Below are 288,358 nucleotides of genomic sequence, written 5' to 3'. Positions count from 1 at the left end.
GGTGGCCAGATTCATTGGCTTCTTCCGATCCCCACTAGGAAAGTAAAAAACTTGGGAGTCCTGATTGATGACAAACTCAATTTTGAGGACCAAGTTAATTCAGTTGTCTTGGCTACTACATTTACTCTTAGAACATGCAAGAAAATCTTACAATTACTCCCAAAGCAAAATCAAAGTACAGTAGTCACTGCATTAACTATGTCGAGGCTGGACTATTGTAACAGCCTTTTCCTTAACATTCAGGAGCGGCTACTGCATAGACTCCAACTTCTACAGAACTCGGCCGCCAGACTGCTCACAGGGACAGCTACATTTGCTTCTGTCTCCGGTGATAGCAGAAGACTTCACTGGCTACCCATTAAGAAACGGGTGCAGTTCAAATCACTCTGTACGGTTTACAAATCTCTTCACTGTACCGGTCCAGAGCACCTGAAGCAGCAGTTTCAGTGGTACGTTCCCAATAGACCACTTCACTCTCTGGGAGCAAAATTGGTAACAGTCCCCATCTCTAAAAAAAACAGCTGGGGCGGTAGGGTTTTTTTGGCAGGGGCAGCCAAGTCATGGAACGCCCTCCCATTCCATCTTAGAAATAGTACTGATCTACTGGCATTCAGGAAAGACTTAAAAACCTGGCTTTTTGGCGTTTAATCCATGGACTCATATGTAGGTCTCTTTGGGTGGTTTTGTAGACAGCGCCAGGACACATTCGGCTAACAGTTTGCGCTTTAAAAATACTAATAACCTAACCTCTAGCAGTAACTGAAGAAACAGAACACCAGGGTCTTTAATAAGTATCTCAACACAGAAAGGTAGTGGTTCCTTCAGGGAGGAGGTTAGTCAGGAAATCCATCTTGACACATTATTTAACCTTTATCCACCATTTTACCCAAAATACCACCTAGTGCAGTGTTGTGAACGTATCTAGGACCCTATTTAAATATTCCCGATTCATGCCCATATGGGGTTATATCAAATCATATCCTTATAAAGGCATAAGAATCATACCCATATTAAATCATAGCCAATGCAGTCCAAATACGGCAAGGCTACTCCCATAGACTCCTAGAAAGTACAACGCGTTCTTTAAAAAACCAAGCCTCCAGCAGCCCGGGAATTCCCCCTGCTTTTGTTTTGATTTGTCCAAGAACTCCTGGAGTCCAGAAAGAACTGTAAGTTCTTAGTGACGTCTTATGTCCAACCTTACGTCAAACTCGGCACCTTCCAGGTATAAATATACCAGCGTTTGCCTTAAGCAAACACACAGTGGTTTGGAGCAGATCGGCTATCTACTTACCCGAAGCCCAGCTGTAACGAGAGCCGAAGGAAGCCGACCCTCCCATTGACACACTAAGAGAGACGCCGTCTTTTCTCCTGCTGAGAAATGCAGCTCCAGTGTTTCCAGTCAACCCTTGCGGGTTGCTGGGAGATCGAGTCCTGAGAAAGAGATACAAGACCTCCTTCATTCTATAACCAAGGTACGGAGCCGATTAGATCCTTAGAGAATTCTTGATTCAGATTCTTGGCAAAAACTATCTTAACTTAAATTGCAACTTACTTACTCCTTCCCACGTACTAGGCTTAGGTTAGGTACACCGGGGTAGGCGTATCTTAGAAGCACCAGTTGAGTAAGTTTAGTCAACTTTTATCATTGTATGTATATTATCCATTTTAAGTATCATATGGCTCAGAACCCATATAAATGCTTTTACAATATTATTTCATAATACTCCTTTTACTGTACGCACTTTACTTTATGACAAGTATTGCAATTGTGGCAATTCACTTCTCTTGCATGAGGAAGAGGACTGCTCAATAAATAACAACTTTTATTGAAAACGCCCGTCTCTCTATTTCTCTGCACTCCTGGTGAAACTCAGCATGCACGATTGACTGAGTGAAATAGCTGTCTATTGTTTTCCGCGACTCTGGAGATATACTCCTTATTCTGGGGGGAGCAAAGTTCTCATGTTTATGCGGTTGTCAGAAACTAATCCCTTCTTGTCTATTCAGGAAAGTTAACTCCTTCCTGTTCACTCGAGAAAGTTTCTAGTGACCTCTGAGCTAGCTGGCATTCATAATTAAGTCTAACATATTCAATAGAGACCTAGTCGACCTCAGTCCTACGTGTAAACTATCGTTCATGTTATTCCAATGCGCAGAGTCAATTGGGAATATAGGAACTACACTACATGGCGCCCAACGTTTGGTAAGGCGATAATCTAACGCTAGATACTAGAGTAACTCAGTCGTGCTTTTCACACAGACCCCTTTTCCCGTAAAAACTCCAATAGACGTCTGGAGTGGGTAAAAGGTTAATATTCGCCGGAACTTAGTAGGAAGAGATTCCTATGTATTAGTTTTTGGTTTAGTCAACGTTGAAGGATACAGTGTTCCAAAATATTGTGCACCTAATCTTTGTTTCCTTGAAACTTACTCTGCAACAAAAAACGTTCTGTCAGTAGAATGCCGGAAGGTGATGAAGAAAGAGATGCTTTGGCAACTCAACTTTTAGCGGAAGACACAAGTCTCCAGGAAAATGACCCGGAGGCTATAATAATACCAGTCAATGTAGGGAAGAGTGTAACTTACAAACTTATAGAAAGTGGAGTATCACCAAGAGGTGGTACAGTCATATTTGTGGTAGAGGCCCATGAATATAGGCAGTCAGAGGTATTCTATTCCTGGATACACTTTCCAGCAGCACATGCTGTGACACACAAGTTTCACTACTACAAAACAGATGAATCTCCAACGGATTACGTCCCTTTCGAGGATGTTGAAATTCCACTAACATACCAAGAGCACCAGGTCTGGTTTAATGGCACCCTAAAACATCAAAATCACTTCACCAGGCTCGGTCCACTAGGTAGACCAGGAGCCACATGGCCAGTTCTAGCCGGCTACACACCACATCCAGACATTGAAAGAATGTCAAGCGGAGAACTTTTAGTTCAGCTAAAACAACTAATTAAAATACATGGACAATTGGTCCAATATGTAATGCGGACTTTAACAGTCCAACCAGCAATTAGAATTCCACAGCACACCCTCACCAGGGGAACACAAATAAAATCACACCACAGACTATACAATCAGTCATTGGCAAAATACCCGCAAAACGGGAACAAATTCCGTTCTGGTTAGCTCAAAAAATCACTCAAATAGAGGCAGTATTTCCTGATACTACTCCTAATGAGAAACACAGAATTCTGACTAACTGTCTTCCAATGGGGATCGCACCACATGTGGAGGACTGTGACACTTGGGGCACAGTCTTTGCTTCAATATACACAAAAACACATGTTGTTCCGTCCATGGCGGTGATACCAGACGTACTAAGACAGATTCAAAATAATGAATACGGTCCAGAACCTGCTTTAACTCTAGGTATGAACCTACTGAAAGACTTTAAGCAAGTCTCGGCTATACTATAAGCCAACATAAAAGGAGAAGCAGCATCTGTGGCGATCCGCCAAAAATTGAAAGAAACAGATATAGCAGACCAACCTTTTGAACTTGCCAGAATAATTGAAAATCCTATGAATTGTAATTGTAATTGTAAGTGGATTTATAGAGCGCGATTGATGCCCGGGGGTGTCCAAGCGCTAAGGGACCAACAGATGATTAGGCAGAGGCGGGGATAGTACCAGGAATTACTGTGGGGAGTTGAAAAGAAGAGTCTTGAGCTGTTTCCGGAATGAGGTAAGATTGGAGCTAGCTCTCAGATGAAGGGGAAGGGCGTTCCACAGCTTGGAGGCGTTATGGGCGAAGGTCCTACCACCTGATCTGGCTCTTTTTATTCTGGGTGTGGTGGCAATGAAGGTCTGGGTTGACCGTAGGTTTCTACTTGGATGGTAGTGAGAGATTAGGTCGCGGGTGATAATGGGGCCTGTGTCCCAGAAGGCCTGGTGGGCGATACACAAGGCTTTGAAGTGGATTCTTTGGCGGACTGGCAACCAGTGTAGACTGGTCAGACCAGCTCTGATGGATTGTCGGCGTGGGAGCTGGAGCAGTGTCCGGGCTGCACCGTTCTGCACTGTTTGAAGTCTCCGCAGTGTGTAGTCTGCCGCGAGATACAGGACGTTATTGAAGTCCAGGCGGGACTGGATCAGACCCTGGATGGCCACCTGTTTAGCCTCCATGGGTAAAAGATGAAGAATTTTTTTGAGCATTTTAAGCAGGCCAAAGCAGGTGGCCGAAAGTTTGGTGGCTTGTGTGTCGAATGACAGGGTTTTGTCGAGCCACACCCCAAGACTCCTGATGTTGTCCTTGGGTGTTGGAGGGGTACCCAAACAGGGTGGCCACAGGGAATTGAAGGAGCTTGGGTTCGCGGAACCTAGAAGCATCAGCTCCGTCTTGTCCCCGTTTAGCTTGAGTGATGAGGCAGACATCCAGCTCCTTACCTCCTCTAGGCACTTATAGAGTCCTCCGCTTATGGGAATGTTGGCCTCCTGCGCCAGTGAGACCACCAGCTGGGTGTCGTCCGCATAGGAGATGATCTTAACTCCATACGGACGAACAACCTCAGCCAGTGGCCTCATATAAATGTTGAATAGCGTCGGGCTTAAAGAGGAGCCTTGTGGGACCCCGCACCTTAAAGGTCTGCTGGTGGACACTGATTCTCCGTCGAATACCTGAAACGATCTGTCTTTCAGGAAGGACTCAAACCATAGCCAAGCCTTGTGCTTGACACCAACATTAGCTAGACGGTTCAGCAAGATGTCATGGCTGACCGTGTCAAAGGCCACGCTCAGGTCAAGGAGGATCACTGCCACTGATCCTCCTTGGTCCAAGATTTTTCTGGATTCCTCGGTGACCATGAGGAGGGCGGTCTCGGTTCCGTGCTTGGGTCGGAAGCCTGTCTGGATGGGATCTAGTGGTTGGTTGGTTTCTAGGAAGGTGACCAGATGGCTGTTGATGTATTTCTCCAAAACCTTGCTCAGCCAGGGAAGTAGGGAGATTGGCCGGTAGTGGCTGAAGTCTAGTGGGTCCAAACTGGGTTTCTTCAGCAGCGCTTTAACCATGGCCCGTTTCCATCCAGGCGGGACCGTGCCGGAGGAGATGGAGGCATTCAAGAGGTCCATAATGATGGGCAGGGTGACCTGAGATGCCGACATTATAATGTCAGGTGGCGCTGGGTCATTGGGGGAGCCAGATTTGACTTTCCGGGCTACAGTTTCCAGAGATACCAGATCTAGGGGGGGGAAGTGATCTAGTGTGGAGGGAGTCTGTGGGGAAAGGTGTGCCAAGGCTGTGTTAGTCGAGGCTGTGACGGGTGCGGCCAAGGGGGGGAAGGAGGCGTAGATTTTGTCAACCTTTTGATGGAAGAAGGCTGCCACCTTGTTGCAGTGCTCGGAGGATGTGGTTTCAGGCAAACTGGGTGGTAGCTTGGTGAGATTTTTTACTATTTGGAAAATCTCCCTTGGTTTTGATTTGGCTAGAATGATTTTGTTAGCAAAATATGCCGCCTGAGTAACTTTGATTTCTTCTTTGTACTCTTTAAGTAGCGTTCGGTATTGGGTTTTTTCCATTGGAGAGAAGTCCAAACGCCATTTCCTTTCAGCTTTCCTGCATAGGCGTTTCTTTGCCCTAAGGGCCTCTGAGTACCAGGGTGCAGATTTGTGGGAACGTTTCAGAGTGGTTTTTCTTTTGGGGAGAGTGTTGTCAAGGGATTGGGTGATCCAGTCTTCAAATGTCTGGTTGGCTAGGCAGGGATCCTTGTTATGGAGAGGAAGGCTGCTAGCGAGTTTGGTCGTCCTTTTATCGACTGGGAGGCGGGACCAGGCTCTGGCTATTCGTACTGTGGGTTTGATGGTTGGGGGTTTGAATGTGGTCCAGGTGAAGGGGACTAGTAAATGGTCAGTCAATGGAAGGGGGATTGGTGGGCTAGATGTAAGATCTGCACAATTGCTGAACACAGGGTCCAGCAAATGGCCTTTGACGTGAGTGGGGGACCTGACGATTTGGGTTAGCTGCAGCGCTGCTAGGTCATCTACCAGCATAGTGGCTATGTGATCGGTTGTGGAGTCAAAGTGGTAGTTAAGATCCCCTAGCAGGGTGAAGTTCGAGGGAGTGCTGACGCGTTCCGCCACAATTGAAGTGAGAAAATTGTGGAATTGCTTGGGAGGGCCTGGGGGGCGGTAAATTAGAGTACCTGTGAAGCAGATGTTAGGGGAGAGTTCGCGGCTGAAGGCTAAGCTCTCGCAGTCCGGGAAGGTTTACGGGATTACTCGACAGAGGAATTGGTCTTTATAGATAATAGCTAAACCTCCTCCTCTGCCCTCAGGTCGGTCCTGTCGAATTATTAGGAAGCCAGGAGGGAGGGCTGTGATTACCGCCGGGTCCGAGTCTGTGGCCAGCCATGTTTCCGTCAGGAAAACAATGTCTGGCAAACGTTCTTCCAGCAGTAGCGCAAACTCTGCCCTGTGTTTGGGCAGGGATCTGCAATTGAGCAAGAACATGCGGTACTCGTGTGATTGGTCTGGGGCCGGCTTAGGTTTGAGGGTTGATTGACAGGAGGGACAGGTAAATGGGATGTTTTCTGCGTGGAACTGGGACTGATGGCAATCCCTGCCATGGGGTCTTAATCCCAAGAGAGTTTCCGTGCTGTAATGCTTGCGTTTTGTAGCCTAGGATATAGGGGGGGTGGACCTAGGCCCGGTCTCGGCACGGACGAGCACAGACGAGCTTGCCTTATGCACGCCTTCGGCGCGCAATCGTCGCGCCCGCTGCGCTCGTCCGCTGCGCTTCCGGAACATGCACATTTTTGTTGGGAGGGGATAGGTGGAGGCGTGGCCTCGAGTGGGCGTGTCCCAATCAGGGCGGGAGGAGATTATTAGGCGGGAAAGGCGGCTATTTTGCCCTTACCAGCACTTGTTATCAGCGTGGAAGGGTGCCTGCACACAGAGGATATGTCCCAGGAGGGGTGAGTGAGTTAAAATTCAAGTGGCAAAAATACAATTGTTTAAGTTAAAAACAGTGAAATAATTCTGTCTCCTACTACTCCCGGCTGCGCCTCAGGAGGGTCCAAGTTATCTAACTTGCTTGTGATTCAGCTCGTTTTTTATAGCTTGGGGTAGGGGGCGTGGCCTCGAGTGGGCGTGTCCCAATCAGGGCGGGAGGAGATTATTAGGCGGGAAAGGCGGCGATTTCGCCCTTACCAGCACTTGTTATCAGCGTGGAAGGGTGCCTGCACACAGAGGATATGTCCCAGGAGGGGTGAGTGAGTTAAAATTCAAGTGGCAAAAATACAATTGTTTAAGTTAAAAACAGTGAAATAATTCTGTCTCCTACTACTCCCGGCTGCGCCTCAGGAGGGTCCAAGTTATCTAACTTGCTTGTGATTCAGCTCGTTTTTTATAGCTTGGGGTAGGGGGCGTGGCCTCGAGTGGGCGTGTCCCAATCAGGGCGGGAAGAGATTATTAGGCGGGAAAGGCGGCGATTTCGCCCTTACCAGCACTTGTTATCAGCGTGGAAGGGTGCCTGCACACAGAGGATATGTCCCAGGAGGGGTGAGCGACTTAAAATTCAAGTGGCAAAAATACAATTGCTTAAGTTAAAAACAGTGAAATAATTTGGTCTCCTACTACTCCCGGCTGCGCCTCAGGAGGGTCCAAGTTATCTAACTTGCTTGTGATTCAGCTCGTTTTTTATAGCTTGGGGTAGGGGGCGTGGCCTCGAGTGGGCGTGTCCCAATCAGGGCAGGAGGAGATTATTAGGCAGGAAAGGCGGCGATTTCGCCCTTACCAGCACTTGTTATCAGCGTGGAAGGGTGCCTGCACACAGAGGATATGTCCCAGGAGGGGTGAGCGACTTAAAATTCAAGTGGCAAAAATACAATTGCTTAAGTTAAAAACAGTGAAATAATTTGGTCTCCTACTACTCCCGGCTGCGCCTCAGGAGGGTCCAAGTTATCAAGTTATTATGAAGAACTAGGTAGAGATAGTTTGGGTGGGAAACCACTAAATCCACAACTAACTGAAAAGACCTTTATTAAGAATAATCTCAATACTCCAAAAAAGAGGTGGGAGGGTAATAAACAAACCACTCCCAGAGAAAAACAGTTTCAGTCCAGAGGAGGGTCTCCTCAACGGAGAGATAGATCTCCAGAACGAGGGGGCAAGTCTCCACAAAGGGAGCCCTCTGAAAAAAGATACAACCTTAGAAATAGGGACAATTTAAGAAAACCTGACAGATAAAGATATTGATACACGTCCCTCTCGATCTTTTCAGACTTCCTCACAGAAATCAGAAAGAAGAGGACGGTCAGAACACAAAGAAGAGCACGTCAAGTCCAAAGACAAGGAACCTGCTCATCAAAGTAAAAAATTACAATATCCAAAAAAGAAGGTAGCTAGTATTAAAATAAAACATGCCGAGGATTCTGAGGACACAACTGAAAAACGGAGAATGGGCCCAGACAATGCTAGACAGCGCAGCAGAAGTGAGCATAGCTCGCAAGATCCTGATGAATCTTCTGGAGACAGTGGACACGAATGAATACATTCAGGTGGAAACTGCAGACACCAGAGTTAGTGTGCCCCATAAATTATATGAAATAACATTACGTATAGAGGGGGACAAAACTAGGAAAATAAGGGGTCTCTTTTGGGATAACCTATCTAAAGGCTATGATACCCTTCTAGCAGAGAAAGACTGGCCACCAGAGTTTGTCAGGGAGTGCCCACATGGCGAAGAAATGATTATGCCTGCCTTCTCAAATCACATTCCAATTCATAAAAAACTACACATTTGCTAGAAAATGGGCAGTAGCCCAAGCCCCTGCATTATATAAAAATCATGTAGGATGGGATAAGGATTCTCCTCACCACAAAATTCAGTTAAAAAAAATCAACCTACTGCACAAAGGCAGTATCCTGTTAAGCAAGAAGCTAAAAAGCAAGTCAGGGAGATCTTAGATCAACTTGAATATCAGGGGGTAATTGAAACATGCACCTCACAAATGAACAATCCTTTGTTTCCTGTCTCCAAGCCAGACGATTCATATCGTCTAGTTTTGGACTACAGACACCTAAACACTTGCTGCAAAACATTTGCAGTACAAAACTCACACAGTGCAGCACAAATGAATAACATCGTGCGCAAAAAATATAAAACGACATTAGATATCTCAAATGGTTTCTTCTGTCAAAACATAGCACCAGAAAGCAGGTATTTGACCGCTTTCTTAAGTATGGGGGCCCAAAAGCAATTTTGTCGTCTCGCACAGGGATTCAAGAATAGCCCAGGATTATTCTCAGCAAGGGTAACAGAGTTACTACAAATGTATGATGACGAGGCATTATCATATGTCGATGACATCTATCTTACAGACGACGACCTGGAGACACACTTGAAAAGAGTGCACACCATAATACTTGGGTTCGCAGCTGAAGGGTACAAATTCAACTTTAAAAAGTCACAAATTGCCCACCTAACTGTCCTGTTTTTAGGATATGAATTATCAAGTGAAGGCAAAAGCCTAGCAGACAACTTCTTAGAGAAGTGTGCAGTACTCCAAGCTACAAAAACGCTGAAGAACTTACAATCAATACTAGGTTTCCTGAATTTTGGAAGAACATACATTCTAAATTATGCAGAGAGGGTTAAACCTCTCTACGAATTAATAAAACCTGCGTTTTAAACCAATTAATTGGCATTAGATCCAAAATGGATACAATGGGAAAATTCTCTTGCTGCAGAAGACGCGAAACACGCTTTTGATCTAAACATGAAAAAACTAGAAGATCTAGAATACGAACATGAATATCCTCTGCCGATCAAAATTCTGCCTCTAGAACAATACACCTGTGTAATCTACACAGACAGACAGACAGACAGATTACAATGCTGCGTGCGCGACTGTTAAAGGTCGCTGGTGCTTAGGTAAATTCAGACCGATAATCACCAAAACTGAATCACTCAGAAACTGTACAACTCAGTGAGCTGAAATAAGATCTTTAAAGACGGTGCTTGAAAATGCCGATCGCGAACTCCCCACACTAATAGTGTGAGATTCGCATTACTGCGTCCAGTCTTACAATAATTCCATGCAGACCTGGATTAAAAACGGTTACAAAGATGAGACAGGTGCCAAAATAAAGCATAAAAAGCTATGGGAACAAGTAGTTTTTACAGAGGGAACTACGAAAGACTCGCGTGATACATACACTGAGTCATTGACGTGATGGCGTTCACGTTGCAGGGAATTCATTGGCTAACAGAGCCACAGCGGCAGCTGTTCAACCGGCTTCCGTAGCTACAGAAAAGCATTCTAAAAAACAGATAGATGGAGAAACCATGCTGGCAGTAAAAGCCTCATTAAAAGGCGACTATGCAGCATTACCTCTCAACTATCCACTCAATAATACATACATAATTGATGCAAACTCCGTTCTTTTTTCTCGAATCCCTGGAGTGGGGGACAGAGTAATTCCAAACATGAACCGGAGAGCTTACTTGATTCAAGATGCACACATGGGAATGGGTCTGAGGCACCAAGAGATCTTGAAATCTCAAATAGAATTACAATCACAATACTGGTGGCCGGGGATGAGCATGCAAATTTATAACTTTGCAATGGATTGTCAGGACTGCAATAGAGATCGCAGTTGTGAACCGGACCAGACACTTGCCCGGACTCCTCTATTAGACAGCATTAGGCTATCTATACGCAGAAATCCAGATGGAGAAATGAGATCCCATAATTATTAAGACGAGATTCATTTGGATGTGGCCCCAGCGCTCGGCTGACGCCAAAACTGTTATAAAAGATTTGCGAGTCTTTATCGTCACATACGCAATTGGAATGCTACATTCTGACCAGGGTCCCGCGTTTAGCTCTCGAGCTTACAAGGAGGCCATGGCCAGCATGGGCATTGCATTGCGGTACTCCAGTCCATTGCATCCCGAGGGAAATGCGGTAGTGGAGAGAAAAAAACGTGACATAAAGCAATCTATAACAGCGAGGGTATTAGGTTCGGGTGACGGGTGGGTCAAACATCGAATAAGTGTCCAACGTAGTCTTAATAATCTGCCAAGAAATTCTCTAGGAGGTATCACTCCGTACGAACTTTTGTTTGGTACTAGAATGATCATACATGATCTCGATTGTCAGACTTCAGTGGTGAAACAAAAAACCTTTGGTATCAAAGATCGTTTGGCTGTTTTACAGGATTTAAATAAAACAAGAAGAAGTCTAAGTAACACAAAGCTAAAGCCAACGGCCACTGAAGAAAAACCACCTGTCCCAGCAAGACCTGTCTGGATTCCAAAGATTGGGGATCTGGTCAGAGAAAAGATCGCGGTGAAAAAGGAATTTGGGCCTTCTTACAGAAAAGCAGTACCTGTCTTAGCTGTCAGCGGAACAAGATCAGTAGTACTACCGCCCCTTGCTGGTAAAAAGGAGAACAGAGTTGAATCAATCGACCTGGTAAAACCACAATCATCTGGCCAATAATAAGTAGTAGGCCCAGTGGACTACCAAGAAGTAGCAGAAGACCAAACTTTGCTACAATCCAAGAGGTTCAAACTGAAAGACTAATCACTTTTGATAAACCTGCAGTAAATAAAGAAGGACTATGCAACAAAGCCATGGAACTTGTGCCTCTTGAAACCCAAATTGCAACAGTTCGTCAAGAAACACCAGTCTACAATGATGTAGCCTCTGAACATACATATCCAAAGATAAATGAAAATCCGGAAGCAATTCCAACAATTGACAGAACTGCATCTGGCTACTTCATCAATTTCGATGACTTTTCTGATGATCCACGTGAACATGAAGAAACGCTAGCAACTAAAACTTTCAAAGAAAAAATGACTGAACTCTTTCATCAACTCAAAGAAACATATCTGATTACACCATGGATTGAATTATGGATTGTGTTAGGTGTACTTTTCCTCCTACTTTGGCTCATCTTGGTTTTAAGTTTGGGTAGATTTATTGATGGAAAACATAGTGCAATGGACACAGCAAGTCAGAACATCAACTTGGTCCTAAAGCCTCACAGATCCTCTCACATCGAAAAAAGAGAACTGTCATCAGTGAACATCACAGCCAATCCTATACCGGGTGGTGTAGCATGGGACACAATGGATTACGAAATGTAGGGCCTGATTGAGCTCTTGAAATATCCAGACCAGTTCAAGGTTTCATTAAGTGACTTTGTATCACCAAGTACTTTCTCTGATGATTGGGACTTTGAAATTATTAATAATATGATGTCAGATTTAGAAATGTCAGCAAAATTCACAGAACATGATTATTTGCAGGGTTCATCAAATTATGAAGAAATGTATTGCTTTAATCATTATGGTCATCACTATTTGCATAAATCTGCTAATCCTAGAAATGTTTTTACTTATAACCAATGGGAACATTGTCCAACACCGCCAAAAGGCAGCTCGAAAACATTTCATGAGAAATTCCCATACTTCTCAGGGTTTAACAACACTGATCCAGAAACGTTTTATTTCAAAATGTTAAATAAGACAGGAATGAAAAACATGTTGACAAATACTAAATTGATTTATTCTGAAACATTTTATGAAAAAATGTCTACATTTGGTTTTGAATTTTGGAAAAACAACATTGAGACAAAAACCATCTGGGGTTCAAAAGACTGGCAGGTACAAGGTTTAGAATCATTATTTAGAGCCTGCATGGTCCCAGAACAGATAATATTCCTGAATGACACCATTCAAAAAACAACCTGTCTTGGCTTAGCCAAGATAAAAGACTTAAACAAACCGTCTATTCCAAAGCCCATGCCCGATAGTAATAGCACTACAGATGTGGAGATAGACGTATCCCATATTTTACACCAAAACAGAACAAATCCTGATTTGAAAAAATGGTTGATCTGGCCCACAGACACTAATAACTGTTAAGATAGATTCCTGAACAAAATAAAGGGGTTCAAACAGAACAGGCCAGACCAAAGATATTCCCAGAGACAACATCCAGGGATAATTACAACATACAGTGTAGGAAAGCTATGCCTCGAATGGCTACAGAAATCTACTCTGCCTGAAATTAAGCAACACTTAACTTTGCTTAAAGAAGGTGCTGACTTGCGAGATTTCATATTGGAACCTCGCAAACAGCGTCAAAAACGTTTCATATACGCCGGTATATACGCTGATTACAACGAAGCTTGGAAAGTGATGCAAATTGAAACTGCTGAATAAACACGAGAAATTGATTGTATTAATTTGGAAAAATCACTGTCGTAGTGGACAATGGGTTAACAACTCTGTCCTCCAGAATTTATTCACTGGACAGCATTGTATCATCTGCTATTGATATAATAGAGCAGGACTTGCTAATGTTACAACATGGCCAGTCCCAATTGCGCTCTATTGTACAGTTAGGCTGGACATTGCAAAACCTCCGTTCAGGCTACGTGCCATGGCGTCTACTCAACACAACGTCATTATTTTCCATCTTTAACCTTACAGATAAACAAATCTCTTTGGCACAAAAAGGAGCAGACTATATGATACTGAGCAAACTTGAAAAATTACCATTGACAATGTCAGAGAGACCGGTCATTGAATGGATAATTCATGGTACAATTACAATTCCGATAACAACTTTTCAGTTTCAACATTGCCAAAAGTATATACCAGCAGGCCTGTATGAAAGGTTGGGTAAAGGATACATCAAGTCAACCTGGAATTTACCTTATACACCTAGATGTTATAGTGAAAGGAAAAAATAAGTATTTCTTAGTGGTAACAACTGTAAAAATTCACTAAGCGGTACACTTCTGTGTCAAGGTATTAACTTGCATGGAGCCTGCGAAGGTTCATCTAATAACCTTTCATGTCACCTGCACGGCACCCCTGCAACACAGATCGAGCCTTTTTTCAGACAGCTTTCCAACGGCAGCTACGTTATAATAAGAGACCACAGCTGTTGTGGCATGGTGCCAGGAAAAGCCTATCTCGTGAGCGTTACTTCCAGGGTCATTTGCTGTATGCAAGTATTGTATCCAAACAGCAAACCAGAAAAGGAGGCAGCAATATGGCCTTCTCTGAATATCTCTTCTATTCGAATTGATACTTTAAGCAGAATGAAGTCTATTCTTTTACAGACAACTGTGCCTTTAACCTCGTCCAAAGAGACGTATGATCTGCAAGTTGCAAGGACAGCGGCAGAGATACATACACTATTATCGACAAATTGCCCCGTGCATTTCGTAGAAATGTTAGGTCAAATCTTAAACATGTCTGATACCAGTGGCATTCCACATGTATTTAAGACAATTTTTTCGGGACTGTTAGCACCCTTTGAAACAGTTCTGGGCATCTTCCAGAATTTTGTGCACTCTGTGTTCGGTGGCCTGCCTCTTCTCTTGGGACTCGTAGCAGGAATTTTATTTTTGTTCCTTCTGCTCCGATATGGCAAGCCAAGTCACAAACAAAACTCAGGCAACAATGGAAGAAACGATCGTGGCTATACGATACCGAGAACGGATAACTAAAGTCCTCTGCTTTGCCAGAGATCTGAGTACTACCTGGTTTCTTTCATTCAGACCAATCTGGCAAGATTGCATCTTACCTGTGCTACGATGTATGCTATGCGGAGAATAATGCGTGTTGGACGTCTGTCTTACACTACCATCAGCAGTACCAATGGATATCGATACTTTGCTTGGTTCAGTAACGGCTCATGCAACGTGCTGTCCAACGAGGCTACCTATTCTGATGACGGCATTCGTTGAGACCTCACCATTACGATTAGGTGGCGGTGAAGTACGAAATGAAAGCCGCACCACACAGGTACAACCTTCTGTCAACATTGCGGATCTAGACATCGATGATGGCAATGATTCTCACATATGCACTATTTCAGCTTTTTCGAACTTGGTCGAACTTTTACCTACTGTTGTAGATGAATTATTTGCCACCCTATCTGAGTTAATGTTCTCTCCTAACAACGAGAATAACTTTTGAGTACGCTGCGTTCCCTGAACTCTGAATTCGGCCTTCAGTTTTTGATAAACAACACTACTGAAAACATTGGAACTATTTTTATTTCCATGAAAGCAAAAGAATTTTTCCATTTCCAAAATATTTACCTTTTTTCTGGCACATAGTACTCTGCTTAAAGTAGAACTATGCTTAGAGAACAGAACTTCTATTTTTAGAAACTCTAGAGACAATATTTTAACTTAGCCTCTAGCACATGTACAGTATTGTATAAATATGTGATGAAATGGTCTCGACCTTCTCTTCTGTATTAAGAGCCATTTCATAAATGTAATTCATTCAGCCAATATTTATATATGCATTATCTAAATGATACCACTGCTTGAATAATGTACAGTATAAGACTCATTTCCGGGTACATACCATTTCAAATGCATTTTATGTATTTTGGGGTGGGTTGGAAAACACATGCATCGTTATATGTTTAGTATCGCTTAGTATTTTGTAATGATGGACATTATACGTGGAGTGGGTATTGTGAACGTATCTAGGACCCTATTTAAATATTCTCGATTCATGCCCTTATGTGGTTATAACAAATCATGTCCTTATAAAGGCATAAGAATCATATCCATATTTAGTCATAGCCAATGCAGTCCAAATACGGCAAGGCTACTCCCATAGACTCCTAGAAAGTACAACGGGTTCTTTAAACAAACCAAGCCTCCAGCAGCCCGGGAATTCCTCCTGCTTTTGTTTTGATTTGTCCAAGAACTCCTGGAGACCAGAAAGAACTGTAAGTTCCTAGTGACGTCCTATGTCCAACCTTACGTCAAACTCGGCACCTCCCAGGTATAAATATACCAGCGTTTGCCTTAAGCAAACACACGGTGGTTTGGAGCAGATCGGCTATCTACTTACCCGAAGCCCAGCTGTAACGAGAGCCGAAGGAAGCTGACCCTCCCATTGACGCACTAAGAGAGACGCTGTCTTTTCTCCTGCCGAGAAATCCAGCTCCAGTGTTTCCAGTCACCCTTGCGGGTTGCTGGGGGATCGAGTCCTGAGAAAGTGATACAAGACCTCCTTCATTCTATAACCAAGGTACGGAGCTGATTAGATCCTTAGAGAATTCTTGATTCAGATTCTTGGCAAAAACTATCTTAACTTAAATTGCAACTTACTTACTCCTTTCCACGTACTAGGCTTAGGTTAGGTACACCGGGGTAGCCGTATTTTAGAAACACCAGTTGAGCACGTTTAGTCAACTTTTATCATTGTATGTATTTTATCCATTTTAAGTATCATATGGCTCAGAAACCATATAAATGCTTTTACAGTATTATTTCATAATACTCCTTTTACTGTACGCACTTTAATGTATGACAAGTATTGAAATTGTGACAATTCACTTCTCTTGCATGAGAAAGAGGACTGCTCAATAAATAACTTTTATTGAAAACGCCCGTCTCTCTATTTCTCTGCACTCCTGGTGAAACTAAGCATGCACGATTGACTGAGTGGAATTGGTGTCTATTGTTTTCCGCGACTCAGGAGATATACTCCTTAAACACCGTAAACTCACCTGAGACACGCCATCGGGCCAGAGCCGTGAGGGAAACGGCAGAAACAGCGCAACGCCGGGAGGCAGTCCAGACCAGCGGACTACACTCCCCAGCAGCCCCTGGGGCGGAAGCACGCCCGTGACGTGCGAGGAGCGCCCGGAGGCGCCTGTAAAAGGCTGACCCCCCGGGAGCCCAGGGGGGAACACCGTAAACTCACCTGAGACACGCCATCGGGCCAGAGCCGTGAGGGAAACGGCAGAAACAGCGCAACGCCGGGAGGCAGTCCAGACCAGCGGACTACACTCCCCAGCAGCCCCTGGGGCGGAAGCACGCCCGTGACGTGCGAGGAGCGCCCGGAGGCGCCTGTAAAAGGCTGACCCCCCGGGAGCCCAGGGGGGAACACCGTAAACTCACCTGAGACACGCCATCGGGCCAGAGCCGTGAGGGAAACGGCAGAAACAGCGCAACGCCGGGAGGCAGTCCAGACCAGCGGACTACACTCCCCAGCAGCCCCTGGGGCGGAAGCACGCCCGTGACGTGCGAGGAGCGCCCGGAGGCGCCTGTAAAAGGCTGACACCCCCACTCGCCCCGCGAGTCGCGCGCGGGAGCGACCGGGAGAAGCCCGGGACAAGGGCGGGGCCGTCTGCGGCCGTCCGGGGCAGGAGGAGGCAGGGCAGGGCCACCCCATTTCCATCTACCGTACCGGCTTCAACCTGTGGTGCCGCAACTCAGCATGTCAACACGCTCCGGTAAGGCCTTGAGGGGTTGTGGGGAGAGTACCCCCAGCGGTGCTATGTTTGGCTCAATGGACAAATTCCTGACTAGGGTGGCGGCTGTCATAGACAATGAACTTGCCAAATCTGAACGGCGCCTCTCACTCGACTTCCCTCCTGCTAAGAGTGCTTCGCCAGCTAAAGTTGTGTCCCCTTTAAACCCTACTTCCCCTGCACTCTTGCGTGGAGATTCACCTGGGGATCCCCTTATTGCACCTCCAATGGGTGGTTTAGAGGGGGCAGATAGTTCACTGATAGGTGTCCACGGTACCAGCCCATGTGCCGTGCTTACAGATCCCTGCAATGAGCTCTCCTTAGCAGACCCACCTGGCACCCAGTCCCTACACTGCCCTGAGGTTCTGGCTCTCGCTCCACAGGCCCCGTCCATGAAGCAACCCATTCAGGAGCCCACTAAAAGGAAGGGGAAAAGGGCAAACCACACTCGAAAGGGTTGTCCATTTAAGTCTATTAACCACCCCAGGTACCCGCTCCTGAGGGGTCCTTCCCCCCAGAGTACTGCAGGATCGGCATCCTCGGTATCCTCGGGGTCAGCCACTTGCACACCAGTTGTTACTGATATAGTGCCACCTTTTTTGTCGGCCCCACCAACGCCTGCTCAGGATAACGTGGGTCACTCTATGGAGGCGTTTGAGAAGATGGTCAAGTCTCTTGTGCTGCCACTTATAGACCAGGTCAAGAGGTTGGGGGAAAGGCTTGACTGCTTTGAGCAGGCTACCAGGGACAATTTCTTTGCTCTAAAAACCCTTCTCAAGCACCAGCCGAAGCCCAGCGAGGATAGGACAGATAGGTTAGAGGAGTCCAATAGGATAGAGGCCCCAGTGAGACCCCCCCTGGGAGACCAGTTGACGCAGCCGCCTAAGCACCCTGCACCTGGGAATACGATCTTGGCTGCTCCTAGGGGTGGTCCTAGTCAGACAAAATCGAAGGCTCCCACTTGTGTTGCCCAAGTGCATGCTACCCTTCCCCCAGCAGTAATATCCCCGGTGGCTGGCAAGGCACCAGGGCAACACAAGAAGGGAGGGACGGGCCCTACTTCGCAACCTGGGGTTGCCATATCCGATGCAACTGGTGGGGTTGCATCAACTCCTAAGGTTTCATCTATTCCTGTCCCACCTACACATCGGCCCCTTTTGGGTCCCCCCCAGATCAGAAGACGCAAGTGCCCCCCAGTTAATCTCCCCCCTGAGTGTCACCCGTATGTCGTCATCCTCCTGAAAGTTCCCCCTCTTGGGATTACCCAGCGTGAAAACCATCAGGCACTAAAAAATAAGGTCATCCACTGGCTGAAAGCCAACAGGCCCTTGCCCGTGGGAGTGGATGGCATTATTCTCGGTGTACGCAGGGTGGGTTGGATTGGACACGGGAAAAAATCGTTTGAAGGGGATTGTGTGGTCGTAAATTTTCAAGATGCTAGGGTTGCCCAATTTATATGCTCTCAAGGCCAACCCACGGCTGGTTCGGGTATCGACATAGTCGATTTAACATTCTTTTATCCACGGCCTATTATGACCACCCCCTCCACCCATCTTGGTCAACCCTCCTTCATTGGCAGCCTAGGGGGTCAATTTTTGGTGGAAAACACTGCTCACGGCCTTCTGACCCCGGGAGTTCCTTCCCAGCAGTTATGCACAGCCCCAGTGTTGCCAAATTGGGGACCTGGGAGTTGCTGACTCGGTTACGATCCAGGGGAGGTCATTGTGGCCCCGGGTTTTGTCGCTGAGTTAACACCATACTTCAAACCCATTGGCCCCTCCTCCCCACTGCAGACTCTGGCTATGGCCGAGTTTGTAGAGGGGAGGGGGGAGATCAGGGCTCCCCATTACTCTCCGCCTAGTCCCCCTGTTGTGGGTTTTGTGGACTTGTCACCCACAGTCGGGGATTGTAGCATTGCAGCTGTAACGGACCCCCCGATCAGGGTTTTCAGCTGGAATGTTGCGGGCCTCGAGAGGAAGCTGGCACTGCCGGACTGGAACGAGCGCGTGGAGCAATACTCCATATGCCTGTTCCAGGAAACATGGAGCCGGGTGCCCCTTCATAAGGCGGGATATTCCACCCACTTTTTGCCGGCAGCAGAAAGTGCAACTGGTAGGGGCCGTCCCTCTGGCGGTTTGTTAATCTGGGTAGCCACCAAACTTAACTGTAGGGTGGAGGAGAAGGACACTAACTGCCCTGACCTCCTAAATATTTTGCTTCGCAATTCCCAGGGCAGAGTCATCTTAAATATTTTTAACATTTATGCCCGCGGCACTAAGGGGGGAAGAGAATCCTCAGTCATAGCTTGTTTGGAGGTGCAACTCCGATCATCTTCATACGGGTCTTGTATACTGCTGGCAGGTGATCTGAACTGCACTTTCGAGCCTCTTGATCTGGATATCTTAGCAGATCAGGAGGAACTCGATAATGGGTGGGGGATTCCCCCCCTCGAGCTTGGCCCTGTTAAAAAGTGGACGGAAGTGGCCCTCCAGATCAACTCCCTAGCTATGGAGTTCGGGCTTAGAGCTGCCAATGGCAGGACCAGGTCCGACAGGGCAGGGGCACACACCTACAATAGGCCAGGACACACGTCACGCATTGATTATTTCCTCCTTGACATACACCTGTGGGGCATGGTGGAGGACATGGTAGTTTTACCTTCTGTGGAGAGTGACCACAATCTACTGTCCCTCACACTGTCACACAGGTGCGTCAATAGCACCGTGAGTGGGGCTTCTTGTAACCCCGCTCCAGACCTGTCAGTGGTCTCGAATTGTGGGCGTAGGATGAAGTGGGCGAGGCTGGCTCTTTCGGAGGAGAAAACCTCTGTGATCAGGCAGCTTCTGGCTTCAGCCCTGGCCAATCTCGACTGTCAAGAGGAAGGACAGATGGAGGTGGCTCCTAGGTTTTGTGCCATAATCCAGGCCATTGGTGACCTCTTTGTAGTCCCAGCCCACCCGAGCGGAAGGAAACCCAACCCACGTCCGGGTCAGGGCTGGTACAACCAAAAGTGTAGGGAGGCGAAATCACTTCTTATCGAGGCAGTTAAATCCAAGTTACCACTCAGGACTAGAGAGGCCAGGAGACACTATACACTCTGCCAGAAAAATGCAAGGATGGAATGGGAGGACAATTTCTGGCAGGACCTCCTGGCGGCCAGCCGTGGGAAAGACGCTAAAGGTTTTTGGGACATGGTGGGCAAAAGGAATCGTCCCGACGATTCCCGGAGGACTTGTGCGATCAATGCCCAGACTTGGTTTTCCCATTTCCAAAATCTTTACTCTGCTACTGAAGGCCCACTTAATGATCCCTTTAAAATTCCATCCTTTACTCTAGACCGAGACCAGGAATTGTTTTCCCCCCTCGACGTAACAAAGCAAATTAAAAGCCTGGTCCCCTTGAAAGCTGCCGGCCCGGACGGCCTACCGGGGGACATTCTCCGTGCCTATCCGGAAGAATGGGGGGCTCTAATCTCTGCACTCCTCAATGCAATCATGGGGGGAGGGCCTGTGCCTGACTCCTGGAGAGGTGCGGAGGTGGTGCCCATTTTCAAAAAGGGCAGTCGGGATTCACCAGGGAACTATAGGCCCATAAGCCTAATAGATTCCAGTCAGAAACTGGCCGGGAAAACCATCTTGGGGAGAATTACTCAATGGGTGGACGACAATCACATTCTGTCCGACATGCAGGCTGGGTTCCGTTCGGGTACAGGAACCATTGAACAGGCCTTTAGGCTTCTGTTGATACACTGGAAGGTGGTGGTGCTGGGCAAAGGCAGTCTTTATTTGGCCTTTATTGACCTTAAGACTGCCTTTGACCTGGTACCGAGGGAGGAACTTTGGAGGGTGCTTGATGGTTTAGGGATGCCCCCGTACCTACTGAACCTCCTCATTAACCTGCACACCAACACCTATGCTCAGGTTAGATGGGGTTTGAATGGGGAAAAGACCGATAAAATCAGGGTCGAGAGGGGAGTAAGACAGGGCTGTGTCTTGGCCCCCACCTTATTCTCCCTCTACATTAACGGGGTGGTAGATTATCTTCTGGGCGAACCATCAGACGCTCCTAGATTGGGTGGAGTAAAAATTCCAACTCTGTTGTTCGCCGACGACACCCTCCTCATTTCCAAAACCCCCCAAGGTCTACAGTCCTTACTGAACCGCTTCCAGGATTTCTGTACCACTAAAGGCCTTGTCATAAACATAGATAAGACCAAGTACCTAGTCATGCACCCACCCCGTAAACTTGGTCTCCCTCCAATTCTGAACTCTATACCCCTAGAAAGAGTGGCGGAATTTGATTATCTGGGGATCCGCCTGAATGATGCAATGAGCTGGACTGCCCACATTGATAAAATGACTCTGGCTCACAAAAGGGTGGGGGGCGCCCTTCTCAAGGAGTACAATAACTCCTCAAAACATTGTGTTGCTCCCATACTCGAGATTTACAAAGCCCGTGCAGTCCCTGCTTCTCTCTATGGATCGGAACTGTGGGGCTTGGGAAAGGTCGATCCACTGAGCAAGGCCGAAAATAAATTTATTAAGGACCTTCTTGCTATTCCATCGAGCAGCCCGACCGTCCCAATGCTCTTGGACACTGGTTGTAAAGCCATAAGGGACCAGGCTCGGCTTCGCCCCCTTCTGCTCTGGGCACGCTTGTGGAGGGTCCCGGAGCTACAATCTTACGCCAATGGGCTGGCAGAAGTGATGCATGCTGATGGCTGGAGTAGCATCAAATGGCTGAAGGACATAAAACACCTCTTAGGGGAACTGGGTTTGGCCTCTTGCTGGCATAGTCACTCCGCTCCACCAAAGAAGACTCTAAAAAAACTTTTCTGGGAGTGGGTTGACGTGAAGCGCTCTAGTAGCCAGCAGCATTGCAAAACCACCGCAGCTTTCCTGTTGTTTAAAGACGTTGTCTTGTATGAGCCATATATGGATATTATAACAGTAGCCATGGATAGGTCCTTGTATATAAAATTTCGGCTAGGTACTTTGCCTTTGGCGGATCTCTGCTCAAGGTGGAATAAAGCCCAGCACACATCACGCTTTTGTGCCTCTTGTTCGGATAAACCAGAGACGGTGCCACACTTTCTTTTTGAATGCCCGGACTATGGTCGCCCCAGATCACGTTGGCTTGCCCCCATTTGCAGAGAATTGGGGACTCGTCAGCACTTTGTTGCCCTTCGGATTCTTTTAACGAATACAGCCCCCCCTATTGTTTGTGCTGTTGCAAAATTTTTAAAATGGGCTTGGTTGATAAGACTTAGAAGACTGTCCATATCAATTTAATTCTCTTTTTAGCTAATTTATTCTGATATATCGTGTTTTAATTGCCATTCTATTTGTACAGTCTTACTTATTTCGACATGCTGTTTTTATATTTTTTGTACTGCTTTTATGATATGTGCATATCGAAATAAAGCATCAATCAATCAACTCCTTATTCTGGGGGGAGCAAAGTTCTCATGTTTATGCGGTTGTCAGAAACTAATCCCTTCTTGTCTATTCAGGAAAGTTAACTCCTTCCTGTTCACTCGAGAAAGTTTCTAGTGACCTCTAAGCTAGCTGGCATTCATAATTAAGTCTAACATATTCAATAGAGACCTAGTCGACCTCAGTCCTACGTCTAAACTATCATTTATGTTATTCCAATGCACAGAGCCTATTGGGAATATAGGAACTACACTACAGCAGGATCTGAAAATAAAAAAAACAGCCATTAAAATACTCACGTTGCGGGCTTGCAGGCTGGGAGGGCAAGTCTTGTGTGGCTTCAGAAGGATCCTGGCTGAGGCAGCTCTGATGTGGAGGTAGGGTCCCGACGGTGCTGGTAGGGCTGGGCAAGCGTCACAAAGGTTAGTTTCCCTTTACCCTGCTGCTGGATTCTGTTGTAGTCCCTCGCTCGCTTTAAGGCAGAACAGGGTCACACTGGTTGCTGGATGAACCTTGCTGCAGGTGGTAAAAGCAGGGTTGTGCTGGTCACAGGTGGTTCTAACCAGCTGTTGTGCCGATGGCTGGCACGATGACGTAGGAGCGCTGCTTTGTACACACAGAAGGAAAATCCCGAGACAGTGTCTCTCTTCAAAGGATTTCCCTTCCTGCTACAACGCTCACCTATGTGACGTCACGCCTTTAGCAGTGCAAAGAGAGCAAGCGCACGCAAGCTCAACCGAAATACCAATAAAAAACTGGGCCATTTCTATGTTTAACCCGGACACTGTTTAAAAACCCGGACATTTCATTAACTTGGGAGTGTCGGGACACTTCTCCAAAAACGGGGACCGCCCGAGGAAAACCGGGACGTCTGGTCACCCTATTGACGAATCTGTGATGGATTTCTGCGTCCTCCTCTTCTGGGATCCTTCAACCCACCCTCGCCACTAATCCATACTATCTGCATCCTCCTCTTCTGGGGACATTGAAAGCCCACCCTTGCCTCTAATCCATACCGTCTGCGTCCTTCTCTTCTGGGACCCTTGAAAGCGCACCCGCACCTCAAATCAAATCCATGCCGTCTGCGTCCTTCTCTTCTTGGGACCTTGAAAGGTCACCCTTGCCTCTAATCCATACCGTCTGCGTCCTCCTCTTCTGGGACCCTTGAAAGCCCACCCTCGCCTCTAACCCATACCGTCTGCGTCCTCTTCTGGGGACCTTGAAAGCCCACCCTCGCCTCTAATCCATACTGTCTGCGTCCTCCTCTTCTGGGGATCTTGAAAGCCCACCCTCGCTTCTAACCCATACCGTCTGCGCCCTCCTCTTTTGGGGACCTTGAAAGCCCACCCTCGCCTCTAACCCCTACCGTCTGCGTCCTCCTCTTCTGGGGACCTTGAAAGCCCACCCTCGCCTCTAACCCATACCGTATGCGTCCTCCTCTTCTGGGGACCTTGAAAGCCCACCCTCACCTCTAACCCATACCGTCTGCGTCCTCCTCTTCTGGGGAACTTGAAAGCCCACCCTCGCCTCTAATCCATACCGTCCGCGTCCTCCTCTTCTGGGGACCTTGAAAGCCCACCCTCGCCTCTAACCCATACCGTCTGCGTCCTCCTCTTCTGGGGACCTTGAAAGCCCACCCTCACCTCTAACCCATACAGTCTGCGTCGTCCTCTTCTGGGGACGGTGAAAGCCCACCCTCGCCTCTAACCCATACCATCTGCATCCTCCTCTTCTGGAACCCTTGAAAGCTCACCCTTGCCTCTAATCCATACAGTCTGCATCCTTCTCTTCGGGGGACCTTGAAATTCCACGCTCACCTCTAATCCATACCGTCTGTGTCCTCATCTTCTGGGAGCCTTGAATGGTCACCCTCAAGTCTAATCCATACTGTCTGCATCCTCAGATTCTGAGGACCTTGAAAGCCCAACCTCGCCTCTAATCCATACCATAAACATCCTCCTTTTCTGGAGACCTTAAAAGCTCCTCACCTCTAATCCATGATGTCTGCATCCTCCTCTTCTGGGACCCATGAAAGCCCACCCTTGCCTCTAATCCATGCCACCTGGGTCACCTTCTGGAACCCTTGAAAGCCCACCCTCACCTCCAATCCATACCATAAACATCCTCCTTTTCTGGAGACCTTAAAAGCTCATCCTCACCTCTAATCCATGATGTCTGCATCCTCCTCTTCTGGGACCCATGAAAGCCCACCCTCGCCTCTAATCCATGCTGTCTGCGTCCTCTTCTGGGACCCTTGAAAGCGCACCCTCACCTCTAATCCATACCGTCTGCGTCCTCCTCTTCTGGGACCCTTGAAAGCACACCCTCGCCTCTAATCCATACCGTCGATGTCCTCCTCTTCTGGGGACCTTGAATGCCCACCCTCACCTCTAATCCACACCGTCTGCGTCCTCCTCTTCTGGGACCCTCGCCTCTAATCCATGCCGTCTACATCCTTCTCTTCTGGGGACCTTGAAAGCTCACCCTCGCCTCTAATCCACACCGTCTGCATCTTCTTCTTCTGGGTTCTCTTGAAAGCTTACCCTGGCCTCAAATCCACACAGTCTGCATCCTCCTCTTCTGGGACCCTTAAAAGCGCACCCTCGCCTCTAAACTATACCGTCTGCGTCCTCCTCTTCTGGGACACTTGAAAGCGCACCCTCGCCTCTAAACTATACCGTCTGCGTCCTCCTCTTCTGAGACACTTGATAACTCACCCTTGCCTCTAAACTATACCGTCTGCGTCCTCCTCGTCTGGGACACTTGAAAGCACACCCTCGCCTCTAAACTATACCGTCTGCGTCCTCCTCTTCTGAGACACTTGATAACTCACCCTTGCCTCTAAACTATACCATCTGCGTCATCCTCTTCTGAGACACTTGATAACTCACCCTCGGCGCTAAACTATACCGTCTGCGTCCTCCTCTTCTGGGACACTTGAAAGCGCACCCTCGCCTCTAAACTATACCTTCTGCGTCCTCCTATTCTGGGACACTTGAAAGCGCACCCTCGCCTCTAAACTATACCTTCTGCGTCCTCCTATTCTGGGACACTTAAAAGTGCACCCTCGCTCTAATCCATGCTGTCTGCGTCCTCTTCTGGGACCCTTGAAAGCTCACCCTCACCTCTAATCCATACCGTCTGCATCCTCCTCTTCTGGGAACCTTGAAAGCTCACTCTCACCTCAAATCCATATCGTCTGCATCCTCCTCTTCTGGGACCCTCGCCTCTAATCCATGCCGTCTATATCCTTCTCTTCTGGGGACCTTGAAAGCTCACCCTCACCTCTAATTCATACCGTCTGCGTCCTCCTCTTCTGGGACCCTTGAAAGCACACCCTCGCCTCTAATCCATACCGTCGATGTCCTCCTCTTCTGGGGACCTTGAATGCCCACCCTCACCGTCTGCGTCCTCCTCTTCTGGGACCCTTGAAAGCTCACCCTTGCCTCTAATCCATACAGTCTGCATCCTTCTCTTTGGGGGACCTTGAAGGTCCACGCTCACCTCTAATCCATACCGTCTGTGTCCTCTTCTGGGAGCCTTGAATGGTCACCCTCGAGTCTAATCCATACTGTCTGCATCCTCCGATTCTGGGGACGTTGAAAGCCCACCCTCGCCTCTAATCCATGCCACCTGGGTCACCTTCTGGGACCCTTGAAAGCCCACCCTCACCTCCAATTTATACCGACTGCATCCTCCTTTTCCTGGAGACCTTAAAAGCTCATCCTCACCTCTAATCCATGCAGTCTGCATCCTCCTCTTCTGGGACCCTTGAAAGCCCACCCTCGCCTCTAATCCATTCTGTCCGCGTCCTCCTCTTCTTGGACCCTTGAAAGCCCACCCTCACCTCCAATTTATACCGACTGCATCCTCCTTTTCTGGAGACCTTAAAAGCCCACCCTCGCCTCTAATCCATACCGTCTGCATCCTCCTCTTCTGGGACCTTCGCCTCTAATCCATGCCGTCTACATCCTTCTCTTCTGGGGACCTTGAAAGCTCACCCCCACCTCTAATCCATACCGTCTGCGTCCTCCTCTTCTGAGACCCTTGAATGCCCACCCTCACCTCTAATCCATAACATCTGCGTCCTTCTCACTGGGGACCTTGAAAGCCGACCCTCGCCTCAAATCCATACCGTCGATGTCCTCCTCTTCTGGGGACCTTGAATGCCCACCCTCACCTCTAATTCATACGTCTGCATGCTCCTCTTCTGGGGACCTTAAAAGCCCACCCTCACCTCTAATCCATAACGTCTGCGTCCTTCTCACTGGGGACCTTGAAAGCCGACCCTCGCCTCTAATCCACACGGTCTGCCCCCTCCTCTTCCGACCCTCGCCTCTAATCCATGCCGTCTACATCCTTCTTTTCTGGGGACCTTGAAACTTCTGGGACACTTGAAAGCGCACCCTCGCCTCTAAACTATACCGTCTGCGTGGTCCTCTTCTGGGACACTTGAAAGCTCACCCTCGCCTCTAAACTATACCGTCTGCGTCTTCCTCTTCTGGGACCCATGAAAGCCCACCCTCGCCGCTAAACTATACAGTCTGCATCCTCCTCTTCTGGGGACCTCGAAAGCCCACAGCCTTTTCAAGCCGCACTATTCTGTTCATGTTTTGCTACACTACTCCATTTGTATAAACTACAGTTCGGTTCACCTTGTCCGCGTATTTTCTCGCTTTCTGATGAATACGTTGCGCTATTCCCACCCACTTATATAACTCAATCAATCCCAGTTTTGAACATCTGATAACTGCACTGGCGCACACATGTGAAAAACATTTCCATTATAAGACCAATAGTTCTAACTCAAAAAAACAAAAAATGTGCGACCTATTGCATTGCAAATGCTTGTTTTTACTGCCAGTGCTGGTAGGTCGACACTTTTCACAATAACATTAGTCTTGGTTGGGTATGAATATTCAGATGAACACAAGCAGCACAAATAAAATATACCACTCAAAGGACACTTTGCATAATGTGGGGGAGGAGAGAAGACATCAACCCCTGCTGTGTGTTTCCAGTGAAGTGGTAGCAGCCGAGGTTATCATGCGGCAGTCAACACGGCACAGCTCACAAACCCATGCATCCTGTTCAACACGGCAAAGCTCACAAACCCATGCATCCTGTTCAACACGGCAAAGCTCACAAACCCATGCATCCTGTTCAACATGGCAAAGCTCACAAACCCATGCATCCTGTTCAACATGGCAAAGCTCACAAACCCATGTATCCTGTTCAACATGGCAAAGCTCACAAACCCATGCATCCTGTTCAACATGGCAAAGCTCACAAACCCATGCATCCTGTTCAACATGGCAAAGCTCACAAACCCATGCATCCTGTTCAACATGGCAAAGCTCACAAACCCATGCATCCTGTTCAACATGGCAAAGCTCACAAACCCATGCATCCTGTTCAACATGGCAAAGCTCACAAACCCATGTATCCTGTTCAACATGGCAAAGCTCACAAACCCATGCATCCTGTTCAACACGGCAAAGCTCACAAACCCATGCATCCTGTTCAACACGGCAAAGCTCACAAACCCATGCATCCTGTTCAACACGGCAAAGCTCACAAACCCATGCATCCTGTTCAACATGGCAAATCTCACAAACCCATGCATCCTGTTCAACATGGCAAAGCTCACAAACCCATGCATCCTGTTCAACATGGCAAAGCTCACAAACCCATGCATCCTGTTCAACATGGCAAAGCTCACAAACCCATGCATCCTGTTCAACATGGCAAAGCTCACAAACCCATGCATCCTGTTCAACATGGCAAAGCTCACAAACCCATGCATCCTGTTCAACATGGCAAAGCTCACAAACCCATGCATCCTGTTCAACATGGCAAAGCTCACAAACCCATGCATCCTGTTCAACATGGCACAGCTCACAAACCCATGCATCCTGTTCAACACGGCACAGCTCACAAACCCATGCATCCTGTTCAACACGGCAAAGCTCACAAACCCATGCATCCTGTTCAACACGGCAAAGCTCACAAACCCATGCATCCTGTTCAACACGGCACAGCTCACAAACCCATGCATCCTGTTCAACACGGCACAGCTCACAAACCCATTCAACACGGCACAGCTCACAAACCCATGCATCCTGTTCAACACGGCACAGCTCACAAACCCATGCATCCTGTTCAACACGGCACAGCTCACAAACCCATGCATCCTGTTCAACACGGCAAAGCTCACAAACCCATGCATCCTGTTCAACACGGCAAAGCTCACAAACCCATGCATCCTGTTCAACACGGCACAGCTCACAAACCCATGCATCCTGTTCAACACGGCACAGCTCACAAACCCATGCATCCTGTTCAACACGGCACAGCTCACAAACCCATGCATCCTGTTCAACACGGCAAAGCTCACAAACCCATGCATCCTGTTCAACACGGCAAAGCTCACAAACCCATGCATCCTGTTCAACACGGCAAAGCTCACAAACCCATGCATCCTGTTCAACACGGCACAGCTCACAAACCCATGCATCCTGTTCAACACGGCAAAGCTCACAAACCCATGCATCCTGTTCAACACGGCAAAGCTCACAAACCCATGCATCCTGTTCAACACGGCAAAGCTCACAAACCCATGCATCCTGTTCAACACGGCAAAGCTCACAAACCCATGCATCCTGTTCAACACGGCAAAGCTCACAAACCCATGCATCCTGTTCAACATGGCAAAGCTCACAAACCCATGCATCCTGTTCAACATGGCAAAGCTCACAAACCCGTGCGTCCTGTTCAACATGGCAAAGCTCACAAACCCATGCATCCTGTTCAACATGGCAAAGCTCACAAACCCATGCATCCTGTTCAACAAGGCACAGCTCACAAACCCGTGCGTCCAGTTCTACATGGCACCGTTCACAAACCCATGCATCCTGTTCAACATGGCAAAGCTCACAAACCCATGCATCCTGTTCAACATGGCAAAGCTCACAAACCCATGCATCCTGTTCAACACGGCACAGCTCACAAACCCATGCATCCTGTTCAACATGGCAAAGCTCACAAACCCATGCATCCTGTTCAACATGGCAAAGCTCACAAACCCATGCATCCTGTTCAACATGGCAAAGCTCACAAACCCATGCATCCTGTTCAACATGGCAAAGCTCACAAACCCATGCATCCTGTTCAACACGGCACAGCTCACAAACCCATGCGTCCAGTTCAACATGGCAAAGCTCACAAACCCATGCATCCTGTTCAACATGGCAAAGCTCACAAACCCATGCATCCTGTTCAACATGGCAAAGCTCACAAACCCATGCATCCTGTTCAACATGGCAAAGCTCACAAACCCATGCATCCTGTTCAACATGGCAAAGCTCACAAACCCATGCATCCTGTTCAACATGGCAAAGCTCACAAACCCATGCATCCTGTTCAACATGGCAAAGCTCACAAACCCATGCATCCTGTTCAACATGGCAAAGCTCACAAACCCATGCATCCTGTTCAACATGGCAAAGCTCACAAACCCATGCATCCTGTTCAACATGGCAAAGCTCACAAACCCATGCATCCTGTTCAACAAGGCACAGCTCACAAACCCGTGCGTCCAGTTCTACATGGCACCGTTCACAAACCCATGCATCCTGTTCAACATGGCAAAGCTCACAAACCCATGTATCCTGTTCAACATGGCAAAGCTCACAAACCCATGCATCCTGTTCAACAAGGCACAGCTCACAAACCCGTGCGTCCAGTTCTACATGGCAAAGCTCACAAACCCATGCATCCTGTTCAACATGGCAAAGCTCACAAACCCATGCATCCTGTTCAACACGGCAAAGCTCACAAACCCATGCATCCTGTTCAACACGGCAAAGCTCACAAACCCATGCATCCTGTTCAACATGGCAAAGCTCACAAACCCATGCATCCTGTTCAACATGGCAAAGCTCACAAACCCATGCATCCTGTTCAACATGGCACAGCTCACAAACCCATGCATCCTGTTCAACACGGCAAAGCTCACAAACCCATGCATCCTGTTTAACACGGCACAGCTCACAAACCCATGCATCCTGTTCAACACGGCAAAGCTCACAAACCCATGCATCCTGTTCAACACGGCAAAGCTCACAAACCCATGCATCCTGTTCAACACGGCACAGCTCACAAACCCATGCATCCTGTTCAACACGGCACAGCTCACAAACCCATTCAACACGGCACAGCTCACAAACCCATGCATCCTGTTCAACACGGCACAGCTCACAAACCCATGCATCCTGTTCAACACGGCAAAGCTCACAAACCCATGCATCCTGTTCAACACGGCAAAGCTCACAAACCCATGCATCCTGTTCAACACGGCAAAGCTCACAAACCCATGCATCCTGTTCAACACGGCAAAGCTCACAAACCCATGCATCCTGTTCAACACGGCAAAGCTCACAAACCCATGCATCCTGTTCAACACGGCAAAGCTCACAAACCCATGCATCCTGTTCAACACGGCAAAGCTCACAAACCCATGCATCCTGTTCAACATGGCAAAGCTCACAAACCCATGCATCCTGTTCAACACGGCAAAGCTCACAAACCCATGCATCCTGTTCAACACGGCACAGCTCACAAACCCATGCATCCTGTTCAACACGGCAAAGCTCACAAACCCATGCATCCTGTTCAACACGGCAAAGCTCACAAACCCATGCATCCTGTTCAACACGGCACAGCTCACAAACCCATGCATCCTGTTCAACACGGCACAGCTCACAAACCCATGCATCCTGTTCAACACGGCACAGCTCACAAACCCATGCATCCTGTTCAACACGGCAAAGCTCACAAACCCATGCATCCTGTTCAACACGGCAAAGCTCACAAACCCATGCATCCTGTTCAACACGGCACAGCTCACAAACCCATGCATCCTGTTCAACACGGCACAGCTCACAAACCCATGCATCCTGTTCAACACGGCACAGCTCACAAACCCATGCATCCTGTTCAACACGGCAAAGCTCACAAACCCATGCATCCTGTTCAACACGGCAAAGCTCACAAACCCATGCATCCTGTTCAACACGGCAAAGCTCACAAACCCATGCATCCTGTTCAACATGGCAAAGCTCACAAACCCATGCATCCTGTTCAACACGGCAAAGCTCACAAACCCATGCATCCTGTTCAACATGGCAAAGCTCACAAACCCATGCATCCTGTTCAACACGGCACAGCTCACAAACCCATGCATCCTGTTCAACACGGCACAGCTCACAAACCCATGCATCCTGTTCAACACGGCACAGCTCACAAACCCATGCATCCTGTTCAACACGGCACAGCTCACAAACCCATGCATCCTGTTCAACACGGCAAAGCTCACAAACCCATGCATCCTGTTCAACACGGCAAAGCTCACAAACCCATGCATCCTGTTCAACACGGCAAAGCTCACAAACCCATGCATCCTGTTCAACACGGCACAGCTCACAAACCCATGCATCCTGTTCAACAGGGCACAGCTCACAAACCCATGCATCCTGTTCAACACGGCAAAGCTCACAAACCCATGCATCCTGTTCAACAGGGCAAAGCTCACAAACCCATGCATCCTGTTCAACACGGCAAAGCTCACAAACCCATGCATCCTGTTCAACACGGCAAAGCTCACACACCCATGCATCCTGTTCAACACGGCAAAGCTCACAAACCCATGCATCCTGTTCAACACGGCAAAGCTCACAAACCCATGCATCCTGTTCAACACGGCAAAGGTCACAAACCCATGCATCCTGTTCAACACGGCAAAGCTCACAAACCCATGCATCCTGTTCAACACGGCAAAGCTCACAAACCCATGCATCCTGTTCAACATGGCAAAGCTCACAAACCCATGCATCCTGTTCAACACGGCAAAGCTCACAAACCCATGCATCCTGTTCAACACGGCAAAGCTCACACACCCATGCATCCTGTTCAACATGGCAAAGCTCACAAACCCATGCATCCTGTTCAACACGGCAAAGCTCACACACCCATGCATCCTGTTCAACATGGCAAAGCTCACAAACCCATGCATCCTGTTCAACATGGCAAAGCTCACAAACCCATGCATCCTGTTCAACATGGCAAAGCTCACAAACCCATGCATCCTGTTCAACATGGCAAAGCTCACAAACCCATGCATCCTGTTCAACATGGCAAAGCTCACAAACCCATGCATCCTGTTCAACATGGCAAAGCTCACAAACCCATGCATCCTGTTCAACATGGCAAAGCTCACAAACCCATGCATCCTGTTCAACATGGCACCGTTCACAAACCCATGCATCCTGTTCAACATGGCAAAGCTCACAAACCCATGCATCCTGTTCAACATGGCAAAGCTCACAAACCCATGCATCCTGTTCAACATGGCAAAGCTCACAAACCCATGCGTCCTGTTCAACATGGCAAAGCTCACAAACCCATGCATCCTGTTCAACATGGCAAAGCTCACAAACCCATGCGTCCAGTTCTACATGGCACCGTTCACAAACCCATGCATCCTGTTCAACATGGCAAAGCTCACAAACACATGAGTCCTGTTCAACATGGCAAAGCTCACAAACCCATGCATCCTGTTCAACAAGGCACAGCTCACAAACCCATGCGTCCAGTTCTACATGGCAAAGCTCACAAACCCATGCATCCTGTTCAACATGGCAAAGCTCACAAACCCATGCATCCTGTTCAACATGGCAAAGCTCACAAACCCATGCATCCTGTTCAACATGGCAAAGCTCACAAACCCATGCATCCTGTTCAACATGGCAAAGCTCACAAACCCATGCATCCTGTTCAACATGGCAAAGCTCACAAACCCATGCATCCTGTTCAACATGGCAAAGCTCACAAACCCATGCATCCTGTTCAACATGGCAAAGCTCACAAACCCATGCATCCTGTTCAACATGGCAAAGCTCACAAACCCATGCATCCTGTTCAACACGGCACAGCTCACAAACCCATGCATCCTGTTCAACATGGCAAAGCTCACAAACCCATGCATCCTGTTCAACACGGCAAAGCTCACAAACCCATGCATCCTGTTCAACATGGCAAAGCTCACAAACCCATGCATCCTGTTCAACATGGCAAAGCTCACAAACCCATGCATCCTGTTCAACATGGCAAAGCTCACAAACCCATGCATCCTGTTCAACATGGCAAAGCTCACAAACCCATGCATCCTGTTCAACATGGCAAAGCTCACAAACCCATGCATCCTGTTCAACATGGCAAAGCTCACAAACCCATGCATCCTGTTCAACAAGGCACAGCTCACAAACCCGTGCGTCCAGTTCTACATGGCACCGTTCACAAACCCATGCATCCTGTTCAACATGGCAAAGCTCACAAACCCATGCATCCTGTTCAACATGGCAAAGCTCACAAACACATGAGTCCTGTTCAACATGGCAAAGCTCACAAACCCATGCATCCTGTTCAACATGGCAAAGCTCACAAACCCATGCATCCTGTTCAACACGGCACAGCTCACAAACCCATGCATCCTGTTCAACATGGCAAAGCTCACAAACCCATGCATCCTGTTCAACATGGCAAAGCTCACAAACCCATGCATCCTGTTCAACATGGCAAAGCTCACAAACCCATGCATCCTGTTCAACATGGCAAAGCTCACAAGCCCATGCATCCTGTTCAACATGGCAAAGCTCACAAACCCATGCATCCTGTTCAACATGGCAAAGCTCACAAACCCATGCATCCTGTTCAACATGGCAAAGCTCACAAACCCATGCATCCTGTTCAACATGGCAAAGCTCACAAACCCATGCATCCTGTTCAACATGGCAAAGCTCACAAACCCATGCATCCTGTTCAACATGGCAAAGCTCACAAACCCATGCATCCTGTTCAACATGGCAAAGCTCACAAACCCATGCATCCTGTTCAACAAGGCACAGCTCACAAACCCGTGCGTCCAGTTCTACATGGCACCGTTCACAAACCCATGCATCCTGTTCAACATGGCACCACTCACAAACACATGAGTCCTGTTCAACATGGCAAAGCTCACAAACCCATGCATCCTGTTCAACATGGCAAAGCTCACAAACCCATGCATCCTGTTCAACACGGCATTGCTCACAAACCCATGCGTCCTGATCGTCCTGCAACACGGCACAGCTCACAAAACCATGTGTCCTGATCGTCCTGTACAACATGTGACAGCTCACAAAACGACGTGTCCTGTTCAACACCGCACCGTTCACAAAACCATGTGTCCTGTTCAACATGGCACAGCTCACAAACACGTGTCCTGTTCAACATGGCACAGCTCACAAACACGTGTCCTGTTCAACATGGCACAGCTCACAAACACGTGTCCTGTTCAACATGGCACAGCTCACAAACACGTGTCTTGTTCAACGTGGCACAGCTCACAAAACCATGTGTCCTGTTCAACACAGCAACCATGTGTCTTGGTCAACATGGCACCGCTCACAAACTTGTGCGTCCTGCTCAACATGGCACAGCTCATAAAACCACGCGTCCTGTTAAACACGGCACATCTTACAAACACGTGTACTGTGCCTTGTTATTAAATCTTTGCAAATGTTACAAGGAAAGTGTCACATTTCTGTAAAAAGGACATGGCAGGCCAGACAGCATCACAGGCTCAGCATCTGACAAGGCCTCAAATTACAACCAGGATCTTTAAAGCAGATCGAAGTATTTGCTTTTAATTTTTACTAAACAATTACAGCGAAAATGGCGATATTCTTTACTTTTGAGGTGGATCGGCTGCATGTTACCACAGTGACGTCAGTATTATTGTAGCGCTATGTTAATGCGGCTAATTTGTGGTCCTCCTATGCAGCCTGCCATGGTTTTCAATTCTGCAAATCTAATCACCCTACCATAGGCTCACGAGTCCAAGACATAACACCAGCTAAGAAGCGTTCATCCCTTCCTGAGATGGTGTGAGACTATGGAATGATTCCCGGACCCTTCTTTCCTCGCCACACCTGGCTATGCTTGCGCCAGCACAGTACCAACTGCACATGGTGTTTGGTCCCCTATCTGTGTAATAGTTTTTCTTTTCTGCTCACTTAATGCTGGTGGGACAGGGCTTCTGTACTCTTCAGCTCAGCTTGCCTACTCTTACCAGAGGCTGAGTGGTCCACAGGGGACAGTTGTAGAACCTGTGAGAGGGGCACATCTTGTTAACTACAACAGGACCACTGGAATTATGTGGCAGGGGAGGGCCAAACTAAGCTGCAGGATTGAGTAAATTATGCAGCAAGAAAAGGCAAATTATGTGGCGTAATGAGGCACATTTTGTGTTAGTATTACTTCAATATTTTGTTCTTTTTACACTGTTCGGGCATTGGTTGCACCTCATTAGTACCTGTTTGGCACACCAAACACAAATAAGCAACATAGGTGACAAGTCCAGCTTTGCAAAGGACCCTCCACTGTGCAGCAACACGTGTGCTCGTGTAGAAAGACTTTTACTACAAATCTCACATTATCCTGCGCTCTATGACATTAGTACTTTTGTATTTTCTCATTGAAGTTCTTGCATGTACCCTCCTTACACGCAAGAACTAACAGTGTAACTTCTCGCGCTATAATTCCGAGCTCTGCATTTACAACTTGCTATAAACGTCCAGCATAACTATGTTACATTTCATGTAAACTCACATCGTCACCTCGTGAAATCAATGTGACAAAACCCAGCTCTGGAATTCTGAACACCCAGACTTCAGTGTTGCCCAGTGGAGGCGGGTACCCGGAGAAGATTCTGTTAGATAGAGATAGCTTCCATAGCCACATAAAGGCTCAAACTAAACAAATAAACTAGTTTAGAGAGAAGGGGTCTGGATACCAAGTGCTGCGAATGTGAGCTCATTCTGAGCACATCCTGGCGAGTCTCGGTGAAGGAGAGTACCCCTCCAGGCGCCCTCTCACCTGTCACCTGTCCATGGCTGTGACTGAACGATGTAAAATGACATGAGCTTGGGGCTGGGTTTGATATTAGCATTAAAGTCTTGTGTGCTGCACATGCAAACGCTCTGCCATCATAAAAAAAATAATCTGCTAGCATTCACGCCAAGAATTTTCAATTCTATTAAGGACATGGAGGCGAGGACTATGCTTCTCTTCCTTTACTGCAGAAAATACAGCAGCCAATGAAAACACGTTTTACATATACTACATACCCCATGATACTTTGCAATTTAACCACCAATCATGGTTCAGTAGCCCATAAAAGTACAGTCACACCATCTGGAGAGCCTCTTTCTTTGCTCAGAACAGTCCATGGCAACTTGAAGACAAACGATAACCAACAGAAGCCGCAGGGACAACTCCAGCGGGTGTCCTCAATTAGCGAGTAACAGATCAAAGCAACAGCAGCATGAAGCGCCTCGGGGAGCGATATTTGAACGTGCTCATTCCGTCTTCTGATCGGAACCTATAAAAAGAAATCAGGCACCATAATATCCATATACCCTACAGGGATACATAAGGTAAACGATGAAAGAAGTACAGTCAAATCGTGTCATTCCAAATCAATGACTGATATTCTTGGGCAGGGTTAATCTTCACCTCCGTGTCCTTAATAGCACTAAAAATCAATGGCTAGAAGGCTAGCAAATGTTTTATTCTATTTCAGGACCGGAGGCTCCGTTTATACTAGTTTAAAGCTTGTTAAGTCCTACTGAGGCAATATCACCCCCTGGTTTGTAATAAAATGGCTTACAAGTAGAATCAGATGACCAGTTGGCCGATTTCATGATATCCTGAAGAGTGGAGCCTAACAAAAGATTTAGAGGCCCTAGCAACCGAATAGAATGAGCTCCAAACACCTGAGTATCTCTACCAGCCTCTGCCATCACGGACTTTAACCACCTGGCTGAAGTGGCAGATGACACTGGTTTAATAGGTGTTTATAAAGCAATCAAGAACCGACCAGAGTTATCATTTCTCAATGTAAGAGTAAATTCTTCATAAGCATTCCAGCATTTGACCACAGACAGTTTATCATTATTAGGAAATGCATGATACTAAGACTTTTAAAAAGTTTTTGTCCTTCCAGTAATTGTAAAGGAAGCTCCTTCAGGGGTATATACTCTACCTGCAAGGTCCAAAACTCCCTTATCCAAATCCCTCTACAAGCGGTGAGACATAAGAGCATAGCTATTTTAGCCGACAACTGTTTTCTAGACGAGTTGCCATTACCCAGACATCTTTCAAAAAGGTTTAAGACCAAAGTCATGTCCCATATAAAGGAATACTTGGGCTTGGGAGGATCAGTAACACGGATGCCTTTAAGAAGTTTACAAAGGACATCATGCATCTCTACAGGCTTATCATTAACTTGTACATGTCCTGCTGATATAGCAGATCGAAAATTGTTAACTAACCTGTGGGATAAACCATCAGTTGCTGAAGACAGGAAATTCACTGTGTGAGGTAACCGTCGCCACAGGATGCAAGTGTGATTCCAAGCACCAACCCATCCAGCATTTCCATGCTGAAAAATACCTCTTCTTGGTGGAGGGCGCCCTGGCTTGTTTGATTAATTCTGAAGGCGCAACCGTAATACCCGGCAAACTCCACTGTTGCCAGAAAGCTTCCAGGCCACCAGGGACAGCTGCTCCGATATTACCATCAGGAGTAATTTCCCCTGAGGGCCCTGGAGCATCATCTGAGACCAGGGAAGGAAAGGAAGATCGCACATCAGCTCTAGAAAGACTGGGAACAAAGGTTGCGCTTTCCACACAGGGGTGACAAGCACTACCTCTGCATCCTGCCGCTTGATCGGAGTTGCTACCCTGGGGATCATTATGAATAGGGGAAACAGGTAAGTCAGGGCTTTCGACCAATCCTGAGAAAAAGCGTCTGTCGCCTTCGCTAATGGATTCGGCCTCCAACCGAAAAACTCCAACTGGCAGTTCAGTCTGGAGGCAAAGAGGTCTACCTTGCAGGGATCCCCAAATATTCTGGATCAACCGGAATATACGAGGATGGAGCTGTCTATCTCTGTAATCTATCAGGTAACTGGAGCTCCAATCTGCCACTTCATTGGGATTGTCCCGGAATGTACTCCGCTTCCACAGATATCTTGTGACTCTCAATCCTTCAGTCAGAGGCACTTGATCTGTATAAACCAAGCCATTCCTTAAATGCTGAATTTGTTTACCTCTGGAGGGCCCTGTAAAGAAGGGGCCCCAGAAATACAGCCTGAATAGAGGAGGCGACCAGACGGGCCAGGTGAGTGACCACTTGCAGGCAGGCTGTCTGACGCAAAAGGACCAATTACAGTTCCTTTTTTATGTCGGGTCGTTTGGTCTTTGGGAGCTTCAGCTGAGCTGACAGTCGATCACGAACTCCAGGTATTCAATGATCTGGGAAAGACAAAGGATTGATTTGGTCTTATTGATGACAAATCCAAAGTCTTTAAGAGATATCACCATCTTCAGATGTATAGTGACAAACTCCTGGGAGTACGCCACAATCAGAATGTCATCTAAGTAGATGATCATGCGTACTCCGTGTTCCCTGAGGTGGGCTATCACAGGTTTTGTCACCTTGGCGAAGCATCATGGTGCAGAAGGCGGCCCGAAAGGAAGGACCAAATATTCCAGCCACTTGCCTCTCCACTGGAATTGAAGGAACTGCTTATGTGGAGGAAAGAAGGGAATGGCTAGATAGGCATCTTTGAGATCCGCACAACAAGTCTGTCAGAAGGACACCCTCCATCTTGAAATGCCTGTATGTGATGTAATAGTTGAACTCCTGCAGATTCAGGATCAATATGCGTCCACCCCCTCTCTTTTGTACTAGAAAGAGGTTGCTGCAGAAACCCAGGGACGAGGATCGCAATAGGCCACCACTCGCTTCTGCAGTGTCTTCTATTTTGGCATTTATAAAAGTGGACTCTTGTGGGAAAAAATGTAGCTGTTGAGGATGCCCCTTTTGCCGGGGTGTCTGATAGAACTCCATTCACAAACCCTGGCTGGTCTGTATTACCCTTGCATCTCGAGTCATTCTCTCAGAGGACGTAACACAACTGGTATTTCCCTGCAGGCATATGGCCCGCTGGGTCCATCCTGCCAGGATGTCGGAGCCAATAGCGGAACCAGTCTCCTTGGCTGTTAAAGCCTTTTCTAGTATTTTTGCACGGGGACCTTTGAGGTCCAACATGTTATCCTGACACTCGTGCTAGGCGCGGTCAATGCTTTTCTTGGGATCCTTGGCAATCTTTTTTAGTAAAGTTAACACACTAGGGTCGATCTCAGGAGTTTCTGCAGCTTTGTTGGAAAGATCTGGTGTCAGACATTCAGCCCGAAGCCAGTTGCCTACTTCTTTGTCGAACCCTTTAGCCCATCATGTAGGTATTCCAACACCACCGGAGCGGGGGCCCAGTTGGATAATCTTGTATGGACAATGCCCTCCAGGTTGAAGTTGAAGGGGAGTGAGAAGAGGCGTGGGGCCTGGTAGAGGTGAACTTTCTGGCCTTCTTGCGTCTCGGAGAGGTATCGTGATCATAATGAGTAGAGTTCGTATGCATAGATCTGTGTTTGTATCTGACTTAAGCTTGGACTGAGACCCTTTGGAGGCCGAAGGGGCTGAACAGTATTCGTGGTCCCCAAGAGAACCTTGGGAACGGGAGGACAAAGTGTCAGCACAAGACTAGTCAGATGACTTGACTTTGCCTTGTGAGGAGGATCAGTAGTACCTTCCGTATGTTTCGGGGCAGCCTGTTGGTCATACCCATGCTGTTTGGAAATCTCCAGCTGGGCCATAATGGGCTTCAAGGCTACAGCCAAAGCCTGACTGACAGTAAGAGGGACCGCGGTCTCAATTGCCCTGTTGACGGACTGCTGCACTGAAGTGTCCAGTGTGCCAACCAAATTGTCCTCTAAATGGTGCCCTTGATCCTCTTCGTAATAGGACACTTATCCCTTCTCCTCCTAAAGTGCTTAATTTGCAAAATATTAAGTGCAGGTTCTCACATTTTTTTAGGAGGGCGCACCCACTCTCACGGCTCCTCCCACTTCCTCCAGTGGCTCCACCCACTTGATTTATTGGCCCCACCCACACCTATGAGCCTCACCACATCAGAGCTACCTCCTCACTTCTTGAGTTCCGCAAGAAGCTGAAGCCCTGGCTCTTCACATAAGCACTTCAGCGGCCTCACACATACATACCTGCCCAAGCACCTGGTTACCCTCTTGAGTGATTATTTCACTATACAAATCAATATTACATAACCTAACATATAGGGAGCCTATGACAACAACTTAAAAATGAACTCAAATTATAGAATGTAAATCTTAAAAGCAGTTTTAGGGAAGGCCATTTGAGGACTTGAAGCAGTTTTGCAAACTAAAGAGAATGTGCTTGCACTGCGCTGTTCAAAGGAAAGGAAGGGATGAAGGAAGGAATACATTAAAGAAGGCAACAACAAATGCAAACGCGAAGGAGAGTACTGAGTGAGGAAACAAATAAGTAATGGATGAATGAAGGAGAAAATAAGAAAAGAAAGTGAAAGGAAGCCATTAAGGAATAGTGCGTGAAAAGAAGTGAACAATGTGTAATGGAGGAATAGAAAGAAGAAAAGGATGAAGAACAGAAGAAGGAAGGGCTGAGGATAAGAAAGGATGAAATTAAAGAAGGAGTTGGGGAAAAAAAAGAATGTAAGGAATAAATGAAGGAAAATATGCACCAAGGGAGGTAGGATGGGGAATGAATGAGGATATATGGAAGCAAGAATGGAAAGAAGAAAGGAAGTCTGGCTGGAGATGCGGAGGAAGAGAAAAAGGAAAAAGATGGGACAAAGGAAAGAAAGGAGGTCAAGGGAATGGATGCGAGTTTGAAAGGTACTGGATGAAGCAGGGACAGAGGGAATAATGACAGTGTAATATTGCAAAGAAATTGGAAAAAAAAAAGATTAAAATATATTTGTGTCCTTAACACACCATGAATGTTTGCAAAGCACATATTCATCTGAGGAGGCCTTGACACCAAATTAAAATCGTTCCTATCCAGCTCAATGGCACTCATTTTATCGATCCCAGAAAGATGAAAGACTGAGTGGCCACACCATGATTTAAATGTATGACCCTGAAATCAAACACAGATTCTTGGATTGGATATAAAGATATGTACAAGAAGGAAAAAATAAAAGGGAAAGGGAGGAAGAAGGAGAGGTCTGAAGGCAAGGATAGATACAAAGGTAGACAAAGAATGTGAAAAGAAGTGGGGAAAGCAGAGACTGGGAGTGAAAGATTGGAGTGAAACATGATGAGAATGAAAAGTGGAAAGAGGAGAAAGGCAAGGGAAGGAGAGCAGACAGTGGGGAGTGTGTGAAAGGCGAGTGGAAATGAAAGATGAAAATTTGAAAGCAGTTAATGAGGCGAGGCGGTGATTAAGAGGAAACACGGACGTAGGGCAGAAAGTGAAGGAAGAATGGAGAGAAGCAAAGGGAGTGAGGTGAAAATGGGGGAAGAAAAGCAGATAGAAGGAGATCTTCCTTTTCCCCTGCCCCCTCCACAGTTCTGGTGTAGCTTTCCTGTAACTCTGCTCAGACCACTAGGAGATGTTACAAAGATGAAAGCTGCATAGACCAGGTGATGTAGATAAGTTCTCAGCTTTATTCACAGGATCACTTCTTGGTTACAGGTATAAGATATTACAAGTAAGATCCTTTAAAGTGCCACACCAGGAGCAGGCTCCTCACTGCTCAGCCCATCCACACCAACTAAGTGGATATGGAGTTATGTGCTTCTGCCTTTTTGGACTGAACCTTAAAGAAGGATCATAGAGAGGTGGTGATCTCTATACCTTCTGTTGGCTTACTTACTTCCTTTCCTCCAGAAATCCTGAGAGTTAAAATTATCGCCAGACCAATTAGGTGGGGGCAGATACCAAACCCTGCGGGGTTAGAGATGGAAGCGCTGTAAGCGTTCCCTTTCTGAGTTTACCTTCCTCTGTTCCACAAATGTTTTGATTAGAAGGGGGGACCTCGATTGGCTCTACCGAACTCGAGACCCTAGGCTTTCTTGTGGGACACCACCAGCACAAATTAAGCACTCGGAAGGATGCATGTAGATTGGCAGTGCTCTTGGGAGAAGCAGACACAAGACGGAAAAGGAAAACCATTGAATAAGAAGCAGGCAAAAGAGAATGGCAGGAAAGCCAATCGGTGGTAATCAGTGGGAGGGCTCGAAGCTCCTGTATGTTCTTAGAAAGCCCACAATATGCCTCACAACAGTGCGTGCGCTGTTTTGGAGGCTCTACCTACAACCGACTAGGACACAGACCTGGAAGCATAGAAACATACATGCCTTATAGATAAAAAGACAGGCTAACACATATACAGAGAGAGACCACTGGATGTACGGAGAGCTTTTATGGGCCCTTAATGATTTATACTTTGGAATTTATTATTTTAAAGCAAACACTGAAAGAATGACAGGCCAGACAACTTGGTGATTAGTGTGGAGGAATTCAATTACAGATGTCTTAACTTCACAATTATAAACCGAGGCCCTTGTTCTGGCAGCCTCTGCTCTCCTTAATTAAGTGAAATGCATTAATTTAGTGTTGCTTGCTGAATCTCTAAGATGCGTTTCCTCTCCGGTGTGCCACGCTAAAAAGTATAAAGAAAGGATCTCATATGCAATTGCTGAGGGATGCCATACATTTTTTTTTTATGTGTTATGGCTGATCAGATATCTCAAAAGTAGACTTTAAAACATGTGTACATCACAAAGGAAAAGAGCTCATCAGAGACCATTTGGCTGTTTCATGGAATCATTGTCCCCGCTTATCTCTTCCCCGGAGTGGCATTTCATTAAAACAGTGTCATATCGCGCATTGCATTGTGTTTTGTCTGGGCTTGCCGATTATGACACAGTACTGTTAATGGGCGCGTAATGCGTGAGGCTGATTATGAATGGACACCCACAAGGCACTTATGCGGACTACTGGAATCAGACGATGATATCAATGATTCACTCAAATCTGCCTCTCATCCACACCACTGGAGTCAAGCTATCCTGGCTGAAGACGGCTGTAATGCCAGAAATTGGTCCTAGGATGCTAGATTCCGGTCCAGGAAAGACATGGCTTGGCGGTTCGGGCTGGACTGTTCCCATGAGGCACAGGGTCAAGGCTGATTTGCATAATGTCTGAACTGGGGTGGTGTGGAGTGCAAAAAAACGATGGATTTAGGCCCAGATCCTTGTACTGGGGTGAATGTAGGACATTGTTCTGCATTCTGTCCATCAACTGTGTTTTTGCTCTCATCCATAGACGGCGCCATTTTAATAGCATTACTGGAATTGAATACAAGTGAATACAAAGAATAGAGAACTCTTTCCTCAGATATCTGTTGGCAGTACCAAAAACTTGTTCCACTTATGCCTGCCACACTGAGTTGGGCATTGACTATATCACAGACACTATAAAACTGCAGCCGATAATGTTGTGGCGTAGAATATGGGTCACTGAGCAATGTCATTTGACTAGGGCGATCATTCAAGACATTTTAACATTAGATCACTTTAAGAAGATCAAATGGTTGTCCTATGTCAAAGCCCTGTTAACAGATCTAGGATATAGGAAGTACTTTGATCATCCGTTGCTGATAAAAGAAATCTCTAAAAAGAACTTAAAAAGGGAGTGCCTTGTCCATCTGCGCCAGCTACGCTTATTATCCGAGGTCCATAAACCATCTGTTCAACACTCTTTACTTGTTCAGACTGTGTTTACTGTTGAACCTTATTTGAATTTTAAATTAACACAGTTTGAAAAAATGTTGCTCACTCGTTTTAGATTTGACCTGTTCCATTTATTGGTTGCATTTCCAAAGCAAAATGCCTGGACATCCATATCATCTATGTGCCCTTGTGATCTAGTGTCCCCCCAATCAACTATACATACAGCGCTATTTTGTAAATTCTTTACTGAACCTCGTAAACGCTGGATATTGCCCATACTGAAATTCTGGGGTCTTCGACAATGTCGCCCAGCTTATCTGGCACTCCAGTATCTTGAAAATGAAAACTATGCTAAAGCGATTGTACTATATCTTAAATTTTGTATACGCCACCGCATGAATTTATGAGTACGAGTAATATAGCAAATTTGCACAAATGAAAGAAACTAAGATAACAGGATAAATGTATGTTACTATAAATCCAGAAAAACTCACCCAAATCGAACTGAGAGGTACCTGCTATTTTTAAGATGATTCTTTTAACAAATGTATACTTAACGGTTTTTAACTTTTTGAAAAATTTGTAAATTGCTTATTTTGAACTTTTATGGTGTTTTTGTAAAACTACCGAATAAAGTTATTATTGAATTGAATTGAATTGAATACAAGTGTACACAAATTACTTTGCAACATTTTTCCTAATGCTTACACAAAATATGGCATTTGACTATGTGCTTATCACGGTCGTTTATATTCCTACCATAAATAAGCCCCAGCAGCAATCTGCATGTTTGTTAGCAAAGAAGTTTCCATGTGTCACCTTGGGGAAAACTGAAGATGAATATAATTTTAACGTGTTTCCCTTTTTTCAAAGCAGACCGATAATCAGATGTTTTTAAGTTCTGCGGCAATATCCATTTTCTGGTACTAACATTGCTTGTCTGAATCTCTCACCTCCAACTGCAATGATCTTTTACCCAGCGCTCTCTTGCGCAAGGATGTTTAGGGGATTCAAGACGGTTTCCTTTGCCACTTGCTCAGTGTCCTTCCGTTAAACTCAGCTGCTCCATCTGTATTCTGAAAGATTCCTTCGCGCTGCGGCCGGGGGCTTGGATGGGAACACCCAATTAGCTCACGCGCGGCCTGGGTGCCATACAAGTCAATTCGCGCCAAGGCCTGCCTGTTCCATTCGCATCAAGGCCCGACTCTCCCTACAGCGCCTTGAATCTGCCTCCGACCACAGCCCCGCTCACTGCTTCACTCCTTTCTCTGCAGCTGACCAGCATGATCGAGGCCCACGCAACGAAAGAAATCCACCATTTACAAGTCGGCAACTGCAACACCGGCAGACCCATGGCTCTGAATTCTATAGACCCGGCTCTGAAAAATAAGTACCGGTGCTAAGCACCAGAAAGCCCTGGAGCAAATTAAGCACTGCACCCACCTAATCAGGATGGAAAATATGAAGGTTTATAGCCAAGTCCATCTCAACGGATAATAGTGGGGGAGCCAACTCCAAGCGTAGAAGGAAAAAGTGTTGTAGTCTCTTCAGCAATTGCTGTAATCAAAAAATATTGCAGTCCACCTGTACAGAAAGATAGGGAGCGTCAGGGAGAGCCTCATTGTAAACGGAGCATGCACTCCGCTCAAGATTGGGCAGATGCTCTATTATACCAGCCCGAGCAGACGACCAGATCGTACTATGAAGGTTTTTAAAAAAAAAAATCATTGGGGTGATGAGCATTGAAGGAACACATCAGCAAGGAGTCGTTGAGAGAGGTCTGCGCACAGCCCAAAAGTCGCCCAGTTGGGCTACATGTGTGTCCGAGGCTCACTTGCTCAGGCCCGATTAGGGGAGGCACTGAACAATCAAAGCGGCCAGATGGAGCTGCGTCAAGTTCAAAACGGGCTTTCTGGAAAGGGGAAAATATGAGAGAACCCTCACAGAGTGAAGCACCCAGCCAGAGGATGCGCATACCCCATCCCAGTCGCGAGGGTCGAGAACGGGACACAAGCGACTACCCTGCAGGGGGCGTGGGGGAGCGACACACAAACAACGGTATGCAATAAGCCAAGGCATGATATGAAAAACACAAAAAATATATATAAAGTGCATGACAATAAACAGAGTCACTTATCTAGACTGCAGAGAAACAAAGAAAGAGGCTCTCAAGACCATGTTGACTGTACTTACATGGGCTACCGGGTCATGATTGGTGGTTAAAGGGCAAAGTATCAAGGGATATGTAGTAAATGTTATATCAGGCCTCGAAAAATCATAAATATTTTACTAGACCTACAGGTCTAGCGACTTTAATAATCTACTCGACCTGTGTTTAATGCTCTTGACCCATAAACTGGTTTCAAATGATGTGATCGTGGGCAAATAATATAATTCATTGAGCTGCCATTTTTTTTCATTATCACATATGAGAGCGCCTTTAAATGTGCAAGTTCAGGATGTCTGCTGTACAAAAAAACCTATTTTATTTGAATTAATAGACTACATTTTTTTCCCATATATATTCCAAATCGTGCCACGAATAGGATGCACTGACCCCTGACTTACCTTTCAGTGCATTAACAGCATTTTCATCAGGGAGGGGGCAGGAAGGTTTCTCAAATCATGTATGAAAATAATCACTTTTAATAAATACATAACTAAAGCATAAAGTGGTAGCGCACGGTCATTTGTAATTGGTGGATTTTCCATTGAAATGGCCACAAACTTTCCCACCGACATGTGGCTTTACTAATAAAACTGTATAGTGTCCACACAATAATGTTGGTAAATAGAGTTTCTGTAAATATGTATCATTTGTACATCACCAAGTAAAGTGTTCTTGTTTGATTTGCTCATATTTAAATCTTTGTTTACATTACACTTCTTGATTTAAAAAAATTTGCTTTTGTAATTCCTGATAGATTTTGAAATATTTGTAATATTAATTTACAGGCTATTTCTTTAAGTGTTGCATTAGAGAAATATAACAGACATCTTCAGACAGCTCACTTGACAAAAACTATAACTCTAGTCAGAGAGAGAAAAATAAACCTCATTTTCCAAGCAGCAATGAGTTAAAATACAAACGGACATTTGACCTCTTTCCTTGAACAGCAAATGTGTCAAGATAAAAACAAGATTTAATGGCATCTTAATTGCTCATTCACTTTCTGAATGATCAGAACACTTGTGCCTTTCCAGCCTAAGTCTGCTCGCTAGATGGGACGAGTAGGTGCTAAAAATAGCTCAACCTGATAACATTTTACTTGCACTTGCGAGTGGGAGAGTAGATTTTTCGAAGAATGGTATATGTAAAAAGTATTTTCATTGGCTGCTGTATTTTCTGCAGTAAAGGAAAGAAAGCATAATCGGAGCCTCTTGTCCTAAAATAGAATTTATGAGCAGTTAGGTTCTGGCACCCGATGGCTGTGGCACTCCAAGCAAGCTTGCTCCTGGATACTGGCGGTTCTGGCCACATTAAAATGTTTATGGATTTGTCAAAGTTTTCAGACAGCAAATTGGGTACCCTATATCGTTCAACTTTTCACAAGGGTTGTAGAGGTGTTGTTTTGAACGTCCTTAGTGAATTTATTATAACCCTGCCTTGCAACATGGCCTTTGCCTAGATGATTGCTAGGTCCCAGAACAGTAGGGGTCTTCAGCCTCCCTAGAAAACCAAGTGATCCAGGAATGGACTGGTTTAAAAGGTACCTTTGAGACAGACACAGGGTAGAAGATGGTGCGACTGGCACCTGCCGCTCTGGTGGGATCTATGCATAAAGCGCCTCCCTGCAAGGTTTACTGGTTCTTGCTGGAGGTAGGCCTTGAAAAATCATAAAATGTTACTGCACTAGCAAGTCGAGTGACTTAAATAATTTATTCGACCTAACTGTAATGCTCTTGAGCTATAAAATGATTTCAAATTATGAGATCCTGGGCAAATATTGTAATTTACTGAGCTGCTATTTTCTTCTTTATCACATAAAAGAGCACCTACAAATAAGTGAGTTTAGCACGTCTACTGTATAAAATGCTTTTGATCTATTTACTAGACTAAACTTTTGCTCCATATTTGATACAAATCTAGGCATATATAGGATACAAGTGACATCCGATTTGCCTCTTAGTTCATTAATCGAATTGTCATCAGAGCAGGGGCAGGAATGTTTCTCAACTCATGTGTAAAAACGATCCCTCTTAAGAAATACCCGAAGCATGAAGTGGTAGGATACTTATTTGCACTCAGCTGATTTTCCATTGAAATGACCACAACATTTCCCACGGACGGGTGGTTCCACTGAGAAAGCTTTATAGTGCACAATGTTTGGAAATCTAGTTCCTGCAAATATTTGTCATTTGCACATCACCAAGTAAAGTGTTTTGTTTTGCTCCTATTCAATTCTTTCTTTGCATCACACTACTGAATTAAAAAAGATTGTTCTTTCGTAACTTCTGATGTCTTTTGAAATACTTGTACTATTTATAAGCTGTTTAAATGTGTGTAAGATAGGAAACAATTAGTAATAAGCCAAACTCACATTTAACCTGGACCTTGAACAGACAGCAAATGTGTCCAGATAAAAAGATTTAAAGGAGTTTTATTGCTCCTCAAATTTCTGAATGAACAAAACACCTGTTCCTTCCAGCTTAAGTTCACTCGCCAGAACAGATGAGTGGGTGCTAAAAATAGCTCGACCTGATCAAATCTGGTTCACCATAGCAAGAGGGTGAGTAGATTTTTCGAGGCCTGTGAGGATACATGCGGATTTATGCGAACGTTGGGTATTACTGTTCGTTACTATATAGGAAGTGTCCTTGCGTATATGCAGGTATGAGCCACGCTGGGGTGGAGTGAGGTGAACTGGCAGCATCAACCCATTCAAGTAACCAGAAGCACGTGTGTGCATGATCCAGGAAACATGCATACATCGATGGCACCCCGTAAGCAGGACTGTCCGAAGCAGAACTGCTAGACACTGCGTTTAGTACAAGTTAGCCTGGAGGCATCCATAAAGCAGATCCTGTTCATCTTGCAAAGAAGGTAGTGATATCTTAACATGTAAGTGTTTATCAGGATTTGTGTAATATGAACCGCTCTGCTAGGCTACACAAAATATCAGATGGGGCTACAAGCAGTTCACATTGGACAATAACCCAACATCTCCACAGCAGCTTCTAAAATGTCTGCAGATAATGACATCAGAAAATTCTTCTTTGGAGGAGCACAGGACAGTTCTGGCAAACTTCAGCATTTGGATAAAAACACGTGAGAATTTAATGTAATGGAAACTTGTTTATTTACAACCTAAAAGGATGGCGGCTGAGCGGTCATACTGTGTTCTTCACCGCACTCATCTTCAGCATCCCAGGGCACCATACCCACCACTTTTAGTGTTGTGGTGAAGGTCTGCCGGAGGATGGCTGAGGAAGGCGAAACTTGGAGAGCTCCACGTCGATGTCTATGAACGTGAAGGGGGTGAAGGAGTGGTGCTGAAGGTTCCTGTAGGTGGAGTTATCAAACACTTCCTCTTGGACACCCGCAGCCGCTTCAGCGCCTGTGAACAAAAACAAAGGGCATCACTGACGGCAACAAACGACGAGTAGCACAGTTTGTGCCCTCTAGGGAACACCCAGAAATGCTAGCCTCCCACACGGTCCATAGACTCCACTGTGTTGAGAACAGACACACAATAATTCTAGAAACTTGAATGTGAAGCTTTGCCTCCTGCTCAAAGAATGGAAAGCATGGCTTGGCAGTTCGGGCTGGACTGTTCCCATGAGGCACAGGGTCAGACTGATTTGCATATGGCCATGTCTGAACTGGGGTGGCAGAGTGGGCTAAAGAACGGTGATGGATTAAACCCAGATCTTTTGACTGGGGGCGAGTGTTTGATTGGTTCCACCCCCCTTTTTACCACAAAGAATGGATAGGCATTAAAATGTAATTTGCTTCCTCCACCTCCTATTTCCACGCCCACCCACGCACTAGGTGCAGCTCAAAGAATGCATACACAGCGCAGACCTTGTTCTCAATCTGCCTCCTATCATAGACACTGAGTATATAACTTGAGGCCAGCCTCATACCCTGCTGCGCGCAGACACCCCCCCCATTCTTGACCAGATCCTAGGTCCACACAGGTGCAACCACTACTCAAGCTCAAATACTTAACAAACCTTTCCACAATCTTCCTCCACCCCGCCCCCTGCTTGAAGGCGCTGACACGAGTGCTAAGAATGGTCTTACACTGGAATATATATCTCTCCATCCTTAAAGGACTGTATGATCTGAACTGATCGCCGTTACATAAAATATGATTTATCAAAAGATAGATATTATCATTATTCTGTTCTGAAAAAAGTATGAAACCAAACTGAATGAAAGCATGATGGGAAGCACCCGTCAGCTGTGGCCCCTCTTCAACGCCTTTGCCTTCTTCATTCAGACCCCACGCTACCGTACATAACAAACAGGTGAACGCGCAGCTATTCTAATCTCAGCATGATGTACACAGGATCTTCAAGACCCAAGGGCGCTGTCAGCAGTGTTGTATATTAACCCCTTCGGGCAGATGGCGAGCTCAGCTCGTCATGGGCGTAACCTGCGCTACGCTGATGACGAGCTCAGCTCGTCACGTAACGCGGGTTTTTTAAAATCGCAGCGCGCAGCGGGAAAACCGCTAGCGCGCATGTGGTTAAAGTCACATCTGCAACTTCGTTTCTCACACAATTATTCACCTGAGCCAATTCAGTTCGAGTGGATCTTCGATTTCTCAGTCATTAATTACATTTAATAAAACAGAAAGACATGTAAAGGCCAAAGTCCTGCCTTCCACTCCAGCCAACATGAAGTCATCTCCAGTCCAGCTCAATAGGTCTCATCGGCTTTGAAAGACTTCTTACGCAAAGTTCCATATCTGGAGGTGAAGGAGTGCTCCAAACATGACCTTAAGACAAACTTCAGTGAACCAGTCTCCAAGTCTGTGCAAGAGAGGTCTGAACTTAAAAACCAAGTGCATCAGGGTCCTGTACTCACAGGATCTTATTCTACGAAGCCAAACATGGCAGAGATAAAAATGGTAAAGTTGAATCACATGTTTACCTGCATTAACCACCACTTCCTGTTTACCACCTTAAAACTCCCTTCTAACACACTGATTTGTAAAACATTAACTGAATTATGAAACAATCAAGAAAACGTGCTCTGATAACCTTAAACTGAACAGAACCTGCAATTCATCAATATTCAATATGTGTAGCTGATCAGCCTTTAAAACACCAAGTCCCATCCCTTATTTCAATCCACAGGGATAGTGGGTGCTCAATCCACAATATTCATTTAAAGCCCTTTCACTCTGGGCTCACTAGAGTAAGCTTCCTAAGACGCTGATGGTCCGTGGCAGAGAGGTCTGCGGTCTGCGTTTGTAGTCGCAAGTTTCTCTGGATCCACATAGATAAAGGTCTACGAATGCAACTTTCCCTTGTTGCACGCCCATCACCCATCCAAGACCTGTGAAACTATGAAGGAATCCTGCTATGCTTTGAATGGCTTGCCTAGGATAGACAGTCAGCATGATATGACCCTTCTGGCCACTAGAAACAACATCCCTTCCTATTCTCAGGAGGACAGGGCTGCAATTTACAAAACGATTAGCGATTCTGTGGAGTAACCAGAAGTTTTGGGTAAATTGTACAGTTAACTAGCACTTGCAAGAATCATTACAAGGAGAAGAGAAAATTAGATGAACCATGCAAAATACATACTAATATGCAATCACTCTTTAACCACCAACTAGAGATAGCAAAGAGCCACAACAGGTAGAACACCTACACCGAGCAAAGCAGAGAGCAAAGGCTGCATAAAGAGAACCAAAGCAAGAGAAACAAACATCACAAAACAGCCATGAAAACCTACACAGCAAGAGAGAGCAGTCTTCATACAAAACAGCTGCACAAATCAAAACAGAAAAATAAGAACAAGGAAAAAGAAGCATGAAAGAAAAGCTGTTAGCGTCGACCAGAGTTTTGCTTGAAGGCAGAGTGGAGAAATAACCGATAACTGTCTGGAGAGTGGGTGCTCTACTAATTCTATTCTTGTTAGAGCTGTTCAACAAGCTGTACTGGAGGGACAAAGCAGGCCTCTCCAGGCTTTTTTTTTATCTCACAAAGGTACTCAGCCTAGACTGCCATTTCCTTCAAGCACACACACAAGTGGTAGCTAGTCATTTCTAGATATGTTGAACTCAATACATTGAGAGAGCAAATAGAGAAGCCAGGCACATCTGTCCAGAGGTTGCCATTACAAGAGGCCCTGGTGTGACAGAGGCACGAGTGCGGGCTCCTGGGAGCAGATATATCGCAGGGTGGTTGGAAGTTCTTCCAGAGGGACAGCTCATCTTACGGGGAACCGACAACAGACCGGAGATCATTTTATTTAGGAAAGGGAGGAGCTCTTCGGACACAGCGGATCGGAGCCGAGCAGAAGTGTGGTTTATAGTAGGGAACTTAAGGGACCTGAAAAAGCTCAGTTTTGAAACCAAGCTTAAAGGCGCCAGTGGATAGGAATCACTTGGGCAGCTGGGTAGGTTGAAAGTAACCAGCATGGGTTTGGCCAACAGAACCTTCACTGTGTCGGTCTTGAATGGTACATGTGGTGGGTGCCCTGGTTTTAGGCAATGGGTTCACACAGGTATATCAAAATTGGGGCTATCTGGGCTCATATAAAATCTTTTTTGTCCTCAATTGGAGAACTGAGCAAACATAAATCCCAATTCCATAGCATCTCCAGATGTCACAAGTGCTTCAGGCACACAGGTCAGATACTGCTCCCTCCCCAGAGTTCAGTCCAGTTGAAGCCAAACTGGAGATTGTTGGACCTGGCCCTCTTGGCAGGGTCATCCCTAAACTTTTTGCCTTCCTCCAATACTCTCTCTGACCTGTTTTTGTTGGTTTAATGACTCTGGGCACTTTACCACTGCTGACCAGTGCTAAAGTGCATATGCTCTCCCTGTTGTAAAATGTATATGTGATTGATATACCTGATTGGTTCATTGGATTTACTGTCAGTCCCCAGTAAAGTGCACCAGAAGTGCCAGGGCTTGTGAATACCAATACTGCTAGTGGGCCTGCAGCACTGGTTGCGCCACCCACAGAAGCAGCCTTTTAAAATGTGTCAGGGTCTGCCATTGCAGAACCTGTGTGCAGTCTGGTACTGTCATGCTGGCTGGGCAAGTGCACCCACTTGCCAGCCCCTAAACCTTCCCTTAACTTCATATTAGTCACCCCTATGGTAGGCCCAAGGGCAGGGTGCATTGTAAGTGTAAGGTAGGACATGCTCTGATGTGTGTGGCATGTCCTAATAGTGAATTACAGCCAAATTCGTTTTTCACTATTGTAAGGCTACCTGTTCCCTTTAGGCCAGATGGGCTGCTGGAATTATTACACTCTATAATCCCAGCAGGCTCAGGGAACATGGTAGAAAATAATGTTTAGTATGCCTGAACTCAGAATAATAAAATACTTCTTTTAGTAAAGTTTATTTTAATATCCTGTGTTTGCAAATGCTACTTTTAGAAAGATAGCATTTGCTTGCCTAACCATTTCAGCCCGCCTCTGCTTGGATGTGTATCTGACTGTCTGGATTGTGTGAGTGACAGGGCTGGGGGATGACAGGTGGTGAATAGGAGGATTACACCTTAGTGGGAGGTGGGAGTTTCCCTGGACTATGCATCAGGCTGTGCTCTGCCACCACAATGCTGGCTCCGCCCCCCTGGAGAGCGACTGATGACTCAGCCTGCACCTGGCCCAGGAAGGGCGAAACCTGTCAACAAAGTGCTCCAGGCTGCCCATGCCACCACAATGCTGGCTCCGCCCCCCTGGGGAGCGGCTGATGTGCCTGCCCTCATACTGAAAGCAGAAGCCAGAAGTACCCCAACAAGTGCTCAGAGGCTGAGAGCAGTTATGCAAAGGCCCCCCTGGCCTGTGAGAACAAAAGAAATGGGGTATAAAAGTAGGAGCCCTGCTCCTTGTAAAGTAGATCCTGTTTGCGCTACAGAAGAAACTCTGCCCGAAGAGAAGGACCTGGAAGAAGACTACAAGGAGGAGTGCTGTCTCTGGCCTGTGTCTGGTGCCTTGCTGCAGAAGGAGAGGAGAGAAAAGACTACAAGAGACTTTTGCTTTTATTGAACTTTGTGCCAAACTTCCACTAAAGATCTCCAAGGGCTTGCTGTGGAACTTGCCCCCTGACCAGCGCCCCAGGAACAGTGGGCGCTAACCCCCCTGACCAAGGAACTGCTGTGTGTGCTGCTTATCGCTGCAGCGCTGATTGAGGAGACCGAGAGCGTTGGGCATCCCTGCCACGCTCCTCGTGACCCAGGACATCTGTACCCCCCCCGAGCACCGTGACCGTGGACTCAGCAGCTCGCATTAACAAAGTGAAGCCCAGCCGCCGCTGGCCCGAGCACCGTGACTGCACCTGCATCTGAGCCAAGAGAACAAAGCGAAGGAGGACCCGTCCGGTCCAAGCCCCAGAATCGACTGAGCCCTCTGATCGGCGCCCCGCCTGACAGCCCCGCTGAAAGGGCACCACCGCGATCGGCACTTTGGCTGGGTACGTCCCGCACTTGGGGACCGTACTGCCACTGTCGCCGCACCCAGCCGCCTCCTTCAGGGCTGAAGAGGATATTGAAGGAAGGACCTTTGACCCCATTAAGCACCGCCGCCCAGGGTGACCCGTGACCTGCACAGCCTCGAGCCGCAGCTCGCCTCGCCCTCCAGGGAAGCAACGCGACGTGGGACAGCTCCCCTTCCAGCCGTCCGCTTCAAGATCACCAGAGTTTTCAAGGTACTGTGTTTTGCCCCCTTTGCGGTGCGAGCGTCCTGCCATCTGAGCTCGCACCGCGCTGTGTGACCTTCAGCCACCCCGGGAGTCCCGCAGCTGCAGGCTGCCCTGCAGTACGAGCCGCCCCTGTGCGAGGCTCGCACTGCTCCTGGCCCCCGAGGCCCCCCCTGACACTCCCTGTGGCCAGCGCCCCCCTCCGCCTTGAGTCGCGCACTGAAGTGTGACTCATTCAAAGAGCAGACCCGGCCGTGCCTTTCGCCGCTCACGCGAGAAGCGTGAGCTTTGGCAGGCCGGGTCTGATTTTCTCCTAGGAAGTGAGCGGAGACGTGGGGAAGCGCACCGAAGCGCAGGAAAGCACTGTACCTTGCCAAAACCGGGCAGAAGGCCCCAAACATTGCATTTGAAAGAACTGTGGCCACTAGAAAGTCCACGAAGTCTACTTACAAGTAACTGGAACCGCTATTAACAAACCAAGACTGTATTTACAAGCCTGCGTGAAGAAACTATATAAAGATATATTTTTACTAAAATACAGTTTGGTGTCATTGTGTGGTGGGTTGGTGGTGATTGTTGTGGTACTGCAAATGTTTAACCCTATGTACTCCAGAGTTTAGCCTAGACTGCTTGCGCCACACTACCTAGAGGGTGAGTAGGGGTTATTTCTGGGAGTAATCCTTTGCCCCGACTTGGAACGGAGGGTCCCTGCTTGTCGCCAGTGCTGCACTGCGCCAACCAGAGACCCCCAATTCCAACATTGGACGCAGCGGTGAGGATTTCGAATTTACATTTGCGGTGCCCATACATTAACTATTGACCATTGCACAGTGATGACAGTCCAGTAACTAAGCCACAGACTTTTTTGGATTTATGATTTGCTAGAAGAGATCTCCATGTGTTTTTGAAGTCATGCCTGTGTCAGTGAAAATGGAAAAGGCAGCATCCATTTCTTCTATTGACTGATTGGGAGAAACTGGAAAACTACACCAGGAAACAGCTCAAGAGCTTCTGCAAAAATTTGAACATTTCCATGACCGGACTCTCCAGAAGGGAGCAGTTCCAAAAGGCGCTGAGGGCCTGGGTCAAGGCAAGGAATGCCCCTGGAAAGGATATTGAATTTGAGGATGCAGAACAGCAGCTGGAGGGACCCCTGACTCCAGAGTGTAGGGGTGCAACCTCCCATTTGGGTAGCAGTGTTTCTGGCCGAGGTCTGTCGCCAGAGGAGCTGGCGGACAGACAGGCAACCCGAGATCATGAATTGAAGTTGGCGGAGCTGGAAATAAATGGGCAACTGGAGCTAAAAACCAAGAAGTTGGCCCTGGAAGAAATGAAAATACAGCTTGCCCGTGACTTAAGAATGAGGAAACTTGACATGGAGCTCGAGGGGCTTGAGGCCAGGAGGGCGTCAGCCCAGCAACAAGAAATGTGTGTAGCTCAGAGATTGAGCTTTGCTGAGTTGGAGGTGGAGTCCAGCTCAGATGGTGGCAGCAACACTCAGGTATCTAGTGCAGACAGCATAGCGCACGCACCTAGAGTTATGGCACCTGACTTGGAGGGGGTTAACATACACCAGGAGGTTCAAGGGCATGAGGTAGCTCCAGTAGTGCGCAGCGTCCCTGAAGGGAATAGGGTTGCTGGCGTAGGAGTTCATGGTCCTAGTGGTGGGAGGGGTTCCCCCATGGTTGAGGTCCTGGTGGGCGAGTGTAAGGACCGCCCAGAAGAGTGTGGGTTGTGTGACAGAGACAGTCCTCTGTCTGGCCAGTCTCAGAAGGATGGTGTGGAGTATGTGTGTGAGGCGCTGGATGGTGAGGTGAAGGATAATTTGGTTAACCCTGCTAGGGGGCTGTGTAATCCAATTGTGGGAGAGCATACTTTAAGTCCCAGTTTTCCAGAGCTATGCCAACACCTGGTTGAGAGTGAGTTCTCTGACCCCAGGGAGCTCACATTGGAGGCAGACCTTGTGGTGGATTCCAGAGGGTCTGGAGAGGCATTGGGGTGTGATCCTGTGGGGAGTGGCTCCGGTATCTTCCAGCCCAGAGAGGTGGAAGTGGCGCAGAGTAGCCCAGCTAGGTCCTGTAGTAGTGAGAGGGGTGTAGGGCCTCACGTCCTGTCCTTAAGGGGAAGGAGTGAGAAGGGGTGTTGTCCCGGTAGTGCCCAACCTCAGTCTCAGAGCCTGGATGGTTCTTTAAGGGAACACCAGGTGGGGAGCCTAGGCTGTTCGGATGAGTCACCCTTTGAGGGGGATCCCCCAGTGGCTAGAGAATGTGGAGGCTCTGTAAACAGGGCTCCAGTAGTTCTGGTGACTGGCAGTACCGCTCCAGTTGGGAGGGTGCAGAGGTCCAGAAGGAGGGGCGAGAGGGGGAAAGAGTCCCCAGTGGAGGAACCAGTGGGTCAGGGGCCAGCCAGCAGGGCTGCGTCCACAGTGAATGATCAGGGGGACACCACTTCTGTCCTGGGGGATCTTCCCGCACTGTCAGAGGGACAGGGGTTGGGAGATCTGCGCCAGGCAGACTGTCGCACGACACAGGAGTTATGTGCCACCCTCAGGGGGGGGCAGGCGTGCTCCCCGGGAAGTCCTGGTGCGCCAGGCAAGTGTTCAACTGCAGGGTTGGGTCCCTGAGTTGAGAAGCCAGGTTCAGGTGTTGTCTGACCTGGAGGGTGGGACCACTGTAATCAGTGTCCTGGCCCATGTCGCTTCTAGGGGTACCACTCCAGTTGGGGGTGGGCAGTACTCTGGAAGGGGGTGCAGAGGGAGGGAGTCCTCGCCTCTGACCCCGGGTCAACTTGAGGGTTTAGACCCTATGTTTAAGGGCCAGGTGCAGGGTGTCCCCCCTGACCTGGTGCCCCAGTTGCAGGATAGCACCCCTGAACTGGTGGGCGAATTGTGCAGGTCACCTGCCCCAGGTGCCCTGACAATTCTGGAAGGGGGTACCACTCCAGGTGGGAGGGTACAGAGCCCCAAGGAGGAGGACCGGGTGTGGGAGCGGCCACCCCAGTCTTTGGTACAGCCGTCAGGTACAGGCCTGGGTCTGGTAGGTCAGGGCCAGGATGTCATACCTGACCTGACAGGAGGGAGAATGGACAAAGGGTGCCAAGCACCTGGGGTTACTGCCCCCCCCCCCCTCTTTAAGGCCACAGAGGTTTGAGAGCCCTGAGAGGCGTAAGGCTTGGGTCTCATTCCTGACTACTGTCAGTGGCCACTGTGACATTTTTCTGTCTGCCTGTTGGGACACACCTGTGAGCGAATTAAGGTTCAAGGCTGCACAGGTGGTGTCCACAGGTGTAGAGAAGGGTTTCCCATGGATTGGCTTTGTGGACCCTGAGAGCATACCCAGAGGAATTGAAAAAGGTTCAGTTTGGCGTAGAACTGGAGTCTGCCCCTGCAGTTGCGGGCCAGGTCCTTGTTCTATCGCCCAAAGCAGTGAAGACCATCAAGGTAGTGAATGGTCTACCCTGCGTTTTGGCTGGAAGGGGGTTGTGTTGGACCTGGCCCTCTTGGCAGGGTCATCCCTAAACTTTTTGCCTTCCTCCAATACTCTCTCTGACCTGTTTTTGTTGGTTTAATGACTCTGGGCACTTTACCCCTGCTGACCAGTGCTAAAGTGCATATGCTCTCCCTGTTGTAAAATGTATATGTGATTGATATACCTGATTGGTTCATTGGATTTACTGTCAGTCCCCAGTAAAGTGCACCAGAAGTGCCAGGGCTTGTGAATACCAATACTGCTAGTGGGCCTGCAGCGCTGGTTGCGCCACCCACAGAAGCAGCCTTTTAAAATGTGTCAGGGTCTGCCATTGCAGAACCTGTGTGCAGTCTGGTACTGTCATGCTGGCTGGGCAAGTGCACCCACTTGCCAGCCCCTAAACCTTCCCGTAACTACATATTAGTCACCCCTATGGTAGGCCCAAGGGCAGGGTGCATTGTAAGTGTAAGGTAGGACATGCTCTGATGTGTGTGGCATGTCCTAATAGTGAATTACAGCCAAATTCGTTTTTCACTATTGTAAGGCTACCTGTTCCCTTTAGGCCAGATGGGCTGCTGGAATTATTACACTCTATAATCCCAGCAGGCTCAGGGAACATGGTAGAAAATAATGTTTAGTATGCCTGAACTCAGAATAATAAAATATTTCTTTTAGTAAAGTTTATTTTAATATCCTGTGTTTGCAAATGCTACTTTTAGAAAGATAGCATTTGCTTGCCTAACCATTTCAGCCCGCCTCTGCTTGGATGTGTATCTGACTGTCTGGATTGTGTGAGTGACAGGGCTGGGGGATGACAGGTGGTGAATAGGAGGATTACACCTTAGTGGGAGGTGGGAGTTTCCCTGGACTATGCATCAGGCTGTGCTCTGCCACCACAATGCTGGCTCCGCCCCCCTGGAGAGCGACTGATGACTCAGCCTGCACCTGGCCCAGGAAGGGCGAAACCTGTCAACAAAGTGCTCCAGGCTGCCCCTGCCACCACAATGCTGGCTCCGCCCCCCTGGGGAGCGGCTGATGTGCCTGCCCTCATACTGAAAGCAGAAGCCAGAAGTACCCCAACAAGTGCTCAGAGGCTGAGAGCAGTTATGCAAAGGCCCCCCTGGCCTGTGAGAACAAAAGAAATGGGGTATAAAAGTAGGAGCCCTGCTCCTTGTAAAGTAGATCCTGTTTGCGCTACAGAAGAAACTCTGCCCGAAGAGAAGGACCTGGAAGAAGACTACAAGGAGGAGTGCTGTCTCTGGCCTGTGTCTGGTGCCTTGCTGCAGAAGGAGAGGAGAGAAAAGACTACAAGAGACTTTTGCTTTTATTGAACTTTGTGCCAAACTTCTACTAAAGATCTCCAAGGGCTTGCTGTGGAACTTGCCCCCTGACCAGCGCCCCAGGAACAGTGGGCGCTAACCCCCCTGACCAAGGAACTGCTGTGTGTGCTGCTTATCGCTGCAGCGCTGATTGAGGAGACCAAGAGCGTGGGGCATCCCTGCCACGCTCCTCGTGACCCAGGACATCTGTACCCCCCCGAGCACCGTGACCGTGGACTCAGCAGCTCGCATTAACAAAGTGAAGCCCAGCCGCCGCTGGCCCGAGCACCGTGACTGCACCTGCATCTGAGCCAAGAGAACAAAGCGAAGGAGGACCCGTCTGGTCCAAGCCCCAGAATCGACTGAGCCTAGCGCCGTAGATTCCCCCGCAAAGACGGACTGCCGCCCTGTGTCACCCCCCCTCTGATCGGCGCCCCACCTGACAGCCCCGCTGAAACGGCACCACCGCGATCGGCACTTTGGCTGGGTACGTCCCGCACTTGGGGACCGTACTGCCACTGACGCCGCACCCAGCCGCCTCCTTCAGGGCTGAAGAGGATATTGAAGGAAGGACCTTTGACCCCATCAAGCACCGCCGCCCCGGGTGACCCGTGACCTGCACAGCCTCGAGCCGCAGCTCGCCTCGCCCTCCAGGGAAGCAACGCGACGTGGGACAGCTCCCCTTCCAGCCGTCCGCTTCAAGATCACCAGAGTTTTCAAGGTACTGTGTTTTGCCCCCTTTGCGGTGCGAGCGTCCTGCCATCTGAGCTCGCACCGCACTGTGTGACCTTCAGCCACCCCGGGAGTCCCGCAGCTGCAGGCTGCCCTGCAGTACGAGCCGCCCCTGTGCGAGGCTCGCACTGCTCCTTGCCCCCGAGGCCCCCCCTGACACTCCCTGTGGCCAGCGCCCCCCTCCGCCTTGAGTCGCGCACCGAAGTGTGACTCATTCAAAGAGCAGACCCGGCCGTGCCTTTCGCCGCTCACGCGGCAGGCCGGGTCCGATTTTCTCCTAGGAAGTGAGCGGAGACGTGGGGAAGCGCACCGAAGCGCAGGAAAGCACTGTACCTTGCCAAAACCGGGCAGAAGGCCCCAAACATTGCATTTGAAAGAACTGTGGCCACTAGAAAGTCCACGAAGTCTACTTACAAGTAACTGGAACCGCTATTAACAAACCAAGACTGTATTTACAAGCCTGCGTGAAGAAACTATATAAAGATATATTTTTACTAAAATACAGTTTGGTGTCATTGTGTGGTGGGTTGGTGGTGATTGTTGTGGTACTGCAAATGTTTAACCCTAGGTACTCCAGAGTTTAGCCTAGACTGCTTGCGCCACACTACCTAGAGGGTGAGCAGGGGTTATTTCTGGGAGTAATCCTTTGCCCTGACTTGGAAGAGAGGGTCCCTGCTTGTCGCCAGTGCTGCACTGCGCCAACCAGAGACCCCCAATTCCATCAGAGATGGACCAAAAGGGCACTACGGGCATATCCAGGTGTATTACACCTTGGTTCTGGCCATTCTAGATCAACTCATGGAATGGAGGTCTCATTCGTAAGTGGGCCAGAGTCGATGAGATGAGGACAAATGGCATGAAACTAAGATGACGTCCCGAGATATAGCCGTATCTGTGAAATTGCACCAGATTAAATTTAAATAGCTGTCCGTCTTCGAAATGTGGCCATGAGCACCGCCCCCAGTTTTCTCATGTGACATACATACACTCAAGACTTCTTTCATGTTATCAGAGATGCACTATTACAAAGCATTACTGACCTGAGGTTTGAATGCAGGGTCCATTGTATTAAGTCGGCAGGCAGAACTGTTCTGCCAACTTGCATTAGTGGGCATTGTGGAGGAGGAGGCGGTCTGCCCGAAGGGAATGCATTCTCTAATTTACCAAGCCTTTCTGCCTGCCAAGAGGTGCCTTGGTCAGCTAGCGCCATGTCCTCGATGAATGGTGTGAAGGATGGATGCCTGTTCCAGGTTGGATAAACTGACATATATAGTGAGCGGGTGTCTGCGTAATCACCACGATCTGGGGACAATGATGGACGCATTTCCAAATTATTGTATGAAATACCCTGCGAATCTTTGTATTACAATTTTACCGTACATTTTAGCCAACCCTCTCTGTCTGCACAACTATTTAAAGCACATACCTTCTATTCTTGCTGCATAGTTTTGCTTTTGGACTGGGGGTGGCAGTGACCACACACACATTAAATCAGACCATAGAATTCAGGTGAATTCAGCTGGTGATTACTTGAATAGCTCTTCAGAGTACAATATAGGACATAGCACATAATCTTGGAGTTCTGTATCCTTATTAGGCCTCGGCGGTAAATTCCGTTCCGCTCGAGGAATTTGCAGAATTTGGGTAATTTCGCGTTCCGTGGAGAACGTGAAATTGCCCAAAATTCCGCAATCAGCGACTTCGCAGAATTTTTTGCTTGTTCGCGCTTTCAAAATGTGTGTTTGCGAGATATTTCCCCCCGAGCACGCAAACAGCGTTCGTGAACAGGAAAAAAGCATCACGAAAGGGCGGAACAAGCAATTCCGCATGTTTGCGGAACTCTGCGTGCTCGCAGAGATTTTTTACCGTTTCGCGGAGCATTGCGTAGCGCAACTACGCAAATTTCGCCCACCCCGAATCCTTATAAAGTTTGTCGGGCTTTGGCCTTCTGCTTCCATATGGTCATGGAACTGCTCAGTGAGGTACAATAGGCTTGTAACGTAGAGTAGAGTTATAGGTACATTATTCCATAGACCACGGCTATTTCACTTGGGTGCACATCAGGGCCCACTACACTACTTGTTTGAGTTCACAGTGCTATGTGTGCTACAGCTCCTCAGATTATTGACACAAACTGTTTAAAAAATGAACCATTTTGTACCTTAAAAGTGCCCTTGGAACATCATTCACATCAAATATAAAATGGAACTGAAAAATAGTTGAGAAATAAAAATCAAACTGGCCAAGAAAAAAACCCCTAAATGACTGGCCTTCCCTCCACAAAAGGGAATGTTCATAAAAGGGCCTCTGCACATTTCACAGGAGAGGAATTCTACACTGAGTGTCCGCAGAACGGCAACTGGTGTTAACAGCAAAATCAATATGTGTTGACAAAGAAAAACACAATGAGAATTACTATAATATTCCCCGAGTACCAATTCAGATCTGCTTCTGAAACCTACAGCTCTAGGATGCACCATGTGGCCCCATTTTCCAACATTCTTGGAAACCACATCAAATGAAGATGCCTGGGCTGAAGAAAGTTGCCTGGGCTGAAGGCCGATTGTCTGGACTGAAGGAAGTTGCTCTGGGCTGAAGGAAGTTGCTCTGGGCTGAAGGAAGTTGTCTGGGTTTTCCGTTTGTTCGGACTTGGCTACCTTTCACAAAGAACTGTGCTTGATATCACCATTGGAAGTGGAAGCACAAACTTATTTCTACAAATTTCTACTGGGCTACGTTCTTAATTCCACCCGGCCTTATTGGAAACTCCGGCACGTAGGAGATGATGGTGGGGACGCACTAACAGTTCTCTGTTACAGACATGATCTGGCCCAGCAACCTTCCTTTCATGTCCATGCTGTCAAGAAAGAAGGTCAGAAAAGGAGGCACAATCCTTGTAAGACACACTGCTTCACACATTACACCAACAAGAAAACAATACCTGCAACGTCTGCACTAAAGAAAGTTCCCTGCAAACCACTGCATAGTTCTATAGGTAGGAACGTGTTGAAAGGGCCTTCTGAGGACCATGTGTCAGTGGAACTGTATCTGGAACGTTACTTGTGGGGCGAGAAGCTATGCGGCACAGGGATCCTCCCTCAGCTGTTCAACGTCTACATGGCGCCTCTCGCACGCATCGCCCAACATCACGACCTAAACATAATCTTCTACGCAGACGACACGCAACTGATCCTCTCCCTCACCAATGACCCCCTCACTGCCAGATCCAACCTACACCAGGGAATGAAGGCCGTCGCCAACTGGATGGAAGATAGCCGCCTTAAACTGAACACAGACAAGACCGAGATACTAATCCTCAGGCCCAACCCCTCAGCGTGGGACGATTCCTGGTGGCCCACATCACTGGGGACCCCCCGCACCCACCGTCCACGTACGCAACCTGGGAGTCATCCTCGACTCGAAACTCACCATGACCAAACAAGTCAACGCTGTCTCCTCCTCCTGCTTCAACACCCTCCGGATGCTCCGCAAAATCTACAGATGGATCCCGACAGACACAAGGAAAACAGTCACCCAGGCCCTAGTCAGCAGCAGACTCGACTACGGAAAAACCCTCTATGCCAGAGCACCGACCAAGCTCATCAACAGACTGCAAAGAATCCAGAATGCCTCTGCACGCCTGATCCTCGACGTCCGCGCCGCAACCACATCACCCCCCACCTGAGGAACCTGCACTGGCTCCCTGTCAACAGAAGAATCTCCTTCAAGCTCCTGATCCACGCACACAAGGCACTCCACAAGACCGGCCCAGCCTATCTCAACAGTCGACTCTCCTTCTACGTACCCAACAGGAATCTCCGCTCCGCAGACCTCTCCCTGGCTACCATCCCACGCATCCGCAGAACCACAGCCGGAAGCAAATCCGTCTCCCACCGCGCCACCAAGACCTGGAACACCCTCCCCCTCATCCTACGACAAACCGAAGACCTTCTAACCTTCAGGAGACAACTCAAGACCTGGTTGTTCGACCAGTAGCAACAGCACCCCTTCCTCCCCACCCCTAAGCGCCTTGAAAACCTTGCGGGTATGTAGTGCGCTTTGCAAATTATATGATTGATTGATTGAGGGTATGTTTTAGAACAGGAGGGTTATGGTGGCCAACTCATAAGCCTGCTTCTCCCGAGGCCCTTTCGAGATGGTGGTAGGAGTTCAGGGTTGCCGACAGCACGTGGGCCAGAATGGAGGAAATCTGTGTCACGGAAACATGGTGTAAAGCAGCATCAAGGCAGCAGCTCTTGAGATCTCAGTCTGTGGGTGCACTGCTCAACACGTGGGTAGTGTCTTCAAGATGGGTTTTGTTTTAGCACAAATGCTACTTTTTAAGCATTCAAGGATAATGTTCTGTGCAGTAGGTAGCATGGCATGCAAGCCTTTCAAATCTCCCATGATTGGCGCACATTTTCTAGCTTCCCGACATGGTTGTAGGATTTTAACCCCTGGCTACTATTAGGAGACCACCAGCGTTTACAACACACTAACACCGCACCAGGGACATGATTGATTTTGAAGTTTTGGAACGGTTACCACCGCCTCAACTATCTCAGGGCCTCGTGAGTCTTTATATACTGAGGTGGTTCTCACCGTGTCGAGATTTAGTTTTGATGTTGAACAAGAATGTAGTTTGTACTGAACTGATCGTGGGGGCTTTGTTCACCAGGCTCTAATAACAGATCGCTCAGACCCAGAAGGGTAAAACAAGTGAGCAATGGGAGCTAGACCAGAGCTCCAAGAGCATGGAGACAAAATCAAATGATAAGAAAAGTTATTGACCTGGAACCATCCTACTGCAGCTTTAGGCTATTCTATATACAGAGGCGGTTCCTTCTTTCCCCACCTCGTTTTTGGGCTTTGACAATAGGCACAATTATTACACTTTATGAAGAAGTTGACCAGAAGCGAAGCCACAACATATCAGCCTGCTTGAGGCTCCATTTTTTGTAAACGACCAGGTTTTGTGAACCATTAGTCCAGGAACTGACCAACAGGTGTGCTTACACTCCTACAAAGCAGCAACTCACCAATCAAGAGGGAATGGGTCAAACGAGTAGGCCTTTTTCCAGATAGTCTACCCTGTGTTAGGTTCTCGTCTTTCTTGAGTGTCCAAGGAATAGTGTGAAAGGACAACCAACCTGCTGCTCTGCGTATGTCCAAATAGAAGGTGCTTGGGGCCTAAAGCGTAGCTTCTTGTTAGACAAGCACTGGCGTTGCCAATAGGTCTCGCAGTAGGAAAGTTATAGCTATTGGTTTTGTAAATGACAAAGCCCTTTATGTTTTTAAAATGAAAAAAAAAATAAAAGGCATTGTTATTTGCAATTGTAATAGCTACAACTTTCCTACTGCGAGACCTATTGGCAACGCTAAAATAATGTAAAAAATGTGAATGAAACATAAATAAAGCAAGGCGTGTTGGGGGTTGATTAATGTTTTGGAGCAAAAGACCAGTAGGAAGGCCCTGTCGGGAATGCGCAGCTGTCGGGTATTCACAAAAATAAATAAAATAAAAAATAACAGTGGGAGGAGTGAAGAAAGTAATGCCCTGCCATGGAGTGCTGAAACCTAAATTAAACCAGTGCTTACTGCATTAACCGGCAAATCCTAGTGGGACCAGCGCCACTTTTCTTTCAGCAGGATAGGAAGGTATGCCTATAATATCCACCAGCCGGGCAACTAGGTGAATAGACCAAGCCGCGTTCTCATAAGGGATACGTGGGGACAGCTTGCTAGGTGAAGTTGGTGGCTCAGGCCCGACCCAAAATGACAAAAAAATGGAGATATGAAGAAAATTGCCTTGGCTTCACGACTCCCCACGTGTAAAACCATTTACGAGCATGGAGAGACCCTATTTCAGCCTGACCATGGTGATTCTCTGACGAGGCCAGAGGAGTTCAACACTTGCAACGCTATAGTCACAGAGGCGACAGATGGTTAATAGGAAAAGGGCTTGGATCAGGCAGAGAGGAATGCCCGCAATCAGGTTAATGTTAGATGGCGGCCTGGGGGCAGGGGCGCCGTTTCCTGTGATAGTAATCGCTGCGGTATCCTCTTACTGCATAATAAATCTACCTGACTAATGAACTCCGCCCGAGCGCGGCTGGGTGCAAGGAGGAGCGAGGCGGCAGCAAACATGGCGTGAGTGAGCACGCGCTGCGAGGGGCTCTTCAGTGCACGAGCTCCGATGAGGGGAAGACGGACAAAGAGTGGGGAAATAAGTAACAGCACACAGGGTCTGTCTGAGTGTCGCAGGAAGCGAGAGATGAAAGGGACATAGGAATCAGACAACACAAGGTTATTGCCCGGAGGTTATTCAATAGGTTATTTGCAGGCTGATCCGGGAGTGGTTTAATCCAATCTCCGGGACATAAGAGTGTCCTCGGGAGAGACATATCTTCATGTATAGAACTCCCCGAGATTAGGGGACGGCATGACTGAGTTGCGGGCAGCAACTTTAAAAACCCAAAAGCAATATCAGGCATTTCGTGCAAAAAGGGTAATACTATTTTTCAAGCGTGTTATATATCTTTGCAAAGAAGGATTTCGCTCTAAAAGAGAGGGGGTTGGGGAGCACAAACGTTGCTAACAAGCATTCACGTACTATTCATTGCGTGATTGCCGTGCTCGTGAGATAAGATTTTAACCCGAAAGCAATATCAGGCATTTCGTGTAAAAAGGGTAATGCAAAATACCAAAGATTGCGGCGGCATAAACAAACAAGGCGGGCAGGGGAGGGGGCGGAGATTTTAACCCGAAAGCAATATCAGGCATTTCGTGTAAAAAGGGTAATGCAAAATACCAAAGATTGCGGCGGCATAAACAAACAAGGCGGGCAGGGGAGGGGGCGGAGCGGGGAGAGCGGCATGTGGGTGTTAAGAAGCCGGGCCTTTGAAGTGAAGCTAAGCTTCACTTCAAAAGGTGTCGGAGGAATGCGGGAGAGAGGAACAGATGGCGATTGCGGCTGTGCACGCGCTTTTAAGCTCAATGCACATGCGCATTGAGCTTAAAAGTCACGGGCACTGCAAGGAATCGCCACGATTCCTTGCTTCTTAGTTAAAAGTTATTTAAGCCGCAATAGGCTCGCAAGCTCGATGCGCATGCGCATCGACAGGCGAGACCTAAAAAACCTATGCACCGCATAGGTTTGTTAATTATCTATCCGCATTGGAATCTGCTCCAAGATGGGCTTCGGCAATGGAGGGGATTTCGGTAACGAATACTGCACCATTTCCGGGACTGTAGAATTCTGTAGTAAGACCAGCCTATAACCTACCTGAAACTGCGCACAGTTCTACAGGGCGACGTGAACTGCACTGGTTTCCAGCTGCTACCCACATACTATTCACTGTATGCTCTCACATTGGCACACAAAACACACTGACATTTCTCCAAAGTATCAGAAGTGTAGTCTTGGAGCCTTCTGCCCTAAAAGATCAGCGAGACCCGCAGGTTCACATCTTTTGGCGCCCCACCGAAAATTTTAGTAAACAGAAATAATTCTTCTTTTGCTGTAGCCAGCTCAATGTGCAATTCCTTATTTGAAGAGCTTAGAAATAACTAACAGCTTTTGCCTTTCAGAAAGGCCTTAAAGATGCATTTATATGCGGTGTCTTGCTTGTTTCGCATTTACACTAGCTCTTCGTTACTCTGTGCAGGGTTATTTAGTATGTTATCAATATTGGACAAAGAGGTAGAGTTATTATGACATCTTTATCAATTTACTCTGGTCAATGTAATACGTGAGCGCCAGTCTGGCATCTGAAGTAGGCAAGAGCCATTCTGCTGCAGATTGCGAATTTGGAAACATCAAGAATAGTTCAATTATTTGATGGCAATGGTGAGGTAAACCAAGCTTTGGAATAGCCGATGGATCACTATGTAATACCATTACGCCTCTATTTACATGCGTTGTAGGTACGTCGGTCATACAACTGGAGCATGACTGAAGCACCCGCTCGTAAGAAAGCAATTAGGAAAACAACTTTTAGCATCACATGTTTTAGGTAAGTAGCAATCATAGGCTCAAACTGAAGTCGTATCAGTCATTTGATGGGAGTACCCATGTTAAGGCCTATAAAAAAAGCATTTCCAACTGTTTTGTGAAGCAGAGGATTGGCTATTATAGACGCTTTTGTAAGTTTCAACTAAAATGTGGATTAATATCAGTTGTTCTGTACCCGGAATCACACGTGTATACTCACATGGAGAAGTGTGGCTCACTGGTTAGAGGAGGCAGACCTGGAAGCAGAGGTCAGCCCGGGACCAGGGTTCAATTCCCGGCTCGGCGGGGTCTTGAGTCCTAAAATGTCCATGGACTCGACAATTCTCGCTCCGGTGCCTACTCGATTCACGGGTTCACACTCTGCGACTCTGGGCAATAGTTTGCTTAATCTCCACAACGGCCCCTCGCGGTGGGATGCCTGGCTTTCACCTTGGATACCCTGCCGGGGTTATCTCACAGGGGAATACCAGGACGGGTTCCCTAAGCAAGCGCTTAGAAACCGCTTGGTGATTTGCGCTATATAAATTCCTGTACATTTACATGGAGCGAATGCAATTGAAACATTACGGTGTGTTAAATTGTGTTTTTCTGGGTGAGGCGATCTAGGCCGCAGTTAGGCCACGACCCTATCTTGATCAAAATGGATGCAGTATCATGAGGTTCATTCTGTGTTTATCTTTCTCGCTTGACACTACAATCCGCAATAAGTGTAATGTTTATTTCTGAATGGCACAGTTCTTGAAGAGCCTACTAGAAGAAACTATTTTTGCAACATAATTCACGGTCATTCCACTTGCAAGCAGGATTACACCCCTTCTCAACGGGTCACTGTTTTTTAATGTGGCTAGCTTGTTCTACCAGCTCCAGGTGATATTAGGTCAGAAAAGGCGAATCAATATTTATGGGGTGGGTTAGCGCTAAAGTGTATGGTTACGCGACGTTTAAAATTGTAAAAATTTGATTTGTTGGAGCAATGATCATACCATGCTGACTGCATTTCCTAGTAATTTATATTCAAGTAAACTGTATTTAAACCTGAATCTGGGGATGTGGGGTGAGGCAGTACCCTTTTTGAGACCTTTCCTGAGCCTCTAGGGATGCGGTCTGATTTCTTACTGATGTTGCTGCAGATTTGAGACTTAGCATTGCCCTGACCGGTGCCCATTATTAGATTAGTCTTCATGGCAAATTATTTGTATGTAATTCAATGAATTTACTGCTGCATTTGCAGTTACAATTTCCTATGTTGTACTTTTCAATCTGTAATAAACCTTCATGGTTTTTCTACATCTAATCTCAAACTCAGTTTTTTAATCAGTCCTTTCTTTTTGACTGTCTCTTTAAATGCGGATTTGAAACTTAACTCTAGAGACGCATTGCCTCACAGACTTTGAGGTTAAAACTGTCCCCGATCTGTCCAATGTTGGGATGCGCAACTGTAATGCAGATTTTCTAGGGCCTTGTGTAGCTACACTAGTATTGAGGTACACACTGATATGTATGGTCCTGCACCCACTGATTTACACGCAGCGAGTGTAGTGTTCACCACTGTTCGATGGCATGCGCAGTTTGTGATTCAATGCCTTGATCCATTCAGTCCTGCAGAGCTTAAAAACATTTACTTCTCAACCACACCTGAAGTAGTGTCATACGTAGGCATGCATGGAGTAGGTTTCTAAGTGAATGTGGGATGCCATCACTGCAAACTACTTCATTACACTTCTCAGTGTTGGAGATCAATGTGTCCGATAAACTGGATTGTGTTCTCAAGCACCAGAAGTGTCTCCACTGTCTGAGTTATTGGTATTCGCTCCCAGAAACTGCTTGAGTGGCGTGAGGCCCAAGACAGCATCTGAAGATGAAGCGAGGGGCCCAAGACAGCATCTGAAGATGAAGCGAGGGGCCCAAGACAGCATCTGAAGATGAAGCGAGGGGCCCAAGACAGCGTCTGAAGATGAAGCGAAGGGGCCAAGACAGCATCTGAAGATGAAGCGAGGGGCCCAAGACAGCGTCTGAAGATGAAGCGAAGGGGCCAAGACAGCATCTGAAGATGAAGCGAGGGGCCCAAGACAGCGTCTGAAGATGAAGCGAGGGGCCCAAGACAGCGTCTGAAGATGAAGCGAGGGGCCCAAGACAGCATCTGAAGATGAAGCGAGGGGCCCAAGACAGCGTCTGAAGATGAAGCGAGGGGCCCAAGACAGCGTCTGAAGATGAAGCGAGGGGCCCAAGACAGCGTCTGAAGATGAAGCGAGGGGCCCAAGACAGCATCTGACGATTAAGCGAGGGGCCCAAGACAGCATCTGACGATTAAGCGAGGGGCCCAAGACAGCATCTGAAGATGAAGCGAGGGGCCCAAGACAGCATCTGACGATTAAGCGAGGGGCCCAAGACAGCATCTGACGATTAAGCGAGGGGCCCAAGACAGCATCTGAAGATGAAGCGAGGGGCCCAAGACAGCATCTGACGATGAAGCGAGGGGCCCAAGACAGCATCTGACGATGAAGCGAGGGGCCCAAGACAGCATCTGAAGATGAAGCGAGGGGCACAAGACAGCATCTGAAGATGAAGCGAGGGGCCCAAGACAGCATCTGACGATTAAGCGAGGGGCCCAAGACAGCATCTGAAGATGAAGCGAGGGGCCCAAGACAGCATCTGAAGATGAAGCGAGGGGCACAAGACAGCATCTGAAGATGAAGCGAGGGGCCCAAGACAGCATCTGAAGATGAAGCGAGGGGCCCAAGACAGCATCTGACGATTAAGCGAGGGGCCCAAGACAGCATCTGAAGATGAAGCGAGGGGCCCAAGACAGCATCTGAAGATGAAGCGAGGGGCCCAAGACAGCATCTGAAGATGAAGCGAGGGGCCCAAGACAGCATCTGAAGATGAAGCGAGGGGCACAAGACAGCATCTGAAGATGAAGCGAGGGGCACAAGACAGCATCTGAAGATGAAGCGAGGGGCACAAGACAGCATCTGAAGATGAAGCGAGGGGCACAAGACAGCATCTGAAGATGAAGCGAGGGGCCCAAGACAGCATCTGAAGATGAAGCGAGGGGCACAAGACAGCATCTGAAGATGAAGCGAGGGGCACAAGACAGCATCTGAAGATGAAGCGAGGGGCACAAGACAGCATCTGAAGATGAAGCGAGGGGCCCAAGACAGCATTTGAAGATGAAGCGAGGGGTCCAAGACAGCGTCTGAAGATGAAGCGAGGGGCCCAAGACAGCGTTTGAAGATGAAGCGAGGGGCCCAAGACAGCGTCTGAAGATGAAGCGAGGGGCCCAAGACAGCATCTGAAGATGAAGCGAGGGGCACAAGACAGCGTCTGAAGATGAAGCGAGGGGCCCAAGACAGCATCTGAAGATGAAGCGAGGGGCCCAAGACAGCATTTGAAGATGAAGCGAGGGGCCCAAGACAGCGTCTGAAGATGAAGCGAGGGGCCCAAGACAGCATCTGAAGATGAAGCGAGGGGCCCAAGACAGCATTTGAAGATGAAGCGAGGGGCCCAAGACAGCATGTGAAGATGAAGCGAGGGGCCAAGACAGCATCTGAAGATGAAGCGAGGGGCCCAAGACAGCATCTGAAGATGAAGCGAGGGGCCCAAGACAGCATCTGAAGATGAAGCGAAGGGCCCAAGACAGCATCTGAAGATGAAGCGAAGGGCCCAAGACAGCATCTGAAGATGAAGCGAGGGGCCCAAGACAGCATCTGAAGATGAAGCGAGGGGCCCAAGACAGCATCTGAAGATGAAGCGAGGGGCCCAAGACAGCATCTGAAGATGAAGCGAAGGGCCCAAGACAGCATCTGAAGATGAAGCGAGGGGCCCAAGACAGCATTTGAAGATCAAGCAGGAGGCTGAACGGGGACAGTCACTGAATGACCCTGTTTGTACTGCTTTTGCTGAAACTAATTTGGTGTCACCAATGATGTATGACATGTCATGACATGACACCTTAGTCATGCTGCCAACCCTGAAAAATATTTTTTGTTTACTACTCGACCTTATTCCAATGGTAAAAGAAGAAACTAGCAATTAATGCCATCCACCACAAATGCTGTTCATGCTTCAGGATGTGAAAATGAATATCCAGTCGTTTGTTGCTACAAAATTTAGAGGAGGAGGATAATTTGCCTTCTTTTAGGAGCAAAATGACATCTTGAATTGTGCTGTTCTTCAGTGGGAGGATGGCCGGACCTGGCTGCCATGAGCCATCACGGTTTCAAATGTAAAGCACTATGTCTTGTGTGTCATGGCACCTTTTCGATATCTCCTTTACACATCAGTGACTCCACCTCCTGCAGAAGGAGAAGGATGTGATCTTGATGAAAAGTGGTACTGGCTTGTGGTTGCCCAATTAGATCAAAATATTAAATGACACAATGGTCAGAGAATATGTTTTCTCCATGGCGTGTGAATAACCTCACGTGCTCCAGACTGAAGAGGTGCTGTCAAGGGGAGTGAATGTGTCCCACTTGCTGGTGGGGCCAGAGCCTCTGCAGCTCTACGTCTTGTGAGGTGTGTGCAACAAAAGGAATGACATTGACTAGTTAGTTTTATTTCCATGTAAAATGCCGCTGGCCGTACAGGGCTTGCGTCATCTCCTAATATCTTTTGTTGGATGGTGTACATATGACTACAGCGTGGTCTGCACTGAACTGCTGCTCCTCTCACACACATGCGGCTTGTATGCTCCTGGGCCTTTTGCTGGGCTGGTTTCATTTGCATGTTTTCTGTGCTGCTCGATGGAATTGTTTTATAAGGTATTTAATGTTCTCCTACCATTAATGCCCTTTGTCTGTTGAGTGGGGATTTACACTTGGCAATACACCACTGAGCTGCCTTACAGGAACGGTACTACATGACCGTGAACGGACACTCAAAACCCCAGTAGACTGTACCGATCGAATGGAAGATAATGAAGGTCCATCAAAAGCCTTGACAGAGTCTAGGCGATGCAACGGGCCGAAACACATTTTGGATAGAAACTGTTCGCTAAAGACTTTGGAATAAAAGTGTGTTTGTTGGAAATCAACTGGACACAATCAAACTTGTGTTCTTCTGTGTGCTTGCAAGGACTTTGTAATGTGTTCATACTAATGCTGCAGCCTATTTTTTAACAAGGTAGGGAGGAATTCAAAACTGCTGGGACTACAGCACTTTGAGGAATGGCCTACACAAGGGCATTCGGTCAGCTACACCCAGGGTCAAGCGAAGGTATCATCCAGCTTCTTAAGAGTCATTTGTGTTTGCTTAGATGCAGTGCCAAATTCCACTACTGGTTGCAAGTATATGGTATTTCTATAGCAGAAACCGAGCCAAATTCATTAGAGCACCGTTCAAGGTCTAGCACTAGGAGGCGCTGGACTGTGAACTGTTAATGCATTGTGATTTAGTGTTCTTTAAAAGGGGCGAGTCTTCACCTCTTTCCTAAACTGTAGCAGCATTGGAGTGATCCAGATTGATATCATTCCAGATCATGGGTGCGTATATGGAAAAGGCCTGCCATTTTGTTCTTTCTTTTTGAACTCCTTGTTCTGAATTTTCATGGTCTCCTCACGGTGGGTGTGCAGAGCACCACCAGAGATCCGAGACGGTCTTCAAGATAAGCTGGGGTGCTGGTCATGCTGGCTTTTAGTAAAAAATGCACCTGGTTTTCAGAATTCTGCGGACCCTCAAGGGGAGGAAATGGAGGCCCATCAGGATGGGAGAGATGTGATATTATTTCTTCAGGTCCCAAATGAGACACGCTGCAACATGCAGGATGCCCTTAATAGTCCAGCATGGAGTCTGGCCAGCCATTGAGCAGGATTTTACCACCATTCAGATTCAAGAGTACAAGGGCTTGAACAGCAGTTCGGAAGTCGCTTTCCAGAAGAAACTGTTTTACTCTCTTTAGAAGAGAGAGCTGCTACCAGGCCATTTTTGCTTCTTAGCAATGTGTTCCTACTGCTGCAACTACTTACAGGAGATCAGAAAACAAACCGTACCCTACAGGCCTGCCATCCAATCGAAAAAATAAAATGGTGGGTACAGTGGGGAAGAAATAGAAGCCGCAGCTTTGGGTTTAATGACTAAGTTAGACTCACTTTGGAAAAGGACGGTGGTTGGTGCACAACACTGATTAGCGTTATGTTATTCAGATTTATTGAGCGCCCTATCACCCGAGAGGGGATCCTGCTGCATAATAGTTATGTTCCTCGTCGGTTGTCAAAATGTTTTGGGCCTGCATCGGAGGTTTCTTTGTAAGCACGAACCTAGTCTAGACATCATCATATGAAATGCCCAGCATTTGTGCTCCGAGTTGTTCAAGATGTTTAATAGGAAACCTGTGAAAGGCAAACACCAAATGCTGATGTAGCAGCATGGGTAGCAAACTGCACCCTAAGTCAACTCATGGATGCCGAGGGTGGCACTGCGTGAGGAACTTGAAAGGCATTCTGTACAAAGTCATCCTTAAAAGCCCTCAAGGAAAGCACATGCATGTACATTTAGGAGTTATTTCGAATGACCTGTACCTCCACTGATTGTTGAAGTCTACAACACCAGTAATGTTGAAAGCTTTGGGTGGAAAGTGGTGCTCTATTGTATATCATAGCGTTTTGTTCTGAAGCTAGGAAACAACATACCATTCTGTTTAATAAAGATTTCTAAACAAAAATGGGGGGAGATGGAGGTAGACGTTAGGTTCATCTTCCAGACTGTGTATAGTTCTTAACAAATCTGTAAATGACAAATCAGAGAACCTAACCAAAGGGAAGAGCTTCTGCTAAATGGGCGAAACAACGCCCCAAAACGAAGAGAAAATTCTCTTCCTGAGTCCCCTCACTCACCAAGGGTTGCCCCTAGGTGACATGCTTCATCATTGGGGCCATCCCAGGCAGCTACTGTATGGGGCGTGGTGCAACTTGCGGAACTACGTAGGAGCACTTTTTGTGAAAAAATGTGTAGTGCAGTGTTTGGGGGAGAGGTGATGGTGATGCTAAAAATTCCTAGCTAGTGAGCGATTAATTTATTCCTGCTCCTAGTTGGTATGGATAACATGCATTGAAAATACAATAGGTCTCGCCCTAAGGCATGATTGTGTCTCTCTGTAGAGGGCAGGAGACACACACACTTCTGAAGCAAACTTTCGAGCTAAGCAGAATCTTTTCAAAAGGTTATTTGCCACCGGTGATTGCTTTTGTCTTGTGAGGACGAAAAGTGGCTCAATTTTATTAACACGATTCTTTCTACCTTCACTCTGAGATAGTTGGTGTCACGCATGCAATGCTGCGCTCGGCAGGAAACAAACCCTCTTGTTCGAACTTTAAATAGAACTTTTGATAGCCTCTTTTGCTGCTCGAAGTTATGCAGCGAAACAGGTCTTTCTATTGTGTTTTGTTTCCTAGCGCTCACACTAGGTGTCGACTCTTTAAAAACAAGCGCAGTCCCGAAAGTGAAAGAGGACCGCGCTGCTGCCGGAGCATGGGGATCTCTTGTCTTTATGGGGCCATGTGTTTAAACACATGGCCCCATAAAGATAAGAAAGTGCTTCACAACAGCTGTGAAGCAGGCGACCCAGTCCGGATCGCAGGTCAAAGGGCGGCAACCAAAACCCCTTATTTCCAATGCCAGGCAAACGGTGACGCCAGCCAATGGAAATAAGGGGCGGGGCTTCAAGCCCTTTTCTAAAACTCCTCATTCGCAATAAATCACGCCGAGTGAACTGCGCATGTGTGCAGCAACGCTAGGCGAGACCTACAAAATGGGGTTATGGAGGGAGGAAGTGTAACTTATGTGTAATCTTTCCCTAGTATTTGGTCGACATGTTTCGAGGTGTCCTCTAAACCTCTTCTTCAGCACCACATGGGGACCAGCCCCATGCATACGACTCCGTGAGAAAAACTATCCTCTACTAATGAAATAATATAATAAAGAACAGATGCACACCTAATGTGTGAGCACCAAATCTAATTCATACAGTTGAAATCAGACTCGTAGTAGAGCAGGAATAAATTATTCGCTCACTAGCTAGGTATTTTTAGCATCACCATCACCACTCCCCCAAACACTGCACTACACATTTTTTCACAAAAAGTGCTGCAACGTAGTTCCGCAAGTTGCAGCACGCCCCAGACAGTAGCTGTCTGGGATGAACTCAATAATGAAGCATGTCACCTAGGGGCAACCCTTGGTGAGTGAGGGGACTCAAGAAAATAATTTTCTCTTCTTAGTTTTGAGGCGTTTTGTTGCACATTTAGCAGAAGCCCTTCCCTTTGGTTAGGTTCTCTGATCCGTCATTTACAGATTCGTTAATAACTGATAAAGATTTTCACCATTAAATGTGGCTTTATTGGATATGTTGTGAGGCGTTGTAGTGGCTATACCAACATTACCTATTGTGAATGTCCCAAAAACCTCAATTGATTTGAGATGATTTTACAGACCCAATGACGAAACAACTAGGTACTGCACACAATGTAAATATAGAACGGGCTCATTCTGCAAGACCAGACTTGCTGCAAGACAGGAGGGTCAGACCTTTGAGGCAAACATCTATATGGTGGGGGAGTGGCACTGAACCCAGGGTTGCCATATTTCACCAGAGGTTTGGAGGTCCTGTTAGAGGGGCAAGTTTGAAAACAGGGCAGGTTCCGAGTAGATTTGAGGATCTACTCCTCATATGTGCTGCTTGAGTACAGGGTCATCCAGCAGTCCGGACCGACTAAAAAGAAGACCCATCAGTATGCAATACAAGGGGCTTAGCCTAGCTAACAGGCCCGCAAGTCCCTACACAGTAGATGGCTTTTTTGTTTTTAACATGTAAAGGTTAAAGAGGGAAGAGTAGCGCCACACACTCAGAACGCTGGAGAGACAAAACAGATCTTGCGTAACAAAGGTGAGCTAGATCAACCCAGTGAGGGCTCACCAACGAGTCTCCTCTCAGAGAGATCCTCTTGGATGCTGATCAAGTTGGTTAACAGCAGTCACCAAGCACGGCAAATTAAAGTTCAGCCTAGATTAAATATAACCATATCCAACCTGAAATCATTACATTTTGCTTGATTAACAAGAAGCATGCACTAGCACCCTGAAACATTCTGCCTCCACATCTTAGGAAGGTCACCGCTGAGTGGGAACCGTGGAGGTGGTAAGAGAAATATTTAGAGAATTTGGCTTGAGGTCCAGATCAGGAACCAATTCACAAGATTCTTTAACCCCTTCCATGCTCATGACGAGCTCAGCTCGTTATGCAGTACACTGCTCGTGTGCTCATCACGAGCTCAGCTCGTCATGAAAGATGGGAATATGAAGAGTTCAGCACCAGGGGAGAATAGCTTTAGCATTGAAGGTGATAATGCAGGGGTCCAAGCACTCAACAAAAATGGCTGCTCGAGCAGTGCAGAGAAAGGGGCTGGGACTCAGCACACTGCTTGGAATCCCTCTAGATCTATGCCGCTTTTATCAGCTTGTCTACACCTGTCAGCAGACAAAGTAGAAGGAAGGCAAGGAGCTCTCTCCCTCAATTCACTGGAATTCAGACATGTTTTGACACTTAGTGTTAAAACCTGGCTTGCAGCAAGTTAGAAAGCACGAACGATAAGTTGTAGTGGATGAGAAAGCACAGCACAGATATATGCAGACAGAAAAAGTCAAAACTAAATACAAATGAAAAGGTTTCAAGCTAAAAAGGTACAAAACCAAATAAATAGCACAAATAGAGCGGTACCCTGTGGAGTTCTCAGCTCTTCAGTTTCAGTGATGGCTTCCGAAGAAGGGCTTTGTTCTCCAGGGTCTTTGCTGGGTGTCAAATTTGAATCCAAACTCTCATCAACCTGACTGACAGTACTGCTTGGCTCCGACATATCTGTAGCTTTATCAGAGCTCAATTGTGTCTCCAAAATCTCAGCAGTTTTTTCGGGTATGGTGCTTGCCTTCTGAATTTCAGCAGCTTTATCGGGTATGGTGCTTGCCTCCTGAATTTCCGTAGCTTTATCGGGTATGGTGCTTGCCTCCTGAATTTCCGTAGCTTTATCGGGTATGGTGCTTGCCTTCTGAATTTCAGCAGCTTTATCGGGTATGGTGCTTGCCTCCTGAATTTCCGTAGCTTTATCCGGTATGGTGCTTGCCTCCTGAATTTCCGTAGCTTTATCGGGTATGGTGCTTGCCTCCTGAATTTTGGTAGCTTTATCATCAGGTTCGGTTCTTGGCTCCAGAATTTCATCCGCTATTTCTGACAAAGCTCTTGGCTTTACAATCTCAAAGGTTACCCCAGGCACAGAGCTGGACTCTGTACGTGGCGGGGTTACCATCTCGTCTCCCGGATTAGCACAGTCTTGGGAAATAACCGACTCCTTAGTATCAAGTGAGGCACTTTGCATGGAGCGGTCCTGAATGGGCTTTTCAGTTATAGCTTCAGTTCCAACCACTGGTGCATGGCCTTTCAGAACCTCTTCATGGTTCTCCAGGGGAAGTCCTTTTGCAGGGGGACGCTCCAGGTTACCAACAACTCTAGCTCCTTTTTTGACCACTTTTAGTTTTGTTGGTCCTGGGACCGGTGCAGGTGCTGCCGGCGCTCCTGAGGAGGAGCCTACCTTGGCAACAGGTTTTGCGTGTCGCAGTTCGATAGTTGGTGTTGAGATTGTGCCCTGCGATTTATCTAATTTGGTTAAAGGGGAGATGGATGGATGACTGTCACCTTTTGGGCTTCTATGAAAATCTCTGGGTGGGCCAGCGGGAAGTCCTGTCAGGTCGGGTCTGGCATGTATGGCTTTCTTCTTCTTTGCAGTTGGAACTTTGCCCTCCTCGTCACGCATCTCTGTACAGGTGGGTCCTTGCACAGGGAACTCAACTCTGGTCTTCACTGGGACTTCTGCCGCATCCTGCTCTCCCTCGGAATCAGAACTAGAGCTTGAATCAGATTCAGAACTCCTGGAGTAGGAAGTGATGGAGGAGGACGGCTTCTCTTCTGCGGTTTTCTTCTCCTGTGATTTAGCTACAGAAGCACTTACTGCACCTTCAACGGCAGAGAACGGAGCTCTCGGAGGAAACTCTACCAATGTCTTCCTGGGCGGGAATTGCGCAACACCTTGGTCTGCCACCCTGGACTTAATTCCTGCTATAGTCTCACCTGCAGCACCTGTTGATTGATGAGAACTAGGAGAGGATTGTTTAGGAGATTTAACGGTGCGTTTGTCCACCTGGACCTTCTTCTTCTCTGCAGCTACTACATCTAAAAAAACGGGACAAAGTGACATTACTGTAGTAATCCATGTACGCATTTGCCATCTCATTTGATCACCGGAGTGAAATCAGTGGATAACACTAAAGGTAAAGGCTAGTGGTTGCATTAATATGCATCTCTGTGTAATTGTGAAAAACACTCAAATACTCAAAGAGAGCTGTCAAGAAACAACTGAAAGAACAGGAAAAAATATTCATCCAGAAAAGAATTATAGGAGAAAAAGGCAGTGTTTGCAGAAAAGCAACAGGCGCAGAATAAGGAGAAACAAACTACACTAAGTAACGCTAGTAAAAAATACTGGAGAAAAAAGTAGTGTCACAGAACGAGGAATGGCAAACCACATCAACAGAGAAAACATAACACAGGAAATGGTCATGTTGGGGAAAAATGTAGAGCACAAAAGCAACATGTGCGAAGCACTACCAGACAAAGTGAGGTCCAGAAGGGAGCATAGGGCAATGATAGCTAGAAAAAATACTAGAGCAAAGGGAGCACTGGCAGAAGGAAAAAACAGGGAAGTGTAGCAGGGGGACGGAAAAGGAAGAGTCTAGAGCGGACACAGAAGAAAATCCAGCAGATTAGAGAAAAAGAATCTGGAAATACCCAAATGGTTTCTGTAAACCATGCTGGCTGGAGAGGAGAGTCCCAGGAGTCCGATGGGCGATATTCCTAGCTCACCCACTCATAGCCTACCTCATCGATTTCTTTACACCGTACAGTGTACATCACAGTGATGGCACTCAAACCACGGGCTCCTGGAGCGAAGAATCCCACCAGTCCGATGGGCGATATTCCTAGCTCACCCACTCATAGCCTACCTCATCGACTTCTTTACACCGTACAGTGTACATCACAGTGATGGCACTCAAACACCGGGCTCCTGGAGCGAAGAATCCCACCAGTCCGATGGGCGATATTCCTAGCTCACACACTCGTAGCCTACCTCATCGATTTCTGTACACCCTACAGTGCACATCACAGTGATGGCACTCAAACCACGGGCTCCTGGAGCGAAGAATCCCACCAGTCCGATGGGCGATATTCCTAGCTCACCCACTCATAGCCTACCTCATCGACTTCTTTACACCGTACAGTGTACATCACAGTGATGGCACTCAAACACCGGGCTCCTGGAGCGAAGAATCCCACCAGTCCGATGGGCGATATTCCTAGCTCACACACTCGTAGCCTACCTCATCGATTTCTGTACACCCTACAGTGCACATCACAGTGATGGCACTCAAACCACGGGCCCCTGGAGCGAAGAATCCCACCAGTCCGATGGGCGATATTCCTAGCTCACCCACTAATAACCTACCTCATCGACTTCTTTACACCGTACAGTGTACATCACAGTGATGGCACTCAAACACCGGGCTCCTGGAGCGAAGAATCCCACCAGTCCGATGGGCGATATTCCTAGCTCACCCACTCGTAGCCTACCTCATCGATTTCTGTACACCCTACAGTGCACATCACAGTGATGGCACTCAAACCACGGGCCCCTGGAGCGAAGAATCCCACCAGTCCGATGGGCGATATTCCTAGCTCACCCACTAATAACCTACCTGATCGACTTCTTTACACCGTACAGTGTACATCACAGTGATGGCACTCAAACACCGGGCTCCTGGAGCGAAGAATCCCACCAGTCCGATGGGCAATATTCCTAGCTCACCCACTCGTAGCCTACCTCATCGACTTCTTTACACCGCACAGTGCACATCACAGTGATGGCACTCAAACACCGGGCCCCTGGAGCGAAGAATCCCACCAGTCCGATGGGCGATATTCCTAGCTCACCCACTCGTAGCCTACCTCATCGACTTCTTTACACCGCACAGTGCACATCACAGTGATGGCACTCAAACACCGGGCTCCTGGAGCGAAGAATCCCACCAGTCCGATGGGCGATATTCCTAGCTCACCCACTCGTAGCCTACCTCATCGATTTCTGTACACCCTACAGTGCACATCACAGTGATGGCACTCAAACCACGGCCCCTGGAGCGAAGAATCCCACCAGTCCGATGGGCGATATTCCTAGCTCACCCACTAATAACCTACCTCATCGACTTCTTTACACCGTACAGTGTACATCACAGTGATGGCACTCAAACACCGGGCTCCTGGAGCGAAGAATCCCACCAGTCCGATGGGCGATATTCCTAGCTCACCCACTCGTAGCCTACCTCATCGACTTCTTTACACCGCACAGTGCACATCACAGTGATGGCACTCAAACACCGGGCCCCTGGAGCGAAGAATCCCACCAGTCCGATGGGCGATATTCCTAGCTCACCCACTCGTAGCCTACCTCATCGACTTCTTTACACCGCACAGTGCACATCACAGTGATGGCACTCAAACACCGGGCTCCTGGAGCGAAGAATCCCACCAGTCCGATGGGCGATATTCCTAGCTCACCCACTCATAGCCTACCTCATCGACTTCTTTACACCGCACATCACAGTGATGGCACTCAAACACTGGGCTCCTGGAGCGAAGAATCCCACCAGTCTTATGGGTGATGTTCCTAGCTCACCCACTCGTAACCTACCTCATCGACTTCTTTACACCGCACAGTGCACATCACAGTGATGGCACTCAAACACTGGGCTCCTGGAGCGAAGAATCCCACCAGTCTGATGGGTGCATTCCTAGCGCCCTCTCTCTCAAAGCTTGCCTCGCTGATTTCTTTACATTGTACATCAGTCACGACGCTCTAACTGAATGAAATAGTTAAACCAGGCGAAAAAACACGTGCCCTAGAAAAAGTAATAAAACCTTTTCCCCTTGTGCCAAACTACAGCTAATGGAGAACATTAGATATTCCATAGCTTGTCCAAATTAGGGGAGGCGAAAAATCTCCTGGACTATGCCATGAAATATAGTTGTAAACCATAAAGTTTGCAAGCCTTCCTGCACAATCTTGGCAACCGATCTAGTGTTAGTTTTCATCCAGCTAGTACACCTTTGGTCCTGGCAGCTGGTTCCGTCCTGGAGGGTTCAATGTTGCCCGCTGCAGCTCAACCCCACCTGGTCCTTTGGAGCAAATAACTAGATTCGGTCTTTGCAACTACCGTCCTGCAGGCTTAACTCGCCTGATTTCTACCATGTCAATTAGGATTCTGACCATTCCTGCCTTTACTGCAGGCACTTTATGCTCCACTCACATGATTTAGTTTACATTTCTCATAATCTATATAATATATATTTAACTGTCAGTTTCTGCCTTTTTAGATAAGGCTGCTTCTGCACAGCTAGAGTAAGAGGCACTGAGCAAGCTACACGTCAACACAAGTGTGTGTGGATGTGTGGGCTGCGTGTGAGACAGGTAGCAGAAGGGACTCTGTCCCAGGGTAGGCCTTATAATACGAGTGGGCATTATAATACAAGTGGGCCATTGAATAGGTCTGTAGTGTTCCAGAATGCTGTGCAGGAGGGTTGGGACAAGGGTGAAGGGATCATGAGGCATCGTCAGATTGGCCAGGGATGCCTGGCCTGTAAAACTTAAAAACCTAGACCTGGGAGGCGATTGAGGAAGAAGACTCCACTGGAAGGAGAAGCCACCTGATTCCATGCAAGGATGGACTAAGGACTTTTAGTGTAGCTGACCTCCAGCACTAGAATGGGTCTTCTACAAAGGAAGTGGAGCTGGCCCAGTAAGCCTACAATGGACCACTTAAAGGAGGTAGACTCCACTGACCACTGCCCCGCCAACCCCCCAGTGCCCTCAGAAAGCTCTGGGGCTCGGGTAGTCGGCATGGAGAATATTCTGTTGGTTGCAGAGGGGCTGTGCAAGATGTCCCTGCCAGTAGGTAAGGGGCAGGGCAGAAGACAGATCCGGTGCAAGGAGCCAGAAAATCCAGCTCCCCACAGAATGCGTCTATGAAGAGGCCAGGCGTCCTCATGAAAATGCTCCTGGTGTCTAGGCCTGGCCACCAGGAATAAAACAAGCCCAAGATGAAGGTAATCAGCTTTACGGGCCAGAGATACCTATCCTTAGATCCTCCTGGTTTAGCACATTAAAATCAGAAGCATAATTAAAAATAATGAGCATCCCATTTCCAGGGTCCACCTTGCTTGGACAACATATAGAGGAAGAAATGCTGAAGATGAAAAATGAGAGACACTCAAGGGTGTGGGGCTTGAAGAAAGGAATACATTTTTCAAGCAGCAATACAAGTCAAAACGACGGTATTTCCAACACAGGGTTCAATCAACTCACTAGACTCTTCAACCTCAACAGAATTATCTTTGAAGACAAAGATACCCCTACCAGAGAAGATCTGAGTCTAAGTCTTTATTGAATAACCTTTCCTATTCCAGGTATTCCTCTGGCACTAGACAGTTGCAATTGAGTAACCTACAGCCCCCGCGTTTAGCACTCCAACGGGAGGAGTGATATCTTTGCATCTGGATTTCAATCACAAGAGACAAACGGGTGCTACAAAGGCTATTCCACCTTCATCCAGAATCAACATCGAAGCTTCAGATATCCATCCTAGGGAAAGAAACATCGAACCTTCTAAGAAAATGTGCGATTGAGCCAATTCCATCTCATCATAAAGGACTAGGAGTTTACTCCAGGTACTGCCTGGTTCAGAAAAGAAATAGGTTTTAAAGAGGAATACAGACCATTATTAGACTAACACTTATGAAACAAGTCTATCAAGAACAATTCTGGATGCCCGCCCTATTTCAGAACCCCGTCTGGGTTACAATGAGTAGATGAGTCCAACAGATGTGTAGCATGCACCTTTTCACATCCCAGTAGCGAAGCGTCACAGAGCATTTCACAGATTGGTTGTAGAGAACAATCTCTATCCATCTATATAGACCAGCCATTCGGCCTCGTCAGCTCCTCATTCTTGAGCGTTCTCAAAATATACAGCAGCGGTAGCACACTACCTTCTAAGAAAAGGAATTTTCATCTAGCCCTACCTGAGCCACTGGTTACTGAAACACTGCAGTCAACCAAAGGTGAAGAATTTTGTAAAAACTCTGGAGCTACTGTAAACGCTGGGTCTTCAGAGCAACCATCAAAAAAATCTATCTCAACACCTGTCCAAAGAACATCTTGGTTGAGGGGAAAGATAAACACCATAGAAAAACAAGCATTTGCAATGCAATAGGTCTCGCATTAGGAAAGTTTGAGCTATTGGTATTGTAAATGGCAAATTTTGTATTTATGTGTTGGTTTTGAAAATAGCTAAATTAATAGCTTTGTCATTTTTAATGCCAATAGTTTTAACTTTCGCAAATGTGACACCTATAGCATTTGTAATGCAATATGTGTTGTATTTACGCGACTTAGATGTATTGATATTACAAATAACAATGGCTTTTATTTTTGTTTAATAATTAAAACTTAAATAAAAGTTATTGTAATTTATAATGGCAATAGCTTAAACATTTGTAAATAACTTTTGTGAAGATTATGTTCAGTGTATTTTATTGTGATGAAAATCCAAGAACAGAAGTGAAATATTAACATCTTTTTGTGACATTTGTAATATGAAATGGTAGCTTTATAGGAATGATGACAAGGAGAAAACTGTAAGACTTGCTATTATAGTTTTATAGGAGGCTTATTAGAGAGTAGAGCAGCTGTGAACGTATATATGTAATTTAATGGGAGCTGTGGCAAAGGTAGAGCAGACGGGCACGAAGCTATAGTTAAATGAGACGCTTAAGAAAGGTAGGAAAGAAGCATGGACTTGTAGTTTGATGGGAGACATAACAAAAGTAAACAACAGTGATGCGGGCTTGTAATTTGAGAGGGATTATAATGGAAGTAAACTATAAAGGCAGAAAATGGTATTTAAATGTGAGGTATTGTGGGAAAGCGGAGGAGCAGAGACAAGTAATATAATGGGGATGTTTGTTGAGGGTACTGGTGTGGGGGGAGTTTGTAGATTTTGTAATTTTTGTGACTAGAAGAAGCAGAGATGGTGCCACTGAGAAAGCCACCGAAGTTCCTTTGCGAGAGTTTTACAACAAAGCAGGAAACGAATTAACGTGGCATGGCGCCAGTCGCAAGTTGAACACATGCTGTTTTACAACAGCAGATGCTAGCGCGTATTTATGAGCGTGTTTGCAGGATTACCTAGTCAATGGAAGAAGGCAGCAGAGGAATTGTTGTATTTATAGAAAGCATAGGTATGGAATTGTAGTTTAATAAGAAGCTTAACAGGGTTAGAAGACACGGACATAAAAAGTGTTATATAACGGAAGAGTAAACGGGAGGGTAGAGCACCCTGTGATTAACTTGTAATTTAACAGCAGAGGCAGACGATAGAGGCTCGGAGTTGTAATTTGAAGGGGAACATGGCATAATAAACTATAGGTATATAGCTGTGGAAACTTGTTAAGGGACTTGTAGAGAAGTAAAAATGTTTGCAAATGCAACATAATTAATATGTACGGTGTTAAGATAGCAATGCTGTTAGTGACAATGCACATTAAGGGCATATAATTGCAGCACGATAAAAGTGTTGTCCATAATTAAGCGGAGTAAACAGGGCTGTAGCTACATAGAAACAGTGCAGTTTTGAAATAGACAGACACTATGCTGTATGTAAATTTAATTGGTGACTAGGCTAAAGTGAAGGGATGTAAGGGCTAAGTGCAGTACGAGTAATAACAGTTTTAGAGCGTAGGGGTTATGTGTATTGTTAAAGTAAATATAATAATATTAAAAAGCACACAAAAAGATTGTGCTTCCGTAAAAACCAAAAGCACCAGTAAGTAAAGTAAAGAGCCGAAATGTTTTCGACATCGCATTCATTCAGCTTCTTTTTTTATTGAAGCACTTGAGGGGTTCGGTCTGATTTCAGGGCGCTCGGGGCAATACCTGTGAAGGCTCGTGTGTATGTGTTCTATTTATAACATATCTGTGGGTTCAGTAATAAGGTGCGGGCACTTCTAGAGAATCTGCAGCCGCCCGATAGCTCCAATTTTGTTTTGCAATTTAACGCGTGGATGCAATTGTAGCAGGAGAATGATGTAATGTGCCTCAAAGTCAATTTTAGCCGCGTCATTGATTAAAGAAAGGCGTGTCTTTTTCCTCCTCTGCCCAGGACAGCTCATAGGTAGACACAGGCTCCCACACTCCACTGACGGGGTGGACTCACTCAGGGGTCTGTGGAGACTGGTGGAGGAGGGGGGGGGGGGGAGGGAAGAACAGGAAGGGGGGGTGAGAGAAGTGAAGGAATGCGGGGAGAGAAAGGGGGAGGGGGCTCTGAGGGTGAGAGTAAAGGGGGAGCTGAGAACCCCACATAAAAAGAGGGATAATGAGAGGGAGTGAGAAGAGAGAGGGAGACAATGGGGGAGACTTGATGAGAGAGTGAGTGACAGATGACGCGGAAGAAGAGAGTAAAAACAGTCACGGGCTGAGCCGCCTTCGCTTCGACATGCACACACTGTATGGGGGCTGTAATGGCAGAGCCAAGGGCGGGGCGCTGTAATTGGAAGAAGTGACACAACAAGGCAAGAAGGCAAGAAGAGGGAGAGGGGACATACAGCGAGAGAGAGGAGACAAAAAAGACTGCGGGAGCCCTGGCAATGGGATAGGGTGGAAGAGCGAGGGAAGCAAGAGAGAAGACGACTGAGAGGCGTTATTTGGAGGTAGAGCAGCACTGAGTAAAGAGAACAGGGAAACTACAGGAGAAGGGAGTAAGACACGAACAGGACAAACAATGATCTAGAAGCACGGAAGAAAAGGGAAGTGTGGCAGAGGAAGAGTGGAATGCTGATAAATAAGGCAGGGGCGCGAGCCAGAGGAGAGCAGCAGGAAGAAACATGAAGGAGGAGCATGAGGGGAAAGGGCCTTGGTGCCAACGGATTGCGAGGGAGGGAGAGGAGCGCAAGGCAGAGAGTGGGGACGGAAGGAAAAGAAGAATAGCCAAGTCGGAAAGTGAAAGGCGAGGATGTCTAAAAATGCTGCGTGCGGGGGGGGGGGGTTGCAGCGGGGCTACAGGGCAGGGAGAGGGAGGAAAGAACAGCTGTGAGAGAGCATGATGGGGTGAAGCAGGAGAGGGCAGAGAGATAAAGACAAGCCGGGGTGCCAACCTTCGTGTAGCGCTGTGAGGAGGAGGGAGGGGGGAGAGAGTGCGCTGTGCATACCAATGGCGAGGTTAGCAGCGAAGGGGCCTGAAGCGCATCAGCAGGCGAGCCCTAAAGAGAGCCAAAATGGATCAAGGGAGCAGCAGGGCAGGGGGAGAAAGGAGGGGTGATTTTGCGAGGCTTCTGGCGGGGGGGCGGGGGGAGAAAGGAGGGGCAGCGGAATGCGTGCGAGGGGAGGAGAAGTGTGGCAGGCAGATGTGCGGCCTGGTGAGGGGGCGGGAATGCGAGCCTGGTGGGGGCAGGCGGATTAGGGAGATGCTCTTGCTTGTGTGGTCACGTGACCCGCTTTGTGGCCACGTGACCTCACATGCACTGTGAAGAAACGCCAGTGGTTTCACTAGCCGATCGAGCACTTGAATTCTCCCCCATTTCCCATTGCTTCGCAATGGTAAAGGACGAGACCTAAAAAGTGTATTCTTCAGAGGAAAGTGTGCCATCTATTTAGCAATCTGCAGGGGAACATCTCAAAAAGCGAGACAAATCGCCTCCCTCTAGGCTCTAGGGCATTCTGTATTTATACTGTCCCGAATACAAGGTTGCACATGGGACTCCTGCAGCCATGCCTAGAGGAGCAATGATGTCAGAAAAACAATTATAAGGACAAACGGATCTTAACCACTTCATCAAGATAAACTCTAGAATGGTGCGGCAAGACACAGAATCTACTCAAAGGAGTGCCCTTTTAAAGGAGGCTACTGAGGCAGGTCAGGGATGGCTGCTGCTCTCTTCGGATGGAGAGTCCATCTAGAACGATCAGTTAAAGGGCAGAAGGCAGCCAAAGAATCCTCGTTCCACAAATTATCTGGCACGGAGAGTGGTCCACATAGTTCATAAGGCTTTTCTTCTGTTCCAAAAGAAGAAGTCAACAATCCAGATTCAAACCACCACCAGGCATTACCTGAACAGGCAAGTAGGTACGAGATCAAGATTGTTTTCCAGGGAATCACAATCTGGCACTGGGCCCCGGCCAGGAATTTAATGCTAAACAGCAGTACACATTTCAGGGACAAGGAATCACCAAGCAGATTTTCTCAGTCGCTATTACGAAGAGTCTCACGGGTGGGACCTCTTTGCAATGGCGCTGAACATGCTGAGACTTCACATCCAGGCTAAGAAAACCAGAGAGTATAGACAATGCCCTTTTGAATAGTTGGTCAAGACAATTTCTTTACGTACTTTCACAAGAGGGGGGTGTCATTCACTAGGAGAAATGGCGCCTATAGAGTTTGCGTCAGTATAAGATTCTATTTTTCTATGCGGTGCAAAAAGGTGAGGGAGAACACCCTAGATCATCAAAACGTTAAGCCCTGAGGTCGATATTGTGACAATTCTTATCCTATGCACACGCTCTATTCACAAGTGAAATGTCACAACACACTCCGGTGTTTGCACCAGTCCTATGATCGGATCGGAAGTATAACCGGCGGAGAGGACTTAAATATTAGGTCCTAAAGAGCCATACAGCCCTGAAGTAGTCGTGGGGTCATCCCCAATCGACGAAACACGTGTTGGCTGGGCATTGTCGGATTAAAGAGGGGAGAGGGGTTGGCCTAACGGCTAAGGCGCTCGACCTCGGACCTGGTGATCTGGGTTCGAGTCTCGGTAACGACGCCAAAAACCCCCTGTGATTCTGGGCAAAATCACTTAATCTCCCCGTGCCTAAATATGAATGTGTGTCCTCATGTAACGTAACCGGTGCTATGTAAAGCGCTCTGATAACTGATTCGGTTCGGTTCTAGTTCGCGCTATATAAAACTCTGCAAAAAAAATAAAAAAAATAAAAGACAACATACCTTTATTTTTCTTTTGTTTACACTTACTGTGTTGTGAAATTTCACTTGAAAATAGAGTGTGTGCATAGGATAAGAATTGTCCCCATTTCTTTACGCTTTTCAGCTGTCAGCAATACTGAAATGGCAGAGATCGCCTGCTACATTCTATTAACGGCATCAGACATGCCGAAGACAGTGGCGATACCTGGACCTACCCTGGATGTCCACAGAAGGACACAGAAGACCATTGTTCAAGCCAAATAGATCTGTTGACAAGGGGCAAATTCAACACCTGACTTTAGCATCATTGATTGTGGCAGTGTGGGTCCTGAAGTCCGGGAGTATGATTATTTAAATCTTCCACCAGCTTGTGTCGAGATCTTCAGAGGAGAAAAATGTTTATCTATTGGAAATAAATGGAAGATACTATATAGAGTGCCAGACAAATGGACACAATCTACTCATCTGTCAGAAAGAGGTTATTTTACCTTACTAGCTTTGTTTTGCACAAAGCAAAGCTCAATTTACTAGAATATCATTGGGTCTACAAACAATCTTCAAAGCAAATGTTATTTTTTGAATGCCATGCCCTCTGTTTGCATCAATACACAAGGCTATATCGTAGAATCTATCCTGGAAGCCAGCTTTCCTAGTTGCCACCCCCCCCCCCCCCCCCCCCTGGACAGTGAGGAAGTTGTAAGGTTTTACAGCCCAAAAAACATGCATTATTTCTACACTGATAGGGTGGTGATGAAAACACATTTTTAGTTCCTCCCAAAAGTTGTCCCTGACTTTCACATGAATCAAACTACTACTCTGCCCATTTTCTTTTCCAATCCACACACTGCAGCAGAATGCACAGCTTTCCTTTAAATATTGGCAAATCAAACAGGGTCCACGCCCAAACAATCTACAGCTAGATGAATAGTAGCCTGTATCACTTTATTTTATCAATTAGCGAACAAACCCCCTCCAGGGAAACCCAAGGCTTACTCTACCACAAGAAAGGCAGCTCCTACAGCTCAGATTAGAAATATACCAATTCCGGACATTTACAAGGCAGCAACATGGAAGTCCATTCACAAGATATCACTGTTTGAATCTAAACATCTAAACATACAGGCTTAGGGTAGAATTTACCGAGACAACCTGAGAATTCTCTTTAAAAAAGAAAAAAGAAAAATCTTTAATTTGTATATAAAAGGATTGCAGCGGTAATAACCGTAACCACAGCACACAGCAGATACGTAACGGAACAGTGCCCACAATATAAACCGACAGTCTCCTTCAGTAGCCAAGGAAGAGAACAACAGGTGCACCTAATAGCCAACCAGACGTCTACCCATCTCCTACCAGAGCCCCCCCAGCAAAGGGCTACTGTTTGGAGCCATCACTAGCACTGCCTGGGTCAGTATCTGGGGCCAAGTACCTGCCACCCAAATCCCGCCACATAAGCTTATCGTATCCCACCTCATCATCCCTCCTGCTAAGTTTCAGGTGAATCTCTTCTGCCAGCTCCATTCTGCCGTATCTTTATGCCAATATTCTATCCCCGGGGCAGACTGCCCCATCCTGGTGACGCCACCCTACGCCGATCAAGCAGCAGCGTCATCTGCAAGTTTATGCCATCATGCGACCTTTAGGTCTACTAATATCCCCAATAAACAGCATTGCCATGTTACAGCGGCCTCTAATGAAGTAACTCCAGTGACTTCACTCACCACCCGGACCCAAAGATTCTGTACTGCACGACAACCCCAGGCCAGATGCAGGAAGTTGGCCCCCGAGATCCACATTGGGGGCATCAGACAAAGTCTGAGATATCTTCCGAAGAGTTAAGGAAGTCAAGTACGTGCGATGCAAAAAGTGATGATGGACCAGCTGAAAGCGGGCACTGCTCGACACAGACTGAATATGGGAGCAGACTCGGGCCCAGTCCCCATCCTCCATGGGCGCCCCCAGATCCTCTTACCAAGCCGTCCGGGCCCACAACTGGCCGCCCACTGCATCTGTACTTAAAGCTTTATATATCAAAGTTATTGCAGGACCACATGACCCACAGGACAGTAAGGTCCAGAGAGTGTTCGACACCACCAGCGCTGCAGGAAAGGTGGCCGAGGTCTGCCTGACCAACTCTGCCATGCTGGCATAGTTCAGAAAGTGGGCAGGCCCAAAGAAAATTCAACCCTTGTATCCTCAAATGAGGTAAAGTGCTCATTGGGGTACAAGTCGCCTAACAGCTCACAGCCCCGCCCCTCCACGCCTGAAAGGACACATTTTCAGCCATCTGTTGGACCAATGCTAGTATTCTCACCGACAAGCAGTATCCTCACCGCCAACAACGATTGGGCTGTTCGCATCAGAACAAACTACCAGTATTAAAAACCTACATAGCATTGTAGCGATATGCATCCCTACCTCTGACACAGCACATGATCTGTTTGTGAGTAGAGGAGCACCTTCTGTATCCCGTGCCATACTGCCTTGAAGGCAAGATTACCCAGGCAGACAAACCCAATCAGGAACTGAAATCACCTGGTGAGTTCTGCCTGGACCAAACCGTGCTCCATCAGTTAGCAAAGCAGTTCAGGAAACCAGGACTGGACCAGTATGCTCCAGCGAAGAATGGGCGGTAATACACATTTTGTTCACAAGTCTGTTAGTTAGTATTTAAAGTTTCCCTTTGAACATGTGCTGCCCTTCTGTGCATGATTTGGACCAGGCACCTCACCAGCACAGCGGCAAAGCTGCTTAAAAATGAAAAGAAGGATGCTGCTTCAAGAGTGCATCCCTGTAGCAGTGCACCGGTCACCTGAGAGACCTGAGGTGGACAGCGTGGTGTGTGTCGCGAGCAGTAACGAGACATGGCGCGGCAGAAGTATGAGGATTTGGAGGACTTGTGCAATGCACGCAAAAGAAAACAGACAACACCGGGCAATCTAAGAATGGAACGTCAGGAGAAGCGTGAAGGAAAGCACAGCAGGACTAAAAATGGCACTGAGGAGGTAATTTAAAATGCCTTATTTTGTGTAGAATCAGAAAAGCATTAATATTGCTGGCAGCACTCAGATGTTGAGCTGTGAAAGTCTAAGGAGGTAGGAGGAGCCAGAAGCAAAGAGAAAACTACACAGATAAAACTAAAGACACTGATACAACACAGCAAGAACCATGACAGTAGATCATGTACACAGGAGATTCTGTGGTACTAAATAGAGGACACGCAAGCAAGGCACCAACAATCCGCTCTTCCTGTAGAGACGTGCAGTAATTCACTACAGATCCTTCCTACCCACTCCAGGACACTGCTGCACCAGGAGACAGAGGTCTGTGCTAAAAATGTAGAGCGGTTTGGTGTTTTTCTAAAACAATTACCATTTATTATCCAATTAACTAATGTTTGAGAAGAAACAATGAAATGTACGTTTTTTCCTTTGTGCAGAACAGGCACGCAGCAAATGCTTGAAGTAGTTGATAAACTTACCTAGGAACACCTCCACAATCCTTACTCCTTCCAAGCCGGAATTATATGAACCATAGTTTGCATTTCAAACAGAAAATAATAGGAAGGATTCTTGAAGTGATTGTTTTGCAGCTGCCAGCTGTAGCAGCAGCTCATGAGGATGCAGTATTCGGACCTTCATTCATTAACTTTGCACTAATCTATCAAGATAGGGGTTTGAAACCAGAGACAGAGGACCAGCTTCTTGTTTCTCTGAGGATCCCTTGCTGTTGGGGATCCGCAAAGTACAAGGACTTGTAATTTTGTTAACCAGTTTTTACAATTTGTTATTATGCTTCTAAAATCTGAGGTGGTGTTACAGGGGCAAGGACCAGTCCTTTAACTAAGCATCTTCAGGCCTGCTGAATCCTCCTCATCTAGCAAGTGCAGCCACTTAAAAGAACAGCGACGCGGCAATCACCTGAAGAAATACTCACAACAGGACAATTTTCGGCTGGTTTCGCGCTAGGTCACAGCACTGTGGTGGTTGTTCTACCTTTGATGGTCTATCTTAGGATAGAGCTGAATGAAGGTGGTATTCGGGTCCTGATCTTAACAGAGCGTTACAGGCCCTTCAGCACCTACAGTCAGCCCCTATCACTGCAGCATCTGACGGAAATGGGAGAACACAACCAATTTGGTTTGGATTGAGTCTTTTCACTTCCTCCAAGTGAATCATCTTGGAAAGCTGTTTCCTGGGGAGGTTTTCCTCAACTCCACCATCTCACTCCCCTTTTTAGTTCCATTCGTACGCCCTGGCAAAAGTGTTGCCCAAGCACCAATTTCAAGGACACAGCTGACACCACACTTACTCCCTGGCTCAAGAAGGATGTTGGGCATTAGTTGGTTCAAGTCCACCAACATTCTCAAGAATGGTCACTGGATTTTGAATCTTGTGAGAACAGACATCACATGGATGATAAAAGAATCCCCGATGGCACACTAACCTACGGACTAAAGTCTTCCAATGCCAGCACCGCCAGAACTGACATATTGGCAGGCTGAAATGTATATACATCCAACTAGGCAATCACATCGAACAATTCAAACTTTTAGACCAATTCCAATCTGGCTTCCAACAAGGACATAGCACTGCATCGGCTCTAAAGCACATAGCAAATGATGCGCTAAAGATGCTGGATCAAAACGAATCCTGCCTGCTAATTCTCCTTGACCTATCGTCAGGGTTTGAAATGATTAAACATGAAAGCCTCCTAGACTTACTGGAAAGTAGGATGGGGCTATCTGGGTCCATCTATCATTGGTTCACCTCATTCCTCTACAACAGATCCCAACGAATCAAGGTTAAGCAGTCCTTTTCCAATCCTTCACCTGTCACAGCAGCGGTCTCACAGGGTTCAACACTCTCACCCACCCTCTTTAACTTGTTCATGGAGCCACTAACTGAAACTCTGAACCTATCGAACATCCACTATCACATGTATGCTGACAACACCTAATTGTACTTGAAAAACTCTTCCCCTAAGAATAGATGCTCTCAACACAAATCGTCCAAAAAATCAAAACTGGCAGACCAGCAACCACTTCAAACTAAATGCTAAATAACAGAATTCCTCTTAATCGCTCCACTCAAACAGTCATTCGATATCAGAGAGTGGATGAAGCAACAAACAGCTCTTAATTGCCTTCCGCACATTATAGATTCCACAAGATCTTTAGGAATAACGCTTGACAAGAACTTGAACACGCAGTAGGGAATCAGTACTGGCAATAAAGGAGCCAACGTACAAATGAACATCCTAAGGAATTTAAAAGCCTTCCTCCCCCTCGACGACTTCAAATTAGTTGTTCAAGCCCTAGTGATTTCCAGGTTGGACTACGGCTGTGCAACCCTCTGCGGCCTACCTAGATCAACTGTGGCTTCTCTGAGGGCCTCTCTTAACTCCGCTGCAAGGCTCATCACAAGAAGTAAAAGATACAACTACATCACTCCTGATTTACAAGTTCTAAATGGACTTCCTTATGAGACATGGATTGAGCTAAACACTGCATGCATGACCCATACAGCCCTACACTTCATCACCCCAAGGTACCTGGCACAAACACTTGAGTTGTCTAGTGGCTGTAGATCTTCTAGAAGCTCTAGCACCTTACTGCTGAAACCACAGAAATTCTATAAAAAGAAAACGTATAAATCGAGCCTTCTAGGTTATTGCCCCGAGAATCTGGACCCGTCATACCCCAGAAATCAGAGGGATCCCATCAACAATTTCATTTGAAAAAAGAAGTCAAAGTGCTACTAATGGACATAGTTTTGCTTTAAGACTCATGTTCAATATTAGCCACCCACATTAGGGCATATTGGCTATACCAATGTAAAGTATTGTACTTCTATGATCAGGTATATTTAGATTTAGTGGGTGGCATGGACGCTGGTGGCCTCCTGCCTCATTTTGGGTCCAACCCATCCTGTTTTGCTCTAAATTGTGTTATATGTTTTACTGTTTCTTCCTTCTTAACTTTTTGAAAAGCGCCCTGATCCTCTCTTGGGTCATGTTCTCACTGTATAAAACGTTATAAATGAAAATAAATAAAATATCCATGGGTTTGTTGCTAAAACTTCTAATTATACACTAATTACTTTTGCCTCTACTACCTTACCTTGGAGCAGGGCTCTCCAAAACATTGTTGGCGATCTGCCAGTAGCTCATAGGCTGCCACTGAATAGCGTGCACAAGATAATTGCCTGTCAGGAGGCTTCAGAATACATAGATATTCATCAGATAAGGAAGCTATTTACAGGACCCGAAAGCTGATGCTGCAGCGTGATGCAGCTTACTCTCCAGAAAAAAAACCCGTACCTTCCTTGTTGTTTGCCATTGTTTCCTTCTTCCTACCTTTTAAATCTTCCTTCCTTTTCTTGATGTATCTCCTCTTCCTTAATTTTCTTCTTTATTCCTATCTTTTTACACTTTTTCTTTTCTTACTTCTTTATTTCCCTCCTTTGTGTATTCTTCTTTCTTTCTTGTCTCTACTTTACCTTCCTCCTTAGTTTTTTTTCCCCTCTTTTCCTGCTTCTTTCTTTTGCCTTTTTAAATAATGATTTCCTTTTTTAGGGCTCGCCTGTCAATGCGCTTGCGCATTGAGCTTGCGAGAATATAGGGGCTTATCCACAGCTTAACCAAACTGGCGATTTCATGCTGTGCCCGTGAAAAGCAAGCTCAATGCGCAAGCGCATTGACATAAAAGCGCGTGCACATCAAAGCCAGCCATCTGTTCTCCAGCTCCTCCCTCCTCCCCTAATTATTCACGGCCGGCCGTACTTTCACTTTCACGGCCGCCAAGCCGTGTCTCTCGTTTCTGCGGCGCTGTGCCAATGCTTGTTTGCTTTTCTGCCCGTCTCTTTGAAAGCTGGTCACACTTTACAATGGCTGACAGGCAGCAGTGACAGTGACTCTGGGCGACTATCTGCGCCTATCAGCTGCAGAAACGCATCCCTGCCCCTTCCCCTTTCATTCGACTCCTGACATTGCTGTGACAAATGTCGACATCCAATGTTATCCTGTCAACCTCGGATAAGGGAATCTGCCACAACACTTCAATTGACGAACGGCTGGCTCCATTCGAGACGCCGGTATGCTAATGGCCCCCGGTGATTTATCATTGCTTTGATGGCTGCTTCCTCCAGTCACGTATCTGCTTTGACCATGCCTCAAAAGCAATGGAGACTTTACAGAAGCATTCGCTCTGAGATGGCTCCCCAGCCAAGCCCCGTCGCGATAATGGTATCCCAAGGGGAAGAAATGCGATGTTTGCTTATGCCGAGCTATGAACATGGAACTAGACAAGGAATCATAAAAGGGAAACTGTCTCGAGAGGGCTGCAGAGTTTCAGAATGGTTGCAGTTTATAATATGTCCTTGTCAAGCTGTTAGCCTGCATTTCCGTTTAACGAGCAATGTGACCTGTTGATATAATTCATTTTGAAGGGGCTGAGTGTGTGCGGAGCAATTAACTTCGACCATATTATTTTTATTGGAATACACAGACAGTATGTTTCTAAAGTAACTGTCACAAAACAGAGTCAAGATTGGAATATTTGTAATCACCCCATCGCCTTTTACACTTCAAGATGGGCCAGGGTTTAGAAAGTTATCAAATGTGACGTCTTCAAAATGCTTACACATTTTTTCCTTAAATATGGCAGCAATTTCACATAAAGAGGACAGCGAAGAATATCACAAGCATTGAAAAGCAATAGGTCTCGCCTTTGATTAAGTTAAAGCCATTTGCTTTGCTAATGGTACTGTATATAGCAAAGCAAATGGCTTTAACTTAATAAAAGGCGAGACCTATTGCATTTTGAATGCTTGTCTTTAATTTTCTTCTTCCACTTTCTCCATGTATTTTCTTCCTCCCCTCTTTCTTGATTTCTCTCCTTCTCAACTTCCTGTTTTATTCTATTTTGTTCGCTCTCTGGGTTCTTGTTCTGGTCTTTTCTCTTCTTTCCCTCCTTTCTTTCAGTTTCACCTTCTTTGTCTTCATATTTCCCCCCGTTATTCTTTCTTTTTCTTGTATTTCTACTTTTTCTCCTGTCTTCCTAAGCTACTGCCATTTTTTCCATGTCTCTACTTCATGTTTATTTTCTTTTTTCTACCTTACATTTATTTCTCACTTTTTCCTTTCCTTACTTTCATTCCTTTATTATTTTTTTTGTGTGCCTGCTTTCTTTTCTACCATTCTCTACCTTATTTTATTTCAACTTCTTACTTTGTCATTCTCTCTCTTAATTCATTCCTTCCACTGTTTATCTTTTCAGTCCTCTTATTTTCTCTTAAATTTGTTCTTCCGTAATGGTCTTTATTTTGTTACTTTATTTGTTATCTTTCCTCATTTGTTTGTTTATTTTCTTTCTTTCCGTCATTCTCTGCTGCTTTCTCATTTTTCTTTCTTCCTCTACTGCCTGTTCATTAAGCTCTTCTTTCTTGTCTTCCTCTTCCCTCCTCTCCTTTTTCTTTCACGTTCTCTGCCTCCCATTCTCGTTACGTTCTCTACCTCCCTTTCGCTTTCTCTTTCACCCTTTGCTGTCTCAAGAGCAAAGGGACAACATTGATCTTCTGTGACACCAAATGTAAACCTTTTGCGATACAGCTCCTGTGCCATTAACACTGCATGTTCCCTGTAGCAGACGGAGTACTCTAGGGTCCTGAGGTTTTTTTTGCCCTCAGTGTGATCAAATCCCTATCTCGATGGTCTTCATTGACCAAGTCTGGAAACTCCAAGCATTGTGCCTTTATGTTGTTGCCAGCACTGCTACATTTACCCATGTCCACCTGTGATGTCCACAGGTTCCAAAGCGTGACGGATGTTGCTGCTCAGCTTCTTTTAAATCTGAAGAAAACTGATCACAATGGCCTCACATCTATAAAAGGGTTATGTTTAAGCCCCTGGGTGTGTGGGCCACCTGCATTTACTGATTCTAGTCCATTTTTTCTGGATACATTTGTGAAAAATGCAAAATTAGATCATAGTATAGATTCATAGCGACAATTCTCTCTTTCCATCTGACTTGGGCTTTTTAAGTAGACACAGCAAAATTATGGATAATTCGGTCTGAGAACTGTAATGCCATTGTCGGTATCATGAATCTTTAAATCTTGTTTCCCTCCGTTGGATACTGTGGTACTTTGTGCTCTTTTGCTTTTTGCAAAAACAACAATTGATGGACAGAATGCAGAAATATCATACATTCACCTCAGTACAGAGATCTGGGCCTGAACCCACCGTTTTTTTGCTCACCATGCCATTGCAGTGTGAACACAGCCATATGCAAATCAGTCTTGACCCTGTGCCTCATGGGAACAGTGTAGCCCGAATTGCCAAGCCATGTCCTCCCTGGACTGGAAACAAGCATCCTGGGACCGGTTTCAAAAACAACAGTTGATGGACAGAATGCAGAACAATGTCATACATTCACCCCAGTACAGAGATCTGGGCCTAAATCCATAGTTTTTTGCTCACCATGCCCTTCAGTCATTCTGCTTTTTGCGGCCTAAGATTCCTTTTAGGTGTGAGAGAGCTAAACGTGAACATATAACGCTGAAGTGCTACATACTATAAATCTCTTAGCGTCATTCACTGTAACTCATTGAATAAACTCACTGACACACGCCAACTCGTATTAGCACGCAAGCAAAAGACCATACTGCAAATTGCACCTGAATTTTCCTTGCTCGTGAAACTCGCATTTTAGCTAATGTGATCTCAACAGCTTTCTCCCGGTACTCCCACCCCTTATAGACACTACCCCCCACAGTAATTTCTCCTTACTTTTTGTGGGCTCTTTCTTGGGGCGTCCTGCTTTCGTGCAGAGTGAGATGGCGGGATGAACAGCTCTAAAGCTCCACGCATCCAGCTGCAGAATCTGAAAAAAAACAAATTTACATTGTGGTATTTCCAGGATTATAAGCGTCACCTGCATTCAACTAAACGCATTGCAAGTCGGTGAGACACTGAACCCTTTGTAACACTTGCGGGCTTTTAGAAGCCCTATCCTAAAGGGTCTTTAGTGCTCTCCCCACAAACCCCTACCCACCAAATGTGCATCCCCCAATTTCAGCTTACTACAACCCTGAGTGACCCTGTGGCATTCCTCCGCACTCCACTGGATGGCTCACTGCATTATTCAGTGCACTCCCCAGAGTTCTCATTACATCTCCAATACTCACCACTGCATCCCTTCATTCCTCTAACTCCATGTCCTATATTAATCACCCCGACCCTTATTGTCTTTTAGTGCATCTGCACTACCTCTCCCACAGAATCACTCAGTGCACCCTCTCTTGTCTCTCACTATATCCCCAACATTCAGCACCGAGTTCTCTTGACTCTTTTTTTTTTAGGATTGTATTTAGGTACTTCACGTCCCCTAGTCCACTTTAAAGCACTGACTGGAACAGGTCAAACAAACATGAAGGTCTTGACAATAAAGATACAATTCAGATGGATCCCTGGGATATCCCAACACTGCACACGTTTTGGCCATTCGTAATACAATTGAAAACTTTTTTTTTCTATAATTCTTTTTATTGAAATAAAACACCAGCAAAGAGACACATTACAGAGGTTCGTTCAAAGTTGCAGATTCTACATCAGGGGGGGGGGGGGGGTCACAGGATAATTGAAAGGGAACTTCACGGAGAGGGGGGGGGGGTTAACTAGAACAGAATTTCTGGGTGACGTACAAATTTCTCCTCGGTAGCGATTCCAGGGCCCCCAGACCAGTGACCACTTTCGAGGGCATCCCCTCGCAAGATATAAACAATTGTAAACCTAATTGATACCTTTATGAAAGGTTTGGTGTCAGGAGTTTCCTGAACATATTACTCCTACTACATTCCACAGTACCTCTTCTACTCTATCCCACATGGTATCAGGAATATTCTGCTCTGCATTTCCTATCAGAGTGGATTTCACTGTAGGGCTGGAAGCGCAGAAAAGAAGGCGTTGGTCTGTGAGGATGGCCGATCATTTTCAGGTGTGTGAAGAATATTTACCGGCAGGGTTTCTAACCAAGCAAATTGTTTTGAACTCATACGATTAAAAAGACCCAATAAGTGCCAGGTGGGAAGAAGCGGTGAGGGAATTCATTAATTTTTTAGACTTTGGTTGTGCTGCTCGAAATGAGACTAAGAGGAGGAGACCGAAAAGAAATCAAAGTGACAAGATCAAGTGGAGGTTCAGAAAGGAAACGGAGAGCGATATAATCATGAAGTGGGTCTCCCCATGTTTGGGACTTGAGAAAGATTTACTGAAATAATGGAAACTTACGCAGCAGAAATAACACAAAGTGAGAGCAATTGTAAAGAAGTGAAATGGGTTGAGATTTACCAGGCATTTAAGAACAATAAGACAATTTGGTCATACCAGTTTGTGGCGTTTGTGTTGCTGCTGGTAAAACGTAGAATAAGGATTCACTGGACTCAGCCTAGTGGTCCCTCTGTAGAACTGTGGTTTCGGTATGCCCGGGAATGCTTATTGGCCGGGGAGATACAGCTTACCATGGTGCTGACATATGACAGGGACCCTTGAGACATTCAGCGTGGGGCACAATGGGGGACACCCTACTGGAGAAAGATCTCGACCCGCCATTGAGGAGTTTCCGAAGCATGGTGTACCTCCCGGATGGCCAGCCCGCCTGAGCTACTCACGAGAGGAACAAGAGCGGAGGCTTGCTGTAACCAGGTACAACTTTAGATTGGAAAGATATTAGATGTGTTGCATGGATATTGAGTTGTGCTGGACATCTTCATGTGGAAATGCGGTCATTGTTGATATGATGTTGTCAATGTTTACAAAATGAAGAAAATATAAATTCAAAAAAGAAAACCCTACCATTAATTAACACGTTGGGCACCACAAATACCACACTGATCGAAAACGGTATGTTGGCGGTGGACTGGATTTTGGTAATGACCACATTGGATGTGATGTTGAACCAGGAGCTGCGCAATCTCTTGGTTGCACAAGCAGCAGAGGTTTTCGTTAATGAGGCACTGGAGAAAAAGTTGGTAAGCAGTGAAAAAACATTGAAATGTATGTTTTCCTCAATGTGATGCCCCAAATGCGAGGAGCATGCCCGGACTTGGGTCCCATGCTCACTCTGCCACACGGCTCAAGCTATAACTCACTAATCCACCTGTCCTGTGGTTGCTTGCATTCCTATCTGGAGGGGACCTGGGATGGCGGTTTCTATTGGACTGTCCCATAAGAGATGGATAAATTAACCAATACATGTGCAAAACGTGCCCCAAATTTGAAGAAAAAAAAAAATCACAGAACGCAGCTGTTGGTCTGACGCATCCGAGTATTTATATACAAAAATTGTACAAAAGCATTTAGGCTACTTTCTTAACTGGTTGCTCCTCTTCTTTCCCACCATTATTGCCAATTTGCCCCATGCCATGTGAAAATGACACCGACAACCAGTAAAGGATTAGCTAACAGCACTTCATATGCTGAATCGTTTGAGCCGATACTCAAGGTTGTATAGGTAAAACTATAAGTCTCATAGCATGTGGGCTAAAAGAGGTATGCATGGAATGTGGCCACTTTGCAGCCACACAATCCAGGTACACCTTTACACTGCATTAGTTGTGTTTACAAGATTCTGGTTCTCGAAACTCACACTTGTAGTGAGGTTAAGGCCCGTGCACAAATGCTCCGATTTTTACATGGTCAAGTTTTAAGTTGACATCTTTTTTGGCAACGTCTTAACATACATTACTCGTGTGCTAGTACGCGATACTGTACTCAGAAAGTGTTTTGCTTAGAAATAAATTTCTTCTTAGGCACATTATTCTACCCTCTTACATTTTAGCCAAATACCAAGCACACTGCGGAAACTACCCTTGCATATTATTGTCTGTTCGGAGATAGCTTGGAATTGGTCAACGACGACAGCCAGATCTGAACTCAGGAACAGCATGAATGGATCGAGTTTTTATTATATAAACTGGTTCGGCAGAGGAGCATTTCCATAGATTGTCGAGGTCACCCGTGCCTGAATTCTAGCCCCGCTAAATAGCATCACTATCTTGCAAGGGACGGTGGCCTGATCTACACCAGACTGGCTTCAGGATGAAATGCACACAGATAAATTGGAAATTACACAACTCCAAGGTATCTGGAAGAACCGCTAACACCCTATGCTCTTTAGGTTATGCAGTAATAGGTAGGAGTACCACTTTATAAATTCCTATAATCAGTTCAATAATTCACCTGTCAGGTAATACCGATTACAATGTTCTGCTTCTTCTACAAATCACTGCAGTGCATGTATTTTAAACAAGAATCAAATTGCTTCAATAAATGTTTGAAATGCCAATATGTGTATTTCTTGTGTCTCTCTTTGGGCATGCATAAGTTAATAATGAAAGGGTAGATCTGTTTCTACGATTTCCTTGGGGGAATTAGGGTTGTCATGTTCTGAGGTTGCAACCACTATCTGATATCCTGTGAGGTTTTGTGGTCCAGGTGGCGCACTATGAGCTAGTCAGGAACCAGGTCAACATATTCTGATGGTATGAGTGGACGTATTCCCCATCGTGTTGATGCTTATGTTACCCAAACACACAGTCTTACTGAATTAGTAGGAACCGTACGACACACTGCTGTGTTGCAGCATACGTCAGCGATGCAAGGGTGACCTTACAGGTTTCAACGGGCAACTGGAGAAATGCGCAACTTTGCTTGACAGACTTTGGGACAATCTGGTAGACCATTAGGAAGGAGGGGGAGAAAGTATAGCACATATACTCCTTTGGTCAAGCTTAAAAACACTATGTAACATGTTGATGCACAGAAATCTTTCACAACAGAACTACTTAATAATTCTGGTTGCTTTACGCAAAATATTTTGTAAAGATTTAGGTTTTCGCAATCTGACATTTGTAAATTCAGCCTTGGTGGTGCGGCGCAGCGGCCAGGGCGACTGACGCTGGGGATCACGCTTCGATCCCCGGCTCCGGCGGCAGGTGTCTGCCCAGCACCACGTGACTCTGGGCAAGAGCTCGCTTCATCTTCTTGACGGCCCCCAGCGCCTTGACACCTTCGGGTAATTGTTTGTGCTTTACAAATACTGGACATTTGGTTGGAAGGGGTGAATTAGAAAAGCAAATAGTGTGCCGGTATGGAATTCATACTGTTTTAGAGTCTCTGGCATTGCTTCAAAGCTACCTGTAATCACACACAAAAATGTTGTCAAATTCACAGAGTTCATTTTAAGATTATGCTGCGCAAATCTTTAAGATTAAATGTTACGTTGGCTCATAGGAAACTAATGCATGAGCTAGGGTCTCTATTGTTTCCTTTTATTTAAACGTTGCTGCCTATTTTTATGGGGCCAGAAAACCTTGCTAATCGAACAATAAGGAGGGGTTCCATCAGACATGTTTCAAGCAAATGTTCTCCAGGAAATAGTTTGGTCCTATGGTGCCGGATCATGGATTTTGTAGATTTGGTGTTTGATGTACGTGGGTCATCGTTATTCACTTGTTCTGTACAAATAAAGGCACTAAACCCTAATATCCAAATGTCCTAGTCCAAGTCAATATTGGGGGGTAGTCCACCTCAAAACAGGGGGAAAAAATTAGGAAGAGGGAGTAGGAGCTATAATAGCCCGCCCATCACTGTAGAGGTAAAAAATATGATACCTACCTACAAATCATCCTATTATTTTGTCCCTGTCTTTGACTGGGACAAGGAAGGAGAACAGGGACCTTGCTGGACTCGTACCCCCACCATCACTGCTCTTGGGCTCCCCTGTGTTGGGCACAGGCGAGCAAGGGAGTGTGATCCAGGAGGCCCTGGGGGAAAGCTGGGATCCTGGAACCTCTCATCTTAGAGATGGTAAGTTCATCTTACTTTGGTTTCTCCTCCTCTTTTCAGTCTTAAAAGTAGGGAGTGCGGCTTTCCATGCATGCACACTTCATTATTTCCAGATCATTACACTTGTTTCTGTATTTAAAGAGCATGATGACCGGTAACTGGTGTCGTCTGTTTGCTGCCATCATTTTTGGCTTTATAAACTTTGCAAAATGGGGAAACACGCTAAAAAGGCCAGATATCTTGAGCTCCCTAGTTCAGATTCCTTTGGGTCTGCTTCTAGAACTCCATCTCCACAAAGGAAAAGATCCAGGAGGCATATAAATGACGATTTTGAGGAGAAAGTAAAGAGAATATTATGGGAAGCTTTATCCTCAGCTAAAACCAAACCCTCTGTCAAAGTCACATTGGAATTGTAGTAAACAAAGATGCAGGGTAGCCAGTAGTAAGGTGATACAAGATCAGGTTTATTCACTAGGTAGGTAGGTAGGATATAGGTAGTAAATAGCAATAAACTCCTCTGCATTTGATGAAGATGATGTTATACCATCCAATGAGCAAGTATACGGAGACAGACCTCTTGCCTGAAATTACTTCTAGGATACGCTCCTCTCCTACATCTACAGGGATCATTCTTAGACCAAGACCCTGAGATCCTCAAATTGACAGACATGAAGTCTTCACTTCATACTATCGTCATGAAAGGAGCTACAGCCAGAGTCCCTAAATCTCAGCAGAAAAGGGGAATTTATTCAAGAATATTTCTGGTGCCAAAGGTGAAAGGAGGATTCAGAATGTTGCCTGGAACAAAGAGGCCTCGCGCTCAGTCTCCATTTTAGTTTCACGTTTTAGCTTTACATCATTTTCTAATGGTGACTTTTTACATGATTTACATTTACACACTATTATACTGAGAAGTTATTCTACGTGCAGTTTATTTCTTAGTAAGCTTTATTATCATGTTATTTGTACACTCAATACAAGGCTAGGAATATAGAACGCGATTAAATTGAGCAGAGGAGCACTTCTGCTGGGAATGTCCTGGAACGTGAAGCACTGTGGCTGACTGTATGGCACACGTGCATATCTTCTTTGGCTGAAACAGGCTTATTGATTCCTCCATGGTCCAATCTTTGGATTTCTATTTCACTATTTTTCTTATTCCTTTGGATTGGATTAGTTACAGTTAAATTATTGCTTTTAAATGGACATTACCTTCCAGAATGCTCTGCTGCATAACTGGTAGCTGAGGTACTGAAGCCTAATTCTTCTTCACGTGAAGTGTGACGAAACATGTCCCTAGTGAACATTTCTGTACTTCCTGGCTCTGATTATATTGTTTGGGATAAGGTCCCCTTTGATATTTTTGGTCCAACAGAAACTCTACAGATCCCTTGTGTATTTAGGGTGGCTAAGGGCGAGATTATTACTCCTGGTTCCATTTCGGATGAATGGAATGCAGACACTCAAGTGCATGCTTTCTGAACTAGAATCTTATACAGTATTTGAAACTGTATATATTTAAATTCTGCTAATTATGGTGAAATGTTTTGTTATCACTATTTACATACAGCTAGTATTCCACGTACATTTTCAATTACACACAGTGGGAATACTGCCTGGCTCCACTCATGGGTAGTTCAAAAACTTACTTTAAAATGTTTGCATATTTTTCAGGTTCCAATCCTTTAGACCCAGTTTTTTATTATTATTATAAACGTACCCCTTCCGCAACGAAAACAAATATACTGACCCAAACAAAATTAATCTATTCAGATTCATTTATTTATTTCCCAGTTGGCCATAAAAGACTATGACTATTGGAAGGAAAATATTGATTTGAAATCGGTTTGGGGAATATGAAACTGGGAAGTTCAGGGCTGTGCTGCTTTATTTAGAGCTTGTCTGATCCCTAGACAAATGATTTTTCTGAACAAAACTGTGAAGCAAACTACCTGCCTATGTTTGGCCAAAATTAAGGCAATGACCACACCTACCTTTCCCTCAAATGCAAGTTTTGGCAATTGGCAAAATCTTGCAAATTTTACCTAGGAACAGCTCAATAGCATGGTGCAGAATGATTTATTTGTTTCTTCAATTTTAGGTTCAGGAGGGTGGTTAGTGTGGCCAGTTGATATTAAGGATTGTAACGAATGTGTTTTTTTAAACTCCTCCAAGGGTTTTAAAGCTGTCAGACCAGACCCCCGATACATGCAGTCACAATATTCAGGGCAGGTTATCACCAATGGTGTCGGAAAGTTAGGCAAGCAATGGTTACATTATTACACCTGATCTGCAGTTAAAGAACATCTTTCTCTCCTTTCTGAAGACATGGATTTCAAAACTTTCTTGTTGGATTCTACGTTATTACGCTCAGAAAGATATGCTACTTACAATGAACTGTGAAAAAATTCCCAGATATAAGCTGCTTAACACAAATGGATAGGATTAATTTGGAAAGAGCATTATTGTTTCATCTGCATTCAATATATACAGAATTACTTGTCTCTCCTTCAGCATAGGCAAAGTCAGCTGAGATCGATTATGCACCTGAGTTGGACTTTGCAGGTTTTAAATTAAACCATGTGCATTAGTAATATCTGAAAGCACCAGAATTGAGTTTGCCTTTAAATTTAAAAAGCACATTGAGGCTGGTGGCAAGGAAAGATGAGACATACACAATGATAAATAGAGAGCATCCAGAGACATTGCCTTTCACAGTAGCCGAGACACCATCTACTGTTTGGTAGTGTGATAAAACTGCGAATTAACCAATCTCGACATTTCAGCTTGCATCTTGTCTGAAACACTTTCAAGTAGGAAATTAAGCTTTAGGGGAGAGTTTTGTTCGAGAAGCCTGGGTGTTGCACTTCGATTACAAATGTTTGAGTGGGGAAACTGAAGTGTTCATAAGCAGAAACAAATAGACCCTCTCCTCCTTTCATCTGTTGCACTGCCTGCAGCCCATAGACCCTCTCCTCCTTTCATCCGTGGAAGTGCCTGCACCCCAGAGACCCTCTCCTCCTTTCATCCGTGGCACTGGCTGCACCCCAGAGACCCTCTCCTCCTTTCATCCGTGGCACTGGCTGCACCCCAGAGACCCTATCCTCCTTTCATCCGTGGCACTGGCTGCACCCCAGAGACCCTCTCCTCCTTTCATCCGTGACACTGGCTGCACCTCAGAGACCCTCTCCTCCTTTCATCCGTGGCACTGGCTGCACCCCAGAGACCCTATCCTCCTTTCATCCGTGGCACTGGCTGCACCCCAGAGACCCTCTCCTCCTGTCATCCGTGACACTGGCTGCACCTCAGAGACCCTCTCCTCCTTTCATGCGTGGCACTGGCTGCACCCCATAGACCCTCTCCTCCTTTTATCCGTGGCACTGGCTGCACCCCATAGACCCTCTCCTCCTTTCATCCGTGGCACTGGCTGCACCTCAGAGACCCTCTCCTCCTTTCATCCGTGACACTGGCTGCACCTCAGAGACCCTCTCCTCCTTTCACCCGTGGCTCTGGCTGCACCCCAGAGACCCTCTCCCCCTTTCATCCATGGCAGTGCCTGCAACCCACATACCATCTCCTCCTTTCATCCGTGGCACTGCCTGCACCCCAGACCCTCTCCTTTCATCCTTGACACTGGCTGCACCTCAGAGACCCTCATCCTTTCATCATTGGCAGTGCCTGCACCCCACAGACCCTCTCCTCCTTTCATCATTGGCAGTGCCTGCACCCCACAGACCCTCTCCTCCTTTCATCATTGGCAGTGCCTGCACCCCCACAGACCCTCTCCTCCTTTCATCATTGGCAGTGCCTGCACCCCACAGACCCTCTCCTCCTTTCATCAGTGGCAGTGCCTGCACCCCAGATACCCTCTCCTCCTTTCATCAGTGGCACTGGCTGCACCTCAGAGACCCTCTCCTCCTTTCATCATTGGCAGTGCCTGCACCCCACAGACCCTCTCCTCCTTTCATCATTGGCAGTGCCTGCACCCCACAGACCCTCTCCTCCTTTCATCATTGGCAGTGCCTGCACCCCACAGACCCTCTCCTCTTTTCATCATTGGCAGTGCCTGCACCCCAGAGACCCTCTCCTCTTTTCATCATTGGCAGTGCCTGCACCCCACAGACCCTCTCCTCCTTTCATCATTGGCAGTGCCTGCACCCCACAGACCCTCTCCTCTTTTCATCATTGGCAGTGCCTGCACCCCAGAGACCCTCTCCTCTTTTCATCATTGGCAGTGCCTGCACCCCAGAGACCCTCTCCTCCTTTCATCATTGGCAGTGCCTGCACCCCACAGACCCTCTCCTCTTTTCATCATTGGCAGTGCCTGCACCCTACAGACCCTCTCCTTTCATCATTGGCAGTGCCTGCACCCCACAGACCCTCTCCTCCTTTCATCCGTGGCACTGCCTGCACCCCAGAGACCCTCTCCTCCTTTCATCATTGGCAGTGCCTGCACCCCACGGACCCTCTTCTCCTTTCATCATTGGCAGTGCCTGCACCCCACAGACCCTCTCCTCTTTTCATCATTGGCAGTGCCTGCACCCTACAGACCCTCTCCTTTCATCATTGGCAGTGCCTGCACCCCAGAGACCCTCTCCTCCTTTCATCATTGGCAGTGCCTGCACCCCACAGACCCTCTCCTCTTTTCATCATTGGCAGTGCCTGCACCCCAGAGACCCTCTCCTCTTTTCATCATTGGCAGTGCCTGCACCCCACAGACCCTCTCCTCCTTTCATCATTGGCAGTGCCTGCACCCCACAGACCCTCTCCTCTTTTCATCATTGGCAGTGCCTGCACCCCAGAGACCCTCTCCTCTTTTCATCATTGGCAGTGCCTGCACCCCAGAGACCCTCTCCTCCTTTCATCATTGGCAGTGCCTGCACCCCACAGACCCTCTCCTCTTTTCATCATTGGCAGTGCCTGCACCCCAGAGACCCTCTCCTCTTTTCATCATTGGCAGTGCCTGCACCCCAGAGACCCTCTCCTCCTTTCATCATTGGCAGTGCCTGCACCCCACAGACCCTCTCCTCTTTTCATCATTGGCAGTGCCTGCACCCCAGAGACCCTCTCCTCTTTTCATCATTGGCAGTGCCTGCACCCCACAGACCCTCTCCTCCTTTCATCATTGGCAGTGCCTGCACCCCACAGACCCTCTCCTCTTTTCATCATTGGCAGTGCCTGCACCCCAGAGACCCTCTCCTCTTTTCATCATTGGCAGTGCCTGCACCCCAGAGACCCTCTCCTCCTTTCATCATTGGCAGTGCCTGCACCCCACAGACCCTCTCCTCTTTTCATCATTGGCAGTGCCTGCACCCTACAGACCCTCTCCTTTCATCATTGGCAGTGCCTGCACCCCACAGACCCTCTCCTCCTTTCATCCGTGGCACTGCCTGCACCCCAGAGACCCTCTCCTCCTTTCATCATTGGCAGTGCCTGCACCCCACAGACCCTCTCCTCCTTTCATCATTGGCAGTGCCTGACCCTCTCCCCCTTTCATCATTGGCAGTGCCTACACCCCAGAGACCCTCTCCTCCTTTCATCATTGGCAGTGCCTGACCCCCACAGACCCTCTCCTCCTTTCATCATTGGCAGTGCCTGACCCTCTCCCCCTTTCATCATTGGCAGTGCCTACACCCCAGAGACCCTCTCCTCCTTTCATCATTGGCAGTGCCTGACCCCCACAGACCCTCTCCTCCTTTCATCATTGGCAGTGCCTGACCCTCTCCCCCTTTCATCATTGGCAGTGCCTACACCCCACAGACCCTCTCCTCCTTTCATCATTGGCAGTGCCTGACCCTCTCCCCCTTTCATCATTGGCAGTGCCTACAGACCCTCTCCTCCTTTCATCATTGGCAGTGCCTGACCCTCTCCCCCTTTCATCATTGGCAGTGCCTACACCCCACAGACCCTCTCCCCCTTTCATCATTGGCAGTGCCTGACCCTCTCCCCCTTTCATCATTGGCAGTGCCTACACCCCACAGACCCTCTCCCCCTTTCATCATTGGCAGTGCCTGACTCGCTCCTCCTTTCATCATTGGCAGTGCCTGCACCCCGCTGCCAGTCAGTGCCCTCCGTGGGGCACGCATCTCGCTGCCGCCGCCCCCGCTAGGCCTGGGGGGCCCCAGCTCCCCCCGTCCCCCTCACCTTGCCTCCCAGACGCAGGAGTGACGCCGCCATGACTGACCCTGACAGCTCCGGAAACAAGGGCGCGAGGGGCGTACCGGCCGCGGCACGTGACTCGCGCTCCACGTGACGAGGTCGGGACGCGCACGTGATCTATCCTGCTGCCACGTGACACTCCTAACCCGGAAACCTGCAGGTCGGCGTTCTAGCTTACGCCTCGGGCCCAGCTGCGGTAAGATGGCCATGCCAAAGTCAGGCAAAACGGACATACTAAAAAGGGAAGGCAAACCGATGCTGCTTCTGTTTTTCCCATAAACAGGAAAATGAAACCAAGTGAAGCTAAACACACGGCAGTCGTCTTTTTCCTTACACCGTCAAAGAAGTTGTGTCGCCTTCGCCTGACTTAAAAATGGCCGCCCCGTTGGCGCTTCAAGCTGTTTTGTCGTTGACGGCATCATGGGCCGCGCGCCCAGAGTGAGGTGACGTTCAAATCCTCGCGCGCCGGTCGTGGTGTTAGAAACGTGCGGTTGAGGCATGGCGACGCTGTCTCTGTGCGGAGGGCGCGCGGCTGTCACTGCCGGCTCCAGGCTGCTGGCCGCGAGCGTGGGGCACGAGGAGAGGTGAGTGGGCGCGCGCCGGCGCGTGACCCGGAAGACCGTTAGGGTAGCAGAGCAGCGAGAGTGTGGAGCCCCCCCCTGGTACTCCACCCCCCCCATGCAGAGGCTGAGGGAGCCCCGGCACAGGCAAGATGTCTCACACATAGGGAGGAGCGAAAAGAGCCCAGTGCATTCTGGTACCTGTAGTCCGATTCCTTCATGGAGCAAAGGAGACTGCAGGGCTCTCAATTGAAAGTAAAACTACAAGTCCCAGAATGCTGAGAGAAACCCTACAGGGACTGGGTGATGGAGAACTAAAGACCTTTAGATTGGACAATGGTAACTGCTGCTTATGGTGGTTGTGACAACAAGCATATAGGGGCATATTATCAACAAACTGCGATATATATCGTAGAGCGCGCTTAGCACATTTTTACTATCGCTGGATTTCACCGCTGAGTTAGCTTGTTATTATCAACGCTTATCTTAAAGGTGATAAGAAATCCAGCGATCGCAGCAAAAACCGCGATTAGCGTGGGAAATGCTGCGGGTTTTTTCCAGCAATCATGAAAACCTCGCTGATACGCCCCTGTGGCCTTAACCTTGCAATCCACCTCCCATTATTAAGATGGCTAAGTCCACTTTATAGCAGGAGGTAAATTCCTGCGATAAAGGGGGATTAGCGCAATTATTATCATCGCTTCGCAGGTGTGCTGCCGTTTTGATAATATCGGGAAGCAGTGTTAGTGAGTTCTCCCATGCTGTTTTACACAGGAACGCCTACTTTGCATGTCATTAGTGATGGCATGCAGGGCGATTTTTTTAAAAAAAGGCAGCCATCCTGCGAAAAAAAGCACTAACAAGGGTTAGCATGAGCTTATTAATAGTGCGATTAATAACTCGCCGCTTTGCGGCGATATGGCCCTTGATAATATGCCCGAAGTATTTCCTAGCTTTCGAGTCTGATCTTTTTCAATCCTATATAGAGGTAAGTATGTAAAAGATTTATTGTTATATTCATTAAAATCATTGCAATAGGAAATACAGTGACGGAGTTTGTTAAAATAACTTCTCAAGGCTCGTAAATCTGCATCCCTGCTGTAAAATTGTGGCCTGTTTTATGCAAGTAAATAAGAGGCGACATAACGTGAAAGAAAGTTTGACAATTCCATCTAAGGCAATTTGCATTCAGGTTGTGCAGGTGGGAAAAAATGCATTGTGCAAGGGGGATGGGTAAGACCTGTGGCAAATGGTGACTGGAGTACAAGTGCTGTGATTAAGCCAGAGATTCACGTCCAGTGCACAGTGTAGTGGGCATGGTGTTTTAGCCCAGTCCCTGGTGGAGCCCAGAGGTCACTTCTGTATGAGCTGTGCCGACTGGTGAAGTACTTTCTTTAAGGCCTGGTCAACTCAATGTAGGTATTTTACCGTTCAGTATGTTGCTTGTGGATCCCCAGAGTTTCAACAGGCTGTTATTGCTTGTCTGCAGGTGCAGACCCCAGCCTGGTTCCAGAGGCCCTGAGCCAGTAACCGCACACATTTAAAGTAGACTTGCAGAAGGTGTGCATGATTTCGTCCTTTAGTAGGCCACACGCCTACGGGAACTTCTCCTGCTGCCCTCAGCCAGGATGCCGCATGCACATTGGTAGGTAGGACTCCATTGTGATGTTTTAAAAGGCTCCCTTGATTCTGTTACTGAAGTCTTCGCCCAATTATAGTTGTGGTTTGAGCAGAGTTTAACTATTTAGAACCATCCAAGCATGGTGCGTATCTCCAGAGAAGCCTTGTCCTCTAGGGGTGACATTTGTTTCAACGTTTTTAGGGCTCGGCCTCCGCCCACGAAGGGGGTGGAGCTTCAAGCTCCTAATGCTAAAGAAGAAAGAAAGGATCTCTAGGGGTCTGAACAGACACATTCCTTAGTGTATTTTGTCATCTGCCTAGTGATTCGTCTTCGCTGTGTATGTAGTAGCGTTGCCGTGATAGGATGTAAGTAATTTACGCGTGCCCGATGTGGCATATTGTGTGCGAGAACGAGCACGGCAGAGTGATTAATCTTAATTACGAGCTGTCAGAGTGCCCGTGTAATGCAATCCAGATGGTGCGAGCGCGTACACCATTGCATGCAACAGAACAGTGACACTGTAATCTTGCCCTTTATCTTTGGGCCCCCCACCCCCCCCCCCACTTCCTCCTTTTCAAATTCCTTTCGAGGTGAGCGGAGCCTGCGACTGCGAGCCTGAGCTGCTCCTCCCGGCCCCAGCCCCTCCTCTCCTGTGAACTCTGCAGTCTGCAGATTGCACCGGCGGCCGTCTCCAGCAACTTTAAAGGTGAGTGTTGTGTCCTCATGTAACGTAAATGGTGCTCTGTAAAGCGCTCTGATACCCGATTCGGGTCAAGTTTGCGCTATATAAAACTCGGCAAAAAAAAACGGACCTCATTGATTTCTTGTTTATATTGAAATACACAGTGTTCAGCGCTGGGTTTTCTCAGATGCACTGGGATCCTTTCCAGCCGTTTGCTCTTTCATTTCTCGGGCCTCCTCCCGCCTCACACATCGGTCCTTTGTGACCTCTGACCTAAGAAGCCCTCCAAAGATAGATGTGTGGAGATCGTCTCCTTCCAGAGCCTGATTTACCTCTGCTGCTAATTAACTGTAGAGCAATGGCCCTCAGCCATCCATTGAGAGATAAGCTTTGGCCGGTGAAAGGGATAATCTTGCACGTCCTCTTATTAAAGACTGCCCAGCTTATGTCCAATTTATTACGCACGAAATACCTTCCAGCACCGGGAGGTAGGCACTGCGCAGGCCACCGATGCCACGGTGAGAGGCATAACCCGCCCCCTATTTCGACTGACAGTTGTGATGGCAAGTTCAGGTCTCTCAATTGCACCCTGAAGAGTAGGCCCTCCAGCTGGACACCACGAGGACCAGGAGGCACCGATCCTGTAGGGCTGCCCTGCCTATCATTCGTCTAAGGTCGATAACATGACGCTCGTTGAGATGGGTAACAAGAAACTCCATTGCACAGCGCCAAGATAAATAATGTAATACTTGGGGCAGCCTCCGACATGGCCGGAAGGCGGAAGGGTTGCTAGCGGCCTCCGTAGTAAAAAAGCACAAGACAAATTCAAGACTAGGCAGCCTTGGTGTTGGGCTTGCGGATATTTAAATGCAACAGCCCTTAGTTTCTCAGTAGCGCTTTGGGTACTCTCTTGCAAATGAAACTCTCGGTGGAGTTAAACAAGAGGGAGACATGCTACTGTTGAAAGAATAATAAGCTTTTCAGTTCAAGAACTTACATTAAAGGATACGAAGTTCCCTTTCTTTGAGAACGGGATAAAGCATAGGGCCCGCGATTGAATTTAGACCTAAAAAATGGAGGGCATTCAATTAACTGTGGCCTTGTTTATCTAAGTGGCGCTTTATACCGATAGCCGGGTTTCAAGCACTTTATAAGGGAGTAATCCTTTCTCTCGTTACTCAGCCCCGGTGCTAATTACGGAGAGGCTTGTGACGGTGCCATACATTTCCGATTACACGGGATACGGAGGCGGAGAGTAGGCCGCACAAATGGGTTTTGATAACCACAAGATGCTCCCCGCATGCCGCTTTTATAGCGGAGAGGAGGTGGCCTAACGGCTAGGGCGCTTGACCTCGGACCGAGAGGACCCGGGTTCGAGTCTCGGTCACACGACCCTAAGCAGAAATTGAGGGAAACGACAGAAATCGGGGGAAACGATCCAATTTTGCATTCTTTCGCGTTCCACTTTCTTCGTATTGCACACATGCTTACTGTCTCACGGGCTGCCTGATAAGATAATTGTTTTGCACAGGGGAACGACTTTGCTTTTAGGAGGCCTCTGCGATTCTGTATCTCAGCAAAAGAGTAACCCTTACCTCACACCATGTACAAAAAGTGCCACTGGTGATTCTGAAGAGGCAGAAATACTTGGCTGGTACCTCAGAAGTGGCTTAAAACCCTTGTGGAGTGCAGAGTGCAGAGTAGTGAGTGCAGAGTGCAGAGTAGTGAGTGCAGAGTGCAGAGTAGAGAGTGCAGAGTAGAGAGTGCAGAGTAGAGAGTGCAGAGTAGTGAGTGCAGAGTAGTGAGTGTAGAGTGCAGAGTAGTGAGTGTAGAGTGCAGAGTAGAGAGTGCAGAGTAGAGAGTGCAGAGTAGAGAGTGCAGAGTAGAGAGTGCAGAGTAGAGAGTGCAGAGTAGTGAGTGCAGAGTAGTGAGTGTAGAGTGCAGAGTAGTGAGTGTAGAGTGCAGAGTAGTGAGTGCAGAGTAGTGAGTGCAGAGTAGTGAGTGCAGAGTGCAGAGTAGTGAGTGCAGAGTGCAGAGTAGTGAGTGCAGAGTGCAGAGTAGTAAGTGCAGAGTGCAGAGTAGTGAGTGCAGAGTAGTGAGTGCAGAGTAGTGAGTGCAGAGTAGTGAGTGCAGAGTAGTGAGTGCAGAGTAGTGAGTGCAGAGCAGTGAGTGCAGAGCAGTGAGTGCAGAGCAGTGAGTGCAGAGCAGTGAGTGCAGAGCAGTGAGTGCAGAGCAGTGAGTGCAGAGCAGTGAGTGCAGAGCAGTGAGTGCAGAGCAGTGAGTGCAGAGCAGTGAGTGCAGAGCAGTGAGTGCAGAGCAGTGAGTGCAGAGCAGTGAGTGCAGAGCAGTGAGTGCAGAGCAGTGAGTGCAGAGCAGTGAGTGCAGAGTAGTGAGTGCAGAGTAGTGAGTGCAGAGTGCAGAGTAGTGAGTGCAGAGTAGTGAGTGCAGAGTAGTGAGTGCAGAGTAGTGAGTGCAGAGTAGTGAGTGCAGAGTAGTGAGTGCAGAGTAGTGAGTGCAGAGTAGTGAGTGCAGAGTAGTGAGTGCAGAGTAGTGAGTGCAGAGTAGTGAGTGCAGAGTAGTGAGTGCAGAGTAGTGAGTGCAGAGTAGTGAGTGCAGAGTAGTGAGTGCAGAGTGCGGTGAGTGCGCAGAGTGCGCAGAGTGCGGTGAGTGCGCAGAGTGCGGTGAGTGCGCAGAGTGCGGTGAGTGCGCAGAGTGCGGTGAGTGCGCAGAGCGGTGAGTGCGCAGAGCGGTGAGTGCTGTTATTTATGATTTAAGGAAAAAAAAAGAAATGTCATGAGCAATGCCAATAGCTCTACTTTTAATGATGCCAAGACCATTGCATTGTAAATGCTTGTTCTGGTTGTCCTTCGAAATGATTTGATGGTGGGCCTTAAGGACCATAGCTGAGCTAGCCCAAGCTGATCAACGGAATCTTTGAGATATTTTGCGGCTACTGAACGCCGTTTATTGATTTCCAGCCACATGTGGTTTATGGCGTCCCTTCTGGCTGACTATATTCTATACCCCATTTTGACGACTGCTGCGCTTCTAGCTATTGTTTGTTTGGATAGACCAGGTTGATGCCTGATCTGGGTAGTTTGAAAATTCCCCTGTAGATTTTAATGACAGTATTGTCCAGAGTAATTGAGGTCCGCCCTAGAAGGGCTTGGCTTCTGTATACCCGAGTTGGTACAATCTTCTCCCTAGCTACTTCCAAAATGGGGCTGTATGATAGCACATTTGGGTTATTGAAAAGTACCCGGAGGCCCGCTGCCAGGGCAAGCCCTTTCCTCTTTGTTTACTCCCTATATTATTTGAAGTTTCCTTTGTTGTCGAGTGTTTGACCAAATTATTTGTATTAGGATATTTAGACCTTTGTGGAATCAAGGGACCATCTGATTTTATAGCCAGTTCTTCTGCAGCAAGTCATGATTTTGGTTTTTGTGGTATTGACTGTCAGACTGTTTTTTGACGAGTAGTCGTGCGTGCCGTTCAGAAGGTGCTGCATCCCCACCTTGGTACTGCTGAACCAAACCAAGTCACCCGCATGCAGTAAGTTTGAAAGGGGAATAGTGCAGAGTTTCAAGGTGTTAGAATTAACCAATGCCAGGGCTGGGGCGAGGTCTGCCAAGAATAGATCAAAAAGCATGGGAGCCAAGACACACCCCTGCTTAAGCCCCCGGGATGTTGAGATAGCTCTAAAAAGATTAGCCCCATTGCCAAGCTTTATTCTGACCCCAGTGTTTGTATATTGGTTTTCAATTGCTCTTAGAAGCGTTGATGCACCCCAGTTCTTTAACTTGCTCCAGAGAAGATTTCATGTGAAACAGTCTAAGGCAGCTTTGTAATCTATGAAACATAGATAAATTGGTTGCTTTTTTGATATTGCGGCTTCAAGTAACAAGGTCAGTGCCATGAGGTTTGTCAGAACGCCCGCATAGTACATCGCCTCGTTATCGATGATGGCTATCAATCTGTAGTTTTGGGTTTTTACTTATCGCCCCCCTTTAAGATAGGTGAAATGATAGACCCTTTCCAGGTGGTTGGGATTCCGGCACCTGACAGAGCGTGGAGGAAAAGAGGGGCCATGTATCTGCCTTATTTTGCTGGGTTGGTCTAATAGATGGCCTGGGGAATTCCGTTCAGGTCAGGAGTCCTGTAAGTCTGCCTTTAGTTATCTGTCATTTCACTGTGTCCTCGTCTAGGGTTCGCTCCTCCTCTGAGATGATGGTCGAAGGATCAGTGGGCCCTGCTCGGCTCCTGAGGCCAGCCCTGGGTTTCCAATGTATCAACTACATTTGGGAGTTTAAGTGGGCGGTGAGGAAGGAAGCCTAGGCTTCTTCGGACAGGTTTGATCCTGGGCGTGACAGTACTTTGTTTTTCAGGGTGTTAACAGATCGCCAGAAGGCATTTACTTTATGATGCTTTACATCCCAGATAAGCTTGGCCGAGAATCTGTGTGCAATTTCCCTAGTTTTGAACCAGACAGCCCTTTTTAGCTCCCTTTTCTTGCACCTGAGATCAGATGCGAATGTTTCAATTGGAGGGAACCATCTTACTTCTCTCAGTACTCTGTTGACCTCCCTTTTAAGAATTTTTACATCTCTGCTCGCACACTTGTCCCGTCTTTGTGCTTGGTGGCATTTTAATGTTTGAGCTGTGTGGGGGTTGGCTTTCGAGGAATAATGTTGGGAGAAAGATGTTGTAAATATTTCCCAGTTGTTTATCGGAGAGTTCCTTTTGCTCCTTACAGTGGTTTTCAGCTTCCTGTTCAAGAAAGTCTTTTGATTGATGGCCTGTACTTGTAATCGTGGCAGAGAGCTTAAAGTGTAATCAATCATGAATTGCTGCAGGTGAAGTGGAAAGACATGGCGGATGGCAAATTACCTTGGAAATGGCCGTTCAGGGCCCGTAGGCCCAGATGTTCCAGTTTGCTGAGCAGGGGTTGTCCCTCTTATTCCCTCCTTCCCAAATCTGTGTCAGACTATGCTGGTGTTGAGGAGTCCTGTGAGACTCTTCTGACGTTTCCTCTCGAGCTGCGAACTCCCAACTCCCTCAAGGATCTACCAACCCAATCAGGACTTTGACACTGACTGGATTGACTTTTCCCCAAGGGAAAGGGGAAGTGGACAGAGAGACTTACAACAAATAAACAAGATAAGATCTTCAGTTGTGTCTCTCTCAAGAAAGTGTTCCAGGCCGTGGAGCTTTTCTTATTGAATGTTCTGCGCTGATTTCACGCTACTCTGTAGTACAATATTAACGAGTAATTACCCAACTGTTGACTTCTTGAACTCAGATTAATAACTAAACATTGTGCTTACTGACCATAAGTTAGGCTGGCCCTTGTTCACACTTTAACAGAAGTTTTAGCTCTGGCTCAGTATCTTGACACCTTCAAATAAACATAACATGTCAGAAATAACTCTTACACCTTAGCTGAATAAACAGATTAATTTGATTAATTGAGTTAGTTAGAACCAAACTTAAATACTTCATGCAAGAGCATACCTGAGACCTTTCTAATTCTTCTGTTCTGGAAATTCTGCAGTTGGAAGACAAGAAATAGCAGCCTATATCTAAATCACACTGCTATTTGTAAATAACCATTCCGAACTGACTTTTGTAAATATTAACCTTCCTTACATTACTCAATTTGAGTTCATTAATATTGCAGAATTATTCATACTAGTTAAGCTTTCACACCAAAGACTTTTGCCTTTACCAAGGCTTGTTTTATCTCTTCAGGCAACTCATTGAGCGCTTTAACCTTTTACATCATAAGCCCTTAAAAGATCTTAGTGAAGGTTTTTTCTGTAGAAGACATTTGCCTCTTCCAAGGCTTGTTTTATCACTCCCAACTGAACAAGCGCTAGTCCATAGACTAGTATGTTATAAATTCTTTTTCAAGTCATTTGCCTCTTCCAAGGCTTGTTTTTCAACACTCTCAGCTTGACTACGCTAGTCCATTGAATTGTATGCTCTAATTCTATTTCCAAGACATTTGCCTCTTCCAAGGATTGTTTTTACACTCTTAACTAAACGTGCGCTAACCCTTTAGTTTATGCGCTTCAAGTTCTATTTTAAAGTCATTTACTCCCAGAAACATGAATGCCAAATAGTTCTTGACTGCAGAAATAATTAGCGTCTTACTGTCCTTGTCAAGACGCGCTGCGATGAACAGGAGACTCGATCAGCCGGCAGAGAGGAAACAGATAAACAAACCTCCCGGCTGTCACGATGCAGGAAGGAAGACCGGATGCGTCGTCTTCGACGAAGCTCACAAATCAGCAGGCGCTGACAGCTAGGGCTTCCGGGGCTTACAGAGGTTTAGGAATCATTTAAATTGTAGAAAGGGATTTTACTTTTAGGCAGGGAAACGGAAGATCCAAGGTCAAAGGAATTGCATCCAACGCTGAATCAGAAGCTCTCGTCAGGTTCAACGAGAGACGAAGCGTTGAACCGTTGGCAGAAGCACCTATATATAGCTTCTGCCACGAGACCCAGCGCGAGTCCCTTTCAGCGATGACTCAAGACACGAGGGCCGGCGCGAGCCTGTCTCAAGAGAGCGCACACTCTATACAGTTAACCACATATCAGTTTGTCAACAAACAAGCATTGCTTAAAGCAATTTTCTAAAAGATCATAACTAAATGGTTTAAACTTATAATTTAACATTTTAAAAATAATACTAAAATGTACCCACTAACCTAAATTGACCTTTCAGATTCACAAGATGTTAACAGAATCAGTTTTAAGTCAGAATTTAATTAAGACGACCGGTAGCACCCCTAACAGCTGGAATGTCCCATTGGCGCTTTTGTGCCTCAATGATCTCACCAGTTGGCGAGGAGCCTGGTAGATAAGTGTTAAAGTCACCTGTGATTATGATCAGAGGATGTGAAGGGAATGCACCTTTACTTAGGAGACGGTGCGTAGAGATTTACTAATGTTAGCCAGAAGCCTATGGTAGTTGATTGCCTTTTCTGCGTTGCTAAGTGCAGTATTCCGATGTTGTCCGTGTCGGTTGTTTGCTCCTTTATGCTGACCTTAATTGGTGTGGACAGGTAAATTGCAAGACTCCCTTTGCTGCTTCCTTATTTTGATATTTTCTTTTTTCTTTTTTAGTTGTTTAGGTTACATAATGTCAGAAGCCTGGGATAGAGATTTGTTTTTGAGCCCAGGTCTTCTGTCTGGCAACTACAAGAAGGTTTGAAGGTAGAATAAAAGGCCATGGTCTTTGAATTTGCTGTCTAAGCCGTGGATGTTCCAAGAGTAGAGTCGTAGAGGTGATGTTACTAGTTCAGAGATGTCAACTTGGATTATCACGGTCACCTTCCTGGTTGTGGCTTATTTAGTGCTCTATCCACCCATTCCTTAGTCGCCAGCCCTTTCTTGTGATAGCACATGTGGTGATGTTCTGGTTCCAAAGTACCCGCTATTTCCTTACTCTGTGGACTTGCCACTAGGGTGTTTTCCTAAAATAGGATGGGGTGATCCACTATGCCTCAGAATCTGGGCATTTAAGAAAATATACTACAATTGGTCCTGTCGGGTGCACAATTGCTTTACAATTCCATCAGTAAATGTATTCACATAAAAGAAGGAAACATACATCAACTGAATTAATACATTAGTATATTGTAAATTATTTTCTTTTATAGGTTTTTTTTCACAAAATGATGTGGCTATCACAGGACAATATACATAATTGGAGTGACTTAGAAGTGAATAAGTGATCTAAACATGACAGTGTTTTGAGTGCAGACAATACATACAGTGCTATACAAGTGTATAAAATGATGAGTTCAATGGACATCCGCCCCTATGCATATGAATCTCTAAGAAGCCTCTAGAATATTGTTAAATTGCATGGGATGGAGAACACAGGGCAAGGATTGTCATGGTGTGTTGACGTTTTGACCCAGAAGTGTGCGTGATTGCGAAGGAGTCACAGCGGGTCTTCTTCAGAACAAAGGAAGGACAGCCTGTCTTAACATAATGGAAAATTCAATGAGTGTGGTGTGTTTCCCAAGATGCTTAAGAAAACTGATGGTCGGTGGGACCTACCAGTAAAAGTGGTCCGTAGTACTATTTGGAGTTGTATCTGGCTACATGTTTAATCCACCGTCCGGTCGGATTCTACAGAGGCGAGAGAAACTAATTAGAGGCGCCTGACAAGAGTGTAGTTCCCAGGATCATGTCAAGTGAAACAGAAAGTTACCTTACACAGCGACAACTGGGGTTAGTCTTGTTGCTCATAGTTGAAGCTGATTCCATGAATCAAGGCTGCTGGGGAAAGGACATCATGAATGGTGGAATGGGGTAAATGGACTAGAAAGGGTTACACAAGTGTGACCCCACTGTTGTGTTCTGCCTGTTCGGAGCTGGATCCATGGTGGTGAAAATGGCCCTCAAATTGAAAAGGTGAGTACATTCATGGGCAAAAACAACAATTGATGGACAGAATGCAGAACATTGTCATACATTCACCCCAGTACAGAGATCTGGGCCTAAATCCATCGTTTTTTTGCACTCCACACCACCCCAGGTCAGACATGGCCATATGCAAATCAGCCTTGACCCTGTGCCTCATGGGAACAGTCCAGCCCGAACTGCCAGCCATGTCTTTCCTGGACCGGAATCAAGCATCCAAGGACCGGTTTCTGGCTATCAGCCGTCATCAGCCTGGATAGCTTGACTCTAGTGGTGTGGAGAGCATGGGACTCACGTCTGAGCATACCCATCCCACTCGGGGCAACAAAGGCAAAAACAACAGGTGATAGACAGAATGCAGAACATTGTCATACATTCACCCCAGTACAGAGATCTGGGCCTAAATCCATCGTTTTTTTGCACACCACCCCAGGTCAGACATGGCCATATTCAAATCAGCCTTGACCCTGTGCCTCATGGGAACAGTCCAGCCCGAACTGCCAAGCCATGTCTTTCCTGGACCGGAATCAAGCAGCCAAGAACCGGTTTCTGGCTATCAGCCTGGATAGCTTAACTCCAGTGGTGTGGAGAGCATGGGACTCACGTCTGAGCATACCCATCCCACTCGGGGCGACAAAGGCAAAAACAACAGGTGATGGACAGAATGCAGAACATTGTCATACATTCACCCCAGTACAGAGATCTGGGCCTAAATCCATTGTTTTTTGCACTCCATACCACCCCAGATCAGACATGGCCATATGCATATGCCGCATGTGTGTCAGCAAAACTGGATAGAAGTATAAGTTACGGGAAGCGAATGCATCGCATTGATCATTTTGTGAGCTAAAGAATAGTGAAAAGCCCGCGTGTGTATCGACCAAATTAGATAAAAATCGGATAGTTTAAAGTTGGCTGCATCATGCTGAAAACGGAAATAACACCTGTTGGTTGGTCGAAGGGTCCCCCCTCCCCACCAAGATTGAAAGGCACACAGGTGAGGTCTTCCCTGATGCCGGGCATAATGCTGACTGTTCGTGATTAACCCTGGGTAAAGCACTACGCTATGCTCGCGTAGTTTGAGAAGTTTCCGCTACTTTGCACTATGCAAATTGCACGTAGCACAGTGCAAACACGTGTAGCGTAGCGGTCTTTTTTCCTTGTTCGCGATCAGCAACATCAAGTTGCCTATCGCGAGCGTGGAAAATAAACCTCCCAGCGAGATTCTTATCTCGGGGAGGTCAGGTTTCTCATTGCGAGTGGTCGCGTATGCTCTCGACCGCTCGCGATGAGAAACTACCAGTCCGAGTTGAGAAAGCTGCCGCTCGAGTAAAAATCTACTCGAGCGGCAGAAAACTACAGCTCGCACTGTGCAAGATGCCGTTTTCATTGATTGCACAGTGCCGGATGCTCGTCCGCACTGTGCAATCATTGAAAACGGCATCTTGCACAGTGCGAACAGGGTACTACGCAATTCGCGTAGTGCTACGCGTAGCTCGCGAAGTGCACTTTGCGTACCTACGCGTAGCGCTACTCCGCGAACTACGCCCAGGGTTATTCGTGATGCCGGCGCATCGGGCAGCCTGGAAGGAATTTGATGGGCTGAGACAGCGTGTGCGTAATGACGTGCTGCTGTTCGAAGGGCAGAGGTTATACTTTCAGTCAAAAGGCAGGTAATTGACATGAACCAATTATTCATTTAGCCACGGGGTGGTGAAGCGAAATGGGAAAGCTGTTGTAAATTTATCAAAAGGAGGTTATGAATTAGCGATCAGGCGAGTATGATCATATCGATAACGCAGACCATTGGCATATTCTGTAATATTGCAGCAATTGATTTAAGAGTTAGTGAGGTAGCCACAAGTGATACTGCAAAACACTTTACATAATTAAATAAGTCATACAATTCATCAAGATGGCCGTAGCAAATACTGCCGCATTTGGGAGCCTATACCATATGCAGAACATTGACAGATTCTGTAATGCTTCAGCTGTTGGATTAAAAGTCAGTGTGGTAGCAGTACGTGATAATGCAGTACAATTGTCAGAAGTACATGGGTCATACAAGCAATCAATCAGGATGACCATTATAATTTTCAAATGCAAAATTAAATAGATTACACATTTTTGGAAAAAACGAAACATTATTCAGTCCCTTTTGCAATGTTTAGGGCTTCTTATCATTCCTACTTCAACAATGTACATTACATCAATCAATGGATGTTACTAATGTGTATTTGTCCTTCAAGGGAAGAATTAGGGGATGGCACAAGGTTCTAGGTGGTTGCGTACAGTGGCTGCATCCTGAGTACAATTATAAATGGACATTTTATACAATCATGTTTCATGTAGAGGAGTATATGCATTGTATGAAAAATATTAATCTCCTAGATAGTAGTCCTAGTTGTCTATTTGTCTCTCCTAGTTTGTTCAGGCCCTGATCTACTGTGTTCAGAGTGTGCATCCATTTGCATTCCTTGTAGTTGAGGATGTGATGTCCCCACCGCTTGAGTGTTGGAGAATCCTTTCTATGACTCACCATCTCAGATTTACAACACAACTTTTTTCAGTGAAATTAATAACTAAGGCCCACTCCACCCCCCTGGACTTTGCAGTGTAATCTGCTGCAGTTCTGTAGAATTCTACTCTGTTTTCTGTGTAGTTTGTCCTACATATAATTTGTTGCACGGGCATCTGATGGCATAAATGACGTTAGATCTATTACAGTTTATATGGTGTTGTAACTGTAAATTGCGTTCTGGTGTGTAAAAGTAGAACCCTCAACTGTTCACTTGCATGCCTTGCAATTACTGCACTTAAAGTGGCCCACTAGTGGTGGTAAGTGCAATTGGATTCTTATGTCCGAAGGTCTGGGTGGGGCAGGTACAAATTTACTACATTCTCTCACATTCTTGGCCCTTTTTGAAGGCAAAGATCGGGTCAGTCACTGAATTTATTTCTGAGGAAACAAGGTTCCAATATTTTTAGGGCTCGCCTTATTGTCGTTGTGTTGCCTCCACAAGTGGTACAGACCGGTGCACGAGCAGATACGGTCTGTGAACGTGCGAGCCGCAGGGAACTCCAACGTGCACGCTCACGGCGTCACGCTCCTGCCCTCCCACGTCTCTTCCAAGGCGCGCTCCAGGCCGACATGTTTCTCCTCTTCTCTGCTGTGTGCTGTAGTGTTGTCCAGCCGAACAATAATTTCATAGGTTTGAATATTTTTGTCAGGTTTATTTACCTTTCATCTAGTAATATATTCTGTTTAGGAATGCCACTATGACTGGCAAAATTAATACAAGTAAATAAACTAAAATGGGAACAAATGCCTTTTCACTATGGCACGGTGGATGCAATGTTAACAAACCACGACAATAACAAAGCATGTTCTTAGGAGGTTGCGCTACGGCAAATGATCTTATATTTGTCCAGTAGGTGGCAGTGTGTGCTCTCGTAAAACGATTAATCTGTCGAAACAATGTTCGATTTGTATCTTTGTACTATGATCAGTGCCTTCTTAAGGATTTTTGGTGCCCCGCCAATAAAGTTTTCAATTTATTTCTGGATTTCATCTAATGCAAGCCTGGGTGATGTCAAACTATATTGAATCATAAATTAAACTTTCAAAATTGGACCTACAAAACAGCCAAAAGCTGAAGTAAGTAGCCTGGCACCTGCCACTGAAACATTACGACTAAAACACATGAACAAGCATGGCTGAAACCATTTTTTATTTGCTCTTGTATCTTAATTTTTTTTTAATAACAACGATATTTTACAAAAGAAATCAGTTTCTCACCAACCTGCTCCTCACATTGTGGACTTTTAAATTGTGGACTAGTGCCTGACCATTACAACAAGCATTTGCAATGCAATAGGTCTCGCAATTTAGAAACTTTGACCTATTGGTATCGTAAATGACAATGCCTTTTATTATTGCAGGTTTTTAAACACAAAAATAAAAGGCATTGTCATTTACAATGCCAAAAGCTAAAAATCTCGCAATTGCGAGACCTATTGCATTGCAAATGCTTGTTTAACAATTTTTTTCATTTCATGGCTCCTGGTATTGAACATTATGACAGACCAACTTTTCTTCAGTTTGTCCTTGTGCAAACTTCTAACAAGGTATCTCTGGGGCAGTAACAACAACACACATTTATGGAGGGTCAAAGGGGATTTAGAGACCACACTCTGATACGGCCCCAACAATACTAAAAGATAAAGAGTATCAGAGGGTCTGAGGTAACAAGAACAAGAGCGCTAGATGTGCATCTACAGAGGACTTCCAATATCATGCTTCATATGAAATGATAAAGACAAGGGTCACCCTTATATTAAACCCAACAGGTGATCATATGAGGATGCCCATCAGTCACCACACGGAACCGCCCATCATCATTTGGGTTCCTTCTAAGACCACTGATGGTGTTATCTATTCTATTTCTCATGTAGGGCTATGATTGTAAAGACCATCTCATGGTCAGATAGATTAACGTGGTCCTACTTCTCAACTGAGAGGATGTTAAGGAAGGGGACTGATGTCGTAGTGCAAAAAATAGTGAAAAGACAAGAGAAAATGTGTGTGAAATAAAATTGGATGAGGGGGTGCTGAACGTAACTTTATTCTGTTGCTACCCACTCTACCAATATTAAAAAGTAGACAGGGACAACCCAATTGATCTTGGATCATCTAATGTATTCTAGGGTCAACATGTTTATGCAATAATTGACATGAGTTGTCATTGCTTTCATCAGGACCGCTATACACTATTTGCTACTACGAACTAGTGCTCTTAAAGAAAAAAGTGCTCAAGGTTATAAATAAATTTCAAACCCGATACTTGGATCACCTGTATCCACTAGATGTCTGTATCGGTGGTTTCACCATTCCAAGTTGGAAACTGCTAGAAATAGTGAAAACATGAAGTTGTTAAATTGTAGTCTTGTAGGAGAAACACAGCATTCCTGTACTTGTGTAAACATACTAGGTTTCACTTATATAATCCTAGTAGAAAGTAAAATCCTTCCGGGCACAATCATAGAGCCATCTTATATAGTGCCAGAATATCAATCTTGGATCGAATTGTCAAAATAACCAAAGGAGATTAGCATCTTACCCCACTTGGAAGATGTATGAACCTCACCCCACCTGGCCACGGCTCAGGGTAAAGGGGAAGCACCGCTCTGTAAAAGGGGCAGAAAACAGCAAAGCTGAAAAAGCCACTTGTATCTCGTGTTGGCAGACAGTCAAATATAAGCGCCGGAAGCGCTATCTAATATTCCACTCACGTACCGTAATTAGCCTTATGAAGAATTCAACTGAGCTATCATGGTTTGTCACCACAAAGTAACTCTCTATTACAGCATTGCATTATAATACAGAGCGCCCCAACATGGAATAGATATTGAAGCTTGCTGGGAGAGCAGAAAGTTACTTGTGCGCCACAATCTCAGTGTGAACTGTAGTGCTAGAGCTAATTCTAGTATTCTAAAAGGACCTAATTCCTGAAAATGAGTCTCTCCGCTGCTTGTATACGCAGACCTATATTACTCGCAGCGCTAGTATCGCACGGACAATCACCTCACCTCTCCGTCGGTACTTCGTATCGGCGTCTGAGCCGATTGAGGAGGTGGGGGAGTCCGCCTGAGCTGCCGTATATAACGCAAAGCGTTATTGGTCAGACGTGGGTCAATGTGTGAGGCATAATTGGCTAGACATTGAACCAATAGAAGTGAAGTATTGTCGTTGTTCGAAAAGGTAAACAAACGAGAAAAGAGAGAACTCATTGTATGTTTGTTCAACCGATATCTAAGCAATTTGGCCCAGCGCACGTTAAGTTTAGTGAAGCATGTGGGTGCATCGCGTGACTGTTAACTATTTTGTCACACTTATTGTGAGCACGTGTTGCATCGCTTAGTTGTTAACTATTTCACCACATTAGAGGTAAGCTCTAAAAACTGTGAGTGGTGAGTTCACGCCCTGTGTTGTTATGATTGGACAAATGGGTATTACACTAAGTGTTTTAAAGACAGATGTTGCCAAACCGTATGTCTCAGATTATGGATGGCATACAAGAAAGTAATATGTGCAATGTCTCGGGTCTGTGAACAAAGTAGAGCCAGAAAAATGGTCACAGCTTAGGCTAGGGAAGAAATCATAAACTACCCCATGGTATGTCATCATTAAGCCCAACACGGTTGGTGCCCAATTTGAAAACCCACTTTTGTTCTTTCAAAAAAAGGAATCTGCCTATGTCAGTAATATGTGACGGGATGCTGGGTTGTTCGATCACAGTCCACTGGAATGCAGTGGATGGATGGCGTGCCTCAAGGAAGTGATTCGTCAGTTTGGTGGCTTGCCTCTTACACCTAATGGTGCTCTTGTGTTCCGATATTCTCACTCTGATCTTACGAGTGGTCATCCCCACATATTTGATGCCACAGGGGCATGTAATCGGGTATACCAAATTATCACTATTACAATTCGTGAATTTATTTTGGATCCAAGGTCGTGTTGTGCCTATGTCTATTTCTGTAGATTTTTTTGTTTGTGGGCAGGAATGACAAGAACCGCATGGATGGTGGTCCCATAATGTACCCAGAGCCCTGGGTTCTTTACTATGCGGTCTAGTGTGAATCAGACGGTCTCTAAGGTTGGGACCTCTTTTAAAGGAAAAAAGAGGCATCTGTATTATAGACTCGTCTGAATTCAAAATGGACAATGGCGTTTGACCACCCTCTGTATCTTATTGGACAAGGTCCCAAAAGTGGTGACAAAGGTTAACCTCTCAAGGGGAGGTTTTTGAACTGGAGGTTCTAACAAAGCCGAACGGTTATTGTTCCTCGCTCTTTTAAGCGATTGCTGCACCAGCCTCCTTGGATATTTCCTGGAAATCAGTTGTTCTTTAAGAGCCATGGAGTGGTTTTGAAAGGCTCCAGCGCTAGAACAGTTCCTATGAACTCTAAGAAACTGTCCATATGGTAGGTTCTCCCGTAAGGATTTGGGGTGATGGCTGTCAAAGCATAACAAGGAATTCTTTGCCAGTGGTTTCCTGTAGAGTTCTGATTGTAAACCCTCTGTAGTGGATGTGATGAGTAAATCCAAGAAAGCCAATCTGTCTCTTCCTATCTCGATGGTGAAGCGAAGGAAATCATTCCTACTGTTTAGCCATCCCAAAAACTCTAGACAGCTCTCACTTGTGCCCCGCCATACCACAAGGACATCATCGATGTACCTTTTCCAGGGTCTGATACATCGAAGAAAGGGGTGGGTGTTAGCCAGCATGTACTGCTGTTCAAATGAATGAACGTAAAGATTTGCCAGGCTGGGAGCGTAAACGCTCCCCATGCTGGTACCCGATACTTGGAGGTATGTAGTGTCCTCAAATTTGAAAAAATTGTGCTTAAGAGCTAAAGTTGCACAAGCCATAATGAAACTCACAGGAGTTATACTTTCAAGGGTCTTAGATTGTAAAAGATGCTCGATAACTTCCAGGGTTTCATCTTGGGGTATTGAAGTGTAGAGGGCCTCTACATCAAATGAAACCATGAGATCCATAGTTCGATCAAATTCAATTTCAGGTAGAAGGCGTAGTACGTCACCCGTATCCTTTAAATACGTCGGCATTTCTTGCACCATAGGGCGTAAAAAGAAATCAACAAATGTTGATACCGGTTCAAGAATCGAACCAATGCCCGATATTATGGGGCGGCCAGGTGGTGGTCTCTGTTCCTTGTGTACCTTTGGTAAGGCGTAAAAATAAGGTGTTACAGATGCGGAGTACACAGAAAGGAGGCCTCTTGGGATGTGATCCATCCTTCACATAGGGCTTCCTCCGTCATGGTGGAAATGATGGTCTTTAGTTCCTCGGTTGGATCAACATCAAGGGGGCGATATGATTTCCTATCGCTTAGTTGGCGGAGACGTTCAGCACGGTAGGTGCTAGTGTCTAGGAGGACAGTAGCTCCCCCTTTGTCCGCTGGTTTTATTGTTAAATCCTGACATGCAGACAGTGTTCTCAAAGCCAGCTGTTCTTCTTTGGGAAAGTTATAAAAGACCTGCTCCTGTTGAGAAAACAAGTCCTCTATATTCCTCTCAAGAGCTTGCTCAAATGCCAATACCTTTGGAGGCATGGCATGTGAGGGAGGAGTAAAAGTAGATTTACGTTTCAATCCAGTGTTAGTCTCTCGTGTCTCTTCCACATCAGATCCTTGTTTGTTAGCAAAGAAGAAATGTAATCTAACTTTGCGTAGAAATTTGGCTAGTTCAAGACGCGTTTCAAAGTGATCGTTGATATGTGTTGGCACAAAGCCTAATCCTCTGTTCAGGGCTTTCTCTTCAGTTGGTGTCAACACATGTTGGCTAAGATTGATCACGAGCCCGGTTCCAAGTTGGTTGGTGTTGGGTCTTTGTTCTTCGTCGATGTACTCCTCAAGTTCCTGGTTGAGGTTGTGGGCGGGCTGTAGTGGACCTGTGTTTGCTGCTGACCTCTCCTCCTGCCTCGCGACCGTCCTCGGCCTACGCCTAAAAAAGGCTGCCCTGAGAAATTATTGGGGAATTGAGGTGGAAAGGGTCCCATATGAGGTTGGAACGGACCCATTTGTTGTGGTCCCATCTGGGGAAGGAAATGGAGGCCCACCGTACTGCCACATATTGGGGGGCCACCACATCGATGTTTGATTGTGTTGATTGCCCCTCCAGTTATTACGGTAGTTTCTCCTTCCTCTACCTCTTGGTTTAGGACCTTGATTTGTAGACCCAGTGTCGCTTTCTGAGCTATTATCTTCGGAACTTGAGGTTCCGTAGTTGGACCCATTTTTGCGTCCATTAGCAGTGAAATCAGGAGGGACATATGTGTCGCTTGTATAAGGGTAAACCTTGTCAAATTTGAATTTCTCCAGATCCTTTCTGAATTTCTCAATCTTAACCGACAGCGTGAATTCTTTGAACTCTCTGTTATTTTTATTAGTTTCATCTTGATTTTTCTGAAAAGCCTTGGTGGATAGAGTGGTTTTTATATGATCTTCTTCTAATAGTTGGATTTCAACCAATATTGTGTCCGCAATTCTTTTTGATGTTTGTATCAAGCGATGAGGGACCAGCTTTTGAGGAACTCTTTATCCTTCAAGAACAGTCTGGGACTGTTGGTGACAATCAGTCCAGTGGGTGCACAGATGTTCCGTAAATATTGTGCCATCACTGTTCCATGTAGTGTGGTGCGTGTATGGGATTTTTTTAGAGTCAAAATTTTACCCCATTCATCTTCATTACTAGTTATAACTGCCGGTAATGTTTCCAATAGATCTGGATGACTCGCCAGAGCAAGTTGTAAGTCATCCTCATCAAAGGAAAGGCCCTGATGTTCGGCCATTATTTGAGGGAACAATTAGAAGCGCAAAGGCACTCAACAGTGACGTCTGCAACCACAAGAGAGCTTCACGCCTAACAAAATATGTTAGCGTAACCAGACCATTCGTTGATCTGTGTTTTGAAAGAAGACCCGCAGCCAAGCGACTGCTCAAGTAGCAATAACAACACACATTTATGGAGGGTCAAAGGGGATTTAGAGACCACACTCTGATACGGCCCCAACAATACTAAAAGATAAAGAGTATCAGAGGGTCTGAGGTAACAAGAACAAGAGCGCTAGATGTGCATCTACAGAGGACTTCCAATATCATGCTTCATATGAAATGATAAAGACAAGGGTCACCCTTATATTAAACCCAACAGGTGATCATATGAGGATGCCCATCAGTCACCACACGGAACCGCCCTTCATCATTTGGGTTCCTTCTAAGACCACTGATGGTGTTATCTATTCTATTTCTCATGTAGGGCTATGATTGTAAAGACCATTGTGAGAAGTTGGCCTGGTAGGGGATGTTTCCAATTCTGGAACCACCTACTACCTGACCAAACAATCCCTTATGGTGTCTGGTTGTAAGTCAACCTTATTAGACAAGCTATCCTAGGGGTAGCATGGACTAAGCAGCCTAAAGGCTTAACTTAAGAGGTCGTGTTAAGCGAGCTGTTTTACCACATACAATCCTGTAATACCAAATGAAAGGACACCACACAAGTATATATTATAAAAATATATGTGTTTATTACTAAAAACAATCCCCAGTATTCTTTATGAATAAAGGGGCACAAGCGTTAAATCAAAAGCACTGTTTAAACATACAAGTTGCACAATTATGGATGAGGGCGGGTGGCCACTCAAACCATATACTAAACAAGTGGTATAAGAGAGGCCACTCGAACAGTGGTTAGGCCTAGGGCCTAGGGAATCGCTGGGAGCAGTCAGGACAAGCAATGCTGAAGTTGGGAATGGCCCTCGGGATTCGGGAGATGTGCGGAAAGCGCACGCATGCACCAATGTTAACCAATGGTGCGTAAAAGTCATAGAGTTAAAGTTTAAGGACACTTCCGCTGAACCTAGAGGAACAAAACTTAACACACAGACCCTAGAGGTGTGCACCAGTGTGGGAACACCGGCGGAGCAAAGTTACCTCACCCACAGGAAGTGGGTGCACAGGGTCGAAGTGGCGTCGGGTTTTGACACGCAGGCTCTTGGTGCTTGAAGCTGAAAGGGCTGCAGGCGGGTTAAAGATGAAGTGTCCGGTGGAGTCCAAGGGTGGACTCAAGTTGTAGAGTACCTGAAAGCAGAGGGGACAGAGTCTGGGTCACTCAGCAGTGACCAGGGTGGAACCAGGACGGAACCAGGCAATGTCGGGCGCAATCAGGTGGTCGTCGAGGAGCTTCTCTCCGCTGTCACGTGGTCTCTGGGGCATCTGCGACGTCCAGGAGCAGGTCACGATCTGTCCCACGCAGGCTCTCACCGTCGGTGCAGTCGGCTTCAAGTTTGGAGCAAACAAGCCTTGGCAAGAGCAATCCACGCAGGATCGGAAGATTGCTTCTCACTCGGACCAGGAAGGTCAGAGTCGGGGCTCCTTTTCAGGGGAGCTGGTGTGGATCTGGAGCAACCAGATTCACGAGTCTTCTTTGTAGTTTCGTCGGCACAGGGACCACTAGCCAGCTGGCAAGTGACCGGGCCAACGCGTTGAGCCAAATAGAGCCAAAGGGCCCCACGCAGCACTCGTCGAGTGTGGAGGGCTGAACTTCGGCTCAGGAGCAGCTCAGGGTGGGGGCTTCTCAAACCCCGGTGCACAGCTTCGAGGGTCACTCGTGGGCTGCACGGTCAGCGTCTCGTGGTCAATTCAAGATGGCGTGCCCCACGCTTCCGGTCGCCTCCACGGGTCTCAGCTCTGCAGGGACTGTGGATCGGGCTGTTGGAAGGCAGGCAAGCTTGATCTCGTCGATCTCAGTCGCTCGAGTTCCGGCGGGAACTGCAACTAAGTAGACGTCGAGGGCTGGATGGTGCCTGCTGCTGCAGGGTGGTCACTCCTTGACCACAAGGGAGATTCTTCGGGCTTCCACGTTGAGATGGAGGTCCAAGGGTCCAGAGTTTCGTTTCTAATGTTTCTTCCAGGAAAATCTGATGTGCATTGGCACTGCTCCCACTCTTATTCCAATCTGGGGGGCGTGATTACCTGCTAGGTCCCCTCCTATGGGTGGGACCCAGGAAGTGGGTGGATACACCCCCTTCCTTTGATCCAGGCCGCCCTGGCACGAGGGCTGGAGTGCCCCAGAACCGGTTTGGCCGGATTATGCAAGGGGCAGCCTTGTGCGCCCCAGGCAGTGTCTGGTTTCTTTCAAACCTCCCTGCTACAATACACTATCTCCGGTCTGGAGGGCGGTGACACCCTCCTGTGACAGGAAACCCTTTGTCCAGGACCCATTTGGTCGAGTTTCGGTCAACTGCAGGGGTCCAGACATTTGTCTGTGGCAGAGGCATCCATTTTGTGGATCTTAAGGTCTTTGGAGAAATTAACCGCATTAAAGTAAAGTAACATGTCTTACCCCTCTAGAGGGGTGGAATGCCATCCCCGTCGCCAGAACTGGCGAGGGGATGGTATTCCAAATCGTATGACACCTTACACGACATGTTTTGATAAAGCCAAACCAAAGTTGCTATTTAACCGCGAGGATTATAAGGCACTTAAAAGTATATGGTATGGCATTATCCTGAAACAGCTTAGGGATTTGTTCCCGACAGCTGCAGACAGGCTCAGCTCATGCTAGAGCTCCATCTCACATAAAACCACGCACTCAGCCTCCAGGATTGATGAGGCCTTCTATAGGAGTGGCTCACAGGTTTACATGTGTCCAGATATAGGTTTAGATATAGGTATACTATACCTAAGCAAGGGGTGTTTACACCACCTTACCCCAGCTGAGTGATCAGCCAGTTGTGTCAATTTAAGAACCAGCCAGGGGTGGCAAAAGATATGCTGCAGCCCCTGGTAGGCCTTGGTGGCCCCTATGCCCTGGGCACCTATAGTGCATTCTACAGGGGCTGACAAGGAGTCCATTTCCAATTGGTATGTGCCTATAGCACATGTATCATTAATTTAGTGAGAGAACAGCAGGCTGGGGGTCTGATCAGCAGGCCCACAGCCTCAGTAGTCGAAAACCAGTGAAGCAAAAAGCAAAAATTTGGGGTGACCATAGGATAGCAGACCCTACTCTCCTACAACCATCTCATGGTCAGATAGATTAACGTGGTCCTACTTCTCAACTGAGAGGATGTTAAGGAAGGGGACTGATGTCGTAGTGCAAAAAATAGTGAAAAGACAAGAGAAAATGTGTGTGTAATCCACCCCCTACTTCTCGGGATCGAGGATACCGGTAATAAAGACCTATGGCAACACAAATACGGCTATGCTCTTGTTTATTAAGCACAAGTACACATAGATTAGGTAAAACAATAGTAAGGTGACTCAATGCTCGCACATAAGGTCTCTCATACGTTACCCATCAGCCGTTAGCACCTAGTTCAGTAGTGCCGTGGTCCAACCGTCCTCTGCATGGACACCGGTCCCGGTGTCCGGCCAACAGAGGACACTGTGCAGAGAAACGGCCGAAAATGCCGTTCGATACGACTGATGGGGGGTTCACGTTGAGGCGTCCTCTTTACTATGCCACTCGCCTCGGGAACACCTAGCCAGGCGCTCCACCGAGGGGTCGAAAACAATGTTAAATAATAACCCAAAACAGAGACGCTGCAACCACCTCCTTGGTGGGCGTCTCTGTTCCTGTCCGCCCCGGGAGCTTAAAACCCAAAGCTCGACCAGGACTCCAAGGCTGCAGAAAGAAACGAAACTCCGCTCGTTTCCGTGCACGAACAACGTAGTTTCCGAACTGCGGTGCTTACTCCCGACGCCGGTCTTCTCCCAATTCCTAGCTCCGTGCACAAAGGGAAAGCGGGACACAACGAACAACCGGCCAGAGATCAAAATATTCGACAGCGTCCCTTGAGCCAATGCGCATTTAGTACGCAGTTCCGGGTGCGTGATGCTCGCGCTTGGCATGCCGGTTCTTGTGGTTCCTGAGCCTTCCGTGACGTGGTCAGTTTCCTTTGCGGCTGTGTGTTCCGGACTCCCTACGCGCCCCGAAGATCCTGACAGTGTGTGAAATAAAATTGGATGAGGGGGTGCTGAACGTAACTTTATTCTGTTGCTACCCACTCTACCAATATTAAAAAGTAGACGGGGACAACCCAATTAATCTTGGATCATCTGATGTGTTCTAGGGTCAACATGTTTCTGCAATAATTGACATGAGTTGTCATTGCTTTCATCAGGACCGCTATACACTATTTGCTACTACGAACTAGTGCTCTTAAAGAAAAAAGTGCTTTCCTTAAAAATTATGGCGATATCCCCGCCATGTTTGATGCAGTTTCTATCATCTTGTAGCCATCGGTCATTGCAGTGGTGATGTTGGCGTTTGAGGAGGGGTTGAGCTACGTTTCGGTTATGAAGGCAACATCGGATGAGAGAGTGGTGATGGTGTCCCAGATTTCCGTGGCATGTTTGCAGAGAGAGTGGACGCTGAGCAGGATGCATTAGAGCTTTGCCGATTTGTTTGCGATCTTCGGGGTGTGAGGGGCATGGGCTTTAGTGCAGTCCGGCGGCCTTTTGCATGAGAAGCAGCAGTAGGTGAAGGGTCCTTTTATCTGATCGCAAGGAGGACGTGCAGCCAGTGGCGGCTGGTGACATTTGAAACTGGTGTGGCATAAAACAAGTGTCCTACTTAACTGCGGCGAGTGAGCGTAGCGAGCAAATGTAAATGTAAATGTCATGGTACTTATAGAGCGCACCGCTGTGGAACCCCTCCTGGCTTTCCCTGTGAAGTGTCCACTCCTGGGCACCCCCAGGGTGAAGCCAGGCATCCTTAGCGCTGTTGGGGCCGGGTTGGAGGCTAAGCAAGCTATTGCCCAGAGTTGCAGCGTGGGGCCCGTGATTAGAATAGGCACCGAGGCGAGAATTAACAGGTCCGAGGAAATTGAGCCCGAGACCCTGCCGAGGCAGGAATCGAGCCCTGGTCCCTGGCCAGAACTCTGCATCAGGGTCTGCCGCTCTAACCATTGAGCCACACTCTTGAAGCCTGAACCAACTACAGGAGGTTCGGGGGGGGGGCGGTAGAGGGTTCTCCCTCCCCCCCCGAGGAAAATTTTGAAAAAAGAGTGGGCAAATGGTGCATTTTCAAGTACATTTGAGAAAGCAGAAAGGTGTCAACAACTCTGAGGTCTGATGACCCCGTCCAGTCCCCGGCCCCTCTACACCCCGCACCCCGTGGGTCCTACTAAGGTCACCCCTGTCATCTCTACTGCATTACACACTAGCAAGGCACATATGCATCCAGGCAGTGCAAACAGTCAAGCACTGGTTTCTGCTCCCTCTCCTCCACTAACTACAAAGGGAACCCCACATCATCTCAATCTACAAGGCCACTGAAAAATGAAACTCTTTTCATTATCACCAGCATTAGCAAATTGTAATAATGAGAAGAACAGATGGATTTGGTGATGAAAATAACAGAAACAAAAAATGAGATAAAGAGAAGGGATCAGGGTGAGGCCTGCAAGCGATTGACAGGTAATGTGTCCGGTCAGAGATCTACAAATGGGGAGTGAAGAAACAGTGTGATGGACACAGGGAGGCGCAGGGGTGATGGACCGACAGAGTGACCAGGCAGGAAGGTAGGTAAGTGATGTACAGATCTCGTGTCATGTATTAGAACAGGAAGAGACAGATGAGTGATGGAGGTACATTGTTTGTCGGAATAGACAGTGTATCAGGCACGTAGACTGTGGGTTGTAGATCGAGGTACTGACCGAACAGGCATGGGGTAAGGATGGACAGAATTCATGTCAAGGTGTCAGGATAGGCAGACAGATGCTTTATAGAGGGGATGTTGGTGATGGGCATAGGGGTCAAATGAGAAATGACCTGTCCTGGAGAATATGTGCCAGAGACGTGTGCATGATAACTGGTGGCCTGAAATGCGATCGCATGAGGAAGAACGTGTAACGGGTTTGGCGTTCAGAACCGCCACATGTAAGCAAACCCAGATTTTCCAGAAAATCTTTACACATCAACGAAAGTAAGCGCTTACGCTTCTGGTGCAGGGCGCAAACGTTCACCAACGAAGTTATTGCAACAAACTACTTTTTTTTGTTGCCAATGAAGTCTAGTATAAACAATGAGCAACAGCAGGACTATGTTAAATCAGACTACAATAACCGTAATAATGGCATATTAACTAATATGAAAAAGATGAAGGCCCCTGATGAACTAACACAAAAGACGAGCATTTTAGGGTTGCGAATGACGAATAGCGGGTCTGCTTGACGTATTTCTCCCCTTAACCTTTCTTGTTTGCATTTTCAGTTGATTTATTGGTTTGTGTTAACTCTTTTAAATACCCCACCCCTCTCTAAACATTCTTATTCACTGCCCAGATTGCGTGACTCATGACCAGGCTTTGCAAACGTGCTCATCCCCCTTTCTGAGCAATTAAAAGAAGGCGATGTGCTGATCTACAAACCCAAGAGGTCTGTTGAACATTTATCAAGCCGCTTCAAAACTATAATCAATTCAGCGCACGTTTCTTCACCAGCATTTTGCCATCTTAGAATAAAGGTTGTTAACGCCTGGCTGTGTCCCTTCGTGTCTCTCTATTGTGTCTATCACTGCTTTCCTTTTTCAGTCCCTACATATTCCTATTCTAATACCTTCGCTGACTGAACATTAGCAAAAGATGCGCTAAATAAATAAATGTAAACACATATATTAGTTGCGGCCGGCAAACGGGCGGGTGGGTTTGCAGGGACGGTAATAATCTATATGAAATAAAAAACGTACCTTTCTCCACAACCACAACACGCGCAGCCGCCGCCTCAGCTCCTGCTACTCCTGGCGCCTTTTAGCCAGCCTCCCTCACAACGCTGCAATGGCAATGTTGTGATTGGTGAGGTGCAGCGGAGAGCGCCCCAGCAGGGCCCTTTTCTCAATGTAGGGTGCTGCAGCCTACATAGAGAATAAGAGAGGGTGCGCAACTGCGCATGACTGGTTTGGTCGGCCCTGGGGCCGAACAACCTGTCAGCGCCCAAGACAGTGGGCTAGCCACGCCTCCACTGCACTCGAGCAGGAACGCCCACCCCCAACCAGGCACTCCAGGCACTTCTGCTTTCTCGCCGTGCGAGAAGCAGAGCCATAAAATGGTAGTTTTACCATTTTATGTTTCTGCCTTCTCGCACTGCGAGAAAGCAGTGGGGCAACGCCCCAATGGAGGAGCAGCAGTTGCGTGCAGCAGTTGTTGTTCTGGGGTCAAGGGCCAGAAGCTCCTTGGCTGCGTAGTAGCGGATGGTGGGAGGTTCAGGGGTCATGGCTCTGGGCACGGACCATGTGGCAGATGGGCAAAGTCTGGCTTGCCTTTGGCGTGCCGCGCGAAAGACAGAAAACCAGTGACAAACTGGAATGAAAGAGTGAGATAAAGGGGCAGAGAGTGGACGGTGGTGGATGGGAGAGGGATGAGTTGGAATCAAGATTACGCAGCCTCCGCATTCTGGACCTCTGACATTCTTTGGTGCTAGCCGCGGGGTGTCTGAGCAAACCTTTGGGCCCGGCGCTTCTTAAGTACTGCACCTAGATACAAAATGGCACAAAAGCAGCACTTCTCAGCTTGGCAGTTATCGTTTTAATTGGGGCACATAATCTATAGTTTAACGAAGAACAATGCCAATATTTCTCCGTTATATTTCTATAATGAATCGTCAAAGTACGTTTTTCTAGTGGTAGGGGAGGTAAGGTGATACAGGCAAGGGAGATGGGGCCTCAAATGTTGATATTAAAGAAGTTAGAAAGTAGGTTCTCCTGAAGCATGAATTTGGCCACATTTGATCTCTGAATTGTCTTGTGTGTTTTTCTCCAGAAACTGTGACGAGCTCTTCATGTACGACTGCAGCACTGCTGAGAAGAGACTTCCTGATGACAAAGAGTAAGTAGCTGGTGGGATGGAAGGCAGCCGGGCGTCTGTCCAAGCCCACCATCTTTCTCTGCTTCACACTGGGTACTTGAGGCCAGGCGCTTTGGATGTTGCTGTCCTTTGCCTGCCTTGTTTATAATGTCTCTGCTAGAAGAGTAAGTCCTTGCCCCATCTTTCTGATCTCGAGAAATATTACTATCCCTCTTTGTCATCTTGATGTAACTGGCCAAGGAGTTGTTGGAGGATGTAAATGACAAAAATGGTGTCTTTGGACTCTGGTGTTCTTGAAAAAATGTGTTTTGATGGTGCAATGGATGTGCCTGCTACCGCTGCAACCCACATTTTTTTTTCTGTAAGATATGTGATGCTCTTTATTATATAAATGTTTTGATATGTATTTTAACTGTACATATGTGAGGCACTCTGCCGCCTTCAGGGTCCTTGTTTGTACTTGTATACAACTTCAAAAATAAATACATCTGGTTGAGATAAGTGTGCTGTGCATCTCCACTGCTGAGCTAAGTGGGTGTCTTTTGTGTATCTCCGCTGCTGAGCTAAGTGGGTGTCTTTTGTGTATCTCCGCTGCTGAGCTAAGTGGGTGTCTTTTGTGTATCTCCGCTGCTGAGCTAAGTGGGTGTCTTTTGTGTATCTCCGCTGCTGAGCTAAGTGGGTGTCTTTTGTGTATCTCCGCTGCTGAGCTAAGTGGGTGTCTTTTGTGTATCTCCGCTGCTGAGCTAAGTGGGTGTCTTTTGTGTATCTCCGCTGCTGAGCTAAGTGGGTGTCTTTTGTGTATCTCCGCTGCTGAGCTAAGTGGGTGTCTTTTGTGTATCTCCTCTGCTGAGCTAAGTGGATGTCTTTTTTGTATCTCCTCTGCTGAGCTAAGTGGGTGTCTTTTGTGTATCTCCGCTGCTGAGCTAAGTGGGTGTCTTTTGTGTATCTCCGCTGCTGAGCTAAGTGGGTGTCTTTTGTGTATCTCCGCTGCTGAGCTAAGTGGGTGTCTTTTGTGTATCTCCGCTGCTGAGCTAAGTGGGTGTCTTTTGTGTATCTCCTCTGCTGAGCTAAGTGGATGTCTTTTTTGTATCTCCTCTGCTGAGCTAAGTGGGTGTCTTTTGTGTATCTCCGCTGCTGAGCTAAGTGGGTGTCTTTTGTGTATCTCTGCTGCTGAGCTAAGTGGGTGTCTTTTGTGTATCTCCGCTGCTGAGCTAAGTGGGTGTCTTTTGTGTATCTCCGCTGCTGAGCTAAGTGGGTGTCTTTTGTGTATCTCCGCTGCTGAGCTAAGATGGTGTCTTTTGTGTATCTCCTCTGCTGAGCTAAGTGGGTGTCTTTTGTGTATCTCCGCTGCTGAGCTAAGTGGGTGTCTTTTTTGTATCTCCGCTGCTGAGCTAAGTGGGTGTCTTTTGTGTAACTTCGCTGCTGAGCTAAGTGGGTGTCTTTTGTGCATCTCCGCTGCTGAGCTAAGTGGGTGTCTTTTGTGTATCTCCGCTGCTGAGCTAAGTGGGTGTCTTTTGTGTATCTCCTCTGCTGAGCTAAGTGGATGTCTCTTGCGTGTTTCCGCTGTTCAGCTAAGTGGGTGTCTTTTGTGCATCTCCGCTGCTGAGCTAAGTGGATGTCTCTTGCGTGTTTCCGCTGTTCAGTTGAGTGGATGTCTCTTGTGTATCTCTGCAGTTGAGTGGGTGTGACTGCTGTAAAATGGATGATCTTCATGTGTATTTCATGACATTTGATTCTTGAAATCTCATTAGGCTGGGCTCCTGCACCGACTTCTGCATGTTGAAGATACACATCCAATCCAGGCCAGCCAGCCTTCCCATCATTCACAGGATGGTTCTTAAATGTTTCAGTTTGTGCTGTATCTTCATAAGTTACTTAGAAGGGAGGAATGGGTAACTTTTCTCTTTTGGAGAAATAGCAGTTAGGAATGTGTTTGTAAAGTCTGGAAATGTTGGCCACACTTTGTTTTATTTTAGTTATTTATTATGAGCAGCAAGATCATTTCAACTAGAAATACTGTACTTGGTGACATGAGCGGCATACAAAAGATCATAAGTAGTCCACATAACCCTGTAGAATGTGCTGGACTAGATGCCAGGCATGTGGTACACACACTATCTGTTAACACGGGTTAAGGGGAGATTGTGCTCAGAGTCAAGACTGAGGATTCATTACTACTGCTCTTTATATTGAGGCGGTGAGTTTCAAGGGCAGTTTTGAAGGTGGTGAATGCAGAGATGGAGCGCAGTTCACTTGGGAGGAAGTTCCAGTGTTGCAAACGGAGTAGAGTGACTGAATGGAGCCGTGACACTACACTGGGAGGTGTAGGAGTAAGAGGACAATATTGGGTGTAGTGTCAGAGCAGCGCTTCAGCCAAACACCATTAATGGTTTTAAAGGCAAGGGCTAGTATTTTTCATGTAGCTCAATTCGTCCCCATCATTCTTGTTGGTGATGGTATTGGGAAGTAGGCGTGTGTCCAGAGAGATGATTGGGGGCTCCAGTAGTGAAATTTGGAAAGATAAGAATGAGTAGATGGGGAGGTGTGGTAAGAGGCTGGTGCAGTAGTCTAACTTGCCATGGGCAAATGCTGAGATTAGTGTGTGTTTTGTCAAAGGGGGGGGGGGGATGGAGCGGTGAATTCTGAAAATGTGTACTACTTTGTGCCGGGCTGTATTGATTATAGTAGTGATAGAGAATTCCACGCATCTAGTCGATTTGATGCGTGGAATTCTCTGTTTGTGGCCGGTAGATTTGGATGAGTGTATCCGGGGCAAACAATATGGTGATGGGAAAATGTGTGAGTGTGCAGGAAAAAAACAGTTTCATTATTACAAGAGTTCTGGATAACTGAAAAATGGCCCTCCATTGGCAAATACAAGTGAGATAGTATGGCCCTTTTAGATTTCAGATTGTGGCGAAGATTGGACAGGAGACTATGTATCATCAGAACAGAAATAAACACCAAAGAATGAGACAATTATCCTTAAAAATGTGGTGTAGAATGGGGGGAAAGGAGAGGGTGCAGAGAATCCTCATTCTCCCAGTTGATCACCGTGATAGTGACCGGGATCAGCCTGAGAGTTGGAAGGAGAACTAGTTGTGTGCTTGGTTTGAGAGACCTACGTAGCGAGAGTGGTAAGGAGAGTAGAGTGATTGATGTTGAATGTTGAATAAGATTGGACTTGGCTCCTATTTTGACAATCCGGAAAAAATCGAGTGAAATTATAAGGTGGACATAAAAGCTAAGTATTGGAAATCACTGAACCCACCGTCTATAGTTAATGTTACTGACAATGCCTGTAAACCCCAACCTCAGTTTTATCTAACATTTACCCTTAATGTGCAATGGCGATTCCTACTAACAAGGTTTAGGCTGGAGATTCTGCATTTTTTGCTTGCATTCCCGAAACAAGGGGCTTGGTGTGAGAGGCTGCCCCCTTGTCCTTGTAATAACAGGGATAGACAAAGCACCCTACATCTGGTCCTTTTTTGCTCCTTATATAAAGAGCCAAGACTCCGGTTTATTAAACCAATCTTGAAGGGGAGGCAACCTTGCACTTATGAGGAAGGGTACGAATATCTGTCATCATTATCCTCCGTAGAAATCTGCTGTTCCATGTTAAATTTTATCAGAATTTCACAAAAGATTAGGAAGACCTATGGGTAGTACTACATGTATAGAACTTTTCTGGTGAAAATCATGTCTTGTATATTCTTTTATGGTCATTATTATGTCTTTTAAATTTTTAGAAAAATTGTGCATTTTAAATTAGAACTTTCAACCCTATGAGGTATGATGAATAGTATGTTCAATACTTTTATGATTCATTTTATGTATCGAATCTTGTGACTTGACTTGACTTGTATCAGAAGCTGAAGAGCGGTTGAGGAGGATTGGTGTAGATGAGTTGATTGTGAATGGCAGCCGTGATGAACGTTGCTACATGACCGTGCTGATTCTGTGGAATGTGGAACTCAGAAACCAGATTGAAATGGGTAAATGAGGTCCTTGGTAGTTAGCAATGCAGTTCGATAGGTCAATAAAAAGATATTACAAAACCTGGGAGAAGATGGGGGTAGTGACACTGAATGATTGAGAACTGACTGAGTTAGATGCATATGTAGTGCATTTCGTAAATAAATGCAGTATATTGTAGTCCTGATCTGTAGGTCAGCTCTTTATGAAGAATCATTTTCTGCACCTGTTTTTCTTTGAAGGGAGGAGGCTTCGGCTGTGGCTGCGGGCAGTGATAAAATTCTGGCCTCCGCGTTCTCCTCCTCCGGCTCATACTTCGCTCTGACCGATGACAACAAGCGTCTGATCCTGTTCCGCACTGATCCTGTCTGGCAGTGTCTCAGTGTCCGGTGAGTCGTGAGTTGGGTTGTGAGGGTGTTGATATGAGGATACTCTGTGGGCCTGGGTTGGTTTGGGTAAACGGAAGTACTGTGGAAGGAGGTGAAGCCAAAGACCTTTCTTTGTTCCTGGACGGACAACATTTGTTTTATGTTGACCTACTACTGAACACATCAACAGAGGGCCACACATTGCCTTTCATCCCTTAGTTTGATATTAGAGTCCTGACAATGCACTGTTCACATTTAAAAAAAATAAACAGCTGGCATTATTTTGGTGCTTCATTGCCTAAATAATGTTTGTGATTTTGCGCTATGCAATGAGCAAAATTGGCTTTACGCTCGCTGGAGGTGAGCCTAGCAAAACCTTCCGCAGTTCCCTTATTCAAAGCCTCACTGGTCCCTGTTTTGAAAGGTTGTTTTGTCCTCTGTCTGGATTTTTCCCATAAGCTTCAAGAGTGAAGCACTTAACTCTTCCCCCTACCTGTCCTTTTTTTCCCTCCAAACTAACACTGTAACACAAATTCTTATGAGTGCCTCTTGGGAGAGAAGTCAAGTCCACACAGCCAAAGTCACGGTTGGAATTTTAAAGATTAAGGACATTTAGAAGAGGACTTGGAGCAAGCCCCTTTAGAACTAGGCAGTTCTACCACGGAAGCACCGGAGTACTCGAGTTACCTCACCCAGGGAAGCCGGGTGCATAGGTGTCTTTTAGTGTCTGGTTTCATCGTTGATTTCAATGGCGATCTGCTGAAAAATGCTGCTGGCGAACAAGTCAAAAGTGTCCGGGTGGATCCAAGGGTGGATCGGAGATCTGAAGAACCTGAAAGCAGAGGAGACAGAGTCTGGGTCACTTGCCAGTGACCAGGATGGCAATGGAAAGCTGCCAACCAATGTCGGGTGCTTTCAGATGAAGAAGGCGAAGCTTGACTCTTCAGCCACGAGGACCAGGAGGCATTGACAATGACCAGGAGCTGGATTCGAGCTGTCCCACGAGTGCTTCGGTGTCGGTATCTGGATTGGACCCAACACGCCTTGTCAACAGCAATCCACGCAGACAGCATAGATTGGCTTTGGTGCAGACCAGCAAGGTCTGAGGGACTCACCACTCGGTGGGGAGTCAGGGCACATCTGGAGCAACCAGGAAAGCCCAAGAAACAGAAGAGTTACCTTCGTGGGGACCCACCAGTCGACTGACCAGGGATCACAAAGGAGCCTCAATGGGAAATGCTAGAAACGGGCCCATGGAACACTTATGGAGTGTAGGCCCACAATCTTCGGAGCAAATGGTGCTCGGGGCTTGGACTACAAGTAGCTCAACGCACAACTTCGGGAAGTTAGGGAAGTTGATGCACTTGCAAATGTGCAGGGTGTCCAGGAGTTCCAGTCACACGTCACTCGAGAGGGCTGCGGGTCTCCGCTTTGCTGGGATCTCGTGTCGGCCTCTGAGAAGCCTGGAAGTCCGTGTCCTGAGTCACAAATCCTTGGAAATGCAGACCGGCAAGATACTTTTTTGGTGCCTGTTTGAACAGGGGAGTCACTCCTTGACCCCAAGGGAGATTCTTCCGTCTTCTAGTCGAGTAGAATGTCGAAGTTCCAGGATATATGTTGCAGAGTTTCGTCCAGGTATAATCTGAAGGCCTAAGGACTGGGGTCCCATACTTCTACTAAGAAAGGGGGTTGGACATACACTGGGAACCCACCTATGGGAGGGTCAGGGATGAGGGGTGGTTACACCCATTCCCTTTGTCCAGTTTCGCGCCAGAGCAGGGGCCGAGTGCCCCTGCAACCGGTTTGAACTGGGGTATGCAGAGGGACCCCAAGTGCGCCCCCAGCACTGTCTGAAAAGCATTCTCTGAATGCCCCCACCCAGCCCCAATACACTAAAGCCTGTCTGGGAGGTGGTTACACCTCCCGGTGACAGGAAACCTATTGTCCAGGGCTCCCCTGCCGGAGTTTCGACCAGCAGCAGGAGGTCCGACCAGTGTCTGTTGCATCCAATTTGTGATGCCTAGACTCTTTTAAACTTAGTTAGACCAGTGTGTAAATATCACTTCCCTCGAGAAGGGTGGAATTCTACCCCCGCCGCCAGGACTGGCGGGGGGTGGGGGTGTAGGATTCCAAAGTGTTTGACACCAAACACAACATGTTTCCATGCAGCCATTCCAAAGTTGGCATTTACTGCGAGGTTATAATGCACTTAAGAGTATATGGTATGGCTATATCACAGAACAGCCTCCGAGAATAGATTTCAATCAATCAATCAATCAATCATAATACTTGTATAGCGCGCTACTCACCCGGAAGGGTCTCAAGGCGCTTGGGGGAAGGGGGCCGCTACTGCTCGAACAGCCAGGTCTTGAGTTGTCTCCTGAAGGCGAGGTGGTCCTGGGTCAGCCGAAGGTGGATGGGGAGGGAGTTCCATGTCTTGGCCGCCAGGTAGGAGAGGGATCTGCCTCCGGCGGTGGCTCTTCGGATGCGTGGTACTGCGGCGAGGGCGTGGCTAGCGGATCGTAGCTGGCGGGCGTGTGGAAGGTCAGGCGGTCGTTGAGGTACTTGGGGCCCAGGTTGTGGAGATACTTGTGTGCGTGGGTGAGGAGCCTGAACGTGATCCTTTTGTTGGCGGGGAGCCAGTGCAGGTTCCTCAGGTGGTTGGAGATGTGGCTGCGTCGGGGGATGTCTAGGATGAGTCGGGCGGAGGCGTTCTGGATTCGTTGTAGTCTTTTCTGTAGCTTGGCTGTGGTTCCGGCGTAGAGGGTGTTTCCGTAGTCTAGCCGGCTGGTGACGAGGGCCTGGGTGACCGTCTTCCTGGTTTCGGTGGGGATCCATCGGAAGATCTTACGGAGCATGCGTAGGATGTTGAAGCATGAAGATGAGACGGCGTTGACTTGTCTGGTCATGGAGAGGGAGGAGTCCAGGATGAAGCCCAGGTTGCGTGCGTGGTCTGTCGGCTTGGGGGCGGTGCCCAGGGCAGGGGGCCACCAGGAGTCGTCCCAGGCGGAGGGTGATGGCCCAAGGATGAGGACTTCCGTCTTGTCTGAGTTCAGTTTCAAGCGGCTGTTCTTCATCCACTCTGCGATGTCTTTCATCCCTTCGTGGAGGCTGGTTCTGGCGGTGTCGGGGTCTCTGGTGAGGGAGAGGATCAGCTGGGTGTCGTCGGCGTAGGAGATGATGTTGAGGTTGTGTCGGCGTGCGATGGCTGCGAGGGGTCTCATGTAGACGTTGAAGAGGGTGGGGCTGAGCGATGATCCTTGCGGGACGCCGCAGATGACTTCGGTGGCCTCGGAACGAAACGGGGGGAGGCGGACTCTCTGTGTTCTTCCAGCTAGGAACGAGATGATCCATTTCAGTGCCTTCTCTTGGATGACGGTGTTGCTGAGGCGCTGGACTAGGGTGCGGTGGCAGACCGTGTCGAACGCGGCGGAGAGGTCCAGGAGGATGAGTGCCGCTGTTTCCCCGTTGTCGAGAAGGGCTCGGATGTCGTCGGTGGCTGCGATGAGGGCGGTCTCGGTGCTGTGGTTGGCTCTGAAACCGGATTGTGAGGGGTCGAGGGATCCGTTCGTCTCGAGGAAGGCGGCAAGCTGTCTGTTGGCGATCTTCTCGATGACTTTGGCAGGAAAGGGGAGGAGCGAGATGGGGCGGAAGTTCTTGAGGTCGGTGGGGTCCGCTGTTGGTTTCTTCAGTAGGGCGCTGAGCTCGGCATGTTTCCAGCTCTCCGGGAAGGTGGCGGTGTCGAAGGAGGTGTTGATGACGTCTCAGAGTTGGGGTGCGATGGTGGAGTCGGCCTTGTTGAAGATGTGGTGGGGGCAGGGGTCAGTCGGAGATCCGGAGTGGATGGTGTTCATCGTGCGGGCTGTGTCTTCGGTGGTCACTGCGGTCCAGGTGAGGAGGGTGGCAGTGGGGTGCGATGGTTCGACGGTTGGGTGCGAGGGTGGTGTGCCGAAGCTGTTGTGGATGTCGGCAATCTTGCGGTGGAAGAACGAGGCGAGGGAGTCTCAGAGATCTTGTGAAGGGGTGATGTCGTTGTTGCTGGTTCTGGGGTTGGAGAACTCCTTGACGATGCAGAAGAGTTCCTTGCTGTCGTGGGCGTTGTTGTCCAGTCGATCTTTCAGTGATTTCTTCTTGGTGGTGCGGATGAGCTGGTGGTGCTTGCGGGTTGCGTGTTTGAGGGCGGTCATGTTGTCAGTGGTCCGGTCGAGGAGCCAGGCTTTCTCGAGGGTGCGGCAGGTCTTCTTGGAGTCCTGGAGTTTGTCGGTGAACCATGGGGCCTTCTTGCTTCTGGGTTTGCAGGGGGGGTTCTTCAGTGGTGCGAGGCCGTCGGCGCAGGCGGTCAGCCATTGCGTGAAGTTGCGGGCTGCTTCGTTGGGGTCCGGTGTGCTGGTAGGTGGGTTCTGGCTGAGGGAGGCGGTGAGCTGGTCGGCGGTGATCTTGCTCCAGCTCCTGTGAGGAACCTGTTGCGGGTGGTGGTGGCTGGTGGTTTTTCTGAAGCTGAAGTGGACGCAGCTGTGGTCGGTCCAGTGAAGTCCGGTGGAGTGGCTGAAGGAGATGTGCTTGCTGGATGAAAATATGGGGTCAAGCGTGTGGCCGGCGTAGAGGGTGGGGTTGGTCACCAGTTGCTTGAGTCCGAGGTTGTCCAGCAGGGTGACGGTGTTGCGGTTCTTGTTGTTCTCCAGGTGGAAGTTGAGGTCCCCTAGGAGGATGTAGTCGGCGGAGGGGAGGGCGTGAGGGCTGACGAAGTCCGTGATGTCTTCGCTGAATTGTGTGCGTGGTCCCGGGGGTCTGTAGAGGAGGGTTCCTCTGAGGGTCGTCTTTGGGTCGGTGTGGATCTGGAAGTGGAGGTGCTCGGCGGCGGCGAAGGTGTCGTTGGAGTCGGTCGTGATGCGGATGGTGTTCTTGTGGACGATGGCGATGCCTCCTCCCGTCTGGTTGACGCGGTCCTTCCTGATGATCTTGTATCCATCCGGGATGGCGATGGCAATGTCGGGGGCTGAGGAGGCGTTCATCCATGTTTCAGTGAGGAAGGCGACGTCTGGTGATGTAGTGTCTAGCAGGTTCCAGAGTTCGACGGCGTGTCTGTGGACGGAGCGGGTGTTGAGCAGGATGCACTTGAGATGGTTGCTGGGGTTTGGCTTGGCGGGCGCGGTGCATGTTCGGAGGCAGGTAAACTTGCAGGCTGTGCAGGTGAAGGGTCCGTGGAAGCGTTTCGGGGTGGCCCGGCAGCAGGCGGTGTTCCGGCCGGCATTGAGTGCGTTGAGGGCGGCGTCGTCGTAGGTCTGTCGGGTCGTCTTGCGTCGGTGGGGGCCAGCTACAGAGGGGCTCAGCTCATGCTTGGGCACCCTCTCACACAAAACAAGGCACTCTGCCATCAGGATTGATAAGGCCTGCCATAGGAGTGACTTATAGGTTTATATGTGTCAGTGATTAAATGTAGCTATAGGTAACCTATATCTTAGTAAGGGGTGCATGCACCACCTTACCCAGGCTGCAGTAGCCGACCTGTGGTGCCATTTTGGAAGGCTTCCCAGGGGTGGCATAATACATGCTTCAGCCCCTGGTAGGCCTCTGGGGTACCTATGCCCTTCGTACCCATAGTACCATATACTAGGGATTCACCAGGGTAACCCAGTAACCAATCTGGAGTGTACCTAAAGTACATGCAATCAATTTAGAGAGGAAGCAGCTAGGCTGGTTTCCTGGATTGCAGGGCCCCAGCTAGACTAAAGTTGAAAAACAGCGAAACACCAGCAAAAAGTGTAGGTAACCATGTTAAGCAGATCCTACTCTCCTACATAGTGCTCTCGAAAGAAAAGTTAGGAAACATTGTGAGTTCTCAAATATCTTCCTCTTCTATTTCATTTAAATGAGGGGATAAATTGGTACATTTTGCTATTTTCACGTATGCAGCCTATGAGGAAGAGCACGAGGCCCTAAATGTGTTGCACAGCTCTTCTTGAATTCAACACCAATTGGCTCAATTACAGCATGCAACACTGCAGGTGCAGGCGTTTAGGGTGGAACAAAGCTCTGCAACATTTTACCACCAAAAAGAAATTATCCGCCGCACTACAGGAGCTTGAATTCATCAATGCTTTATTCCACCATCTCCAAAGTGTTTCGACCACCGAGGTCTTGATCAAGACCTTGGTGGTCGAAACACGTTAGTTATGGTGGAATAAAGCATTGACATTGACGAATGTCAAATTCCTGTAGTGCGCGTATAATTTCTTTTTGGTGGTTATATATATATATATCCCTAAATTATTGATGGTTGGAACCACCGGACTTAATGTTTTTACAGGCACAGGATTTGACTATTGAAGGACTGTTAAATATGCATTCACCAGTGGACTTTGATAAACTCCTGGATACATTGTTTTGCATCACTTGAAGTCTTGCGTGAATGCACTGGAAATCTCAATATATTGCGCATTAGGGTAGTGGTGGAAGCTTGGTGACCTACCGTTTCCTAAAGTTAAACTCGTATAATCCTGGTCATTCAGTATTAGTCAGACATGTGGACTTCTAATCTTTGGCCGCATGCTCAGTTCAATGTGCAGGTCCTCTCATCAATAGTTTGTGACCATGGGGCCCTTTTAGACTCTGGTTTTAATAGGAACCCCAGATTTCCAGTGTCACACAAGGCTCTTTCTTTTAACTGCAAAGACTGAAATGCCCGATCCATTGTCTCTCCTTTTCACTTAAGTTCAGGTATGTAAACACATTTCCTGTCTCATCTAGACTTTGCTAATAGCGTTTATCTGAGAATCTTAGTGTTAACACATTTACTCAAGGTAAAGTGTAGGGATGAGTAATCCACTGACCCACGGTTGCCAGGTGAGTTAAGCTTAAAAATTCCGCACGGTGCGTTCTAATTTCTGACTGTGATTGCAGGTGTATATCCCAGTTGGGTTGTTATGATCCTCTGAGTGAAAGTCTGCTGATGGTCCCTACTCTCTAGAAGCTCAGACATGGTTGTATGTGCTTTGCTGCGCAAGCTTCTCCACTCTAGAACAGTGTCACTGCTCAGAGGGCTAAATATCATCGCCTGCACAAATTCAGGAAAATGAACAAGATAAGAGGAATTGAGCTTCTCTCAACAAATATGCTTCTCAGTCTCCAATGAGATGACGCACGATGAGTAAATGTTCATTCCCTACAATCGATCATAACTAGAAAATTCAGACAGTGTATGTCTCTTTGATGTGGCAGGTAAATAGATGCGGTAAGAACAATCACAGGAGCTCGATGTAGCCACAATGTGGACTGGAATCTGGTGCACAGAGGCCCCTGGAACAGCTGAGCGACTGCTCAATAGGCAGTGTGCTTCTTCACCTGGTGCTTGTGACACAAGTTAAATAATTGATGTCAGTAAAATGTTATACATATCATTTATGCAAACACCCAAACATTGTGGACAAAAGTTTCATGAAGAAAAAACATGGAAAACCTCACATCACATTCATCTATCACACAGCAGCAGTCAGAGGTCATAATTCAATGAATAATAATGTGAAATCCATGGCACTGTGATGATGCTTTTAATCCTCGTGGGCAGCAGGCATGGCCATTGGTAGTTTAATTTTTCTCTCTGCTTCTTGACTTTGAGATAGACCACCCAGATGTTTCCTTGGCTACTTCTTTGTTCTTTCTCGCTGCAGCCCTAACCTTTGGTTTCTCTTCCGACTGCAGGTTTGTGGTGCGAAGGTGCACAGCTCTCACAGTGACTGCAGGTGAGGACCGGATTTTCGTGGCAGACAAATCAGGAGATGTCTATTCCTTCTTGATCACAGATCCGCATGCGAAGGGCCGACTGGAGCTTGGACACCTCTCCATGCTGCTGCATCTGGTAAGCGTGATGCCTTGTATGCTCCTGTTTCCTTCGGTGGGGTCGGCATTGTCGTGAGTCGTACCTTCTTTTTGGTGTCTGATGTAAATGCATCTACACTGGGCCAATCACTCTCATCCTCAGACCAGTCTCTGGTAATCTGTGTTAATGTGCAGTGCTCTCCTAACAGGATTGTGGGATGAGGTTCCTTTCTCTCCTGAGGGCCTCCGGACTAAAGTGGACTTCTTCCCCCAAGCAGCAGTGCGACTGAAGGCGCGTTTGCAGAGTGACGGAGAAAGGGGGCGTGACTTCTGACGATCTCTCAGCAATCCAGCTGTGTGGGACTTAATGGGGGTGTAGCAGGAGAGCTAGTTGGCCCCCAATGTAAAAGTAATGTTAAAGATATTTATAAAGCGTGCTGCAACCAATCGGGCATCCTGGCGCTAAAGAGGGAAAAAGCAATAGTAGACAACTGAGATCTGGGACAACTAGAGGTTAAATTCTAGGAAAGAGCCAAGTTTTTATTTGTTTACGAAAAGACAGATCTTTCAACTGTCGCGGCTCCAGGGGTAGCTTGTTCCAAAGTTTTGCAGCAGCAACACTGAAAGCTTGACACCCCAGCTTAGCTCTTCTAATCAGAGGTACTTTCCCCCAATTAGCTGAAGCAGACCGAAGACAGCGGGGAGGGACATACCAGCAGAATTTACTCTGCAATGGTGTGGGGTCCAATCCATGCAGTGCTTTAAACACAACTCAGAGGGATTTCAAATGAATCCTCTGCACTATAGGGAGGCAGTGCAGCTCTGCAAGGGCCGCGAAGAAGAGAACTGATGGGGGCGTGTCAAAGCCAGCTTGGCTGCCATATTCTGAATTCTCTGCAGTCTCCCAGTTAAAAACTTGGGAGACTCTAATAGAGAATTACAGTTATCTAACCTGCTCAAAATCACGCTCCTAACTACCAAGGACCGTGTTTGAGCAGGGAGCAAAGGAAGAATTTTCCTCAGGGTCCTAATGAAGGATAAACAGTTCCCTGCGGTTTTAATAACGTGTGTCTCCAAGGTCAGCTTCTCATTAAATGAGACTCCCAAATTGCGAACTGACTTAAATTGTAACAATGGGGGGTCCGCAGGAATGGGCCGGAAGTCGGCCTGAAGGGAGTAGGGCATTTCAGTTTTATCTGCATTAAATTGCAGAGAGTTGCTTCTTAACCAGTGGACCACGTTCTGCATGCAGACATGGAAATTCTCCAAGGACCCTCAAGAGCCGAGGGTACTTCATCGAGCCTTTGAGAAAGAAGCGCCATTGCTTCGAAACGCGTCAGGAGTTATCGACGAAGCTGCAGATGCTGTCTGCATATGGGTGGCATTTGACCCAATAAAAGGACTTGTTCCAGTGCAGTGTCCGTGTGTGTTTCTGCCAGAGGGGCATCTTGGAGCTTTATGTACACGCGGCAGCCCTTGCCGCGAGAAGCGCACCAACCCGTGAGGACTGGGTGTCACGGGGCTTGGTATTCAACCCGGCTTCTTTTGTGAGACATTGCCCTTGGATTTTAATGCACCGATATGTGGAGGCCCATCGGAGGGCTTTAAATGTGCAGAAGCGGCAAAATTTATTGCACCCATCCAGGGTGTTAACTGACACACTACGAGAACCAGAATTCCCTGTCCATCAGAGGGCGTGACTCTATCTCGAATCCTTAAAGGAGGTGTGCCTGTGCAAAACATGATGACGTCGAGCCTTTGAGAAAGAAGCGCCATTGCTTCGAAACGCGTCAGGAGTTATCGACGAAGCTGCAGATGCTGTCTGCATATGGGTGGCATTTGACCCAATAAAAGGACTTGTTCCAGTGCAGTGTCCGTGTGCGTTTCTGCCAGAGGGGCATCTTGGAGCTTTATGTACACGCGGCAGCCCTTGCCGCGAGAAGCGCACCAACCCGTGAGGACTGGGTGTCATGGGGCTTGGTATTCAACCCGGCTTCTTTTGTGAGACATTGCCCTTGGATTTTAATGCACCGATATGTGGAGGCCCATCGGAGGGCTTTAAATGTGCAGAAGCGGCAAAATTTATTGCACCCATCCAGGGTGTTAACTGACACACTACGAGAACCAGAATTCCCTGTCCATCAGAGGGCGTGACTCTATCTCGAATCCTTAAAGGAGGTGTGCCTGTGCAAAACATGATGACGTCGAGCCTTTGAGAAAGAAGCGCCATTGCTTCGAAACGCGTCAGGAGTTATCGACGAAGCTGCAGATGCTGTCTGCATATGGGTGGCATTTGACCCAATAAAAGGACTTGTTCCAGTGCAGTGTCCGTGTGCGTTTCTGCCAGAGGGGCATCTTGGAGATATATATATATATATATATATATATATATATATATATATATATATATATATATATATATATATATTTTTAAACCAACTTTTTAAAAACAGTCGTTGGATGATGTCACCAGTGATGTCATTTAAAGATTTCATAAGTAATGTAATATGTGAGATCATAAGCAGTGCATTGCGGGGATGCAAGTTATAGTGGGCTCAGCTAACTAGGACTGCTGAATTTCTCTGGTTTTGTACCTATGAAACCGGAGTCACTGTAACCTTTGTTTTTTCAGTGAATTTCTTAAAGTTTTTTTTTTTTTAAACTGCAGTTCATATGTATAACGTCTCCGTAACTTTATAAATGTAAAGGGGAGAGGGGTTGGCCTAACGGCTAAGGCGCTCGACCTCGGACCTGGGGAACTCTGTTCGAGTCTCGGTAACGACGTCAAAAACCCCCTGTGATTCTGGGCAAATCACTTAATCTCCCCGTGCATAAAAAAAATAAAAAATGTGTGTCCTCATGTAACGTAACTGGTGCTATGTAAAGCGCTCTGATAACTGATTCGGTTCGGTTCTAGTTCGCGCTATATAAAACTCTGCAAAAAAATAAATAAAATACCTTCCTTTATTAGGTATCTAAATCGTAAGTAATGTACCCCTGCCTCTCTTCTAGGCTGCAGAGTCTTTTTGCGGGCATTCTTGCACTCCCCCTCCCCCCATGCCCTCCGGATTCTGCATGGCATAGTCCCAGAAATTCCTTTCATCTCTAGGTGTTTCCTCTGAACACACGTGATGGTCTGTTTCCACGATTGTTATTGCTCTCAATGCCTTTCTTAAACTATTAGTTGGTACTCTCTGAATTACTTCTGTGGCTCATAGCTTTGACTCAGTAGTTTTAGATATTTTCCTTGGCCTTCAGCCTCGTTATGTTACTTGGTTGATATTGCGGGGGTCGTGGTAGTAATATGTTCATATTGAGTGTTCTTCCCAACTCGTCTTACTCTTTTGCCATGGTATCTTTCCCATGTTCTTGTTCGGTTGTGGATTTGGTTCCATACACGGTTCTCCACAATGCTTCTGGTGGGTTGCCTTCTTCCTCCCCTCCCTTCCTGACATCTGGACTGAGACCGGTGGGCCTAGTCTGGGATCTTTCTTGGAATCTGTTCGCAGACCCTCCTTCGGGATGGTATTTCTTGGGTATCTCTTTCAGTCGTAAGGAATCTGCGGCTAGATATCTCCATCAGATGAACACGTTACTTACCTTCTGTAATGCCTTATCTGGTAGAGACTAGATCTAGCTGCAGATTCCTTACCGACTCACCCATCCTCTTGACTCTGCACACTGATTTTCCTTTTCTTACAGATCACCTCTATGCACCCTCATGCCTTTCATGGATAAAAAGAAAATATTTTGTATAAATGTTTTACAATAAGATGCTTCTTTTTAGGCACACTGTTACAATAGCAGTTTCTATATGTGGCTCTGCGTTTTAGTACGGAAAGAAGTCACAGAAAAAACTGGCATCAGCGCGTTTGGGGAGGGCTTATATGGACTCTGATGTTGCATCTACCCGGTAGAGGGTGTTGAGTCGCTCAACACTCTCTACCGACTCGCAGAGGTATTGCTGTAGAAAAGTTTCCAGACCCAGTATGGCACCTAGGGATAATTCTACGCTAAGGAATCTGCGGCCTGCTCTTCGTGAAATAACAGATGTTGTAGCACCCAGGATAATCTGCTGCATGGCTAAACACTTATAAGGTCCTAAAGGCTAGACCTATGGCTTTGCCAATGCTTGTTATTGCGTTTTCTCAGAGAAAGAACAAAGAAATGAGACAGTGGGTCTGCTCATTGCTACACAGTATGTTCAATCACATATAGCAGGTCCCAGACAGAGTCCCCCTCCTCCACACCACCCCTGGCAGAGGCCCCACAATCCAAACCTGATGGTTGGGGGGGTGGGGGTGGCGGCGAGTCGCAAAGCAGGCAAGAGTAGGAAGGCCCTCCCAACAGGCTAGGGAGAAGAGGGACCAGGGAGAAAGACAATAAAAGAGTGAGGCGGGGGAGAGGTGGCCCCGTGTCGTAGGGTCTCAGACAGAGAGAATCATTAGCCGCAAGTTTTAAAGTTGCTCTAAGTTATGCTGCTGTACAGTGTTGTGGTACAAAAGGGGGTGGTAATAGACAGAGCATCTGAATCAATCAAACACTCACACCCAGTCGAAAGATCTGGGTTTAATCCATCACCGTTCTTTAGCTCACTCTGCCACCCCAGTTCAGACATGGCCCTATGCAAATCAGTCTGACCCTGTGCCTCATGGGAACAGTCCAGCCCGAACTGCCAAGCCATGTCTTCCCTGGACCGGGAAAAAAAGCTTCCGAGGACTGGTTTCTGGCTATTAGCCGTCTTCAGCCCGGCTTCCTTGAATCTAGTGGCAAAGTGAGCAAGGGACTCCCGTCTGAGCATACCCTGCCACACTTATGGTGGCCAAAGCGGTACAGTGTTGTGGCAGTCCATACATATTAATAAAGTCTGTATTCACAAGTTTGGAAGCAAAGGTTTAATGGCTGATTAGTTAACGATAATCTTTATTACTCTTCGTTCTACCCATGCTTGTTCCAGTGACTTTTGAGGTGCGTCGCACCTCCGAGACAGCAAACATCTGGAGTGCTAAAAATACAAGTCCCACCCAACCAAAACTGGGTGCCCTAACTGGGCTTGCATTCCCTGCCACCTCCTGTAATTTCCAAGCCACAGCAAAGGCCTAGCAGGAGTGAAGGTGGGCGGATCATAATGACTGGGACAATAGTACTAAGTGTAATGAAGATTACAGATAAGTAATCAGGGCACCACCTCTATGTCCCTAGTCTTTGTTTTAACTTTCCAGTCTTCTCACCCAAGGCAAATTGGAGTGTCTTGAGTCGAGATGGAAACAGAGTAAGAATCCACTAAGGAAGGACCAAGAGACATTAGAAGAGGAAACACAAATCTCTGTGACTAATAAGGTGCCATCAATATCTCTTCTGCTGTCTGCTCCTGAATCTTGTAGAGAAATTGTGAGATCAGAGGCAGTGGATGAAAAGTTTCTGAAGGAGTGGCCTTCAGCTGACCTCTAAATTGGCCTCTTTGTCACTTCCAGAAACAGTATTGTTGTAGTCTATGATGAACATTAATCAGTCGTGTATGTGGGTGTATATTGGAATCCCTTGGAGTTGAAGTAATCTGCAAACAGTGCCTCTATGTTTGTGAAGACTAATGAAGCAGTTAGAAAGCCGCCTGTCATTATTCTGAACTGCCAGTGTCGATCATGGATGCAGAAGCGCAGAAATCACTGGCGATAGATGCTTATTTCAACATTCCTATAGCAAACTATCACATATCTATAAGGGCCAACAAATGGTTCAAGGGAATTAGAGGAATGATTCTGGCAAGACGTTCCATTTTGAATGAAATGTATTGGTCACATCTGTTTACCTTCTAGAGGTCTACCAGCATATGATAAACTCCTGTCACCTTAGAAACTTGATAAATTATAGATTAGACACTTACTCCTATTACTGGTTTCAGTTGTTTTTTTAATGTCTTTTTATTAAGCTTACAGAAAGCAATAAGTAAAGAAGTACACCACAAGTAGTTCTGCATGCAGATAATGAGGGAACAAACTGCATTCCTGCCATTAATGATCTCACTCCCCACCCCCTGGTACTTTTTTCCACCACTCATGTCCGTCGTGCTGCCCAAGAGATTGGTGGCTTCGATGGTTATTGCAGTGGGGGCGCGCAGGGGCTTCTTCTGTAAACATTCCACTTGCCCCAGACCCTCTCCCACTTTCTGAAGCCACCCCCAGCTTTCATTAATCACTTTCTCGGCTATCGTGCGTGAATCCATGTCCCTTTTCCAGTCCTTTAGGAGTGGTGTGGACATTGCCCCACAGGTGTGCTAGGTTACGGCATCTCAAAAAAACAAATTGTGTTTGACACACAAAATGTGGGTGTGGAAGTGCCAACTATTCAGAATGGACTCTTCTTAGTCCATAAGCTTGCCAACAAATGAGACCAGAAATTGAAAAGAAAAACTAGGATCGGACAGGACAAAGAAAGAGAGGAGGAGTTTTGGAAGTTATGTAGACCTTTCCATCCCCAAAATGGCTAAACCTCAAATGAAGCTATTGTCTAAGGGAGTATCCTTTGTCCCCACATATAAAACAAACAAGTTTGAGATCAATGTTTCATTCTTCAAGTTCATGAGTTTGCTTGAAATATTAGTTTAGTAATTTAGGAACGAGTTTGCCAGATCCCAAAGAAAGTGTGTAAAAAGGGTTCAAACCCAAAAGCGAGTTCACGCCACCCACGTCTCACAAAACACTGGTCCGTTTAGAAATACTGTTCAATAGTGATCGAGAGAAATTGTACTTTAACAAAATGAATAATCATAACTACTTTAGTCAAAAAGGCTGGGGAGCATTACAGCCATTGTCTACCAACGAGAATATTTACTGATTGCTGACAAAAGAGGTTGTCTGCTGATCCTGCACTCCGAGTATTGCTGAAGACAAGCGAACAATATGTGATTGACTCCAACATATAAATTAACTTGGAAGGCGATCTAACAATGGAATTTCCAGAGACCCTAGACTGGATATTGAAAAGAGCAGAGCAACTTGATTGGATTTCAGACAAGATGAAGCAGTTTTTGCAATCCAAACATCCTCAGGAAGCTAGACTTTATATCTTGCCAAAAGTTCAGAAATATTTAACTGATTCTCAGTTGTGCCCCATTGTTTTTGGGTGTGGCTTAATTTGTTCACCCGTGGGCGAGTATTTTAACGAATTTTTTCCGATCGATAGTACAAAGCATGATGTCATATTTGAAAGACTACTGATGTTTTATTATTAAGATTTCTATGGTGAATGTGTTTGAAATGCTCTATACAATGGTATTATACACCATTGTTGACAACACACTATGTACAGAGGTTGTAGAATGGGAATCCCATCCGAGCCAGGTACTTTTATGGGGAGAAGGATTACATTTTTTGCATCATGCTGTAGTTACTTCAGTTGGACTAATGATTTCTACCTACAAAAGAATGGTACATCGCTGAGTCTTTTTGAGGAGGAACATGCTTACAGTGACACAAGATGGACAGACGGGTTGATTATTTGTTTTTGATATATTGATGGCATCTTTATGATCCGGTGTAGCACACACAAGCTTTTAATACAGAATATCATGGAACCGAGTAACAAAAACTCACATTAAATGTTCTTGTTCATTTGAAAAATAGGATAATCTGTACTAAAGTTTTTCAAAAGCAAGCAGACAAGACAAATGTTATAATTTCAGTTTTCTTCAAGATTTGTTTAAGAAACGCCTACCCTACTTTCAGTTTAACACATTTAGAGGATCTCTTCTGAACAAGAGCAATTTAGGGAAATTGAAAAACCCCAGGAGATTAAAAAAAAGAGAGCATACCCACATGAGATCATCACGGAAGCCATTGAAGGTGTTAATAAAAATACCAGACATAGACTATTGTCTTTGTCTAATTTAACCACCAAAGACACTTTGTACTTTTGTCTCCAGATTTTCAAAAAGTAGCACAGTGCTATATAAGTAACAACCTATTTTCGCATTGCATCAGTGCAAGAACATCACAGAGATTGTCATCTAGAAACTAACATTTAAAAGAAATTGTAGAAGAATGAGTTGGCACTTTATCCTAGAACAGACTACATACACTGTAATAAAATATTTCCGGGTCATGCTGTTCTTCACCGACACAATGGCAACAAGGTTAAATTCAGACATACATGTAATAGCAACCCTTAAAATTGAAATCAATTCTTTAAAACACCTATCTGAAAGAAACCGGTTAGTGTTAGATTCCTTACCTTAGAATATCCCCAAGCGTCAGACTGGATCCGGAAAGTTTTACGTAGCAGTACCCCTGCGCGTCGATAGGCGTCGTCTGCGGCTCCACGTCCGTCGTTGGTGTTGTGGTTGCCGGGATGACGTAGTCGGAGTACTTACACGCCACCCTCGCTGATGTCCGTTCTTCTTTTTTCCGCGCCAGCAAGCGCAGATCCGGGAAGAGCAGTACTCCTTAGTCACTTTTAGACTAACTTTTTTCGATCTGTTTTGGATCTTCTCGAGTAGTTTGTCGACTCCGGTGCCGATAGGGATGCCCGGGTTCAAGCCCTGCGACGACTGTAACCGACTGATGTTGGTTACCAACCCCCACTGTCAGTGCCTTTATTGCCTCGGGCCGACCATGATGAAAAGTCGTGCCCCGCCTGCAGGGCCTTGACGTCCAAAGCTAGGCGGGAGCTGTCCCGTAAGCGACTCGAGATCCGGCAGTCGGTCCTGCGCCGCTCAAGGTCGCGGTCTAGGAGGAGTTCGAGGTACCGGTCGCGGGGCCACAGTCATCATAGCTCGGCGAGTCGACACCACTCGTCTGGCTCAAAGTCCTCAGGTAAGTCTAGGCACAAGAAGTTGAAGAAGCGACATCGCTCTTCTGACTCCCCCCGATGTTTGCGTGATGCGGCCGGGGGTTCGGCCAGTGCCACGTCCAGCTCCACACCCGCCGGTCCCTGGGCTTAACGCGACGCCGGAGGAGATCAGTGCCTTCCTCACAGCCATATGGTCGCGCTTCCCTCTGTCTGGTTCCGCTGAGGTGCCTTCGGGCCCCGCGGATCCGTCTGGGAGCCCAGGCAGGCCGGCGGCTTCAGCGCAGTCGGCGACTTCGGTCCCGGCGCCGCAGAGCTCCTCCGGAACCAGGCCTGGATCCGTGTCGACGCCGGTCGACCTTACGACCCCTCCGCCGGTGTCGTCACCAAGGGTGTCGCCCCTGGCGCAGTCTTCGGGCGGTGTCGTCCCCGATCCCCACCCCGTTCCGTACCCGGCGTCGGACTGGCACAGTCTTCCACGCCGATAGGTGAGCCTTTCACCGACGATCTGGCTCCATCATTTCTTCCTGACCTCCAGGAGATGGATGACGAGGGGGATTGGGAGGGGTCTGCAGTGCCAGTTAAGTCAGGACTGGGCGGACGAACTTGGGGATGCCAGTGGTCTGGACACTTTGCCCGAAACTGGTTTTGTCTCCCCTCCTACCCTGGCTACGGAGGAGGGGGCTGCGTACAGTGTGGTGACTCGGGCAGCCAAGGCCTTGGCTCTTGAGCGCCCAGTCACGGCCGTGAGGACTAACCTCATCACTGAGGTCCTCAAACCGCAGGCAAGCCCCTCGGAGCCTCTCCTGCCGTTCAACGAGGCCCTCACTGACGTTCTGTTGGGCACCTGGTCCAAGCCCTCCACAGGCCTCCCTGTGGATCGGAACGTGGCCCAACGCCACCGCCCGGCTCCGGGCGACCCCAGTTTCCTGTCCGTTCACCCCACCCCTGAGAGTCTGGTGATCCAGGTCTCAACCTCCCAGACCGCATTCCCGACTGCCCCTCTGGATCGGGAATCCAAAAGGTACGACCAGTTCGGTAAGAAACTGTTCTCCTCATTAAGTTTGGGGATGCGGTCTTTCAACAACGCCTGCCTTTTGGGCCGTTATTCCCACTCCTTGTGGAATACGGTTGCAGAAGTGCTGCCGCAGTGCCCGGCGGAGGTCCAGGCAAAGCTAACCCAAGCCCTCGCGGAGGGAAGGGACGCAGCACTGTACTAAATTTGGTGCAGACTGGATACCATGGACTCGCTAGGTAGAGCGATTGCTACGACGGTGGCGGTTCGCCGCCACGCCTGGCTGAGATCTGCCAACTTTTCGGGCGATGTCCAAGCATCCCTTATGGACATGCCCTTTGATGGCCGTCGCCTTTTTGGCAACAAGGCGGACAGCGCGCTGGAACGTTTTAAGGACTCCAGGGCTACGGGCCTCAGCCAACCCCAGCAGACTTCTGCCTTTCGTGGCCAAGGAAGGGGCGCCCCCTCACGTCCAGCTAGCCACAGGCCGCAGAATCCACCTCAACGCGGTCGCGGACGTGGTAACCGCCGTGGGGACACAGGCAAGGCCAGTCCGTACCCGCTCCTGCAGCATCTGCCTCAAAATCAACCTAGTCCGAGCTTTCAGGCCCATTCGACGCCAGTGGGGGGCAGGGTTCTCCATCACCTCCTCCACTGGCGCTCCATCACATCGGACAGGTGGGTGCTGTAAAATCCTCCGAAGGGGCTACTCCCTCCCCTTCGAGGCGACCCCTCCAGGCATGCCACCGCAGTACCACCGCATGTCAGGGGGTCACTTGCAACTTCTGCAGGAGGAAGTTACGGCCCTCTTGGCCAAGGGGGGCGTTGAGCGCGTTCCTGGGCCAGAAATAGGTTGTGGTTGCTATTCCCGCTACTTTCTGGTACCCAAGAAGGGCAAAGGGGGCCTAAGCCCTATCTTGGATCTAAGGAGCGTCAACGGCTTCCTCCGGAATGAGAAGTTCAAGATGCAGACTTTAGCTCAGGTCCTAGCTGCCCTGGACCCAGAAGACTGGATGGTAGCGTTAGCCTTGCAGGACGCGTATTTTCACATCCCCGTCCTGCTGGCCCACTGGCGTTACCTGCGGTTCACGGTAGGCCACGAGCACTTTCAGTTTACCGTGCTCCCCTTTGGCTTTACAAGCGCCCCACGGTGTTCACGTAAGTGATGGCGGTGGTCGCAGCTCATCTGCGCAGATTAGGGGTTTCAGTCTACCCCTATCTCGACGATTGTTTGTTGAAGGCGGGCTCGCCCCTGACAGTCGTCTCCCACCTCCAGACTACGGCCAACCTCCTGCATTCGCTGGGGTTCTCTATCAACGTGTCGAAGTCACACCTGTGCCCCTCTCAGAAGCTCCTCTTCATCGGAGCAGTTCTGGACTCAGCGCAGTTTCGGGTTTATCCCCCCCGAACAGCGGGTTCTGGATATTCAGGCTCTGATTCCGGTCTTTCAGCCTTTATCCCGAGTCTCGGTCGGGTTGACGCTGCAGCTCCTGGGGCTGATGGCCTCCTGCATCCTTCTGGTGCATCACGCCCCGGTGGCGGATGCGGGCTCTGCAGTGGGACCTGATGTTTCAGTGGGCACATCATCAGGGCAACCTGTCAGACTACGTCCGGATCTCGGAGAGCACTGCAAGACAGTTGCAATGGTGGCTCACGAACCGCAAGTGGGTCATCGGCAGATCTCTCTCCCTTCCCCAACCTGAGCACGTGGTAGTGACCGATGCGTCCCTCCAAGGTTGGGGTGGCCACATTGGCGAGAGGGAGATCAGAGGCCTCTGGTCTCCAGCGGAGTCCCGGCTCCACATCAACCTTCTGGAGCTGCGGGCGATCCGGCTTGCACTGAAGGCATTCCTTCCCTCTGTCTGGGGAAGTGTAGTGCAGGTGTTCACGGACAACAACACTGCCATGTGGTACTGCAACAAACAGGGTGGGGTGGGGTCGTGGACCCTTTGTCAGGAGGCTCTGTGCCTCTGGACATGCCTGGGACATCAGGGCATCACCCTGGTGGTTCAACACCTGGCAGGTTCCCTAAACGCCAGGGTGGACTAACTCAGCCGCCGGTGCATGATGGATCACGAATGGCGTCTGAACTCGTACCTGGCAAAAGGCCTCTTTCAGCAGTGGGGAGAGCCTTGGTTAGATCTATGCCACCGAAGAGAACGCGCAATGTCATCAGTTCTGCGCATTGGAATTTCCAAGGCGGCACTCGCTCGGAGACTCTTTTCGTCGCGAGTGGAGCTGCGGCCTGTCGTACGCCTTTCCGCCTGTACCACTTCTACCCAGAATGCTGAAGGTCAGGAGAGACCGGGCCCAAGTCATCCTTGTGGCTCCGGACTGGGCACGAAGATACTGGTATCCTGAGCTACTCAGCATGTCAGTCAATCCTCCGATTCGTCTACCTCTTCAGGAGGAACTTCTGTCGCAGCAGCAGGGTACGGTCCTCCACCCGAACCTGTCCAGTCTCAACCTACATGCGTGGAGATTGAGCGGGGACAGTTGAGGCGATTTGACTTGCCTCCTGAAGTCTGTAATGTCATTCTGTTGTAAACAGGGAGTTAGGTCCTGGGACGTACGGGCAGCTGGACCATATGTAAATCTTAGAAAAAGCGTAGTGCTGGCCGTACAAATACTTTGTAACGTCTCCTTAATTGGAGTAACAAATCACCTATTGATTGAGGATTTGTATGGTATTTTTATTTATACCTTATGAATTATTCATTTTCAAACAAAACATTATAGTTTGACGAAAAAGACATCCAATATATACACAATTATTCAAAAACTCAACAGTACAAAATTATGACACTACTACATAAAACATGAAGCAAAACATTTCATATGCACATTTCATATGTACATTTGCACAATATTCAAATTTGGTCAATATCATATATACATTACCAAAATGTTCATATTATTGATGCAATTCCAATCAAGGAATGGTGAACACAATTAAGAGAAAATCAAGAAGAAATCAAATGGAGAACAGATGAATCAGTAACATGCACAATCTTAATCAGTGAAAGAAAAGAATACACTGAATCAATGTTTCAATCATTCAAAAGTGCTATTCTCCAATAGGCCGACGCGTTTCGAACTCGAGATATGAATTAACGGGTTCATTCAGTCAATTCGGTGTGGTTCCCCTGCCACAGGAGCCACACGTCGTCAATATATCTGAGCCACTGTTTAATGTGTTTCTTGTATGGATTATTGTTCTCCACGAATTTGTTCTCGTACTCAGCCATAAACAATACGGCCATCTCCGGCGCATAGGGACAACCCATGGCTGTCCCCTTGATTTGGACGAAGAACTCATCGTTAAAGCGAAAATAATTTTACTTCAACGTGAGCTCAGCAAGTTCTAAAATGAAAGACGTGGGAACCCTGTGTGGTCGTATTCTCCTATCTAGGTATAGCTCCATCACCTCTAGTGCTTCACTTTGAGGGATTTGCGTATACAATGATGTCACGTCCATTGTGACCATGATTTCGGTGGAGGCGTTGAACTCCATGTTTTCAATTTTTACCAGGAAATCCGTGGTGTCCTGTAAGTATGATTTAACAGTGGTCAAAAACGGTTTAAAAAAATAGTCAACTTCTTTGGACAGCGGTTCCAGGCACGAGTCACACCCTGAGACGATCGGTCTTCCAGGGGGCTCTGCTGGGTTCTTATGTATCTTGGGAAGAAGATATAACACGGGTGTGCGTGGGAATTTTTTCACTAGAAAGTCTTTTTCTTTCCCACCCACATACCCACCGTCATATCCCTTTTGGATAAGGTCCACAATTATTCCTTGGATTTCTTTTGTTGGGTCCACAGTTACTTTTCTGTACCAGGTTTGGTTGTTTACCTGGAGTTCACCTTCCTTCAGGTATTTGTCCCTCGGCCACAGAACCGTTGCTCCGCCCTTGTCGGCGGGCTTTACTATGATTGTGCCGTCTTCGCTGAGGCCCCTCAGTGCTATCCGTTGGTTTTTACTCAAATTGGGTTTGACAAACATGTGCTTTTTCTCAAGATTGTTAATTGAGGAAAGAACCACTTCCTCAAAAGCACAAATCTGTTTAGGAATATTCTGGTTGGGAATAAATGTGGACTTGTTCCTCAGCCCAGTTGTTTCATAGTTGTTTGTGAGTGGCTGGTTGTGAAAGAAAGCCTTGAGCCGGATCTTACGGCAAAATGCGATCATTTCCATTTTAGTTTTAGTGAAATTTGGCCGTGTGTTCGGCACAAATTTCAGTCCCAAGTTGAGCACAGATTGCTCGTCCGCTGTAAGAATTTTAGTTGACAAGTTAACTACTGTAGATGGAGCCTCTATGATTTGTAGGAGTTTTTCCGGGTGCGCATTTCCCATGGTATTTTTTGTCTGGGTTTGCTTTGCTGGCCTTTCTCTAAAAAAGAGACCTGTTTCTTGTTGGTATTACCTCGTGATTCAGGGCCGGACGAGTCAGATGAAGATGATGTCTCTGAAAAAGTTTTGAACCTGTTTCGTGATCGTCCCTGATAGTTATAAAGGGCCCCCCTTGCTTCGGCCTGAGAATAGTAATCGTCCTTCAAGAACGGATAGGCTTTCTCCAAAGTGAAGGATTTGGTTCAAAACTTTTTCAGAGACATCATCTTCATCTGACTCGTCCGGCCCTGAATCACGAGGTAATACCAACAAGAAACAGGTCTCTTTTTTAGAGAGAGGCCAGCAAAGCAAACCCAGACAAAAAATACCATGGGAAATGCGCACCCGGAAAAACTCCTACAAATCATAGAGGCTCCATCTACAGTAGTTAACTTGTCAACTAAAATTCTTACAGCGGACGAGCAATCTGTGCTCAACTTGGGACTGAAATTTGTGCCGAACACACGGCCAAATTTCACTAAAACTAAAATGGAAATGATCGCATTTTGCCGTAAGATCCGGCTCAAGGCTTTCTTTCACAACCAGCCACTCACAAACAACTATGAAACAACTGGGCTGAGGAACAAGTCCACATTTATTCCCAACCAGAATATTCCTAAACAGATTCGTGCTTTTGAGGAAGTGGTTCTTTCCTCAATTAACAATCTTGAGAAAAAGCACATGTTTGTCAAACCCAATTTGAGTAAAAACCAACGGATAGCACTGAGGGGCCTCAGCGAAGACGGCACAATCATAGTAAAGCCCGCCGACAAGGGCGGAGCAACGGTTCTGTGGCCGAGGGACAAATACCTGAAGGAAGGTGAACTCCAGGTAAACAACCAAACCTGGTACAGAAAAGTAACTGTGGACCCAACAAAAGAAATCCAAGGAATAATTGTGGACCTTATCCAAAAGGGATATGACGGTGGGTATGTGGGTGGGAAAGAAAAAGACTTTCTAGTGAAAAAATTCCCCCGCACACCCGTGTTATATCTTCTTCCCAAGATACATAAGAACCCAGCAGAGCCCCCTGGAAGACCGATCGTCTCAGGGTGTGACTCGTGCCTGGAACCGCTGTCCAAATAAGTTGACTATTTTTTGAAACCGTTTTTGACCACTGTTAAATCATACTTACAGGACACCACGGATTTCCTGGTAAAAATTGAAAACCTGGAGTTCAACGCCTCCACCGAAATCATGGTCACAATGGACGTGACATCATTGTATACGCAAATCCCTCAAAGTGAAGCACTAGAGGTGATGGAGCTATACCTAGATAGGAGAATACGACCACACAGGGTTCCCACGTCTTTCATTTTAGAACTTGCTGAGCTCACGTTGAAGTAAAATTATTTTCGCTTTAACGATGAGTTCTTCGTCCAAATCAAGGGGACAGCCATGGGTTGTCCCTATGCGCCGGAGATGGCCGTATTGTTTATGGCTGAGTACGAGAACAAATTCGTGGAGAACAATAATCCATACAAGAAACACATTAAACAGTGGCTCAGATATATTGACGACGTGTGGCTCCTGTGGCAGGGGAACCACACCGAATTGACTGAATGAACCCGTTAATTCATATCTCGAGTTCGAAACGCGTCGGCCTATTGGAGAATAGCACTTTTGAATGATTGAAACATTGATTCAGTGTATTCTTTTCTTTCACTGATTAAGATTGTGCATGTTACTGATTCATCTGTTCTCCATTTGATTTCTTCTTGATTTTCTCTTAATTGTGTTCACCATTCCTTGATTGGAATTGCATCAATAATATGAACATTTTGGTAATGTATATATGATATTGACCAAATTTGAATATTGTGCAAATGTACATATGAAATGTGCATATGAAATGTTTTGCTTCATGTTTTATGTAGTAGTGTCATAATTTTGTACTGTTGAGTTTTTGAATAATTGTGTATATATTGGATGTCTTTTTCGTCAAACTATAATGTTTTGTTTGAAAATGAATAATTCATAAGGTATAAATAAAAATACCATACAAATCCTCAATCAATAGGTGATTTGTTACTCCAATTAAGGAGACGTTACAAAGTATTTGTACGGCCAGCACTACGCTTTTTCTATGTAATGTCATTCTGGCAGCCAGGCGTCCCTCCACAAAAACGGTATACGCCTGCAGGTGGAATATATTTGTGGCATGGTGCACAGCAAAGGCTTTGGATCCTCTCTCTGCCCTCCTTTCAGAGGTTCCTTCTTTATCTTGCCCAGCAGGGCTCTACTCTGGGCACTCTTAAGGGCTACATCTCTGCCATTTATGCCTTCTTGAGGCTTCCTTATCAGCCTTCTCTTTTCAAGTCCCCTATTGTAAATAGATTCTTGAAGGGCATCACGCACATGTTCCCTCCTGTTCCTTTCGTGATGCCTCAGTGGGACTTGAACCTTGTTCTTACATATCTGATGTGTGTTCCTTTCGAGCCACTTCACAATTGCCCTCTTCGTCTTCTAACTCTAAAGACTGCATTCCTGGTTGCCATCATCTCTGCCAGGAGAGTGAGTGAGCTCCAGGCTCTTTCTTCTAAACCTCCTTTCCTTTCCGTCCATCCGGACAAAGTAGTGTTGAAAACACGTCCCTCTTTCCTGCCCAAGGTGGTTACAGCCTTTCACATCGGGCAGTCCATCACCTTGCCCACATTCTTTCCGCATCCTTCTAAGTAGGAAGAGAGGCTCCACCGTATGGAGCCAAAACGTGCGCTCTCCTTCTACCTTGATCACACACGCCAGTTCCGGGTGGACGACCAGCTCTTTGTTGGTTACGTAAGCGCTAAGAAGGGACGGGCGGTACACAAACAGACCATCTCTTGGTGGGTCGTGTTGTGTATCAAGGTATGCTACTCTTTGGCTCGGAAAGAGCCCCCTGTTGGGCTGAGGACCCATTCCACTCGGGCCACGGCGGCTACTACTGCCCTGGGTCGGGGAGTCCCCTTGCAGGACATCTGTCAGGCAGCTACGTGGGCCTCGCTGCACACGTTTGCTAGACACTACTGCCTGGACAGCCAAGTCCTGAGAGATGGCTTTTTCGGCCGTTCCGTTCTCCAGGACTTTCTGGTGTGATCTTGGTCCGCAGACCCACCACCGGGGTTGGTATTGCTGGGGTATCTATTCTAAGGTAAGGAATCTAACACTAACCTGTTTCTTTCAGATGCACAAGTTACTTCCCTTCGGTAATGATATATCTGTAAGAAACAGTAGTTAGTGTTAGATTCCTTACCGCCCCACCCATCCTCCCCGTTCTGCGGACCGATATCTAGGGTTAAGGTATTTCCCTTTGAGGGCTGTAGTTTTATGGCACCAGTGTCGGTCTCTGGCATGGCTCTGCGTTCCTGGTGCAGAAAGCTATGTACAAGAACTGACGTCAGCGCGCGAGGGCGGCTTCTAAGTACTCCGACGTCATCCTGGCGACCACGACGCTGACGACGGACGCGGAGCCGCAGACGACGCCTACCGACGTGCAGGGGTACTGCTACGCAAAACTTTCCGGATCCAGTCTGACACCTGTGGATATTCTAAGGTAAGGAATCTAATACGAACTACTGTTTCTTACAGATATATCGTTACCGAAGGTGTGAGAAGTTAGCCTGGCATATGATGTCCACTAGTTCTAGTGGGCACCTTGCACCAGTCTAATCAACCCTTATTGGTTATGGTTGTAAAGTCAACCTTACAGAAAGCTATCCTAGTGGTAGCATGAACCAGCAGTCTGCAGGCTAAGACTTCAGAAGGCGAGTTAAGCAAGTTGTTTTACCATGTATAATCCCTTGAATACAGAATGAAAGGACACCACACAAGGTATATATCAAATATATATGTATTTAATCTAAACACAACCCCTCTGCACTCTTTGAGGTCAGAGGTAAAAATACAATACAAGTCACATAGTTAATACACAATAAGTTGCACAGTATACGTTATGCCCTAGGGGCCTCACTAACCATATACTAAGAAAGTGGTATAAGTACCACGTGAGAGTTAGAAAGCAGGCCTAGGGCCTGTAAAATCGCTGGGGCTACACTAAACGACCAGTTGTTAGGAAGTAGGAGACCCACGGGAGCCGCGTGCAGTGTCTAAACACAGGCGCGGGTTCCCATTGACTTTCTATGGAGTTCGTAAAAGTTACAAAGTTACTGATTAAGGACACTTCCGGATGGACTAGGATGGAACCCTTTTAAACAAGGACACTTCGAGAGTCAAGACCCACGGGAGCACCGGAGTACTCGTGTTACCTCACCCTGGGAAGCCGGGTGCATAGGTGTCTTTTCGTGTCGGGTTTCGTCATTTTCTATGGAGAGCTGCAAAGAAGTGCTGCAGGCGACCAGAGGAAAAGTGTCCGGGTGGATCCAAGGGTGGATCGGAGTTGTGAAGAACCTAAAAGCAGAGGGGACAGAGTCTGGGTCACTAGCCAGTGACCAGGAAGGAACCAGGAAGGAACCAGGCGATGTTGAGTGCTTTGCAGGTGAAGAAGGTGAGCTTGTCTCTTCAGCCACGAGGTCCATGAGGCATCGACGATGACCAGGAGCTGGATTCGAGCTGTCCCACGATGGATCTAGATGACTGCGGTGTCGGTATCCAGATTGGACCCAACAAGCATTGGCAGCCACAACCCATGCAGGATGTCGAGATGGGCTCTGTTGCAGACCAGCAAGGTCTGTTGCGCATCTCCTTTTCAGGGAAGCTGGAGCAAGCCTAGAGCAACCAGGACAGCAAAGTAAATTCAAGATGGCGTATTCAGGGGGCTAACTAGCCAACGGGCAAGGAACCAGGAAGACGCGTCTAGCACAAATGTGAAGGCGGGGCCCACGGGACACTCGCGGAGTGTGGGGGCTTGGGCTTCGGTGCAGATGTTGCTCGGGTGTGGTAAATAAATAATTAATTACCGGTACTATTTTTCTATACATTAACTAAAACAGATAGCTCAATAAATAAGAGGCAGGATCCGGGGTATCTGAGTTGAACAGGCTTTAATCAGGCACAAGGGAAGGGACAGGATCGGAACAGCCTGTAATAGAATGGCATGGAATGGCAGCTGCAACGTCTCATTAACAGTACATAGTATATTTAGGAAAAAATTACAATTGCATTGAATACAGTAGGCGTAACAAGTGACAAACGTAAGATAAGAACACATGGGCGTAAAAAGAAGGCGTGCACAGGGCGTGCACGAAGACATGTGATGAGAACGTCACAGAAGTGTCATAAATGGGTGGATACATGGAGGGGGCTACCTGGGCAGCTGGAACCTTTAACCTAGTGGTGCGCGCAAACGGACCATGACGTGTAACTGGGGAGAACTGGGGGCTCTGACTTCTGCACTAGAAGAGGAGACTAAAGTCTGGGATGTCAGGACATAGCATATCTGGTATCTTGTGTTTGGAGTACATGTTGATAGAATCTAAAAGTCATCAGAGCAAAGGCTACTTGACACTAAGGCTGGTGCATGCATATATTCTTCATGTATTGCGTGTGCTATGAATCTTCTATGGATATTAATACAGTAACTCACTTGCATGGAGACAGAAAGATTAGACTATAGCTGAAGATGTTTATGAGGTTCGTTAGCTTAGGAATGTGAAGACGGAGAGCTGAACTGATAACTGTAGGCATAACATATTCTTGGCAGGCAGAGCCAGGCCGGGCACCGCGCTGCGCGGCAGGAAGTAAGCGAAGGGTCAGGGATGCGGGAGGGGCTGCATCGCTCCTCGGAGTGGTTTCAGGAGACTGGAGCTTGAATCTAGCGTTCAGGCCCTTTGAGGCCTAGAAACGGGGACAATTCGATGAATTAACGTGCACAATGTAAAACGTTGGCAACATAGGCCTAATACTCGTTGCTTTCACGGGGACTGGATAACTGACATACTAACGTTGGACACAACTATAATTGCGTCTTTATTCGGTCATAGGGAACATATATGCATATTAATCACGCACATATTACATAGGATGGGGAACACGTAGGGACACATGACAAGGCAAAATTCAATTTTCCTCATTCCCTCCTTGTGCCCTACGTTTCCATCAGGAAACATCAATATTCATGATACCATCTATCATTTCATATAGCATCATTTGCTCGTCTCGAATCTTCTTGGAACGGGACTTAGGACTAGGAATACAAGATGTAGCGCACAAGCCGCAAATCGCAGGGCCACATTGTAAACAGAGACAGCAACTGAATATGATCATTACTGCTATACCCAGGAATGACAATACTTTCCATCCCCAGGCAGATATTATACTCCAGAGCCAACCGGACCATGTCCAGGTGCCTGGATTCTGGTGTAACTGATGGGCTATTTTATGAAGTCTAGTTATAGCTGAATAAACAGACGGTGCGTTATTAGGAATGAAAATGCAGCAACTAGATCCGATGACTCTACAAGCTCCGCCCCTATCGGCCAGTATGACGTCAAGAACAAGGCGGTTTTGAAGAACGACAAATCTCATAGCAGATTGTTCCTCGGTTAAGTTACCTAGAGCGGAAGTAGTCTCATTCACTACTGCTTCAAGGGTTCTGGTTAGCCTACGTATTAACTTACTATTCTGGACAGGACCTATGAAGAAAAAGAAACCTTTATTGAAGTCTGTATACTGTTCTAATGCAGTTTCAGTCTGATCGACAATTGGGGACTCGATCTCCCTTCTATGTCTAACGTGTACTAGATGTGTATTTCTGTGATAATCGGATGGGGCTAGGAAAACTGGTGGCAGTAGGAAGGCAATGTAACATGTTCCATCCCACTCTAGGGGCAGACGTACATATGCGGTCTGACCACATACAAAATACGAATGACGTGAGGCTTTGAAAGTAGATTTCCCACTGTCACTATACTCGACCACAGTAGTACAATCACTATGTCCTAGATGTACTGAACCATTCTTTCTAACACATAATTCGCCTTTCACTGGTAGAACTGTAATAGCAGGCAAATCTGGAGTAGTCTCGGACTGAACATTCAAAACCATGAAATTCGAGGAATTATTACCTAGATCATATACTTCATTTTCTAGATCTAACCCTGTTCTATGGGAAAGACCTTCCTTGTCTGGGAAACATGTTCTATTCAGAAGGGACATATCGTTTGAGGATGACGTTAACGTGGACCATGCTCCACACGAACCATTGTGTGAAAACGGATAGGGAAAGAGTGGCAGAAACTCCCTTTGGTGTCTGAAAAGGGGGGAGTCGACCACACACCCAACAATTTGTGGCATTGCTGGTCTGGTGTGAATAGTGTAACATTCGGATAAAAGTATTATTGCGCATGGCAAGACGATAGGATAACTCGTGAGGAGGCAGTTCACTAAAAGTGTGCTCTACTGTAATATTAGAGGAAAAATGTACATGTGAAACGATAGGAGGAAAATATACATGTAAAACATAACTTATGCCTGTAATCGTAAGACTCAAAAATAACATAATTAATAGAGTAACAATGCATCGACTTCGAAGATTTTTCCGATAACGTATTCTCTTAGAGTTTCGACTAACTCTCTCACTATGTGGGTCTATCTCATACATGTCAGGAACCTGTCTAACCGTTTCACCCGAGAGGGACTTAGACAATTAAACTGGCTGACTTACTAGACCTTAATTATTCTTTATACTCCTGCTGTGGAGTTTTCTCTAACAGGGGAAGTTTAGAGTCAGTATCTGGGCAGTCCTTGAGAACGGGGCAGTCCTTGAAAAAAGTCTTTGGACGGAGTCCATGGAATCGTTTAACGTGGCTGGAGTGCAACCACCCTTTGCGGCCCTCCACCTTAATCGCAGTCCTTGTTGTCATCAGAACGAGCTTTGGTTCTTTCCAGCGGGGCTCCAGCGGACTTGAACGATCAAAGTTCCTAATCAAAACGAGGTCGCCTGGTATGACCTCGTGCGGTTTCACTTGAGTGTTGTCTGGAAAAGCAGCGGCAACCTGTGAACGACAAGAGAGTAGTGCAGACATCAAGGAAGCCAGGTAATCTGTCAGCATATTACTGTCAACATCAGTAATTGTACGTGGCCTAGGTGTACCCCACATGTTTGGGGGACGACCGAAAACTACCTGTTAAGGGGACAGACCTGAACGGGAGTGAGCGACCATTCTCATGTAAAAAAGGGCGACTGGCAGTGCTACCATCCAATCTACGCCTTTCTCTGCGCATACCTTTGCAATGCGGATTTTCAGGGTCTGATTATGTCTCTCGACGAGACCAGCTGCTTCGGGATGTCGTACACAGTGGAACTTCCACTGGTACCCTAACAGAAGGGATACTTGTTTCATGAGTTCGGAGGAGAATGGCTGGCCGTTATCTGAATACACGACCCTCGGCAAACCATAGCGGGGGAAAAACTCACGAACCAACTGCCTGGCAGTGGTCGCGGCAGTGTAATCTGGGACTGGATATGCTTCTGTCCATCTGGACAAAGCGCATACAACTACGAGGACATACTTGAAACCTCGACATCGATCCATCTGAATATAATCCATCTGGAGGACTTCAAAAGGGTGGTCAGGAGGATGGAATCCACCTTGTTCCACCGGGACACCTTTACCTGGATTGAACTGACAACAGATCATGCAGGTACGCACTTTCTGCTTGGCTGCTGCTCGTAAATGCTTGTTAAACCAGAGGTTCTGGATGCTGTCTAACATGGCTTTCTCTCCTAAATGTGCTGGACTATGTGCGGTGTTAATAATGACTTGAACCATAGAGTCGGGGAGAAACCATGTGGCTTTTCCCTTCGTCAACCATCCTTGATCTGTCTGGACCCCTCCTTGTTCAGACCATTTCTTGATTTCGTCTGGGGTAGCATGTGACTGTATATCTAGTACGTCCTGTGTAGGGTCCTTAACTGTCATACAAGTCGTCTGAACTGGAACGTCTATCTGTGTCGTGTTAACTGGAATGTCTGGAGTCTGAGCTGTAAGCTTGGCTGTTCGATCTGCCAGGTCGTTACCTTGGGAAATGATGTCAGTGACTTTCGTATGTGCCTTGCACTTCATAATGGCAATGGCTTTCGGTAAATGTATTGCATCTAACAGAGCTTGAATGAGGGGGCCATGCTGAATCTTGGTTCCATGAGAAGTCATGAAACCTCTCTCTTGCCAGAGTACTCCAAAGTCGTGTACGACTCCGAATGCATAACGTGAATCTGTGTATATGTTTACTTTCAGGTTCTTGGCTCGTATGCAGGCTTGGGTCAGAGCGACGAGCTCTGCTGCTTGAGCAGACAGGGTGTCAATACGATGTGTTTCTATAACTTCAGTTTCAGTAGTCACTGCATACGCGGCTACTAGTTCTCCTGTACTTGTCCTCATACATGAACCATCCACATAAAGTGTCAGGTCGGGATCAGGTAATGCAATGTCTGTCAAGTCTTGTCTTGGCTTTGTCATGGTGTTAACGACTTCCACACAGTCATGTGTGGCAGGATTTGAAGTAACTGAGGGTAACAGTGTATCAGGATTTAAAATGTTGCAGCGTCTGATTTCTATGTGTGGCTGAAACAATGTCAGTTCATATCCTGTTAAACGTGCAATAGTCAAGTGCTGAGTCTGTGTTCGGTTCAAGAGAACTTCCACGGAGTGTGGAACTTGTACTGTCAGGGAGTGTCCTAACACTATGGAATCACTCTGTCTGATAGCTAGTGCTGTGGCTGCAACTGACTTGAGGCACGCAGGCAGAGCCTGGGCCACCGGATCTAATGTGCTAGAGAAATAAGCACAGGGCTTGTATTGTCCTGCTTGATCTCGTGTGAGAACAGATAATGCAGTACCATCACGTTCAGTGACAAAAAGTGTAAAAGGCTTACTATAGTTCGGTGTTGCTAGAACAGGTGCTTGGCATAAGGCTTTCTTTAACTCATTGAAAACAAGTGTATGTTCCTGGGTCCAAGGGAGGACAGTCAATGTGGCTGCCTCCTGTGTCGTTAACTGTATCAGTGGCTTGGCTAGATATGCGTACTGAGGGATCCATTGTCTGCAGTAAGAAGTGAGGCCGATAAAAGCTCGTACCTCCTTCTGAGTCTTGGGCTGTGGAAGATGTGCTATTAACTGGATACGGTCAGGTGTCAACTGCCTACCCCTCTTGGACAGTAAGTGTCCAAGGTACACCACTTGCTGGACACAAAATTGCAGTTTCGAAGGGGACACCTTGTGCCCCATCTCGGCCAGGAAATACAAGACTGTAAGTGACGCACGTTCACAGTCACGTTCAGAACGGGCTGTGATCAATAGATCATCGACATACTGGAGCAGGGCAGTGTCAGTTGGCATATGAATATTGTCTAGTTGTCTTTTAAGTGCTTGACTGTATATGCTAGGACTTTCTGTGAAACCTTGAGGAGCTCGTGTGAATTTATAGCTTCTTCCATTTAAACAGAATCCGAAAAGGAATTGGCTGTCTGGATGAATGGGGACACTAAAGAATGCGTTCTTGAGATCAATAACAGTAAAGAACGTAGCTTCGGAATCAAAGGCAGTCAATAGGGAAGAAATATCTGGAACCACTGGGTACTGGGGTATGATACATTTATTAAGTTCTCGAAGGTCAATCACTAATCGATAAACTGGAGGTGCATTGGGATCAGTACGTTTAAGAATCGGAATGATAGGAGAATTACATACATTGGAGTCAGTTTCTACAACTACTCCTTGAGCAATGAGCTCGTCAATAATTTTTTATAAGGCTCTACAGCCTCAGGTGGCAATTTGTACTGTCGGATTCGTGGTAATACAACACCTTGCTTCAGAGTGACACGATATGGTGTAATGTGCATACAACCTACATCAGTTGGACCTTGCGCCCATAAATGCTGTGGTACATTCAATAATCTTGGATCAAAATCACGTAATACATAATGACCTTTAAAATCACGTAAAAACAATCTCACTCCTTCTGGGGAGCAACATATTACTGCTCCTAATTCTTTCAGTGTTTTGATACCTAGTAAGTTTTCTGGACAAGATTTCGTAAGTAACAAGTCTGTAGTTCGGGACAATGGACCAACTTCTAGGGAAACTGGTTTCGATATCTCGTTAACAATAGGCTTTCCTGAAAATCCAAGGGAAACATTTCTAGAGCCTGAGAGTGGAGCCCCTGGAACCTCGTCATGACTAATGGTAGTCCTACTTGCCCCTGTATCAATCAGAAACTTTCTGTCTTTCCCTAATACTTGACTGTGTACATAGGGACCCTCTTGATCTACAGGAATCTCGATGAGAGGCAAGCCAACCTCCCTCTCTAGGCCGTTTCATGAATACTGCTGATATTCTGGATATTCCGACTGTGCATACTGGTACATCTGTTGTGTAACGTGTTGTGTGGCAGCTATAGGCTGCGGTACGGTAACTGTCTGTTGTGCGTTCTGCGGTGGCTGAGAATTCTGCGGAACATGTTCTTGTCTAGGAGGACGTGGTCTCTCTTTCGTTTTACCAGTAGCTATGTTGTGTTTCAGAACTGCACATTCGTTTATATAATGACCTGGCTGTTTACAATAATTGCATGTCCCTTTAACAGGAGCTGTAGAATTATTAGTCTGATTCGGACCCCTCTTCTGACTGTCTTGTGGAACAAACTGTGCAACCAGTACTTTCATTTTCGTGTCTTTCATACGTCTCCTTTCATGTTCCTGCTCCTCCCTGATTCTGTTCTGGTGATACTGTAGCATCTGGAGCATTTGTGACGGAGTATTAGCTTGCCAGGTACTTTCGACTTTCAGTACTCGATTTTTAACTTGTGGTAAAGAATTCTCAACTAGTTTGGTAACAAAAAGATGTGGATACGATTCACTACTTGTTTTCAGACCGCTATTAATAATGAAACATTTCTCAAATCTAGAATAAAAATCACTAGTGTCTTCGTCTTGTTTCTGTTTACAGGCTGAGATGGCATCCCAGTCTTCCTTTTTCGTGGCTAGTAATCTTGGCAAGACTTGTATTAACAACTCGGGCAATGCTTTAGCTTTTTCCCCAAGACCGGTACCTGGAACTCGTGTGTTATCTTCAGTCTCTAATGCGGTCCAATCAATCTTTTTCTCTCCCACCTCCCATTCTTTTTCTTTGAGTTTTTCATATATGCCCGCAGGCAACAGGACCTTTAACATTTTAATAATATCAGGATACGTGTATTCTCCCATACGGAGCATGTCTTTTAATTCACGGTGGAACCCTGCTGGATCTTTATCGTGACAGGGTATTAACTTTTTCATTTCTAAGAGTTCTATTTTCGTGATAGGGGTGTAAACAAATACTCGTTCTAGATCACCCCCCGCTCCCTTAACTGGATGTACTTCTCGCAACGGATTCTGTCTGTCTATGTAGAATGATTTTCTTACTGGGGGTGGAACAGGAACAAAATGTGGATTCAGGAACGTTCTGTATTTATGGCGTTGTTCTAAAATGACACTAATTAAATCGGTACCTAGACCTTTCCATCTGTTTAGGAGTAACTCGTTCAGTACATTATACAAAGGACCTGGATCAGACTGCTGATCCTCATACAGTGTAATGAGGTGCTGGATCATATACATACCCACCAGACGCTGCTTGGCTGGGGGCAGCTTCAGAAACGTTTGGGCCACTATTTCATCTGAAAACGTGGTAGAATCACTAGTCCATCGGACTGCTGATCGGGCTAGTTCTTGTTCATGCATGGTACTAAGCTCACTATAACCTATTCGTAGTTTCAGAATTTTATCAGTGGCCTGGAATACTTGTTCAAGAGAACACTGTTCTGGTACAGGAGGAGGAAAAACTTTCTTGTAATCTAGACCTGAATGTCGGTCGGAAAATCTAGTTCTACCTACATACGCTATTCTGTCGGGATTCTCGCTGTCTACCTCTTCACTTGAAGAGTCATTCTCTTTCTCGGTTGCTCTTATTGTTTTCTTCTTCTCGTGTATACTTAGAATTTCTTTACGAATTTTCCTGTACATACTTTCTATACTGTTTTGTGTCTTATGTTTTCCCTCGGCTATATTGTCACTCCACCTTGTCAGGGCTTTCATCTCGTCTTTGTCTTTATCAGGTTGATCTTGTTCTCTTATTAAACAGTTAATCAAGAACTGTAAAATCATACTTTGATTCTCGACTTTTCTATGTGCCATAGCTTCGTGAATACTTTCTGGATTCTCCCCTGTACGGATAAAACGATATATTCTGTCTAGATGTTCCTTCATATCGGGCAGGGTGGCCAAATAGTTGGCAACTCGTCGTAAACGTACTGAATATAATATCATGTGATCTTCGCCTGGTACTGAATCATATATGCAGTCAGTAAGGTGTCGCTTGAGGTCTGCGTATGTAGTCACCTTTGGCGTGTGCTGTAACGCTGCGTCTCTCAGCGTCAGTCGTTTTACTTGAGGCGGGGTGGTAGGAGCACCTCCCCCCGCTCCTTCTGAACTAGAATCGTCAGTTAATACTGAACGTGCTGGTAAAGTGACTGGCAAAACACGTGGTGTGGACTGGTCCGGGGGTACTGGCACATGGACAGGGTTCCCGGGACCAGTGACTGGAGGAACAGGAATTACATTATTAACAGGGTGCTGAGGTTGAGCAGGCGGAATAGGATTTACATATTCTGGGACTGTATCGTCCAAATAGGACGAAAGAAAAATTTCAGCTGCAGTCGGTTTATGACGTAGCTTAGTCGGGACCAATGGTGGCGGTAAATTACAGGGTACTTCCGGGGTTGCCTTCGGCAAGCCCTCGGCAAGAAGAGGATACATACCTTTAATAAGGGCATTTCTCTGTCTGTCTGACTGTTCTGCTCTAACTCGTTCACCTTCTTCTAGAAGTTCCCTTTCTTGGGCTTTTTCTGAGGATTCCCTACTTAATTCTGCTTTTCTGAAATCTTTTTCGGATCTTTTATGGGATTCTTTACGCCATAATTCTATGGCATCTTTCTGGGATTGTCTGGCTTTCTTTTTCCATAATGCTTCTTCTACTCGCATGATGCACTCGGCATCCCATGTACCTGATATAGGCCATCTATATTTCTCTTCAAGATTCTTTGTATAATCCACCCATAAGTCTAGATATAATATGGCATCTAAGCCATGCTTGTGATACATAAAGTGTCCAGGACTGTCCCTAGGAGGGACAGGAACTGCTTCTTCGAGTAACCCTTTTCTGGTTTTTATCTGACGTAATTTCGAAAACAGAGGCATATTTGAGTCGCACTTGTACTTAAACACAATACACAATAATGACAGTAATGAAATGGCAAACAAATCACTCATACCACGACATAGAAATACATTAATAACAGTTCGAACAGAATACTACCTGATACACTGAAAACATAACGCTTGAATTTCTCGAGAACGGACTTACTAGAATTACTGGATGCACTGCTAAAACAGTACAGAACATACCGGTCTCATAAAGAGACACGTCATACCGTATCCACCTAGATGGACACGTCGGACTGGATCTGCGTACCCAAACCCATCGGACCGGAGACAAACTAATGACCCCGTCTAGATACTCCCCCAGCAACGGTACTCACCGGGAAGCAGAACTGAAGGCCTCTGACTGGACTGCTACGACGTCTGGTTACTACGCATGCGCCTCGAACTTCGGGCTTCGGAAACAGGTGGGCCTCCGGATACCTCGGACCTTGCTCTCTCGGCTTGGGCTCTGGTCGGGACGAACCGCATTCCTCACTGCCTCGTCTGGATGCCGGACCGCAGTCTCCGTCTCCTCCATGGGCCTGAGGGAGACTTGATGAAGCAGAAATATCTGCACGTGCACGGTAGAGTTCCGTCACGGCTGTAGAAGGGTCAGGGGGCCTGCGTTACATCTCCGGCGCGTGGGGAAGGGGCTCGTCCCTATTCGGGCGCCATTATGTGGTAAATAAATAATTAATTACCGGTACTATTTTTCTATACATTAACTAAAACAGATAGCTCAATAAATAAGAGGCAGGATCCGGGGTATCTGAGTTGAACAGGCTTTAATCAGGCACAAGGGAAGGGACAGGATCGGAACAGCCTGTAATAGAATGGCATGGAATGGCAGCTGCAACGTCTCATTAACAGTACATAGTATATATAGGAAAACATTACAATTGCATTGAATACAGTAGGCGTAACAAGTGACAAACGTAAGATAAGAACACATGGGCGTAAAAAGAAGGCGTGCACAGGGCGTGCACGAAGACATGTGATGAGAACGTCACAGAAGTGTCATAAATGGGTGGATACATGGAGGGGGCTACCTGGGCAGCTGGAACCTTTAACCTAGTGGTGCGCGCAAACGGACCATGACGTGTAACTGGGGAGAACTGGGGGCTCTGACTTCTGCACTAGAAGAGGAGACTAAAGTCTGGGATGTCAGGACGACATGTACCTATAGCATATCTGGTATCTTGTGTTTGGAGTACATGTTGATAGAATCTAAAAGTCATCAGAGCAAAGGCTACTTGACACTAAGGCTGGTGCATGCATATATTCTTCATGTATTGCGTGTGCTATGAATCTTCTATGGATATTAATACAGTAACTCACTTGCATGGAGACAGAAAGACTAGACTATAGCTGAAGATGTTTATGAGGTTCGTTAGCTTAGGAATGTGAAGACGGAGAGCTGAACTGATAACTGTAGGCATAACATATTCTTGGCAGGCAGGCAGAGCCAGGCCAGGCACCGCGCTGCGCGGCAGGAAGTAAGCGAAGGGTCAGGGATGCGGGAGGGGCTGCATCGCTCCTCGGAGTGGTTTCAGGAGACTGGAGCTTGAATCTAGCGTTCAGGCCCTTTGAGGCCTAGAGACGGGGACAATTCGATGAATTAACGTGCACAATGTAAAACGTTGGCAACATAGGCCTAATACTCGTTGCTTTCACGGGGACTGGATAACTGACATACTAACGTTGGACACAACTATAATTGCGTCTTTATTCGGTCATAGGGAACATATATGCATATTAATCACGCACATATTACATAGGATGGGGAACACGTAGGGACACATGACAAGGCAAAATTCAATTTTCCTCACGGGGCTGGGGCTTCTCGTACCCCAATGCACAACTTACTGAGGCTTCAGGAAAGGAGTGCAGTTAGCAAACGCCACGTGTCTCAGCTTTGCTGTGGATGTGGGTCGGGGTCAGAGAAGTCTGGAAGTCCAGTTCTTGAGTCGCAGAGTCTTCGGGTTCAGACGGGAGCCTTGAAACTCCAGACCGGCGAAGTTGCTGTTGGTGCCTGTTTGCACAGGGTAGTCACTCCTTGACCACAAGGGAGATGTCTTCAGTCTTCCAGTCAGAATGGAACGTGAAGGTCCAAGATATGTCTTTCAAAGATTCGTCCAAGATAATCTAAAGTCCTGGGGCCACAGCTCCTATACTTCTACAAAAAAAGGGGCTGGATTACCTGGCTAGGTCCCTCCTATGGGTTGACCTGAGAAGGGGGTGGTTACACCCCTTTCCCTTTGTCCAGTTTCGCGCCAGAGCTGGGGCTGGAGTGCCCCAGCACCTGTTTGACCTGGGCTATGCATGGAGCGCCTTGTGTGCCCCAGGCAGTGTCTAGATGCATTCACTGAATGCAGCCCTCCCTGCCCCAATACACAAAACCCCTGTCTGGGGAGGTGCCAGCACCTCCCTGGACAGGAAACCTATTGTTTTTACTTTGAAATTGTTTGTAGTGAGTTATTTTTTAAAGCAAACATTCAATCATGCTGATGTGTTTGACTATAATCAGGAAGCATTCTGGGACTATTATAAATAGCTTCAATTGTTACATTTTGCAAATGTGTACATGGTTTTTACACTGGAACCCCTGTCAATATTGCAAGCTGAGCTTTCGGCTCACGCATTTGCTTAGAGCGCTGGTGCTAATAGGAAAAACTTTAGTATGAATGAATCGTATATGCAAGTTTGAACAACGTACACATGTGGATTCAAATCTTGCCATTAGAGCCAACCAACCTCTCCATGATCCATACTGTGGTACTGTGGAAAAGTAAATTTTGCCATGTTCTGTGTCCCTACGAGTCCTCCATCATATGTTATGTGTGCATGATTAATATGCATATGTATTCCCCATGTTCGATTAAAGACGCAATTACAGTTGTGTCCACCTCTAGTATGCCAGTTTCCAGTTCTCGTGAATACTACGAATATCAGGCCTATGTAAAGATACGTTGCCACGTTTCTCAGTGGGCACGTTATTCCATTGTAAAAACCCCGTTTCTAGGCCTCAAAAGGGCCCGGACACCAGATTCAGCTCCTGTCTCCTGAGCCTCGCTGAGGAGCGATACAGCCCCCACCTGTATCCCTGACCCTTCACTTACTTCCTGCCTCACAGTGCCCGGTTCAGCCTGGCTCTGCCTCTGAGTCTGCCAAGAGTATGTTATGATTCCAGTTATCAGTCCAGCCCTCCTTCTCTGCATTCCTAAGCTACTGAATCGCATCAATAGTTTCCGTCATTGTCTAGCCTTTACGTCTCCATGTAAGAGAAATACTGCATTTAATGGTCATTTAATATTCTTCATCACGCACTACATGTAGAATAATGCATGCACCATTCTTAGAGTCTGTTAGCCTTTACCCCGATAACTTTTGGATTCTATCAACATGTTCTCTAAACATCAGATACTAGATACTGCTTAGGTACATGTCGCCCTGACTCTCCAGACTTCAGTCTCTGCTCCTAGCACAGAGTTCGTAGCCCCCAGCTTCTCCTAGTAATACGTCATTGCCAGCTTGCGCGCACCATTAGGTCAGAGGTCCCGGCTCCTTAGGTAGCCCCCTCCATGTTTCCGCCCCATTTATGACATATTCTGTTACGTTTGCATCACATGTCTATGTATACGCCTCTGTTACACCTACTTTCACCCTTATCTTTCGCGACTGCTAATGACCACACCCACTGCTCCGCCTATCGTATGTATTGTAATGCAACTGTTTTAGTATATATGATCGTGTATTGTTATTAAATGTTAGCGCGCTCATCCCAGATCCTGCCCGGCAGCTGTCTGGGCCCCCCTGTCAGGCCCTGCCATCCTATTCCTGTGCAGGTTGTCCTGTTCCTGTCCTTTATGCTGTAATAAACCTGCAAAACTCCTATCACCTCGAATCTTGACTCTTATTTATTGAGCTATCTGTTATTCATTTATTCATTCAAAAATAGAGGTATTATTTATTTATTTACCACATAATGGCGCCCGAATAGGGACTTGCCCTTTCCCCACGCGTCGGTGAAGCCACGCCGACCCCCTGACCCTCTGCAGTCGTGACGGAACTCTTCTGCGCACCGGCAGATATTTCTGCTTTAAGTATCCCTCAGGCCCACGGAGGAGACGGAGGAGGCGGTCCAGCATCCAGACGAGACGGTGGAGGAACGCGGCGAGTCCCGACCAGAGCCCAAGCCGAGAGTCCAAGGTCCGAGGTATCCGGAGGCCCACCCGTAACAGAAGTCCGAAGTTCGTCCGTCCGGCGTCGAAGCAGTCCAGTCCAGTCCGAGGCCTTCCGTTCTTGCTGCCCGGTGAGTACCGTTGCTGGGGTAGTATCTAGACAGGGTCAATCTAATTGACTCTGGTCCGTGGGTTGGTGGTACACAGACCCACAAAACGAAGTGTCCACTTCGGTGGATGCGGGTCCTGACGTGTCTCTGTATGAGACCGGTAAGTTTCGTACTGTTTCAGCAGTGCATCTAGTTTCTGTTCTAGTCAGTTCTGTTCTCGAGAAAATTCATGTATTCTGTTTTCCGTATTCCAGGTAGTATTCTGTTCGAACTGTTATTCTGAATGTTATTCATGTATTTTAATGTCGTGGTATGAGTGTGAAGTAATTATCGTGTTTATTGTGTATTGTGTTATGTCCAGATTATAGTTCAGTTATGCCGCTCTTTTCAAAACTGCGTCAGTTCAAAACCAGAAAAGGTCTGCTAGAAGCAGCAGTTCCTGTCCCGCCTAGGGACAGTCCAGGTCATTTTATGTATCAGAAGCATGGCATAAGCGCCATATTGTATCTAGATTTATGGGTAGAGTATACCAAACAGTTAGAGGAAAAGTATAGATGGCCCGTATCGGGTACATGGGATGCCGAGTGCATCATGAGAGTAGAAGAAGCATTATGGAAAAAGAAAGCCAGACAGTCACAGAAAGATGCCATCGAGTTATGGCGCAAAGAATCTCATAAAAGAACCGAAAAAGAAATCAGAAAGTCAGAACTAAGTAGAGAATCCTTGGAACGAGCCCAGGAAAGGGAATTAATCGAGATAGGTGAACGAGTCAAAACCGAACAGACAGACAGACAGAGGAACGCCCTCATTAAGGGTATGTATCCTCTTCTTGCCGAGGGCTTGCCAAAAGCGACCCCGGAGGCATTCAGTAATTTCCCGCCACCATTAGTTCCGACCAAGCTACGTCACAAACCGACCGCAGCTGATATTTTCATTTCGTCCTATTTGGACGACACAGTCCCAGAATATGCAAATCCTGTTCCTGCTCCGCCAGTCCCTGTAAATCAGGCACTTCCCGCTCCTCCAGACACCGGAGTACCTGTTACGGTACCCCCGGTCCAGCCCGCCATACAAGTCCAGCCTGCATTTCCATTTCCCACTCTGCCAGGACGAAGAGCATCAGTAGACGACTCTAGTTTAGGGGCCGCAGGGGGAGGTCCTCCTCAGACCCCGCCGCCACACAAGCGTTTAACGTTAGCCGAATTACATGCACAAGCGTCACAGCGTACGCCCAGACATCAGTCTGTTGCAGAAATAAGAAAAGCCCTTACCGAATGTGGCTATGATCCAGTCCCAGGCGAGGATAGTATGGTTTTATATTCATTACGCGTGAGAAAGGTGACCGAGTATCTAGTCACCCTACCAGATATGAAAGAAGATCTAGACAGAATATATCGTTTCATCCGTACAGGGAATGATCCAGAAAGTATTAGTGACGTCATGTGCCAAAGAAAAGTTGAAGTCCAGCTCATGATATTAAAGTTTCTGATTAATTGTCTAATAAGGGAACAAGATTATCCGACCAAAGATCGAGCCGAAATGAAAATCCTGACAAGGTGGAGTGATAATATAGCCGAGGGTAAGCACAAGACTATCAGTAGTATAGAGAGTATGTACAAGAAAATCCGTAAAGAAATAATAAGGATACACGAACAACGCAAAGAAGCACAAGTAAGCGAGAAAGAAAATGACTCTTCTACAGAAGAGGTAGAGGACGAGAATCCCGCCAGAATAGCGTATGTAGGAAAATCTAGATTCCCAGATCGCCATTTACGCCTAGAACACAAGTCAGTTTTACATCATCCAGCATCAGAACAAGGTTCTCTGGAACAAGTATTTCAAGCTACCGACCACATTCTGAAATCACGAATCGGTTATAGCGAGTTAAGTACTATGCATGAACAAGAACTAGTCCGATCAGCAGTCCGATGGATTACTGATTCTACCACTTTTCCAGACGAAATAGTGGCACAAATGTTTCTGAAATTGCCCCCAGCCGAACAGCGACTGGTGGGTATGTATATGATCCAGCACCTCATTACATTGTATGAGGGTCAACATTCTGATCCAGGTCCGTTACACGATGTCCTGAACGAGTTACTCCAGTATAAATGGAAAGGTTTAGGTACTGATTTGATTAGTGTCATTCTAGAACAGCGCCACAAATACAGAACGTTTCTGAACCCACATTTTGTTCATGTCTCACCCCCAGAAAGTAAACCCTTTTACATAGACAGACAGAATCCGTTACGAGAAGTGCATCCAGTTAAGACAGAGGGTGGTGAAATGCAACGAGTGTTTGTTTACACTCCTATCACAAAGATGGAACTCTTAGAGATGAAAAAGTTAATTCCCTGTCATGATAAAGATCCAGCAGGGTTCCACCGAGAATTAAAAGACATGCTCCGTATGGGAGAATACACGTATCCAGATATTATTAAAATGTTAAAGGTCCTGTTGCCCGCAGGGGTATATGAGAAACTCAAAGAAAAAGAATGGGAGGTGGGAGAGAAAAAGATCGATTGGGCAGTTCTAGAAGCTGAAGATAAGGCACGAGTACCAGGTACCGGTCTTGGAGATAAATGTAAAGAATTACCAGAATTATTAATACAAGTTTTGCCTAGATTATTGACAACTAGAAAAGAAGACTGGGATGCAATCTCAGCCTGTAAACAGAAACAAGATGAAGATATTAGTGATTATTATTCCAGATTTGAGAAATGTTTTACCATAAACAGTGGCCTCAAGACAAGTAGCGAATCATACCCTCATCTTTTTGTTACTAAATTAGTCGAGAATTCAAGTCCACAAATTAAAAACCGAGTTTTGAAAGTCGAAAGTACCTGGCAAGCTAATACCCCGTCCCAGATGTTACAGATGCTTCAATATCACCAGAATAGAATCAGAGAAGAGCAAGAACATGAAAGGAAACGTATGAAAGACACGAAAATGAAAGTACTAGTTGCACAATCCGTTCCTCAAGACAGTCAGAAGAGGGGTCTGAATCAAGCCAGTCATCTTGCAGCTCCCGTTAAAGGAAACTGCAATTATTGTAAACAGCCAGGTCATTTTATAAACGAGTGTGCAGTTCTGAAACACAACATAGCTACCGGTAAGACTAAAGAAAGACCACGTCCGCCTAGACAAGAACAAGTTACACCGACTCCTCAGTCACAGAATGCACCACAGACAGTTACAGCACCGCAGCCTATCGCTGCAACACAGCACGTTACACAGCAGATGTACCAGTATGCACAGTCTGAGTATCCAGAGTATCAGCCATATTCATGAAACAGCCTAGAGAGGGAGGTAGGCTTGCCTCTCATCGAGATACCTGTAGATCAAGAAGGTCCCTATGTTCATAGTCAAGTATTAGGGAAAGACAGAAAGTTTTTGATTGATACAGGGGCAAGTAGGACCACTATAAGTCACGCCGAAGTTCCAGGGGCTCCGCTCTCAGGCTCAAGAAATGTTTCCCTTGGATTTTCAGGAAAACCTATTGTAAATGAAATATCAAAGCCAGTTACTCTAGAAGTAGGTCCACTGTCCCGCACTACTGATCTGTTACTTACTAAGTCATGTCCAGAAAATCTATTAGGCATTAGGACACTGAAAGAGTTAGGTGCAGTTATATGCTGTTCCCCAGAGGGAATACGATTGTTCCTACGTGACTTCAAGGGTCACTATGTATTACGAGATTTTGATCCCAGATTGTCTAATGTTCCGCAGCATCTATGGGCGCAAGGTCCAACTGATGTTGGCTTTATGCAAATCACACCCCATCGTGTGACTCTCAAGCCAGGTGTAGTCCTGCCACGAATCAGGCAGTACAGATTGCCACCTGAGGCTGTAGCAGCCTTATCCAAAATTATTGACGAGCTCATGGCTCAAGGAGTAGTTGTAGAAACTGACTCCAATGTATGTAATTCTCCGATCATTCCAGTCATGAAACGTACTGATCCAAATGCACCTCCAGTATATCGATTAGTGATTGATCTCCGAGAGCTTAACAAATGTATTATTCCCCAGTACCCAGTTGTCCCAGATATCTCTTCCCTATTGACAGCCATTGATTTTGAAGCCTCATTTTTTACTGTCATAGACCTCAAGAACGCGTTTTTCAGTGTTCCCATTCATCCAGACAGCCAGTTCCTTTTCGGATTTTGTTTAAATGGAAGGAGCTATATGTTCACACGCGCTCCTCAAGGTTTCACAGAAAGTCCTAGTATTTACAGTCAAGCACTCAAGAGACAACTAGACAACATTCACATGCCAACTGACACTGCCCTGCTCCAGTATGTCGATGATCTCCTGATCACAGCCCGTTCTGAATGTGCTTGCGAGCGAGCATCCCTTACAGTCTTGTATTTCCTAGCCGAGATGGGACACAAGGTGTCCCCTTCGAAGCTTCAATTCTGTGTCCAGCAAGTGGTCTACTTAGGACACTTACTGTCCAAGAGGGGTAGGCAGTTGACACCAGACCGTATCCAGTTAATAGCGAGTCTTCCTCAGCCAAGGACCCAGAAGGAGGTGCGTGCTTTTATCGGCCTTACTTCTTATTGCAGACAATGGATTCCTCAGTATGCATTTTTAGCCAAACCACTGATACAGTTAACGACACAGGAGGCAGCCGTATCGACTGTCCTCCCTTGGACATCTGAACATACACTTAGTTTCAATGAGTTAAAGAAAGCCCTATGTCAAGCTCCAGTTCTAGCAACACCGAACTACAGTAAGCCTTTTACACTTTTCGTCACTGAACGTGAAGGTACAGCATTATCAGTTCTCACACAAGATCAAGCAGGACAGTACAAGCCCTGTGCTTATTTTTCGAGCACATTAGATCCTGTAGCCCAGGCTCTGCCTGCGTGCCTCAAGTCAGTTGCAGCCACAGCACTAGCTATCAGACAAAGTGATTCCATAGTATTAGGACACTCCCTGACAGTACAAGTTCCACACTCCGTGGAAGTTCTTTTGAACCGAACACAAACTCAGCACTTGACAATTGCACGTTTAACAGGTTATGAATTGACACTGTTCCAGCCACACATAGAAATCAGACGCTGCAACGTTTTAAATCCTGCTACATTGTTACCATCAGTTACTTCGAATTCTGCCACACACGACTGTGTGGAAGTAGTTAACATCATGACAAAACCAAGACAAGATCTGACAGATATTCCATTACCAGATCCCGACCTGACACTTTATGTGGATGGTTCATGCATGAGAACTAGTACAGGAGAACTAGTAGCCGCGTATGCAGTGACTACTGACACTGAAGTTATTGAAACACACCGCATTGACACCCTGTCTGCTCAAGCAGCAGAGCTAGTTGCTCTGACTCAAGCCTGCATACACGCCAAGAACCTGAAAGTTAATGTTTACACAGATTCACGTTACGCATTTGGAGTTGTACACGACTTCGGAGTGCTCTGGCAGGAGAGAGGTTTCATGACTTCTCATGGAACCAAGATTCAGCATGGTCTCCTTATTCAGGCTCTGTTAGATGCCATACATTTACCGACATCCATTGCTATCATGAAATGCAAAGCACATACGAAAGTTACTGACACTATTTCTCAAGGTAATGATCTAGCAGATCGCACAGCCAAACTTACAGCTCAGACACCAGACATTTCAGTTAATAAGACACCGACACACACTCCAGATCCGACTACATGTATGACAGTTAAGGACCCTACTCAAGATGTCATAGATATCCAGTTACATGCTACTCCCGATGAAATCAAGAAATGGTCCGAACAAGGAGGGGTCCAGACAGATCAAGGATGGTTAACGAAGGGTAGAGCCACATGGTTTCTCCCCGACTCTATGGTTCAAGTCATTATTAATACCGCACATAGCCCAGCACATCTAGGAGAAAAAGCTATGTTAGACAGTATCCAGAATATTTGGTTCAACAAACATTTACGAGCTGCAGCCAAGCAGAAGGTCCGTACCTGTATGATATGTTGCCAGTTTAATCCAGGTAAAAGTGTCCCGGTGGAACAAGGTGGATTCCAGCCCCCTGACCACCCTTTTGAAGTCCTCCAGATGGATTACATTCAGATGGAGCGATGTCGAGGTTTCAAGTATGTCCTTGTAGTTGTATGCGCTTTGTCCAGGTGGACAGAAGCATATCCAGTCCCAGATTACACAGCCGCGACCACTGCCAAGCAGTTGGTTCGTGAGTTCTTCCCCCGTTATGGACTCCCTAGGGTCGTATATTCTGACAACGGCCAGCCATTCTCATCTGAACTCATGAAGCATGTTTCCCTTTTGTTAGGGTACCAGTGGAAGTTCCATTGTGTACGTCATCCTGAAGCAGCCGGTCTCGTAGAGAGACATAATCAGACCCTGAAAATTCGAATTGCAAAAGTTTGTCAAGAGAAAGGTGTGGACTGGCTAGTAGCTCTGCCGGTCGCCCTGTTCTATATGCGCATGGTCGCACATTCCAGATCAGGTCTGTCCCCGTATGAGGTTGTTTTCGGCCGCCCCCCTAACATGTGGGGTACTCCTAGACCCCGAAGTATTACCGATGTTTCAAGTAATATGCTGACAGATTACCTAGCTTCCTTGATGTCTGCCCTCAACTCTTGTCGTTCACAGGTTGCCGCCGCATTTCCAGACAATACCGAGGTGGCACCGCATGAAATCGTTCCCGGATCCATGGTCCTAGTGCGAAATTTCGATCGCTCAAGTCCGCTGGAGCCTCGCTGGAAGGAGCCCCGACAGGTCCTCCTGGCCACCCGTACAGCCGTGAAGTTGGAGGGACGCAAAGGCTGGGTGCATCTTTCGCATATCAAAAAATGTTATGGATTGAAACCAGTTTCAAAGAACATTTCCGAGGATTCAAAGGACTGCCAAAGTACTATTCTTAAGGACTGTCCCGCAAAAGACACTGATACTGCACCCTCCCTGTTAGAGAAAACTCCGCAACAGGAGTATAAACTCAAGTTAAGGTCTAGTAAAATAAGTCAGCCAGTTTGATTGTCTAAGTCCTCCCCTAGGTGAAACGGTTAGACCGGTTTCTGACATGTATAAAATAGACCCCCATAGTGAGAGAGTTAGTCAAAACTCAATCCGATGTATCGTTTTTCTATGTTTCATATTATTTCTCAGTATTATGATTTCCTGCACCAGTTATGCGTTTTACTTGTATTTTCCAGTTTCTCATGTAAACAAGTCTTCTAATGTTACAGTAGAGCACACGTTTAGTGATCTGCCTCCTCATGAACTCTCTTACCGCCTCGCTATGCGTAACAATTCTTTTATCCGCATGTTACATTATTCACACCAGACCAGCAATGCCACTAATTGTTGGGTGTGTGGTCGACTCCCCCCTTTCCAGACCCCGAAGGGAGTTCTGCCACTCTTTCCTTATCCATTTTCACATAATGGTTCGTGTGGAGCATGGTCCACGTTAACGTCATCCTCAACAGATATGTCTTTTCTTAACAGTACATGTTTCCCAGACAAGCCAGGTCTTCCCCACAGAACAGGGTTAGATCTAGAAAACGAAGTTTACAATTTAGGTAATTATTCTTCGAATTTCATGGTCCTGAATGTTCAGTCTGATTCCACTCCAGACTTACCTGCTATTTCAGTACTACCAGTCAAAGGCGAATTATGTGTTAGAAATAATGGTTCCGTACATGTAGGACATAGCGATTGTACTACTATTGTCAAGTACAGTGACAGTGGGAAATCTATTTTCAAAGCTTCACGTCATTCTTATTTTATTTGTGGTCAGACCGCATATGTTCGTCTGCCCCTCAATTGGGAGGGAACCTGTTACATTGCCTTCCTACTGCCACCTGTTTTCCTAGCCCCATCTGATTATCATAGAAACACACATCTAGTACACCTTAGACATAGAAGGGAGATTGAGTCCCCAATTGTCGATTATACTGAAACTGCTCTAGAACAATATACAGATTTCAATAGAGGTTTCTTCTTCTTTATAGGACCTATCCAGAATAGTAAGCTAATTCGTAGATTAACCAGAACCCTTGAAGCAGTAGTCAATGAGACTGCCTCTGCTCTAGGTAACTTAACTGAAGAGCAATCTGCTATGAGATTTGTCGTTTTACAGAATCGTCTCGTCCTTGACGTCATATTGGCCGATAGGGGCGGGGCCTGTAGAGTCATCGGATCTAGTTGCTGCATTTTCATTCCAAATAACGCGCCGTCTGTTTATTCAGCTATAACCAGACTCCATAAAATTGCCCATCTGTTACACCAAGATCCAGGCACCTGGACATGGTCCGGTTGGTTCTGGAATATAATTTCCGCTTGGGGATGGAAAGTCTTGTCCTTTCTAGGTATTGCAGTAGCGATCATATTCAGCTGCTGCCTCTGTATACAATGTGGCCCTGCGATTTGCGGCATTTGTGCTACCTCTTGTATTCCTAGTCCCAAGTCCCGTTCTAAAACCCGTTCCCAGAAAATTCGAGACGAGCAAATGATACTGTATGAAATGATAGATGGTATCATGAATATTGATGTTTCCTGATGGAAACGTAGTGACAAGGAGGGAATGTGGAAAAGTAAATTTTGCCATGTTCTGTGTCCCTACGAGTCCTCCATCATATGTTATGTGTGCATGATTAATATGCATATGTATTCCCCATGTTCGATTAAAGACGCAATTACAGTTGTGTCCACCTCTAGTATGCCAGTTTCCAGTTCTCGTGAATACTACGAATATCAGGCCTATGTAAAGATACGTTGCCACGTTTCTCAGTGTGCACGTTATTCCATTGTAAAAACCCCGTTTCTAGGCCTCAAAAGGGCCCGGACACCAGATTCAGCTCCTGTCTCCTGAGCCTCGCTGAGGAGCGATACAGCCCCCACCTGTATCCCTGACCCTTCACTTACTTCCTGCCTCACAGTGCCCGGTTCAGCCTGGCTCTGCCTCTGAGTCTGCCAAGAGTATGTTATGATTCCAGTTATCAGTCCAGCCCTCCTTCTCTGCATTCCTAAGCTACTGAATCGCATCAATAGTTTCCGTCATTGTCTAGCCTTTACGTCTCCATGTAAGAGAAATACTGCATTTAATGGTCATTTAATATTCTTCATCACGCACTACATGTAGAATAATGCATGCACCATTCTTAGTCTGTTAGCCTTTACCCCGATAACTTTTGGATTCTATCAACATGTTCTCTAAACATCAGATACTAGATACTGCTTAGGTACATGTCGCCCTGACTCTCCAGACTTCAGTCTCTGCTCCTAGCACAGAGTTCGTAGCCCCCAGCTTCTCCTAGTAATACGTCATTGCCAGCTTGCGCGCACCATTAGGTCAGAGGTCCCGGCTCCTTAGGTAGCCCCCTCCATGTTTCCGCCCCATTTATGACATATTCTGTTACGTTTGCATCACATGTCTATGTATACGCCTCTGTTACACCTACTTTCACCCTTATCTTTCGCGACTGCTAATGACCACACCCACTGCTCCGCCTATCGTATGTATTGTAATGCAACTGTTTTAGTATATATGATCGTGTATTGTTATTAAATGTTAGCGCGCTCATCCCAGATCCTGCCCGGCAGCTGTCGGGGCCCCCCTGTCAGGCCCTGCCATCCTATTCCTGTGCAGGTTGTCCTGTTCCTGTCCTTTATGGTGTAATAAACCTGCAAAACTCCTATTACCTCGAATCTTGACTCTTATTTATTGAGCTATCTGTTATTCATTTATTCATTCAAAAATAGAGGTATTATTTATTTATTTACCACAGTACTGTAAACTAGCGGCTAAGTGGTTTGCGCAGCAGGTGTTGGGTCTACTTGTCCATTGGACAAAGTAAACATGAAATCTAGAGCTCCTTGTCCCCAAACAACATGTCCTAGACGTTGGGAGATAGAAATTCCACACCCTTGTTGGGGTCTGAGCATGAGATGTCATGGACTGTGATTCAGTTTCTGATTATATTGTCTTAACATGTAAGGAGAGGTGTGGCGCCGCGGTCAGGGTGACTGACTCCGGAATCTGGGGATCACGGTTCGATCCCCGGCACCGGTGGCAGATTAGCCCAGCACCATGTGACTCTGGGCAATAGCTTGCCTAATCTTCCCGACGGCCCCCAGCGCCTAGAGACCCTAACGGGTGATTGTGCGCTTTACAAATGTGGATTGTTATTGTTATTATTATTATAAGTGTATCCTCGGGTCTGGTTCTGTTAGCCTCTGGCCCTGGTTCTGCCTCAGAGTCCTTATGCATCATGGGATGATCTATGTTCCAATTTCAGTAAAACAGAATATATAATCATGATAATCTTTTTAACCATCCTACCTCACTTGCCTCATTCATTCCAAATGTGTTTTTGGCGGGAGCATCAACACTAGGAGTAATTGGCTATGCATTTTATTGTTTAATAAGCAAAGTATTGTCTTTTTTTCAGGCTATAAGCCCGGATGACAAATACATCATCACTGCTGACCGAGACGAGAAGATCCGCATCAGCCTCCTCGGAGCTCCACATAACATTGTGTCTTTCTGCCTTGGGCACACTGAGTAAGTTATGGAAACTCCAATACTATTGGGTAGTTTAGGTACTCATGGCTCGGAGTTGCAATAATCCTGGTATGAAAAGGGAAGTCATTTCCATTCTAAATCCTTTTCCTTACTAAGTGCAAACTTCAGAACTGGCACGTGGGCCTGTTCTGGGATCCAAGCGGGTTTTTGTAAAGATTATTTAATTAAGGTTCGGGTTTATATGTTTTACATCGTTCGTTGGATAACTGCTGCAATATTCATAATTGTAAATTGCATTTAGCTTTTCATAATTTGCTAATGCATCTGCTGAGTTAAGATGAAGACAAGAACACATCCTTGCATAAGCTCACAGGAAGCAATGGCTGGTGTAAGGGTTGTGCCCTTGTAACATTCTTGTCTCTTCATGGATGCTTTTCCTGCCTGCATCAAATCATCCAGATTGTTTAATCCTAAAGTGGAAGATCAGGTGGCTTGTCCATTAATGCACGCATTTGACGCTGCTTCGAGTCCGTTCTGACAAGTCTCCAGGACCAAGCGGTGTTTCATAGAAGCAGTGACTGTCTTATCTTAACAGAACTTGATATAGCACACGTTCACCAATGGTTTGAGGCACTATGCAGCTAAAGCCAAGTTCAGGGTCATGATTTGGTGCCATCGTAAATCACATTTAAATGGTGTGACAATGGAACGTTAACTGAGCCAGTTGGACCATTTAATAACCAAGGTCTGGTTTTGCGATGCAGGAAATTGTGATGTGACATTTCAGCTCTGGGTCTTGTTCAAAGTTGACAACAATGAACATGATAGATAAATTTGGGCATATGTATGGTGGCACTCGTTTGCCCCGACTCTCGGAGCCTATGTTGGATGCCCATAACAATTGCGGCTGAATTGTGGCGGTAGACGTCCACTTTGAATACAGATTAAACTGAAGGCAAATGTGGCAAAGAAATCCATCAATAGAGAACTTCCATTGTTACCTCTCTGTAGCTGTTCTTTGAACAACAATCCTTCCTTTTTTTTGTACAACATATCTATTGAGCAAGGAAACCTCCATCGCTGGTTGTGTGTATCTTCAGGGAAGGTATGGGCACAGCATTTCTGATGGGGACACCTTTATTGCCGTTTTTTTTAACCTCTTCGGTGCTCAGGACGGCCCCCGGCTGCCCGACGTCACGGTGGCCGTGTGTGGACGACAGCCGGGGGCCGTCCGAAACACACCCACTCATTAATTCTCCCGCACAGCGGGAGAATTTGTGCAGAGTCGAAAGGGTTAATTGTGAATTCAAGTGGATTTTTTCATGTTTTTTTTTTTTGTTTTTGTTTTTACAAATCCACCACTGCTATTGAAACAAGCATTTGTAATGCAATAGGTTTCGCATTCGTGAACCTTTGAGCTATTCGCATTGCAAATACTACGTGTTTTAAAAAAAATATCCCAGCATTCGCATAAGTAATAATAATTCCACTAAGCAAGAAGAGGGTGCCGTACCACAGGCTGTTACTAAGTGTCCCTGTGGAGTTGTAAAGGGCCCTGAATTACCCACATAAGGTACTGCACCCTTAATGCAATTATAAATTAAAAAAATTGCAGCTGGGCATACGTTTTCATTTGTTTGTTTTTTATGAAAGTGACATTTTTGCTAGCTTACGTTTAAAAAAAGCACCATTTAAATGTTATGTTAAACCAACTTACGAAGCGCACAAATACCCCTAGGTGTCTCGGCGCTAAACAATGGTGCATTTTTAAAACTCAAAGTAACAAAAATCTCACTTCCAATAAAAATAAATGGAATTGTATGCCAAGCTGCAATATTTCTCCTAGAATTGCATTAAGGGTGCAGTATCTTTTGTGCCCCGTTACAACTCCATAGGGACACCTAGTAACAGCCTGAAGTACGGCACCCTTTCCTTCCTTAGCGGAATATCTTTTAGTAATTATGCTACTGTTGAGATTTTTTTACCAAAGACATAAAATAAGAAACATTGGGGCACATGCATCAATGTAAGGAATTGCGATTCCTTAATAGCGATTTTTAAGGAATCACTATGAAAGACTCGCAATTCCCTCTGCATGTAGGAGTCGCAAAATAAATTGCAATTCCTACACAGTCCCTATTAGCGAAGAGCAAATTGTGATTCGCTAATTGGGAATACCTTCCTATTCATTCCTATGGGTAATAGGAATAGGTAATCGCAAATTGCGCATGCAATTCAAGGGTGCAGGGGGGCCAAAAGGCCACCCTAATGCACCCCCAAAAAATGAGATGAGTGCATATGTGGCACATACACATGTCCTAAGGGCATGTGTGTGCGCCACAAGGCACTTAGAAAAATGCAATTTTTAGCATTTTGCTAAGGAATTGCAAATTACCATCAACTTGAAGTCGAAGGTTATATTTTGATTCCTTAATGCAATTCTCAGAATGCTTTCTGCATTGCATTTAGGGAATCACAAATTGCGATTCCCTAACTGCATTCGCAGAATAGGTTATCGCAAAAATTGCGATCTATTTTGCGAATGGCTTTGGGGTTGATGCATCGCAAAAGGCTATTTACCAGTGGCTAATGGGCCGATTCTGCTAATTGCCCCTCTTGCGATCGGTAATTAGCTTGATGCATGTGCCACATAATCATTTGCAATGCCAATAGCTCGAAGTTTATTAATGCAAGACCTATCGCATTGCAAATGCTTGTTTATCTTGCAAACACAATCTGCAGAAAGTTGCAAAGACCTTCTTTAAAAAATGGATGTCTGGCGACTGGCTGTGCTCGCTTGCTTTCCTGTTGAGGTCTTTGCTTGGATCTCCAATGTGAGTCGTCTCTGGAAAAGACAGAAGGAGATGTGGCAGATGGAATATAAAAGAGTGATCTTTAAAAACAAAAAAAGGCCATTCCCTTTTATACATCCCACCAACTGTACGTATTTTCAGCATGGAAAACATGTATAAATCCTTACATTGGCAAAACAATTGTTTTTAAGGGTTTCCGTATGTGTACAATATGGTGTTTCTACAGAAAACATGAAGTGGTATGCCTGAGAGAGCAGAGAAAATAGATTGAATCACGATTGGTTCAGTATTGGTTTGAAAAATCCACAATATATTGTGGAGACATTTCTTAGAGGTTGGATTCTCAGGTTTTTTGGGACACGGAGGAGTCCTTCCAGAGGTGCAAATAAACCAAGTATAAGAGGTTAAGACTGAATAAAGTGTGAAAAAGGATAACTTGATTGTTACATACTTAGAGGCGTATACTCTGGATTAAAAGCAGCAGTCTAGTAGGCTGTGATGGGAGGTTTTTCAACATTGAATTATACATGTGTTAATCACATTAGTTTACAGTAATGCAGTATTAATGTGCGTGCATCAGGGATATTATACAGCACATGCAGAGTGCAGAAGTGATGCAAAGTTTTAAATTCCTGTCAATGAATCACACTCAGATGGTGTGCCCATTGGCTGTGCATGGTAAGTGATTGCAACTGAATGCAGAGACTGAAGGCAAATCATTTAACTCACCCCCACAGTATGAACATGACGCACACCGTCAGGACTGGACTGTTAGCAGGCACCATATGTAAACACTGAAGACTGAGGGCTACTGCACCATGCTCATGTATCTGTCATTTGACTAGGCCTGTCCCCTTCATTTGCAACCGATGCTTCATCTAAGTACACGCTAGATGTGTCCACATTTCGGTATTGCAATGGTTTCATTTGTTCTGAAGTGACAAATGGATGCAGGTTTACAACATGGTGGTGGTTAGCAGAACTTTTCATAGTTAACCCATTAGCTGCGGCGGCTATTCCGCCGCAGCGCTAAGGGGGAGGCAGGGCCGCACGGCGCTCCCGTGCTTGTGACGGAACGGCTCCGTCACGGCCCTCGGGTGAGCTGTGCTTGTGACGGAACGGTTCCGTCACGGCCTCGCCCGCTCTTTAGAACGCTCAGCGCAGGCGCGGAATTCGCGGAGCGGGTTAGCGGGCCGTGACGGAACCGTTCCGTCACCAGCACAGCCCACCCGAGGCTCATGACGGAACGGTTCCGTCACGAGCACGCAGCGGGTTAAGCCAATATCCATTTCTAGATTGAACATAAATAGGTACAATATGAAGCCCTGCAGAACCCTCTTCTAAGTGGGTGAGAAGAGAGCAACTCAGGGGCCATGCTAGGGGTCTATCCTAAAAGACAAAGTAATGTAGAGCTTGCAGAAATTACACAAACTCCAAGCCATCCGACCCAAAGTTCACAGATGTCCAATTACAGCGCGGCACCAACTCAGACGTATAAACTAGTATGGCATGTGCGCGCTCACACAAACCTGACACTGATGACTCTCGAACGATTCTAGCTCACCCGCAAGAAGTGCTCTATTATATATCAGCATTTCTCAAACATCAGACCTACATTACAAAGCATTACAAATCATAAGCTCACATACTTTTCAAATGCACACAGCGGTGACCTGCATGCTTGCAGCATACTGCTGACTTGGCAGTGATTCACAGGTCTATTAATAGAACTGGAAAGGACAGGGAGGACTGCTTTAGTTCAACGTTAACAGCTTGTCTTGCACAGTAAATGCTGCAAAGGGGGCGGTAAACACATGGGATGTTTGGGGAAAACTGTTGTGGTCTTAGGCACACTCTCTTGAATGGATGACTTCTGTACGGACCATCTTCATTGGGGAGGGTGTAGAGGCGGTAAGGTTTATAGTAAAAAGAGAAAAACATGGACGGGCCATAAAAAAGACAAGCGCACACTGGTGCTGTTGACCTCGATAGGCAAAATGTGGTTGTTGGCTATTGCACACTTAATTTCTAGCTCCTGCAAACCGGACTCAATTGTTCATCAGAAAGAAGAACCAGAAAGATCCTGAAAAGGCAGAAAAGAAAACTCCCCAATATCTTAAGGGAGCACAAGTAACCACTCCCCACATGGGCATTTACCATCGCAATAGTGACTGTGCAATCGGAAGATGCCTGCTTGTACCTACATCCGGCTGTAGAAGTATGGACCCGACTAATGAGTCGGCGCAGATCCATGAGTGTTGTGCATGAGATGCTTTGGTTGACCAGGCTTATCTTGCCCAAGGAGCTGAGGCTGGCAGCCGTTCCTGCAGTCGCTGCTTCAGGAACATGGCACCACTTTATTGCCTTTAGCTGCTTGATATATAGAATAATATGTTTATTTTCTTGGTCTGTACTCCAAGCCTGAGGGCTAGTTAAGATTTGCGGATGTTGCAGTTCTGGTCGCAGTTTCTGTGAATACCGATTCTGAACATGCATCAGTCTTCTAATCGCTGTTATGGCCCATTCCGCAATCTTGACTTTGAATTGTATTTTTTTGCTTTCTCTGTAGGTTTGTCACACAGGTCCTTGTGCTTCCATCTGCTCCAGATCTGCTGATGTCAACCTCTGGGGTGAGTACAAGGATTTTTCTTCTGCAGCTGCAAATGTATTGTTCAGTCAAAAGAAAGCACAGGTGCCACTTTATTTCCTAGAGGAAATGCTAAAATGCATAAGGTTGTGATTGACATGCGACTCGTTATCCTTCTCTTTCTCCCTCTTTCTCTCTCTCTCCCCCCCCATCCCTCTAAATACATTAACATTGCTTACACACACCCTCAGGCCGCCTGCTTTGCTAAAATGAAATGCACGAATCCTGCCAAAGAGAACCTTGAACAAAGCACGCCACGATAAGTAGTCGTCACACAGCAGGTCACACTTGTAGAGAAGCAGTAACATCCTGCTAGTTAAGAGAAACATACTCACAGCCGCCTTCACTAAGCAAAACTAACCCATCTCCTTTTGCGCTTAGAAAAAATTCAAATATCAATGGAAATTATGCACTGAGGAAAGTTGTAGGAAATCAGAGTTTGAAATAATGGTGGGAGAGATGTTAAAACACTCTGGAAGTAAACATTTGTTTGAGAGGAATCCTCAGATTGCAAGTTAGGCAAATAGCAAGCATTTCCTCCGAGAATATTCTTGTGATGTGTGAGCAGTAGCAAAAACATTACATGTAAGAAATAATTTGAAATTCCGAAGACTGCCAAAAGGAGTACAAAGTGCAAAGTGCAAAATGCTTATCTAATCGTAATTAACCAGGGAGTAACCGTTGAGCTTATATCTCCCCATTATAAACCATCACAATTTTCAGTTCAAACATGGTTCATAAGTACCAGATATAAAGTGCAAGAACCTTGCTCAACCTAGATGGACCGTGGCCTGCCATTTGCCTATTGGACTTAATTCCCCCTTCATTACGTGGTTGTATGACATACCCAGTTGGTCAAGCGATCCCAAATGTTCAGAATCTTTTTCCTGGCTTGAATTCCTTAACATATATCGCTCTTTCTAAATTGTGGGTCGAGTGCAATCGAGCCGACCATTGCTGAAAGGAAGGGGGATTGGCATCTAGCCAAGCCGAGGCAATACACAGCCTAAGTATGGCCTTAGCAACAAAGATCCACCCCCCCTGTCAAATCGTGTCTTGCACCCCCACTAGTATCCCAGAGGGGGTTAGCGAGAGATTCAGGGACAAAGTTTCCTTAAAGTAACCTGAGATTTCCTCCAGCAAAGGAAAGAGACCGCTATACCTAGCAAACATGCACAGAATCAGCCCCATATTCAGAACAACGGGGGCAACTGGTTTTGTAGAAATGTGGTTTTCCGACCAGTATAAGTCTGACTCCCAGCCATGATGGCCCCCACAAAGCTGTCCAGGTTCTTCACCATTGAAGGAGCTCATAGAGCACTGGTGCCTCCGCCTTAAACAGGAGCCGCGTCAAGGGAAATGATAGCCAAGCTCTTTAGTTTCTGGGACCGGGATGCAATTCTGCAAATCACCCATACTCTAGGCCCACTAATGTTTGAAGGACACCAGATCTCTGTACACTCGGACTATATGCAACGAGTCCAGGACCAAAGAAAATCCTTTTTTAGCGGTGAAGCTATGCCTCAGGGACCTAAACCTCAAGTACAGTCTCCTTTTTCCTGCCAAGCTGAGGGTCGAAAACAACGGAAAGGTGCTGTCCGTTTTTTTTTCTCGTTTTTTTTCTTCCCTTCAGCTGCGGAAGCCAACAGGCTGAACATGAGGGCCCCGTCCCAGGAGAAAGGGCAGTGGCACACACCGGCCACCACTGAATACAGGGGCGCAGACTGCAAGAAATAATGACAGCCACACTCGCCGAATCGGGTGTGCCCTGATGGCACATTACAGGCGTCAGACACGATACCCGACTCTGGAGACTCTGAACTGGCCCTATTGCTGATCACTAATACAAGGGAAGAAGACAACAACCAAGGGAACCTCTACCTCCAACAGACGTTAAAGGAGTAACCTGGAGTAGATAAGTACTTCTATGCTGAGGGGAGAGAGGGTAGGCCTTTTTGTTTGCAACAATTTAGTAGAGTCAACATATATAACTATACAGTCTTGGGCTCCAGAGGCTAATACCTCGCCGATCGGCGGGGGCACGCTCCCACATTGAGGTGGGCACCCAGATGGGAGCTGGAGGAAAGTCCTTGCACCCTCCGGCGGGTCCACCGCTTAGCAAGATATTGTAATGCTGTTAAATCGAACAGCAACAGACAGGTGTGCCACAAGGATCATCACAGAGTCTGACCTTATTCAACGTATGTGTGTCGGACCTGGCGCGGGTTATCAGATCCCACGGGATGGGTCTAACATCTGACGCCGATGATACGCAATTGGTGCTAGCGGTACACAATGATGGAGGGGCAGTTGCGGCAAGCTTTCAAGAAGGAATGTTGCCCATCAGTGCATGAATGGCAAACAATTGCCTCAATTTAAACTCCGACAAGACGGAGGTGACGATCTTTGGTAATCTCTCCCCTGGCTGATACCCCTACATGGTGTCCAGAGAAACTGGGATCACCTACGTCCCCCGTCACTAAGGTTGGAATCCTGGGTGTTACGTTTGACGACAAGCTGTCTTTCATACACCATGCCAACACAGTTGTCTCCTCATCCTTTTATGTCCTCAGAATGATAATAAAGAAACTTCTACCTTTTCTCCCTATCAGTGTTGGTTGAACTCTCATCAGCACACAGGTTATGTTGAAGGTTGACTACTGTAATGGTCTCTTAATCAATGCCCAGGAAAGAGTCCTGAGTAAGCTACAACTTGTGCAGAACGCAGCCGCCAGGATTCTGTCAGGCACCCCCAAGTTTAAACCAATCTCCAAGGTGGTGCAACAGCTCCACTGGCTGCCCACAAGAAGCCGAACCAAACTCAAGGCGCTATGCATTGCATACAAGGCAACCCACAACACAGTACCTGAGTTTCTGAAGAAAGCTCTCTGCTCATACACGCCCAGTAGACTCTTGCGCTCATCAGCAACCAACCTGCTGACTGTCCCTCGAACCAAGAGAGCCTCATGGGGCGATAGACGATTCACAGTTGCCACCATTAGATTGTGGAACGCGCTTCCCCTTCATATTAAGACTAGTCCTACCCTGCTAGCCTTCAGGAAACAAGTAAAAACCTGGCTCTTCAACAAATAAGTCACTCGCTCCACTGCCTTTCCTTTTAGTGCACAGCGCCGAGACACCCAAGGGTATTTGCGCGCTTTACAAGTTACTTAAATAAATAAATAGACAGTACAAAACTGGGACTTTGAAGTGATGTTGGAACACTGTTGTTGTATTGTTGTGTTAAGATTGATGTTGAGGGGGGCACAAACAGGCCCTTGCCTTGTCTATACCAGGTTGGGGAAGGGTCCCAAATTGTCCAATGGGAGGGGGGGCATTTTGCCACTTGTTAAGGATACCACTAGACACAGACTGATGCTTCAGGCTTTAATGCATTACAACCAGAGAAGCAATAATTGGACATATGGAATGGAAGATAGCGGATTGTACATGGCGTGGCGACCCCGTGAAAAAGCTGATCACATGGAATGTCCGTGGTCTTGCAGCTCTGGATAAGCATAGAAGAGTGTGTGATTATTTGAAACAATATGGAGTCGCTATAGCATGTTTACAGGAGACTCACTTCTGGGGGAATCACTACCCTATATCACAACAAAAAGAGAGACAGGGTAGTGGGATACTCTCGCACCCCAGTGTCAATCTCATAAACAAAACAAGAGTATTCCAAGGAAGGATAGGAGACCATCAATATGGAGCAAGGAACGACTTCACTTAAGGCGTTTTTTTTGAAAGAAAGCCCTCACTCACCACCTAGTGATGACATGCTTCATCATCGGGCCCCACAGAGGGAATCTAGCATCCCCTCTGTGTGCTGCAACGCCAGAACTACTGCGGAGCGGGTAGTGGGTAAGGACAGTGATGTGCAAAGAATATTAAGTGAGTGATGTGAGGTTTAAAATCAGTCTGTAGTGTATCAAAACAATTTTATTAGGATCACTAAGGACTTATCAATAAAATGATGTGTCGGAAATGCGTCCACAATTATTCAAGTGGTAGTTTCCTTAAGTCAGTCGACATGTTTCAGCCACGAAACGGTGTGAATTTACCTGGCATTCTTCAGGACTTTGTGTGAATAAACCCTGGCGGCATGGACTCGCTAAGGTCCACCCTAACCTAGGGACGTGAAAGTGAAAATAATTAATGAAAAAGTGCAAAAAATTAGAAAGAAAAGCTGTCTTTCTAATAACTCCTGGTTTAGGAGGCTTCCGATTTTACGGTTTCTGCACCTATTAGGGAAAGAAAGGACAGAGACAAACATAAAAACAAAACATACAATCAGTTGTCTTATTGATTGCCTATTTACAGTCCAAGGTGCTCCAGTTGGTGGTATCAGAGACATCATGTGGTCGAATAACAGTATAGTTAACACCACCTAGGTCCCCAGAGTATAGAATATTATGGGTAGGTAGTGCGTAGTGCTATACGTGCTATGTACAACGCGTGATATTTACAAGGGTTGTGGGTTAAAAACGCTATCAACCTAAAATTGGGCGCGATCAGAAATCGTGCCGGAAAGTTAAAATCAGGGTAATTTCTCACTTTGATAGTGTGATAAATGCACACCATGGGTCACAGGAGGGGGGTGGAGGCGTAATCTGCACACCCTGTGGTCATCAGAAATAAACAAAGAAATAAGGTAAGGCAGATGCAACACTCAGATCGGTACTTAGCTTAGTAGGAGGTAGAAGGTTTGTGGCTCGTCTGTACTCACGCCCTCAACGCTCGGCACCCTCAGTATACCTAAGGCGACCCTCTGCTGGACCCCGAAGATGTCCGCTCGAGGTAGCGAGGACGCTTAAGTAAACACTCCGTTTCACCGCTTCCGGGTGGGCGCGGTCAACCTGCGTCAGTGCGTGCACAGCGGGCCAATCAATGCGCTGTGGGCGCCGGGAGTATCTAGCCAATGGTTGACGAAGCGTCGTTGTTAATGGCAACCAATGCTATGCGTCTACCCGAATCACTGCTGATCGGTTCCGCTGTTACTAAGTACACGGCAGTGGTGATTTTGAAAAAATGCAACGTCGCGGTATCAATTTTGGAACACACGGGACATTGACATTGGAAATGACTGGGTTTTGTTTTCTTTAGAAAAAAACGAACGAACGAATGCGGGGGCATTGTGAGAGCATTGCTTGATTGCGTGAGCCTAATGTCACAGGTACAGATAGCCTCAGCATCAGTTAAGGACAGAATTCCGCTGTTACTAAGTACACGGCAGTGGTGATTTTGAGAAAATGCACCGTTGCGGTATCAATTTTAGAGTACACGGGACATTGACAGGAAATGACTGGGTTTTGTTTTCTTAAAAAACGAACGAATGCGAGGGCATTTTAAGATAAGATGAGCATTACTGGATTGCGAGAACCTAATGTCACAGGTACAGATAACCTCAGGATCAGTTAAGGACAGAATTCCAAGGGATGTCATCGTTCATCCCCTGGAGGTGGGTCCCAAGTCTATAGACCCACCTTTGCTCTTTTTCAAACAGACGGCGATTAATGTTGGTACCAGTACCAATGTGTTCTATTATTGTCCACTTCAGATCGTTGGTAGTATGGTTGCGTTCCAGGAAATGTCTGCTCATTTTTGTGGTGGATTTTTTGCATCTAATGTTTGAGCGATGCTCGCAAATTCTCTGTTTCACTTTCCTCCCAGTCATACCCACGTAACGCAGGTTACAAGGACAGGTGACGAGATAGACCACATTCTCAGTGTTGCAATTAGTGTGAGCTCGTTGGGTCCAGGTTTTGCCTGGTTCCAATTCCAAGGTTTTAGTATGTGTGGTCAAATGGCAAACGCTACAATTGGAGCAAGGATAATGGCCCACCACTTGGGGGAGACCCCAGGCATCAGTTATTGACCTTGGTGTGTCAGTGATCGTTGGTAAAGGTCTAGTGTGGACCAAAGCGTCTTTGACGCTTCTACCTTTCTTAAAGGAGAACAATGGTTTTTCCCAGGTTTTTTTGGTACTCGTTAGGATTCGCCAGTTCCTATTGATAGATTTTTTCATTAGGTTGGATAAGGTGCTGTACGTTGTTACACATGTCAGGGGGATGTCTTTATCTACATGTGTCTTATCCTCCAAGAGTACCTCCCTTGGCTGATTGCGAGCTCTCTTGTAGCCTTTGTTCAGGATTGCTGTTGGGTATCCTCTGGCCTTCAATTTGGTTGAGAGTTCGTTGGATTGTTCCTTAAAGTCGTGTAACTCGGAACAATTGCGTCTTAGACGTAGGAATTGCCCGTAAGGTAGGTTTTCTTTTAGCGGGCGTGGGTGAAAGCTGGTGTATTCCAAGAGGTTATTTTTTGCAGTCGGTTTATGGTAGGTTTTGGTTTTCAGTTTGGTTCCTGCGACCTGAATGGTGACATCCAGGAATGTTGCCTCAGTCTTGCTGATTGTATGAGTAAATCTCAAATTGGGGTCAAGGTTATTGATCCAGAGTAGAAAGGTCTGGAGGTTTTCCTCGTCGCCTGTCCATAGAATCAAGACATCGTCGATGTAGCGACGCCATGTTTGTATTGACTTGGAGAAGGGGCTAGTCGGGGGTAGGATGTATTTAGCCTCAAAGTCTGCCACAAAGTCCTGCTACGCTCGGGGCAAAGGTACTGCCCATCGAGGTCCCGGTGCATTGAAGGTACATATTACCTTGGTATGAGAAGAAATTTTCTTTGAGTGCCAGAGTCGCACACTGTAGAATGAAATTTTTCGAGGCTCGGTGGGTCCAGTTAGTAGAGTCAAGAGCTGCTCCCAGGACCTTGATTGTGTCGTCCTGGGGAATACTGGTGTACAGGCTCTCGATGTCGAGTGTTACAAGGGTAACAGTATTTTCGGTAAAGCTTAGACTCTCCAGTAGTTGGAGGAGACTCTTGGTGTCTTTGAGATAGGTCGGCGTACTCTGTACCAACGGTTTAAGATAGAAATCGCACTTTCGACTTTCACGTCCCTAGGTTAGGGTGGACCTTAGCGAGTCCATGCCGCCAGGGTTTATTCACACAAAGTCCTGAAGAATGCCAGGTAAATTCACACCGTTTCGTGGCTGAAACATGTCGACTGACTTAAGGAAACTACCACTTGAATAATTGTGGACGCATTTCCGACACATCATTTTATTGATAAGTCCTTAGTGATCCTAATAAAATTGTTTTGATACACTACAGACTGATTTTAAACCTCACATCACTCACTTAATATTCTTTGCACATCACTGTCCTTACCCACTACCCGCTCCGCAGTAGTTCTGGCGTTGCAGCACACAGAGGGGATGCTAGATTCCCTCTGTGGGGCCCGATGATGAAGCATGTCATCACTAGGTGGTGAGTGAGGGCTTTCTTTAAAAAAAAACGCCTTAAGTGAAGTCGTTCCTTGCTCCATATTGATGGTCTCCTATCCTTCCTTGGAATACTCTTGTTTTGTTTATGGGAATCACTACCCTGTCACAAAAAACGATGCGAGGGAGTCTCAGAGGTCTTGTGAGGGAGTGATGTCGTTGGTGCCAGTGCTGGGGTTGGAGAACTCCTTGACGATGCTGAAGAGTTCCTTGCTGTCGTGGGTATTGTTGTCCAGTCGTTCCTTCAGGGATTTCTTCTTGGTGGTGCGGATAAGCTGGTGGTGCTTGCGGGTAGCGTGTTTGAGGGCAGTCATGTTGGTGGTCCGGTCGAGGAGCCAGAATTGAAGAGAGCTCTCCCAGCAGCCCCACATAAATTGAAAGAGTGGTAGGAAGCATGAGCAGCAATGCTACTAGGTTTGCACAGACTAGAAAAGCACATACATACTGCACGTAGACGGAGACTGCACATGGATGGGGATAAAACCAGGACACTGCTGGCACACTTGATCAAACAAGAGGTAAATGAAAACCCTATCGTACAGATACGGGACAGACAGGGCGAGGCTGTATTCTCTCAGACAGCAGTTGGCAAAGCCCTCGCAGACCACCTAGAGGAAGTTTATACAGAACGATCCCTCTCATCGCAGGACAAGATCCGTGAACGTTTAGATGCAGTTGAGCTTCCCCGGCTAGCGACGGAGGAGAAGGAGACACTAAATGCCCTAATTCAGAAATAAGACCTTCTGGCAGCCATCCAGCGTATTAAAACGGCTAAGAGCCCTGGAGCGAATGGGCTGCCCGCAGAGTTCTATCGAAGCTTTGCCCCTCTGTTGGCCGATTACCTGCTAGAAGTTTACAACGAAGCGTATGAAACAGGTGTGCTACCTCCATCCATGAGTGAGGCCCTGGTGGCTATGATACCAAAACCAGACAGGGACCACTCTATTACCTGATTAGTATAGGCCAATCTCCTTATTTTATATCAATGTAAAAATATTGAGTCCTATCATGGCAGCAAGCCTTCTTCTGTGGATACCCCACATAGTTCGGTCCAGGACCAGGGCACTTTTTACAATACGAAAAAAGATCAAGCGTGACATGTGACATACGTCTGGGGTTTCTAGTAGAAACGACCAATATATTGTCGGTAATGCTCTAAATGGCGCAAGCCAAGAGATTAATATCGCACTTAAATAGATCTCTACTAGAGGACTTGCTAAACACATTACCAGTAAAGTGAAGATGGAATGCCGTGATGAAGGAACCATTATCGGATAAGGAATGGGAAAAAGTTCAGGAATGGGTGCGTACAGTTAGCTCCAACACTCATTTTATGCTCCTACAATACAACATGGTGCATCAAGTCTACCTCACCCGGACCACACTACATAAAATTTTACCGGCGCGCATGGTTTGGGCGTGTTTACAGTTCAGCACTTACTTGGACACTATAATCACACATTTAATAAGGGCGACTGGATGGACGATCCCCAAAAATATCCGACAGGTATTGATGGGCTTACTCCCCACCCCAAAAATAAAAAATTAAACAGACGATTTAGAACACTGGGTTTAGTGATAGCGAAAAGTTGCATAGCTATCAGCTGGCTCAGACCCCACAATCACAGGTAGAGGAATGGATGAGAGATATGAGCGAATGGGTCACTGCGGAAAGAGTGCAAATGAAACTAGTGCGTACAGATGCAAAAGTGGAGGAGGCCTTTTTGGCATGGTCCCAGATGTCAGCGGACCTCAACGAAAAGCAAGACTCCAACTCGGTCTATGGGAACAGCGGTGGGGGCCGGCACGGGGAGGAAGAATCTCGATGGGCAGAGGACATGTACCAATGATTTCATGTGTAATAAGGCGGTATATTAAAACTTGACATGGTGGTATGTATGGAGATAGGGAGAGGGAGGGAGGGGTGAAGGGTAAACAGTTGGGGTTGGTATGACTCATATAGACAACACATGATGCATAATAAGTTTATGGAATATTCTGGAATGAGTTAACAAACCGAAAAAAAAATATTGCTCTTAATGTCCATTTTTCTCCGAATTTGTGGATCGGCCTTCCCCATAGTGGGATGACTTACGTTACAGAATATTTGATTGTGTTGGATGTTGGTGTGATAACACAAATGCCAATAAAGTAATTTTCAAAAAAAAAAGTCTGATGACCATCCATAACCCAATTGCAAGGTAAATTAATATTCAGGTCTCCGCAAATTATGATAGGTAGGAACCAATGTGCTAGCTCGTTTGTGAGCCAGTCGAAAATCCCGGGGTCATCAGCGGTGCTACCATAAACTGAACATAAAGTACAAGGAGAGAAAGATTAGAGCCGACATTCAGTTAAAACCCACCTCCCATGGGGGTCCAACTTAGTTTGCACGCATTGTAGCGTCTTGCTCCGGGCTAAAATTGCTACCCCTCTAATGCGTACGCTCTGTGAAGCCCCCCTAAGAGGGTGTATCCCAGCGTATTTAATACTCCCTTCTGTGCCACTTTGATGCGAGTCTCTGCTGGCAGACTAAATCTGCACCCAAGAATCGCAGTCCTTCTGAGACTTTCTGTCTTTTCTGCAGATCATTTAATCCGCAAACATTAAGGTTGACAATCCTAAGATTCTCTATATTTGGCATTCTAACATAACTGAGTTACTCCATACAGCACCTGAATTAATATACACAATACTTCCTCTTGTCGCCCTAAATAAACAGTATACGAAAAAAGACCTTATAATTAAACATACCATCCTAATTGTGTGGCCTCGCTCTGCGCCCTCCCCCAACAAGCACCCCCGGTCTCCAAAAAAAACATCCAATTGTCACTGATGTTTAACTAAAATGTTGTATGAAAGGTGTTTCATGGGCTTCCAACCCACAATGGTAAAAGTGGTCCTTTAAATGCTGTGCAGGTTTACCTGGATGTCATTTGCCCCTGCCACCCTGCTGGCAGGACTTCCATGTTCATGTTACCCTCGTTAAAGCTGCTCGGGTGCAACTTACATGTATTACAGTGAAATGCTATGCAGTTCGGTCGTAACCCCTTCAAAGCAATAGAACAGTTAACTTCTAGTGTCAAACTTAGCTTTTAAATATAAGAACCAGAGTCCTTTAACATTTGAACACTGGTGCTGTGCCAGAGTGTGGCATGGCTGTCTTTAGAGTGGCATGGTGGGCAAAGTAGATGGACTGGAGTGTGACCCAGTCATGCCCAGTGACTGAGATTAATCCACGTGTTGCGCCCATTGCCTGCCTCAGTGTGACGCCCTAAGTGCGTGGATATGGCCAGTGTGCGTCAAGTTCTTCCTGTGTAATAGGAATTAACTATATGTAACTGGTTTTGATTAAATGAGCCAAAACTGGACCTGGGTTGCTTGTATTCTCATCTGCAGGGGACCTGCCCTGATCTGTACTGGCTGGACTGGTTCCGGTATGGAAAGACCACGGTGGACTGAGCTGTTCTTTTTAGCAGAAGACCATGGTGTGTTTGCATGCGCCTAGTTTCTGTTTCGAGTCACATGGTGGAGAAAACCGATGGAGTAGAAGGTAGCTCAGTGTAATTACCAGTGACTGAGATTAACTAAGTCCAGTATTCCACCCATCATCTTTTTGTTCTCATCATTGCTGTTTGGTTTTTGTTTTTTTAGCCTGGCATTCTTCCTACATGTGGGTTGCAAAAGGTTTACTGTGGGTAGGGGGAGGGGATTTGACACTTACGCCCCCTGCACAGCCTGTGCCTAATTTTCCATATTTACAAAGGTCAGACATTCCTTGTCTGCCCGAAAGAGCAAGTTTTGAGAATAAAAGCACCCTGTGGGAATTGTTTTAACAACCTCTCACTTTCCAAATGTCCAAAGTGCCAGCAATCTAGTGCATAAAATACATGTTGTGGCAGACAAGAGAAAAAGGTGCATTTCCCACAGAAGTGTTCAACCACAGTCTCATGCACACACAGTCTGCCATAATTGTGAAACCCCACCACTGTTCTGCATGTGCTCCAGTACTATACATTTGCACCAGTGCGCCCACATGGCTGCTCCCTCACTCCTTCCATCCTGCATGTTCCCCTAGAAAGGAGAATCAGAATTACCTTTGTAACCCCTTCCTTGTCCCTTTCAACGGATTTGTTCTAACCATGAAAGGAGTTGACCTTTGCCCCAGACACATTCCTTCCAAATGACTTTCTCTGGCTCTGCTAGCTTTAAGCCAATCCCTAAATATAAACCTTTCTTTACTCTTACCCCTACTGAGCCCTATTTAACATTCCTCTAAGCCTCGCCCTTACTGTCGCAGCTATCCAAGCTTTAAACCTAGCCTTACTGTTGCCAAACTCTACCCGTACCGTTCTTCTAGGTCCAAACCTTAGTCTTCCCTTAATATATTTCATTTCAGAGGATTCGAGTAGCGTTGTGGTAAAGGTAAGTGACGGGGTCGCGTTGACAAGGTTTGGATGATGATGTCTGAGGACAGAGAAGGCTGTTGTAATGTGCACCCAACCTCTGCACGCAGTGGCGAGAGGGTGAATGGCATGGAAGGTTCCCTGAAACACTCGGGATGCTTCTCTCCCAGCTTGATGGCTGGACGTTCCTCCCCAAGCTGGAAGAAACGAGGGGTTGGTAGCCTAGTGTGCATATTTCCCCCCCCCCCCCCCCACCCCCAGCCCTGCCCTCTACCACAGGGAGTTTTGATCAAACATTCTCCTCCAGGTTTACCTGTGGCGCCAACAGGCAGAAAGCATCCTGATAATCGAGCGATGGATAAACGCTGCAAAATGCAAAGGCAACTTTCAGCACTGGGGCAGAGATCCTGCTGTTATGTAGAAGAAGCGCCTTGAAGCACTGTCTTGTGTGCGTTTGTTTTATCCGCTCTGCTTTGTGTTATAACCATGATGATCTTACTGCTCGTCCATTTTCTCTTCTCAGGACCAAACCCTCAAGCTTTGGGAATACCAAAAAGGGACAGAAGTGCAGAGCTGTAGCCTATCCGGCCGCCGTCAGCAAGATGGGAACGGAGAACACAAGGTAAGGGGTCGTAGTGCTGGCACTGGGGATGGTGATGGAGAAAGTGGACAGGAAGTAGTCTGGCTGATGTAAAGTGAATGTGTCCCTGGAGGGGGGAGCAGGGTAGAAAGAGGTCGGAGTCTCTGCTATTAGCTTGATGAGTGTTCTAGGCAGTGCCTGGCCCAGCACTCCCTCGCTGCCCCGAACAGCTGGTCTTCTGTTTCTGCGGATTCTGGCTTTTGACTGCTTGTAATCCCTGTGTTTCTTACTTGTATTTTGTCTTGGTGCCCAGTTCTTGCGTTTTGCTGCAGTTCGTTTTTGCAGTTTTTTCCCACCTGTTTTGCCGCCTCTCCCTGCACACTTTCCGCAAATATGCCCGAACCTGGGACGTGTGCACACACGATCATTGGAAATAAGATCTATCTGACTGATGAGCCCATAAGTGGAGAAGTGTGGCTCAATGGTTAGAGCGGCAGACCCTGATGCAGAGGTCTGGCCCGGGACCAGGGTTCAATTATCGCCTCGGTGGGTCTCGGCCTCAAATTTCCTCGGATCCGATCATTCTTGCCTCGGTGCCTATTCCAATCATGGGTCCCACTCTGCAGCTCTGGGCAATAGCTTGCTTAATCTCCACAACAGCCCCCACAACACTGAGGATGCCTGGCCTCACCTTGAGGGTGTCCAGGAGTGGGCTCCGCACAGGGAAAAGCCAGGAAGGGTTCCTCAGCGGTATTCGTACAAGCGCCGATATGCCTATGGGTAGTCGTGCGCTATACAAGTGCGTAATTATCATTATAAAAATGGCGAAACTATTCCTGGGTTGCATGTGTTCGGTTCAGGGACGACCTGGCCTGGCAGTTCGGGCTGGACAGTTCTCATTGGAGCAGGGTCAAGACTGATTTGCATAAGCTGGGTCCAAACTGAGGTGGCATGGTGGGCAAAAAAACGATGGACTGGGATGCGGCCCGGGATAATTTCCAGTGGCTGAGATTAATTCAAGCCTTCCATCCATCACTGTTTGTATATGTTAGATCTACAGGGCCTGTGCAGGGTTTGGAGATTCTTACTCCTGTTTCCAAGTGCCAGAGGACTGCAGTAGAGGAAGGATCTGAGGCTTGGCCTGCTAGTCTCTTGGTATTTGAGGTGCTGGAGAGTATCTACAAGGTGTGTGATGCCGCATCTTGCGCACCGACTGAGGTGGCACTGGGCAGTCGCTGGGGCCAGCTGCACCGCACAGGTAAAGGGTTGAGTCCAAACTTTGAATTGTAAGGCATGAAGTTAAAGTTGTTTAGAAGATATATGCTAACGAAAATAGCTCCTTTCACACACTGAGGACATTATTCCTGGTAAGTATTAGCCGAAAAACGCCCAAATGTAGGGTTTGTGATAAGAAAATAAACTCTCGACAGGGTTGTGATCTTCCTTGTTTTCTTTTCTGGCAGAGTTTTGCTGTTTCAAGAATAGCCGCCTGCAGCGATGGGAGGCACATTGCAGTCTTGTTTGACTGGTAAGTATGAACCGCCAGAACTTCTACCTTTATCCATAACAGAGTTAGCGTTCGTCACAACCCATGCTGGGTTAATCTCATCCGACGGGTACAGGTTATGTACCCGACTGCTGATCACTAAGCCAGATCTCTGAAGTGCCTGCTCATGTCCAACACTTGTCCGCTCCAGATCTACTATCGTAGAGATAACTGGACAGAGTGCACTCTGGCCTCTTCGTATCTGCTCTACCTGAATCTTGTTTTGTAATCATACATTACTACGCTTGAGACCTTTAAAAGTATATAAGAGGGAGCTCAAAGCTACAAACCATAAAACACTGTTGCATCATTCATGAATTAATGCAGTGAGAATTTAGCAAGGTTCATTTTTGGAGGACCAAATGATATGCTTGCATGAGTTGTTTATGACTGCATGATTATTACTATTGTTATGAAAAAGCTTATCATACATACCTACTGGGGTTTCTTGGGTCTATCAGTCTGTCTCGCAATGCAGGACCGTCTAGGAGCTAGTGATTTGCTACTGACAGCAGACACGTAGTTGGAAAAGAGCTTTTGCTGGTGAAAGGTACCTTGTTGTGCACAGAACACGTGTAAGGGGGGTCGTTGGAGGAGTGCTGTGGGTACATGCAGCTTGCTTGGAGGTTGCTGAAGGGGCTGCATGGATATGGGTGCGTGGCTTGCGTGAATGCAGGAGTTGTATCCATGAGGGGCTCTCGCGATACGGTGCCCCTTTTAGAGGCCAAATGTCAGTGTCCATCACCACAGACATTGTGGTGTATACATGGAACCCATTGCATGCTATTTTAATGCACCGGCTCTGGTTCAGGTAGAACAACAAAGTACATCTCAGCCCTTTAAAGGGGGAGGATTCCCTTGGTGAGGCAGTTGTAGTTTCTCCGTACATCACAGGGCGTTCACTCCCACTATCTACTACATAGCAATGGAGGTGTGTACCTCTGCGTCAGTCGCCCTGCCTATGTTCTTATAGGGTGTCCTCCCGGTGCTGGAGTGGACCGATGAACCTTTACTTAGCCTGGGTTTCCCCTTATAGAGATCTGAATCCAGGCCAAATGCACAATCCTGCCCTCCATATGTAGGCCAGCTCCAGAACTCCTCTGCTTCGAAACATGATGTCCACCTCTGGGGACAGGACATCCATCGTTCGGCAGCACTATCATTCTTTTCAAATATTACCCATTTTGAACATTTAAAAAAATATATTTTGACTGACGAACAGGACTTGTAGTTTCCCACCGGCTCTGTTTCATCGTTTCAGCTTATGCCACAGATCAGAGGCTTTCATATGTAGGCATCTTGTGGCTCTGATACACCGTGGCTGACATTCAAGGGCCCTGTCTGTAGTGCTTGCAAGCAGAGTTCTTTGCAGATCATTGTTTGGACCTTCAAGAATGTGTCCTGATTTCCCCCAGAGGCAAATATTGAGGAAGAGCAGCCCACCATGCTCAGTGGTTGTTCTTCCCAGTAGGCTGGACTCCTCCAGTTGATGAGTAATGCGCTCTAGTGCCAACCCCACCAGGAAGTGCCCAAGGTGCCAAGTGATCGGCCTTGCACTGAAGCCTGCTCTGTGGTACAGCACGCGTGCACTCACTGGACCGTCTAAGTCCCACTGGGTCTGATATTGGGATAATGTCGGTGACCGAAAGTGCCCGTCTAAGCATTGCCTGTCCCACTGAAATTAGTACAGCATACACAAGTTGAGGCAAGCATGGAGGAGAAGACGCAGGCAGTTGCAGCCACATTTCTCGTTATCACTATCAAACTGAGCCGTCATCAACAGCACACATGCTCTTTTCTCAATAGACACGCAGACAAACGCAGGAAGGCACGAGGAAGTCACTGATAGACTGGCACTTTAAGTGGTAAACACCTAAAGAACAGCTTATGCACTCCTTTGTGCAGCCCACAGCAGGTGGGGGCTCTGAGCAATACAACTTGAACTATGTCTCTTTTGTAAAGGCCTTGAGTGTTCGAGTGGTCCCCAAGAACTGAGGCTGCTACCCCCCCCCATTCCCCCAACCCCACCTTAACTCTTTTCCATCGTGAACAAACTGATACATTTTTTCATGTAAGATTGCAGCATTTTGTGCTCTTTGCAAGTGGGCAACAAGGATTTTTCTTGTTTACATTAACGTCTTTGGGCTACTGGATGGGTGTTCCACTTTGTCATGGACAGCTCCTTGTCCTTCAGCACTTCCTGATACCTTTGGAGCAGTCACTGCCGCATACTCGGGACCATCCTCACCGGCCCTTGATGTCAAGGTCCATATCTTTGCATCCCTTGTGTTATGAACCTCTTGTTGGTGGAATTGATCTCAATAGGTTTAAGACCACCCATATTCCCTCCTGCTTCAGTACCATTTCATGTTCATGTCATGGTGCCCACAGCTCCTCTCTGGGCCTCTGGCCATGGAGTCCTCTCCCCTGTACAGGGACAGCCAGTGGTGGTCAATTTTCCAGCAGGATGGCATGGTTAAGGTTGCCACTAAAATGTGCTGAAAGCCTTCGTTGTGGCACGGAAGCTGCACTCCTTATACACAGTCTCTGATTAAATCCACAGAGACTATTTAAAGGGGCTCATATTAAGAACTGATACAAGTATTGTTCTTCACTGCAGGGCCATCTTCTGACTGGTACTTTCAAAAGCCTGTCCATCTGTATTTACTCTGTAGCAAGTGGCGAGTGCTTTCTTAGTTCCAGAGGGACGTTTTGGGACACCAGGCAGATATGAAAGCCACAACGTGTGCTGAGTGCATTCTCTCTTCATATGGATGATGCAGCCGGGACGCACATCCTGGATGTTAGGGTTGCTTTGTCACAAACAGGCAAGGCTTGTGCTCTTTCTGCCCCTCAGGATACTGAAGAAAGTGGTCCCCACATCGCCTTGAGGAGGAGAGAGGGTAATGTTTCTTTTATTTCTGTTGCAATCAGGTGGAACAATTGGAGTCTCTGCAGTTCATTGTTTCAGCATGTGCCTAGTAAACCGTGTTTCCAGATTGTCCCTCTTCCACAGAGTATGGTCTTCTTACATCAACGGGGTTACTTGGCGTCCTTAAGGCGAGGAGGTTTGTTTTTGCATGCTAATCAGAGGATGCTATAACCAATTCGACAGGTGCCAAGCTTACACTAAGCAGTCCAGTTGTGTTTATGAGTTTTATATACTGAAAAATCATCTCACCTAAATGCGGTCTTAAATATCATTATCAAACATATTGTCCAATTTGGTGTAGATTTTCTGGTATTAACCTCTGTGGGGCAAAATGTTTGTAAATAAAATTTAGATCAATATATTTGTCAGACGATATTCTAGTACCATGCCTCACATTCACGAAGGTAATGATATTGAATATTGAAAGCTATGTATAGGATACTTCTTACAGATTTCTCATAAAGAAATAGCCACAGATCTGTGAAGGCATGTAGAAACTTCACCTTGCTGTTGGGGTGCCAGAGTCACTCCAGGGACCCAAACTTCAGTTTATCACAACCCAGAGTTCCAGATTTATAACTGTGCGACCCACACTTGGGACAATGTTCTCTCTTTCAATGCGCCGCAGACTCGACAAGTCTTGAGCGACAATTTTGTCTGGACTTGGTCCTTCAGTTTATGATGCAGAAGACGACGTCAGACCATACTCCCTACAAGGCCACTAGGTAGTCTGGGACAGAGTCTTCCTGGCCTTCATCAAGAGAAATGTGGATTCTAGTTTTAGCAACCACTGCTGGACCAGTTGTGACCAAAAGATTCCCCATGTGATGCAAAGGTGAACAAGAGGCGCTGCTGAGGCTTCGTAGACAAGACGTCGTCATCTTGGAAAAATTGAATCTAAGAGTTGCTTCTCCTCTTGCCGGCTCTGTGCTGTTTAAGGAGTCTAAATGTTTTGCCTTGCAACTTAGGAGCTTGGCCTTCTGTCAAATGAGGCATTAAAATAAAGAACCTGTCATATCTACAACAGTTTTAAAAACATATATACATTTCATAGTAAATAAAACAAGCTAAAAAGTGATAAAGTGTGTGAAAAATACATTTATTTAAAAGAAATTTATAATTTTGTAATGGGAAGGAAATTAAACACAAGAAAATATCCGTTGACGTAGGTTGGCTTCAAAGCGGTAAAAACCAAAAATGTCCACTTGTAACTACTGTCTTTATAAGGTAAGAATTCCCTAACCTTTTTACTGAGAAAGTAAAAGGAATAAATGCATACAATTAAAAAAGATCCATTGATGGGTAGCACTGTACCCAGAGTTTGTGCAACTTAACCTCCTTCCAAAGTTACTGTGAGCTGGACTGGGTGGAGTAGAGGTAGTACTGCAAGCCCCACAAATACACTGTTCCAAAATAAAGACCTCAGCTCATACCTTTAACTCTAAACACTCAATATTCTGATGACCTCATGCTGATTGAGCAGCAGGGAACATGGGGGCAATAATAAGCATGCAAAAGCACAACACACTGCATTCTGAAGGGCAGAGCATGTCAACTTCTATTTATCAGAATCTTGTCAGGAAAGACCATGACGCTGCCTGAGAGTTAAAGCCCCTAACACCCCGGTCATTAAAAATACGTTTAACTGAAGCAGGCCCTTAATTGTTTCAAGACTTCCAGAAAATTGTTTATCCCCTAATATTAATTTTAGACTTCCTGAGTCAGGGGGCTATCCCGCAGTCATGGAAGCAGGCTATGGTCATCCCTCTCCTCAAAAAACCTCACCTTGCCCCAGAAGTCCCTGCCAATTACAGGCCCATCTCGCTCCTTCCGGCTTTGACTAAAATTCTCGAGAAGCATGTACATGGTGTGCTCTCCCATTTTTTGGCGTCCCACGAGCTATTACATGCCTCTCAATCAGGCTTCCGGCCCAATTTAAGCACGGAGACAGAGCTATTGGAGGTCTCGGAGGTCATTAAGGAGACGCTGGATGTTGGAGGCAGGGTGATGCTGGTCATGCTGGATTTGTCGGCGGCCTTTGACACCGTCCCCCACGAGGATCTCCTCGTAAGACTTTATGAGATCGGTCTGAGAGGGACGGTGTTCAGTTGGTTTCGTTCTTTTCTAGCCAACCGCCGACAAACGGTCTGGGCCTTCCCTGGATCCGCTGAGATGTCGTCTTTGGGAGTCGGAGTTCCTCAGGGCTCCGTGTTGAGCCCAACTCTATTTAACATCTTTATGACCCCTTTGGCGACATTGGTGGAGTCCTTCGGGGCCCAGATCGTATCCTATGCCGATGACACCCAGCTTCTCTTTACCTGCCAGAAGGGTGAAGATTTTGATGGCAAAAGTATCCGTGGGTGCCTTGGGGCTGTTTTCAATTGGTTCCAATTGAACAGCCTCAAGTGCAACTCAGACAAATCCGAGATACTTTTTTTCGGATGTCCATCTGATCCGGATTGGCATGGGTGGTGGCCCGCCGACATGTTCCCTCCAGCTCATTCATCCCAGTCAGCTAAGAACCTGGGAATTAAAATCGATAATGGGCTGACGCTCAAATCCCAGGTGCTGGCTCTTACAGGAACATGTTTTGGCATCCTCAGGATGCTCCGGAAGTTCTCTCCGTTGCTCTCTGAGGAACACAGGAGAATGACAGTTCAGGCCCTCATTGGATCCAGATTGGATTATTCTAACATCTTGTATCTTGGCCTCCCGGACTACCTATTACAACGTCTACAGGTGGCCCAGAATGCTGCCGCGCGTGCCATCTTTGGCCTCCATAGACGAGCCAGTGCCTCAAGCCTATTGCAAACTCTACATTGGCTCCCCATCCGGAAACGGATAGCATTCAAGGCTTCGACGCTGGCATACAAAGTACATGCCATGTGAGCTCAATACCTGCAAAGGAGGCTAGCTTTTTACCACCCGGCACGATCCCTGAGATCGGAGTCCCTCTTCTTTGCGGTAGTCCCCCGAATAAAAAAAGCCCGCATTGGAGGACGATCATTTAGGCTGTTGGCTCCGCAGCTGTGGAACTCCTTACCTCTGTCCCTGCGTTCCATGCCTAATCTACTGGCGTTCAGGAAGGGCTTAAAAACTTGGCTCTTTACCTGCTAGAGACCTCCTGCCCTGTCTGGAATCGTGACTTTCTTGTTCTTTCTGTTATGTTCTGTTTGTCCCTTTCTAGGTCATGTAGTACAAAGCGCCAGGACACTCCTAGGAGTAGCCGTGCGCTATAGAAGACCTTTTTAACATAACATAACATAACACATAACATAACATTAATATGAAAAATAGACATATGGTTTAATCATTATTGTTGGACCTGGCCCTCTTGGCAGGGTCATCCCTGAACTTTTTGCCTTCCTCCAATATTCTCTCTGACTTGTTTTTGTAAAAGTAGGAGCCCTGCTCCTAAGAAATCAGATCCTGTTCATGCCAAGAAGAAGCTCTGCCCGAAGAGGAGGACTTGGGAAAACTACATGGATGACTACTGGCTCTAATCCTGAGAGACTGGCCTGTGGTGGGTGCCTTGCTGCAAGAAGGAGAGAGGAGGAAAAGACTGAAAGACTTTTGAATTCAACTTGTGCATCTTTGTGAACAATCTCCTGGTGAACTTGCCCCCTGAACTGAGCCCCAGGAACATTGGGCGCTACCTCCTGAAGAAGGAAGCTGCTGCTGACTTTATCTCCCCCTTCAGCGCTGACCCCGGAGACCTGAGTGCGACTGGGAAGTTGTCCCGCACTCTGAGAGCCTGTGCGCCCCATCCTGCCAAGCAACGCGACTCCTGACAAGACTGCGCCGCAACTCGCACAGTAAAGGCCAACCCCGCCTGGCCCGAGCACCGTGAACTGCTGCTACATCGAGCCGGAGCTCGCACCGCAATGATGGACCGTCCGGTCCAAGCAACGTGAACCTGTGGCCCCTGAGCCGTAGGGCACACCGTAAAGACTGACTGCACCTGAGCTCACCCCCTCCGTGAAGACGCCCTGTTGCCAGCGCCTCGCTGCCGGAATAACCAAAAGCCGTTGCCCCCTCCCTCTTCAAAAGCGGAACGGACATAGATATTGAGAACCCCCAACACATCGCTGACCTCCGAGTGCGGAATCTAGTGTGCCATCGAGCCATAGCTCGCGACGGAGGAGGAACGCACCGCGACGTGGGACGCCAGATCTACGCCTGTTTTTGTCCGCCTCGAACCCTGAGAACAAAGGTACTGTAAACCGGCATCACCGAGCGAGTCGCACTGACCCCCGACGACTGGCACTGCCCGTATGCACGGAGGCCCCTTGAACGCCTCGAGCTGTGCGTGCGCTCTGCTTCCCATTGTGAACGTTTGTGACCCTACGTCTGAAGGTACGAGTCGCACAAGTTTAGTAAGACTCGTACCCCTTGTTTTGAACAGCCGCGTCGTACGCGTCTAACGCGAGGCGTGTGAGAGTCAGTTAGGCCTTTCCTTTGGGCATCGTACGACGCGTACAGAAGCGCTACGACGCGCTCAGGCCCCAACGAACAGCGCACCAATGCGTTAGACATTGCCTACAGCCCTGTGAAGCCGTTTTTGGAACCTTTTACCCCATTTTAAGTATTGAACATTGCCTTTAAGAACTGTGGCCTCATTTTAAAAGTAACTGGAACCAGTTTACATGCTAAACCTGTAATCAAAGCCTGCTTGAGAGTTTTTATATAAAAGAGTATATTTCTACAACCAACAGTCTTGTGTCTCTGTGTGGTGGATTAGTAGTTTACTGTGTGTGTTATGACAAGTGCTTAACCGTGTGTACTCTGGGGATTAGCCTTGTCTGCTCGCGCCACACTACCTAAAGGGTGAGCAGGGGTTATTTCTTGGAGTAAGTTCCTTGCCCTGACTTAGAGGAGAGGGTCCCTGCTTGTCACAAGTGCATACCTGTGCCAAACAGAGACCCCCAATTCTAACAATTTTCCATAGACAGAATAAAGCTGTAGTGCCATTTAAAGGAAGGTAGTGCTGATTTTACATTAATCTGGAAGGGGTAAGTAGTTTAGTTACTCCCATTAAGGATAATCTTCAAAAATAAGGAGAGCTACTGAGCGAGTTGAGGGGCCGCAGCATGAAAGTACAGTGTTGGACAGTTTCCCCTGCTGCCGAGCATTCAAAGTCTACTAAAATTCAGGCAGTTTAGTTGTAAAACTCAATGAGACGTCTTAGTAGCAGCACATGCCCTCTCCTTTTGTTTTTCCTTTTCCTTCTCTCTCCGGCTCCTATTCTTATCGGCTGTTCCTTACAGAGCTTCATCCATCGTAGGAAGGGGGGGCCTGAATGCAACGGTGCCGGTGTGACTGTCCTAGTGGTCGAACCTTGCCTTTGCTGCAGGTGAGCCATTTTCCTCTGTGCCCTGCTGCCCTTTTTCCGCTTGTCACTGCCTTCATTGATCTATCTTCTACTGAGTTGTGTGACCCTTCAGTCTGGGGAAATATCTTTACGCCATTGTTGACAAAGCAGACAGTCTGGATGCTAATACCTTGACAAACGTTCATCCCCTTCAGGATCTCCATGAGGACCGCAATCTCCTTCTCAGAGAAGACGTAGGTCTCGAACACCTCATAGGTGGTCCCAAACCAGGTCTCGCCATTCTCAATCTTCGAGACCTCAGGGGCATAGACCCAGACCTCCATCCTGGTCTACAGACACAGCTAGAATCTCTGTGGAAGATTGTCCCCTTACATTGTCTGCCACCCTTCCTGCAAGTGTCACCAGTGGACAATATCATCACTTTTAATGAGGTTCTATGTAGGGGTGTGACAAAGCTAAACATTGAGATGCCGACTGCGACCACCTCGGCTTCTGTCCTCTTTGAAACCCTCCATCACAGGTCGTCCACTAGACCTTTACTTGCCCTGGTACCTGGGCTACTGGAACCGGCTCTTCATACATTTCTTATGCCTGCATCAATAGGATCAGCACCCCCACATATTACCAAAATGTACAGATCCCAAGACCAGCATCCAGTTTTTCTGAGGTCCAATCCTTCACCGGACGCGGTCATAATGACGGCAACAAGAAAAGCTCACACATGGGCGTCATCCTCTACAGTCCCACCTGACAAAGACAGCAAGTTAATGGACTCCCTTAGGGAAGAGGATGTGTAGCCCCCCTGCTTCCTATCTGAAGGTCGCTAGCGCCCCTGCACTCCTGGGAAGATATGACCGGTCACTATGGGACTCCCTCTCAAGATTGGCAGAAAACTGCCGAAAGAAGATCGGCAGGATTTCCAGTAGATCCTACAGGAAGGACTGGTAGCGAACCAGGTCATAAGTGCAGCAGCCTATGCTTCGGATCTGGCAACCCATGGTTATTCACATGTCATCTGTGTTAGGCGCTTCTCATGGCTGCAACTCAAGGGTCTAAAACCTGAGGCCCAACACAGGATTCTGAACCTGCCCTTCAACGGAACTTCACTTTTCGGCACTCATACCGACGATGAGATGTCCAGTATGAAGTCCGAGCTTGACAACCTGAAGGCAGTGGGCCTGGAGAAATGTAAAGGCTTCAGACGCTGATTCCGTCCTTGTGACTATTGCCAATTCCATCAGAGGGTTTAACACCCGCACTTCTCTTCGCAACACCATCAGTCCAGGTCCCACTTTCCTCAGCGTCGACCAGGAGCCGCCAGGCAATCTGCTTAGTCTGCTAAGCAACAGACCATACAGTGAAAGCTTGCTTCCCCCAGCTCTGTTCCCCACTCCAGTGGGGGGAGGGGAGGGGAGGAAGTATCATAGCTCCTCTGGACACGTGGCACAAAATCACAAAGGACAAGTGGGAACTCGATATTGTGCAGAATGGATACTCAATCAGATTCAAGTCCCCGCCACCAGCAGTCCCGCCTTGGTGATCCAGTCCATCAGCAAAAGCTACATCAGGTGGTGGTATCTATCCTGATGCAAAAAACAGGCAGTCGAAAAAGTTCTCTGGCCACAGCATCGAAAGGGGATTTACTCCCACTACTTCCTGGTTCTAAAGAAAGTCCCAAACAGGGAGTACAGACCTATACTCGATCTCAGACTCTTAAACAAGTTTATCCGCAAAGAAAGGTTCAGGATGTTGGCACTACACCAAATTGGTCCTCAGATTCATCAAGGAGACTGGATGTGCTCCATAGACCTTCAGGAGGTTTACATTCATATCTTGATTTCCCCAAAACATTGGACATTTCTATGGTTCCAGGTAGTGTCAGAGCATTTACGGTACAAAGTTCTTCCTTTCGGACTCCAGTCAGCCAACGCACGCTCTCAAAATGCATGGTAGTGGTAGCGGTTTTTCTACCAAAGCAAAAAATCTTTGTCTATTTATATCAGGACGACTGGCTACTCAAGGGTGCGTTCTCCCAGTCTTCTGCAAGAACACCTGCAATCCTGCATTCAGGTGTTAAATCACTTTAGTCTGCTTCAACTACAAAAAGTCCATTCTCAATCCAACTCAGAGAATTCACTACCTGGGCGCGAATCTAGACTCTTCGGATGCAAGTGTGTGTCCTTTGGATGAGAGGTCATTCTCAATCAACTGCATATGTCGCACTCTCCTCTACACACCTCCTCCCACGTCCAGACAAGTATCCTCTCTGCTGGGCTCCATGGCTTCCTGCATCTTCATTGTTCCCAATGCCAGACTGCAAATGAGATGAATTGCCGTCTGATCTCTTAGACACTGTGGCAAGAAACACGTTGACCGTTATAGAGTAGAGCACTAATCTTGAACTAATACATTTAAGTTGGAAGTTGCCTCTCTAGTTCTATTTTTTTCAGGTAGGAGTCATTCTATTAAAGTATCTCTTTGGACTACCTAACCTGTTTTAAATCGCACCTTCAATACAATACTGGCCTTTGTCACAAACTCCAAATGGTCCAAAATGCCGCGGCTCGTTTGATTGGGGGCTTATCACGCCGACAGCATATTTCTCCATACCTCCGCGAATTGCATTGGCTACCCATGAGCAAGCGCATTGGGTTTAAAGCTATGACACTAGCTTACCACGCCACGCAGGACAAGGGGTCTGCCCATCTGAGATCCATCCTTCGCCCTTACTGTAACCCCCGATCGCTTCGTTCCAACTTTCAATGCCTGCTGGTCACACAGATTTAAATTATTATTTTTTATTTTTTATTTTTTTATTATTAATTTATTTTTTTTTGTACTCGGCTAAATCAGGTCTCTAGCTTACTCCTATTAAAGTGCACTCCGCGTGAATTACAGCTCATAGAAAGTCGCCTATGCAGGTCTTTCTTTCGGATGCCAGTAGTTAGGGACTTCCTCGAAGGGCTGAAAAAGGCCTATCCTCCGGTTAAGTCTCCTTTTCCTCCCTGGGAGCTTAATGTAGTGCTTTCTAAATTAATGGGTCCTCCCTTTGAGCCCATTCACAAAGTATCACTACAGCACCTGATGTGGAAGACTGCGTTTGTAGTGGAATTTACCTCTGCTCGCAGAGTAAGTGAGATCCAGGCGCTATGTTATAAAGAGCCTTATCTCATTTTCCATGCCAACAGAGTAGTCCTGAGAACCCACCCTAGTATTCTGCCTAAGGTTGTCTCATATTTTCATGTTAAGCAGTCAATTACTCTCCCCACCTTTTTTCCCATACTCTACCACACCTCCTGAGAGGGCGTTGCATTCTCTTGACCCAGAAGGGTTCTAAAAAGGGTTCTATAATTCTACCTGGATAAAACTAAAAACACAGAAAAGTCGGATTGTCTCTTTGAGAATTATGGTCCAATGCGCACTGGTCTTCCTGCCTCTAAACAATCCATCTTGATGGATGGTGTCCTGTATTACCTTCTCTTCTCAGTTAGCTAACAAGCAACTCTGTGGGAGACCAAAGGTTCATTCCACCAGAGGGGAGGCCTCCACTACAGCCCTTCGCAGAAATGTGCCCATTGCAGAGATATGCAAGGCTGCGACATGGCGATCGGTACACACTGTTGCTCGCCACTACTGCCTCGACTCTGATACTCCGGCTGATGCTCAGTTTGGGCAAGCCTCCTTGAGGAATTTGTTTGGTGAACCTGTTGTCAGAGTGTGCTAGCTATACTGGTGTTTGTCAGCAGGATTCTGGGGATTGGCTTGCTACTCTATTCATTGCTTATGACTTTTGCCGAGTGTCCCCAAGGAAGAGAAGGATAAGTTACTTACCTGTAATCCTAGTTCTCTTCCAGGGGTATACTCATGAAAATCACCAGCAGCCCTTCCTCCTCCCTGGACAAATACCATCTGTAAAAAGCACTCTGTCTCCTTACTATCACTACAGAGTGTAACGCCCTAAAAACACCTGACCCAACTGTCACCTGTGAGGCACGATGGGAGCCTGGAGGTCTAAAAGGCACGGCGTCCATTTTAATCTGTTGTGTTTTCTATATGCAGCCTTTGGGCTAACTGCCTGCTATTTCCTTGCCCTTTTCCTTGAAAATAAAGGCTATGTTGAAACAGTGAATAGCACATGTTTCTATGTCAGAGAAATGTTGAATAGATAAGTATTTTAAATGAAAAATGCAATGCAATTTTGGCATTTTAGCCTTTTAGGTGGTTTAGGCTGCGTGCGTGTGTGTGTGCGTGTGTGCGCGTGTGCGTGTGTGCGTGTGTGTGTGTTTGTATATTTATGTATTTATGTGTATATGTCGAGAGAGCGAGATGTATGTTTCACAGTGCTACATACTCATTTTGGTTAAACATACGTTAATATATATGTATTTTGTATATGCTCTGGGGTTCCTGCTTGAGGGCGGGACTATTCAGTGCCTATGACTTTGAGTATACCCCTGGAAGAGAACTAGGATTGCAGGTGAGTAACTTATGCTTTTCTGTAAACCAGTCATCCACTGTAAGATTGCTCTTGAATGTTTTGCAAACCATCAGCTCCTGCTTTATTTAGCCACTGTGGGTGCTTTGTGTATCCATACTTGTTGGCCTAGTTAGAATGTGCTAATGTTGCTTTAGTTCTAAAATAAAATCGCTGGTGGTGATGTTTTCAAAATCACTCCCACCATAAAATTCAATTTCACAAATATATCACCTAATAAAGACTGAAACGCTAAAGGATGGATTCTTTATTGAAGGGCTTACACACCAGAGTGCAGGGAAATCAGCAGGCTCGGGCAAACTAAAATAGAATACGGTACTACAAACCTATACCAGAGTGCTGACAGAATACAGAACTACAAAACTATACCAGAATGCTGACAGAAGTGGAACTACAAACATATACCAGTTTGCTGACAGAAATAGAACTACAAACTTATACCAGAGTACTGACAGAAATACAACTACAAATATATACCAGAGTGCTGATACAATACAGAACTACAAACCTATACCAGAGTGCTGACAGAAACAGAACTACAAACCTGTACCAGAGTACTGATATAATACAGAACTACAAACCTATACCAGAGTGCTGACAAACAGAACTACAAACCTATACCAGAGTACTGACAGAAATAGTACTACAAATCTATACCAGAGTGCTGATACAATACAGAACTACAATCCTATACCAGAGTGCTGACAGAATACAGAACTGCAACCTATGCATGAGTGCTGACAGAATACAGAACTACAAATCTATACCAGAATGCTGACAGAAATGGAACTACAAACATATACCCGTATGCTGACAGAAATAGAACTACAATCCTATACCAGAGTGCTGACAGAATACAGAACTGCAACCTATGCATGAGTGCTGACAGAATACAGAACTACAAACCTATACCAGAGTACTGACAGAAATAGAACTACAAATCTATTCCAGAGTACTGATACCATACAGAACTACAAAACTATACCAGAGTGCAGACCAAAACACAACTACAAACACAACTACAAACCTGTACCAGAGTACTGATACAATACAGAACTACAAACCTATACCAGAGTGCTGACAATACAGAACCACAAACCTGTACCAGAGTGTGGACAGAATACAGAACTACAAACCTATACCAGAGTACTGACCGAAATAGAACTACAAATCTATTCCAGAGTACTGATACCATACAGAACTACAAACCTATACCAGAGTGCTGACCGAAACACAACTACAAACACAACTACAAACCTGTACCAGAGTACTGATACAATACAGAACTACAAACCTATACCAGAGTGCTGACAGAAACAGAACTAACATATACCACAATACTGACAGAAATAGTACTACAAATCTATGCCAGAGTGCTGATACAATACAGAACTACAAACCTATACCATAGTGCTGACGGAATACAGAACTGCAACCTATGCATGAGTGCTGACAGAATACAGAACTACAAATCTATACCAGAATGCTGACAGAAATGGAACTACAAACATATACCCGTATGCTGACAGAAATAGAACTACAAACCTATACCAGAGTGCTGACAATTCAGAACCACAAACCTGTACCAGAGTGTGGACAGAATACAGAACTACAAACCTATACCAGAGTACTGACAGAAATGGAACTACAAATCTATTCCAGAGTACTGATACCATACAGAACTACAAAACTATACCAGAGTGCAGACCGAAACACAACTACAAACACAACTACAAACCTGTACCAGAGTCCTGATACAATACAGAACTACAAACCTATACCAGAGTGCTGACAGAAACAGAACTAACATATACCACAATACTGACAGAAATAGTACTACAAATCTATGCCAGAGTGCTGATACAATACAGAACTACAAACCTGTACCAGAGTGCTGACAATACAGAACTACAAACCTATACCATAGTGCTGACAGAATACAGAACTGCAACCTATGCATGAGTGCTGACAGAATACAGAACTACAATCCTATACCAGAGTGCTGACAGAATACAGAACTGCAACCTATGCATGAGTGCTGACAGAATACAGAACTACAAATCTATACCAGAATGCTGACAGAAATGGAACAACAAACATATACCCGTATGCTGACAGAAATAGAACTACAAACCTATACCGGAGTGCTGACAATACAGAACCACACACCTGTACCAGAGTGTGGACAGAATACAGAACTACAAACCTATACCAGAGTACTGACAGAAATGGAACTACAAATCTATTCCAGAGTACTGATACCATACAGAACTACAAAACTATACCAGAGTGCAGACCGAAACACAACTACAAACACAACTACAAACCTGTACCAGAGTACTGATACAATACAGAACTACAAACCTATACCAGAGTGCTGACAGAAACAGAACTAACATATACCACAATACTGACAGAAATAGTACTACAAATCTATGCCAGAGTGCTGATACAATACAGAACTACAAACCTGTACCAGAGTGCTGACAATACAGAACTACAAACCTATACCATAGTGCTGACAGAATACAGAACTGCAACCTATGCATGAGTGCTGACAGAATACAGAACTACAATCCTATACCAGAGTGCTGACAGAATACAGAACTGCAACCTATGCATGAGTGCTGACAGAATACAGAACTACAAATCTATACCAGAATGCTGACAGAAATGGAACAACAAACATATACCCGTATGCTGACAGAAATAGAACTACAAACCTATACCGGAGTGCTGACAATACAGAACCACACACCTGTACCAGAGTGTGGACAGAATACAGAACTACAAACCTATACCGGAGTACTGACAGAAATAGAACTACAAATCTATTCCAGAGTACTGATACCATACAGAACTACAAACCTATACCAGAGTGCTGACCGAAACACAACTACAAACACAACTACAAACATGTACCAGAGTACTGATAAAATACAGAACTACAAACCTATACCAGAGTGCTGACGATACAGAACCACAAACCTGTACCAGAGTGTGGACAGAATACAGAACTACAAACCTATACCAGAGTACTGACAGAAATAGAACTACAAATCTATTCCAGAGTACTGATACCATACAGAACTACAAACCTATACCAGAGTGCTGACCGAAACACAACTACAAACACAACTACAAACCTGTACCAGAGTACTGATACAATACAGAACTACAAACCTATACCAGAGTGCTGACAGAAACAGAACTAACATATACCACAATACAGACAGAAATAGTACTACAAATCTATGCCAGAGTGCTGACAATACAGAACTACAAACCTGTACCAGAGTGCTGACAATACAGAACTACAAACCTATACCATAGTGCTGACGGAATACAGAACTACAAACCTATACCAGAATATGGACAGAATACAGAACTACAAACCTATACCATAGTGCTGACGGAATACAGAACTACAAACCTATACCAGAATATGGACAGAATACAGAACTACAAACCTATACCATAGTGCTGACGGAATACAGAACTACAAATCTATACACGAGTTCTGACAGAAACGGAACTTATAACAATGGATGTAAACCGAGTTAACCACAGCCACCAGAACATATATTAAGGTTGCCTACAAGTGCCACACATCCTGTTCTCCTTAATGCTGGTGGTTCTTGGAGCTTGCACTGCAGCTGTAGTAAAGGGATTGGTGTCACTACAACGCGGTTTTTTACATCGCATTCCGTTACATCGGAATTTTTACAACGCAGGATCCATTACATCGGATGCCATTACAACGCATGGCATTACATAGCAGATGCTATTACAACGCATGGCATTACATCGTAAGTATAGGTAAGTATACCTTTTTAAAAAAAATGTAATTAAGTTAATTTAATTAATTTAATTTAATTAATTCAATTAAAATACATTTTAAAATAGTATTTAATTTTATTTAATAAATTTAAATCTATTTATTTAAATTAATTTTAATAAAAATTGTAATTAATTTTATTTAATTAATATAATGAAATTAATTTAATTTAAATATTTTTTTAATTATAATTAAATTAATTAAAATAATTTATTTAATTATTTTAATTAAGAAATGTAATTAATATAATATAATTAATTTAATTTAACCTAAAAACACCCCTGTACCCCAAAACCCAAACCCTGCCCTGAAACCTAAAAACACCCCTGTACCCCAAAACCCAAACCCTGCCCTGAAACCTAAAAACACCCCTGTACCCCAAAACCCAAACCCTGCCCTGAAACCTAAAAACACCCCTGTACCCCAAAACCCAAACCCTACCCTGAAACCTAAAAACACCCCTGTAACCCAAACCCTACCCTGAAACCTAAAAACACCCCTGTACCCCAAAACCCAAACCCTGCCCTGAAACCTAAAAACACCCCTGTACCCCAAAACCCAAACCCTGCCCTGAAACCTAAAAACACCCCTGTACCCCAAAACCCAAACCCTGCCCTGAAACCTAAAAACACCCCTGTACCCCAAAACCCAAACCTTGCCCTGAAACCTAAAAACACCCCTGTACCCCAAAACCCAAACCCTGCCCTGAAACCTAAAAACACCCCTGTACCCCAAAACCCAAACCCTGCCCTGAAACCTAAAAACACCCCTGTACCCCAAAACCCAAACCCTACCCTGAAACCTAAAAACACCCCTGTACCCCAAAACCCAAACCCTGCCCTGAAACCTAAAAACACCCCTGTACCCCAAAACCCAAACCCTACCCTGAAACCTAAAAACACCCCTGTACCCCAAAACCCAAACCCTACCCTGAAACCTAAAAACACCCCTGTACCCCAAAACACAAACCCTACCCTGAAACCTAAAAACACCCCTGTACCCCAAAACCCAAACCCTACCCTGAAACCTAAAAACACTTACACCTGTACTTATTTTAAAAATTACTTTAATTAATATAATAAATAATAAATTAATATTAAAAAACATAAATAAAAAAATTGTAATTATTTTTTTTTAATTAATATAATGAAATTAATTTAATTTAAATATTTTTTTAATTATAATTAAATTAAATTAATTAAAATAATGTATTTAATTTAATTATTTTAATTAAGAAATGTAATTAATATAATTAATTTAATTTAACCTAAAAACACCCCTGTACCCCAAAACCCAAACCCTGAAACCTAAAAACACCCCTGTACCCCAAAACCCAAACCCTGCCCTGAAACCTAAAAACACCCCTGTACCCCAAAACCCAAACCCTGCCCTGAAACCTAAAAACACCCCTGTACCCCAAAACCCAAACCCTGCCCTGAAACCTAAAAACACCCCTGTACCCCAAAACCCAAACCCTACCCTGAAACCTAAAAACACCCCTGTACCCCAAAACCCAAACCCTACCCTGAAACCTAAAAACACCCCTGTACACCTGTACTTATTTTAAAAATTACTTTAATTAATATAATAAATAATAAATTAATAATATTAAAAAACATAAATAAATATATTTAATTATAATTAATATTAATAAAATAAAAAAAAAAAATACTTACCTATACTTACGATGTAATGCCATGCGTTGTAATAGCATCTGCTATGTAATGCCATGCGTTGTAATGGCATCCGATGTAATGGATCCTGCGTTGTAAAAGTTCCGTTGTAAAAGACTCCCGTTGTAAAAGTTGCGATGTAACGGTGCATCACCGTAGTAAAGAGATCTCTTCTTCAGGCATGCCGCTTATGCACTCAGGTTTTACATTTAACACTAGCCTGTTCTGTGCTCTGATCACCTCTTTGTAGTATGCTCAGGTTGTACATTTGTTCCTTTACTCCTCTGCATCTAGCTGCTCAGCCAGTGTGAGTGTTCCGGTTAGAATGTCAGTGTGAGTGGACAGCTTGGGTGCCTAGTGTATGAGTGTTGTCAGTTGAGGTTGGGCTGAGCAGCTAGGAGGCTGCTCCTGGTCGGGCTTGATGTAACGTCTTCTAGGAACTTAAACTTCTTTCTACATATACCTGGCCGCGTCTACTTGTGACTCCTGAACATGTGGGACCAGCCCACCACACTCTTGTACTGGACTCTACACACAGCAGTACAGCAGTCACTCTGGTTCACAGCTTGTACTTCCTTTCTTGCACACTTCCTTGTAGGAGTCAGTAAGACGAGAAGACTGAATGTGTTGCGTTGTCATTCTGCAGTGGTTTGTTTATCCTTTTAAGGTTTCCAGATGATTGCGTGTTGCAGGTCACCTGTTGCTCCAGTCCTGGTTTTCGTTAAACAATATAATGCATTGTGGGAGCTGAAGCCCTGGTTCACTTCATTTGATCCCATTAAACAAGCACTGAAACAATGATTTCTTGTTGTGTTGAGGCATTGTCCTTGTCGACATGGGGTTGTCTGGTAACCGTACCTTTGTGGTGTATTCCATGTCTTGGTTCCTCCTGCTGCTTCTGTGTTCTGGAACCGAGAACCTGCCACTCACTGCAGTCCCTTTGCTCTTCCTTTTTTCAGTGTCCCTGCTGTTCACATCTTCCACTTTGACGCGGCGTCCCGGCAGCTCCGGCTCCAGCAGGAGATCCGCCTGGAGCACCGAGTGTGGGACATCGCCTTCGATGCGTCTTCGGGCCTGTGGATGCTGCAGGAAAGTGAAGAGGAAGTGATCCTGCTGTACCGACTGAAGGAGGAGACCTGGCAGGTGAGGGCATGCTGCAGGTGGTGATCTGTCTGTCTGGATCCATTTCAGGCAACAGCACTCAGACCTCCTAGTCAGCCCTGGGTGGGACTATCTCCATCTGTTCACATGTCTGATCGCCTTTTGCCCAAGTCATCATTTTAGAGCCATTCCAAGTCTCTGGTGTCAATTTGCCTTGTTTATGATCACTACGACCCATACTGCTATCTCTACAATCCTCGTGTGACTCTACGATCACTTCTAATAACTGTCTTGGTGGGGAGGTTTCAGAATGGGTCCCCCCCCACCCCCAATTCAGAAACCAATTGTGAGCCCTGTGGCTGTCTATTGACTGGCTACCTTCGTGGGATAACGGCTACCATCAGATTAACACCATACTGTGGGCCTCATTTATGGGGTTGTGGCGGTCCAAGTGAAAGGGCAGAAATGCACCGGTACATTCAGTACTTTCCCCTGCGCTGGTGCTGTTTCGGCAGCCTTGCACCAACGCAGGCACCCTTGAACCTTGGTGCAAGGGTGCCTGTGTTGTCGGCAGGATTAATTGTGTGCAGTAAGGTGCACCCTCCTGCACAAAAACAATCATGGGAGGCTTTTTTACTCTTTCTAGGAGTGCTGCAGAATGCAGCACACCTGGAAAGAGGAACAACAAGGAAAAAAAGTTATGTCTCATCTTTGCGCCTCCCCTGGGGAGGTGTAAGGTTTTGGTGCATTACCAGGTTTACATGCTTTTGTAAATCTTGGGAAGCATCAGAATCCATGGGTGCTGCATTGGAAGACGCACAGCAGTACCCATGGGACGTCTACCTAGGCCAGAGTACGGCAACGCAGCGGCTTGCGCTGCCTTACTCCATATCTGAGGCCCTTCAAAGCCACGCATAGTGACTTTACGTGACCCCATAAATATGATTTTGTAGTTCGCGCCGCCAGAGCGTCACAGAAAGCAATGCTCTGACGGCTCATACATATGCCCCTGTGTCTGCAGTCACCCAGATGTGCGGTCATTGATCTCTGCAGCAGAAACTTAAAGCTGCCACTGGGGCCCCTCAATGGTTGTCATGTTATGCAGGGTTCAAGACTTTCATCCGTTTCCTCTTTGCGTGATGTATTTGTGATCGGAATTAGACACTCAGCAAAGCTCCCAGAAGTCTCTAACATGTTTGATGCAAAAAGAGCCATCAAACGTCAAATGTTGCCATTTCAACGGACCAGCATATTGTAACTGTGTCACTGTATAGGACAGGAGATCACAAGATGTAGTCGTATGTAACCCCCTTGTGCGTCCCATACATATGAGTAACCTAGTTAAATAAGATAGAGGGATAGAAGATGTATCTACCTGCTCTGCATTGTCCGGGGAGTACGAGCTGCGGCTTGGAGTGCCCATGCGTCATATGGACACAGAAGCAATATTGAATACATTGGACAATCCAGAAGAACTGCCGGACACAGACACAAGAAACATAAAAGTTGATTAGTCCAATATCTATTTTGACTGAGGTAGCAATGACCGAGAAGCACAAGAGTGGCTTCTTTGGACCTTATGTGTAAAAAAACACGTATGCAGTCTAGTCCTGCGCATAAAAATGGGAACTGCAGCCATGAACTGTTTCTCTTTGACGCCCCGTAGGCTCTCTACCAAGAGGCTCAGCCGCGGAGCTGAGCCTCTTAAGCCCTCTTACAGAACTTGGTGCCCAGTCCCAAGGTCCCTCTCATTTCTTTCCCTCTCACCTCGGAGCACACTGTGCCCCACTATCCTTCTGCCCCTGTCCCAACATTCTTCATCCTGTGCATTGTGCCAAAGTATTCACTTCTTGTTTTTCCCCTTCAGCGATCCTTGGATGATGGCGTGAAGAGACTGTCCAACCACTTGCGGGATAACTGGACCCTGATGGAAGGTGAGAAACTTAAACATGTTCATGTCTTCTAACCCTGAGTAGACCCTGAGTTAACCAGGTGCCTGAAATGAGTCTCCCGTACTCTACCCCAAGCAAGGACTAGGTGTATGAGATGAGTGACCTCCTAATTAAGGGTTTGAGATGAGCAGGACTGCCTCTAAATCCTTGCTAACCAGTTCCATGGCAGATGCTTTGCCAGCCTCTTACAAGTGATAACTTGGGCACGGCAAGAGGAGAAAATACTGGGGTCTGTCTCTGTCTGTCTCATCCTCTGACCTGGAGCTGACCAGGTGTATGTGAGATGAGCCTGACTTTAGGTGGGTGGGTGGGTGGGTGGGTGGGTAGGTAGGTAGGTAGGTAGGTATGTGTGTGAGAGAGAATGAGGAGCAAGAAATGACAGTGAGGGGAAGATAGTCGCATCCTCTGAACCTGATCTCACCACAAACATTGAAAATATGGCTAGACACTCTCCCCCAAAAGCACTCTTGCCTCCAGCTCCATTCTTTCCACCATCTGGAATGTCCTTTTCCTTTTATTTATGTTGGCAAGCAATCTTCTATCCTGCATTAGGACAGCTGGAAATGGTGAATGGGATCTTTAGTCTGAACCTGATGTGAGGATGACCGACACAAGGCATTCTAGGGCAGTGAAACCTCTGGATTCCCCAAATGAATATTGGCAGAATTGTGCTACTTAAAGTTTTATGCATCTGTGCACCTTGTTTACCCTTTTTTCTGAGGAGGAATTAAAAGGGCCTTTTCAGCAAGATGTGCATGTTTTGACATTCTAGCGTTTAAAAAAACCTGAAAATGTTGTTCCCTTGAACTTGTGCTTTCGTTGCAATCCTTTTAAACGATGAAAATGAATTCTAGGATTTTACACTTGGTTGTGGGTGTTATAATATTTATGAATTCAAAGGATTGCTTTTGAGTGCTTTGTCCTTACAATTAAGGTAACTTTGGTTTGTAATGAAGTCCTTTGTTCTTGACCATCTTTCTGTTCTTGTTCCTCAGAATGCCGGGGCACAGAAAGCTGCTACCGCAACCTCTACAAGGCATCTTATGACAATATGGCCACCTACTTGAGGAAGAAGGAGGAGCGTATCCTTGAGAAGCAGCAAAAGAAACGGAAGGAAGCAAAGGGTGCACAACAACAAGCCAAAGAGCAAACCCAAACATTGCAGCCGGCGACGCCTGCGTCTTGATGTCAGACTTATCCTGCAACACAGCAAGTGGACAATCGCCAAATCCAAACATTGCAGCCGGCGACGCCTGCGTCTTGATGTCAGACTTATCCTGCAACACAGCAAGTGGACAATCTCCAAATTCAAACATTGCTGCAGGCATCGCCTGCATCCTGATGTCGGACTCCCCCTGCAACATAGCATTCGGTGATGCCTGCATACTGATGTCAGACTACCCCTTCAACTTAACAAGAGGACAATCTGCAAATCAAATCATTGGAGCTGGTGCCACCTATTACATGACATCAGAGTCTCCCAGTGCCCTGTCCAGAGCAGGATCCAGGATTCATCCTGGACGCTTGCCAGCATTTTGTGGTAGACTCCAGGGTTGTTTTTTTTACAGCACGTGGAACTAATAAACGGGTTGCAGCCCCTTGAACAGAAGCTTGCAGATGATGGTCTACCGCAGCCCCGTCTCTTTTCCCACACACCACTGACCTCTAGAGAAACCTCTTGCATTTTGCTTAAGTTCAATCAGATGTTCAGCGTTGTCAGTACAATTTGCATCAACTAGGAATGCAGCCGATAAACCGTTTCCAGCCTCTGAGGAGGACAAGGTCTGCTTCTCCTGTGACACCTGCTAACGGGACTGTTCAATTAACAAAGTCTTGGTGATGGCTAGAGTCGAGCGCACCTGGGTTTTGTGAATACCTAACGGAAGCTGTGATCCGTTTGTTCTTCTACGAGGCGCAGATGCACTAATAAGGCAAGGGGACAACTCTTCGTAGAAGTCTAATCGCCTCGCTGCAGTAGTGCTCATGGGATTGGGGACCTGGGCGGGTTCTTCTGCTCCACACAGAAGATTTTTTATATTTTAGGATGGAAGTAGACCGAAAAATAAATCTTGAGAGCTGTTGGGGGCCGCACATCTTTATTGGGTCTGGTGTCTTGAAATACAGCTTAGCAGTTAGTCCTCTAAGTCACAAGATTCTGGTTGTAATTCAAGATGGAGAAATGGGTGTGATTACTTTTAGTCCTAGCAAGAAGGAATTTGATTGAGGTAAAATGATCCCGTCTTTCCGTCGGTCTTCCTTTTCCTCCTGCTTTTTCTGGTTTACTTTTGTTTTGATTCAATCAGCAGATTGGGTCCGTCAGGTCTTGATCTCAACTGCTGTTTCAGAAGTATTGGAACTATGACTGGTGGGGCTACATGTTGATTGGCTCGTTTCTGTACGAGAGAGTTGGGCAGGTGTGCATTTATTTGATACATTCCTCTCTATGTGCAGGTCTGTGGGGATGGATGTAACGCTTTCTCAGGAGAGAATTACAGTCCTCAGTAACGTTTTGCTTTCTGTTTGTAGATTTGCAAGAGGGAACTACATTAAATAACTAAATGTTATTCTAGCAAACCTAGATTGATCAATAGGGAAGGCAGTAGGACGGCACTAGTCCCATCCTGTCTAAGACTTACCTTCCAAAACTTACTGTCGCTCCTGGGACGCCACAAGAACCAGGCTTTAGCCATATATCTTGTACCACCTTTGTAAGGAGTTGGTGATTCTTTTATTTTTTTGTTGAACATTTTATTCACATTTTACGTTAACATAAGGTTGTCAGACAAACAATTGCAAAAATACTCTTTGAACTACCACCCCGAGAGTTGGTCGTTTTTTATATGAACACACACAATTGTAGCTAAATCGCCATTGAAGTGGGCTTGTTCATGTCACGTGGTGAAGAAGTAATTCTATACATGTGGGCCAAATTTATGATTCTGCATTTCCGTTTTAATTGAACGTACTCCTTTCTACAATTCAATAACAATAGGGTATATTTTTCCAGAAGTCCTACTCGACCAAACTTTGATTGAATATGGTCAATAATCAGTCAATCAGGGGTTTGTAAGCACACTACTCACCCATGAGGGTCACAAGGTGCTGGGGGGGGTATGCAGATCAGCTTAGTTGAAGAGCCAGGTCCTGAGGGTGTTTCTGAAGGTGCTCGGGGTGGGGGCGCGTCTGATGTCCTCTGGGAGCTCGTTCCAGGTCTTGGCCACAATGTGAGAGAAGGATCTTCCACCTTCCCTGGCTCTGGATATGCGGGCTTTCGGTTAGTGCGAGGTTGGAGGTTTCTTTTGGGTACGTGGAAGTTGATTCTGTCGTTGAGGTAGTCTGGTCTGATGTTTAGGAATTTGTAGGCGTGGATGAGGATTTTTAAGGTGACTCTTTCCTCCAAGGGGAGCCAGTGGAGCCTTCGTAGGTGTAGGCTGATGTGTTCGTACCGGGGGGATGCCGAGCACGAGTCTGGCAGCGGTGTTTTGTATGGACTGGAGTTTGCGGAGTGGAGATTTGCTCATGCCGGCATAGAGTGCGTTTCCATAGTCCATTCTGCTGGTGATGATTGCGTGGGTGACCGTCTTTCTAGACTCTGAGGGCGGGGGTATCCATTTGAAGGTTTTGCGGAGGGTGTTGAAGCAGCTGGAGGTGACGTGTTGACCTGTCAGTTCATGGCGAGTGATGAGTCTAGTAGGATGCTGAGGTTTTTGGCGTAGTCCGAGGGGGTCAGTTGGCATCCGAGGGCATTCGGGCACCAGGTGTTGTCCCATGCTGAAGGGTTGGTTCCGAGGGCAAGGACTTCTGTTTTCAGCGTTGAGCTTTAGGCAGCGGTTGGTCATCCAGATTGCGACATCCTGCATTCATTTCCGGAAGTTGAGTTTTGCAGTGGTGGGGTCTCTGGTGAGGGCGAGGATGAGCTGGGTGTAATCAGCGTAGGATACGATGTTGAGGCCGTGTTGTCGGACGATGGCGGCCATGTAGATGTTGAAGAGGGTCGCGCTTAGTGATGACCCCTGTGGGACTCTGCAAGTGATTTCCATGGGCTCAGAGATGAAGGGTGACAGTCTGATTATTTGGCTTCTTCCTGTGAGGAATGATCGGATCCAGTTTAGGGCTGTTCCTTGTATACCGGCGTCGTGTAGTCTAGCGACAAGTGTGCGGTGGGAGATGGTGTTGAAGGCTGCTGATAGGTCGAGTAGGATGAGGGCTGCGGAGTGGCCTTAGTCCAGGAGGGTGCGGATGTCTGTGGCGGCGAGCAGGGCAGTCTTGGTGCGGTGGTTGCTTCGGAATCCGGACTGGGACGGGTCTAGGATGACGTCGTCTTCGATGAAGTGTGTCAGTTCCCTCTTGACTGTTTTCTCTGTGACTTTGGCGGGGAAGGGGAGGAGAGAGATGGGCCAGTAGTTCTTGAGGTCAGTAGGGTCAGATGTGGGTTTCTTGAACAGGGGCCGGACTACAGCGCATTTCCAATCGACTGAGAAGGTGCCTGTTTCAAAGGTGTTGTTGATGCAATGTAGTTCGGGTGCGATGGTGGTGGAAGCTCTGTGGTAGATGTGTGGAGGGCAGGGATCGGTGGGGGCCCCTGAGTGGATGCCTTTCATGGTCGAGGCGGTGTCTTTGGTTGTGATAGGTGTCCTGTAGAAGATGGTGGGGTGTCTGGTGTGTCTGGGGGTGGGCCGGCTGTGGTGTCCGGTCGATGGTCATAGAGGTCTTTGATCTTGAGGTGGAAGTAGATTCCGAGCTTATCGCAGAGGTCTTGGGACAGGGTGATGTCTGTGGCTTGGCTGCGGGGGTTGCTGAAGTCCTGGATGACGCTGAAGAGTTCCTTGGAGTTGGTGGAGTTGGCAAAGATTTTGGTGTAGATGAAAGTCCTCTTTGTGGTTCTGATTCGGTTGTGGTAGTCTGCCATGGCATCCTTGTAGGTGGTGTAGTTTTTGGGTGTTCTGGTGTTTCTCCAGGTCTTCTCCAGGCATCTGCAGGTGCGTCTGGCTTCTTTGAGATCTGTGGTGAACCAGGTGGCTTTCTTGGGGCACTGTTTGTCGGAGTTGCGTAGCGGGGCGAGCTCGTCTGCACAGTTGGAGAGCCAGGTGTGGAGTTCCCTGGCAGTGACGTTGGCGTCGGATGCCCGGATGCCCAGGTGCCCAGGTTGTCTCGGGTGAGAGCGAAGTTCAGTTGCTCGTCTGTGATTTTGCTCCAGTTCCTTCCTGGTGAGCATGGGGCTGGTTGGGGTGCCTTGGTATTGTCGACGGTGAAATGTACGCAGTGGTGGTTGGTCCACCGGGGTTGCATTGTGTGGCTGAAGTGAACGCGGTTTCCTGCTGCAAAAACTAGGTCGAGGGTGTGTCCTGCTCTGTGGAATCGGTGTGGTGACTAGTTGTTTGAGTCCGATGTTGGCGAGGTTGTCACGAAGGGTTGTGGAGTTGGGGTCGCTGTGGTTGTCGAGGGGGAAGTTCAGGTCTCCAATGAGAATGTAGTTCATTGAGGCGATGGCATGGGGTGCGATGAGGTCGATGATGGTGATGGCGAAGAGGGGCTGGGGGTCTGTAGACGAGGGTTCAGCGGAGAGTGGAGTTGAGGCTTGTTTGTATCTGGAAGTGCAGGTGTTCGATGGAGGGGAAGGTTTTGTTGGAGGTGGTGAGGCGAAGGGTGTTTTGTGGGCGATGGCGAGGCCCCCTCCCGGGTGGTTGGGTGGTCCTTCCTCTGGATCATGTATCCGTCCAGGATGGCGGTGTTGATGTCGGGGCGGAGGAGGCATTGGTCCAGGTCTTTGTGATGAAGGCGATATCGGGCGAGAGAGAGTCGAGTAGGTTCCCGATCTCTAAGGCGTGTTTGTGCACGTAGCGCACGTTGAAGAGCCGGTGTTTGCGTCAGTGGTGCTGCGGGCTGGGTTGGTGGTGAAGGTCTGGGGGCAAGAGAACTGTCAGTGGGTCGTGTTTGGTGTGACCTGTTGGCAGCCTCTGAGTTTTCAAGGGTTGAGTGCTTGGCGTCTGTGCTGTAGCGGTGGGTGGGTCGAGATGCAGGGTCTCTGGCGCTGGTCGCGGACGAGTGCAGACTGGCTTGCCTGAGGCACGTCCGCTGTGCGACCATGCAGCGGCCGCCATAAGTAAGAGAGGGGGGGTGGGACGAGAGGCTGGGAGGCGGGAGAGAGGAGGTTGGGGAGGGGCCGCAGGGGTAGCAGCGGCGGGAACGGGCAGGTAAGCCTAATAAGCATAAATTAACATTAAGTGAGGCGGGAGAATGGGGAAAAATAAAGAATTAAATTATGCAAGGTCTGTAGCATGGGACAGGACGTCCGGCAGGCAGGATCGGTGGCGGAGCAGGCACCAGGCGCGAACTTCACCAGGCGGAGGCAGAGAGACTGCGGCATGGGGAACGGCACAGCAGAGCTGCTGGGGAGAAAGGTTGACCCACACCAGGTCACTAGAAATATTTTTCAGGATGCATGAGCCCTCGCCCAACTAGGTGACATGCTTCATTATTGGACTCTGCTCATAGTTGGGTGAGTACTACAATACTCAACGGGCCCAGTGAATGGGCTGTTTGAAGAGCTCTTTTTATCTCAATGGCTGATATTAGTCACACTAAAACATATAAGGTCTACTCTAATCTTTGTTGGAGGGTATGCAGTAGATTGGAATTATGAGCAGACTAAAATGAATTATGGACCACCTAAAACAATTTGTTGGAGGCACTTGTGGCTGTAGATACACATGCTGTGCATACTCCTGCCATCTAGTGTTGGGCTCGGAAGTGTGCAATTTGTTTTTCTTCAAAGAAGTCTTCTCGAGTGATGAGGTATAGTGACTATATATTTTATCTTTCCGGCGATGGGTTTTGACGTGTGTTAACGAGCTCCCGATCAGCACAGTTATGGTTATTTGTTTGGGGATTCTCGATTTCTCTCCCTTCCATCGGTGGTGGTATAGTCTTGTTTCCCTTTTTTCGCATCAACTCGATGCTCATGTACTCGTCCAGTTTGGCGATTGTAAAGACTTTGACACACCCGGTAGGGGCCTTCCTGCTTTCTCCATGGTAAGCATGTCACACCTGTGATGGAATGAATGCAGTTCTGCTACTGTACTGTGTCCTACCAGAAATCCCCTGGCCAATCTTCACCCAGTCTGTAACCTCTGTCTCTCTCCAGAGCACGATGAGGCTTCATGTGACGACTGCTAATCCTTCTGTTCAAAGAAAACTCTGTTACCATTGGCCTCGATGCCTTGAAATGTTGCAGAGAAGCGGTAACGAAAACCTGGACATTTTCGGAGTCCAGGACTTTGAGGGGGAGCCCCAGCCGAAGCTATTGACTACTGAGAAAGAGGCCTCTCCTGAATCCAGCTCTGGTTCTGATCTGGAATTCAATGACTTTCCTCTCGCCCATCAGGCCGTGAGAACTAACCCGTCGCCCCTGCATTCCTGGTTCTGATCACATTGTAAGCTTTCCCTTCAGGGGTGGGGGATCAGGCATACAGCATCCGAGCCCACCAGCAGGCTTTCGGTCCACCACTGCCTCTCGGCCTTGGTCGGCACCAAGTGCATGCTTGGGACCCCATGCCCAGCCTTTGCTTGATTCCGAAGAAGATCCGGAGCGTTACCAAAGGGGGTGATGGACGGAGCATTTGAGCAAATCAAACACTCACCCCCAGTCAACTGATCTGGGTTTAGTCCATCATCCTTCTTTAGCTCACTCCACCACTCCAGTTCAGACATGGCCATATGCAAATCAGTCTGACCCTGTGCCTCATGGAAACAGTCCAGCCCGAACTGGCAAGCCATGTCTTCCCTGGACCGGAAACAAGCATCCTTGGACCAGTTTCAGGTTCATAACCCTCATCAGCCAGGCTATCTTGAATTCAGTGGCAAAGTGAGCAAGGGACCAAGAAGATCCTGAAGCAGTGTCACTCGGCGCCAACCACCCCCACGGCACAACAGCTTCCTTGAAGCACCCTCTGACCCAAAGCCTTCAGCATCCAAGCCTCTTCTGGTGTCGATGGCACACGCTGACATCGAAACACTCGTCGAGCCTTGCCTCAGCCGGCTCTGCCGATCCAATTCTTTAGCAGCTGCAAAAGTAACTTGACCCCCTTCAGTGTCGCATTAGGATCCACCCACAACCTGGGCCTATCCTTGCCCAGCCACCACCAAGGAGCAAGCATGACTCCTAGCTCGGACTCTGCTTTGAGGAAGCCCGCTAACTGCTGCCACAGCCAAAGAGCAAACAGATACACCAAGGCAACCAGTTCGCCACCATTGCCGCCTCCTCCCTCTCTTCCCCCTCCTCTTCACTCACCCCCCTTACCTGCTGACTCCCCTACCTTACTCGACTCAGGGTTCACCACACTCTGAGTTTGGGAGGCATAGCCAAGGGTACCCAGGAATCCTTACGATCTGCAACCCAAGGATTAACCCTCGGATGACTACAATGTAGATATTCCCAGTGGCATCGACCTCTATCACGCCCGCCCGCTCGCTCCTCCCCATCAGATGATACTACCTTATATCACAAGGTCCTCAGAAAAGCGGCCTCTTTCCACAAGGTGGAAATGCATAAGGACCCATCAAGGAGGATTTTCTGATGGAAACCCTCTCATCCTCGGTGTTCCCTGCTGTACCTTCCAGTGTTAAAAGGGATGCTCAGACCGGCTCCTATTTTCAAGGAGCCTGTTAAAGTCCTGGTAGTGGACAAAAAATACAAAGCATCACTTTCAGACCCAGTCTACATTACAGGCCAACTCCCACTCGACTCCTTGGAAGTCCACACCACCCCCAAACGTGCCAGTGCTCAGGGCACTGGTGACACCCCGACACCAAACAAAGAAAGATTGATGCTGGCAAATGTGTTGCTGCTCAATCTACCACCCATTGGTGCATTGCAAATTCAATCTGCTTACTTTCCAGATACGATGGGGCACACGGGTGACCAGGAAGAGCTCCTCAAGCACCTCCCTGATGGGTACCGCAAAAGAGGTCAAGATTTGATCTGACGCTAATCTCATCTCAAACATCACCATATGCTGTACCCCTGATGCTGCCAACACTGGCACATGGCATTAATTCTAGGTCCTAATCCATGGACATACCTGGCTCCATGTTTTCTGGCTTCAAGCCAGATGTCCAACAGCATCTCCAGCCTGCCCATCGATGGTGAGCATCTGTTTGCACAGAAGGTTTATCCGATGTTGGAAAGGATCAAGAAAGTCGAGGAAACTACCAAGGCCATGGGCACCCTTCAAACGCTCTATCCCTGTGGGTCCATTCTGCAGCCTTTCTACTACAGTGGCTCAAAGGCTACTCCACCGAGGCTTCCACCTCTTTCCAACACCAGCAGGTCCAACAACCCTTCACAATGGGCTATTTTTGAGGTAAATACAGAGAAAATGGATCCAAAGGAAGAGGCAGGAGTGGTTCCCCAAGGTAGTTGCCCCTGATCACACGCCACCTGTTGGGTGTCGGCCCCAAGGGTTTCTCGTCAAATGGCAGAAAATCACCTCAGACCAGTGGGTTCTTGACCTCATATGCTGTGGTTAATATTTGGAGCTTACTTACGCACCTTTCAACATACCACCCCACAGACACATCCTCTCCCTGCAACACCCCTGCCTCCCTCGGGAAGAGGTAGACTCCCTCCTACTCAAGGGAGCCATAGCCCCTCATTGCCTTTACACCTACAAGGCATAGGGGCGTACTTCCTCAGTTTTCTCATTACCAAAATTGAAGGGTCCCTGAGGCCCCTAAAGTACATCTTGTCAGAACATTTCCACATGGTCACACTACAGGATGTCATACCACTACTGCAGCAAGGCAACTTCATGACTGCCCTCGCCTCAAAGATTCCTACTTTCACATTTCAATTCGCCCAGCTCACCGTCACTACCTTTAGTTTGTGGCAAATGGTAGGCTTTATCAGTTCAAAGTGTTGTCCTTCAGTGTCACTACCACCTTCAGAGTGTTTACGCAGTGCTTAGCAGTGGTAGCCACAACCCTGCGGTGCACGGGCATCCACATGTTCCCTTAACTGGACATGGGCTGATCAAGAGCGCAACACACTTGGGCTACCATACATCCCCTACACCAGTGGTTCCCAAACTTTTGACTCCTGAGGACCCCCACTGAATCACTACTGGAAGCCGGGGACCCCCAAGCAATTTGTGCAATTTAAATTTCAAAAAATTAAAACAGTCATTCGCAAAAAATACACAAACAAGTACACACCAAATAAATATTTGCATTACTAAAGCTTTTATTATTTTATATTGAAAAATATGCAAAAATCAAAACTTTTTAATGGGAAGGATGGTGCTGCATCTCGGCCTCATTAACAAGCAAGTGGTCTTTTAAAGACCTGTGAAGTACTCTGGTGCGGCTGTGTGTAAGCCCGGGAAGTTGTCTCTGCCCGGACTGCCACACCACACGACAGGAGCGGGGGGGCTGAAGCCTTTTGAGCCCAGTGGGCGTTGCACACCTGGTGTGCACTGCAGAAGGAATGACCCGAGGCTGGAGCCAAGCGCCAGGAACTCACACTGTTGCAGTTTAAAGTAGGTAAGTGCTTGTGATAACCTATGAATGCTTGAAGTGTCACTCATAGTATTTGAATGTCACTGAAAATGACACTGAAATTCGACTGCGCTTGTTCGTCATTATCTTCTTCTGTTCACCCTTTGTCCCTTTCTGCCCTGGTTTCCCTTCTCCCCAGACACTACTCGCCTACCTTTCCGTCTCTTGACAAAGTCGACCTTCTTTCATAATACTTACTTACCTCTCACTTTTCTCCCCCCTCTTTCTTGCAGTCTTTCATGCCTTCTAGGTCTCTCGTTTGCAAAGAGTTTGGTTGTACTAATACTTTGTTGGACAGTTGCGCCATTCACAAGCCAGTGTGCCAGCCCACTTTAGCTAATCTCACGCTGTAATTTTCACATAGTACTTATTTCCAGGGACTGTAATAAATGTGTATTTCTTGACACAAAAGCCTCCAACCAAAGATCTTTTAATATTAACTTGTCCCCCGGTAGCCCACTAACAAAGTTTTGCAGACGACAAAATAAGCAATGACAAAGTCAAGACTCTCAGACAGTGCCGGGCCTACTGACTATGACAATGCTTGGTTCTTCTAGCTTCCTCTTGATGAAGTCTGGGGGCCCACTTTAAATGTTTTACGGCGCCTTTTCTTCGAAGTCAGTGTCTATTAAGTGGTCCTGATAAGGGAGCATATTCCACAATCGTTCAGGCATACACACATATGTGTTTTACACAGGGGCAGCTCCTAGCTCCCTGAAGACCCTAGCTACTGGTTCCTGCAGGTTCAGACCGGTGAACCTTCAAACAGTTGCAGCATAAAACATCTTGCTGCCTTTTGCAAGTGCTCCTCGTAGACTTAAACAGCTATTATTCCCTTTAGTTATTACCGTCACTTAGACTAACTCCCTTGCATAAATATAAAAACATGCCGTCCCATGATGCTATTTGTAGTGACTACAGCTCTGCTCATCTTCATTCTGTCGCTCGACTTTAAAATAACCAGATTCCCATCAGGCCGATTAGGAGGCTGGAATACCTTGGTACAGAGAGCTGGGTGATTGAATGATAACGTGACCTGCTAGGCCACGCTGCAGCTACCATTACTAAGCCTGAAGACATCAGTACATTATCAAAAGTGCATTAATCTCGTCTAACATAGCGTAACTTGATAGTGTGATGCATGACTAACCCTGACTTATAGGGTCCCAAAGGCGAGTGTGCGCTTTTACTGTAAATACGTACGCACAAATGAAACACTTACATGAAGTTCCAGACGGAGAAGCGTCCTCCTGCCTGTTCGAGGTGCTCCAGCCTCTAATGATCTTCAGTCTCCGTAGACGAGGCACAGCTGTGCCTTGCTTTCAGCGCAAATGGGGACATATGCAAAATGCCCCTGGCCTGGCCACAAACAGAGGAGGATACGCACGCACTGCTGTGCGAGTGCGACTTCGGGGACGGGCAGAAGCGAATAGTATAATAAGGGCAATCACCCTTCAGCTTGCACCAAAAGCAGAATGGTGATCGGTCACTGCGGTGTTGCTGCATTGTATTGTAGTCTTGCCGCCTTGGCGCCAGCAATATTCACACCTCTTAAGTGCTGTGAGGGCGCATGGGCGTTTCGTTTTTTACAAGGACAGTAGGCAATCCAGTCCTGCGGACCCCCTGGGAATGTGTCACGGACCCCTGGGGGTCCGCGGACCACACTTTGGGAAACGCTGCCCTACACGACCTAGGGTTCACCATCAATTCCACCAAGTCCCACCTCCAACCTCTTCAAATACAGCCCTATCTAGCTGAGGTCCTCAACTCGGTGGTGGGCAGACCCTTTACCAATCCTGTAAGGATGCAAGCTTTCCCGGCACGGCTTCCTCTTTTTCAGCCAGATCACGGTCAGAATAATCATCTGCTTCCTTGGCATGATGGCCTCCTGCATTGCCATAGTCCCCTTGCCAGGTTACACATGCCCCGTTGCAAGAATGTTTAGTACAACAATGGTCTCATGCTGTGGGTCATGGGGGGATGTAGCATTGATCAGCAGCAGCACTTATCACTCTCTGCAGTGGTGGAATACCAACTTCCTAGTGCAGAAGTGCCCATTCTAAAGATCACCATCACAATTGACACTTCCCTTGCAGGGTGGGAGGGCACATTTACACAACCTCACTGTTTAAGGTCTGTGGGCACCTCATTACCAGGGTTGCCACATCAATTACCTAGAACTATTGGGCATTCAGCTAGCCCTAAAAGACTTCCATTATCACATTTGTAACAAGATGGTTGTCATTCGTACTGACAACATGACCAACATGTATTATTTGCGAAAGCAAGGCGGCACTTGCTCCCTTCAGCTGTCATCATTAGCTCAGAGCTTTTGGCAGTGAGTACTCCACGACAGAGTGCATCTGCTGGCAGAGTGCCGTTGGGTAGTGGACAGCGACTTTGCAGATCTCCTCAACCGAATGCAGCCACAAGTCAAAAAGTGGGAAATCCACTCGCAAGTCCTCCTTCTGTTCTTCCATCTGTAGGGGTTTCCCAACGTAGACCTTTTCTCCACAGCAGAAAATGCAAAATGCCCAAGGCTTCACTTCTCGGTACCCACACCCCCAGTCCACGAGCAACGCACTATAGATGTACTGGTCAGTGACATTTGTCTAAGTTTTTCCACCACTTCCATGTCTTCTGTTCGTAGTTTGGGGGCTTTGACTGACATCCCTCAACCTTATCCTAGTGGCTCCCACCTGGGCCAGGCAGCCTTGGTTCACCACTTTTCTCGGCACGTTCTGTAGTTCGGTATGAGAGGCTTCCCAACAGGCCGGACGTTCTCGCACAGAACCATGAAGTAATCTGCCACCCGATGCCTGGATGCTCAACCATGCGATGTGGCTCCTGAGGTCTTAGAGTTTGGCTATCTAAAGCTTCCTCCAGAATTTATGAACATTGTTAAGGAGGCCCACTGGCCCACTACACACGCCTGCTATGCGGGAAAGCGGAAACTATTTGTCCACTACTGCCGAGCAAGACACAGTGACCCTTTAACAGCAACTGTCCAGGACCTTCTTTGTTTTCTCCTACACTTTAAAGACCTCTGACCTAGCCTACACTTCCATTTGTATTCACGGAGCTTCAGTGGTTGCCCACCTTCAAAACAGAAACATGCATCCCTTTTCAGGATCCCTGTCATCAAATCTTTAATAAAAGGTCTCGAGTTATTCCTCTACAGCTCTCTTCCGGCATGGAATTTAAACAATGTTCTCACCAGAATCATGGGCCCTCCTTTTGTGCCCCTCCATTTTTGTCTCCTTCAACTCCTCTCCTGGAAGGTGGCTGTCCTTGTCACTTTCAGCTCTTAGATGTGTCAGTGAGCTCCAAGCTTTAACACTGGAAGAAAATTTCTTCCAAGCCCACAGATATAGGGTTGTCCTCTGTATGAACCCTCTGTTCATGCCAAAGGTGGTTTCATTCTTCCATATTAGCCAATCTATATAGCTGCCAGTTTTCTTTCCGCAACCTGATTCAGTTGCAGAAAGGGCTCTCCATACTCAAGTTGTTAAGCGAGCCCTTATATACTTTATGGATAAAACAAAACCCTTGTGCAAAACTCAACAGCTCTTTGTTGCCTTCTCAAAGCCGCACAAAGGGCAAGCTATTGCCAAGTTAGGCATAGCACAGTGGATAGTTAAATGTATTCAAACATGTTATGCAGAAGATCTTTGCCCTCCCAGAGCTCACTCCACACGTAAAAAGGGGTCTCGATGGCCTTCTTAGGAAGCATTCCTATAGCTGATATCTGGAGAGCAGCTACCTGATCCACACCACACACCTTCATTCAGCACTATTGTGTGGATGTACTTGCACGTCAACAATCCTGTGCAACATCCCCTGGCTAGCCCTAGCTTATGGGAGGATTGATTTACAGTCTATGCATAGCATGTGCATCTCCAGCCACCCATGCTTTGAGCGTAAACTGTTACTTATTGTGTAAGCATCTGTTGTTTCGTATAGTACTGTAAATGCACATGCGCCCACCCTCTTCCCCGGAAGCCTTGGTTGTTGCAGATGTAATTTCCCTTTTCTATCCTATGTCATCTCTCTTGTGTATCTCTACGCTCTGTCCTCACCTGCCAAGTGGAAAATGCTCTTAACAATGGAGCTGATACCCTTGCACATTACCAACACTAGATGGCAAGAGTATGCTCAGCATGTGAATCTACAGCACAACAGGACACGAGCAGATGCTCACAGGATAAGTAACAATTTCCTTATTCGTAATGGTAGTAGTCCATATGAAGGTTAAAAATGTATACTTCTGGGATATTAATGGTCCTGCAGTCTGCAACGTGTTTGTCGCCTCTGGTGCCGGTCGGGTTGGTGGCGAGTCACCAGGACCGTTTCTAGTGGTCTGATCTACAGGGAGGATTCTTGGTGTAGCGAGCAATTCTAAAATGTACCGGTGTGAATACATGCAAATGGTGCGGAAGAGAAAGTACTTGCATAGTATATTTGCTCCTCTAATGTGGAAAAGTAAATTTTGCCATGTTCTGTGTCCCTACGTGTCATCCGTCATATGTTATGTGTGCATGATTAAATATGCATATGTACTCCCCATGTCTGATTAATGACGCAATTACAGTTGTGTCCACCTCTAGTATGCCAGTTTCCAGTCCTCGTGAATACTACGAATATCAGGCCTATGTAAAGTTATGTTGCCACGTTTCTCAGTGTGCACGTTATTCTATTATAAAGTCCCCGTTTCTAGGCCTCAAAAGGGCCTGGACATCAGATTCAGCTCCTGTCTCCTGAAACCTCGCTGAGGAGCGATACAGCCCCCACCTGTATCCTCGACCCTTCACTTACTTCCTGCCTCGCAGTGCCCGGCCCAGCCTGGCTCAGTCTCTGAGTCTGCCAAGAATATGTTATGATTCCAGTTATCAGTTCAGTCCTCCTTCTCTGCATTCCTAAGCTACTGAACTGCATCAATAGTTTCCGTCATTGTCTAGCCTTCACGTCTCCACGTTAGAGAAATACTGCATTTAATGGTCATTTCATATTCTTCATCACGCACTACATGTAGAATAATACATGGTCCAGTCTTAGAATCAAGTTAGCCTTTCCCCTCCTGACTTCTAGTTTATATCAACATGTTCTCTAAACATCAGATACTAGATAGGGTTTAGGTACATGTCGCTCCGACCCTCCAGACTTCAGTCTCTGCTCCTAGCACAGAGTTCATAGCCCCCAGCTTCTCCTAGTGATACGTCATTGCCAGTTTGCGCGCACCATTAGGTTAGAGGTCCCGGCTCCTCAGGTAGCCCCCTCCATGGTTTCCGCCCCATTCATGACATATCCTTTTACGTTTGCATCACATGTCTATGTATACGCCCAGTTACACCTACTTTCGCCCTTATCTTTCGCGACTGCTACGCGTCACGCCTTCTGCTCCACCCACTGCTACGCCTACTGCAATGTAATTCTATGTGTTTGCGTTATGTATATATGCTCATGTATTGTTATTGAAAGGCAGCGCGCTCATCCCAGATCCAGCCCCAGCAGCTGCTGGGCCCTGTCATCCTATTCCTATGCAGGTTGACCTGTTCCTGTCCTTATGCTGTATTAAACCTGCAAAACTCCTACTACCTCGAATCTTGACTCTTATTTATTGAGCTATCTATTATGATATATGTCTAGTCAAAAATAGGGTATTATTTATTTATTTACCACATAATGGCGCCCGAATAGGGACTTGCCCTTTCCCCACGCGTCGGTGAAGCCACGCCGACCCCCTGACCCTCTGCAGTCGTGACGGAACTCTTCTGCGCAGTGGCAGATATTTCTGCTCAAGTATCCCTCAGGCCCACGGAGGAGACGGAGGAGGCGGTCCAGCATCCAGACGAGACGGTGGAGGAACGCGGCGAGTCCCGACCAGAGCCCAAGCCAAGAGTCCAAGGTCCGAGGTATCCGGAGGTCCACCCGTAACTGAAGTCCGAAGTTCGTCGTCCGTCGTCGTAGCAGTCCAGTCCAGTCCGAGGCTTTCCGTTCTTGCTGCCCGGTGAGTACCGTTACTGGGGTGGTATCTAGACAGGGTCAATTTAAATTGACTCTGGTCTGTGGGTTGGTGGTACACAGTCCCACAAACGAAGTGTCCACGTCGGTGGATGCGGGTCCTGACGTGTCTCTTTATGAGACCGGTAAGTTTCGTACTGTTTCAGCAGTGCATCTAGTTTCTGTTCTAGTCAGTTCTGTTCTCGAGAAAATTTATGTGTCTGTTCTCAGTATTTCCAGGGAGTATTCTGTTCGAACTGTTATTTTAAATGTTTTTTTCATGTATTTTAATGTCGTGGTATGAATGGGGAATAAGTATCGTGTTCATTGTGTATTGTATTGTGTCCAGATTACAGTTCAGTCATGCCCATATTTTCCAAGTTACGTCAGTTAAAAACTAGAAAGGGTCTGCTGGAAGCAGCAGTTCCCGTCCCGCCCAGGGACAGTCCAGGTCACTTTATGTATCAGAAGCATGGCATAAGCGCCATATTGTATCTAGATTTATGGGTAGAGTATACCAAACAGTTAGAAGAAAAGTATAGATGGCCCGTATCGGGTACATGGGATGCTGAGTGCATCATGAGAGTAGAAGAGGCATTATGGAAAAAGAAAGCCAGACAGTCACAGAAAGATGCCATCGAGTTATGGCGTAAAGAAGCTCATAAAAGAACTGAAAAAGAAATCAGAAAGTCAGAATTAAGTAGAGAATCCTTAGAGCGAGCCCAAGAAAAAGAATTAATCGAGATAGGTGAACAAGTCAAAACCGAACAGTCAGACAGAGGAATGCCCTCATTAAGGGTATGTATCCTCTTCTTGCCGAGGGCTTGCCAAAAGCGACCCCAGAGGCATCCAGTAATTTCCCGCCACCATTAGTTCCGACCAAGCTACGTCACAAACAGACCGCAGCTGATATTTTCATTTCGTCCTATCTGGACGACACAGTCCCTGAATATGCAAATCCTGTTCGCGCTCCGCCAGTCCCTGTAAATCAGGCACATCCTGCTCCTCCAGACACCGGGGCACCCCATGCAGTACCTACTACGGTACCCCCGGTCCAGCCAGCATTTCAATTTCCCGCTCCGCCACGAAGAATATCAGTCGACGATTCTAGTCTAGGGGCCGCAGGAGGAGGTCCTCCTCAAACCCCGCCGCCACGCAAGCGTTTATCAGCACTCGAATTACATGCTCAAGCATCACAGCGTACTCCCAAGAGTAATAAGTCTGTTGCAGAAATCAGGCAAGCCCTTGGCGAATGTGCCTATGACCCAGTCCCAGGCGAGAATAATATGGTTTTATATTCGGTACGCGTAAGGAGGGTGACCGAGTATCTAGTCACCCTACCCAATATGAAAGAAGATCTAGACAGAATATATCGTTTCATCCGTACAGGGGATGATCCAGAAAGTATTAGTGATGCTATGTCTCAAAGGAAAGCTGAGATCCAGCGTATGATATTAAAGTTTTTAATTAACTGTCTAATAAGAGAACAAGATTACCCGTCTAAAGATCCGGCCGAAATGAAAACCCTGACAAAATGGAGTGATAATATAGCCGAGGGTAAGCACAATACCATTAGTGCCATGGAGAGTATGTATAAGAAAATCCGTAGAGAAATAATAAAGATACACGAACAACGTAAAGCAGCACAAGTAAGCGAGAAAGAAAGTAACTCTGATCCTGAAGAGGAAGACGACGAGAATACCGCCAGAATAGCGTATGTAGGAAAATCTAGATTTCCAGATCGCCATTTACGCCTAGAACACAAGCCAATTTTCCATCATTCAGCACCAGAACAAGGTTCCCTAGAACAAGTGTTCCAAGCTACCGATCACATTCTAAAATCACGAATCGGTTACAGTGAGTTAAGTACTATGCATGAACAAGAACTAGCCCGATCAGCAGTCCGATGGATTACTGATTCTACCACTTTTCCAGACGAAATAGTGGCACAAATGTTTCTGAAATTGCCCCCAGCCGAGCAGCGACTGGTGGGTATGTATATGATCCAGCACCTCATTACTCTGTATGAGGGTCAGCACTCTGATCCAGGTCCGTTACACGATATCCTGAACGAGTTACTCCAGTATAGATGGAGAGGTCTAGGTACCGATTTAATTAGTGTCATTCTAGAACAGCGCCACAAATATAGAACGTTTCTGAACCCGCATTTTGTTCATGTCTCACCCCCAGAAAGAAAACCATTTTACATAGAAAGACAGAACCCGTTACGAGAAGTGCATCCAGTTAAGACCGAGGACGGTGAAATGCAACGAGTGTTTGTTTACACCCCGATTACAAAGATGGAACTCCTCGAAATGAAGAAATTAATTCCCTGTCATGACAAAGATCCAGCAGGGTTCCATAGAGAATTAAAAGACATGCTCCGTATGGGAGAATACACTTACCCAGATATCATTAAAATGTTAAAGGTCCTGTTGCCCGCAGGGGTGTATGAAAAGCTAAAGGAAAAAGAATGGGAGGTAGGAGAGAAAAAGATCGATTGGGCAGTTCTAGAAGCAGAAGATAAGTCACGAGTACCAGGTACCGGTCTAGGAGAGAAATGTAAAGAATTACCAGAATTATTGATTCAGGTTTTACCCAGATTGTTAACAACGAAAAAGGAAGACTGGGATGCAATCTCAGCCTGTAAACAGAAGCAAGACGAAGATATTAGTGATTTTTATTCTAGATTTGAAAAATGTTTTAGTATCAACAGTGGCCTCAAGACAAGTAGCGAGTCATACCCTCATCTCTTTGTTACTAAATTAGTCGAGAATTCAAGCCCACAAGTTAAAAATCGAGTTTTGAAAGTCAAAAGCACCTGGCAAGCTAATACTCCGTCCCAGATGCTCCAGATGCTCCAGTACCACCAGAATAGAATCAGGGAAGAACAAGAACACGAGAGAAAACGTATGAAAGACACGAAAATGAAAGTATTAGTTGCACAATCTGTTCCTCAAGACAGTCAGAAGAGGGGTCCGAATCAAGCCAGTCATCCTGCAGCTCCCGTTAAAGGGAACTGCAACTATTGTAAACAGCCAGGTCATTTTATAAACGAGTGTGCAGTTCTGAAACACAACATAGCTACTGGTAAGACTAAGGAAAGACCACGTCCGCCTAGACAAGAGCGAGTTTCACAGACTCCTCAGCCACAGAATGCACAACAGACAGTTACAGCACCGCAGCCTATTGCTGCAAACACAGCATGTCACACAGCAGATGTACCAGTATGCACAGTCTGAGTATCCAGAGTACCAGCAGTATTCATGAAACAGCCTAGAGAGGGAGGTAGGCTTGCCTCTCATCGAGATACCTGTAGATCAAGAAGGTCCCTATGTTCATAGTCAAGTATTAGGGAAAGACAGAAAGTTTTTGATTGATACAGGGGCAAGTAGGACCACAATTAGTCACGCCGAAGTTCCAGGGGCTCCGCTCTCAGGCTCAAGAAATGTTTCCCTTGGATTTTCAGGAAAACCTATCGTAAATGAGATTTCAAAGCCAGTTACTCTAGAAGTAGGTCCATTGTCCCGCACTACTGATCTGTTACTTACTAAGTCATGTCCAGAAAACCTATTAGGCATTAAAACACTGAAAGAGTTAGGTGCAGTTATATGTTGTTCCCCAGAGGGAATACGATTGTTCCTACGTGACTTTAAGGGTCACTATGTTTTACGTGATTTTGATCCAAGACTGTCTAATGTTCCGCAGCATTTATGGGCGCAAGGTCCAACTGATGTAGGTTACATGCAAATCACACCCTATCGTGTGACTCTCAAGCCAGGTGTAGTGTTACCACGAATCAGACAGTACAGATTGCCACCCGAGGCTGTAGCAGCCTTATCCAAAATTATTGACGAGCTCATGGCACAAGGAGTGGTTGTAGAAACTGACTCCAACGTATGCAATTCTCCGATCATTCCAGTTATGAAACGTACTGATCCAAATGCACCCCCAGTATATCGATTAGTGATCGACCTACGAGAGCTTAATAAATGTATTATTCCGCAGTACCCAGTTGTCCCAGACATCTCTTCCCTATTAACAGCCATTGATTCCGAAGCCATGTTCTTTACAGTAATCGACCTCAAGAACGCATTTTTTAGTGTTCCTATTCATCCAGACAGCCAGTTCCTTTTCGGATTCTGTTTAAATGGAAGGAGCTATATGTTCACACGCGCTCCTCAAGGTTTCACAGAAAGTCCTAGTATTTACAGTCAAGCACTTAAGAGACAACTTGATAATGTTCACATGCCAACTGACACTGCCCTGCTCCAGTATGTCGATGATCTACTGATCACAGCCCGTTCTGAACGTGCTTGCGAGCGAGCATCCCTTACAGTCTTGTATTTCCTAGCCGAGATGGGGCACAAGGTGTCCCCTTCAAAGCTTCAATTCTGTGTCCAGCAAGTGGTATACTTAGGACACTTACTGTCCAAGAGGGGTAGGCAGTTGACACCAGATCGTATCCAGTTAATAGCGAGTCTTCCTCAGCCCAAGACCCAGAAGGAGGTACGTGCTTTTATCGGCCTTACTTCTTATTGTAGACAATGGATTCCTCAGTATGCATTTCTAGCCAAGCCACTGATACAGTTAACGACACAGGAGGCAGCCGTATCGACTGTCCTCCCTTGGACCCAGGAACATACACTTAGTTTCAACGAGTTAAAGAAAGCTTTATGCCAAGCTCCAGTTCTAGCTACACCAAACTACAGTAAGCCTTTTACACTTTTCGTCACTGAACGCGAAGGTACAGCATTATCTGTTCTCACACAAGATCAAGCAGGACAAAACAAGCCCTGTGCTTATTTTTCGAGCACATTAGATCCAGTCGCCCAGGCTTTGCCTGCGTGCCTTAAGTCAGTTGCAGCCACAGCACTAGCTATCAGACAAAGTGATTCCATAGTCTTAGGACATACCTTGACAGTACAAGTCCCACATTCCGTGGAAGTTCTTTTAAACCGAACACAAACTCAGCACTTGACAATTGCACGTTTAACAGGTTATGAATTGACACTGTTCCAGCCACACATAGAAATCAGACGCTGCAACATCCTGAATCCTGCTACACTGTTACCATCAGCTAATTCAAATCCTGACCCACATGACTGTGTGGAAGTAGTTAACATTACGACAAAGCCAAGACAAGATCTGACAGATATTCCGTTACCAGACCCTGACCTGACACTTTATGTGGATGGTTCATGTATGAGAACTAGTACAGGAAAACTAGTCGCCGCGTATGCAGTGACTACTGACACTGAAGTTATTGAAACACACCGTATTGACACCCTGTCCGCTCAAGCAGCAGAGCTAGTTGCTCTGACACAAGCCTGCATACACGCCAAGAACCTGAAAGTTAATGTTTACACAGATTCACGCTACGCATTTGGAGTTGTACACGACTTCGGAGTGCTCTGGCAGGAGAGAGGTTTCATGACTTCTCATGGAACCAAGATTCAGCATGGTCTCCTTATTCAAGCTCTGTTAGATGCCATACATTTACCGACATCCATTGCTATCATGAAATGCAAAGCACATACGAAAGTTACTGACATTATTTCCCAAGGTAACGATCTAGCAGATCGCACAGCCAAGCTTACAGCACAGACTCTAGACATTCAAGTTAATCAGACACATACTCCAGATCCGACTACATGCATGACAGTTAGGGACCCTACTCAAGATGTCATAGATATCCAGTTACATGCTACTCCCGATGAAATCAAGAAATGGTCCGAACAAGGAGGGGTCCAGACAGATCAAGGATGGTTAACGAAGGGTAGAGCCACATGGTTTCTCCCCGACTCTATGGTTCAAGTCATTATCAATACCGCACATAGTCCAGCACATTTAGGAGAAAAAGCCATGTTAGATAGTATCCAGAACATTTGGTTCAACAAGCATTTACGAACTGCAGCCAAGCAGAAAGTCCGTACCTGTATGATATGTTGTCAGTTCAATCCAGGTAAAAGTGTCCCGGTGGAACAAGGTGGTTTCCAGCCCCCTGACCACCCTTTTGAAGTCCTCCAGATGGATTATATTCAGATGGAGCGATGTCGAGGTTTCAAGTATGTCCTTGTAGTTGTATGCGCTTTGTCCAGGTGGACAGAAGCATATCCAGTCCCAGATTACACAGCCGCGACCACTGCCAAACAGTTGGTTCGTGAATTCTTCCCCCGTTATGGACTCCCTAGAGTCGTATATTCTGATAACGGCCAGCCATTCTCCTCAGAGTTAATGAAGCATGTTTCCCTGTTGTTAGGGTACCAGTGGAAGTTCCATTGTGTACGCCATCCTGAAGCAGCCGGTCTCGTTGAGAGAATGTAAATGTAAATGTAAATGTAAATGTAGTATACTTGTAAAGCGCACAGCTGCCCCAGCAACGGGGCGTCCCGGCGCTGTATAACTCTGGGGAACCCGTCCTGGCTTTCCCTGTGGGATGGTCCCTTGCTGGGAGTCCCCAAGGTGGAGCCAGGCATCCCCGGAATTGGTGGGGCCGTTGTGGAGATTAGGCAAGCTAATGCCCAGAGTTGCCGAGTGGAACCCCTGATTAGAGTAAGCACCGAAGCGAGAATTATCGAGTCCGCTGACCAAGGTCCACAACCCTGCCGCGTCGGGAATTGAACCCTGGTCCCAGGCTGACTTCTGCTCTCAGGCCTGCCGCCTCTAACCAGTGAGCCACACTACTCCACATAATCAAACCCTGAAAATCCGCATCGCCAAAGTCTGTCAAGAAAAAGGTGTGGACTGGCTAGTAGCTCTGCCAGTTGCTCTATTTTACATGCGCATGGTCGCACATTCCAGATCAGGTCTGTCCCCGTATGAGGTCATTTTCGGCCGCCCCCCTAACATGTGGGGTACTCCTAGACCCCGAAGTATTACCGATGTTTCAAGTAATATGCTGACAGATTACCTAGCTTCCTTGATGTCTGCCCTCAACTCATGTCGTTCACAGGTTGCCGCCGCATTTCCAGATAATACCGAGGTGGCACCGCATGAAATCGTTCCAGGATCCATGGTGATGGTCCGAAACTTTGACAGATCAAGTCCGCTGGAGCCTCGCTGGAAAGAGCCCCGACAGGTCCTCCTCACCACCCGTACAGCCGTGAAGTTAGAAGGCCGAAAAGGATGGATACACCTTTCTCATATTAAACTTTTTAATGGACTGAAACCCGTCTTTAAGAACATTTCCCAGGATTCAAAGGATTGCCAGAATATTGTTCTCAAGGACTGTCCCGCAAATGACATTGATTCAAAACCCCCCCTGTTAGAGAAAACTCCGCAGCAGGAGTATAAACAAAAACTCCGGTCTAGTAAATTAAGTCAGCCAGTTTGATTGTCTAAGTCCTCCCCTAGGTGAAACGGTTAGACTGTTTCTGACATGTATAAAATAGACCCCCATAGTGAGAGAGTTAGTCAAAACTCAATCCGATGTATCGTTTTTCTATGTTTCATATTATTTCTCAGCATTATGATTTCCTGCACCAGTTATGCATTTTACCTATGTTTCCCAGTTTCACATGTAAATAAGTCTGCTAATGCTACAGTAGAGCACACGTTTAGTGATCTGCCTCCTCACGAACTGTCCTACCGCCTCGCTATGCGTAATAACTCATTTATCCGTATGTTACATTATTCACACCAGACCAGCAATGCCACTAATTGTTGGGTGTGTGGTCGACTCCCCCCTTTCCAGATGCCGAAGGGAGTTCTGCCACTCTTTCCTTATCCATTTTCACATAATGGTTCGTGTGGAGCATGGTCCACGTTAACGTCATCCTCAACAGATATGTTTTTTCTTAACAGTACATGTTTCCCAGACAAGCAAGGTCTCCCTCACCGAACAGGGTTAGATCTAGAAAATGAAGTGTATAATTTAGGTAATTATTCGTCGAATTTCATGGTCCTGAATGTTCAGTCTGATACTACTCCAGACTTACCTGCTATTTCAGTACTACCAGTCAAAGGCGAATTATGTGTCCGAAATAATGGTTCCGTACATGTAGGACATAGTGATTGTACTACTGTTGTCAAGTATAGTGACAGTGGGAAATCTATTTTCAAAGCTTCACGTCATTCATATTTTATTTGTGGTCAGACCGCATATGCTCGTCTGCCCCTCGATTGGGAGGGAACCTGTTACATTGCCTTCCTACTGCCACCAGTTTTTCTAGCCCCACCTGATTATCATAGAAACACACATCTAGTACACATTAGACATAGCAGGGAGTCCCCAATTGTCGATTATACTGAAACTGCTCTAGAACAGTATACAGATTTCAATAAAGGTTTCTTCTTCTTTATAGGCCCTGTCCAGAATAGTAAGTTAATCCGTAGACTAACCAGAACCCTTGAAGCTGTAGTAAATGAGACTGCCTCTGCTCTAGGTAACCTAACCGAAGAGCAATCTGCTATGAGATTTGTCGTTTTACAGAATCGTCTCGTCCTTGACGTCATACTGGCCGATAGGGGCGGGGCCTGTAGAGTCATCGGATCTAGTTGCTGCATTTTCATTCCAAATAACGCGCCGTCTGTTTATTCAGCTATAACCAGACTCCATAAAATTGCCCATCTGTTACACCAAGATCCAGGCACCTGGACATGGTCCGGTTGGTTCTGGAATATAATTTCCGCATGGGGATGGAAAGTCTTGTCCTTTCTAGGTATAGCAGTAGCGATCATATTCAGCTGCTGCCTCTGTATACAATGTGGCCCTGCGATTTGCGGCATTTGTGCTACCTCTTGTATTCCTAGTCCCAAGCCCAGTTCTAAATCCCGTTCCAGGATAATTCGAGACGAGCAAATGATACTGTATGAAATGATAGATGGTATCATGAAGATTGATGTTTCCTGATGGAAACGTAGTGACAAGGAGGGAATGTGGAAAAGTAAATTTTGCCATGTTCTGTGTCCCTACGTGTCATCCGTCATATGTTATGTGTGCATGATTAAATATGCATATGTACTCCCCATGTCTGATTAATGACGCAATTACAGTTGTGTCCACCTCTAGTATGCCAGTTTCCAGTCCTCGTGAATACTACGAATATCAGGCCTATGTAAAGTTATGTTGCCACGTTTCTCAGTGTGCACGTTATTCTATTATAAAGTCCCCGTTTCTAGGCCTCAAAAGGGCCTGGACATCAGATTCAGCTCCTGTCTCCTGAAACCTCGCTGAGGAGCGATACAGCCCCCACCTGTATCCTCGACCCTTCACTTACTTCCTGCCTCGCAGTGCCCGGCCCAGCCTGGCTCAGTCTCTGAGTCTGCCAAGAATATGTTATGATTCCAGTTATCAGTTCAGTCCTCCTTCTCTGCATTCCTAAGCTACTGAACTGCATCAATAGTTTCCGTCATTGTCTAGCCTTCACGTCTCCACGTTAGAGAAATACTGCATTTAATGGTCATTTCATATTCTTCATCACGCACTACATGTAGAATAATACATGGTCCAGTCTTAGAATCAAGTTAGCCTTTCCCCTCCTGACTTCTAGTTTATATCAACATGTTCTCTAAACATCAGATACTAGATAGGGTTTAGGTACATGTCGCTCCGACCCTCCAGACTTCAGTCTCTGCTCCTAGCACAGAGTTCATAGCCCCCAGCTTCTCCTAGTGATACGTCATTGCCAGTTTGCGCGCACCATTAGGTTAGAGGTCCCGGCTCCTCAGGTAGCCCCCTCCATGGTTTCCGCCCCATTCATGACATATCCTGTTACGTTTGCATCACATGTCTATGTATACGCCCAGTTACACCTACTTTCGCCCTTATCTTTCGCGACTGCTACGCGTCACGCCTTCTGCTCCACCCACTGCTACGCCTACTGCAATGTAATTCTATGTGTTTGCGTTATGTATATATGCTCATGTATTGTTATTGAAAGGCAGCGCGCTCATCCCAGATCCAGCCCCAGCAGCTGCTGGGCCCTGTCATCCTATTCCTATGCAGGTTGACCTGTTCCTGTCCTTATGCTGTATTAAACCTGCAAAACTCCTACTACCTCGAATCTTGACTCTTATTTATTGAGCTATCTATTATGATATATGTCTAGTCAAAAATAGGGTATTATTTATTTATTTACCACACTAATCAGAGGGTTAACAAAGTCTTATGAATGGGACCTGCAAAATAAAAATGGACAAAACAGACAACATATCAGTATAAGCAAGTTGTATATATTTTCATATCATCCCCTCATGACAAATGGGCTCTGGATTGCACCCCACATGGCATGTGAAAATGTGACTTCAGCAGCACTCCACACCATGATTGACAGTGTCAGACGCTCATAGTTGTAGTTCAGATGCAGCTTATCTTGGCTTTACTTGGGCGGGCCGCCATAGCATAACATGGACGGAGGACTTTCCTTGTACCTAACTTGGGAATGTAAAACGGATTATGCCTCGTAGTTATAAATAATTAAATAACTGTCTTTAGCCAGGTGGGCTTCGCATTTGCTTGTGCACTTACTTGCTATTTGGGAGAGAGACTTCATTTTACCTAACGTCATCCACGCTACTGAATACAGATTTGTCCAAGGAGCGCAGTCCACTTTTGTACTCCGATTAGTGCCGACACATATGTCATCACGGACAAACCTGACTTAGGACATGGCGCTTTCTTTAGACAGAAAATTTGCTCATGTTCAATACTGTGTGCTAAAAACCTTTTGTTCTGCTGTTGCGTGTTATTTTGCTTAAAAATAAGTGAAGAACAGGGTAGAAATATTGTCGAAATTCTAATAAGGTCATTCCATTTCAGATTGTTTTATCTTAAGGAAATCCGGCTACTATAACTGAGTTATATCCACAACATAGAACAGGTCTGATTCACAAAAGTAATTTGCACCTTTTGAGTAAGAATACACTTTTCAGTATTCACAAACTGCACTTTTGCAGTAACTTACACCTTTGAAGTAATTTAGGCTTATGTAGCAAGTCCAGTACAACCCATGACCAACCACTTGTACTGCAACACCCTCCCATAGAAAATAAGGGGACTCAAAACCCCATAAGAAATAAGGTTAACTTAAAATATTTAAAATAGTTTAAAATATAAAATGTTAATAATATATACAATTAATATATATTATTATTTAATAAAATAATGAATAACTTATTTTTTTATTTAAATAATGTAACAATACAGGTTTTATTTATGCATTCAAAATAGTTTATTAAATAATACGTTATTAAATATTTGTCATTTTTTTATTATGATAGGTTCTTACATATTTCATAATGAACTAATATGTACCATTTTTAGATTTTTTTTAACATTACTTATATTTATTTATATTTTTAACTATTTAATTTTTTAATGTTAAAATTATTTCCTATAGGATTTTATTTTAAGTCGTTACATCCATTACATTATATGGGAGAGTGTTGTAGTACCAGAAGTTGACCATGTGTAGTGCTGGATTTACTAAAGTATTTTTTATTTATTTTTTTTAAGTAGTAATTTAGACTGAGAGTTTGTAAATACCGAGAGCTAGTATACTTACTCAGAAGAGTAAACTTTCTCAAAAGTGTAATTTACATTTGTGAATCGGGCCCAACGTGTCCAGGATCTTAAACTGGGCATCCTCTTTACCTGAAGAGATATGACTATGCAGAGGTTTTACCTATGAAAGGTGTGATGTTTTTTTAATTTTTTTAAACTGTTTATTAGTGGCTACATCGTACAAATTATGTCTTATCATTGCTTTTAGTTACATAATGCAGTCCATTTTGCTTTTTTAGGTCTCGCGACCTATCAATGCGCATGCGCATTGAGCGGAGCGAGAATTCAAGTGCTCAAAATACTCGTCAAACCAAGGGTTTTTTGGTGCGGTTTTCTTCGAGTTCACGTGAATCACGTGACCAAATAAGCACGCGCATCAGCCTCCCTCCCTTCCTCCTAATTGCATTTTTTCACGGCCGCCACCACATCAAAGGGCTTCTCCCAGCATGCGCTCTGCGGCTTCTCCTCCCCTAATTATTCATGGCTGGCCGGCCGTACTTTCAGTTTCCCGGCCGCTCATCTTCTCGCTTGCTCCCTTTACTAACAAGCATTTACTAACAAAGTCTTGAAAGTCTGCTTTAACAGCGTGCACATCAAATACGGCTTTATTTGTGTTTTTTTACTAACAAAGTCTTGAAAGTTTACTTTAACAGCGTGCGCATCAAATACGGCTTTATTTGTGTTTTCTTTTACCAAGTGTCAAGAGACAAGAAATAAAAGTCTGCTTTAACAGCGTGCGCATCAAATACAGCTTTATTTGTGTTTTCTTTTACCAAGTGTCAAGAGACAAAATAAAAAGTGGCGTCTTTCTGGTGCCATAGCTTGAGTAAGCAACGTGTGCACGGAGCAATGCCATTTCAGAAATGGAAGTGTGCTTTAAGGGAGTGTGCTTCAAATACAGCTTTAGTTCATTTTTTTTTTTTTTTACTAGGTTTCAGAGCAGCATCCCCAATTTGTCAAACGCAGTCTACTCGCTCATAGGCAATGTCCACTAATTCTCTCAATTCTCTTTTCGTGGGTCACACACAATTGTTCCCTGCGCTTGCTTTTTGCCATGCGTACTTTTAACACTCCCCCCTCCCAACACATCTGAATACAGTCCGCAATCAGTGCATACTGCACACACTCAGTGCACACAGACATAACTCACAGTGCACACAGCACTCACTCAGTGCACACAGCTCTCACTCACCCTGCACACAGCTCTCACTCACCCTGCACACAGGCCTCACTCACACTGCAAACAGGCGTTACTCAGTGCAAGCAGCCCTCACTCAGTGCACACAGCACTCACTCACAATCCACACAGGCCTCACTCAGTGCACTCAGCCTTCTATCACACTGCATACAGTCCGCACTCAGTGCATACTGTACACACTCATTGCATACTGCACACACTTAGTGCACACTGCCCTAACTCACAGTGCACACAGCACTCACTCAGTGCACACAGCACGCACTCACTGCACACAGCACTCACTTGCACTGCACACAGGGATCACTCACACTGCTAACAGGCGTTACTCTGTGCAAGCAGCCCTCAATCAGTGCACACAGCACTCACTCACACTGCACACAGGCCTCACTCACACTGCACACACCGATAAGGCTGCAAGGAGAGGTTGTTACCGAAAGTATAATAAAACAAGCATTTGCAATGCAATAGGTCTCGCATTTGCGAGAGTTGGAGCTATTGGCATTGTACATGACACTGCCTTTTATTCATTTGTTTTGAAAACCTTGATAAACACACACTTTGTACGTATAGTCCTTGCTTACGAGAAGCAAAACTTGCAGTAAAGGAAACTATCAGCCTTGCTACTCATAAGCAAGGACTACAAGTACAAAGTGCTTGTTTAGGCACAGCTTGCAGGTTTTCAAACGCATAAAAAAAAGGCATTGTCATTTACAATGCCAATAGCTCAAACTCTCGCAAATGCGAGACCTATTGCATTGCAAATGCTTGTTTTAATTCACCTCCACCACCTCCTAGCAGACTGCATACTGGTGCCTAAACAAGTATCATTTCCTAAGCAGCTGGAATACTAACCGTAAGTACATTCGTATAGTATATGCCGGAAAGCAGCCATTTGTTCATCAACATTATGCAACACAGCATTATATGTCCAAGAGTGCCTGGGCTGATCACAATTACTCAAGCCTTAAACCCGTCCCGCCTCCCTCAACCTTCTCACCCCCCACCCTCACGTCTCCTGGTGCGTCCAATCCAGAGGATTACATCTCATTATTGAGGTCTCAAGTAACTGAACAAGGAGCATATAGAGTCCATGTGGCGCCATCCTGCGTGGCTCTGGGATTCTTCACTTTCGCAACACATTCGCCACACTCATAGCCCGGCCAGTCTTTTATGACCCCTCTGCTTGCGATGGTCCTAATTCCATCTCTTCTAGGTCTAACAACATACCCTCCCAATCCTGTGCAATTGGGTACTTCCGCTGCCCTCTTTGCTCCTCTGCGCAAGACTGCTCCTTCTGCCTTACCCCATTTCAGCAAATCAAAGTGCCACACTGCGAGTCCGGCGGGGTCTAGGAGATTTCCATCTCATTGTTAAAGCTCTGATTGCAAGCAGTAGAGCCGTATCCAGGAATCTCAATTGGGCCTTATGGTGTTTGGAACGTTTGCGATGCCCCACTAAACAATATAGTGCAGTCTCTAACACCGGCAGGGCGGTGACTGTACGCAGTGTGGTGCAGACCTTCCCCCAATATCTTCGCAACCGTGGACACGCTCAGAGCATATGAAGAAAGTCAGCCTCATCCATCTTACAGCGAGGGCAGTGATGAGGTTAGTCCGTGAACATTCTATGTAACCTGTGGGGGGGTGAAAAAGGCCCTATGCAACACCATGACCTGGATAAATTTAAATTTGACATTCCTGGATACTTTCCTGGGGTGTTCAAGAATGACTTTCCATGCCCTATCCGATAAAACCTCCCCCGTGTTGAGTGACCAGGCGTCTCTGAGTGTGTCGAGTGAGGAGGCTACATGTTCCCTGATCCCGGTGTAAAGCGATTTGACCAGATGGCCCCCTCTCCCCATATAGTAAAGCAGGTGAACCAGTTCATGTTGTATAGGTTTATCCCGCTGTGGGGCCCATGTGTGTCTTATATAGTGTGATACAGTGGCATGGAGAAGGAATAAGCCTCGCGGGGCCCCGGTGGATTGTAGGAAGGAGTCGTGATCCAGCAATGTGGTGTCCCTGAAAAAGGCCCCTATGTCTTCCACCCCAGCGTCCGTCCAGGGCAATAGCCTACGTTGGGTAAGTCGTCCATGCGGCTTTGGAATGCCTAACAGGGGAACATTTGTTGCAAAGTGCGCAGTCGTGGAAGTGTATGCCAATGCCTTCCTCCAGCACAACAGGGCCGTGCGCAGGAGAGGGTGGCAATCCTGAGGAATCCTAGTCTTAGGAAGCAGCAAATAGTGCAGCTCCCCGTACTCCAGTCTTGTCTGTTGTAAAGTTAATTTAGTGTAGATTTCTACCCGCTACCCATTGTGTCAGCCATTGGAGCTGACTGGCATAATAGTATCCCAGCAGGTCCGGTACTCCCAGACACCCCAGTCTAGTGCTTAGTTGAAGTTTCCGGAGGCTAATGCGTCTCCGTCTGGGCCCCCAAACGAGAGTTGTCAGAATCGTGTTCAATGTGTTAAATACCTGCTGCGGTAGGATGACCGGCAGGTTAACAAAATAATAGAGTATGCGGGGAAGCAGGACCATCTTTTAGATGGCGATCCTACCCATGACGGACAGGGGCAGAGACGTCCAGAACCCCACACTACTGCGGAGGCTATTAATAGCCCGTCTAATATTGCCCTCAATTTGATCTTCAGGCGTTCTATAGACGTGAATGCCCAAATATTTGAACGTAGTCTGGGCTATGGGGAACTGATATCGTCCAAATTGGATGAGAGGGGGGTGTTGTGATTCCCTGAAATAAAAGCCGGTAGACTTTTCGGGGTGAATAGCTAAGCCAGATATAGTCTCAAATCGTGCAAAGGTGTCGGCTATGGCCGAGTGATCCTCTTCCAGATCACGGAGGTACAGTAGGATGTCGTCTGTGTAATTTGATATAAGATTGTGTGCCCCACCAATAGTAATACCTATCCTATCTTCACGAGCCCGAAGAGGGGTGATGTTGAAGCTCTCTCTGGGCGACATCATATCCTAGCAAGAGTTAAATGTAAGTAATTTTTTGTGCCAGGGAAAATCCAATATATTAGTAATAATAGAGACTTACATAATGTTTAAGAGTTTATTTGGAGAAACAGCCCTTTGCGATTAGTGCTATCTAGCAAAATATAAGATTGCTGTAGAGAGGTATTTAACGCATGGGTTTCACCAAATGAAAAATGGCATTTTGGAAAAAAGTTTAAAAAGCTTTCTTAAAAAAAAGACAGAATGAAATCGGATTCATGTAACATCCGCAGGATCATAGCACATTCATCAAGTCATGGTTAATATTATTTACGGGTTGCTACCATGCGTACCATCTCATCGGGTGTTGTCCATGGTATTTCGTTGTTCAGATTTTCAGTTTATATATCCAGCGTTGTTCCCTGTGGAACAACCTTTCTTGCAATTTTGGACCATCAGCCACTTTTTTCTAGGATCAGCCTTTGCATATCATTGGGCGTGTGTCTTCTCTGAAAGCGGTTGATATGTTAGGTTGTGGGACGTTTATAGTGTATTGTGCTTCTGTGTTTGTTGATTCTGGTCTTTATTTGTCTTGTGGTCATGCCCCCGTATCTCCGGTGACATGTCCCTGCCAGTAGGTTTATGCAGTTATTGGTATTGCAGTTTCTGTGATTCCAAAGCACCCATTTTTGTGGTAAAATTAACTCCATTTCCTTGGTTAAGATGGTCAGTGTCCGATGTTGAAATTCCCACGTGCAGAGTGCCCGGTTATTGAGGCATGCCCCAGCTGGTATAAAGAGTCTTTTGGTGCTTTCTTTTTCAGTCTGGGGTGAACCAAATGTTCTCTCTGGTTACTTGATCTTTTGAATGCGAAGAGAAGCCTTGCTAATGTGAGATTGTCTTTGTTCAGAATATGCAGTTTCCTATTTATATTCTTGACCTCATTGGGCGTAGGTCAATCAAGATTGGTAAAGCGCAGCTACTCACCCATGAGGGTCTCAAGGTGCTGTGGGATAAGGGGGCTGGCTCCGGTGAGTGCTTGCGTCATCCGGACAGCCAGGTGTTGAGGTCCTTTCTGAACTGGGGCAGAGTGGGAGATTCCCAGATGTGGAAGGAGAGGGTGTTCCAGGGTTTGTCTGCGAGGTAGGAGGGGTGCAAAAGTTGTTACACTTGTTCGTTTTTGAGTAGGGGTCTTTGCATTGAATTCAGGGAGAGAGCCCCTATTGCTTACTGCGTTTTTGCGACCGCTCCTGGTTTTCTAGTCTGGGTTCTGTTTTTCTTTGAGCTTTCGTGAGCCCGGTCCTTGGTCTGTATGTCGGTCAAGTGGTCATGCCACAGTTCCTCTGTAGCCTTAGAAACTGGCCATATGGGAGGTTCATATGTACCGCCCAAGGCTGCCATACGCAAGGAGGCTGTTGCGATCAAGGGTTTATGGAATGTCCTTGTCTTCAGGAGGCCTCCTCTATTCTTATGGTCAAGTCAAGGAAAGGAATCTCATAATCTCAACAAGTGGGTCTGGTCTGTTGAGCCAGACGGCAAACTCTTCGGATGTGGGTTTTTCCTTATTATCAAGATGTCATCTATGAATCTGCACCACAGGATGATCTTGGTTTGTGGGGATTATTTCCAGAGTAAATGTATTGCTTTTCAAAGTGATGCGTGTATAAGCGTGCCAGACTCGGAGCAAAAGGGGTCCCCATGGCTGTCCCTTGGATTTGCAAATAGAATGTGCAGCAAGATTACGTAACCCCGTTCTTATGGGGGTGGGGGGGTGAATGACCGTATCGACCATGGTCTTGACCCCTAACCTTTGACCTCCCCAGGACTCAATGTGAAGGCCTCATTGAGGATATGTTTCTTGTTACTGCAGTGGGCTGAACCCAATGCAGGGACTTGCAGGGAAGGTGTTTCATTTCAGTTTAGCACAGCTGTCTCCACAGACCTGGGTGCATGTTCTTTTTCTCTGAACACAATGACCAGCTGTCCCTATGGGCCACGCGCTTCTTCTCGCTGACCACAGATGCCACGGCATCCTGCGGAGTGAATACATCTTTCTCCCATACAGGGCTGTGTGCAGCTGCTGATGCTGCCTCAGCATTGTTTCTCTGAAGCCAACTGAAACTGAAAAGTTTGAGAAAGTTTCTTCTCTTCTTGCCGAACACGGCCAGAGAGATGGTTGTTCGGGCAATGATTCTTTCTCGCTTGGATTATGCCAATGCCCTCCTAGTTGGCAGCCCAGGTTTGCTTGTGAAGAAACTTCAAGTGGTTCAAAACTCTGCTGCCAGACTTCTAGGGGGGCTGTCTTCCAGGCACAGTGTGCGAGCACTTTTACGGTCACTACACTGGCTTCCTGTCGAAATTCGCCTGAAATTAAAATGCTTTCAATTGTGCAACGTGCCCTTTACGGTCTCGGTCCCATCTATTTGCAGAAGAGACTTGCTTTTTACACACCAGGGAGACCGTTGCGTTTGTCTTCGCAGCTGCTGATGCAGACCCTGAAGTTTAAGCGTCAGCGACTAGGGGGAAACTCCTTTGTGCGCAAAGCTTGTTTGGCCTGGAATGCGTTGCCCTTGGCTTTGAGGGCCACCCAGGATCCTCTTCTATTTAGAAAAGCCTTAAAAACCCTACTGTTTTAATTGGTAATTGTGCATTTTCTGCCTTTCTGTTGTAAGCGCCGGGACACTTCCGTGTAGCTGTGCGCTGTACAAATTAAAATAACATAACATAACAATATTAAACTCTCGAGACAGGCTTTCCTTTACTCTGAGCACATCAGGCACCCTCCTGGAAGACACATCAGTACATTTCACAGCAACAAACCACAGTGTGACCGCAACGCTACTGGAGGAAACAATTTAATGTAGTATTCACAAAATAGAAACTCTTCTATATATTATAGGAAAATAATTTAAAAACATATCTTAGAAAAACAAGCTATAAAACATGACTCTAGATCCTCTGCTTTGTTCTAAGAAGTGTAATTCTAAAGACATTCCTTGATGGGGTGGTTTGTCCTGAACAACCACGTCTAGTGCGCCTTGGACTCGTCCGAGCATCCACCCTGGGTCCAGCGCACCTCGGCTTCAGCATGGGGAGGGCCTCCTGTGAGCTGGGGGAGAGAAAGGAAGAGTGGGGGTTACCTGGAGTTCTTGAGTATAACACAGAGACATATATGAACATATTCACAATGTTAAGGCCACCAAGATTCCTTGTGAGCGCAGAAACAAAACCATTTTCATTGTGAGGCGTACTCAGATGCCAGGTAAGTGTGAAATCGGGTTCATACGGTAAGTCCCACCAGGTGCAATACAGTGCGTTCCTGTCCGTTCCCCCTGCGCTGTTGCAATTTCGGTAGCCTAGCGCCAACGCAGACACCCTTGCACCATGGTGCAAGCGTGCCTGTGCTGTAGGCAGGATTGTTTTTGTGCAGGAAGGTGCACCTTCCTGCACAAAAACAATCCTGAGAGACGTTTCCTCTTTCTATTTGTGCGGTAAAAGACAGCCCACATTGAAAGAGGACTAAACGAGGGAAAAACTTTATTTCTCCTCGTTACACCTCCCCTTAAGAGGTGTGAGGGTTTGGCACTTCCCCAAGGTTTACATGCTGACGCAAATCTGGAGAAGCTTCAAATTCATGGGTGTTGCATGTGAAAACTCACCGCAATGCCCTTGGAACGCCGGCCGAGCACATTGTAAGTACAACTCAGGCCCGCCCATGTCCGATGATATTCTTAGGGGGGGGGATGTAGGGTTCCCAGGTGTCAAGGAGGGAATGTAAGTAAATAAGTAAACATTTTATTGCTTTTTATTAATTAAACAAAAATGCACATTGTTAAAAAAGGAGGGAATGTAGAGATTTTCTCATCTTATCAAAGATTGTCATAATATTCAATGCAGACTGTGAGAAGACTGAGGTTCACTCCCAAAGGGTTCTCAAGCTCCACAGATTTACTTCCTTCTCAGGAAGCAGCGGGAGGTTGTCTCTGATCCGATCTACAGGAAGGTCGTGCACTGGTCTCCCCACATTAAATGTGAATTTTGAGACCTCCAGCTACAATCGACTCTTCCAATGTCTGTTTTATAATACCAATCAGCAAAAGGGGCCTTGGTGTGTTAAGTCAGCGTCACAGGTCAGTCCTTGAGAGCAGATTAGCTCAATGCACAGGGGAGTTGACGCCATCTTGGCTCAATGCACAGGGGAGTCGATGCCATTGTGCCTCAATGCACAGAGAAGTTGGCACCATCTTGGCTCAATGCACAGGGGAGTTGGAGCCATCTTGGCTCAATGCACAGGGGAGTTGACGCCATCTTGTCTTAATGCACAGGAGAGATGGAGCCATCTTGGCTCAATGCACAGGGGAGTGGGAGCCATCTTGGCTCAATGCACAGGGGAGTTGACGCCATCTTGGCTCAATGCACAGGGGAGTTGACGCCAACTTGGCTCAATGCACAGGGGAGTTGACGCCATCTTGTCTTAATGAACAGGAGAGATGGAGCCATCTTGGCTCAATGCACAGGGGAGTGGGAACCATCTTGGCTTAATGCACAGGGGAGTTGACGCCATCTTGGCTCAATGCACAGGGGAGTTGACGCCATCTTGTCTTAATGCACAGGAGAGATGGAGCCATCTTGGCTCAATGCACAGGGGAGTGGGAACCATCTTGGCTCAATGCACAGGGGAGTTGACGCCATCTTGGCTCAATGCACAGGGGAGTTGACGCCAACTTGGCTCAATGCACAGGGGAGTTGACGCCATCTTGTCTTAATGAACAGGAGAGATGGAGCCATCTTGGCTCAATGCACAGAGAAGTTGATGCCATTGTGTCTCAATGCACAGAGAAGTGTGCACCATCTTGGCTCAATGCACAGGGGAGTTGGAGCCATCATGGCTCAATGCACAGGAGAGATGGAGCCATCTTGACTAAATGCACAGGGGAGTTGATGTCATCTTGGCTCAATGCACAGAGAAGTTGGCACCATCTTGGCTCAATGCACAGGGGAGTTGGAGCCATCTTGGCTCAATGCACAGGGGAGTTGGAGCCATCTTGGCTCAATGCACAGGAGAGATGGAGCCATCTTGGCTCAATGCACAGGGGAGTTGGAACCATCTTGGCTCAATGCACAGGGGAGTTGACGCCATCTTGGCTCAATGCACAGGGGAGTTGACGCCAACTTGGCTCAATGCACAGGGGAGTTGACGCCATCTTGTCTTAATGAACAGGAGAGATGGAGCCATCTTGGCTCAATGCACAGAGGAGTTGATGCCATTGTGTCTCAATGCACAGAGAAGTGTGCACCATCTTGGCTCAATGCACAGGGGAGTTGGAGCCATCATGGCTCAATGCACAGGAGAGATGGAGCCATCTTGACTAAATGCACAGGGGAGTTGATGTCATCTTGGCTCAATGCACAGGGGAGTTGACGCCATCTTGGCTCAATGCACAGGGGAGTTGGAGCCATCTTGGCTCAATGCACAGGGGAGTTGACGCCATCTTGGCTCAATGCACAGGGGAGTTGACGCCAACTTGGCTCAATGCACAGGGGAGTTGACGCCATCTTGTCTTAATGCACAGGAGAGATGGAGCCATCTTGGCTCAATGCACAGGGGAGTTGGAACCATCTTGGCTCAATGCACAGGGGAGTTGACGCCATCTTGGCTCAATGCACAGGGGAGTTGACGCCAACTTGGCTCAATGCACAGGGGAGTTGACGCCATCTTGTCTTAATGCACAGGAGAGATGGAGCCATCTTGGCTCAATGCACAGAGGAGTTGATGCCATTGTGTCTCAATGCACAGAGAAGTTGGCACCATCTTGGCTCAATGCACAGGGGAGTTGGAGCCATCTTGGCTCAATGCACAGGAGAGATGGAGCCATCTTGACTAAATGCACTGGGGAGTTGACGTCATCTTGGTTCAATGCACAGGGGCGTTGACGCCATCTTGGCTCAAGGCACAGGGGAGTTGGAGCCATCTTGGCTTAATGCACAGGGGAGTTGGAGCCATCTTGGCTCAATTCACAGGAGAGATGGAGCCATCTTGACTAAATGCACAGGAGAGTTGACACCATCTTGGCTCAATGCACAGGGGAGTTGAAGCCATCTTGGCTCAATGCACAGGGGAGTTGACGCCATCTTGGCTCAATGCACAGGGGAGTTGATGACATTGTGTCTCAATGCACAGAGGAGTTGGCACCATCTTGGCTCAATGCACAGGGGAGTTGGAGCCATCTTGGCTTAATGCACAGGGGAGTTGGAGCCATCTTTGCTCAATGCACAGGAGAGATGGAGCCATCTTGACTAAATGCACAGGGGAGTTGACGCCATCTTGGCTCAATGCACAGGGGAGTTGACACCATCTTGGCTCAATGCACAGGGGAGTTGGAGCCATCTTGGCTTAATGCACAGGGGAGTTGGAGCCATCTTGGCTCAATGCACAGGAGAGATGGAGCCATCTTGACTAAATGCACACGGGCGTTGACGCCATCTTGGCTCAATGCACAGGGGAGTTGACGCCATCTTGGCTCAATGCACAGGGGAGTTGATGCCATTGTGTCTCAATGCACAGAGGAGTTGGCACCATCTTGGCTCAATGCACAGGGGAGTTGGAGCCATCTTGGCTTAATGCACAGGAGAGATGGAGCCATCTTGACTAAATGCACAGAGAAGTTGGCGCTATCTTGGCACAATGCACAGGGGAGTTGACGCCATCTTGGCTCATTGCACAGGGGAGTTGGCGCCATCTTGGCTCAGTGCACATGGGAGTTGGCGCCATCTTGGCTCAATGCACAGGGGAGTTGGCGCCATCTGGGCTCAATGGACTGGGGAGTTGGAGCTATCTTGGCTCAGTGCACAGGCGAGTTGGCGCCATCTTGGCTCAATGCACAGGGGAGTTGACGCCATCTTGGCTCAGTGCACAGGGGAGTTGACGCCATCTTAGCTCAGTGCACATGGGAGTTGGCGCCATCTTGGCTCAATGCACAGGGGAGTTGGAGCCATCTTGGCTCAGTGCACAGGGGAGTTGGCGCCATCTTGGCTCAATGCAAAGAGGAGTTGACGCCATCTTGGCTCAATGCACAGGGGAGTTGACGCCATCTTGGCTCAATGCACTGGGGTGTTAACGCGATCTTGGCTCAATGCACAGGGGAGTTGACGCCATCTTGGCTCATTGCACTGGGGTGTTGACGCCATCTTGGCTCAATGCACAGGGGAGTTGACGCCATCTTGGCTCAATGCACTGGGGTGTTGACGCTATCTTGGCTCAATGCACAGGGGAGTTGGTGCCATCTTGGCTCAATGCACTGGGGTGTCGACGCCATCTTGGCTCAATGCACAGGGGAGTTGACGCCATCTTGGCTCATTGCACTGGGGAGTTGAAGCCATCTTGGCTCAATGCAAGGAGAAGGGAATGCAGCATTCACTTTGCTCCATTAGTCAAGGAGCAGAACTGGGCTGCAGTTGAGAATAACTCCTTTGAGAGTCTGTTGTGCTGCCGAATGTCACAGTCAATGAAAACAGAACGTAGATGAATTTAAACTTTACAAACAATGAAGTTGATTTTTATTTAAATCAATCTAGGAAAAATTAAATTTGCAGATAATTTTATCTGGGCAGTATCGAATGCAAAGTCCTAAGAGAAACAACCATGTTTTCCTGTACCTACGAGTGAGGCAGATAGGTATTAACAGTGCTTGTTCATGGTAGTCTTCAATGTCTGTAAATCGATGTTCTATTTACCACATTTCTGCTGCAGTTTTTCTAATGGCCACTAGGTGGCACTGCAATGCAGCATACTGGTGGTGTTTAAACCTGGCTCTTTTCTAAAATGCAATGCTTTGTTCAGTAAAGGACAAATTAAGTGTCTAAAACAAAAAGCTCCTGTGGACAGGTCAAACACAGAAAGAAACCAGCATTTGCCATTTACGCGATTTTGAGCTATTGGCCTTGTAAATGACAATGCCTTTTATTTATGTTTTGGTTTTTAAAACATAAAAGGCATTGTCATTAACAATGCTAATAGCTTTAACTCTCGTAAATGCGAGACCTGTTGCATTGCAAATGCTTGTTTAGAGCAGACGATTTTGAAGCTGGGGAACCAGGTTCGAGTCAGGCGGGAGGCTCAAACATCCTTTGAATGCAGACAAATTACTTCATCTTCTCCGCAAGCTCCCACGTCTCCTTCAGCCACACCACCAAACTCCATTGGACCGACCATCGCTGCATCCACTTCACCTTCCGGAAACCCACCACGCACCAACGCACTCAACAGATCCCTCGCCGCTGCTGGAGCCAAGTCACCGAAGACCAGCTAACCACCACCCTCGCCCTGAGCACACCCACCGACCCTGTTGCCCGCAACCTCAGGCAGTGGATCGATGACCGCCAACACCCTCGCCCCGATCAAGAAACCCTCCAACAGACACACCAGCAAGAAAGCCAGTTGGTTCACCCAGGACCTCCAGGCCTCCAAGCAAACTTGCAGAAAACAAGAGAAGAAATGGCACTGTGAACCAACACCGGACAGCTACGCAGCCCACAAGAACGTCACCCGCAGACACCATCACCTCATCAGATCCGCCAAAAGGGCCTCCTTCAAAGACCGCCTAGATGACAACGGACACAACAGCAAAGAGCTCTTCAACATCGTGAAGGAACTCTCCAACCCCAGCTCCAACACCAACGACATCCCACAGTCACAAGACCTGTGCGACTTGCTGGCCACCTTCTTCCATCGCAAGATCACAGACATCCACAACAGCTTCAACGTTACGACCGCCCCGACAGCCACTGAGACCTCCGTCCCCACGGCCACCATCTGCGCCAATCCCCTGCTCTCCTGGACCAACATAAGCGACGACAACGACACCATCAAAATCATGAACACCATCCACTCCTGATCTCCGTCAGACCTATGCCCACACCACTTCTTCAACAAAGCCAGCACCACCATCGCACCCCATCTCTGGAAAGCCATTAACATCTCCTTCGAGACAGCTACCTTCCCGGAGAGCTGGAAGCACGCCAAGATAAACGCCTTACTCAAAAAACCCAAGGCTGACCATAAGGACCTCAAAAACATCCGGCCCATGTCCCTGCTCCCATTCCAGGCGAAGGTCGTCGAGAAGACCGTCAACAGACACCTGGCCCACTACCTCGAGGAGAACAGCATCCTGGACCCGTCCCAGTCCGGGTTCCGCAGCAACCACAGCACAGAGACTACCCTCATCGCCGCCACCGATTAAATCAGGACCCTGCTTGACAACGACGAAACCGCGGCCCTCATCCTCCTGGATCTATCAGCCACCTTCGACACTGTCTGCTACCACATCCTACGCACACGCCTCCACGACGCTGTGATCCGAGATAAGGATCTGGACTGGACCTCCTCCTTCCTCTCCGGCAGAACCCAGAGCGTTCGCCTTCCCCTTTCGGCTCTGAAACCACCGAGATCATCTGCGGCGTACCCCAGGGCTCATCCCTCAGCCCGACATTGTTCAAAATCTACATGACACCGCTCGCCCACGTCGCCCGACTTCATGACCTCCACATCATCTCCTACGCTGACGACACCCAGCTGATCCTATTCCTCACCAAGGACCCCCTCACCACCAAAACCAACCTCCACGAAGGAATGAAAGCCATCGCCGAGTGGATCAAGAACAGCCGTCTGAAGCTAAACTCGGACAAGACAGAAGTCCTCACCCTCGGGTCCACCCCCTCGGCCTGGGCAACTCCTGGTGGCCGACCGCACTGGGAACAGCACCAACACCCACCAACCACGCATGCAACCTGGGGTTCATCCTCGACTCTACTCTCTCCATGACAAAGCAGGTCAACGCCGTCTCGTTCTCCTGCTTCAACACCCTCTGCATGCTCCGCAAGATCTACAAGTAGATCCCCACCAAAATAAGAATGGCACCCAAGCCCTCGTCAGCAGCAGGTTGGACTACGGAAACGCCCTCTACGTAGGAGGCTCGGCCAAACTCCTGAAACAACTAAAAAGCATTCAGAACGCCTCTGCACGCCTGATCCCCCCCCCCCCCCCCCCCCAGCGCATTGAGACCCCCACGGGTGAGTAGTGCGCTTTACAAATGTTCAGATTGAATCTCCCCATGCCTAAAAATAATTTTAAAATGAACGAGTCCCTCTGAAAAGTGTTGCTAAATAAACCGGGCGAAAAGCAGCACCGGGTGGAAATAAAAATAGTTCTCTTAAACTAATAGAAAAGCACTGCATGGGTAACAATACTGTACTTAGCCGGTGCACCTCTGCTGAACAAGGTAAGTGACGTATCGCTGGCTGTACCAGTCATGAGGCAGTAGATAAGAGCAACGCAAGAGTTCGACCAATGGTGAGTAGCAGGAGGGAATGGAGTGGTATTATTGATGACAGCGGGTGCTGCTGACAGCGCATGCGGGCTGATGCGCGACCAAAAAACACAAATAAGAGCTAAGCAACTGAGATTGGCACGAAAGCCATCCAATCTTGGGCAAGCAACGGTTCTGTGGGGTATGGGACACCATGCTGTCTGCAGCGAGGCTGCAAAAAGAGTAAAAAGTTCTCAGAATTCCTAAAAAAAGAGACTATTACAAGTGAATACTTTTTGACAAAAGACTAGGAAGATGGTTTAGAGGTTAAGAAAACAGCTTGTAGTCTGTGTGTCAACAACTATTCACACCGCGAGGAGAACATGAGTAGGAGGGGAGGAGAAAGTAGGCAGCAAAAAAGAGAGGTAAAGATGAAAGAGATGGGGTCCTGGACCTTTTCCATCTATGCACCCAGGATCTGGAATAACATCCCCGTATCCATCCTGGCTGCCCCAGTGCTGCTCTAATTTAAGAAAGCGTTGAAGGCGCCCCTCTTCAAAGAACACCACAAACCAGCTTCCTTTCCTATCCCTCGTTGACCAGAAGCTTGCCTTGGTGCTATGCAGAGCTCGGCTAGGTTTGAACTTTACCAGTACTGCATACATGCAAGGTAAGTGGCAGACCACACAGTGAGGGGTTTAAAAAAACATTGTTAAACATAGGTGATGGTAGGGTCAAGGTGGAAGAAGGTCGTTGGTCAGCAGCAGTCTTGGTGCATCAGACGTGGGAGAGGTGTGTTGTAGGAACATACAGCCTGATTCATGTAGGTAAATTGCACTCGCAAAGGGCCAGATTCTGAGAATCTGGCCCTTTGCGAGTGCGATTTTTGCATTTGGTATTCATGATACCAAATGCAAAAATCGCTATTTAAGAAGTCGCAAATATGCGAGGAATAGCATTTGAGGAATCTCTAATAGAGATTCCTCAAATGCTATTCATGAAACATCAAGAAATAGCGATTTTGAACTTTTGGGGCCGCTATTTACCGACAGGTCAGACCTGTCGGTAAATAGCAAAAACTCAGAAAAATGCTTTTAAAAGCATTTTTCAAAGTTGCATGTAGCACACACACATGTCCTTTGGACATGTGTGTGCGCAACACCTGTCCAAAAGTGCATTTTAGGGGTGCTACAGGGCGTCCTTTGGACACCCCTGGCACCCTTAAAATCGCTATCTTAGTTGCGAGTAGCAAATTGCTACTCGCAAATCCCCATTCATTCCTATGGGCCTCTTGGCCCATAGGAATGAATGGGGAGTATTTGCGAGTAGCAAATTGCTACTCGCAAATAAAGAACATGTAGGAATCGCTATTTAAGTAGCAATTCCTACATGAATGCCGTTTTGCGTGTCCTCAATAGCGAATCGCTATGATTCGCTATTAGGGACACGCAAAACGGCATGTACATGAATCAGGCTGATAGTCTTTGCTAATCTGATCCTGCCCTTCAACGTGTTTCTAATCTGCTTCAATGGACTTGATAGTCTTTGTGTCCATTGCACTTTTGAGATGCTGATGCTTTGATAGGAGAGCCGAAGCGAGCGTGCACACAGCCATGTCGAACGAGGCCACTGCCCCACTTCTCAACCTATGCCGTTTATGGATTCTTCTTTAATAGGGAATCGAGTCCGAAGAGCTGCGGGGGACCCTGAGGCATTGGTCAGAAGGAATTAAGAGTATATTGTCCACTTGATTCCACCTGCCCTGGTAAAGATGAGGTGATGCTCTTGTACTTGTGAGGTGGTACCACTGTCTTAAGTTCCTACTGCTGAGGTTCTAAGTTAAGGGCTGAAGGGAAGCTTCTTAAGGAAGACGCACATATGACTCTTATAAGGCAGCCGCAGCCTGTGCAGGTAAGGGCGGTGGAGCCAGGTGGGGGGATTTTGACAGACGAGGAGGGGAAATTAATTATTTAATTTTACCTTGTTTTCGTCTGTTGAAATCCCCCCCCACCCGGCGTGCAGCCCCACCGCTCTCACCTGCACAGGCCGCTTCTGTAAGAAGGTTCTGCACACTTTGTCACCTCTCCCGCTTCCATGTTTGCTTCAGTGAGGGCAAGGCAGCCAGGTGGCTCTTAAAACAACCCCATGTGCTGTGGTGGAGGAAAGGCCTTGCCCTCCCACCCCCTGCAAAAGATGAAACGAATAGATCAGCTCAGCGCAGACCGGTCTGAATCTGCGGTGAGCAGTGGCACTTGTGCCCATTGCCTGGTGCCAAAGCTGTGCACCTGCACTCTGTGTCCCAGGGAGGGTGGTGTGTATCAGCATTATTCAGTGGAAATGTGGTTTCCGGTGTGCAGAGAAATGTGCTTCGGTACCTTAGCTGTCGCTGCTGCTCCAGCCCCCTCTCAGAACGGGGAACAGCGTTTACAACGCAACTTTTACAACGCAGTACCTTTACCACGCAACTTGTACAACGAAAGTCGTTACAACGACTTGCGCTGAGGGGCGCTCTAGGATAGGGAATAGTTTAATTTACTATCCAAAACCTTCCCTACTATCCACGGGGACTGGAGTTGGAATAGTAAATTAAACTATTCACTATCCAGCACCCACCAACGCAAGTCGTTGTAACGGCTTGCGTTGTAAAAGTTGCGTGGTAAAGGCATGCGTTGTAAAAGCATGCGTGGTAATGACATACATCCCTCAGAACCACCATTGGCAATGCAATAGGTCTTGCATTTACGAGAGTTTGTTGTAATTTACAACGGCAACAGCTTAAACTCTTGTAAATGCGATACCTATTTCACATCAAAGAAACGCACGCCATTGTCCAGGGCTGCTTGAAAGCGGGCATGGTGAGGAAAGCACATTGTGCCTGCAGTAGAAGAAACTCAACGAAAACAATGCTTACAGACTAAATACGACATACTGTGTCGCAACAGAAGTAAAAGCGCCAGTCGCCATGGGAGGTAGCAAATGCAGACAAGCCGATACCAAGGAAGGACTAACGAGCCTAATAACGACTCGGAAGCCAGCATTTACGAAGGATAATGACACATTGTTAGAAAGGCGACCCCGGGGGAGGCAGAAGATGTCTGACTGACCACCCCTAGGTCCACCTCTCCGTCGAGACGTAGCCGAGCGTTACCGAGAGGCCTCCTGGATGAGGGCCCTCTCCTAGGATCGTACAGCAGAGTAATCACCACACTACAAACGGACACCACACAGGAGGTCAAGTTCTCAAGCTTTTATAAGTAATAAAGGTTGCGGATTCTTGGCAGTATATACAGGCGGATCGAGGGATCCGTAAAGTCTCGAAAAGGGGGGCGAGGTAGCGGGACAGTCTAGCTTCTGGGTGGCAGAAGGGATACCCTGCGCACAGCTCTCAATCCTCGAGCTGGGGGGTTCCGAGAGGTTCGAGCCGCGGCCGTGCCAGCAGGCTCTCAGATGGTTCAGCAAGGTAGGCCGCGGCAGCACCAGCAGGCTCTCAGATGGTTCAGCAAGGTAGGCCGCGGCAGCGCCAGCAGGCTCTCGGATGGTTCAGCAAGGTAGGCCGCGGCAGCGCCAGCAGGCTCTCAGATGGTTCAGCAAGGTAGGCCGCGGCAGCGCCAGCAGGCTCTCGGATGGTTCAGCAAGGTAGGCCGCGGCAGCGCCAGCAGGCTCTCGGATGGTTCAGCAAGGTAGGCCGCGGCAGCGCCAGCAGGCTCTCAGAAGGACGTCGGGTTACAGGAAGGATGAGTTCGTCTGGTGTCGGCCGTGACAGCGTCAGTAGGGCTTCCAGTCCAGGATACAACTGCCGTCCTACTCCGGGGCTGGCCCAGATATAGGACGGAGGTCCTTTGATGTCCGGACCCTCTCGCCTGGGGGTTTAGAGGGGCCGGGATGATGGTGTCCAGACACCCAGCAGGGGGGTGGAGCCAGCGCCCAGGGAGGCCGGAGGGCGATCGATACCAGGCGTCCGGGGACGGCTGGAGGGCCATCGAAACTCCTCTCCCTCCGGGATCTGTCGAGTGGCCACTCGACCACCTGGGAGGATCTTGGTGCCTCGATGTCGGGGCTTCGCTGGGGCCTGGGCCTGGGCCGAGGCCACGTGGTCGTGACGTGGGGGACCCAAGATGGAGTCGGGCACGGCCTCGTGCTTAGGTCGTGATAGGCCTACGCAGGAGCCCGGCTGGTGATGGGGAGCCGGGATGGCAGCCGGATCGGTGGTGTTGGGGCGTGCGGGGTCGGGCCGAAGGGGCCGCCCGAGGTCCGGAGGAGGGCTGGTGTCGTCCGGGGCCCGCCAAGCGGGAGGGGTAGGACCACGCCATGAGGCCGGGTCCAACACGCGTCCCCCCCAGCTGAAGGCAGGGGAGAGTCACCCATCTTCTTGGGGATTCTCCTCGCCGAGGCGGAAGAATCTGGACAGGCCGTCAGCATTGGCGTGGTCGTTGCCGGGGCGATGCTCCACAGTGAAGTCCATCCCCTGCAGAGAAATGGACCAGCGCAGCAGTTTCGGGTTCTCTCCCCGCATCTGCATTAACCACCGCAGGGGCTGGTGGTCGGTCTGGACTCGGAAGTGGGTGCCGAAGAGGTAGGGCCGGAGCTTCTTGAGTGCCCACACCACGGCAAAGGCTTCCCTCTCGATGGTGCTCCATCGCTGTTCTCTTGCCAGTAGGCGTCGGCTGATGAAGGCCACAGGCCGGTCGATTCCTTCGGGGTTAACTTGGGACAGGACCGCCCCGATGCCGTGCTCCGAGGCGTCGGTTTGGACTACAAACTCTCTGCTGTAGTCGGGGGCCTGGAGCACAGGGGCGGTGCACATGGCAGTCTTTAAAGTCTCAAAGGCTGTTTGGCACGCAGGGGTCCAATGCACCTTCTGGGGTAATTTCTTGGAGGTCAGTTCTGTAAGGGGCCCCACAATGCTCCCGTAGTCTTTTATAAATCGCCGATAGTATCCGGTGAGCCCCAGGAAGGCTCGGACGGCGGTTTGGGTGACCGGGGGCTCCCAGGCCCGGATGGCGTCTATCTTTGGTTGGAGGGGAGCTACTTGGCCGCTCCCCACTTGGTGTCCCAGATAGGTGACGGACCCTTGGCCTATCTGGCATTTGCTGGCTTTGATGGTTAGTCCGGCCCGACGGAGGGCCATCAGGACCTTCCAGAGGTGGGTCAGATGCTCATCCCACTGAAGGCTGTACACCGCAATGTCATCTAGATAAGCGGCGCTGTATTCCTCTAGTCCGGCCAGCACCTGGTTCACTAGTCTCTGGAAGGTGGCCGGCGCATTTTTCATGCCGAAGGGCATCACTTTGAAGTGATAGTGGCCATCAGGGGTCGAGAAGGCCGATCGCTCTTGGGCACCAGGAGTAAGGCCGATCTGCCAATACCCCGCTGTGAGATCGAAGGTGCTGAGGTATTTGGCGGCCCCTAGGCGATCGATCAGTTCATGCGCCCTGGGGATGGGATGGGCGTCGGTCCTGGTGACTGCATTCAGTCCCCGGTAGTCAACACAGAACCGGCGCTCTGGAGCTGTTCCGGGGGAGGCGGCTTTAGGGACCAGGACAACGGGACTGGCCCAGGGACTGTTGGAGGGTTCGACTACCCCCAGGGCCAACATCTTGGCCACTTCTGATTGGATGCAGGCCCGAACCCGGTCGGGCACTCGAAAAGCTCGGTGTTTTACAGGTGGGCTGTCTCCGGTGTCCACATCGTGGACACACCACCGGGTGACCCCCGGCGTGAGGGAAAACAGATCCGCAAACTGCCCCAGCATCTTCCGGCAGTCTTGTTGCTGCTCTGGGGTCAGGGTAGAGGAGAGCCGGACCCCTTCGAAGGAGCCGTCTTTCTCGGTGGTGCTGAGGAGATCCGGTAGTGGCTCGGAGTCGTCTTCAGCTCCGTCATCGGTCGCCAGCAGCACACTCAGTTCAGTGCGGGCAAAGTGCGGCTTGAGTCGGTTAGCGTGTAGAACCCGGAGGGGGTTCCTGGGGGACTCCATGTCTACCAGGTAGGTGACGGGGCTCTTGCGCTCCACCACTTTGAAGGGCCCCGTCCATTTGTCCTGGAGGGCACACGGTTCAACCGGGGACATGACCCAGACTTGCTGGCCCGGCTCGAACTCGAGGGAGGAGGCGTCCTGGTCATACCAGCGTTTCATCTCCTCCTGGCTGGCCTCTAGGTTGGCCTCAGCAAGTTCCCGGAACTTCTGAGTCTGATTGCGGAGGGTCAGGAGGTACCGGTAGACATCCGGCGGGGCATCTCGAACTGCTGTCTCTCAGCCTTCCTTGACCAGGCTGAGGGGGCCTCGAACCGGGTGTCCGTACAAGAGTTCAAAAGGGCTGAACCCCAGAGATTTCTGGGGTACCTCTCGGGAGGCGAACAGGAGGCAGGGCAGCAGGACATCCCATTTGCGCCGGAGGGGCTCTTCGAGGCCCTTGATCATCCCCTTCAGTGTTCTGTTAAATCGTTCCACTAGTCCATTTCCTTGGGGATGATACGGGGTGGTGAACTTATAGGCGACCCCGCACTGTTGCCATAGGGATCGCATATGCTTCGAGATAAAGTTGGAGCCCCGATCACTCACGACTTCTCGGGGAAAGCCGACTCGGGAGAAGATGCTCATGAGGGCTTGGCCCACCACGGGGGCCGTGATGGTTCGGAGGGGGATGGCCTCAGGATAGCGGGTGGCATGGTCCACCAGGACTAGGATGAAGCGGTGTCCCTGCGAGGTGCGAGGGTCCAGGGGCCCTACGATGTCTATTCCTACTCGCTCGAAGGGGGTGGTCACCACGGGGAACGGCTGGAGCGGGGCTTTGACTTTCCCCCCGCTCTTCCCGCTGGCTTGACAGGTCGGGCAGGTTCGGCAGTGGTTATGCACATCGGTGCGCATTCTTGGCCAGTAGAAATGGGTCACCAGGCGGCTGTAGGTTTTGTCCTGCCCCAGGTGCCCGGCGAGGGGCACATCATGTGCTAAGTTCAGGAGGAAGTCTCTGAATCGGAGGGGTACGACCAGCACCCGGCCGGCCCCTAGCTCAGCAATCTTCTGCTCACTGTAGAGGAGGTCGTTGTTCCAATAGACCCAGTGGGACCCCGCGGGGTCTCCAGCGGCTTGAGTAGCGGCTTGCTGTCGAATCCCCTCGAGGGAGGGGCAGGTTTTCTGTTCCTGCCGGAACTGTTCGCAGGTGGGGCCACCTTCTTGGCGCCATTGAGCGAGTTCTGGGAGGTGGTCGAGCTCGGTGAGGTCTTCTTAGTCGGGCCCTTGGGGGCCGTGTTCGGGGTCAGCGTCCTCGGGGACGACGGGGGGTGGAGGTGCGGGCCACTCTGGTTCCTCGGTCGGAGCTCCCCCCGCGGGGGTGGAGGCTCGGGCGGACATGGAGCGGATGGTCGCACAGACCCACTCGGGAAGGCCTAGCATCCCCAGGTGCTCTCTTCGTTCGACGCCAGCCCATGGGGAACTTTCCAGGTCGTTCCCAAGGAGGCAGTCCACGGGGGCATCGTCGCGGACAGTCACTTTCAGCATGCCCGACACTCCTCCCCACTCGAAGGGGATGCGGGCCATCTGGCACAAAGTCTCTGAGTTATCTGCGGACCGGACTGGGCACAGGACGTTAGGAAGGATCTGTTCTGGGGTCACCAGATGGCAGCGGACCGCTGTCACGCTGGCTCCGGTGTCACGGAGGGCTTCGGTCCGGCGACCATTGATGGTGACCCACTGGCGGTATTTCTGGGTGTTGCCGGGGATCGGACCTCGAGGGATCAGGTCGTGGGTACCCAGGCATGCCAAGGTCATGGCGGCGGGCTCCCACTCGGCCTGTTCGTGGTCGTCGTCCTCTTCCTCACTTCTTTCTGCACCCAGGGCAGCCGCCGCGATCTGGCGGGCTGGGGGCCCGGTGGTGCCGGGTCGCTGGTTCATCGGGCAGAGGGGGTCATTCGCATAATGACCTTGTCGCTGGCACCTATGACACGTAACGTTTGGGCGGGGCCCCGGTCTGGCTGGGGGGCCCCCTCTCCGGCCCAGGGAGGGCGACGTGGAGGTAGGGAGGACCCCTGGGGGACGTCTCGACCCCGGCTCTGGCCTACTCCGCCGCCTCGTGGTCGGTGGTTCCCCGGGGATCCCCGGTCGTAGTCTCCCATCGTGCTCCGGGGCACTCGGGTGCTCGCCCATCGATCTGCCTCGACAGCGAGTTTTCGTGGCTCCGTCAATTTGCTGTCGAGGAGGTGCTGCCGAAGTTCAACGAAACAGTTATTGGACAGATGTTCCCATAGAATGAGGTCGACCAACTGCTGGTAGGTGGTGACCTGGCAGCCCAGAGTCCACCCCTCGAAGGCTCTACTGTAATAGTTCACGTATTCCACCCACGTGGTACCGGGGATTTTTTTGCAGTCTCGGAATCGCTGCCAGTACATCTCGGGGGTGAGTCCGTAGCGAGTGAGGAGGGCGGTCTTCATGTGCTCGTACGAGGTCCTCTCGGTATCAGGGAGCTCCAGCAAGGCGTCTCTCCCTTCGTTGATAAACTTCCCCCACAGGCCGGCGCCCCAGTCCTTGAGGGGTACTCGATGGGCGGCCATGGCGACCTCGTAGGCTTTGAACCACTGTTGGATGTCGTCGTTCTTATAGTACTCTTTGACGACATCCTTGGGTATGTGCACCTTCGTGTCCCCCGGCGGGGGTGAGGTCTTACTCCCGGCGAGGGCAGACTCGTTTGCCTTGGCTTTGAGTTCTATTTCTTTGAGGACGCGCTCGTGCTCGAGCATGAGTTTTTTTTCCTCGAGGGCTAGCTTCCTTTCTGCCAGTTGGATTTCTCCTTCTTGTCGGAGTCGAGCCAGATCCAACTCTTGGAGCCGGTTCCTCTCTCGTTCTCGGGCGTCTTCGGGGGAGAGGCCCGTGTTTGGGGTTGTGGGTCCCCCTCCCGCTGGGTTCACCTCAGCCTCCGGGCGTCCGTTCGGGCCCGGGTTATCTTCACTCGGAGGTGGCGCCTCGCCGGCGTCCACCCAGGCCTGTAGGGCCGATTTAAAGTCTTCTTTGGTGCTTAAGCCAGAGGTAGCGATGCCTAGGTCTTTGCAGAATTGCTTTAGCTCCTTGTGACTGTAGTCTTCCATTTTCTCTTTCTGGAATTCTGTGCTCATGGTCGCAGTGGGTTTCTCTTGGTAGCGAGTGAATCACTCTCTGTACGATCTGCGTGGGCTCGGATCCCGGCGCTTGCCACCAATGTTAGAAAGGCGACCCCGGGGGAGGCAGAAGATGTCTGACTGACCACCCCTAGGTCCACCTCTCCGTCGAGACGTAGCCGAGCGTTACCGAGAGGCCTCCTGGATGAGGGCCCTCTCCTAGGATCGTACAGCAGAGTAATCACCACACTACAAACGGACACCACATAGGAGGTCAAGTTCTCAAGCTTTTATAAGTAATAAAGGTTGCGCATTCTTGGCAGTATATACAGGCGGATCGAGGGATCCGTAAAGTCTCGAAAAGGGGGGCGAGGTAGCGGGACAGTCTAGCTTCTGGGTGGCAGAAGGGATACCCTGCGCACAGCTCTCAATCCTCGAGCTGGGGGGTTCCGAGAGGTTCGAGCCGCGTCCGTGCCAGCAGGCTCTCAGATGGTTCAGCAAGGTAGGCCGCGGCAGCGCCAGCAGGCTCTCAGATGGTTCAGCAAGGTAGGCCGCGGCAGCGCCAGCAGGCTCTCGGATGGTTCAGCAAGGTAGGCCGCGGCAGCGCCAGCAGGCTCTCAGATGGTTCAGCAAGGTAGGCCGCGGCAGCGCCAGCAGGCTCTCAGATGGTTCAGCAAGGTAGGCCGCGGCAGCGCCAGCAGGCTCTCGGATGGTTCAGCAAGGTAGGCCGCGGCAGTGCCAGCAGGCTCTCAGAAGGACGTCGGGTTACAGGAAGGATGAGTTCGTCTGGTGTCGGCCGTGACAGCGTCAGTAGGGCTTCCAGTCCAGGATACAACTGCCGTCCTACTCCGGGGCTGGCCCAGATATAGGACGGAGGTCCTTTGATGTCCGGACCCTCTCGCCTGGGGGTTTAGAGGGGCCGGGATGATGGTGTCCAGACACCCAGCAGGGGGTTGGAGCCAGCGCCCAGGGAGGCCGGAGGGCGATCGATACCAGGCGTCCGGGGACGGCTGGAGGGCCATCGAAACTCCTCTCCCTCCGGGATCTGTCGATTGGTCACTCGACCACCTGGGAGGATCTTGGTGCCTCGATGTCGGGGCTTCGCTGGGGCCTGGGCCTGGGCCGAGGCCACGTGGTCGTGACGTGGGGGACCCAAGATGGAGTCGGGCACGGCC

At 47.0% G+C, this 288,358-nt stretch overlaps 3 protein-coding genes across 6 annotated transcripts in view; 1 reads left to right on the top strand and 2 right to left on the bottom strand.

Moving 5' to 3' along the window:
• Nucleotides 1-49,714: 49,714 nt before the first annotated feature.
• Nucleotides 49,715-111,074, bottom strand: NDUFV3 (NADH:ubiquinone oxidoreductase subunit V3). Its single transcript, XM_078656375.1, has 4 exons — nt 110,922-111,074; nt 99,720-99,813; nt 78,514-80,016; nt 49,715-49,996 (listed from the first exon to the last, which is right to left on the bottom strand). Exons 1-4 carry the CDS (start codon nt 110,952-110,954, stop codon nt 49,830-49,832), a joined length of 1,797 nt encoding a protein of 598 aa, XP_078512501.1. The 5' UTR covers nt 110,955-111,074; the 3' UTR covers nt 49,715-49,829.
• A 288-nt stretch (nt 111,075-111,362) lies between these two features.
• On the top strand, nt 111,363-238,399 carry WDR4 (WDR4 tRNA N7-guanosine methyltransferase non-catalytic subunit). Of its 4 annotated transcripts, none has more exons than XM_078656376.1 (11): nt 111,363-111,520; nt 139,583-139,648; nt 143,848-143,994; nt 151,672-151,828; nt 194,849-194,961; nt 200,305-200,365; nt 212,658-212,756; nt 214,178-214,242; nt 233,490-233,673; nt 235,499-235,565; nt 236,579-238,399. In XM_078656376.1, the coding sequence occupies exons 1-11, from the start codon at nt 111,435-111,437 to the stop codon at nt 236,767-236,769; spliced, it is 1,236 nt and encodes a 411-aa protein (XP_078512502.1). In that variant the 5' UTR covers nt 111,363-111,434; the 3' UTR covers nt 236,770-238,399. The 4 variants fall into 4 exon arrangements, with proteins under 4 accessions (XP_078512502.1, XP_078512503.1, XP_078512504.1 ...); XM_078656377.1 differs by lacking the exon at nt 111,363-111,520 and adding an exon at nt 111,561-111,643; XM_078656378.1 differs by lacking the exon at nt 111,363-111,520 and adding an exon at nt 111,788-111,835.
• Nucleotides 238,400-270,642: 32,243 nt separating this feature from the next.
• Nucleotides 270,643-288,358, bottom strand: part of PDE9A (phosphodiesterase 9A) — a 243,595-nt gene continuing 225,879 nt past the window's right edge. Inside the window, exon 19 of the mRNA XM_078658368.1 lies at nt 270,643-270,904. The gene's annotated coding sequence lies outside the window, so the exon portion shown is untranslated. The remainder of the gene's footprint in view (nt 270,905-288,358) is intronic.

This window comes from Lissotriton helveticus, chromosome 8 (assembly GCF_964261635.1).
Source record: "Lissotriton helveticus chromosome 8, aLisHel1.1, whole genome shotgun sequence".
In the NCBI taxonomy this organism is placed as follows: Eukaryota; Metazoa; Chordata; class Amphibia; order Caudata; family Salamandridae; genus Lissotriton; species Lissotriton helveticus.
Note: the sequence above shows the minus strand (reverse complement) of the source record. Positions and strands in the feature narration are given on the sequence as shown.

Coding starts and splice junctions, on each gene's coding strand:
- NDUFV3 (XM_078656375.1), bottom strand. CDS start 110,954: ATGGCGGCGTCACTCCTGCGTCTGGGAGGCAAG. Junction 99,814..110,921: donor TCCTGCGTCTGGGAGGCAAG/GTGAGGGGGACG, acceptor GTTTTTTTTCAG/ATTCTGCAGCTGGATGCGTG. Junction 49,997..78,513: donor AGAGCTGAGAACTCCACAGG/GTACCGCTCTAT, acceptor TTTTGTTCACAG/GCGCTGAAGCGGCTGCGGGT.
- WDR4 (XM_078656376.1), top strand. CDS start 111,435: ATGGCGACGCTGTCTCTGTGCGGAGGGCGCGCGGCTGTCACTGCCGGC. Junction 143,995..151,671: donor TGGCAGTGTCTCAGTGTCCG/GTGAGTCGTGAG, acceptor TTCCGACTGCAG/GTTTGTGGTGCGAAGGTGCA. Junction 200,366..212,657: donor TGCTGATGTCAACCTCTGGG/GTGAGTACAAGG, acceptor TTCTCTTCTCAG/GACCAAACCCTCAAGCTTTG.